Source organism: Mus caroli, unplaced genomic scaffold (genome assembly GCF_978045245.1).
Source record: "Mus caroli unplaced genomic scaffold, Mus_caroli_1 scaffold_9, whole genome shotgun sequence".
Classification (NCBI taxonomy): Eukaryota; Metazoa; Chordata; class Mammalia; order Rodentia; family Muridae; genus Mus; species Mus caroli.
In genome coordinates, this window is record NW_028227264.1 from 43,669,456 (window position 1) to 43,957,813 (window position 288,358).

At 40.6% G+C, this 288,358-nt stretch overlaps 3 protein-coding genes and 1 pseudogene across 10 annotated transcripts; 2 read left to right on the plus strand and 2 right to left on the minus strand.

The window, feature by feature from the left end:
- The first annotated feature begins 6,332 nt into the window (after positions 1–6,332).
- Positions 6,333–42,773, plus strand: Popdc3 (popeye domain cAMP effector 3). Of its 2 annotated transcripts, XM_029482299.2 has the most exons (5): positions 6,333–6,757; positions 38,649–38,996; positions 39,156–39,367; positions 40,519–40,627; positions 41,756–42,773. In XM_029482299.2, the coding sequence occupies exons 2-5, from the start codon at positions 38,883–38,885 to the stop codon at positions 42,035–42,037; spliced, it is 717 nt and encodes a 238-aa protein (XP_029338159.1). In that variant the 5' UTR covers positions 6,333–6,757; positions 38,649–38,882; the 3' UTR covers positions 42,038–42,773. The 2 variants fall into 2 exon arrangements, with proteins under 2 accessions (XP_029338159.1, XP_021030711.1); XM_021175052.3 differs by having other exon boundaries at positions 6,339–6,757; positions 38,649–39,367; positions 41,756–42,769.
- A 24,994-nt stretch (positions 42,774–67,767) lies between these two features.
- Popdc1 (popeye domain cAMP effector 1) lies at positions 67,768–102,944 on the plus strand. Of its 2 annotated transcripts, none has more exons than XM_021175134.3 (8): positions 67,768–67,891; positions 71,028–71,264; positions 74,814–74,938; positions 77,902–78,089; positions 79,545–79,653; positions 85,310–85,477; positions 86,367–86,508; positions 99,694–102,944. In XM_021175134.3, exons 2-8 carry the CDS (start codon positions 71,039–71,041, stop codon positions 99,810–99,812), a joined length of 1,077 nt encoding a protein of 358 aa, XP_021030793.1. In that variant the 5' UTR covers positions 67,768–67,891; positions 71,028–71,038; the 3' UTR covers positions 99,813–102,944. The 2 variants fall into 2 exon arrangements, with proteins under 2 accessions (XP_021030793.1, XP_085698930.1); XM_085842804.1 differs by lacking the exon at positions 67,768–67,891 and adding an exon at positions 70,559–70,653.
- Positions 102,945–107,816: 4,872 nt separating this feature from the next.
- On the minus strand, positions 107,817–218,215 carry Lin28b (lin-28 RNA binding posttranscriptional regulator B). 6 transcript variants are annotated; one of them, XM_029482249.2, is made up of 8 exons: positions 217,665–218,215; positions 210,728–210,776; positions 207,027–207,070; positions 204,524–204,777; positions 203,504–203,685; positions 157,297–157,481; positions 155,822–155,893; positions 107,817–111,717 (listed from the first exon to the last, which is right to left on the minus strand). In XM_029482249.2, exons 4-8 carry the CDS (start codon positions 204,531–204,533, stop codon positions 111,351–111,353), a joined length of 816 nt encoding a protein of 271 aa, XP_029338109.1. In that variant the 5' UTR covers positions 204,534–204,777; positions 207,027–207,070; positions 210,728–210,776; positions 217,665–218,215; the 3' UTR covers positions 107,817–111,350. The 6 variants fall into 6 exon arrangements, with proteins under 6 accessions (XP_029338109.1, XP_029338108.1, XP_029338110.1 ...); XM_029482248.2 differs by having other exon boundaries at positions 204,524–204,813; XM_029482250.2 differs by having other exon boundaries at positions 204,524–204,818.
- LOC115032191 (U7 small nuclear RNA) lies at positions 177,310–177,367 on the minus strand (annotated as a pseudogene).
- Positions 218,216–288,358: the final 70,143 nt, after the last annotated feature.

Here is a 288,358-nt window from a genome sequence, read left to right on the forward strand (position 1 = left end):
ATTAGATTTCTGTAGAATTTAGAACTTTCACATATCTAACATCAGTGTCAAGGAAATGAAAACACGACACAGAATGAAGAAAATATCTAAAGATAATCTGGTGTCCAAACTATGTAAAGGTATCTCACAAACCAACAATAACAAGCAACTAGAAAGCCAGCAAAGGACTTAAACAGACATTCGGCAGCAGACATATACAAAAGCCCAATTAGCCTATGAAAGAATGTAACATAATGATTAATTACAGAGATGCAAATCATACTATCACCTGTTCATATTCCCTAAAACAGCTTTCATGCTTTTAAAACAGACTATAATAATAAAACAGACTAAATAAACAGTCAGGGATGTAGACAAATTAGAACCCTAGGGTACGGCTGGCGGGATGAGAGATGGTGAGCAGCACAGAAAAGAGGCTGTGTGTTTAAAACAATCTCACGTAGCTCTCCACTGGACGCAGCGATCCCTTTCCTATGTATCCACCCAATAGCATTGAAGGCTGCTATTCAAACAGAAGTAGGTGTGTTCAAATGCTCACTAAGTAAGTGGATTAACAGATTTTGAGCCATCAATAAAAGAGAATGTTACTCAGCTATGACAAATGAATGACATTCTAGAGGAACATTATGCTCAGTATAAGAAACCAGATCCACCGTGTCACATCCTCATCATACATGTGCCCACTGGGGATTATCATATGAGCCACTTACAGGAAATGCTCAGAATAGGTAAATTATAGATTTAAAAGGATTAGTGGTTGCCAGCATCTGGGAGACAGGGAAAGAGGGGAGTGAAGCAAGGCTTTAGGGTACAACATTTCCTTCTGTGGAGACTGAAAGCCTTACAACTACATAGTGATATTGTTTGCATTGGTGAAAAGTAAAAATTGAGAATCACAAACAGGAGAGGATGAAAATGCAAAAGAGCAGGAGAAAAAGTGGAGAGAAAGAGGTAAGGAGGGAGGCAACAAGGAAAAGGAAGAAAACGATAAAAGAAGCACAGAGCAGCAGCATAGGACTTTAATTGGGGATACCAAGGGCAAGTAGGCTTTATGAAGAAAGGATACAAAAGCTGTGCTCTCCCATGCAGCTGGCCCCAGGATAAGCTGTCATAGCTACTTTGGAGAACAGTTTGTCAACAACTGATAAAATTCATGTAGATATACCTCAGAGCTTCAGTCTGGATGTACGTCTCTGGGGATCATCATATATGTATCCACTGGAGATTATCATACATGTGCCCACCGGGGATCATTATACATGAGCCCACCAGGGATCATCATACACATGCCCACCGGGGGTCATCATACATGTGCCCACTGAGTCCTGCACACAGCACTGGGCTGTTTCGCTTAAATGATGGGAGGAAATGGGTGATGAAGAAGACAGCCATGCTATGGGGCATTACTGTCTTTTCTTGTTACTGTGATAAAATATGGTGACAAAAGCCAAATGTGTTTGGCCCACAACTCAAGGGTGCAGCCTATCATGTCAGGGCAATCAAGGAAGGAGGAGCTTGAAGCAGCTGGTCACACTACATCCTCAACCAGAAAGCAGAGAACAATGAACACACTCCTGCCCTTCAGTTCTCGAGACCATCCAGAACCCCAGCCAGGGAAGGAGCACCCACAGCGGGTAAGTCTTCCCATGTCAATGAAATCAAGATGAACCTGCACATGCATGCCCAGAGACATATATATGACCAATTCAGTCAGTTAATGGGCTCTTAAGGGAGGGAGGGAGAATGGAAAAGAAAAAGACAATTAGACAACATTATAACATGACTCCAGCCAGTGATAAGGCTGTTTTATTTTTCTCCAGCCTGCTTTTATACCATTCTAGTTCATGCAAGGAATAAGATCAGTTCTAGGTTAAGGAACAAACAAGGCAATAACACAAATAGTCAAGGAACAAACGAGGCAATAAACAAAGTCTGGTGATCACTGTTTCTGGGGGGCTTATCAAGACCAAGAGATCTAAGCCTACTTCCTCCTACTCCAATGTCATATTCCTGCCAAATTCCTACAAGGCGGCCCCCAAAGCTCTCCATATATATATATATATATATATATATATATATATATATATCATATGTTTTACTCATATAGTAAAACTATGTTGTAATAGAAAGAAATGAAAGATATAAACAGAACTAGGAAGGATTATTGCAGGCTTAAAAATGAAAGAGATAAAGAAAGGGAGGGAGGGAGGGAGGGAGGATGGTGTCTTAGGATTTTTATCATTACAGTGAAACACCTTGACCAAAAAAGGCAAATTGGGGAGAAAAGGGTTTATTCACCATTTGGTTCCAAATGACCGTTCATCATTGAAGAAAGTCAGGACAGGAACTCAAACAGGGCAAGAACCTAGAGGCAGGAGCTGATGCACAGGCCATGGAGGAGTGTGGCTTTCCTCCCATGGCTTGCTTAGCCTGCTTTCTTTTAAGATTCAGGACCACAGTCCAGGGATGGCACCACCCACAATGGGCTCGGCCCTCTCCCATCAATCACTAAGAAAATGCCATACATGTTGGAAATTGGTTCTAATGCTTTGATTCAATCAGGATTCTGTGTGTCCAAATGCTAAAGGTCTTTTCCCCAATTTTTTTGATGGATCAATAAAAATGTCAGCAGCCAATGGCTGGGCAAAGCAAGATGGGCCAGAACCTTAGAGTTGTGCGAGCAAGGACACAGTGGGGAGGAGATGCAGAACTCCAAGACTTGGGGAAGAAGGATGGGATGAAGGAGCAGCAGGAGACAAAGCCAATCAGCCATGTAAGATTTTGGGTAGATGGCCACTGGCCACTTTCCTGATGGGGCCTGGGGTAGCAGGGGAAGGTTTAGGAGTGCCTTTGAGGTAGCCAAGGCACTTTAAAAATAAGCTAGTGTGTGTGCACCTAGAATCCAAAAATAGCTCCGGGGCTGGTGCAGTCAGCCAGGAGCCAAAGCGGTGTAGCTAAAAACTCACCCCTACCCCTACCCCTGGATCTCATGGAGGCATTTCCTCACTTAAAGTTCCCTCTTTTCAGATAACTCTAGTTTGTGTGTCAAGTTGGCATAAGATCAGCTGGCATAGAGGGAAAGGGGACACGTTGGGCTGGATCTCATCTGGAAGTCAGGGCATTTAGTGAGCTACTGCATGAGCCTCAAGTTGTTGAGGCTAGAGAAAGGACATGCTGATGAGAACAGGAAGGCAAGTCTCAAAGTGAAGCTCTACCAAGACTTGTGGACTGAGGCATGATGTAGTATTTTATCTGGGACTTACTCTTTATCATAAATATTCCTCACAACACAGGGCAACTAGTCAGCAGAGCTAGCTTCCTGCTTAGCACCAGTACAGGGCAAAGCCCACAGGACAGGACAGGACAGGACAGGACAGGACAGGACAGGACAGGACAGGACAGGACAGGACAGGACAGAAGGAAGGCTTCTCTTCTTATGCAGCTAGAGGACCCAGGAAGTCCTACACCTTTGAGGCTCTATTGACCAGGTATTTAATCTCAAAGGGACTCTGCTGGCGTCAAGATAATGAAGTGCATGTGGGGAAGAGAGGAGAACAAGGTTGCTACTAGGTAGTCATGCTTACACAACACTGACTCTGGAAGGAATTGTAGTCTGTGGATGAGTCAGAAGCCTGGCATGGACTTCTTTGGGTTTTACAAAGCTGCAATTGAGACATCACACGGTTGAAGTTCTCACCTGGATACTTGGTGGGAGAAGAATCAACTTCCAAGGTCACTTAACCTTACAGTTAGAATCCATGTCACTGGTTTATAGACAAGAGGCTGTTGGCTGGAGGCTGCCTCTGGACTCTTAGAGGCCACCACGCCTGCTCACCACAGGACGTCATGGCCATTTTCTTCACCAAGCCAGAAATGATGGTCTCTACAGGAAGTCTGATGGCCAAAGGGAGCCTTTTATGACAGATGGTGGTCACAGTAGTGGCATCTGTGAGTCAGCTCTGCCACAGTTACTGTTTAGAAGCAAGCCACAGGTGTTATCATGCAGTACATCCTTGGACAGCCAGAAACTATAGACAGTTCCTGGACCAAGAGACTAGACACATCATCTCTAGACAATAGCACCACTCCTACATCCATTGCCACTGTACATCCTTTTTCGCATGCATCACGGCCCAGATAAAAGACCTGTAATCTTGGTGCAGGCCTTTAATCCCAGCACTTGGGAAGCAGAGGCAGGCAGATTTCTGAGATCAAGGCCAGCCTGGTCTACAGAGTGAGTTCCATAACAGCCAGGACTACACAGAGAAACCCTGTCTTGAAAAACAAACAAAAAAAGACCTGTACTCCAAACCACAGCCCCCTTTTCTCTTTTTCCCTCTCATCCCCTTGGAAGCTCCTCTACCAAGAAAACCTCCCACAGGAGTCCGGCAGCTTGGTGGACCTCCAGGATTGTGCTGCTTATTCTAACAGCAGGTCCCACCTGCACTCCAGAAGAAACATGGAACATAGTGGCCACCCAGAATCTGTCACACAGCATAATTTCATTGCTTCTAAGCTTTCAAACTTAAAATTATGAATATAATCCCAGCAATTTCAAACACAGGACGCTCATACAATTGAGCACAAATCCAGAATGCATCTGACATAAAATTTCATGGCTTTCTTACTTCTCTAGCCTTCTTTCTTTTCTCCAGATAAATTTGAACACTGGATCAAATTCCAAAGTGGTGAGTGGGAGCAAAGGCCATGGAGTCAAATGGTTTCCAGTCGTGTTTCCAGCCGTCCATGGTGCAGAAACTGGGATGCTTGGCCTTTGTTCTTGTCATCTCTAGTCTTGGTTTTGTGGTCGTTCTGAGGCTTAAAATGGATTCTGATTACTCAATAAATAAATGTTTGTCGTGGGGATCAAAAAGATGGCCCAGCTTGTAAAATACTCCTCACCAAGCTTGATGATCCACGTTGGATCTGCAGAACCCATGAAAAGGTGGAATAAGAGGAACCTCTTACACAAAGTTGTCCTCTGTCCTCCAGTCCCCTCTGCACAGCAGACACATAAACAGTGATAATACATGTTTTTAAAACTAGAAAAATGAGCTGAGTGTGGTGGTGCACTCCTTGAATCCCAGCACTGGGGAGGCAGAGGCAGAGGCAGAGGCAGAGGCAGAGGCAGAGGCAGAGGCAGAGGCAGAGGCAGAGGCAGAGGCAGAGGCAGAGGCAGAGGCAGAGGCAGAGGCAGAGGCAGAGGCAGAGGCAGAGGCAGAGGCAGAGGCAGAGGCAGAGGCAGAGGCAGAGGCAGAGGCAGAGGCAGAGGCAGAGGCAGAGGCAGAGGCAGAGGCAGAGGCAGAGGCAGAGGCAGAGGCAGAGGCAGAGGCAGGTGGATCCCTTTGAGTTTACCGCCAGCCTAAACCATACAGTGAGTTTCAGAACAGCCAGGGCTATGTGGAGGGACCCAGTCTCAAAACAAGCAAGCAAGCAAAGAAACAAACAAAGTAACTACTAAATCAATCAAACAAACAAACAAATAAAGAAATTAACTAACTAATAAAATAAATTACCTAATAAAACAAATAAAACACACGAGAAAAAAATGTCCTTCTTGGAGTCATCTCTACCAGAATGGTTATATAAAACGAAAATCAGCAAAAAGGATGTCACTGAAATCTTTAAGTTGTGTGTCTCATTTTCCTCCTTTGATCAGGTCCAAAGGAAACTCAGAGTTAACTGCGGTGCCTATTAGCATATCAAAGCACTGTCTCCACCTCGCAAGTACCTGCCAGCATCCTGGCTAGTCTCAGCTCTTCTCACCCCACCCTCCACCCTAAACTTCTTTATCCCTGCTTTCCTTCGCCCAGCTGCTTGTTCCTACAGGATCCTGACATTTTGGTCTTTCCTTCTCTTGGCTTTTGGCTCTCCGTTATCTTTTTCTATGTCTTCTCTGTCTTCTCTTCTTCTCTTCCTCACCCCCACCCCATGTGCCACCTTTGCATGGCCTGGTTCAGTCTGTGGCTCATATTCAGTATTCTACACCCTCTCCCTGTTCTAGACTCTTCCAGATGCCTCGGGCTGTACTCCCACTAGTATCTACAGTAAAAACCTACTCAAACACGTCTTGGAAAAGTCATGCCCTTATTTATTCACAGTGACCACGTAGTTTGGTCTACTGAAGAAAATAAAAACCTCATAGAGGCAAAAATGCATGTGACACTTGCTTTAAATTGCCTTTTTGGGGGAGGGGGGGTATTATTTGAGCTTATGTGGCATTTGTGTTTTGTCTTTTATGATCTATGTCCTTTATCTTTTTTTCCCCTTTAACCTATTTACTCACAAATAAACACTGCCCCTTTTCTGCCCAGTACACATATATATTCCACACCTCTCTGGTGATTTATCTTGTCCGTGGCCGGGTGAGAAGGCAGACAGTTGCTTTCCGTGCTGGTGCTCACCTCCATCACTCTCCACCAAGGGTAGCCCAGGGTCTGGGCCGAAGACTGGTTACCATGAGTCTTTACCAACTTAGAGCCTCGCGAGTTCCGCACCCTGCTGGCACCCGCTGGCTGCCCGCCTGCCTCGGAGCGCGCGCCCGAGCCCGTCCCCGCCGCTGGGAGCGGCTCTGATCGGCTGCGCCCTGCTTGAGCGGGCGCGGGAGGACGCGTCCGGGATCCCGGCGGGTGCGGGAGGGCAGCGGGGCGAGAGCGGTTCGGTCCGTGGGTTTTCGGGTCACCAGAGCCGCCTGCCGCTGCTCACTCGGCTGGAAAGTTCTGTGGGCTCTATCGGGAGCGGCGTGAAGGCCGGGAAGGTAAGCTGAGAGCCGCGCGGGAGTGGCAGCCCAGCAACTTCGCAGGGCTGCCCGGACCGGGAACGGGGAAAGGCTCAGACCCCCGATGCGCGTCCCCTCTGTGCGCGCCCTGGAGCCCGGTGCGCGCCGCGTGGCTAGCAGCTCCCGCTGGGGATCGCAGGAGAGCGAGCGGTCCTCCCCACCAACGAAGCTGCCAGACCAGCGCTCCAGAACCTTCGCGGCGCCCTAGGCACCTGGTGCCCCAAGGAAAATATTTCGAGAGGAAAAGCAGATCCTGGGGCCCTGGCAGGTGTGGGTTTCACCATGGGCGAGTCATACCCTGTAACACTTTCCTTTCCAAGACTAAGACCCCAACTGGGGTCTGTGCAGTTAGGGTGGTGTGGTAGCTGCTGGAGTCAAAGGGCAGCTAGACTCTGACCTGCTTTCTGTACTTGGAGATCCCCTTGCCAGAGAAAGAACGTCATCTATAAACCCCACATGTCATCTCATCATCAAGATTGGTTTTAGCGGTTTAGTTTTGAGAGTCTGTATTGTAGGAAAGGATCAAAGACAGTGTCAAAATGCAGTACAAGAATGGAGGGGGAGAAGTTTTAGCCAGGTAACATCTGGGGAAAGTGAAAAAGAAAAAAGAAAAAGAAAAAAATTCTGTTAGTAAATACTACAAGGATAAACATTTAATAAATTAAAGAAAGTAGGTTTAGAATCCCACTTTTAAAAGAAAATTGAATCAAAAATAACAAAATTACCCACCTTCCTGATGTTTTTGTTTCAATTTGCACGCTTGCAAAGTGCAATTAAACTTAGTGACAGCCTTGAAAAAGTATTATTGGTGCCTGTTGGTGTTGCCTTTTGTGACTATTTTGTTTCCCTGCTCATTTTTTAATTCTAAAATCTATTGCACGAAATATTTATTCTGAGCTAGTACAGTAATTAGGTTTTGTCCTTCATGGTAGAAAACAACAACAACAACAAAACTATAGACACAAACAAAAAATGGATCTCAGTTTCCCCATTTGCAAAAATAAAGGGATTAATTGGTTCCAGTTTCCAAATAATAATAATAATAATAATAATTTCCAATAATTTTCTTCTTTCCTGAAAAATCTGTGTGTGGTCTTCAATAGTTTGAGATACTAAGCCAAATTGAAATCTAAAGTATTATCTGTTGTCAAAACTTTATGTTTAAATAGGAGGCATTCAATAGTTAAGCTTATTAATCCAATTAGTTTTTCAAAATAGCTGAATCATTGTGTAGCCTGTGCTTGAGAATTGTTTCCTTCTGTGCTGTTGAATATAAAGATGTCACAGGAAGCCAAGATCCCAGAGTACAATCTTCAAGGCTCACGTGGGCAGCTACAGCCCCTCTGCCTGCTCTTTCTGACCAGGAGAATCTGGAAGCATTCGCTACGGTGCGTAACAAAGCAGGAGATTTCAAAACTGCTTTGGAAAATGTCTATGATGGATATGCAAACCTGTTGAGATTTTTTTTTTTTTTGTAATTATACTGTTCAGCTAGGGTTATGAGTGACACAGGGTTTGATCGAATTTACCTGTGGAATAGAGGAACATGTTAAATTACTAATTACATTTTTTTTTAAGGAAAGAGGGAAAATCCTCCTTTGTCTAAGTATAGAAATTGGGTAAAATATGTTAATGAAAAAGTTATTATTGGTATTAACTAAAATACATAACTAGAACTTAGTGGGTTAAATCACTGGCAGTATAACCATGGAGAGTCCTTCTCCAGCCCAGGGGTCCTCCTCCAGCCCAGGGAGTCCTCCTCCAGCCCAGGGAGTACTCCTCCAGCCCAGGGCTCCTCCTCCAGCCCAGGGAGTCCTCCTCCAGCCAGGAGGATCCAGGGCTAATTCACACAGATCTATAGTGACTTGTTACTTTGTGTTCTTTAACAGAAATAACCCCCAGGGGCTGTCACACTGAGACTGGCCAGGATAGGACTAGCAAGAAAAGGGGTGTGGAATACTGTCAGGAGAGAACCAGCAACTTCCTGAGCTTATAGGGGAGTCTCTGGGACCTGAGAGCAGATACTCTCTAATACAAGTTCTTAGAAGGGCTAGTTTTTGTCAAGTTGGCTGGATAAGGAAGGGCAGGAAAAAGCCAACCTCTGAATGTGCCCGTGATGCCAACTCTCCTGGGTCTTGAGAGCTCTGACCTAATGTTCATTCCTGGATGGGTTTACCTTCCTCAGAAGGTGTTTGTGACATCATTGGGAGGTGGTAATGGTAGGAGAGTGGCCTAGTAGGACTGTCACCGGTGGTGTGTCCTTGTGGCTGTGTCTTAGGTGGACTCTTCCTGCATTCCCCCTGGATCCTAGTCTCCAGTACACCATCTACTTTGTCCTGCCACGCCCACTGTAATGGTCTAACACTTCTGAGAACTCTTAAGTTGTTCTCATAGGTAATTTTGTTGTCACAGAGACATAGATGGAACTCAGGCAGCTCTGAAATACTTGTAGTCTTGAGCATTCCAGACAAGTGAACCGGATCTGTGAGATTCTTAGATGGAGAGACTGTGGCTGTTTGAGAGGTAGGTGTTTATAAAGTCTGATACACACAGAGAGCACCGGCACGGCTCCTCTGCAGGCCTGTCTTCCTCAGAAGGTGTTTGTCTGTAGATGAATGCAGGCTAAGTAGTAAGCTCAGGGATGGTTTGAATATGCTTGGCCCAGGGAGTGACACTATTAGGAGGTGTGGCCTTGTTGGAGTAGGTGTGTCACTGTGGGCATGGGCTTAGTTGCCTGGAAGCCAGTCTTCTCCTAGCAGCCTTCAGATAAAGATGTAGAACTCTCAGCTCCTCCTGCACCATGCCTGCCTGGATGTGGCCATGCTCCTACCTTGATGATAATGGACTGAATTTCTGAACCTATAAGCCAGCCCCAATTAAATGTTGCCCTTATAAGAGCTGCATTGATCATGGTGTCTGTTCACAGCAGTAAAATCCTAACTAAGGCAGTTTTGCTTTTAACTTCAAAACTTTGCTGTGAAAAACCTTGATATTTGTTGAATCTGGATAATGGCTATGTGGGATACTAGGTTTGTTATCTCCTCCCCTCCCCTCCCCTCCCCTCCCCTCCCCTCCCCTCCCCTCCCCTCCCCTCCCCTCCCCTCCCCTCCCCTCCCCTCCCCTCCCCTCTCCTCTTTTTTTTCCCCTGCCAGTGCTGGGAACCAAACCCAGGGCTGTCCACATCTTAGGCAAGAGCTGTAGCACCTCAGCCCGTTTTGTCTGTTTTTACTTTGTATAAATGATTCAGGCAGGAGCTGGAGCATTAACTGAATCAGTCAGTTAAGTTCCTGCCATGTGAGCATGAGAACCTGAGGTCAGGCCCCAGCCTGTGAGGGGCACATGTGTAACCCAGTGCTGGGCACTAGTGGGGACATGCAGGTCGCCCAGCCTGCTGGCCAGCCAATCTGGCCATTAGTGAGCTCCGGGTTCAGTATCTGGTCATGTTTTAAAAACCAAGAGAACAATAGAGGAAGGCAACTGACACAGGATTCTAATCTCTACATGCATACACATGTGTGCACACTTGGACAAACATAGACATGCATACTTTAAACACACACAGAATTTAAAAATTATTCACTAGAAAAAAAGGTGAATTTGAAAAATTGGACAAACATATACACATATACTTTAAAAACACATACAAAATTTTAAAAATTAATCACCAGAAAAAAAGGTGAATTTGAAAAAATGAGATATTTACTAATGTGGCATTTCATTTCAAATTATATAGGGATTCAAAATGTATTTCGAGCATTTGAACATAGGCTAACATTCCTTATATATAAGGAATCTATAAGCAGGAAAGGCTTCAGAATAAAGGTCTATGTGATAGTCAATGTCCTGTGGACTTATTGATGGAAAGATCTAAAGAAAATACGATAGCATTGACTCTTTTTAAGTTCTGATTATTGTGTTGATGCATTACTATCTTTACAATTAAAATATTTTTATATTTATATTTTATATGTGTATTAGTATGTTGAGGTTTGGTCTGTTGCTGTATATTGTAATGCTAAATTCTATACTCAAAGGTCTAGGCCTACAAGTGACTTTTCCTGTTTACAGGCTTCTGTTGTGCAAACCTTGTTTCTTGATTTAAAACTATTGGGCAAATACAATTGGGTACAGCCAATTACTGGAAGGATGAGAGGTAGGTGGGTTAGGAGTGACCTGGTTAGAACAGAGAGAAGAGAGAAGGAGGAGGAAAGAGGATAGAGAGAGGAAGCCACCATAAGGGGAGATGGACCATGAGCACATTGCCAGGAGAAACAGCAAGGATCTGGGGTGCACCACTGGCGAGGTACCCAGGCCAGCAGTTAGAAAAGTAGATTAGGAGTTACACCCAAGTAATTGTCAAAGCTAAATAAAATAACCATTGTCTGGGTCTCATTTATTTGTAAGCTAGCTGGGGATAAGCATAAATTGGTTATATTTTACCTGTGTGTATGTATGTGCACCACATGCCTGCTTTGTGCCAATAGAAGTCAAAAAAGGCAGTTAGACCCTCTGGAAATGAAGCTGTGAACCACCATATGGGTGCTGGGAACTGAACCTGGGCCCTCTGCAAGAGCAGCAAGTGCCCTTAACTGCGGAGCCATCTCTTCAGCCCCTGTTTTTTTTTTTAATGTAAGATTACCTTGTTGTTTTCTAAATTTTGTAAAGAATGCAAACTGAAAGCTGAAAGGAGTTGGATACCAGACTTGGAGTTGCAGAGTTTAGAGTCTTTAGTGCTTTAGTGCAGTATTGCTTTAGTCCAGTGTTTCCTCACTATGATGTTTTGGGATGGTAATGTATATTCTGTGATGTTTAAAGTATATGATCTGCTTTTTGATATATAGGGGATTATAGTTAAGAGATTACATGAATCTCAGGAGAGACTTTGAACTTCTGACTTTTAAACATTGTTAAGGCTGTGATGGACTATGGGGACTTTGGAAGTTGGACTAAATGCATTTTGCATTGTGTTATAGCTACAAGCCTATGGGGGGGGGTCAGGGAATGGAAATTGGTGGTTTGAATAGGTTTGGCCTCTATAGATTCATGTGTTTGAATGCATGGTCCATGGGGAGTGGCACTATTAGGAGGTGTGGCATTGTAGGAGGACGTGTGTCACTGTAAGGGTGGACTTTGCGGTCTCTATTCTCAATTTCCATCCGGTGTGGAATGTCAATCTCCTGACTGCCTTTGGATCAAGATGTAAAACTCTTGACTCCTCCAACACTAAGACTGCCTGCAGGATGCCATGTTACCATCATGATGATAATGACCTGAACCTCTGAAACTGTAAGCCAGCCCCAATTAAATGTTTGCCTTTATAAAAAGAAAAGAGAAAACAAAGAATATGAAGTGAAGCTCCTGGATCAGAAAAAGGAAAAGGAAAAGTGTCCCATCGTGCAGGTAGCTGTATCTCCACCGTAGAGCAAACGTTATCCTGTGCATCTTTGCATACATTTATACAAATTACATTCATAGACGGCAGAAACTTTTTTCTAGTAAAAAATTTGTATTTACTTAGAAGCATTCAGGATAGCCGGGCAGTTGTGGTGCACGCCTTTAATCCCAGCACTTGGCAGGCAGAGGCAGGCAGATTTCTGAGTTCGAGGCCAGCCTGGTCTACAGAGTGAGTTCCAGGACAGCCAGGGCTACACAGAGAAACCCTGTCTCAAACAACAACACCAAAAAACAAAACAAAACAAAACAAAAAACAACAACAAAAAAAAGAGAAACATTCAGAATGTTAATACATAGTGATATTCGGTTAACAGAGCAACAATTACCTTCATATAAGCCACGTCAGAGACAACTGAAGATGAAAATCAATCAGTCAATCACAGAACTACCATCCACATGTATAACTGACTTGTATTGTGCTCTAACAAGAACCTGCTTTAAATTTTCATACCAGTTTACAACCCCCAGACTGTACCAGACAGAGTTAGTGGGTATTGCAAATACCACCCGGACGGGGCTTGCTAAAGACACACTCAACAGAGTGTTAACTACTCAAGAAAAGACACTGTATAGTTTAAGACAAATGTTTCAAAGTCTTATATTTCAATTATTTTCTTTAAAAGGTGTTGTGGGAAATATTAAAAATGATGAACTGGCACATTCCCCTGCTTGTGCCAGCAACTCTTGCCCCAGCAACTCTCTTCCCATGTACTGGAAGGCACTGGGCGACCTGTTTTTATCTCGTGGAGACTGACTCAGAGTTCCAAAATCTTGATACCCAGCTTGCTAAGTTCCCACTGATGGGTTGCTACCATGCCAGCCCCATGCTTCAAAACCCCCAAGGCCTTTGTGGTGCACATCTGGAAAAACCCATGCTTTGCCTCCATACCTTTCTCTCTTGAACCCAGATGAGCCGCCGCATGAAGGGAAAACACAGCACAATGTTCAGAAACAATGGTAACTCAATTGCTGGGTACAGCAACTAAAATCCTAATCTTGTAAGCCTTATAAAATCTAAATCCTCCAGTGGCGAATCCTAACAGATCCTTCATTGAAACCAGGAGACACTTGTAGCTACATCTTGTCCTCACGCTATCCCTGTTCAAACAAACCTAACTCTGTCCTGCTTCCTCTCTTCCACTCTCCAGTCTGGAAGCCCCACCTACTTGCCCAGTGATTGGCTCCTTTATTCATTAGAGGATTGGTTCACAAGAAGTCACCCGAGTATGATTCACTCCTTGTGCGCAGTCCCTCCCAGGAGAATTAGCATTAACATATAAACAGCACCGAGACCTTCCACAACACTTCCCCCTTTCTGGTCTAATAAAAAACAAAACCTTGCTCTCAATTATAAATAGAACACAACTATTGCCATTTTGTAATTTATAAAGTATAAGATAGACCTAATACTCAGTGCATCATTTATGTCATTAAGATAGAACATTGTCATCTATCCTAAATTAAAAGACTTAAGATTCTACCTTGACTTATGTCCTGGCTTTAGATAGTATACCGTCTGAAAACCATCCTCTCAAATCTATTCTCTTAAAGTAAATACCCAGGGCTGGCTATGAGACTATAAATAGTTTTTCAAAACTGTCAAAAATCCGATAATGACCAACATTAACTAGAAATATATAGGAAGCCTAACACAGCATTCAGAAATGAGACAAATTATAGAGACAGCTGCCTGTCTATACAGTTCCTGTAAGTCAGGAAGACAGAGCATGTCTTCAGCCTTCTGGCCCAGGATCATCTGACAGACCTTAGAGATACAGGAATATTAAGGACTATCCTATTCTGTCTCCACACAACTAAGCTGTCCTAACTTGTAAATTGTGTCCTTTCAAGAACAGTACAGGTCTGCAGGAAAGATTAGCAATTTTCTGCCCAGTGGCGACTTGGCCACAAATGTACAGCCTCACCTGGATGCTCAGTTGTTTCTTTGAATTCACAAATGGGAAGCTGTTAGGAGCAGATTTGTCTCAACAAGTGAATAAATAACATTAAATGTCACATTCTGTGGATTTCTGATGATTTTGAAAACCAACTATCTATGTAAAGTAATCTGGACTATTTTCCTTTAACTATTCTCAGTCATTTCTAACTGAAATCTCTAAAAACACCATAACAATAAACTCAGAGTCATGAATTTGCTGTTTGGCCCTTGACTCACAGGCTTAATCATCTCAGATCAGTTTACAATAATAGAAGGACTGGGTCTAAGTCCTGTACTTTTAAAATTTTAGCATCAATAGAAGAAATTTATACCAATGAAAACCTTGATTTTGCATCAAAATAAATTCTGTGCCAAAATAAGAAATGATGACTTCAAGTTGGTAATAATTAAAAAGATTTCTACCAAAGGAGATTATGGGTATACAATCAATTCTAGCTATTCCTCCCATTTCCAATTATGACCATTTCTACATTCCCTAGAAAGACCACCTATAATAGCTATCTCCAGCCCCAAGGCCCAGAGAACTGGGGCGACAACTCTTTATAACTTCTTCAAGCTGAATATGGGCATTGAGATTATTTTGAAGTTGGAGGTTGGGGAGGGGAGGGAAAATATGGGAGTTGGTTGGTCTCTGATGTCTCTGTCCTGAGTGGATCTGGCTGAAAGTCCAAGACATCAGGAGTTCAAGCAGGTCAGTTCAGTATGTCTGATGACGAAACTCACCAAGGCTGTATATTCTGTAATACACAAATCTCAAAACAAAATTTTAGTATCATTATGTTAACCCTTTTGTTTGACTTCTGGATTCTAGTTTTCTGGGGCTCTCCATCTATCAGATCTGATCCATATTACTCTGAAAGGGGCATAGACACGAATCGCCTTTTCTAAAAAACACAAAAACAAAACCTTTCTCCCAAATCAGCATATCCTTGTGCCAGTAACCAGAAAAAAAAAAAAAACTTTATTTTGACCTCTCTCCCAGAGGAATAATATAACCACAAAACTGGACATCACACACATTTTGAAAATTAAAACAATCTAAATACTGTATGTACCTATTCTTAGGCCTTTTCTATTTTGCCATGTAGGATATAATCCAGAATTCCTGTGGAGCCTACGTTAGACAGGATTTGAGTATCCTTTGAGATATATTAGAGCAGTAGATCTTTATACCACCTTTCTGTTCTGCTCTCTGCCTAGGGCAGCCATCTTGTTATACCATCTATTGTTCAGCTCTCTACCTGGAGCCACAGACATTTATTTTAATAATACTTGTTCACTGTCCTCTCTACTTGAAGTTAGTGACTAATTTTCCCTATCCTAGTTCTGAACCCATGTGAAATTCCCCATGTGATTTAGACAAAATGAGTATATAAATTTATCCCAAAAGCAAATAATCCCAATTTTATAAATTCACAGTTCAATCAATCTCTGCCCCAAGAAGTAGGCAACTTCCATTCTACAGCTCTCTGACCCAGAGCAACCTGCATTCCCCACAGCAGGGGACCTCAGAGCCTGCTTTCTATGCTTCAACCCCCACCACACACACACACCTGCATTTGAGTCCACGTGATTCAGAGCTACTCACTTAAAAAAAAAGAAAAAAGAAAAGAAAGAAAGTAAAACACTAACTCTCGGGCTAATAATCTTAAATTTCTAGTGTCCAACATGTTGGTTCACCTGTGAGGTATGTGTCTAGGGGTGAGGGTAAAGGCTTTAAAGACAAGAACAAACTGAACTAAAACCAACTTATTCATCATCTTCCTCTTCCTCTTCATCCTCTTCAAACTCCTCCTCATCATCATCTTCCTCTTCTTTTCTTTTCAGCCTTGACCATTTCCTGCTGCAGCTGGTTTTCCTTTAGCTCTGTAGGACTGTCTTTTTGTGTTTTTCCTTCAGCTTGGCAGCCTTCTTGTCACAGGGCTGTTTGTCACCATGCTGTTCCACATCTCTCTGAGTTTCTTTGAAGCATCACCAATGGACTAGCCGGGATGTTCTCCTTTGATTTGGGGGCAATACTTAGGACAAAACAAGAAGAAGGCCAAAGGAGGCCACTTGGGTGCACTGGGGTCCTTGGACTTCTTTTTGGTCTCCCATTTGGGTGGTGTAGGTTTTCATGTTAGCCTTGGCCCTGTCTTCCTCTTTCTTTAGTGAAATGGTCCCCATCTCTCTGAGGACTTCTTACAGAATTCTGAGAAGCTGACTGGAGCATCTGTGCTCCTTCTTGTGCTCCTCCTGGCAGGTTTGCACATGGATGCACATGGAGACATCTGCCTCTTCTGCTCTCCTTTGCCCATGTTTAGTTGATGTTCCTCTTTGAGGCACAGAGTCGCCTAGTGCCTGTCAGACTCTCGCTTGCCCCAGCACTGTCTCTATGGACCTCAACATACTGAAATGTCTATGAGAGCAGGAACCAGACCCAGAAACACTTTTAATTAAAGGAAAGGGGGTGCAGTGGGGTAAGGTATGAAGCCACTGGTCTGAGTCTTATTGCCCTACTTTGATTTCTTTATAAGTAAACCTAAGTTCATACTCAATCAAGTGGAAACCTAATTTACAAGAATCCTTTCTGTAGCAAATGGCCAGGCGTCAACCAGTCACAAACAGCTGAATTTCAGCCATCCATAGGCAGCCAACTCATAACTCCATGCAAATGCGGCAGATGCCTCGTTGCAGTCACTACGGAGATTCTTGGCTTTGTTTTCCCGTTCAGCTCTTAAGAGGTTTGTACGAGGCTGGCTCTGCTGGGTAGCTCCTCTGAGTCCCTTGTCTTCATGCCTGGCTGATGGAGGCCCCCTTTGCCCCACCTCTGTCAATTTGTCTCATTTTTTTTCTCCTCGTAAGATAATAATAGAGGTGCTTTCATATATATATTTCCACATAAGAAAAACTGTAGTGAAATTGGCATCAGTATTGAGGTTGAGCATGGTTGAGGACACTTGGAATCCAAAGACCTCAGAAGGAAGAGCATAAATTTGAGGCTACCTTGGGCTCTATAGCAAAGCAAAGTGGATAGGGGTGGGGAGAGAACAAGGAAGAGAAGGAGAAAGGTAGGAGGAGAAGAAAGCAGAGAAGAGGGAGAGATATTAATGTTTTCATGTCCTGGGTGATAACAGGTCCTTCCCAATTGGAAAGAAAGTGTGTCTCAAGGGCAGACTGTGTTGCTCCCTGCCGTTACAGAGCCAGCTGTCGGGTCTGCTATGATGCTGTGAAGTCCAATATCAGAATCACAATTTGCCCCAATGCAGTGAACTTACTTTTTCTGCCCAGAGTCCTGCAGTTTCCTTGTTTTTCTTGAGGTTTAATAATTTAGCAGCACTTTGTCGGGATTAATTTCTGTATCAATTTCTCACTGAACTTGCTGTATCCTCTCTATTTTCCAATAATTTATTGTTCTTAATGTGGGGGTGATCTTTCCATTATTAATAGATCTCCCTCTATTTTGTAATTTTTTTTCCTTTGGACATCAGTCATTCTTACAGTACCTTATCTTTGCCTTCCGTATTAGTTTTCTGTTTTACTTTTGTCTTGCTCTCCTCTCAGAAGGGCTGGAGAGATGGCTCAGTGGGTAAAGACACTGACTGCCAAGCGTGATGATCTGAGGTCAGTCCCCAGTATCAGATCCAGGTTGGAAATAGACCACTATCTGCTCAAATTTCCCTCTGACCTCACACACACACATGTGCATCAAACCCCACATAAATAAGTGTAATTTAAAAGATACAGCAACAGGCTGGGAATAAGGGTGTGGGGATTCTGATGTGGCCAAATCATTTCCATGTTTGAAACTAAGGGAAATACCTACCTGCCCCTCCTTCCCACGGTGTTCTTACAGCTATGAAGGTTCTGGCTTAGAGTTCTTCATGGGGGATGTTAGTTGTCACTACTCACTATAGTTTCTCCTATTCAGTGAAGGGGTGATATTAAAAATCAAGGCCCAAATACAAGGGTTCGTGTTGTGTTGAGTTGTGTTGTGCTTGACTGTGCTATATTTTATGTGTTTTAATTGTTCTGGAAACCATAGTACATAAATAATAATGGTGCCTTTCTTCTGTTACATATGGAAATTGAGTTTCTGCAGAAAAGAAAGAAAGAAAGAAAGAAAACCCTTTAAACCTCTCAGAGTTTTATCTTGTAGAAGCTAAGCTTTATTTTCTGTCCTCAAGTTCCGTTTAAAGGCAAATGCAGTCTTTGCAGCTAATGGCAGCATAGACTGGCTTTTGTCTTTGGCCAGTTCTTGGTCAGACAGGCAAAGGGGGATGTTAATATAAAAATTCTGATTTCTCTGTCAAAGTCATTCTTGCCAAAGAAATTCTTCTTGGGAACTAAGAATGCTGTCCATAAAAAGATGTGAATGTAGCTATTCTGGTCTGGATTCTCTGGACAAGGTGCAGCTTTGAGCTATGAGGCTGTAGACTGACCAGGACTGGCTTTCGGTCTTACTGTCTTATGAGCAATGTCTCTTGACCGGATTGTAGAATCACCACTTAACTAGTATTTTAAAGTCAAAGAGGTTCTCACAAGATTGGCTTCCTGGCTGCTTCTTATCAACCAGTTGTTCTGCCAGCAGCACTAGACGCCCTCACCACAGGCAACTGGAGCTGAGGAGGTGGGCACCCTGTGGGTGTGCTGTGTGCAGGTCAAAGACTCTCTTTACATACCCAGATTCACTCATATACACCAGCTGTACAGCTGCTGAAGGAACCACTGTTATATCCTCTGTTGAGTATACATATCAATCCTCATTTCTTTGAATCATTTTTTTTACAGAAAATACATTTTTTCATATAATATATTCTGACTACTGTTTTCCCTCCCCACTTTCCCATCCACCCAAAGCCACACCCTTCTTTCTCTTTTTAGAATACAAAAAGGCATTTAAAATAATAATGATAATAATAATAATAAATTAAGATAAGATAAAATAAAGACAAACTAGAATAGGAAAAATCAAACAGACAAACAGAAAAAAAAAAAGAGCCAAAGGCACAAGAAACACATAAAGACACAGAGACACATATTTGCACACAGAATACCCATAAAAGTAAAATTGGAAGCTATAATATATAAGCAAAAGGGAGGGAAAGCCCAAACAAAGCATCATAAGACAAAAAAACAAGACAAGACAAAAACACCTTCTAAACCTAGTAAATTCATGTTGGCTGTCTACTGCTGGGCATGGGGTCTGCTCTTCAGTGTGGTTTGTGCATCCAGGGAAATCCCATTAGAGAACACTAATCAAGTCTCAACCCAAGAGAGCCAGCAGAGGCCCAGAGAAGAAACATGATAGAGTCAGGGCAGGTGCCCAGGTCTGTTTGTGTCTAGATCTCCTATGTCCTGCCTCCTCATTTGATTTCAACTTCAGACTCACTCTTTTTATTTTTATTTTTTTAAGGATGTATTTTTTAACAGAATGTATACAGTTGCCCATATCAGGGATTGATTTCTGTGTAACCAAAGAAGTCTAATAAAAGAAATGGTTGACTCTTAAGGACTAATACTCATCGGGAACTTTGTGGAGGAGACACGGAGACGGTTCAGTCTGTAAAACGTTTGTGTCACAATGTGAGGACCAGTTTTAGATGTCCCACTCTCACATAAAAAAACAAAACAAAACAAAACAAAACAAAACAAAACAAAACAAAACAAAAAAACCACTGGGCTTGTTGTTGTGTCCCTGTAACCCTGGTGCTGAGGAAATGGAGAAGGGTGGAGCCTGATGGCCATCCAGTCAAGTGGAATTAGTGAGCTATAGGCTCAGTAAGAGACCCTATCTCAAAACATAAGGTGAGCCAGTACAGGTGTGCACACCTTTAATCCCAGTACTCTGGAGGCAGAGGGATGAAGATCTCTGAGTTTGAGGCCAACCTGGCTTATAAGGTGAGTTCTAGACCAGCCAGGGCTACATAGTGAGACTCTATCTTACACAAAACAAAACAAAACAAAACAAAAGATCTGGAGAGTTGGCTCTCTGATTAAGAATACTTATCTTGCAGAAGACCCACATTGATTGGACTGCTAACTCATAATGTATCTCACAGACATTCATAACTTCAGTTCTAGGGGATCCAGCATCCTCTTTCGACCTCCTAAGGCACCAGGCACACGTGTGATACATAGACATACAAGTGAGAAAAAAAAACACACATAAAATAAACAAACGTAAGTTGGCAAGCAATTACAGAAGATTCGCAGTATTGGCCTCTGGCCTCCACATGCACATATGTGCATATACAAACACACATGTGTGAACATATCATACATCACACACACACACACATACACCAAAAGAAAAGGATGTAAAACAATTCATTTGCTGAGCCATTTTAGGTCAAAACATAAATTAATAGAAGATTTACATTTTATAAATGGCTGATATTTAATGATCTAAGAAAAATACCTTTTCCAAGTTGGATGAGATTCAGTCATAGTCACAATCTCTTTGATAATTCTACTTTGAAGATCAATCTCAGAAAATGTACAGAGTAGGATTCTGTAGAATTGGGGGAAAGGTGCAGGAAAGAGGTTCATGTGTTTCCTTTACCCGTCACTGCTCAGCTGTTGGCTACTGATGAATTCTGGGAGGAGCCATGGACTTCAGTCATTCCTTAAGAATTTACCAGGCTCCAGTGAGCGTTCCGAACAGATGACCCTGGTTACACTCAGTGCTCACAAAACCAAACCAAAAGTCATGAATGTTGAAAAGGAACTTGGGAAGGGGTTTCTAGGAAGGAGAGGAAGATGAGGGTGTCGGGGAATGAGTCGTTCCACGGGAAACCCAGATGAGGCCAAGAATTTCGAAGTCTGCTGCAACTTGCAAAAGAGTCTTTTATTGTTTCAAGTTCGAATTCAAATCACATGCCTCTCACTCACAGGGTGAGTGCTGGCAATTGATGCCTGAGTCCCGGAAAACACTGGGTTTATATACAGTATAGTTAGAAAAGGGGAGTGGAGGGCTGTAATCATTTGGTGGGATGGAACTGAAGCCAGAAGGGGAGTTGATGAGTGTCTGTTCAGGGACTAGTTTTATGGTCAGTCGTAACTGTCTGTGACCTCTGATTACCTTTTCTCCATGGTTTAAATGCAGGGCCCTAATCTCCTTAGAGTTTATTATTTCTCTAAGGTCTCAAGGACAGGCACCTGGAGAGTTCGGCTGCTTATCAGGAAGAGTGTTGGTTTTTGGAGAGGTGGGGAAGATGCCTCACACTGTCTCCTCAGGATGTCTCCATTAAGGGGGAGTTTTATGGGTAGTTCTATCTACCGTACCATTCTAATCCTAGGCTGGGTTCCCTTGGAGGGGCCGGGGAGGAGGAGGGAACCCAGGGCTTGCTGCAGGAGGATGCAGCACAGAAACCAGCTGTCTGCACATCTCGCTTGCCTCGGGCTGGAGGGAGGATGGGAGCTTCTGTGGGGGAAAATGCAGAGGCAAACTGTCTGTACACCACACTGAAGTCTCTCTGGTGAGACTTTTAAGAAATGGGACAATTATCCACAGAGAGTTAGCATCAGTAATTTGGGGGTTACAACGGAGTAATCAGAATGTATTATATATTCATGGACGAAGTTGTCCCAGAAGAAGCAATTTAAAGTTGTTTTTAAATATCAAAAAAATTAGTTGTGAAACGAGGGCCTCAATAAAACATTTGCTTAAGGCTACAGATTTATCATAGTAAGTAATTTGAGTAGACATTAAATACACCGCATTAATGTGTGTAACGTTAGCAACATGGCAAGGAAGGCAGGCAAGCTTCTGACATGCTTTCATAGACCAGCTAAATAAAAGGATGAATGACACTGACGATTTGTTTAGTGTACATGGTGAAGAAACAGTCAAGTTTTGCATAACAGTTTTGCGTAAGGTGTTTGTAATTGAATCTGTGAGGAAGGGAAGAGTTTATGGCAGGTATAAGAATTTCAGTATTTCTCTTAGGCATGACTAGTTTCGTTGCTACGGGTTGGCGGTTGGCGGGAGAGCATGGCATCACCCTGCAATGCTTACCTGGCTGTTCTGTTCACTCGCTGCTTTCCTGCGACAGCAAGTGATGTCTTTCTAAAGAGAGTATTCACTTAAAAATCAGCATGACATGATTTCCTCTAGATGAGTCCCAAGTAGACCTTTAAACTCTTAGTTCAATTATGTAAATGACCCTTGTAATTTGGAAACCAGGTCTATATAGTGTCAACATTTCAATATCAGTGGAATGCCAGTTCCATGTGGCACCTCTCAGGCAACGCCATCCCAATGTGTGCCTGCGTCACACATTGTCCTCTAATGTCAGGTCCTCTTGTTCTTTGACGTGTGTGACATTTCCTATAAGGAAGCATATTTATTCAACATTCCTTACATGTCTAAACAGTTCAGTTCAAAAGTGCCAACTAGCATTTGCTAAGTCTTCATATTGAAGAGAAATAGTGGAAGCGTTTTGGAAGACGATGGGTGTGAGGAGAGAATAGGAAGAGAATGTGGCGTTGCCTGAGAGGTGCCACATGGGAGAATCATGGACTCTGCCAGTTGTCATAGTTCCCAAGAGAAAAGGCTGTGGTTGGAATAAAATCCAAGCAAGGCAGGAGGCTTAAACACAACTAGGAATGTGGGGCCTGTGGGTGGGTGAGGAGACAATGTAGCTAGTTACAAACACCTTGAAAGGAGGTTGCCACCAGCTGTAGGGGAGCTCTTTCAAAGAGTCTTAGCCATGGCTGCTAAATGCTATTGGGCTAAACCAAAAAAGTTCTCGACCAGGATCTAGAAGTCAGTTGAGGGAAACTGCACGTTGGATCAAAAATGAGTTTCTGATAAGACAAGGTGCCTAAGTGTTTCATCTAAATGCATGCTTCCCTGGCCTACAATTTAAAGCCAAAAAAGATGTCCAGGACTTGTGAGAGATGGGGGTTTCCTCCCACCTATCCACCTGCTGCAGCTCTCCCCGTACACACTGTGTGTGTGTGTGTCTGTGTGTGTGTCTGTGTGTACAAAAACTGTGTGTCAGGAGTTTAGGATGCTCTGCTCACAGCCTCACAGATCTGCAGTCAAGAGGTCAAACACATTTCATTTCTCATTTGGTGTTTCAAACTCTTAACTAGAGGATTTTGGTTCTCAGTGACTCCAGGACCTTACAAGCTGCTTTGCTGGTTCAGGTCTCCTTTGATCTCAGAGAGATCACGAGTAGTTCCTTGCCTTAGAGACTTTACAGGCAGACCACAACCTGGATGCTTGCCTTCCTTGGGGTCTGCAGGAGTGCAGTTCTGACGCACCCTCCTGCCTAGTCCTCTGAACCCCACATAACATAATCAGAGGAGGAACTGTTTCACCATCATTTCCCATAGACTGTTGTCTAACTAGGGGAGCATCTGCTCGTCCCACTCACAGCTTCTCACTTTCACCCCAAGTGGGAACTATGTAGAGGGATTTCTATCTTTTATGTATGTCTGGGCTCACATGTCTGTGTGTATGTATCCCTGAGTGTGTGAATAAACACATACATGTTTAAAAGGGGTCCCAGTAAAGGCTGAAAAAGTTTTCGAGATCTCATGATCTGGAGATACAGACATTTGCATGCTACCCAGTAAGAGCTCTAGGATTCAAACTTTGGTCCTGTGGTGGTTTGCACGAGTGGCCCCTGAGGCTTTAATGTTTGAATACTAAGTCTCCAATTGGTCCTCATGATCAAGTAACAAGCACTCTAACTTGGCAGGCATTTTAGCTGCCTAGTGATGCTGATACAATTTGGGAAGATCTGCTAGGAAGTACTGGACTAATGGGGGAAACTGTTGCTGGCTTCCAGAGAGGGAAAAGCAGAGGGGTGGCTTGTTAGGGGCCCATAGGGTGAATGGGAGGTCAGAACACTGGAAAGAAAATAACAGCAAAGAAATCATGTTGGCAGGACTGAACCAGCTTTGCATTAATAATTAAAGATGGAGAGCAGCCAATGTAATTGTCTGTATTCCTGTCTTCAGTGGTAATCCTCTAGGGAAAGGCGGTGTCTAAAACTACGCTAGTCTCAGTGGCTTAGCTCTATAATATACAAGCAACAAGTATAGTGGTGCGGTTTCTATATTATTTTAAGTAATAACGTGAGGGGAAACATTTCTTCATTTGAGCCACCTGGTACTATTTATTTGTTTGCCATTTAAAACAGTATGCATTGACATGTATGCAATGTATTCTGACCATATTTATCCCCTCTACCCTTTCTTATGCTCCCATTGTGACCTTGCCTTCTTCCCAACAAGCTCCCCTCTTACTTTATGTGTGCATATATGTGTGCATGCATGTGTGTCTGTGTGTATGTGTTGCATGTATGTGTGTCTGTCTCTACATATGTGTTTCTGTGTGTTTGCATGTATGTGTGTCTCTGTATGTACATGTATGTGTTTCTGTTCATGTGTGAAGACTGTGCACACGTTCATGTATGTCTATGTGTACATGTATGTTTCTATGTGTATCTCTATGTATGTGTATGTACATGTCTGTGTGTGTGTTTCTGTGTGTCTGTCAGTATGTGTGTGTGTGTGTGTATTTCTTTTTTTTTTATATTTTTATTACATATTTTCCTCAATTACATTTCCAATACTATCCCAAAAGTCCCCCATAGCGCTCCCCACTTCCCTACCCACCCATTCCCATTCTTTTGGCCCTGGCATTCCCCTATATTGGGGCATATAAAGTTTGCAAGTCCAATGGGCCTCTCTTTCCATTGATGGCCGACTAGGCCATCTTTCGATACATATGCAGCTAGAGACAAGAGCTCCAGGGTTCTGGTTAGTACATCATGTTGTTCCAACAATAGGGTTGCAGATCCCTTTAGCTCCTTGGGTACTTTCTCTAGCTTCTCCATTGGGAGCCCTGTGATACATCCAATAGCTGACTGTGAACATCCACTCCTGTGTTTGCTAGGCCCCGGCATTGTCTCACAAGAGACAGCTATATTTGGGTCCTTTCAGCAAAATCTTGCTAGTGTATGCAATGGTGTCAGCCTTTAGAAGCTGATTATGGGACGGATCCCTGGATACAGCAGTCTCTAAATGGTCCATCCTTTCATCACAGCTACGAACTTTGTCTCTGTAACTCCTTCCCTGGGTGTTTTGTTCCCAATTCTAAGAAGGTGCACAGTGTCCACACTTTGGTCTTCATTCTTCTTGAGTTTCATGCGTTTATCAAATTGTATCTTATATCTTGGGTATCCTAAGTTTTGGGCTAATATCCACTTATCAATGAATACATATTGTGTGAGTTCTTTTGTGATTGTGTTACTTCACTCAAGATGATGCCCTCCAGGTCCATCCATTTGGCTAGGAATTTCATAAATTCATTCTTTTTAATAGCTGAGTAGTACTCCATTGTGTAAATGTACCATAATTTCTGTATCCATTCCTCTGTTGAGGGACATCTGGGTTCTTTCCAGCTTCTGGCTATTATAAATAGGGCTGCTATGAACATAGTGGAGCATGTGTCCTTTTTACCGGTTGGGACATCTTCTGGATATATGCCCAGGAGAGGTATTGCTGGATCCTCCGGTAGTACTATGTCCAATTTTCTGAGGAACCGCCAGACTGATTTCCAGAGTGGTTGTACAAGCTTGCAATCCCACCAACAATGGAGGAGTGTTCCTCTTTCTCCACATCCTCGCCAGCATCTGCTGTCACCTGAATTTTTGATCTTAGCCATTCTGACTGGTGTGAGGTGGAATCTCAGGGTTGTTTTCATTTGCATTTCCCTGATGATTAAGGATGTTGAACATTTTTTCAGGTGCTTCTCTGCCATTCGGTATTCCTCAGGTGAGAATTCTTTGTTCAGTTCTGAGCCCCATTTTTTAATGGGGTTATTTGACTTTCTGGAGTCCACCTTCTTGAGTTCTTTATATATATTGGATATTAGTCCCTTATCTGATTTAGGATAGGTGAAGATCCTTTCCCAATCTGTTGGTGGTTTTTTTGTCTTATTGATGGTGTCTTTAGCCTTGCAGAAGCTTTGTAGTTTCATGAGGTCCCACTTGTCAATTCTCGATCTTACAGCACAAGCCATTACTGTTCTATTCAGGAATTTTTCCCCTGTGCCCATATCTTCAAGGCTTTTCCCCACTTTCTCCTCTATAAGTTTCAGTGTCTCTGGTTTTATGTGAAGTTCCTTGATCCACTTAGACTTGACCTTAGTACAAGGAGATAGGAATGGATCGATTCGCATTCTTCTACATGTTAACAACCAGTTGTGCCAGCACCATTTGTTGAAAATGCTGTCTTTCTTCCACTGGATGTTTTTAGCTCCCTTGTCGAAGATCAAGTGACCATAGGTGTGTGGGTTCATTTCTGGGTCTTCAATTCTATTCCATTGGTCTATTTGTCTGTCACTATACCAGTACCATGCAGTTTTTATCACAATTGCTCTGTAGTAGAGCTTTAGGTCCGGCATGGTGATTCCACCAGAGGTTCTTTTATCCTTGAGAAGAGTTTTTGCTATCCTAGGTTTTTTGTTATTCCAGATGAATTTGCAGATTGCACTTTCTAATTCGTTGAAGAATGGATTTGGAATTTTGATGGGGATTGCATTGAATCTGTAGATTGCTTTTGGCAAGATAGCCATTTTTACAATGTTGATCCTGCCAATCCATGAGCATGGGAGATCTTTCCATCTTCTGAGATCTTCTATAATTTCTTTCTTCAGAGACTTGAAGTTTTTATTATACAGATCTTTCACTTCCTTAGTTAGAGTCACGCCAAGATATTTTATATTATTTGTGACTATTGAGAAGGGTGTTGTTTCCCTAATTTCTTTCTCAGCCTGTTTATTCTTTGTGTAGAGAAAGGCCATTGATTTGTTTGAGTTAATTTTATATCCAGCTACTTCACCGAAGCTGTTTATCAGGCTTAGGAGTTCTCTGGTGGAATTTTTAGGGTCACTTATATATACTATCATATCATCTGCAAAAAGTGATATTTTGACTTCATCTTTTCCAATTTGTATCCCTTTGATCTCCTTTTGTTGTCGAATTGCTCTGGCTAGGACTTCAAGTACAATGTTGAATAGGTATGGAGAAAGTGGACAGCCTTGTCTAGTCCCTGATTTTAGAGGGATTGCTTCAAGCTTCTCACCATTTACTTTGATGTTGGCTACTGGTTTGCTGTAGATTGCTTTTATCATGTTTAGGTATGGGCCTTGAATTCCTGATCTTTCCAAGACTTTTATCATGAATGGGTGTTGGATCTTGTCAAATGCTTTTTCCGCATCTAAGGAGATGACCATGTGGTTTTTGTCTTTGAGTTTGTTTATATACTGGATTACGTTGATGGATTTCCGTATATTGAACCATCCCTGCATCCCTGGGATGAAACCTACTTGGTCAGGATGGATGATTGTTTTAATGTGTTCTTGGATTCGGTTAGCAAGAACTTTATTGAGGATTTTTGCATCAATATTCATAAGGGATATTGGTCTGAAGTTTTCTATCTTTGTTGGGTCTTTTTGTGGTTTAGGTATCAGAGTAATTGTGGCTTCATAGAATGAGTTGGGTAGAGTACCTTCTGTTTCTATTTTGTGGAATAGTTTGTGAAGAACTGGGATTAGATCTTCTTTGAAGGTCTGATAGAACTCTGCACTAAACCCATCTGGTCCTGGGCTTTTTTTAGTTGGGAGACTATTAATGACTGCTTCTATTTCTTTGGGGGATATAGGGCTGTTTAGATCATTAACCTGATCTTGATTCAACTTTGGTACCTGGTATCTGTCTAGGAACTTCTCCATTTCATCCAGGTTCTCTAGTTTTGTTGAGTATAGCCTTTGGTAGAAGGATCTGATGGTGTTTTGGATGTCTTCAGGATCTGTTGTTATGTCTCCTTTTTCATTTCTGATTTTGTTAATTAGGATGCTTTCCCTGTGCCCTCTAGTGAGTCTGGCTAAGGGTTTATCTATCTTGTTGATTTTCTCAAAGAACCAGCTCCTTGATTGGTTGATTCTTTGAATAGTTTTTCTTGTTTCCACTTGGTTGATTTCACCCCTGAGTTTGATTATTTCCTGCCGTCTACTCCTCTTGGGTGAATTTGCTTCCTTTTGTTCTAGTGCTTTTAGGTGTGTTGTCAAGCTGCTAATGTGTGCTCTCTCTAGTTTCCTTTTGGAGGCACTCAGAGCTATGAGTTTTCCTCTTAGAAATGCTTTCATTGCGTCCCATAAGTTTGGGTATGTTGTGGCTTCATTTTCATTGAACTCTAAAAAGTCCTTAATTTCTTTCTTTATTCCTTCCTTGACCAAGGTATCATTGAGAAGAGTGTTGTTCAGTTTCCACGTGAAGGTTGGCTTTCTATTATTTATTTTGTTATTGAAGATCAGCCTTAGGCCATGGTGATCTGATAGGATGCATGGGACAATTTCAATATTTTTATATCTGTTGAGGCCTGCTTTGTGACCAATTATGTGGTCAATTTTGGAGAAGGTACCATGAGGTGCTGAGAAGAAGGTATATCCTTTTGTTTTAGGATAGAATGTTCTGTAGATATCTGCCAGATCCATTTGATTCATAATTTCTCTTAGTTTCACTGTGTCCCTGTTTAGTTTCTGTTTCCATGATCTGTCCATTGGTGAAAGTGGTGTGTTGAAGTCTCCCACTATTATTGTATGAGGTGCAATGTGTGCTTTGAGCTTTACTAAAGTTTCTTTAATGAATGTGGCTGCCTTTGTATTTGGAGCATAGATATTCAGGATTGATAGTTCCTCTTGGAGGATTTTACCTTTGATGAGTATGAAGTGTCCCTCCCTGTCTTTTTTAATGACTTTGGGTTGGAAGTCAATCTTATCAGATATTAGAATGGCTACTCCAGCTTGTTTCTTCATGCCATTTGCTTGGAAAATTGTTTTCCAGCCTTTCATTCTGAGGTAGTGTCTCTCCTTTTCTCTGAGATGAGTTTCCTGTAAGCAGCAAAATGTTGGGTCTTGTTTGTGTAGCCAGTTTGTTAGTCTATGTCTTTTTATTGGGGAGTTGAGTCCATTGATATTAAGAGATATTAAGGAAAAGTAATTGTTGTTTCCTGTTATTTTTGTTGTTAAAGTTGGCATTTTGTTCTTGTGGCTGTCTTCTTTTAGGTTTGTTGAGGGATTACCTTCTTGTTGTTTCTAGGGCGTGGTTCCTGTCCTTGTATTGGTTTTTTTCTGTTATTATCCTTTGAAGGGCTGGATTCGTGGAGAGATAATGTGTGAATTTGTTTTTGTCGTGGAATATTTTGGTTTCTCCATCTATGTTAATTGAGAGTTTGGCTGGGTATAGTAGCCTGGGCTGGAATTTGTGTTCTTTTAGTGTCTGTATAACATCCGTCCAGGATCTTCTGGCTTTCATAGTCTCTGGTGAAAAATCTGGTGTAATTCTGATAGGCTTGCCTTTATATGTTACTTGGCCTTTTTCTCTTACTGCTTTTAGTATTCTATCTTTATTTAGAGCATTTGTTGCTCTGATTATTATGTGTCGGGAGGTATTTCTTTTCTGGTCCAGTCTATTTGGAGTTCTGTAGGCTTCTTGTATGTTCATGGGCATCTCTTTCTTTAGATTTGGGAAGTTTTCTTCTATAATTTTGTTGAAGATGTTTGCTGGTCCTTTGAGTTGAAAATCTTCATTCTCATCCACTCCTATTATCCGTAGGTTTGGTCTTCTCATTGCATCCTGTATTTCTTGGATGTTTTGAGTTAGGATCTTTTTGCATTTTACATTTTCCTTGATTGTTGTGCCGATGTTCTCTATGGAATCTTCTGCACCTGAGATTCTCTCTTCCATCTCTTGTATTCTGTTGCTGATGCTCGTATCTATGGTTTCAGATTTCTTTCCTAGGGTTTCTATCTCCAGTGTTGCCTCATTTTGGGTTTTCTTTATTGTGTCTACTTCCCTTTTTAGGTCTAGTATGGTTTTGTTCATTTCCATCATCTGTTTGGATGTGTTTTCCTGTTTTTCTGTAAGGACTTCTACCTGTTTGATTATGTTATCGTGTTTTTCTTTAAGGATTTGTAACTCTTTAGCAGTGTTCTCCTGCAATTCTTTAAGGGATTTTTGTGCTTTCTCTTTATTGTCTTCTGCCTGTTTAGCAGTGTTCTCCTGCATTTCTTTAAGTGTGTTATTAAAGTCCTTCTTGAAGTTCTCTATCATCATCAGGAGATATGCTTTTAAATCCGTGTCTAGCTTTTCCGGTGTGTTGGGGTGCCCTGGACTGGGCGAAGTGGGGGTGCTGGGTTCTGATGATGGTGAGTGGTCTTGGTTTCTGTTAGTAAGATTATTACGTTTACCTTTCGCCATCTGGTAATCTCTGGGGTTAGTTGTTGTTGTTGTCACTGTTTAAAGATTGGAGCAGAAGCTGTGTTCCACTCACCAGCAGTCTCTAAATCCTGCGGCGGGGGTCGTGGGTAGCTGACGGTACCCCGGTGCTGGTCCAGCCGGAAGAGGCCTGTGGTCCTACACAGGCCGTTTTTCTGTTTCCCTAACTAATGCAGTCTCTGGTCCCGCGTGCAATTGGATTGGAGCAGAAGCTGTGTTCCACTCTCCAGAAGTCTTAAGATCCTGTGGTGGGTGTTGTGGGTAGCTGGTGAGTGTCAGCCGACCCTGCGCCCCAGCTGCCCCGGTGCTTTTCTGACCGGAAGAGGGTTGTGGCCCTATGTAGGCCGGATTTCTCTCTCCCCAACCAGAGCAGTCTCAGGTCCCGCGTGATTGGACTGGAACAGAGGCTGTGTTCCACTCACCAGCAGTCCCAAAATCCTGCGGCGGGTGTCGTGGGTAGCTGGCGGGTGTCAGGCAACCCTGTGCTCCTGCTACCCAGGCGCTGATCCGGCCGGATGAGGCCTGTGGCCCTACTCAGGCCGGTTTCTGCTTCCCTAACTAATGCAGTCTCAGGTCCCGCGCAATTGGATTGGAGCAGAAGCTGTGTTCCACTCACCAGCAGTCCCAAAATCCTGCGGCGGGGGTCGTGGGTAGCTGGCGGGTGTCAGGCAACCCTGCGCTCCCGCTACCCCGGCGCTGATCCGGCCGGATGAGGCCTGTGGTCCTACTCAGGCCGGTTTCTGCTTCCCTAACTAATGCAGTCTCAGGTCCCGCGCAATTGGATTGGAGCAGAAGCTGTGCTCCACTCACCAGAAGTCTTAAGATCCTGTGGCGGGTGTTGTGGGTAGCTGGGGAGTGTCAGCAGACCCTGCGCCCCAGCTGCCCCAGTGCTTTTCTGACCGGAAGAGGGTTGTGGCCCTATGTAGGCCGCATTTCTCTCTCCCCAACCAGAGCAGTCTCAGGTCCCGCGTGATTGGACTGGAGCAGAAGCTGTGTTCCACTCACCAGCAGTCCCAAAATCCTGCGGCGGGGGTCGTGGGTAGCTGGTGGGTGTCAGGCAACCCTGCGCTCCCGCTACCCTGGAGCTGATCCGGCCGGATGAGGCCTGTGGCCCTACTCGGGCCGGTTTCTGCTTCCCTAACTTGTGTGTGTATTTCTATGTGTGTTTCTATATATGTGTCTGTGTAGGCATTAATTTAAGGGTAAAATCCTTAATTGTTCCTATTCTAGCTCCCAAATAAATGGTGAGCTTATTTATATTTATTAACAAGCTTGAAGCACTATGATTGGGCACACATTTATCTATTTTAACCCTCATGGCGAATCCCTTGGTTACCTGCTCATCACAGCTCCTCCTGAAGCCTCTCCACATGGTCTTCTGCCTCATGGCCACCTCTTTCTTCTTCCTTGCGGTCCTTCTCTCCTGTCTTTCTCCAGGGGACCTCTGGCTAGGATCAGAAGTCCAGCTTTCCTATCTCCTTCTCCCAGCCATAGGCTGATCATCTCCATACTAACTAATCAGAGATAATTGGGGAACATTCTTCACACAACACTGATACAGGAGATGGTTCAGCCATCATGACGATGCTAGTGTCTGGACTATACTAGATCTCTGGGCACAGAAATCAGCAACTGAATATACAGTGCACAAGACCAACCCCCAACATGTGTTTGTGTGTGTGCGTATGTGTGTGTGTATGTGTGTTTCTGTGTGTCTGCGTGTGTATGTGTCTGTGTATGCCTGCATGTGTGTGTGAGTGTGTGTGTATGCGTGTGCATGTGTGTGTGTGTTTAGTTAGGGTTGGTTGTATATGGGTGGAGGGTTATTTACCAGAACATAGGCAACATATAGCGGTCACATGAATAATGAAAATGATCAGCTGCCAATAGCTTCTCAGCTAGGAGTGAGGACTCAAGAGTCCCCCTCATCCCATCTTGGGATGTTACAGGCCCAGTCTTGGCACAGCCAATCACAGCTGCAGTGTTTTGCACACATGCAGTGCAAAGATCATGTCCTGTCCAGAAAATGGTGTTTCTCTGCACCTCATCCCCAACCCACATTCTCCAGCTCTTCCATTTTCAACTGCCCTCTTTCATGTGTTCCATGAGCCTTGCAGGGTATGGTATAGACGTCCCTCTTAGGACAGGGTACTCAATAGTCACTGATTCTCAGTACTCTGACCAGTTGTAAGTGTCCACTAATCATGGCCCACTGTGACAACAGGCTTCTCTGACCAAAGCTGAGAGCAGCACTGACCCAGCGGTAGCTTTTCTTTTAGATGAGTGTCTGCCGAAGTCAGAAGAGGGTGGAGGTTGGCTTGGGAGATGGCAGAACATGAGCAATGTGAAGGTAGATGACAAGAATACTAATGGTGGAAAGGTGGAGATGGGGAGAAGGAGGTGAGGACCAAGACCTGGATTTGTCCTCTGACTTCCACACATGTGCAGTGAGGTACACGTGTGTAGACACACATATTCACACACGCTGCACAGTTTGAACATACTATCCTGAATGGGTGGAATGCTGTTCCTGAAACTGTAGGCTTTTAAAGGAATATTGTAGAGCTAGTGTTGGAGTTCGTCAAAAGACCCTCACTCACAATGACCACAGAGACCACTGCCATCGCTGCAAAACGCATGAAGATTTTTATTGATCCAACATGTTGGGGATTCCCCTCTCAGCATGTAGACCAGAGAAGAGACCCAGAACAAAGAAAGAACACACTTTTTATACCTCTGTAAGGGGCAGATTTGAGCAACAGGATTCTCATTGGTGTAGTAAGTAACCCTTTTAGGCATTGGTTGGTTTGTTTAGTGACTAAGTAACCCTTTGGCCCAGTGACTCACTTTGCTTGCCCCATGGGGTGTTATTATGATTTGGTCAGCAAAGTAATAGTACATTTTGAACTTATGGATCAGCTATTAACATCACAGCTATTAACATCAGGGGAATTCTCGAAACAAGGTCAGGGTGGTTTGTGGTCTTTGTCACAATTCAGTGTGGGGCAGGAGGCAGAAGAATTGCTAATCTTGTTATGGTTATTTCTCTGAAGACAGCTAATATTGTTTTGGTAGTTGCAAGCTTAATCATTTTGACCACTAAAATTATGTTTTTACATTTGTTTAGTCAGCCAGCTTCCTTATTTGGCTCTGTACTTTGCCTGCTAGTTCTGTTTGGAAAGTCTTTTTTGAAGGGGGAAGGTACTGGGTGGTCTTTAATTAATTTTCTATATTACACTATGTGTGACAAACTTTTCCAAGTTGTTGACTAGGAAAACCCTAGAAGCCCCCAAAACAACACAGGCTATTGCCATTGCTCTTGGTAATGTACCAGACCTAGATAATAAGACCTTATTGCTGAAGGTGCCCTGTACTCTGGCTTCTGGACAAAGAAACGTTAAGCTAAAATTGAGCTAGAAGCTTCCTCCCTGCTGACTAGCTTTTATGCTGCTGGAAAGGACTGTGCAGGCTGCTGGGAGTCAGTCATCAGTAGCCTCATCTAGTTGTGAACCCTTTAAGGTACAATATTGACCTTCCGAGCAAAATACTCCTGGGTGTAAAAGAGGCATGACAGTTATGGTGGTGATCAACTGCTTTCTGATTAGATCTGAGGTCTGTTTAACAGGAGAGAACTCATACCTAGTGCTACAAACCTAGTCAAAAGCCATGGATGAGGAGGCCAAAAGAGACCCTGAGTGGGGAACCTTCTACTGGTTGGTTGTTTGCTATTTGCTTTTCAGACAAGGTCCCACTATGTAGCCTAGGCTGGCCTCTAATTCAAGATTATCCTGTCTCAGCCTCCTAAGTGTTGGGATTTCCAGAATTGCCACCTTACCTGGTATCTGGTACCACTTAAAGTAGATAGAATAGGTGCTGTTTCCCTTGCTTTGTTGGCGAATAAACTTTCCTAGGCTCATGCGCAGAATGGAAGTCAGAGCAGAAGCTGTGATTTCCAAGTCCTGGTGATGTGTAATGGAAACAGATTAATGCAGAAGAGAATATGTGTCACACTTAAACAGTTTGTCCTTGAACAATATTTTTACCTTCTCTGAATTTCATAATTCTCCTGAGTAAAATTACCTGCCTCGTGGGGTTGTTCGGTGAGATATAAAAATCTACCTAGCACGTAAGTACTGAATGCATGTACCATCGCAAGGATAAGTAGGGAAAAAAAAGACAGCTGAGAAAAATAAGAACTTAGCATATGGAACACATACTGAGATTGGCATCTGATTCCAATTAATGAGTAGAATATTGGTATTTTGAGCTTGTGGGATGCTTGGCAACCCAAACTAACTCAATAGCACTGGCTACCATACTATTTGTTGTCTTCAATCAAAGCAGTAATTAAATGTTCTTAAGAAGCTCAAGGTCATAGGCAAAGGATTCACTTTGAATTTGGAGTTGGTCCAGATGGATTTTTTGCGGGGGCAGGGGGATTCCCCAACTTCCCAGTGTATTTGTGTTGATGTATCTCAGAGGTTGGGCTCTTCCCTGCATCTGTGAACTTAGAGTACCCAGGTATTTCAACATCCCGTGTTAGAGGTGGAATATCTTAGTATATTCAACTGGCATTCATTGGATGCAAAGGGTCAGGCATACAATAACATCTGTCTCTGGCCCTGCTGCCCCTTACAATTTCAGAGCCTACAGGAAGACTCAGTCATAATACATATACACCAAATGCTTTCACAAATGGCTGTCTCCAGAAGTAGAGTGCTATGAGCTGAGCAGTCCATTTAGGACTGTGATTGGTTTCCTGGCAAGCCTGTTCCCTTGCTTTCATACTACCTCATTCAAAGATTCACCTCCTGGCCCTAGTGAAGCTGGGCATATAGGCGCTTAAGCTTCCATGCTGCAGGGTGTAACTAACTACCCTTTTATCTGAAGCCAGAAACTTCACCAGACTGTGCCCAGCTCCCCCAGGGACTTTGCCAGGCTATGATAGCTTCCCCATGCTTGGCATGATGATTTAGATTCTGCTTCCCTCAGACAGTGAGATAATAAATGTATTGCTAAGCAGATAAGCACAACTCTGGGCTAATCTTCATCAGCGTGCCACCAGGGTAATGCCGCCTGCCCTTGAGAATCCTTTTATCATCTTATTACTTTATAATTCACAGTCTTACAGATTTAAGAGAAAAACTGAATAAACTGGAAAAAAAACTGGATGACTGTGTTAGGTTGCTAGATTTTCATCTTCTCCATCTGTAGCTCAATGGGCAAGATCAGTAGCTGTTTGAGGATGGAATCCATTGTGTTGCTTGGGTATTTCAGCAGTTATTTACACACAGAAATGATGAGGCCTGAGGGTCTGTGAGGCAGGCAGCTGGTGGATGAATCATGTTCGGTCATCAGAATGATGGTGGCGCATGGCAGAGGCCCTTTCCTGCCCATCACCTGCTCCCGTCAGTTCCCCCTCGTCTAATAAAGTGCATCTGTTGTGGTGACTGGATAAAAACACACCAAGCCGGGTATGCAGTAATTCAATCAGGGCAAGTTAGCATTCTACAGCAGTGCCATGCTCAAGGTGGAGAGACAGAGCCTGGTAGCTGCTTAGTGCAACAGGAGTGGGCCGGAAGCACAGTTCCTCTTAAGACCCCCAGGATCACAATTCTAGAACGTAGAGGCCCCGGCATGCCCTCCAGACCAGGCATTTTTAAGGAGCTCCTTTCTGAATCGCCGGGAACATTTTCTGTGGCCTTTCTCTTATTAGCACTGTCTTAACGTTTCACTGAGGATTATAAATTTTTAAGGAAGTTCAAGCCAAAGTTCAGAGACCCACGAGCAGGTCTTTTCATATTGGTCTTCGAGGCTGTGTTGAGTACTCTGAAGAATTGATTGGCTAAAATGCCCCGGTTTACAAAGTAAAACCGCAGGGGAGTGACATTTGCAGGCTGGTATTTGCAGTTCCTGCTCCTCCTTGCATTTCTGAGAACCGTTCTTTGCTGTGACAGTCCAGCAGTATAGAATTGTGTGTGTGTGTGTGTGTGTGTGTGTGTATGTGTGTGTGTGTGTTTTAAGAGGAGAAACTGAGCATGCTCAGAATGCTTCTCTGTTTGTTTCCTGTGTGTCAGAGATGGCCCGTAATCAGGGATCTGCAAGATGCTTGAAGTCTTTTAAAACAAGTAAAAATAACATTATAGCTCTAAGTTGTGTATCTAAGCCATTGTCCCTTCCCTCCTGTCCCCTTTCCTCTTTCTCTTCTTCCTTCTCCTTGCTTATTCTCCTGCGGGGTTGTCATGATTTGAGAAAAGGTTCATGATTGAAGGATGCCAACAGCAGCATCACCTTCATGCCTATTCTGTCAGTGATGGCCAGTTCCCTGCCACTCACAAGGCATGTTCACTTCTGCATACGGACTTTTATGTTTTCCTTATGAGACTCGGGCTGTGGTACATGATGTTTTAACGGGTGTCCTGGGAGGCAGTAAACACAGCATCTACATTCCAGGGCCTTGCATGGTGGTTGGTTTCCATACGACTCAGGCTAGGGGGAACATCACAGTGACGACATTAGTGCTGAGGATAAATGTGGTAAGTGATGCATTGATCCAGGACCTTGTCATCATGCCCAGTTTTCTTCAGACCCAGGTCCCATATCAGCATCCACCACATGGTTGGAAGAGTAGAGAATATATGAAGAAGAGAACAGAGTCAATAGTATTGTTAACCAGCTGGGAAATGTCTAAGGAACAGGAATTAATGTGTTCCTTTTTATGTATGCAATATTAACCTGAGCCACAAATACAGAAAATCATGCTGTCTTAGTTAGGGTTTTACTCTGAACAGACACCATGACCAAGACAAATAGGGGCTGGCTTGCAGGTTCAGAGGTTCAGTTCGTCATCATCAAGGTGGGAGCAGGGAAGCATCCAGGCAGGCATGGTGCAGGCAGAGCTGAGAGTTCTACATCTTCATCTGAAGGCTGCTAGTGGAAGACTAGCTTCCAGGCAGCTAGGAGTAGGGTCTTAAAGACCATGCCCACAGTGACACACCTACTCCAACAAGGCTACACCTCCCAATAGTGCCACTCCCTGGGCCAAGCATATACACACCATCACAAGTGTACATGTTTTTTTTTTTTAAAGTCCCTGAATCTAACTTATTAAATGTTTTCACAGACTACTATGTATTCATAAAGATCTCCCTCCTGGCCATGTGTTCCCTATGCTTACTGATTTATTGGGGGTGATTATAGTGTCACATTTAAGCCATCTTTCATGGAAGACCACTTCCTTGGATCCAGCATGTGGGCAGTGCCACCAAAGTCCTGCTCTGCTTTGATGTCTGTATAGCTTGGACACATTCATTCTCAGCCTCAAATATGTTTAAAGCATAACTGCCATAGCATCAGACAGTATCTGTCGAGAAGGGAGGATTTTTGGAAGGTCCATGGATTAATCATAATTACGAAGAGAGCTTGTTCAAAATACGCATCCCTGGAAATCACCTTGATTTAATATTTGTGGGGAAAGTCCATGGCTCTCTGTTTTTAGTCACTTGTGTCAAGTGATTCTGGCTTAAAGCTGTGCCACGGCTGTAGACTGGCTGACCCAAGGATTTAGTTATCCCGTGTTTCAGTTTTCTGTCTGTTGTTGTGATAAAACACTGACTAAAACCAACTTGAGGAGGAAAGGGATTATTGCCCCTTACAGACTAGAGTCCATCATTGAGGGATGTCTAGCAAGGAGCTCAAAGCAGGAACCTAGAGGCAAGAACTGGAGCAGAGGCCATGGAGGAATGTTTGTGCTGACTTGCTCCCCATGAGTTCCTGAGTTTGCTCTCTCATATACCTCAGGACTACCTGCCTAGGGCTGGCACCGCCCACAGTGGGCGGGGCCCTTTCACATTAATCATTAACCTAGAATATGCCCCACTAGCTTGCCCAGGACAGTCTGATGGAGGTGTTTCCTCAGCTGAGATTCCTTCTCAGGTGACTCCAGCTCGTCAAGTTTATAAAAACTAACCTGCATACGCCGAAAAATCAATAGCTAGCCAATTTCTAGTAAATATGCTTTTATTAAACATTTAATTAATACTTGCGCTTAAAACATCCCAATTTCCTAACAATGGGAAGACAATTTGCATAACTGATGCCGCAGATTCATTAAGTAAAGTACCATTCCATTCTTTTTGTTTAATTTGATCCTATGTCCCTATTTTCTTTCACACAGGAAATAGCAAAATCTTTGTGGACTTCATCTGAATCAGGGGCCCAGATGAGCTTAAAGAAACTGGAACTGAACCCGTCGCTCTTTGGGCTCCACACCCACTGAAGCCCCCTCCATGCCAGCCCCCGAGTCTCCCGGCCTGTGGAGTGCACTGCTGTGTGATGGGAAAGCGAAGGACTCTGTCACTGGCCTCAGGGTCATCTAAAGCGAACTGACAGGGAAGCAGATAGTGCAGCCATGGAGAAGAATTCAAGCTTATGGAAAAGCCTGGTGACTGAACACCCACTCTGCACCACCTGGAAGCAAGAGGCCGAAGGGGCCATTTACCACCTCGCCAGTATCTTGTTTGTAGTAGGTTATATGGGTGGCAGTGGATTCTTTGGGCTCCTTTATGTCTTCAGCTTGCTGGGGCTGGGTTTCCTCTGTTCTGCGGTCTGGGCGTGGGTGGACGTCTGTGCCGCTGACATATTTTCCTGGAATTTTGTGCTGTTTGTCATCTGCTTCATGCAGTTCGTTCACATCGCGTATCAAGTTCACAGCATAACCTTCGCCCGAGATTTCCATGTGTTGTACAGCTCGCTCTTCAAGCCCCTGGGGATCCCTTTGCCCGTCTTCAGAACAATTGCTCTGAGCTCTGAAGTGGTTAGTTTGGAAAAGGAGCACTGTTACGCCATGCAGGGGAAAACCTCCATTGATAGACTCTCCGTTCTCATCTCAGGAAGGTTCGTACCCTGCGTGCAGTGTGTCTCACCTCTATAGTGGTTCTGTGTGTTTCTTTGTATTCTATGTTGGTATAGCATAGTCCTGGGTAGCATTTAGCACCCATTGACTCGGGGAAATCTTTGAGACCTGACATAGGTGTGGGTATTTAGAGGACATGCTAGAGTTTACTTGAATCAGGAAATAATCTCAGCGTACTCTTTCATCTTACAAATACAATCCACAAGTTTTAAAAGCAAAGCATGAATTTAGTTCTGTGGATGCAGCACTTGTGACTAGTCACAGAAAGTCAAGGAGGCTGAGGCAGCTTGAGCTGGTAGATCCGTCATCGGCACAGTGAGTATTTTAGGTGGACTCTTCTGGCATCCTTCTCAATAACAGGGAGTCTTTAATTTTATATTATCAAATTTATTCAGGAAATCCTAGCATTTACCCCATTGTGAGAGGTGGGAGTAAAGACTTCGAGAATATATATGTATAGAATCTAAACTTGGAAAAGTTTGAGGAGGTAAACAATCATGTGTTTTTCATATAATTGAAGCTATTAATGCCTGGAGAGATGGCTCTGCAGTCAAGAGCACTGGCTCCAGTTCCAGAGGACCAGGGGTTCAATTCCCAGGACCTGCATGGCAGCTCATAACTGCCTGAAATTGCAATTTCATGGGATCCAACACCTTTACACAAACATGCATGCAGGCAAAACACCAATGCACATGAAATAAAATTAAGTAAATTAATTAATTGTGTAACAAAAAGAAAAGATTAAACCTTTAATGCACAGAGGTCCTTGCAGCAGATTCCCCACTGTGCTCTTAAACTCCCCACTGTGTAATAAAAAAAAATTTTTTTTTGACTGAGTGTGCCAGTCCTGTGCTGAGGCTCAGTACCCACGTGGAATGGACTCGTCTCGTGCATGTACAACTTGATGAGCTGTTGGTGAATTTCACCGACTGCTCCAGACTTCTAGGTGATGAATATCATACTCAAATCTTATAGGGATTACGGTACTACATGTATTTAATATTTTGTTCTTCAAAACTCATCAGGGAAGAAGCCCCCAAAGGCTGCAAGTGTACTCCCCCCACTCAAGTGTCCCCCAAATGTGCACACACTTTCTTCCCACCTCATAACAGATGTTCTTATATCTTGCTAGAATCAGAGTGACAGTCGATGGCGAATTTCTGCATTATATTTCCCCCTTTCAGTTCCTGGATTCTCCTGAGTGGGATTCGCTAAGACCCACAGAGGAAGGCATTTTTCAGGTAAGGACCAATTATGCCGCATGGTTCAGGACCCAACCTTCTAAACAGGTGAATATTTGTTGTAAAGCAAGCAAACATACAACACACACAGTTTAAATTTATATTTAACTTTGGATACAGTTCCCTTCATGCCTGACTCCTAACCGTGAGTCTTGATGACTGACGTTAGTCACGGGTACAACCACAGAAAGAATGGGAATCCAGGAGACAGGAAGGAGTTGTGAGAAGCACTCTCTAGGTTTTCCATGTTGAACCGCATATATGGGAATTAATATGCCAAGACTTGATTTTAAACACTGCCGATGTGATCGTTTAGAAAACGCCAAGAGAAAAAGATCACACTTATTACAAAACAAATGGTTTTTGAAAGTAGAAGGTCCCAGTGGATGTCAGCTATTCTAAACTTTGTCATCTCTATGCTGTCGTGTGCTGGTAGTACTAAAAGACAACCATTTCTGTCCATTATATTTATTATGCTATACTGTTTCCTATAAACCAACACATACATGTGCATGCACATTCAGATGTATGTAAATCCGCAAGTGTGGTATCTGTAAATTCCGTATTGTACTAGAGAAACGGTTTTGGGGTTAGAAGTCCACAATCTTCATAGTTGTGTATTCCTCTCGTGTTAGCCAACCTTGCTCTCTCATTTTCATATCAGGTAGGTCTGCAAAACATAATCAAGAGGAGCACGTGTGTATAGCATCATGATTAGAGAGGAAGAAATAAATTATGTAGTTTATTTTAATATTTACTATCTTAAGTTTTTAACATTTTGTGTATCGGTTAAGATGGTTTTTAACGTAAAAGGAATTCATTTAAAATTGGAGGCAGAAAAAATGTGATTGAAAGAACTAGAGAGATTAAGTGGTTAAGTGCACTGGCTGTTCTTGCAGAGGACCTGGGTTCAGTTCCCAGCACCCACATGGCTGCCCACAACCATCTGTAAGTCCAGTTCCAGGGGATCTGATGCCCTCTTCTGGCCTCTGTGGGCACTGGACACATGTGGTATGAGTACATTCATGGAGGCCAAACACTCATACACATAAAGATAAACCTTTACTAATCATGTTTTAATCTGTTGCTTTCTAGTTTTGTTTTGCACACGTCTCTTGTGTTTTCTAGGTAACTCTCACAGCAGACACCGATTGCCGATATGTGTCTTGGAGGAGAAAAAAATTGTATCTACTCTTTGCGCAGCATCGGTACATCTCCCGCCTGTTTTCAGTTTTAATTGGCAGTGACATTGCAGATAAACTCTATGCCTTGAACGACAGGGTGTACATAGGGAAGAAACATCACTATGATATTCGGTTACCCAACTACTACCAGATGTCAACTCCAGACTTGTCCAGATCACCCCTAACAGAACAGTTCCGGAATTCCAGACAACATTGTAACAAATGACATCAAAACCTGAAGTTGTGTGACTGCTGCAAAAAAAGACTTCATCATTCCCCCCCCCCCAGACAATTCAGAATCAAGATGCCATTGCCAGCTGTTTACTAATTCATTTTAACTTCTGCATTGCAAATAAAATTTAAAAATTTTCATGTATTCCTTACTGTTATAATGGGAGATGAATACGGATGGGCAGTTTGCCCCTTTTCTGCATCAGAACTGAAAGAATGTGATTTTGTATTCTCTGATATTTCCCCCAATGTGCTGCCTGGTACTGTTGGCACGGGAGAAGCAGCTAACAAATGTCAGCATGAGAGCGGGTTGCTATGGTCCACAGACCCATTTCTAGAATCTGCTTTTCTGGGACAATCTCTGATGAATGTAAGTTACATTGTTGTTGTGGGAAGCAATTTCTTTTATATGTGAAGTTCTTTGACGGGACTAAACAGAAGAATAAATGTAAGAAACAATAACATGCCAATTTGAAGATGACTTTCTTGCTACAAACAAATCCTGAGCTTACACTTTACAATTACTAATAAAAGCAGCAACTAATAGAAAACAAAAGTGCATAATAATTACTGAGTAAATAGCTACCCATAAACAGATAGTTCAAATGCATCTGACCTTTTGAGTTGCATATTCAGCTACAGAGGCAAGGCTTTGACAGAGCAGAGGCAGCTTCACAGTGAGTTCTCAATCCTGTAAGAAGAGCATAGGAAAGAGATACTTACATGCAGACCTGGTCCCTGTATTAGGAAAACTGGTTTTCTGGAACTCCTATGCAGTGAACCTCTGTAGAACCATTTGACAAATGGACCTAATGACCTGTTTGTGGCTCTGGGTTATAAACTGGGCCCTGATGATAGATAGATATATCCAGTGATAGACATGATTCATCCTTCACAGAGCTTACATCCTGGGGCCAAGAGAGAAGATAAACTAGAAAAGCTTATGGATACAAAGTGATGGGGTCAAGGAGACAGGGAAATTAAAGGATATGGGTGGGGGATGCTGCTCGAGGAAGGTCTCAGCAGGAAGGTGATGCTTACTAAAGACCTGCAGGAGGCGAGGCGGTAGTCTATGCAGACACTGGGCAAGGGCAGTCTGGGCTAGGGGTAGCACATGCAGGCTCCTATGCAGAGCATGGCTGGCCAGGTCAGGACCAATGGGAAAGCGAGCGTGGAGTGGGACAGCCTTGGAGTGGGTGGGGGACTTAGACTTGGATTCAGCAGCCACTGCAGAGTTTGAAATAGAATAGTCATGTGTTCTGCCTGTGATCCCTTGATAGCCTGCTGAGGAGGAGGTGTCGGGGTGGGGACAACAGTGGATGAGGAAGGTCAGGAGACAGTTGCCCCTGAACACTGAGTGTGAGTCTGGACTCAAGAAAGATCCGGGCTAGAGATACAGCTGTGAGACATTTAGCAGTCAATGGTGTCCAAACTCATTGGCCAGAGGAGGTGTCAAGTGCCTGAGGGTAGATCAGAACAAAAATGGCCCAGGAACTTACTCTGTGAGGATGTCATAGTGACCAGAGGGATACGGTGGAGTCAGCAAAGGATATGAAGGAGCAGCCAGTGAAGCAGCAAGGACACCAAGGGAGCGTGATGTTCCAGAAGCCAAGTGAAGAGACCTGTCTACAGATCCATTCCTAGAGTCTGCTTGTGTGTGTGTGTGTGTGTGTGTGTGTGTCTGTCTGTCTGTCTGTCTGTCTGTCTGAATCTCTGACAAATGTAAGTCCTATTGTTGGTGTGGGAAGCAATTCTTTCTTTTACATGTGAAATTCTTTGACATGACTAAAAAGTAGAATAAATGTAAGAAATGATATGTCAATTTGAAGACTACTTTCTTGCTACAAACAAGTTCTGAGCTTATGCTTCACAGTTACCAAGGAGGCACCTTATGGAAAGCAAAAATTGCAAACTTATCACGGTGTTAAATCATCACCTAGTATTAATGTACTAAAGATACAAAGACCCAAATTTCGCCCGGAGCAACTATGAAAGGAACAGTGAAGTGTCTTTAGTGTGGCTGAGAGGTCTGGAAGACACCACTGGACTGAGCAATGGTGAGCTGCACCAGGGAAGTTTGGTCATATGAAAACAGACTGAAGGGGGATGGGAGGCATGATACGGGGACAGCAAAGCCAGGTATGCTTTTCAAGCCTTTCTGATCTGAAGAGAAATGGAAGCAGCCATTGACGTGGGACTGAGAAAGAAATGGTTTTTGCTGAACAAGACCAGAAAAATGGCACCTAAGAATGGTATATGGCAAATGGCATAAGCTCCAAGTAGGGGTGAGCTACCTGAGTGCTGACCTTGAACACGTTTGTGATGATGGATCCTGTATCCTTAAACAGGACAGTGGTCATCACAGACGGACAGCAGGCAGAGTAGACCTCCAAAGTAAAGTCAGGAAATGTCTGGGGAGAAGCTGTAGTGTGCATTGCTTTCTGATCTTCAGCAAATGGGATAGCACGGCAAGGTCTGTGTCACCATGAATGAGCTGTTGTGTAATTCAAGTCTAGCATGAGCTAAGTATAGAAAGGGATGCTTTCCTTTTCGGTTATACATGGCCATCACAGTTCTTAATCAAATAGATAGTCAGACACAATAGTAGCCATCCTCTGGTATGGTCAGACCTTTGTGAAGTGACACAAGCCTTTTGGTGGGCTTTACCATGGCTCTGGGAGAAACTCAGGTCTCTGTGTCTTTAAGACTTTGTTGCAGTTAAGCAACCAATTCCCACCTTCCATTGATACTAGGTGCTGATGGCGCACCTTAGATTCCACCAGGTAACTTAGCAAGAATTAATTGGCAGCCAGCTTGCTAACGATGAAGGGAACTGAGAACAAAGCCACGGTGAGATAGGCTCGGACCACACCACAGGAAGAAAGTGAGAAAAGTTGGTAGATGCATTTTCAAGAAATCTGTCTTGAAGATAGGACACGCACGCAGGGGGATGAAGGGTATTGAAAGGGAGAGAAGGATGAATACAGGACCCTCCCCATCGCCACTGTCATGAAGGGCTGGTACCAACCCTTGTACTAACAGATGGACTGTGAGTTGGTTTGTCTACCTGCTAAAATGAAAAAACAGAAGACCCTACAGTGACCCCATGTAAGGACACTTGAGTGTCTATGGGAAATGTCTAGAAAACTATATTTCATCATCTCAAAATATTCTAATCAGCCCAAATGGAAAGCACAAGTGGGTATTCAAGAAACTAGAGAAGCGCCCGTGAATTGCTCTCCTGTGGTGCACTTAGAATTGAATTTCTATTCAAACTGGGCTTATTTTCATCTGAGCCTAATCACTGCCACTTCTAAATTCCCTGTGTTCTCTCATTGCTAGGAGCACAGTGAGACAAGAAGCACAGGGTATGTTCTTGTGTTAAAAATGCTGTACAGCTTTGCACACAAAGCTGGATGTGTGTACCTGCATATTTGCAGATAGACAGAACCATTCTTCAAAAAACCAGAAAGAATTACAAAGAATTTTCAAACAAGTTGGGGACACTTGCAAGCTAGACACCTTTCACAATCACCCCATGTCACATGACCAGAAAGCTGGCACTTGCCAAGTGCCCTGACTTTAAAGAATTAGGGAAAGTGACTTATGGTTTTTCTGTCCTTAGTTGCGTGGTCAACGGGTACTCTGAGGAGTAGTGAGAGAGGGAGAAGGAGAGATGGCGGCACACAATGAGCCCATAAACACCCACGCTGCACTCGCCAGCAGAGTTCCGGAGGCTGCAGATCCATCTTCCCGGCCTTTACTTCACCCCAATTTTGAAGCCTCTCATTCCCTCAGAGCTACTCCCTGGAACTGAGTGGACCCATTTGCTCAGGACTCCACATCCTTAGGAGCTTGCACCAAAGAATTACTCTACCGTGAAGAACGGCAGGAGCTCCTTTCAGTACTTGTGCATTGGAGCAGTATCGGACAGAGGAGCTCAGGGAAAGTCATAGGTCATATGCAGTGCAGGCTGTCCGACTTACATTGCAAACAGCCAGAAGGGCAGAACCAGTTGGACAGAGTACTCAAAAGAAAGTGTCCCCATCTGACCCTCCCTTCCTCTTCATTTGTACTGAACCTTTTCTTGTGGTGGATCATGCTCATAATCCCAGCACTTGAGAGGCTGAGGAAGGAGAAGCACAAGCTTGAGGCTAGCCTGAGCTACATAATGAGTTTCATTTTTTTCATTCTACTAAAATATAAGCTCAAATAAATAGATTTAATGCAATAGGCCAAAATCATACAGCTATGAAAAGATGTGGCAAGACTGAAACTTTTTGCAATCCTACCATACTTAACGTGTGTTAATGACAGACTGTATATTCATATATATGCCATCATGGTCTGAGCATAATCTGAAGTTTTATTATTATGCTAACTTTGAGTACCTTTAAAACATACTGTCTATATAAAGGTCGACAGGACAGAGAATGTCATCAAAAGTACATGTAATGCCAGGCGTGGTGGCACACGCCTTTAATCCCAGCACTTGGGAGGCAGAGGCAGGCAGATTTCTGAGTTCGAGGCCAGCCTGGTCTACAGAGTGAGTTCCAGGACAGCCAAGGCTATACAGAGAAACCCTGTCTCAAAAAACCAACCCCCCCCCCAAAAAAAAGTACATGTAATTCCATTGGCTTGCTCCTTGGAAGAATCCCATTTTATGTGTAGAGGTCAGAGTCTGGCTCTCAGCAAATGGAGGCACTCACGCCTAATTCCTTCCGGACCATAGTCCTTGCACTTTCCACAGGACTGTTTTCCTGTCTTAGAGATCATTAAAGAGATTGCCCCCAATCTGAACTGAAGAAATAGTCAATGCCAAAATGCTAATTACACATCTGAATTCCTTAGTGATTAGGAGCATCGGCCAAGGGAAAGTCTTTCTTCTGGAGCTGCAGCAACAGCTAGCTAGCTCCAGCCCCAAGTGCCCTGCAAGGCAAAGTGCCATTATGAAGAATGCTATTAAACTGGCTATTCGTTTGTAGGATGAAAGAGCATAGCGAAGTTCTCTGGATTTGGGGTGGTCCACTTTGACTTCTGATACTTCCACAGCTCATGTGAGATGCTTCCTAAGAAACGGCCCTCATCTCACCCCATCTGCTGTGGGTTCCGCCCATCACACTCTTCATACAGAAAAATTAATTTAGTGTTTCATGTGGTTCTCATGTTCTTACCCCTCTCTGAAGCAACACTTCATGCTCAATAAAATGATGTAAACTGGAGCTTTTTCAAAGGGACGTTGGTAAAGGCTCTTAAGATGTGGCAGATATTTTCAGTGTGGTACATGAGATTTCTGAGGGACCGGGTATAACACATGATGCCAGTCGGTTCCCCTGAGATAAAAGTTCAGTCAAAGTCAGACATCACATCTACGGTCCTGAGAAAGGAATATCTCTTAAATGCTTCCCTGAGTCTCTGTGGAGTGCTGCCTGGTACAGGACAGCAGCTTTGCCAACAATCCACTCACAGAGGAAACGACCATACCTGCTCTTGCATCAAATCCTGGCCCCATCTGCTTGTACCTCCACAGTACCACAGACAGTTTTAGCAAAAGGTAACATGGAAGGCCCGTGAAAACACCATTTACCCTTCTTGCTCCTGTTGGAAGTTTGAACACTATTCATTCTGAATGCAGAGCCCTGAAGCAGTTCTTGGGTTCCAAGATGACTCTGGGTTGAAAACCTGAAAACTGATTTGTTTAGAGATGTTTTGTGTTGGCAATACTGAAAAATAAACTTGGGAACAATAAAAATTTGAAGAGTATTTGAGCAGACAGTATTTCATGAATGGAGCGCTGGGGACGCTAGCCAGCCTGAGAGTGACAAACATAGCTCTGGCAGCCCTTGCCCTGCCCCTATTCCCTCTGCCTTGCTGTGATGGTTTGTATATCCCTGGACCAGGGAGTGGCACCATCTGAAGGTGTGGCCTTGTTGGAATAGGTGTGACCTTGTTGGAATGGGTGTGTCACTGTGGGTGTGGGTATAAAATCCTCACCCTAGTTGCCTGGAAGTCAGTCTTCCACTAGCAGCCTTTGGATGAAGACATAGAACTCTCAGCTCCTCCTGTGCCATGCCTGCCTGGATACTGCCATGCTCCCACCTTGATGATAATGGACTGAACCTCTGAACCTGTAAGCCAGTCCCAATTAAATGTTGTTTTTTATAAGACTTGCCTTGGTCATGGTGTCTGTTCACAGCAGTAAAACCCTAACTAAGACAGAAGTTGGTACCAGGAGTGGGGTATTGCTGTGATAGGCCTGACCATGCTTTTATTTGAAAGAATGTGGATTTTGGGACTTTGGATTTGGAAAGCAGTGGAATGCTTTAAATGGGGCTTAATGGGTCATCCTAGTAGGAATATAGAAGACTTTGTTGCTGGGAATGATTTGAACTGTGTTGACCTGGCCCAAGAGATTTCTTTTTTTTTTTTTTTTTTTTTTTTTTTTTTTTTTTTTTTTTAATATTTTTATTACATAATTTCCTCAATTACATTTCCAATACTATCCCAAAAGTCCCCCATAGCGCCCCCCACTTCCCTACCCACCCATTCCCATTCTTTTGGCCCTGGCATTCCCCTATATTGGGGCATATAAAGTTTGCAAGTCCAATGGGCCTCTCTTTCCATTGATGGCCGACTAGGCCATCTTTCGATACATATGCAGCTAGAGACAAGAGCTCCAGGGTTCCGGTTAGTACATCATGTTGTTCCAACAATAGGGTTGCAGATCCCTTTAGCTCCTTGGGTACTTTCTCTAGCTTCTCCATTGGGAGCCCTGTGATACATCCAATAGCTGACTGTGAACATCCACTCCTGTGTTTGCTAGGCCCCGGCATCGTCTCACAAGAGACAGCTATATTAGGGTCCTTTCAGCAAGATCTTGCTAGTGTATGCAATGGTGTCAGCGTTTAGAAGCTGATTATGGGACGGATCCCTGGATACAGCAGTCTCTAAATGGTCCATCCTTTCATCACAGCTACGAACTTTGTCTCTGTAGCTCCTTCCCTGGGTGTTTTGTTCCCAATTCTAAGAAGGTGCACAGTGTCCACACTTTGGTCTTCATTCTTCTTGAGTTTCATGCGTTTATCAAATTGTATCTTATATCTTGGGTATCCTAAGTTTTGGGCTAATATCCACTTATCAATGAATACATATTGTGTGAGTTCTTTTGTGATTGTGTTACTTCACTCAAGATGATGCCCTCCAGGTCCATCCATTTGGCTAGGAATTTCATAAATTCATTCTTTTTAATAGCTGAGTAGTACTCCATTGTGTAAATGTACCACATTTTCTGTATCCATTCCTCTGTTGAGGGACATCTGGGTTCTTTCCAGCTTCTGGCTATTATAAATAGGGCTGCTATGAACATAGTGGAGCATGTGTCCTTTTTACCGGTTGGGACATCTTCTGGATATATGCCCAGGAGAGGTATTGCTGGATCCTCCGGTAGTACTATGTCCAATTTTCTGAGGAACCGCCAGACTGATTTCCAGAGTGGTTGTACAAGCTTGCAATCCCACCAACAATGGAGGAGTGTTCCTCTTTCTCCACATCCTCGCCAGCATCTGCTGTCACCTGAATTTTTGATCTTAGCCATTCTGACTGGTGTGAGGTGGAATCTCAGGGTTGTTTTGATTTGCATTTCCCTGATGATTAAGGATGTTGAACATTTTTTCAGGTGCTTCTCTGCCATTCGGTATTCCTCAGGTGAGAATTCTTTGTTCAGTTCTGAGCCCCATTTTTTAATGGGGTTATTTGACTTTCTGGAGTCCACCTTCTTGAGTTCTTTATATATATTGGATATTAGTCCCTTATCTGATTTAGGATAGGTGAAGATCCTTTCCCAATCTGTTGGTGGTTTTTTTGTCTTATTGATGGTGTCTTTAGCCTTGCAGAAGCTTTGTAGTTTCATGAGGTCCCACTTGTCAATTCTCGATCTTACAGCACAAGCCATTACTGTTCTATTCAGGAATTTTTCCCCTGTGCCCATATCTTCAAGGCTTTTCCCCACTTTCTCCTCTATAAGTTTCAGTGTCTCTGGTTTTATGTGAAGTTCCTTGATCCACTTAGACTTGACCTTAGTACAAGGAGATAGGAATGGATCGATTCGCATTCTTCTACATGTTAACAACCAGTTGTGCCAGCACCATTTGTTGAAAATGCTGTCTTTCTTCCACTGGATGTTTTTAGCTCCCTTGTCGAAGATCAAGTGACCATAGGTGTGTGGGTTCATTTCTGGGTCTTCAATTCTATTCCATTGGTCTATTTGTCTGTCACTATACCAGTACCATGCAGTTTTTATCACAATTGCTCTGTAGTAGAGCTTTAGGTCCGGCATGGTGATTCCACCAGAGGTTCTTTTATCCTTGAGAAGAGTTTTTGCTATCCTAGGTTTTTTGTTATTCCAGATGAATTTGCAGATTGCACTTTCTAATTCGTTGAAGAATTGATTTGGAATTTTGATGGGGATTGCATTGAATCTGTAGATTGCTTTTGGCAAGATAGCCATTTTTACAATGTTGATCCTGCCAATCCATGAGCATGGGAGATCTTTCCATCTTCTGAGATCTTCTATAATTTCTTTCTTCAGAGACTTGAAGTTTTTATTATACAGATCTTTCACTTCCTTAGTTAGAGTCACGCCAAGATATTTTATATTATTTGTGACTATTGAGAAGGGTGTTGTTTCCCTAATTTCTTTCTCAGCCTGTTTATTCTTTGTGTAGAGAAAGGCCATTGATTTGTTTGAGTTAATTTTATATCCAGCTACTTCACCGAAGCTGTTTATCAGGCTTAGGAGTTCTCTGGTGGAATTTTTAGGGTCACTTATATATACTATCATATCATCTGCAAACAGTGATATTTTGACTTCCTCTTTTCCAATTTGTATCCCTTTGATCTCCTTTTGTTGTCGAATTGCTCTGGCTAGGACTTCAAGTACAATGTTGAATAGGTATGGAGAAAGTGGACAGCCTTGTCTAGTCCCTGATTTTAGAGGGATTGCTTCAAGCTTCTCACCATTTACTTTGATGTTGGCTACTGGTTTGCTGTAGATTGCTTTTATCATGTTTAGGTATGGGCCTTGAATTCCTGATCTTTCCAAGACTTTTATCATGAATGGGTGTTGGATCTTGTCAAATGCTTTTTCCGCATCTAAGGAGATGACCATGTGGTTTTTATCTTTGAGTTTGTTTATATACTGGATTACGTTGATGGATTTCCGTATATTGAACCATCCCTGCATCCCTGGGATGAAACCTACTTGGTCAGGATGGATGATTGTTTTGATGTGTTCTTGGATTCGGTTAGCAAGAACTTTATTGAGGATTTTTGCATCAATATTCATAAGGGATATTGGTCTGAAGTTTTCTATCTTTGTTGGGTCTTTTTGTGGTTTAGGTATCAGAGTAATTGTGGCTTCATAGAATGAGTTGGGTAGAGTACCTTCTGTTTCTATTTTGTGGAATAGTTTGTGAAGAACTGGGATTAGATCTTCTTTGAAGGTCTGATAGAACTCTGCACTAAACCCATCTGGTCCTGGGCTTTTTTTAGTTGGGAGACTATTAATGACTGCTTCTATTTCTTTGGGGGATATAGGGCTGTTTAGATCATTAACCTGATCTTGATTCAACTTTGGTACCTGGTATCTGTCTAGGAACTTGTCCATTTCATCCAGGTTCTCCAGTTTTGTTGAGTATAGCCTTTGGTAGAAGGATCTGATGGTGTTTTGGATGTCTTCAGGATCTGTTGTTATGTCTCCTTTTTCATTTCTGATTTTGTTAATTAGGATGCTTTCCCTGTGCCCTCTAGTGAGTCTGGCTAAGGGTTTATCTATCTTGTTGATTTTCTCAAAGAACCAGCTCCTTGATTGGTTGATTCTTTGAATAGTTTTTCTTGTTTCCACTTGGTTGATTTCACCCCTGAGTTTGATTATTTCCTGCCGTCTACTCCTCTTGGGTGAATTTGCTTCCTTTTGTTCTAGTGCTTTTAGGTGTGTTGTCAAGCTGCTAATGTGTGCTCTCTCTAGTTTCCTTTTGGAGGCACTCAGAGCTATGAGTTTTCCTCTTAAAAATGCTTTCATTGCGTCCCATAAGTTTGGGTATGTTGTGGCTTCATTTTCATTGAACTCTAAAAAGTCCTTAATTTCTTTCTTTATTCCTTCCTTGACCAAGGTATCATTGAGAAGAGTGTTGTTCAGTTTCCACGTGAAGGTTGGCTTTCTATTATTTATTTTGTTATTGAAGATCAGCCTTAGTCCATGGTGATCTGATAGGATGCATGGGACAATTTCAATATTTTTATATCTGTTGAGGCCTGTTTTGTGACCAATTATGTGGTCAATTTTGGAGAAGGTACCATGAGGTGCTGAGAAGAAGGTATATCCTTTTGTTTTAGGATAGAATGTTCTGTAGATATCTGCCAGATCCATTTGATTCATAATTTCTCTTAGTTTCACTGTGTCCCTGTTTAGTTTCTGTTTCCATGATCTGTCCATTGGTGAAAGTGGTGTGTTGAAGTCTCCCACTATTATTGTATGAGGTGCAATGTGTGCTTTGAGATTTACTAAAGTTTCTTTAATGAATGTGGCTGCCTTTGTATTTGGAGCATAGATATTCAGGATTGATAGTTCCTCTTGGAGGATTTTACCTTTGATGAGTATGAAGTGTCCCTCCCTGTCTTTTTTAATGACTTTGGGTTGGAAGTCAATCTTATCAGATATTAGAATGGCTACTCCAGCTTGTTTCTTCATGCCATTTGCTTGGAGAATTGTTTTCCAGCCTTTCATTCTGAGGTAGTGTCTATCCTTTTCTCTGAGATGAGTTTCCTGTAAGCAGCAAAATGTTGGGTCTTGTTTGTGTAGCCAGTTTGTTAGTCTATGTCTTTTTATCGGGGAGTTGAGTCCATTGATATTAAGAGATATTAAGGAAAAGAAATTGGTGTTTCCTGTTATTTTTGATGTTAAAGTTGGCATTTTGTTCTTGTGGCTGTCTTCTTTTAGGTTTGTTGAGGGATTACCTTCTTGTTGTTTCTAGGGCGTGGTTCCTGTCCTTGTATTGGTTTTTTTCTGTTATTATCCTTTGAAGGGCTGGATTCGTGGAGAGATAATGTGTGAATTTGGTTTTGTCGTGGAATACTTTGGTTTCTCCATCTATGTTAATTGAGAGTTTGGCTGGGTATAGTAGCCTGGGCTGGAATTTGTGTTCTTTTAGTGTCTGTATAACATCTGTCCAGGATCTTCTGGCTTTCATAGTCTCTGGTGAAAAATCTGGTGTAATTCTGATAGGCTTGCCTTTATATGTTACTTGGCCTTTTTCTCTTACTGCTTTTAGTATTCTATCTTTATTTAGAGCATTTGTTGCTCTGATTATTATGTGTCGGGAGGTATTTCTTTTCTGATCCAGTCTATTTGGAGTTCTGTAGGCTTCTTGTATGTTCATGGGCATCTCTTTCTTTAGATTTGGGAAGTTTTCTTCTATAATTTTGTTGAAGATGTTTGCTGGTCCTTTGAGTTGAAAATCTTCATTCTCATCCACTCCTATTATCCGTAGGTTTGGTCTTCTCATTATGTCCTGTATTTCTTGGATGTTTTGAGTTAGGATCTTTTTGCATTTTACATTTTCCTTGATTGTTGTGTCGATGTTCTCTATGGAATCTTCTGCACCTGAGATTCTCTCTTCCATCTCTTGTATTCTGTTGCTGATGCTTGCATCTATGGTTCCAGATTTCTTTCCTAGGGTTTCTATCTCCAGTGTTGCCTCATTTTGGGTTTTCTTTATTGTGTCTACTTCCCTTTTTAGGTCTAGTATGGTTTTGTTCATTTCCATCATCTGTTTGGATGTGTTTTCCTGTTTTTCTGTAAGGACTTCTACCTGTTTGATTATGTTATCATGTTTTTCTTTAAGGATTTGTAACTCTTTAGCAGTGTTCTCCTGCAATTCTTTAAGGGATTTTTGTGCTTCCTCTTTATTGTCTTCTTCCTTTTTAGCAGTGTTCTCCTGCATTTCTTTAAGTGTGTTATTAACGTCCTTCTTGAAGTCCTCTATCATCATCAGGAGATATGCTTTTAAATCCGTGTCTAGCTTTTCCGGTGTGTTGGGGTGCCCTGGACTGGGTGAAGTGGGGGTGCTGGGTTCTGATGATGGTGAGTGGTCTTGGTTTCTGTTAGTAAGATTATTACGTTTACCTTTCGCCATCTGGTAATCTCTGGGGTTAGTTGTTATCGTTGTCACTATTTAAAGATTGGAGCAGAAGCTGTGTTCCACTCACCAGCAGTCCCAAAATCCTGCGGCGGGGGTCGTGGGTAGCTGGCGGGTGTCAGGCAACCCTGCGCTCCCGCTACCCTGGCGCTGATCCGGCCGGGTGAGGCCTGTGGCCCTACTCAGGCTGGTTTCTGCTTCCCTAACTAATGCAGTCTCAGGTCCCGCGCAATTGGATTGGAGCAGAAGCTGTGCTCCCCTCACCAGAAGTCTTAAGATCCTGTGGCGGGTGTTGTGGGCAGTTGGCGAGTGTCAGCAGACCCTGCGCCCCAGCTGCTCAGGTGCTTTTCTGACCGGAAGAGGCTTGTGGCCCTGTGTGGGCCGGATTTCTCTCTCCCCAACCAGAGCAGTCTCAGGTCCCGCGTGATTGGACTGGAGCAGAAGCTGTGTTCCACTCACCAGCAGTCCCAAAATCCTGCGGCGGGGGTCGTGGGTAGCTGGCGGGTGTCAGGCAACCCTGCGCTCCCGCTACCCTGGCGCTGATCCGGCCGGGTGAGGCCTGTGGCCCTACTCAGGCCGGTTTCTGCTTCCCTAACTAATGCAGTCTCAGGTCCCGCGCAATTGGATTGGAGCAGAAGCTCTGTTCCACTCACCAGCAGTCCCAAAATCCTGCGGCGGGGGTCGTGGGTAGCTGGCGGGTGTCAGGCAACCCTGTGCTCCCGCTACCCCGGCGCTGATCCAGCCGGATGAGGCCTGTGGTCCTACTCAGGCCGGTTTCTGCTTCCCTAACTAATGCAGTCTCAGGTCCCGCGCGATTGGGTTGGAGCAGAAGCTGTGCTCCCCTCACCAGAAGTCTTAAGATCCTGTGGCGGGTGTTGTGGGCAGTTGGCGAGTGTCAGCAGACCCTGCGCCCCAGCTGCTCAGGTGCTTTTCTGACCGGAAGAGGGTTGTGGCCCTGTGTGGGCCGGATTTCTCTCTCCCCAACCAGAGCAGTCTCAGGTCCCGCGTGATTGGACTGGAGCAGAAGCTGTGTTCCACTCACCAGCAGTCCCAAAATCCTGCGGCGGGGGTCGTGGGTAGCTGGCGGGTGTCAGGCAACCCTGCGCTCCCGCTACCCTGGCGCTGATCCGGCCGGGTGAAGCCTGTGGCCCTACTCAGGCCGGTTTCTGCTTCCCTAACTAATGCAGTCTCAGGTCCCGCGCAATTGGATTGGAGCAGAAGCTCTGTTCCACTCACCAGCAGTCCCAAAATCCTGCGGCGGGGGTCGTGGGTAGCTGGCGGGTGTCAGGCAACCCTGCGCTCCCGCTACCCTGGCGCTGATCCAGCCGGATGAGGCCTGTGGTCCTACTCAGGCCGGTTTCTGCTTCCCTAACTAATGCAGTCTCAGGTCCCGCGCGATTGGGTTGGAGCAGAAGCTGTGCTCCCCTCACCAGAAGTCTTAAGATCCTGTGGCGGGTGTTGTGGGCAGTTGGCGAGTGTCAGCAGACCCTGCGCCCCAGCTGCTCAGGTGCTTTTCTGACCGGAAGAGGCCCAAGAGATTTCAAAGGAGAAGAATTTCAGAATGTGGCATAAAGACTGGTTTTGTGGTATTTTGGTGAAGAATGTGGCTACTTTTTGCTCTTGTCTGAAAAGTTTACCTGAGGCTAAGGTGAAGAGACTTGGATTAATTGCATTAGTTGCATTGACAAAAGAAGTTTCAAAAAAGCCCAGCAGAGACTTTGTTCTCTGGTTAAGTCTTATGAAGAGAAGTATGAACAAGCATAGCAAGCTTAGAAAGGAAAAATATAAAATATATGGTTTGAGTATTAAAGGAGTACCAGGAAGTGAAATGGAGCAAAATCTCGTGTTCTAGGAGATAACAGATTAAGGGAGTGGGACCTTGGGGCAAGATTCTACCCAGCTTAATTAGATCCAGGCATGGTGGTGCACACCTTTAATCCCATGAGGCAAGCATGCTGATCTCTGCATTCAAGGTCAATCTACAGAGCAAGAACCAGGATAGCCAAGCTTAGGCAGTGAAGGATTTAGAAAACATAAAGCTAGTGATAATGTGATAGTAGAAGGGAATCATGTTCTAGTCCTGTAAGCAGCAGAACTCGACAGCTTCAGCCATGTGGCTCTGGCTCTAGAATTAAGAATGGGAGGAACCACTGGGAAAATTGATGCTGGTTAGCTGGAGGTAAGGAATTTGCAATGATTAAGAAGAGACCAGCATTACTGAGGTGAAATCTTCTGGAAATTGTTTTCTGGGAGCACAAAGAAGCTGTGTTCCAGAGATACCCAAGGTTGTTCTTCATGCTGCGGCTGGACTTGGTAATGTGTAAGAGTCACTCAGGTGGTACTGTTTGTGAAGGAATGAAGGGATCATGGAGAGAAGCTGAGGCTTAGCACTGTGAGAGGCCAGGGAAGGCCATTGGAGAAGGTGAAGCCTCAGCTGTAGTTGATGGCCCAGGACTGAAGGGGTCATGCAAAGAATTTGAGGCTTGGCACCCTGAAGAGAGCCTATGAGAGGCTATTGGTGAAGCCTAGTTGGAGTGGAACACCCCAGTGTATTGGAGATGTCAGTACCATGGGATGATCACCAAGAACAGCAGCCGTAGTGGAGTGGATCAACCTGAGCATAGAGTGCTACAGAGGACAGAGATGGAGAAGTGATGCCAGTCCTTAGGAGGAGTCCAAAAGATCAAGTGGAATCCCAGACACTGAAAGAAGAAGCTGAAACATTGAAATTGCCTTGGAGACTCAAAGATGTTAAAGATGCCAGAGCCATGGGATACATGCTGAGGAAAGCTGCTAACAGGGAGTGGAACCAGCCCAGGAGGAAGCAGTTTGTTGCAGTCAAAAAAGATGAAAAAGGAGTGGAGATTTGAAGACCACTTTGACATCAGCCATGGAGATGCAGAGTTTGGAGTTTGCCCAACTGGTTTCCTGCCTTGCTTTGGGGATTACAGTTAATTAAGTTGAATGAATCTCAGAAGAGACCTTGAACTTTGGACTTTTAACATTGTTGCAACTGCTATAGACTATGAGGACTTTGAAAGTTGCACTAAATGCATTTTGCATTATGCTATGTTTAAGTATGGCCCCCACAGACTCATGTTTTTGAACAAGTCTATGGGGACCAGGGAGTGGAATGTGATGGTTTGTATATCCCTGGACCAGGGAGTGGCACCATCTGAAGGTGTGGCCTTGTTGGAATAGGTGTGACCTTGTTGGAATGGGTGTGTCACTGTGGGTGTGGGTATAAAATCCTCACCCTAGTTGCCTGGAAGTCAGTCTTCCACTAGCAGCCTTTGGATGAAGACATAGAACTCTCAGCTCCTCCTGTGCCATGCCTGCCTGGATACTGCCATGCTCCCACCTTGATGATAATGGACTGAACCTCTGAACCTGTAAGCCAGTCCCAATTAAATGTTGTTTTTTATAAGACTTGCCTTGGTCATGGTGTCTGTTCACAGCAGTAAAACCCTAACTAAGACACTTGCTAAAAACCATTAGATTACATTCCTAAAGCTAACCACCAAGGTCTATTCCCTTATTTGGCTATTTCCTCCCTTCATGAGGCTGACTACCAAGGTCCAGCTATCAAAGTATTGAAGTCCAGTAATCAAAAGCCCCCCTTTGACTGCCCTAAGTAACAAGCCCAATTAAATTAAACACCTCATCCTAACATGGGACTTCCCCCTTTACCTTTATAAACCACCATTTGCTTATGTGCCTGGTCTGTCTCCTCTCTATCCAGAGATAGTCCTTGGTCACTCCTGAGCAAATACACCTCCCCTCTCCCTGGTTGCCTTCCCCTTCTCTATCTCCTGTCTTTGTCTTATTGCCTGCCCTCTGTCCCTCTGGGGCAAATAAATCTCCTTTGTGCTGAGAACTTGGTCTTGGGGTGTCTTGTACAAATACAGGTCCCTTCAGCAACTGCAGGCCATAAGCAGTTCCGCACTGTCTTGAGGGTGGGGCCAAGAGAGGTGGACAGGACAAATGGAAAAGATTCAGACTTTCAGTGGAAAGTCCCCATCAGCAATTAGCTGTTGGCTTCTGGCTGATTACACTTAGGCTCCATGGAATACACTGGCCTTTCTGTCTAATGACCTCCCAATTAATGTTTTCAAACAGAAACAGGCAGTGCATTATTATGCAAATTTTCCTGTTTTAAATGATAATTAAATGGTGTGATTGCTTGTTTTATTTTTTCCTCTAAAAAAACCCTTGAATAGTTTAGGGGGTGCTTCTCTGACTTCATAATAAACTAGTTTTTATGATATTTTAGGTATAAGTAAATTTTTCTGACAAAGCTTGCCCATAATTTAGTTTCTGATAAATGTTCATTAAATTCTTATTTTAAGAACTGAACTGAGAAGACACTGATGCAGCATGAGCAAGCAGCCCTTTTTCTTAACCTGCCTCCCATGCCATCCCGTGGCACAGACCCTTTTCCCAGTGACAGCAGAAGCATTTTATCCTGTTACTTAAAAGAAGTATTCTCTGGGTGGTGGTGGTGAAGGTGGTGGTGGTGGGTAGTGGTACATGGCTTTAAGCCCCAGCACTTTGGAGGCAGAGGCAGGTGGATCTCTGAGTTCAAGGCCAGCCTGGTCTACAGAGTGAGTTCCAGGACAGTCAGGGCTATACAGAGAAACCCTGTCTCTGCGGAGAAAAAAGTTTACAATTCGACAATTTGTAATGAATCCCTGTTTTTGTTTCTCCCTTGATCAAGGGGTTCAGGGCTAAGATTATCTGTCTCTTATCCCCCTTGGATCAGGTCTCTGGTCATCTTGGCTGGAGACCCTAGAGTGTGGACTGTGTCCCTGCCATTGGCTCTGACATGCAGAGACCTGTATTCTTCCCAACCCCTGCACACTGGCCTTGTGCATTTCCTCCCATGTAACCCTAAGGCAAAATGGATGAATATATGAATAAATGAAGGAACTCTGAAGGAAGCTCAGGTTAAATGCCTGTATCAAATATCACATAGTCTCAACATACAGATTTTAGATTCAAATACATGTATATCTGAGATGCAGAAGTAGGAAGGAGTTATAGAGAGTGCTTACTTACTGTTGTGTTGCTGTGCAGAAGCACAAGAGCAAGGCAGCACAAAAGAAAGCATTCCGTGGAGGACTTGCTTACAGTTTCAAGGGTTAGCCCATTACCATTATCATCACAGCACAGGTGCATGGCCACAGGCAGGCAGCCAGTCAGGCATGGTGCTGAACATGTAACAAAGACCTTATGTCTGATCCACAATAGGAGACAGAAATATAGAGAGACAAATGGAGAGAGGGAAGGAGGGAGGGAGGGAGGGAGGGAGGGAGGGAGGGAGGGAGGGAGGGAGGGAGGGAAAGAGATAGAAAGAGAGGGAAGTAGGAGGGATGAGGGATGGAGGGAAGGGGAGAGAGAGAGAGAGAGAGAGAGAGAGAGAGAGAGAGAGAGAGAGAGAGAGACTGACTCTGATTGGGCCTTTGAAACCTCAAAGCCCATCTCCAGTGACACACCTTCTAATCCTAATCCTTCCTAAACAATTCCACCAACTGGGAACAAAACATTCATATATATGAATCTATGGAGCTCATATAATAATTCTCATCCAAATAATTGCAAAGGGGGAGGAAAGGGTATAAAGTGAGGGCAGGGGAGGGGAGAATAAGACATGGTTTTTCTTATTCATAAATTATATTCGACTGCATATATATGTGTACACACACACACACACACATGAAAACAGAAGTGAATTTGCTAGGGGGGAAGAGGATCACCAAGAATGGGGGGGGAGCAAAGAAGAATAACAAGAGTATAAATATTAGCAAGGTACAAATACATGTATACACACACACATGCATATATGTGGCACATACATACACAAGGTATATACATGTATATATGTAATTGTACATATATACATACATATGTACAAGGTGTATGTATACGTGCATGTATATATACATGATATGCATATCTGTATGTCTATATAATTAAAATGTCATGATGAAATCCATTTTGTATACTAACTAAAACCCTAAAAAATGAAAATATTAAAAAGAAAAAACAGGTGGGAAACACATGCCAACATCCTAATTCATTAGTAACATAAGTGCTGACGCCAAATGATTAATAGCCATGTTTTCTACTGAGTTTTGCCACTTGCTATCCATTTTCTACGCATTAGAAGTGCTATTTATTCATTAAAACAAGTCATTTGAGAACTTCAAAACATCTGTGGGATTTCCTGGCATATTTAAATGCTCTGTTGATTTCAGATGCCAATTTCTTAGCTCATAATATATTCATACACTTCTTGTGAGATAAAATAGTGTACTTGATATAAAAAATAGCTTTTAAAAATTACAGTAGCAATCAAAGTGCCTAGGAATACTTGGGGAGAGGGTCAGAGACTCTCCCTGGAGTTGTCTTCCCACCCTCTAGACAGACTCAATTGCTCTCAAATCCCCCCTTCAAAGTGAAAACATTTTTATTCTTTGGTGGAAGCACACGAGGCTCTCCACAGTTTTCAAACAAAATATCATCGCAGCCATTTTGAGCAGGTCTAAATTGGGCCAAATATGTTTGATCTGAGATTAAAGAAACGGTTCATTGTATTTGCCATTTTTAATGCTAAATGATAAAACTGCTGGTATGTGGCTCATACATATTTTATTAGGCCTGATGTATGCAGTAAGCTTGAGAGGTGTCTTATTTTCATGAATTTATTACAACAATTTAAGTAGTAATAATAATAAACATTTGTATTTGAATAATTCATTTCCCCGGGGAATTCCAGGGCTCTGGCACACCAGTCAGTGCTGGATGACAGCAGTATTTCTTGCAGCATTATCCCAACCTTCAATGTGTTGCTTGTGGGTTTTGATTCTAGCCTTACGTCAATTACTTGGCTGGTTATTATCAGGCTTCACATATGCCTCCAAAATCATCTTTTGGGATAATTAATTTGTAAGGCAGGATGGTATTGTACAATAGAAGTCATACGTTTCAAAGTCCTGCCTTCACCACACTCAGATTAAAGTCAGATGTGGCTTCACTTCCAATTAAATACCTAGCAATACCATCAAATTAAGAATTGTTATAACGAATTTCAAAGAACCATTTTCTTACAATGAGCCACTCCTTCCCTTTCTCTTTCTGTTTGCTTTTTGAGACAGGATTTCTCTGCATGGCCCTGGGTGTCCTGAAATTGTTCTTCAGAACAGGCTGGCCTGGGATTCATAGAGATCTGCCTGCTTTTGCCTCCTGAGTTCTGAGACTAAAGGCTTGTGACCACACCGCCCATTCCAACAGCTGAATACCTCAGGTTCCCCACGAACAAGTTGTTGTTATGTTGGGAAAGAATGGTACCCTTAAAAGTGTCCTCGGGGAATAAATTGTTGTTTAATCTCTCTGTTCCAAAATCAGGTACTTGGAATTCATCAGATGGCTTTGGGCAGGGGCTGAGGGAGGTGATGTCTGCAATTCTCTAGGACCCAAAGAGAAAGAAAGCACAGAGGTTGTCCCAGGGTTGTCTAAACTTCTGCACCTGTCCTTCTGGGAGGGTGTGTGTGCTTGAGACTTATAGTAACTTTGTTTGTAAGATCCGACTTGCCCTATTCCCCAGCCTCAGCACCTGGAGTCTTCTTGGAGGGTCAGAACAATTCACAGCCACTTCTCTGATCTTCCTTTTAAAACTTAAGTTTTAAAAAAGAGGTATGCTTGTGTGCCTGATTACTTATGATGAATTCCTTCCTTCCTTCCTTCTAAGATCATTTCCAAAGGGTTAAGAAGCCCTATTCAACACATCTTCAGTTGGTTTTGCTATTATTAATATTTTAAACAAATACCTCACAGCCCTCGCTTCTGTTTTAGAAGAACACTATGTGAGTATAGCCATAAGGACAAACTTGACATTTTGCTTACACTTCTGCCACACACCTGCAAGATGGTGAATTACTGTAACTCAGCTCTGCTAGTTGCTCAGGTTCTAAAATCTGTACTTTTGTATATTTAATGACACCAATATCTAATTTCTGGGTAATCCAGGAAATACCAAAATACTGGAAATTTCAGAATGCACCGAAGTCTTGCAGCTTATAAGAAATCTTGTTTGCCATATCTTGTGTGTGCTACAACCTGCCTGTCTAAGATGGGCACAGAAATGAAAGATGTAATTGTCCAGTAGTTAGTTCACTTGTTCACTGGGAAGTTTAGTTGTCAGACTAGAGAATTCTGACCACTGTGACAGGGTGAGGAGCAGGAGAGGGATTGGATATACTGTTCATCAAACAAAACTAGATGTTAGGTCTTTTGAAAAATAGTCTTTAAAAGTCAAATAACCTAGTTAACCATGAGTTTTACAGATAACTAAAGTTCAAATTTTTAAATTATTTTTCATTATTAAATATAAAACTATTGCTCAAACTCAATTGCTAATTTCAAAGCCCCAGATTTCAATTGCCTTCGTAATTCATCATCTGTTATGATTCTCAGTTGTTTTTCTGTAGAGAGAATACCTTGTGTGTTATATGGAAGCATCACCTGTCAATTAAAAAACCTATGGCCAATAGGATAGGGTAGAAGAGAAGGTGGGCCATCCAAGAGGCAGAAAGAACTCTGGGATAGAGCCAGACTGGGGAGATTTATCCTGGAACGTGTGATAAGACAGATGCATGGTACCTGAGTACAGGAAACCAGCCACGTGGCAGAATGAATATCAGAGAAAATGAGTTATAAGAAGTTATGATATAGTCAGAGAAGAGCCTAGCTATATGCCCAAGGTATTTGTAAATATATTTTGAGCCTGAGTCTTATTTCTGGGAGCATGATAAATATATTTTAGTCTGAGCATGGGGCTGGGAAGAAGAACCAGCCCTCACTTCTCCAGCTTTTTAACTTTTAGTTGTGTACCACTTTTCTTCAGAGGTGACAACTCTTAGCAAAGCTATTGTCGAATGCACCAACTGCAGCACAGCTTTGTAAATGGGGGTTCTCCATGAATTCAGTATTACAAACACTTGGCCATTGTCATGTCCATTTTTAGAGTCTAGGAACTGGATCACAGCAGCACAAACGTTTACACCCTTTGCTTTAAGATCTTATTTCTGTTTTCTAATCACATTAAACAACATCTGTCTGGTGCATATGCTATTTTGTCATCTTGAACAAAGTCACTGAAAGAGTCCATTTAAAAAGCAAAAAGCCTGCCTACGTGAATGGCTAAAATCTAAACAACAGAATGAGAGCAAAGGCTAGCGAAGAGGTGGAGCAACAGAAACATCCATCCCATAGTGGTGCATGCCTTTAATCCCAGCACTTGTGGGGCAGAGGCAGGAGGATCCCTGTGAGTTCAGGGCCAGCATGGTCTACATAGTGAGTTCCAGGACAACCAGGACTACAAAGAGATATTGAGAGATTCTGTTTCAAAGCCACCCCTTGAATAAAAATTACATGTGAATGCTTATCCAGAGCATCAAAAGAGACCACTATGAAAAATTATATGCCAACAAACTAGATAGCATAGAAAAAATAAATTTCTAGAAATCATAACCAACTGAGACTGAAGCAATAGAATCTCTGAACTGAGCAATGTGAGTAAGACAACCACTGAAGAACAACAGCAAACACCCTTCCATTCTCTTGATAAGAACTGAGCACCGGTGCCCTCTCTCCTATCTGATCCATTGGTGCCATTGCTTTGTTTTTGAATAACATTTTCTTTGGCCACTTTGAAGAAAGAAACTTTCCAATACAGAAGAGTGGAAGGGCAGATGACCTCACTTGCGATGTCCACAAAGTCCTTGAGGAATTTATGCCAGTTCCTCTTGAGCGTAGATGAAAAAAGTGTTAATGAAGCCTAGCTCTTGTGCCTTTTCTTGGGCTCTTTTCCTTCAGCTAGTTTGTCTTGTCTAGCATCAATGTGATGGTTTTTGTTTTATTATATTTTATTTTGTTATATTTTGTTAGATGAATAAATGAGTGAATGAATGAATGAATGAATGAATGAAAACCTAGTCACTAGGGTAAAAATTATCAACTGGACTGTTGTTTGTACCTGCTGGGGGAGGGAAAATCAGTTTTCTCCAATGGAGTGACACTGAATATATCAACCACACCAGGGCAGGCCTCATGTTCAGGAGTAGATAACCTATATATAATGGACTTCACATTTTTGTGTGTCTGTATGTGTGTGTGTGCTTTTATTTGGTTATAGTTTGGTGTTTGGTTTTTCTTTTGGGGTAGTGTTTTATTTTTTCTTGGTTTGGTTTCTGTTCTTTAATTAAAAAGAACAGTTTTTTGATGGGTGGAGGGTCTGGAAGGACTTGAAGAGGGTAAGAACATGATCAAAATATATTTAACGTTCAAGGTTATCTTAAGTAATTAAAAATATATAAAAACAAAAATGCCTATACTACCCCAAAGTATAGTATTGGTTTATAGGGATGTATACCAAAATTCTAGTTGAAGTCTTTATAGTAGAGAAAAAACTGAAAATGTTTAGGGAAGCACAAAAATCCCTCAGATAATCGGGAGAAGAACAGAGCGAGAACCATCGTACATGCTGATTTCAAATTATGTTACAAAGCAACAGTAATCAAAATAGTATTTTACTGGCATGAAGTAGACATTGTGATGGTTTGAATATGCTTGGCCCAGGGAGTGGCCCTATTTGGAGGTGTGGCCTTGTTGGAGTAGGTGTGTCACTGTGAGCATGGGCTTTAAGACCCCTGTCCTAGCTGCCTGGAAGCCAGTCTTCTGTTTGTCTTCAGAATAAGATGTAGAATTCTCAGCTCCTCCTGCACCATGCCTGCCTGGATGCTGCCATGCTCCCACCTTGATGATGATGGACTGAATCTCTGAACCTGTAAGCCAGCCACAAGTAAATATTGTCCTGGGGCCATAGTCTGCTAACCACTGTCCTATATATCCAGTAGGCATTATTACGTTTGTGTGCGTATATGTGCACTTGTGTGCATGTGCACACATGACAGTGAAGGCCTGAGGTTGATCTTAGGAAGATTAATTCCTGAGGCTCTTCCATCTTACTTTTTGAGGCAGGGTCTCTCAATCAAACCTCAGAGCTCCAAGCTAAAGTGAAGGCTCTGCAGTTAAGAGTGTTTGCTGTTTTCAAAGAGGACCCATGTTTGGTTCTCAGAACTACGAGGCAGCTTACAACTCCTTTTGATTCCAGTTCTAGCTGTGGTGGCTTGAATATGCTGGACCCATGGAAAGTGGCATTATTAGGAGGTGTGGCCTTGTTGGAACAAGTGTGGCCTTGCTGGGGTAAGTGTGTCACTGTGTAGGTAGGCTTTGAGAACTCTGATGCTCAGGTTCTGCCCAGTGCAGAAGGGAGTTTCCTGCTGCTGCTTGTGGATCAAGGCATAGAACTCTCAGCTCTTCCAGCACCATGTCTGCCTGCATGCTACCATGCTTCCCACCGTAATGATGATGAACTGAACCTCCGAAACTGTAAGCCAGCCCCAATTAAATGTTTGCCTTTATAAGAGTTGCTTTAGTCATGGTGTCTCTTCATAACAATGAAACCCTAACGAAGACACCAGGGGATCTGATACCCACTAGTCTCCGAGGGTTCCTGTAATGATTTGTATAGACTAAAGCAAACATATACACATGCACAAATAAAAATAATAAATAAATGTTTTAAAATTAGAGGGTAAAACCCAGAGCTTCCCCATACGGCTAGCCTTACTGGATGGCTTGCTCTGGGGAATCCCTATCTCTGCTTTCTTGATGATGGACTTGGGGGGGGGGCATCCTCCCAGGATTAAGGGATCAGAACTTTAATCCTCTTGCTTGTACAGCAAGCATTTTAATGGCCAAACCTTCATTTCTCAAGTTCTATGAATTATTTTAGTAGCAATCTAGAACAAGAGTGTTCTAAAATTTACTCACTGTTCTGTGGTTAGAATATAGGCTAATTCCAGATCTCATATAATGAGCCATCCGCCAATGAACAAGCAGCCACACAGGGAAACCTTTTATTTACAGCGATCCACACCCATACCTCGAATGTATTTAATTGTGGGAGCCAAAATGGCAGACAGAACATCTAGAAATTAACACACTGAATAGTTAGCGATAAGACACCCAGAATCTGCATTAACACCATTCTAAAACTTTTGTGGGTATGATGAAATTCAGCTCTCAACACAACCCTAAGGGACTGGAGACATGGCTCAGTTAGTAAAGTTCTTGCTGCACAAGAACAGACGTTTGATCCCCCAAATCCATGTTAAAAAGTCGGATGTGGAGGTTCAGTTTGTAATCCCAAACTGGGGAGGGTGTGACAGGCAGGTTCCTTGAGGCTTGCTGGTCTGCTAGACTAGCCTAACGGGGGAACTTTCAGGCTAATGAGAGACTCACAAGACAAGGCTGATGGTCCCTCCGCATGCCCTGGGACATACACTCATGAAGAGAGGAAGAGGGGGAAAGAGGAGAGAGTGGGGAGAGCATGGGCATGAAGGTGAGATGTGGGGGGGGAGATTTGAGAGCAGGCTCTCTTGAGATGGAGGAAAGAGGAAAACCTCCGCTGCAATCTCGCGCGCCTTCCACCTTCTTTGAGACTTATTATTCCTGCCCTGCCACTGAAGTTCCCAGGGACTCTCCCCTGTCCCCATGGATACACTGGGGTAACAGGTTTTAGGCTGTTGCATCCTGCGTTGCGGAACTGAAAACTCGGGCTTCTCGCTGGTAAGCACTTTACTACTGAGCCAACTCCTCTTTAAAGATTTTAAAGGTAAAATAATGCTGGGACCAAGCCAAGCCATCAACACAGGGGCCTGTGGGGAATGTCCCAGAGCCAACTGGAGCAGACAGATTGAAACTTGGTCTATACTACTTGGCTCTGGAACAGCAGGTATGCTCTCTACTAGGCAGACTGGACCAATGTGCACCTCAGGGGTACTCTACGCATCCTGACATAGCAGGGGTCTGTTTTGATCTTTGATCCCACAGGACCGCGTTCTCTGTCACACAGAGGACACTTGGTGGTTAATGGATGTCCATTTAACCTTTCTATTTGTCCTATAAACTTCATCCCACCGACTTTTCATTACTGTGATCTTTCTTGCATTTCTTACCTGGTCCGGTATACCGTGTCCAGTATAAATACTGATTGGACCATATGTCCATATCCTTTTTTTTTTTTTTTTTTTTTTTCCAATTTCTGGTCCTAAATGTAAGCATTCAACCTCGCTCCTTTGAAATCCAGACCGCTAGCTTGTAGGTGGGATCTGGCTGGGCTATCAGGTGTCGCGGAGCAACAGTGCCCTCCGAGCCTCGGGCAGCTCTCCGAGGGGTCTGTCCTCACTCCCCTGCCCTTTCCAGCGGGGGACGACCCGCGTCCGCGCGTGTCCCCACTCATGCCCAAACAAGGAAGCGCGGGAACCGGGCGCGCGCGCGCGGTGGGCCAGGCAGCGGGTCTGCGGGGAGCGGGGCTCCGCCCGCGGGGGCGACCTCGGGCGGCGCGTGCGCCGTGCGCCCCAGCCGGCCGCCGGGATGCCTATTTTAGTCAAAGCCTCCGCGAACCGGGAGCAAGCCGGGGCCGCGCTGCCTGGGGACCCGCCGGGAGCCCGTCCAGCCACCGCCGCTCGCCGCCGCCACCGTCGCAAACTTTGCGCGAGCCGCCGCCGCCAAGCCCCGGGACGCGCAAGGTAAGGAGCCGGAGCGCGCGATCACGCGGGAAAGTTGGGCACGGAGTGGCCGAGCAACTTGCGATGCACCCGCGCCCCGCGCCGTCCTTGCAGCCGCCCTTCCCCTGCCCGGGCCCCGGTCCCTCGGCGGGACAGCGCGGGGCCGCGGAGCTGTGGACGCTGACACTGCTGTGAGAGCAGGGCGAGCGGGTCCCGGGTGGGGGAGCAGTGGGAGCCACCGGTCCTCGCCACCCGTTCGCGTCCTAGAGAAACGAGTGGCTGCCAGACGGATCCCACAAAACCGTCGCCCCGAGCCGCCCGGAGGTGCGCGGAGAGTCCGGGAAAATATCAGTGAATTGCGCGTCTCCTCGAAAGGTTTTTGCTCATCGCTGTTCATCTTTTTTTGTTTGTTTGTTTGTTAATTTGGTCAAGGTTTAATGTGCTAGCTTGCTTCCTCGGTCAGGTATGTAGACCTGCAGATGCCTATTTGAAAACCAGTAGATGGGCACGCTTTTACTACAGTGAGTAATTTGGGGAATTAGACGTGGAGGATCTGATGAGAAAGATGACGTTCTGATTTTGACAGTTTACGAATTCATCCAGTAATCTAGCCTTCTTCATTAGATCCACCATTCATTATTCGTAAAAGGGCAGTTCAGTGTAGGCCACTTAAACCTATTAAGTAGTGATTAAGCAGGCCGTTAGATTAAGTCATTGGATATTGAAAAAAAATTGAACTGATTTATGACAGGTAAGAAGCATTTCACAGCAATATATGTAGCTATATATCTACAGCTGCATATAACATTTGCGTGCCTTTAGTAAGTGTAGCGTAACAAAGTATGCTCTACAATATGCCTGCATTTAAACCTGGCCATTAGGGCCGGTGAAAGAGCTCAGGCCGTGAAGGTACATGCCAGCACGCCTGTGGAAGTGGAAGGGGAGGGTCTCCAGCAAGCTGTCCTCTGACTTATGCACCCGTACACCACTGTAGAAATAAACACATGTAATGCATCTTAATAGCTATTAATATTTTCTGGTTTTGAGGAAAAATAATAGTTTTCTTGCCAATTTCCTCTGACCAGAAATGTAAGCTTTTAATGCCACGTCTAAAACCTAAAAGTGAACTATAGCAGATTAGGAGGTAGCAGAGGGGAAATATGAAGGGGTGTTTGTGTCGATTAATTTATTACCAAAATCTGCTTTAGAACATCACAACCCGACTGAGTTTTTTGGGTTTTTAGGGTTTCTCTGTGTAGCCCTGACTCTCTCTGTAGACCAGGCTGGCCTCAAAACTCAGAAATATGTCTGCCTCTGCCTCTGCCTCCCAAGTGCTGGGATTAAAGGCATGCGCCACCACTGCCCAGTTCCGACTGAGTTTTTAAGACCCTGTAGTACAGCTGTCTCTAGTCCAAGGGGCAGGGATGGGGTTGGGGTTGGGGTTGAGGCGCAGATTAAGGAGAGAGGCAACATTGGATGGCTTGTGGTATAGAAGCTGATCCAGTGCAGGAAAGTATGATTGAAAAATGGTTTTTACATATGTGTTATGTTTCAGTCTTATCTCCTTAGGCTCTTTCTCAGTGATATTATCTATAGGACCTTGGGAGTGTACGGATTATCCCTGCCTCCCACAGGACATTGGGTAGCCATGGCAACAGGAGGCAGGCACAACACTCACACTCATTTTAGGGTTCTTGGAACCAGCCCATCGTGATAAGCTTGTATTTTTATTAAGATGTCTGGAAGGTAGTTGGACTCTTATTTTTTTCTTTTTGTAGAAAATCAGTATTTAAGTCAACTGTTATTATTTGTGAACTGTTGAGGGCGGGTGTGTGTTTCAGTGGTGGAATGTTCCCTTGTCCCCTTTAAAGCCCTGTGTGTGTGTGAGTGTGTGATCAGCACCACAGAACAAATGTCACTCACTTCATAACTCACAAGTGTGCTTGTCATCTTAAGATATACAGAATTCATCCACATATACTTGTGTCATGTCCTTTCAGGATGTTCACACCTATGATTATACCACTTAAAACCTGTATTATGTTAAGATGTGAATTTCTTTATTTCAAAGATGTATATATTTTTCTAAATTAAATTTAAAGGTGTTTTGGTTCTTCGTTTGACAGTAAATTATGAAATAGATTAGCTCATCTCTTCTGTAAACCCTCGTAGTTTTGTCAAGGACCAGATTTGTATAATTAATAATACAAGACCAAGCAGAGACCAAGAATGGACAGGGTGGAGTGTTACTTTGTGTTACATTTTATACAAATCTGTGTAAAATGTATATTGTTTGAAATGCACTTGCTATGGAGCTTAATATTTTAATATCCAAGTGTATATTCATGAACCTTCCTACATATAAATTGTATATTTGCTATTTTTTTAATTTGTGAAATGCCACCAACTAGAATTATTTGAGGAATTAAAGTAGAGGCCTATGTTGGAGAATAAAAGAAAATATTTATAAAGGAACTATTTACGTTTTCTCTGTGCATGTATGTATATATACTAGTTCTGTATATGATTATGTATTACGTGCACATATTATGGTAGGCGTGTGGCAATGAGTTAACATTGGCACAAAATAGAACCCTCTACATATTTTAACCTTTTAAGTAATTAATATGAGGGAGTTCCTTTTTAAAGGACTCAGGAAACAAGTTTTTTTTTACAGTTTTTTCCTGTGCCTAGCTTGGTCTTCAGTATGAATAGTTTGAAGACTCTACTACACTGTGGTGAATGCTGTGACCTACAGTGTCGGTGATTCTCCCCCTCTACAAGTAGGTGTTTCTCTTCTAAACATGTGTGTGTGTGTGTGTGTGTGTGTGTGTGTGTGTGTGTGTGTTTCCAGAGAGATTTAACTGAAGATGAAAGACTCCCTGAATGTAAGCAACTTTACGTGGTCGGAATCGTCGTGAACTCTCTGAGATGGTTCATTTCATCATGAGGCAAATGGGGGATCATTATGACTGATAGGGAAAAGACATACCTACTTTGCGACAGAACTGGCGTTTGAACCTATGTACGTGATTAAGTACCAGAAAACTCTGTCTACCAACATGTAATTCATAAAAATAATTTTGGCATATTACCTGTCACAGGCCGTGAACGTTGAAGTTCCCATATATGACTGTCTGTGTGTTTGTCTTTATAGGACTTTTCAACATGAATTCCACGGAGTCCATCCCACTGGCACAGTCAACGGTAGCAGGTTTTACATCTGAGTTAGAAAGTCTCACACCCGTGCCTTCTAATGAGACCACTTGTGAGAACTGGCGAGAGATTCACCATCTGGTTTTTCATGTAGCCAACGTTTGCTTTGCAGTTGGTTTGCTAATTCCCACCACTCTTCACCTCCATATGATACTGCTCAGAGTGATGTTATCTATAGGTGAGGCTTCCTATAGAACAGCGTGTGTGCAACTGGCATCAGATATATCTTGCATTGGGAGCTTAGAGCATCTTTGTCAGGCGTATAGCATGCAAGAAATTCGAGTCTTTGTTATCTGGTCCACAGTCTGTCCACTAACTTAGAACGTAGATCTCTGCACAGTCAGTGCCTCCCTTCCTTAATGTGTATAAGCTATGTACGCTTTCCTATACTGTTCAGGTTCTATGCGTCAGAAAATTCATTCATGCGCAAGTATGTACTACATGTTGGAACCAGAGTATGTGATTCCAGCCCCAATTCTGCTGCTTGCTAGCAGTGTAACTTGAGCCAATGATTTAAACTTTCAGTTGCATCAAAGAAGAGTGAAAATCAAGCCACCTTCTAGGGTTATTGTGAGAATTAAGTAGATAGTAAGATAGTGCCTGACTCACAGTAAGCAGTGTTGTCTTAACCATTATGACTTGAAAAGACTACTCAGCAATAAAAGCAATTCCCATATACAACAATTCAAGTGTAACATTTACATAACATGTAAATAATATGAATATATTGGCCCTGTTTGAAAATGTTAAGCTTTTTCACATTAAAATATTAAACAACAGAATCTACTGTTTTATCCAGTGATTATTAACAAATTCTTCATAGGATTTCTCTCCCCAGTTCTCTATTTATGTAGGTGCATTTTTTGATACTTGTAAAACATCCGACAAAGGCTGAGGCTGAAGGTGGTCTCCTTCCTTGTAAAAACAGACAGCCTGTCACAGTATAGGTGTCAGAAGTGCACTGCAGTTCTATACCTAGGGCTTAGAGCGAACAGCAGTGACAGGCTCCGTGGTATTGCAAGGTCCTCTATGGCAGTGCTGCTGGCTTTGGAGAGATGGCCAGGGTTTCTCTTAAATGTGAACCCGGGGTAAACTGGAGAAGGAAGGGCACAGAAGAGAAGAAACTGTAGCATAGTGCCAAGGAAGACTGGGCTTTTGTGCTTGAAATATATAAAAACTGGCTAGAAAAGACTGAAAGGGGAGCTAGGAACGGCTGTCAGGATTCTGTTTGACTTCCACGTAGTTAACCATTGCAGGAGCGTGTAATTGGCTAGAGGAAAACCCTTAATCCAAGCTTTAAGTATTAAGTCATAAGTTCTGGAGATAAAGTGTGCCAGAAAGCATCTATTTAGCTTGATAATTCATCCATAAACAAGGAAACTGACACCCAGGAAGTAAAGGGATCAGATTTATTCAGATGTTCCACTCAAGTCCAGCATTGCACATAGCTAACTTTTAATGTGAAGAATTCGCTTTCCTGTGAATCTGAATCTATAAGTATCTTAGTGGTCATTTTTAACTAAAAATATAAGCATCAGAAAAGATACTTATACAGAGCAAGAGAATTGACGAGAAAGGTACCGAAAGAGGCCAGTTGACGAACGGACTACCAAGTGAAAGTTCAGGTCACTATAAAGTTTCCGTGAGATATCTGCGCTTGGGCTGGGGCTGCCGCTCATTGGCACAGTACTTACCTATGCTACATGAAGCCCTACGCATATTAGAGCAGGCCAGCACTCAAGAGACAGGACCAGAAGTTCAGTGGTAACCTCAGCCACGCCGAGGGCTCAAGGTTAGCCTAGACTTAAGGTTAGCAACACAAGACCTTGCCTCAAAACTCCAAAGTAAATAGAATATTTGAGTTCACCACTAATCATGAAAATACAAAGTGAAATATAGGGCCTAATTCCTTATCAAATAATGAGGTTTAAAAAAATTAAAGTGATATCGAATCTCACTTTATAGACCGGGTTGGCTTCAACAACAAAAGATCCACCTGCCTCTGCGTTCCAAGTGCTGGGATTAAAGGTGTGTGCCGCTGTTCCTGGATGGGAGTTTCGAACTTTATAATACTGACAATTGAGTACTGGTGTTCCCTACTACTCGTTTTGTACGTTTGTAGAAACCTTTTGGAAAACATTTCTTCAGTGTTGCCTGAAGCTGTGATAGTCCTTCCCTTGCTTTGCCGTAAGCTTCAGTTAAGTAAACAATCATCACTGGAGAAATATTTTTATATAATGTTGCTTTTGATACCCCCAATTATACCTTCATATAGGCGTACACCATCATACAGGCAATTCACCAGTATGGTTGTAATCCCAGTGAATATGAGGCTGAGGCAAAAAGCTTTGCAGTTAAGGGGAGCCTGGTCTACAAAGGGAGACACTGTCTCAGAAAACTACAAATTCTAGGGCTAGGGGTGTAACCCAGCTGACAGTGCTGTCTGCAGTTCCTGCACTTGGAGAGCCTGCAGAATGCAATACAATGAGATAACAATGAGAACCAAAGTAACTGTGTGTGTGTGTTTGTGTGTGTGTATGTGTGTGTGTTGTGTGCTGAGCTGTGTGTGTGTGGTAAGTATATGTGTGTATATATGCTGTGTTTTATAGGTGTGTGTGCTGTGTATGTATGTGTCTCTGTGTATGCTAAGCTGTGTATGTGGTGAGTATATGTGTATATGTATGTTGTGCTTTATGTGTGTGTGCTATGTTGTATGTGTGTATGTGTGGTATGTACGTGTATGTATGCTGTGTTTTATGTGTGTTGTGTGTGTGGTATGTATGTATGTGTCTCTGTGTGTGTGTGTGTTGTGTGCGATGCTGTGTGTGTATATGTGTGGTATGTATATGTGTGGTATGTATATGTGTGCATGTATGTTGTGTTTTACATGTGTGTGTATGTTGTATAGGATGTATATGTGGGAGATGTATGTGCTGCATTTTGTACATGTGTTGGGTGTACTGTGTTGTATGTATGTATGTATGCTGTGTTGTATGTATGTGTATGTGGGATGTTATGTGGGAGATGTGTATGTATGTGTGTGCTACATTTTGTATGTGTGTTTGCTGTATCATGTTGTATGTATGTGTGTGTATGCTGTGTTGTGTATATGTGGTGTGTGTGTCTTGTTTGTGTGTGTTGTATGGGAGGGTGTTGTGTGGTGTGTGCGGTTTGTAGGTTTCTACAAACTTACAAAACGAGTAGTAGGGAACACCCGTACTGAATTGTCAGTATTATAAAGTTTGAAACTCCCATCCAGGAACGGTGGCACACACCTTTAATCCCAGCACTTGGAACTCAGAGGCAGGTAGATCTTTTGATGTTGAAGCCAACCCGGTCTATAAATCTTATTCACATTCCTTTAGTCCCAGCAATCAGGATGCAGAGGCAGGTTAATTTCTGTGAGTTCAAAGTCACACACATACATACACATCCCCCACATAACATAGCCTGGTCTACACAGCCAGTTTCAGGACAGACAGAACTACATAGTGAGACCGTGTCTTGGAAAACAAACAAACAAACAAACAAACAACACATTGTTTCTATAGAAATAGCAAAACATGTATTTTGGTTTGAGATGATTTTAGTAATAAACTCCAATGAAAATGTGGTATTCAGCTGAAGTATTTGTAGACCATGTTTGGTTTCTAGACAGAGGAGGATTATATTACGCTGTTTGCTGAGTCTGTTGTGAGTCTCTAATACGTTGGCGGTTTCTCCACAGGATGCACCCTTTATGTAGTCTGGGCCACTCTCTACCGCTGTGCCTTGGATATGATGATCTGGAACTCAGTGTTCTTGGGTATCAATATTTTGCATCTTTCATATCTTTTGTACAAGAAAAGACCGGTAATTACTAAATTTTTTTAAATTAGAAAGTGACTTTAAATATGAAAGCTTTTTAAAATTACTTCATTCAGACTTGCATGTGAGCACCTGACAGCCTTGGTCCCTCTTGACTCCTCGGAATATTGAGCTTTCTGGGTAAATGCCTGAGAGAAAAACATTTGAAATCTGTGAAATTCATCTAACAAATGAATTTTCAAAACTTTGACTCACTGGAGCATGAAAGACATGACTAATGCTGCCTTTTTTTAGACCTATTATGTGACTATTTCCTGGTCTGGTGATACTCAGATATCACTTGGGAATATCTTTGCTTAATTATAAAATTACTGATAGGCAGCTTCCATTTCATACTAATGATTTGCAAATGGCTCATTCTCTTTTCTTAATATAATGCTTATTATCTTTCTTGAGCCTAAACTACTTACATGAAGAGATCAGTTCTTTTGGTGGCTTTTACCAGAATGTCCAAACTTAACTATTTATTTGGGACCCTGGGTTCTCTGACTATATTTTCTTAGTAACAGAGTAAGTTCTGAGTGCAGCAGCCCACCCTCATGATCCCAGTACTCCCTGGAACAGGTGCAGGTCTGTGATCCCAGCATTCCCTGGGGCAGATGGAGGTCAAGGCCAGCCTAGTGAGTTTGAAGTCAGCTTGGAGCTGTGATGGGGTCCATTTTTAAATTTAAAAAAAAGGAAGAAAGGAAGGAAGGAAGGAAGGGAGGGAGGGAGGGAGGGAGGGAGGGAGGGAGGGAGGGAGGGAAGAAGGAAGAAAGAAAGGAAGGAAGAAAGGAAGGAAGAGAGAGAAAGAAAGAAGGAAAAGAAAATGACAACGAAAACAAACAAACAAGCAAAATACCAAACCTACAACAACATAACTCCCCAAAGCATAAACCTAGAAACACAGTAGGAAGCAGTTGGGTTCCTAGAAATTGAGCCCTCCATGCTCACCGACTGTCCTAAGCACAAGCATTCGGTGACCTAAGACAGTAATACTCCTCCTAGCTCTATGTTTAATGTAGGAAACTATTAGAAACTAGGGATTTCACACAGAAACACAGATGCTATGCATTGTGGACACCCCACTATTGTGTAGCTTTTCACACAGCAGCTCAGTTGGGCTGCTTTCCCGTATTGGTTAGGGTTTTTTTTTTTTTTTCTGGGTTAGGCTGTGTAACAGATGATAAGTGTAACAGATGTAAAGATAGCCATGATACCAGGACTTCTCACCCTCCTTATCTGTGGACTGGGATCACTGGTTCTAGCCCACCATCTTACTCATTTCAGGGTCTCTGCATTCTCACAGCAGAGGGGGCGTTACAGGGGTCAGAAAAACACCCGATGACTCTTAACACATGTGCTCAAGGAACTGGAAGGTTAAGAGCGCTAGCTGCTTTTGTAGAGGTTCTGGGTTTAGTTCCCAGTACCACATGAGAGTCCCCATCCATCCTTTACTCCAGATCCAGGAGATGCAGTGCCCTCTTTTGGCCTCTATAGGTACTGCATGCACATAATGCTGATCAAATACCCATATGCATACAATTTAAAAATAAACTTAAAAAAAAAAAAACTGCTCAGAAGGAATGTGTCACTTCTGCTCATATTTCATTGGCCAAAGCCAATGACATGCCCAAGCCTGCTAGAGTTGGAGGTAAGGCTGACTCATTCTTCTACGGGGCAGCAAACAACTGGGAACAATAGTGTGATCTTGCACATTAGCTGTGGTAGCCCTGTGTGCACTGGAGGTGCCCAGAGAAACCTTTGACAAACTGATGCTTTCAGAGAAGAGAATTCAGACCACCTCACGAAGAAACTGAGTCTTGATCTGAGGTGTAAGGAAGGGCAGGACAAGGATGTGTGCTACTAGCCTGTAACAGGTCTTATGCTCGTCACCAGTCTGCAGTGCTTACTGCCGGGATTGGAGCACCAGGAAGAGCATGCTGCAGCTGGGCTCTTGAGTTTTTTGTTGTTGTTTTTTTCAAAGACTATTACTTCAACCAACCAACCAACCAACCAATCAGTAAATAAATAAATACATACATACATAAATACATAAATAAATATTCTTCAGAGCAAATGAGTGAAGTGAAGCAGTGGGGCAGAGTAGAGTGACTCAGGCAGAAGCAGCTCCCAGTTGTTTGCTGTCCCGTAAGAGAATTCTGTGCTCTGTGTATGTAGATTTCACCATGTGTCTATCAGGCCGTTCCCGGGGTCAGAGTTCATCCACAGTGCAGTACAATTTCCCCTGCACCCAATTACCGTGACTTCCAGACACTGCTGTATGCAGACACGTGGCAGGCTCTGGGCCTGAGAAAATGTGACAAAAGATCATTAAGACAGTGCACTGCTCTGCTCATCTGGTAGCCAGCCTTACTCTTCAGTGGGATCTCGGTTCTATGGAGTTTAGACTAGGATGAACCACCATGCCCAAGCTCTCCATCCTTCCCTTTTACTTTGCTTATGAAAATGTAAATGTGAAGTGGTGAGTGTTGGCTTCACTGCCTTGAGGCATTAAATAATGACACGGAGATTAAAAAATGCTCAATGCATCATTTTGTAAATTTGATTTTACATCTATTCTTACTTTCTCACTATCATAAGCTAAGGTTGTTTTGTCCTTTGAAACAAACATTGTGTTACGTATGTACTACTGATAAGTGAGGTAGGAAGGTGCGTGATTTGACAAAACCCAAACACTCAAGCAGTTGCTTCGTAGTCAGTATAAAGAGGTGTGACTAATCTTAGGCCCCACCATGCACTTCAAATAGACTCTGAGCTTCACGGTTCCTTTTTAGAGTGTAAATGTACATTGATACTAACCCTCTAAGACCCCCCCCCCCGAGCACATACAGCGAGCCACTGGTGTGTATCACAGGTTTGGTTATGTTTTAAATCCATATTGTGCCCTCAAGAGTCAGGGTCTGGGGAACGCTTTGGTGCAGGATTTTGGCGTTGCTGTCTTTCAGGTCAAAATTGAAAAGGAGCTGGGTGGTGTCTATCACCGGTTGTTTGAACCACTCCGAGTCCCTCCGGATTTGTTTAGAAGGTTAACCGGACAGTTTTGTATGATCCAGACCTTGAAAAGGGGCCAGGTTTATGCCACAGAGGACAAAACCTCAGTTGATGATCGTCTTAGTATTCTCCTAAAAGGAAGGTGAGTGTGTGTGGAAGTGGGAATTCCTGGGTTGACTTCCATCTTTCATAGCCTCTGGGAAGGAAGTGTTGCCAGGTATTGGAAGAAGCAAAGATTGTTGGTGAAGGCCACTTTTGCAACTTAAATTTGGGTTGTAGTGGAGCACTGTGCCAACAGCAGGCAGACACCAGGGCCCCAAATCTTACTGAGACCAAAGGTTTGTACAGTGAGTATTTTTCTCAATCATATTGACTTTTTGCTTGAAGTTAATGAGTCAAAGTTGAAATGTGTTTAAATTTCAGGAGCTTGCACTGGTTGCAAAGGTGACATGTTTAATTTTTGGATACTGCAGTGTGTGTGTGTGTGTGTGTGTGCATTCCTTTGATGGTGGTTTTAGATGATGTCTCAAACTCCGGGCTTCAATCTCCTGAGTGACTGGGTCTATGGCTGCCTGTTACCAGGCCTGCCTTGAAACATATTTGTTTTCCTCTCTAAGGTCTGAAGTATACAAATTACATAGTTATTCCAGTTGTAAGAATGGTATGTACTCACTGATAAGTGGATATTAGCCCAGAAACTTAGAATACCCAAGATATAAGATACAATTTGCAAAACACATGAAACTCAAGAAGAAGGAAGACCAAAGTGTGGACACTTTGCCCCTTCTTAGAATTGGAACAAAACACCCATGGAAGGAGTTACAGAGACAAAGTTTGGAGCTGAGACGAAAGGATGGACCATCTAGAGACTGCCATATCCGGGGATCCATCCCATAATCAGCCTCCAAACGCTGACACCATTGCATACACTAGCAAGATTTTGCTGAAAGGACCCTTATATAGCTATCTCTTGTGAGGCTATGCTGGGGCCTAGCAAACACAGAAGTGGATGCTCACAGTCAGCTATTGGATGGATCACAGGGCTCCCAATGGAGGAGCTAGAGAAAGTACCCAAGGAGCTAAAGGGATCTGCAACCCTATAGGTGGAACACCAATATGAACTTACTAGTACTTCCTGGAGCTCATGTCTCTAATTGCATATGTATCAGAAGATGGCCTAGTAGGCCATCAATGGAAAGAGAGGCCCATTGGTCGTGCAAACTTTATATGCCCCAGTATAGGGGAAAGCCAGGGCAAAGAACTGGGAGTGGGTGGGTAGGGGAGTTGGGGGGTGGGTATGGGGGACTTTTGGGATAGCATTGGAAATGTAAATGAAGAAAATACCTAATTAAAAAAAAAGAATGGCAACAATGTAAACTATGGTCTGGATTAATAATGGATGCTGTTTTTTTTCTTAAGTCATTTATAAAACTTTCTGTTTCTAGAAGTGCTTTAAATTGTGTCCATTACCTGTGGAGTCTTTAAAACCAGGACAACTCCATTATTACTATAATGTTGTGGTGATGAAAAGAATTAGTTTGTTATTTTTTTTTTTTTTGTGAAATTCTATATGTTACCATTTGACTTCTGTTACCAGAATGAAGGTCTCCTATCGAGGACATTTTCTGCATAACATTTACCCGTGTGCCTTTATAGATTCTCCTGAATTCAGATCAACGCAGATGCACAAAGGCGAAAAATTCCAGGTATGATTTGGCTTTGAAGAAGATTGAAACAATTTTGTGTCTCGTTCAAATCAAGCAAAATCGGGGAAATGACTATAAGTTCTTTTTAAGAAGAAGCTAGACACATTGGTGAATAGTAGTGTAATATAATGCCATAAAAAGAGAGAGAAGGCCTTTCAACAGTGTTTTCAGCTTTCAACAGTAGGTACACAACTGGAAGTGGAAGTCTGGAAAACAATGTTCTAATCTAGCCATCCCGCTAATACTGTTATTTCTGGGGTGGGAGTTTGCTTACTATTTCATTTTTCCAAAAAAAAAAAAAAAAAAAAAAAAGAAAGAAAAGAAAAAGAAAAAGAAAAGGTCATTTTATAATACTTCCATTAAAAATTTGGTTGTTTGGGGTTTTGGTTAGGACTACTGGCCGTGCTTCCAAAGGACCTGGGTTCCTTTTCCAGCGCCCCCTTGACAGCTCACAACTGGCTGTGACTCCAGGCCTGTGACCCTGAGGACCCAGTGCCCTCTTCTGGCTTCTGCAGGCATTGCATGAACTTGATGCACAAACACATTCAGGCAAAGGAGAATTCACATAAAAATACCATCTTTTTTTTTTTTAAATCAATTTTTATTATGAGAAAAAGTCTATCACTTGTAGATAAGTCATGTTCCTAAACCTATCACTGATTACCTTTTTTAGGGAAAACAGGACACTGGCTTTACTCTAGGGAACTTACAAAATAAAACCTCTAGTTGTTTCACTGCTTTTATAGTTAGTGACTGCATTTAAAAGCAAAGAGGAAATTCCTCATGGTTTCAGCAGTTCAAATCCTATTCCATTTAATTCTTTTTTGAATTTTTGAAGAATTACTCTATTGTATTGCAGCTTGTTCCAGTTATTTCCAAATGTCCCCCAGGCCTCCTGTTTTATTTGTTATTCTTAGGGAAATAGCCAAGAACATAAGTCTCTGGATAAATAGCAGTAAGGGAATATTCTGGGCACAGGGTTGCTTTAGAGAACAGTACATATTTAGTAGGAAATAGAATTGCGGAGAATACCATCACCTGGGAAACAACACCTGTTAGTACCTCTTGCTGGGACAGTCTTGCAGGCTCACTTTGGGATGCCATTCAGCGTGGGATACTGTAGACCGGACTTGAAGGGGAAGTGCAATTTCATTCATTTCATTAGAGTTCCAGCCCTGTCTTCCTGCCACTCTGCTCGCATCAATGTCTCGGGCTGTTTGGGAATTTGGTACAGCTGGGCACATTTATTAGTTTAAACTCCCTGACCTTGGGGGTTTGAATGAGAATGGCCCTCCCCCGTATGCTTGAATGTTTGGTCCCTAGTTACAGGGACTGTTTTGGAAGGATTAGGGGGTGTGGCTCTGTTGAAAGAGGTGTTCCTGTATTGGAGAAGATATGTTACTATGAGTGGGCTTTGAGATTCCTAAAGCCCAGGCCAGTCTCTCTCTCTCTCTCTCTCTCCCTCTCCCTCTCCCTCTCCCTCTCCCTCTCCCTCTCTCTCTCTCTGCCTGCTCCCTGTGGATCAGGGTGTAAAGCTGTCAGCTTCTGCTCCAGTGCCATGCCTGTCTGCTCCCTGCCATGATCATAATGGACTAAGCCTCTAAAGCTGTAAGCAAGCCCCAGTTAAATGATTTCCCTATAAGAACTGCCTTGGGCATAGTGTCCTCTCACAATAGAACAATAACTAAGACTCTAGCTAATGCAGTGTTGTTCCCATGCTGGCTGCACTTGACACATAGGAAGAGAAAGTGGGTGTGGTGTCCTAGCTGCTCTGTCTTCTTACTGTGGAAGCCTTCTGTGTCCTGGGATGCATGTTTCTATTTGAGCAGTGTGTTTAAGCACTACCACTAAAGAACAGGAGAGAGCCATTTCTCTTACTTCTGACTTCCTTACAGGTAGTTTTATATAATAACTTAGTCTCTTATTATCCTGAAGAGACCAGGATTCATTTTGGGGTAAAAACTAAACCTTTGTTGGAGAAGCAAGAGATTCCTAGAAAACCAGGTATAGAAATATGAACTTCCTTTCCACTGGACTCCAAATTATGTTTATAAGTAAGCTAATGAAAAGTTACTACCTGCAAAAGGGTTTTCTTTGATTGGGGGGCTGGGCTTTAGTAGTTGAGAATTATTCCTAACTAGTGTGAAGATTAGAAGAACATGATGAAAACATGAATCCATCCTCCCTAGTCTCCACCAGCTTTCCTTGGCACCGGGTGTGGCATTTTGTCATTTTGTGGTATTTTGTGATTGTCAGTAGCCAAGAGCTACCCTGCCATCAAATCTGTGCCTAGAACACTTAGAGCCAACTTCATCAGAATAAACCCAGGGAGAGACTGTGCTTTGACTGTTTACAAAACATTTCTGTGGCCAGATACTCCAGCGAAAAGTAGCCGTTCTGTAGGATTTTTCTAGCATTGCACATCAGGGTGCTATGCATCTTCCTGGGCATGGTCCAGTCCTTCTCCAGGAGCATTCATGTCCTTTGGATTACTTTGTTTGAGGCAGGGTTTCACATATTTCAGGCTGGCCTTGAACTCTGTGTGACCAAGGATTTGAACTTTGGCTCTTCCTGCTTCTGCCCCTTGGGTTTTGTGGTACGGGACATAGAAGCCAGGGCTTTGTGCATGCTAGGGTGAGCTACACCCTCAACTCTTTATTATTTGTTTGTCTTTTGACACGTGGTTCCACACTGTAGCCCAAGTTGGCTTTGAGCTCAGTATAGTCCAGGTTGTCTTTGAACCAGTCCTCTTGCCTCAGCATTCTTAGTGCTGGTATTATAGGCCTGTACCGCTACTCTAGGCTGTTGTTTCTTTAAACTCATTCTATGGTCAGGGTGATGATGAATTGTATAATAGGGGGAAAGAGAAAAGCTGTCAGGCAGCATAGAACGTGCCTTGGTAAATACCTTGGTAATTCTAATGCTACAGGCAGGCTGACAAGGCTAAGAAAACGGTTCCCAAAGTTCATTGTCTTTAGCACTTGCTGTTGGGGGGCTTGCAGATCAGAGTCCCATGTACAGCAGGTGACAGGGTCTTCAGTATCAGCATTACAAAATAAAGAAGCAGTGTGTTGTTGTGTTTCTTTTTCTTCATTCAGCTATTGTGTATTGAAGAAGCATTTCTGATAAACACGCTTCTTTGGATTCTGTCTGCTGCTGATGTGTTCACCCATGGTCAGTTGCCTGCCCCGTTGCTGCAAAACTTGAAAATCAGTTCCGTTCACATTGAGGGAGAGGCCTTAGAAAAATATGTCTGTGCTCTTGTGGAAATAAATGAACATTAAATTTCAGCTGGATTTAAAGAGAAGAGTGTCTTCCGGCTGAAGGGATGGTGCTGGTGTCAAAAGGGCGTCAGTTCAAGTCCTAGTTCCCACATGATAGCTCACACGGTCTATAACTCAACTTCCAGAGATCTCATGCTCTCTCTGGCTTCCATGGAACCAAGCACTGAGGCACACAGGCATACATATAGGCAAAACAGCCATACTCTTAAAACAAGCATCTTGTCTGCTTACATGGCACACCCACCGAGCCAATCTGCCAGCTTCCTTAGCTTTCTCTTTTAGACAATATCTTATTATGGTGCTCAGCTTGGCTTGGCACTCTCTGTATAGCCTAGGCTGGCTCCAACCTCATCATCCTTCTGTTTAGCCTCACCAGTGCTAGGATTCCAGGCATAGGGTACTATACCTGGCCCCTCTTAGGTCCTATTCTTTAAAAAATTCATGTGTGTCTGTGTGTACACATGTACATGTGAGTGCCTGTGGAAGCCAAAGGAGGCCATCAGACGTCCCAGAACTGAAGTCACAGATGTTGGTAATGGAACCTGAGCTCAGGTCCTTTAGAAGAGCAGCAGTTCTCTCTCCAGTCCCTCCTCTCCCTCTTTTTCTCGCCCCCAGATACACCCCTCCCCTCTTTCCCTTCTGAAAAGAGCAGGTTCCCCAGATATCAGTCAAACCCAGCATAACAAGTTACAAAAGAAAACGAGTCACAAACCTTCATATGAAGGCTGCACAAGGCAACCCAGTAGGAGGAAAGGGTTCCCAAGAGCAGGAAAAAGAGTCAGAGACACCAGCCACCCCACTCTACTGTTAAGGGTCGCACAAGAACATTAAGCTACATATACAACCAGACCTAACTCAGGCCCTATAGGGTCTGTGATTGTTGGCACAGTCTCTGTGAGCCCTGCTTAGTTGATTCTGTGGGCCATGTTCTTGTGGTCTCCTCCACTCTCTGGTGCCTTTAGTCCATTCTCCCCCTAAGCTCCGCCTAGTGTTTGGCAATGAGTCTCTGCATCTGCTTCCATCAGTTGTTGGATGACACCTCTCTGATGACAAATGGCTAGCCACTAATCTGTGAGTATAGCAGAATATCATTAGGAAATCATTTCATTGACGTTTTCTTCTCCAGTTATGTTTGGTTCTATCCTGGATCTCTGAACTATCCAGCCTCCGGTTTCTGGCCATCTATGCAGAGCAACAAGCGTTTTAAAGCACTAAGCCATTTCTTCAGCCCTGGGTCCTGTTTTTGTTATTAACCATTGTAACTGCAGTACCCTGAGTGGCCTTTGTCAAAATATATATACTGATAAAGAGTGTCACTGGATGTTCTGTGGAGTTCCTAAAGCTACTGCTGCATTTCTTGAATCCAGGTGTGCTTGGTTTTCATGACACCCTCTTGTGACGTACTAAATGTAGACTATTTTTCTGCAAACATTGGCCCACTAAGCTTCAATTTCAGCCCATTGATTAACGGTCCTGGAAAGCTGGAGTTTCCATTTTTATTCTTGGTAGACGTAAATCCTCCTGAAATCCTTAAATTGTCCAAAAAGAATTCTCTTTTGGAAATATATGTTCTGAGTCCCAGGTAAGACTTCGTGTCAATTTAACAAGCTTTTATCAGTCTCCAGCTGGGACAGACACTGGTTTAGTGCTGAGGATGTAAAATGGGTTTCACTGTCAACAGAGCCTGTGCTTGTCTGTCAGATCTTTGGTGTGAGTGTAGGTAGACCAGTACTCTGTCGAAGCCAGGCATTCAGACCTGAAGACACAGGAGCCCTCACATCACCATGTCTTTAAACCTTGTTGTAAACAGCAGGTAAAGAAATATTTTTTTCACAAAGATCCTATTGCAACATCCACAGCAGTATTGACACGGTGGCCATTCTTCTGTTCTGAGACCACACAAACCAAGCAATAAAACACAGAGAAGTTGCCTGGATTTAGCCTACAGATTGTTGCCTTTAAATATAATCTTATGGAGTGTGGTAGGTTATAACTAATTTAACAGATGTTTCTTTCTCTCTCCTCTCCTCTCCCTCTCCCTCTCCCCCTTCCTTCCTTCCTTCCTTCCTTCCTTCCTTCCTTCCTTCCTTCCTTCCTTCCTTCCTTCCATCTTTCTCCTTTTTGGCTTTCTTTGTATACCATCCTGGAACTCATTCTGTAGACCAGGCTGGCCTCAAACTCAGAGATCCATCTGCCTTTGCAGATGCTAAGTGCTGGGATTAAGGGTGTGCACCACCACTGTCCAGCTTGACAAACATTTCTATAGTAGTGTCTTCTAGCTTCTTTTCTTCTGTGAGTTTAACAAACCCATAACTTATGTATATAGATTTATGATATGAATAACTTTTACAGTGTGTTTGTTTTCTCAACAGGTCACCATTGTTGCAGATGATAACTGCAGGTTCTTATGCTGGTCAAGAGAAAGACTGACTTACTTTCTGGAGTCAGAGCCTTTTCTGTATGAAATTTTTAGGTACCTTATAGGAAAAGACATTACAAATAAGCTGTACTCACTGAATGATCCTACTTTAAATGATAAAGTAAGTGCTTTTTTGATTGGGGGGGGGGTAAGACATATGTATATTTTCCTGAATTTTCACTAAGTATTCATAAACTTCAGAGGGGTTAGTTATAACGGAGAGACTCTTTAGCAAGTCCTTTCTTGAAGGCAAAGGATATCTGGCAATTCCTATCATTGCCATAGCTTGGCCTAACTGTTACGGAGTAACATTTATGGGATGGGTACTCTCCTTACCTAAAGTCTTCAAGCAATCTAAGGAGATGGGGAGGTTGTGGGCGTGGAGGAGGCATGGAAAGGCAGTATTCCAGGAAGTAAGACCAACAGTTGACATTTTAGCCTTGGTGTCTTCCAGAGATCAGGAGAAAAATGAGCTTTCAGAGCTTTGGGCAGCTCAGTTTTCTGCATTTGTAGAGAAGGAAATGAAAACAGTTCCAGATGAGAACTTTTAGAACATTTTTTCTGTGACATGTACTACCTACTAGGAACAATGAATGTGAAGGTCCTATTGGGTCCCCTTCAGGTGCCTCTCAGCTTAAGTTAAGGCTGGGGCTGTAGCTCAGCAGGAGGCGCTTGCCTGATATGCGTGAGGCCTTGAGTTTGACCCCTAACACCACAAGCAAGGAAGAAGGGTTTGCTCACTATTTCAGATTAATACATAGATTATTCATATTATTCAGATTAATACATAGATTATTCATATTAATTAATACATAGATTATTCATATTTATAAGTTTAGAATAATGTCTTTAAAGTAATAGCTAATAATAAAAGCCACAACATACATTTATAGAGCAATTGATCACTCCCATTTTCGGGCACTAATATCAAAGGATGCTGCCTGCTGCTTATAGGGAATATATGATTGGACTGCTGTAAATCTCAGACATCTTGGAACTCTGCTTTGTAGAAAGTTAAGAAGTTGGAGCCCCAGATGAGCCTCTGCACACAGATCTCCATGCTGGAGATGAGGAACAGTATCACCAGCTCCAGCGACGGCGAGGACGGCCTCCACCACTTTCTGCGGGGCTCCTCCAGCACGGCTTCTCTCCGTGAGTTCCCACAGTGCTGGCTCTCTCCGCCGCTCTGATACATATCACTAGGTGTCAGAACATACTGGTCAGATAAATTACTGTTCAAGTAACAGTTTGGTAGCCTAGAGAAACGAATGCCCCTGTGTTTGATATAGGCCAAAGTCCAGCTTTAGAGCTCTTAAATCTGCTTCTGAAACTACTCACTTCTTTTGCTGTATATTTGGCTTACATTCTGGCCACTGGTTTCATGCCATGCAGAGTTTTGACTCGATCAGACACAAATTCCAAACTAAAGTGGAGATAGAAACATACTGGGGACAGAAAGTGCAACACCCATGAGAAATCAAAGATGGCTGTGTTTTACTCCACTGCGGCTTAATTTAGGGTGTTACCCGAGGCTTCTGCCAGGCTCTCCTTATTCAGGAACCTGGCCAGGGGGAGCACTTGTAGGGCAGCTACCATGGCTGTGGCAGAGGAAAGACACCCTAAAGCCCCACCCCAGACTGGCAGGTGCATGTCCTTTGACAGTGGATGCCATTTAGCCAGCAGCACCACCCCTGTGGGGGGGCGGCCAGTGAGTTCTGCTGCTGTGCGGCAGGGCGGGTGAGTGGGTATCTTGACAGTGCCCTGTTCTACCCAGAGACTATTAACTTTTCAGATGAGGAACTTGGTAGTACTTAGTGCTACCTGAGTACTCCGTACTCATAGCTCACCTCAGTCCCTGCTGGGATACAGATTTAGGGATCTGGTCTGAATGTAAAACACAGCGCTTGTAAGCCTTTGGGCATACAAGCTAACGTTACAACACCAGCTTTTGGAAAAGATAAGGGGTGGGATTTGTGGATGGTCAAGGACACAGGATGCAATCCCAGCTAGCTACCTGGCAGAGGGATTTAAGCAACTGGGCTTAGGCAAGATGGAGCGCTCCTGATTGTCACTGTGAGTCCTGGTGGGTGGGATAGTTGACCCGCCAGGTAAACCTGTGGATAATTTATAACTTTGACCAGTCAGTCATTGAGTCTGACCTGGGTCCTTGAAGCTTTTTTCTGGCTCTGCTTTTCACAGGTTGTCATAGTCATTTTAGGTCTATGCCAATGTTCTGATAAATAGTTTGAACAGTTTTCAGAAACATGGAAGTTGCCATTTCCAAACAGGTTTGGTTTCAAAATTATTTCTGTTTTAAAAAGAAAAAAAAATGCAAGTACCATCTAACTGGTGCCTTGTGGTTGGTTGATCTGAACCAGCCAGAGCAGTTACTATGTCAGCGGGTAGCTGTACGTGTGTGTGTGTGTGTGTGTGTGTGTGTGTGTGTGTGTGTGTGTGTGTGTATGTGCTTGTGTGTGTATATGTGTGTTTGTGTGTGCATATGTGTGTATGTATGTTTGTATGTGTATGAGTGTGTGTTTGTGTGTGTATGTGTGTGTGTTTCCAGTCTTGTAGTTTAGGGGCTTCTCTGCTTCTCCTTTAAAAATTCTTTGGCCTATAGAATATTGATTTCTTTTTAAATTCTTGTGGGTTTTTTGTCTGTCTGGTTGGTGGGTTGGTTTGTTTTGTTGGTTTTTGTTTTTTGAGGTAGGGTCACAGGTAGCCCAGACTGGCCTTGAACTCTTTCTCCTGCCTGTATCTTCCAAATTCTGGATTTATAGATGAGTGCCACCAAAACTGATTTCATGCAGTGCTAGGGATTAAACTCAGGGCTTTGTGAATGTCAGGTGACCCCTTTTCTGCCTACTTTCCAGCCCTAGAACATTGATTCTTATATATTACTGAACTGTGTGATAGCTCCTGATGCAGCCGTCCTGCTTGGGAGTTCACATTTGAACACATTTCAGATGATACCTGTGGGTTATTCTACCAGCTTCTTCGATGGGGAGGCTCTGGCACTCTCTGTATTCTGGGATTCTGCTGCTCATGCCTTGTGGGGTGGTAGCAGTGGTCTTGTATATCTGTCCAACAATAGCTCAGCTCAGTCCAACATGCATGGACCACTGTGGGGACTTTATTTTTAAAGATCTTGGCCAGGATGTGGTATAACACTACAGGCATACTTCACAGCTTTCCACAGCAGATGTGGGGTGAAGCGGAAAGGCAGTTCACAAAGAGGTGAAGAGGGTGAACCGTTTCAGGGAAATTACTGCCACTCCCACTGCATAGATTGTGCTCTGTTTTTTTTATACATGTCTCAAAGCCAGATTCACAACAAGATCTGAATGCTCTATCACACAGATTCCATGTCCTGCTCCCAAATGTCACTCACTCAAGGGTGAAAGGCATTGTGAGAGCTTGAGGAAAATTCGGTCCTGTTGCTATTCAGAGGCTCAGAATCCAGTTAATTCTTTGGACTCTCCTGTTGCTTCATTGGATGTGTTTCCAGTTTGCATGTGTAATTGTGAGATGGAAGAGAAGGGTCAAACTAGCCCAAGTGTCAAGTATGTGTAATGCTGTCCCTAGGTAAGTGTGAACTGGCTGCTCTCTGCTGGCTGGTCAGTATGCTTCACTGTAAGGGGAACTGGCCATCTTGTCTTCTGACTTCAGCTCCCTACTGTTGTCTGTGTTTAAGAGGCTCCGTCTTCCTGTCTCTCACTCAGATTAACTGTAGTGGCAATGATGCTACAAGTGAATGTGCTCACGCATAGGCATCCTCATAGCAACAGGAGAGCTTGCTACATTTCCTTGAAAGTTGCAGAATTTTGTTTTAACTAAATAATAGTTGTTTAGTTTCTGTTTTTCAAATTCAGATAATTTGGATAATATCAGTTGGGACTCTTGTTCAAATGAGTTTGTTATTTAAAACCTTTTTTCCCCCTGAAATAGAATGACTTTATGATGCTATTAAAGATTTTACAAAATAAGAGATTTCTTACAGAGGAAAAGGCCTTTGCTTTGCGTCAGGCTGGTACACCAGGCAGTCTAGCCCAGGAGCGAGTGGTGTAGATGTGCTACGGTCTCATTCGTCAGTATTCCAGCCTGCAGACAGTAGTTCAGGCCTGCCGTATGAGCTTGTCATAGAGATCTCATCCGTCTATTACCTGGGATAGCTCCTGTGAAGCATTCTCCATTTCCAGGCTGCCTTCCTGAAACCATCTGCTCAGCTCAGATCCCTTACCAGGCCCACCGAGAACAACAGCAGACTTACAAACAGGGGCTCTGTAAATTACCTGGAGAAATGGCAGGTGTGACAGACAGAAGGCACCTGGAGGAGAGCTGAAGGGTGGGTGTAGAGGAGCAGTCCCCCATTTTGTAGATGAGAAAGGGGCAGCTTGGGGAAGTCGGCTGGCTGTGGTCAGGTGACTGAGTACTTTATAGGGTCTTGGGCCATTCTCATCAGTTTGCGCATACACTTACTCAGGGGCCTCTAGCCTGCTGTGTCAGCTGGCATAGCTTGACTTTTTAGTGAGTTTAGTCCTTACAGCACTTTTTGTTGTCCCATTAGAATGGAGACACGGGGCTGGTGGGATGGCTCGGTGGGTGGGAGCACCCGACTGCTCTTCCGAAGGTCCAGAGTTCAAATCCCAGCAACCACATGGTGGCTCACAACCATCCGCAACGAGATCTGGCTCCCTCTTCTGGAGTGTCTGGGGACAGCTACAGTGTACTTACATATAATAAATAAATCTTTAAAAAAAAAATAGAATGGAGACACGTGATGTTTGCCTCTTCTGCTTGATCCCCAGCCAGCAGGGGATGTGGTATGGCACCGTGGCCCCTGTTCTCCTTGGTCCCATGGTTGACCACTATTCCCACATAGTACCTTCTCAGCTTGTAGAGTGGCAATACAAGGAATTCATATGGTTAATCCTCTTAATGAAAAAGTTCAGAGGTGTGACGGAGAGATGCTTCAGTTGGTAAGGTGTCCGCTGTGCAGGAATGCAGTCCTGAGTCTGGACCTCAACACCCACATTAAAAAGTATGTGTATCAGTAACCCCAGAGCTGTGGGGGCACTAACAGGCAGATCCTGAGAGCTTCTCCGGACATCTTTTATTTACCTGTTCTTTTCTAGTTCATGAGACTTCCCTCTGCCACATTAGCATGCTTGTTGATGTACTCATTCAGGGAGGACACCCACAGTTTGATCTCTCACCTTCACACATATGTATTTATGTGTGCACACACAAACATGTATATGCACCATACACCTAGCAAACAGGACGTCCACATAAACCCATACATTTTAAAAGCCTCCTTTCTGGCTCCATTTAATTAAATAAAAAGGTTAAACCTACCAGATGTCGAGGTGCATCCCTGTAATCCCAGAACTTGAGAGGTAGAGGCAGAAGGATAACAAGATGGAAGCCAGACTGAGCGATGAAACAAGACCCTGAAAAGAAAATTAAGTTAGTATTTAGACATAGATACTGTATAGCAAATGAGGAAATCTTATAATATAAAGTTAATCTCTTCCAGTTTTACTTTAGCTCATTTCCCAAGAAACTATTGTTCAGTGTGCTCAGTAATTCACTTCTACTTAGTAGTTTATTCTTTTACACCCTCTTCTGAGCTAATCTGGCCCACTTCTAACCCCTTCCTCTTGCTGCTGAGGTTGGTAATGTCTATAGATTTTAGTGTTCAGAGTTCACTTTGGAGCATCTCTGTTACAGTCAAACTCCCTTCGCTTTTCTCTCTGCGAGTTGAAAACCATGCGTACATTGGCATCTCTCCCTTTTGTGGTTTGGATTCGGGTGTCTTCCAGAGGTTCAAGTGTCTGAGCGCGTGGCTCCCAGCTGGGGCTCAGGTCCGGAAGGTTGTAAGGTGTTTCACTGGAGAAAGCATGTCCTCCAAACTCTCCAGTTTAGCCCCATTTTCTGTCTTCTCTCTGCTTCCTGACATTGGAAGCAATGTGACCAGCAGCCTCTTGCTCCTGCCACTGTGCCTTCTGCAGCACGGTGGACTGTCACCCCCCTCCCCCAGCCCTCCCAAAGTCAGCGCTGCTCTTTGCTGTTGTGGTAGACTTTTATCAGAAAATGAAGACGGTAACTGATACAGCAGTCCCTCGTTTCAGACTGTTGGGCTTCCTGGTTTTATCCCGAAAGTCTCATGTTTGCTGCACATGCTTTATTATAACTACAGCTAAATCTACCCTGCTTTGCAACATTGGTCTTATGGTTTATGCAGAACCAGGTAGCAGGTTCTTCCTACATTTGTTATTTCTGAGATCTGTGTCATATCAAGTACAAGTATATTATTTTCCTTTTGTACATAATATAAGAGTTATCCCCAGAACTTTAAAACATTTGGATTGTTTGGAGGGGCTTGGGGTTGTTTGTTTGTTTGTTTGTTTGTTGAGACAGGGTCACATAGCCTCCCCTGGCCTCAAACTCCTTCTGTAGATAAAGTCCACCTCACGTCTTGATCTCCTTTTCTCCGCCTCCCAAGTTCTGGCACTGCAGCTATGTTACCTAAGATTTATTTTTGATTGACATGTAACATCTGTCTATGCCATAAGCAGTGCGATGTACACGTGCACAGTGGCATTGGCTTTCACCTTATGTCACCTGTTCTCAAACTGGGTTGTGACCCCTTCGAGGGTCACATATCAGATAGCCTGCATGTCAGATATTTACATTACAATTCATAACATTAGCAATATTACAGTTATAAAGTAGCATCAAAATAATTTTATGATTGGGAGTCACCACAGCATGAGGAACTGTGTTAAAGGGTCACACAGCATTAGGAAGGCTGAGTATTTATCTTGGGTTTGGGTTAAGAACTTCAGAATCTTCTCTTCTGGCCACTTCGCAGTATTTGTTACACAGTTAGCTGTTCTACTGTGCAATAGCATCAGAGACTCCTTCGCCCTGCCTTACTGGCCCCGCATGCTGCAATGCTGCAGCTTGCTTGGTACTTTCACTCTCAAGCAGTTGTGTGCCTTGCTTTCCCTTGAGACTGTTTGTGTGGGTTGGGGGATTGGATGGGGGGGGGGAGTGGGGAGACCTGAGCCCTGGAGACCTAGCAAGCTATGCTCAGATTCCTGCCCTCAACAGGCCAGTTAGAGACATTTCACACTGAAAAGCAGAGGAAGGAGATTTCATGAATGCTCTCACATTGGGAAGAAGAGGGAGAGGTCCGGTGACACCTCCCCAGATCACCTTTGCATCCTGACCAGAGGTTTAGGTTTAAAGAGAGGGCAGGAGGTGTGCATCGCTCTCAGTCTAGTCTTTGTCTTCTTGGCCCCGGTTTCTCCTGTAGGATAGTCTGACAAATTGTCAAAGGCATGGACTCCCTTTCCTCTGGCCAGTAGGGCCACAGCCTTTCCCTTTCCCCACCATGCCACCTCTGGGGACATTCCACTTTCTCAGGGTCCATTGTCTCCATGGTCTGTTAGCCAAAAGGAAGGACACAGGTGTCAGTTGTGGACCACTTCCCCTGCCAGGAAGGTTATAGGAGAAAACATTGTACACCGACTCTCTAGTGTCTGCCAGCTTGCCCATCAGTCTGTCTGTCCCTTAAGAGGAGACTACTTACTCCTTCTTGCAATCCCTGGGTGGGAACCATGCTGTTTGGGGACAATTTTAGTTGCCGTTTTTTCCTTATTTGTGCCTTTTCCATTCTGTTATCCCCACTCTCCTCAGCCAACTCCACATCCCTTTTCTTAGAGACCTCTTCCCAGAGCTAGCCTCCAGCCTCCTCCAGAGGTGTGGCAGGGCTGTCATCCTGGAACCTGCCTTCTCTGTCATCCCAGATCTGTCTGTCCTCTCCTCCTCAGCCTCCTGCTGCTCACCCCGGGTGCCATGTGGCTGAGGATCTGACCACCCATCCATCTGGTCAGGTACCTTGAGAAGTACCTTTTGGGCTAGAGGAAGCTTTTCCTGAGAGCCACTAGCCTGATCTGTCCTGGCTATTCTCCCTAGTCTTGGATCCTTGCCCTGAGTTCTCTGGTGTCAGGGTTGAATCCTTCAAGGGAATATTGGGTGTAAAGGCCACAGCCACCTTTCAGTAGTATTGTGCAGAAAGGTTCGATTCAAACTCCTCAATCAAGAACAACTGTGTAGGGCTGAGAATATACCTCAGTAGAGGACTTGTCTAGCATCAGACCCTGAGTTTGATCCTCAGCCGAAGGAGGGAGGGAACAAAGTGGGGAGGGGACAGAAGAGATTGGAGAAATGGGAGGAGGAGAAAGAAAGGGAACCAGTGTCTATAAATAAATAGAGGCAGGAAATGAATGATAATTCTTTAAGTCCTTCCTCATCACTTGTCATTAAAAATTGTGTGATCTAATTAAAGTCCTAACCCTTGTGATGTTTTTTAATTACTTTCCTTGCTAAAGCAGTTGGCCAGATGGTTAAGCATAATAACACTTGGAAAACAACTAAGAAAATGTCGTGAGAGTTAACAGGGGAAGAGGAACCACCTAAGAGCGTCATGTCTGACAGATGACAAGCGTGTCGTGTCTCTAAAAACCTGCTTCTCAATCCAAGAGGAGTCTCTAGACGAACTTCCTATTGCTAAGCATAACCCCCTTGCAGCTCAGACTTGTGGCCACTCCTCGTCCCAGGCAGCAGGCATGACCTTCACTCTGGATCTCAGAACAGCTAATCATCTGTTTACTTTCGTCCTAGGAAAGGCCCTTGGGTCCGGGTGTAATTATAAGTGCACTGAAATAGAAATGAGCTTAATAGGCACAGGGTTCTGACAAATGGAATTTCCCTCGCTCACTTTTCCCTTGGCCGGGTATCAGCTTTGACTGCCACATCTGATCCCTCTGGTCCATGCATTAAAAGTCCCGTTCTAACCAAAGATTTTAGGAAGGCAGAAAAGGGTCTGTGGAGGACGGAGCCTGTGCCCACAGTATGTCTCCATTTGCAGAGGGCCTGTAAGGACACATTGGGACCTCACTGTGCGCTCTGGTCCCCACTGAGAGGCAATAGCCACAGTTAGAAAAGCTTTGCTGAGAGATGTTGGGTCACTCTCTGGTGTCTGGCACAAGTGGAAGTGTCCACTGTTGAGGTTAGGATGTGACTGAGCCTCAGTCCCTCGTGTCTGCTGTAGTCTTCCTTCTGTGCTTAGGAGTACAACCCAGAGTGACAGTTCTCTCCTCTCACCTGAGTCTCTGTGACCCTGGGTCCAGTCACAATCAAAGGTGCCCTGTGGCTGTACCTTCTCCATGAGCTGGGTGTTTATGGGAAAGGGTGTGGAACTCTGTTGGCAGGAATCTTTTGTCATGTGAAGGCAACTTCATGAACTGTGATAGTTTTATGCCCTGTCTGGACTGCATGCGGTTCATTTGGAGACTACTTATTTCATATGATTTTATAGGACATTGCTAACTTTCGTATTGCAAAGCAAATTAGAAGGTAATTATTACTATTAGAAACTAATAATAAAAAAATAACTATAAAGATCTCTTCCTGGCCATCATTTATTGTTAAGATCTTCTATCTCCCAACTATGAATATAGTTCAAATAGGAAACTGCATGCATCAGTTTTCTAGAAATTTTATGGCTGTAGAAGAATTATTTTCCCTCCTCCAAAACTGGAATAGAAAAGTATCATAGAGATTGGCATGAACCCAGGAGAAACGTCCTTGAAGGATGCAGGGAATAGGAAAAGGTGCTTGAGGATAGATGCGCCTGTTTACCCCTCAGCCTTGGAAGTTTTCTCATGTACGAAAGGCAGCTGAGTCTTCTGGGCAAACGCCCGGGGATGCCTCAGGGTGGACAGTTAATGCAAACCCAGTCAAGCTGGTAGGAAGACTGTATGTATTACGGCTCAACTTCTGAAGTGTACTATAGTTCCCTTGGAGTGTGATATCCCCTCATGCGTACTTTTTGCTGATACTCTAAAGTGGTTTTAGATTTAAGGGGCAAGAACGTAATTTACAACAGTATGGTAATGGACGTTGAGCCTTCCCCTAACCTAGAGGTCTCCCTGTGAGTCTGAGAGTCCCTCTAGGGACCAGGTGACCTCCTCACTCTTCAAAGCTAGCCTTCTTGCAAGTTGTTCACAATGCTAGATTCTTAGGCCAGGCCAGGTGACCCTGTCAAGTTGCTGACTGTGACGTCTCCTTTGAGCCTCTGTCAGCCTAGCATCAGGAAGCCTGGGCTGAGGTGATATTGGCAAGAGTGGGCACTCTGTGAGGCTTTGATTCCTAGCCAGGGGCTGGGCAGCTGAGAGACACTGGGTAGTTGCTGGTGGCAGTAACCAGCTTGATTCCTCTCCCTCGCTGTCTGCCATAGTGGAGACCCAAGGAAGCAGTGTTGCCGGAGGACTGGGCTGTGTGACACTTCCAAACTCAGAGGACAAAACTACGTAGTCTCAGAGTTCTGTGCTCACGTTGAATCCCGTCAGGCTGTCAGGGTACCTGGTTTGTCCTTCTAGGATGACTGTCCAAAGGCTCCCTCCCTGGGGAGGAACGGAGGCCTCACCCATTCAGATAATCTCAGGGTGTCTTTATTTGTCTGTGAAGATAATGGAGAAATACTGGTGTGGTGCTGTCTGTGGGGATGTCTCAGTGCTCTGAAGACTGGTGTGAGTCCTGAGGATGACATAAGTCAGACTGGATCTCCACGTTTAGTTCTCAGTGTGTGTGTGTGTGTGTGTGTATGTGTGTATATGTGTATGTATGTGTGTGTATGTGTGTGTGTTATGTGTGTGTGTGTGTGTACATGTGTGTGTGTGAGGGTAGGGAATAGGTGGTGTGGCTGATCTGATCCATACCGTATGTTCCAGACTGACCTTGCAATCACAACTGTCCTGCCTCAGCCTCCCAGGTGCTGGAGTTGCATGCACACTGACTACCACACCCAGCGCTTAGAGCTCTGGGACATAAGACAGCAGCTGACACTTTCCAGTTCCTCGCTCTTCTCTCTGAGAGGATGAAAATGTTGCCATTTGATGGTCCTATGAAGCCCTACTTACTGACATTTTCTTTAGAGACAGAGTTCTTAGTCATGTGCTAAGCAGTGTCACATCAGTCTTACAGCAACAGTGAGGGCAGGGTCCTAGTGCCCAGCAGGGAGGGAGGGTCCTAGTGCCCAGCTGTGAGGGAGGGTCCTAGTGCCCAGCTGTGAGGGAGGGTCCTAGTGCCCAGCTGTGAGGGAGGGTCCTAGTGCCCAGCTGTGAGGGAGGGTCCCAAGCACCCAGCCACAACGATACATCCTGTTTCCTGCACACCAGCACAGCACAGACCTGTGGTGGTCAAGACCAGAGACTTAAATGTTTTCCAAGTTGAGACCCATGGGTGGATGAGGGATGTCCTAGTGAGATTTCACCAGCATTGGACCTACCTAATTAGAAGGAAGGCTGGTGGTACCCACCACTGGGCTTGGACTTGACTGGGATTCATTGTGGGGACCACCTGTGCCTTCTACCGTCTCAGACTCACCTTCTGACAGTTCCTGTAGAGTGTTTAATGGAGGAATTTTCTTAAATCATCACACACGTAAATAACAATGAGGGGCCTATCCTGGGGAGAGGATGTGGTGAGTATAACCTTCAAGGGCCTTGTTTTCCAGTAAGGGAGAGGTACACATCACCCTGTAGTGTGATGCAGATTGAGGTGAAGGATGGTAGAAGGAATTAGGAAGGATCCTATGGAGGAACTCTTCAAAGAATGGAGAGAAATTTGGCAGGTAAAGAGGTAGGGAGGGGCCATTCCAGACAGAAAGGCAAGGAGAGACAGGCAAGAAAAGGTAGGGTGTATTTGAAACGCAGTGAGTTTGTATGTGGGGCTTAGTCCTCCTCTGGGTCTGTCTGAGATCCCCGAGTGTTGGAACAGCTGTAGACACCCAGTCCTGATCCTTTTAATGTTACCCAGTGGATACCATACTGTCTTCCCAGGAAGATGTTATTGAAACAGAATAAGACTCCTTCCCAGAAGAGCTGAAGGTTCTTGGAAGGTTTTCCTTGACCATTTCCAATTATATTGGAACATTGAATGCTACATTGTTTTTCTCTCTCTATGAGAAGGTACCAGAGATTGGGTTAAACGGTTGAGAGACTCATCCTGTTTGGACTGTAAGGTAGATTCCGGTCTCACAGGCCATAGGCCATTATTCCTGGCTTGATAAATGGTCTTGAAAACTATAGCTCAATTAGCCCCACTTGTATCAAAACAAACTGGGTGTGTTTGCTATGTGCATATCCAGCCATGGCTTCGCTGTGTGCTATTGATTGGGTTTGATGCTCTTAAGCGCACTGTCCTCGGGGTTTCATGAGCGTGCAGCTTCTCAGCCTGAGTTAATATTTTATGAGATTCAATCATAACTAGAGGCTGTGATGGAAGCTATGGCAAAGAGAGCCATAGCTGCTCTCAGGGCAGTTGATATGCAGAAACACAAACTGCTGTCTAAGCACAAACCCCACTCCTGCTGGGGCAACGATGGATTCTGATAATTCTTTTCATTTAGACCACTGACCTCCAGGGGATCTATTGATTCGTGTTCTCACAAACATTAACAAGGAGAACATTCTACTTCCCATACCGATTTTTTTCCCAACTTAGAAATCGCACACGCCTCCTAAGAACTTCCCAGGTCAGCTCAATCATGATTAGACCTATTTCACAAAGAAGTTAATTGCCCTACCCAGTCACACAGCTAGGGGGCAGCACAGTGGGAAATGGTTCCTGAGCTTCTCTGGTGTTGGCCACTGGCCACGTGGCCTTTATCGCGTACAGAGCATCTTGCCCTCACCGGTATGGCCTTCCTCTCAGGAGCAGCCTGAGACACACGTGGTACCCAGCCTGCTCCTCCTTGCTATGTAGTCATCCCCAGTGCTGGGCTGCTTACTCAGCAGCAGTGACCGACCATGTATAAAACTTCAGTTTGGCCAGTCTGCTTTGTCTAAGGCCCTTCTGCAGCCCATTGTTGTCCCCAAGCATTTGAAGAGATGAGTATCAGCCACTGTCCTTCCCCAACATTGCATTGCAGTAGCTGACTGATTGCCGCCAGCCCTGCGGCTGGGCACAAAGGGTGGCCCAGGTGTGGGAGGGTGAGGCAAGTAGAGACTCTTGGAGGATGGATCTTGGCCTTGAAGGCAGTGATGGAAGGAAGGGAATTCGGGCTTCCGTTGTTATGTGAGCAGTTTGTCACACATCTAAAAAGTCTACTTTATAAAAACCTGCTGGTAGGGCCAACAAGATGTCTCAGCGGGTAAAGGCACTTTCTCCAATCCTGAAGACCCAAGTTCAATCCTCAGGACCCAAGTGTTGGAGGGAAAGAACCAACTTGTGTGTAGGTTGTCCCGACTTCCACACAAATGCCATGGCGCAAATGCACAAACATATGCACACATACAGGAGAAATATGATCACAATTCTTATGTCTCTTTAGGCAGTATGCTGTCCCTCATCAGGCATGAGTTCATGAGAGGGAGGGTGTGCCATGAGCTTTGGGCGAATGAATTGTCTCTTTGGTCACATACCACTCACCAAGTCTCTAGGGATGCACACTTTCCCCAGGGCGGTTTCTCCCACCTGACACTTCTTCCTGATGTCTGTGATCACTCTCCTTCAGTCCAGGAAGTAGCTAAGCTTGTGGTGGCAGAAAATCGAACTTTAGGTCGGTTCCTGTTAAAAGTCTGTAGTTTAGGAAAACAACTGTTCTTTAAGGAAATATTTGTTTAAACAACTTTCCAAGGCCAATATTAATTAGATGAAGTCAGATGTAAGGTATGACTGTGGAGCGTATTAGCTGAATCAGACCTTGGAACACACCCCGGAAATTCTGCCTGTTTACGAGGTCCATGCTACAGAAGCACAGGTGGCAGGTTCTTCTCAGCTCTGTTCTCTCCACTAAGAGCCGCACTCCCAACTTAGTTGCCGTTGCAGGAAATATTAAAAAATCGACCCGCCAACTCTCCAGCCCCACTGGGCCACAGTCCCGCTCTAGTATTGACACTGGTGGGCCACAACACTATGTCCTGGTGTCCTGCCAGCTGTTAACTCTCCAGCCCCCGCTGGGCCATCTCTCTGGCAGAGATCCCGAGTACCTCTCACTTCCACACCCCACAATCAGCCTAATTACCTAATTACCCTGTAGAATCAAGACTCTTAAAGCTTATAGTTAACCAATTAGATTTATGTATCAATAAAATCACACTTTACAAGATGCTAATACAATAATTTCAGAGTCAGTTGATAATGATAAAGCTTTAACTAAACCACTTGATTGAGACTTCGAGGGTGCTGAGTTTCCAGAAGGGTCTCCCAGGTGTCCGGCAGGGTGTACATTCAGCAGTTTGCATCTGTCTTTCTTTACAGCCATGTCCTCTCCTCAGCAGCGAGCCTCTGCCAAGATGAAGCCGATTGAGGAAGGGGTAGAAGATGACGATGAGGTCTTTGTGTCTCCAGACGCGCTCAAAGTCCATCAGTTGCCTTGAGCGGCATCTGGTGACCACGATGGAGCTGCCCTGATGAGTGAGCAGGAGAAGTCCCACACTCTGCTGTGACCTTTGGGTGGTTTGCTTCAGTCCCTCCAGAAGGGAAGTGAGGGAGGGCCACAGACACTAGCTGTGTGCTACCTGTCCTGTCAGCCAGCTCCTTGTGTTAGCCGAGTCTTCTGGCTAGATCTATTTTTGCAGTAGATATATTAATATTATTTTAGTTAATCTTAAAGCTATCAACACAAACACCTTTTCGCTTATTTTTCTAAGTTGTGGCCCTTTTCTCACCTCTGTCATGGGAATTTTGAACGAGTTGTTCTTCTGATCATTTTAATGATGTGAGTTGAAATCGAGGCTGACATAACATTAAAAAGTTTACCTTTTGTTCAATTGACTTTTTTATGGCACATTTTAGACAAAGACTTGTCTGTTCTTGTTTCCCACCCAAAGACCAGAAGTGATTCCCTCACTAGGGCCACTCTCCTTGTTGGGTGCAGATCTCTTGCTAGTGACTGCCTTTATCTGAATGGGCCGTGAATGACCTCATCCCATGCCATTTATCAGTGACTCTGGAGCCTGGATCTGGAGTGAGGAGTAGAAACATTTCTGAGCTCAGTGCCAACTCTCAGCTAAACCAGACTTTCTGTCTTGGAATTTGGAGCCATCTTCAGATACAGTTAAGACCTTACTTTAGAAATAAAGATAGGTAGGCTGAGTGAATATCACAGGCTGTGGTACCAGCTTTGCCTTTTTGTCTGCTTCTGGGATCACAGAAGCAGATGTACTGAGCCAGATACTGTGGCTTACACCTGTAATGCCAGCACTTGGGGAGGCTGAGGTAGGAGCATGAAGAGTTTGAGGTCCACCTGGGGTCACTTAGTAAGACTTTGTCTCCAAACAACAGCATATTTATTTAAGGGCCAGCTGGTTCCAGAACTGTGGTCAAGAGCAAATCCATGGGGCAGAGCTTTACCTGAGGCCAGAGGCATCTAACCGGAGTGGTGCTCTGAGGGCCTTGGTATGGATCTTTTATTCCTGCTAGTCACGTTTTTTAGGGATGCGCGATATACTAGGTTTTGCCCAAATCATTTGGTTCAGCTGACAGTGGCACACAGGCCACCCAGCTAAGGCCACTGATTGGCTAGTCACGTCATTCACGTTTGCTTCATCTGCTCAAACCAACTGGAACATACAAGCCACCCCTCCTCCCTCCCATCATGTTCCGTAGCTAAGAAAAATTCACTTAACAGTTCTTAATCTTGAAACAATGAAAGCAGTGGTGACTTAGCCTTGGCTTTAAGGTTGTAGTGACCAGGGGGCCACTTTGTCCATTAATCCACAGAAGATGTGATAGGGTGAGTCTCAATTTCCATGAAACTACTTAGCCCACCCACACATAAGGCTAACTTACAGTCATTCTGCAAATAACACCCCCTGAGAAGGCAGGAATATCGGATTCCACTGTGACCAGTCTTCATGTGTGGTGCTTTCAGCAGACTTTGCTACCCTTGATAGTAGAAAAGTTTACCTCTGCTGATCTGCCAGGATCTAGATGAGGTATTTGTAGTGCTGGGAATGGAGTTGTTTTAAAGGCACACAGTTAAAAGTGGGTAACTTAGAGTCACTTAGAAATGTGTGTGTATCAGTGTCACTGATAACAAAGATCAGAATCTTGTGGTGAGGGATCTTCAGAGAGCCACTTAGTCTGAGTAAGAAACTTGAAACTATTTTTTAAAGACATACCTCCAAGGAAGACAAAGAGACTTGGAGAACAGGAGCCCTGAGCCATTGAATAGCCCTCCCACATAGACCTGACTGCAAAGGAGCAGAAAAGAACAGGGAAATAGTTCCAAGTGTTAGGCCTACGGACAACTTTAGATTCATTTCCACAGACGCGCAAGTGTATTTTTGTATGAAGCATACATTAATAGATTAAAGGACGCTTCCTCTGAGTTTTGCATTCATTTAGCTCCGAGATAATGTTCAGAAAATGCTCTGCAGAAGTTATTCTATCTGTACCCCTGATCTTTGTTTAAATGTCCCATCAAGTCAGTTATGACTCTAGAGTATAATATTTACGCCAAAGGGAAATTGTCATTTAGAATATTTTGAAAGCCCTCAGAACATTTATATTTATAAGACAGATATTATACATATGCACAGCTATGTTTATCTTACGTTAGTCGTAATGGGTGCTCTGTTACTTTATTAGTGCTTTCTGAGTTCTCTGTCCCCACCCGTCACCCTGCTATGCTTTAACAGGCAGGTACCATCTGTCGTCTGAGGCTTGATATGGGTCAGAGGCGCACCACCTTAGGATCAGGCTCGACACCTATGCTCCTGAAGGTTTTGTGGAGGCTGTTGTTGCTGTCCTTTTGGTTTTTGAGTTTGTTTGTTGCTTTGTGTCACTCAAAGCCACGAGTTTCCATTTCCTACCCCCCATTGACGCCCTAAACACTGAGCACTTGGGTGCTGGAAGAAATCTTTAGGAAAAGCTGATGTGACCTGCATACATCTTTGTCCCCAGCGCACTCAAGTTGGGGCACGTCCTCCAGGAAATGTCCCAGCTAGATGACGGTGGCACTCAGCCACCCAGTCCTGCCTTTAGGGCTTAGTGCACATCTCCTGCAGACACCCAGGGTGCCATCCTTAGGGTTCACTTTTTACTGAAATCTATTTCTCCTGAGCCTTCTATGCAAGTTTCCTTTCCCCTTCCCTTCCTCGCTTCCCAGCTTCCTTTGCTACTGCCCACTAGAGTGATTGGAATTCCCACCCACTCGGCTCAGTCTCGAGCAAGCAGTTGACAGCTCTGTGGAAGCTAGAGCACGTTCATGCCTTGGTTCTGCTATCCACGGATAACACATCACTGGCAGCAGCCACATTTTTTATATCACAGCTCCCTTGGAACATCCTGGGTATGATGACACAGTGTGCGTATTATAATTTAAAGAAACTGATTGTAAGTGCTCTTTATAGGTTTTCTCTTACATTTGCAAGCTAGTTTTAAGATAACAAATTTCACAAGTGCTTTCTGCAGACATACTGTAGGAAGCCTTTCAGGTGCCGTTCACATGGATAACACTCACTTTATACTAAAGGTGTATGTCTGAGTATAATGTTATTGTTCAAATTCACTCCATACGTTGTCATTTGATTAAATAAATGTTTACTTAGAAAAATGTGTGTATTTTCTGTTTTGAGCTTCTTGCACTTAGGGCTTGATCTTAACCCCATTCCCAAGAGCAGGTTTGGGCCAGTTAACTGCAGAGGTTCAGAGAGCCACTCTGCTGAGCAGCCCTGAGTGGTAGTGATATTCTGTTGGTTTTGTTTAAATGACCTAGGGTCTGCTCTCTTGACTCCCTTTGGCCAGGATGCTGCAAGGCAGTATCAACAGCTGACTGGGCACAACTCCAAAACCTTTGCAGTTTCCCTTCTCAGATAGAGCATCACACCCGACCATCCCCTATAGTTCTAAAGGGTCTAACAATTCAGAGGTCTCTTGAAAGAGTCAGGGGCCTTCCCTGGGACTGTGAGGACATTTTTGTTCTTAGAAAAAGAAGTTTATTTCTCAGTTTATTTCGCCATGTCGCCAAGGTTTTTAAAAAGTTTATGTATGAGTGTCTGCATGTATGTGATCATGTGCATGTCTGGTGCCCACAGAAGACAACAGAAGACAGAAGAGAACATTGAACCCCCTGGTACTGACTTATAGACAGTTGTGAGCCCTGTGGATACAGGAAATGAACCTGGGTCCTCTACTGTTCTTAGCCACTGAGCTATTTCTACAGCTCCAGGTCTCTACGGAATAGGTGAAACTACGTCTCTATTGAATAGGTGAAAGCTTTTTCGCATTTCAGCAGACCCAAGACACCGTGTAACAGCTTTTTATACAGCATTTGCTTTGTGTTGCTGATTCAAGTATGTAAATTACTGCAGATTTTTTTTTCCTTGTCTTATGTAAGATACTTTAATATCTGCTGGAGTACTAAAACCAAGCCTTGCCAGATGACAATTAGGAAATTTCATAGGTAGGTTTATTAGTAATATGAAATGCTTAGATGTTCACGTTGTAGCCGAGATGATATAAAGAATCACTGTGGATAGTGTGCCCTCTGCTGGAACTATTGCAGTACAGCATGGCCTCCAGCCAGAATGTTCAAGTCCAGACCTGCAGGCTTTCCTTCCTCCCTACCCACCCACCCCCGCCCGCAACCCTGCCCTGACCAGATTTGCTAGTCATCTCAGGTGGGCTTCCAACTCATGATCCTCCTGTCTTAGCTTCCCGAGTGCTTGGACTGAAGGCATTACAACATAGCCTTTTCTATAGTTCCTTAAAAGGCAAAACTTTTTAATTAAAAGAAATTATTTTAAAATGTTGTTTTTACTTGTATGATGTGCTGCATGTACACACAGTGTCCCCAAACATTCATCGCTTAAGTGAAACTATCAGAAAAGGTTTAATATCTTTAATTTTTATAACTTTTTATTTTGTGAGCGGCCATGTGGGTTCTGGGATCCAAACCCAGGTCCTCTGCAGGAGCAGCCAGTATTGTTGCCCTCTGAGCTATTACATTCTCTCTACATAATTATTTTTTTAAAAGATTTGCTATGAAATGTTGGGAGCCTCCTACCCTTAGAAGCCTCGTCCTGACATGTGTCTTTCAAATGTGCTCTTCTGGCAGCCCTGAATTCTGCTCTCCACTGCTCAGAATACAACTCCCGCTTCTCAGAGCACCTGGGTACAGACAGGAAGCCCTCTCAGAGAGCTAATAAAGGGGTGTTGGGTCAGCAGACTTCCTCGGGCCCATGGTCAGATCAGCTGCCCTGTGTGCAGCCACACAGTGAGTCCAGTCTTCTCTCCCCATACCCTCCTGTGCACTGCTTACCCGGCTTTGGTCTTTTGATGCTAGTTCTTCTGTCTGGGATTCTCCTTCCTTCTAATGAGCCTGACTGTGCTCAGCCTTCAAACTTAAATGGGCATTCATGAAGAGCTATTTCTGAACATTTGTTTAAATTTTGCTTTATGTGATGAGTGTTTTACTTGCATGTCTGCCTGGTACCTGTAGAGGCCAAAAGAGGGCATTTGATCCCCTGGACCTGGACTTATAAGTGGTTTGTGAGCTACCATGTTGGAGGCTGGGAACCAAACCCATGTCTTCTGCAGTGTTCTTGCCCTCTGAGCTATCTCCAGCTCCTGGGGATCTACAAATGTTCAGCTCTTCATGAATGCCCATTTAGTTTGAAGGCTGAGCACAGTCAGGCTCATTTGAAGGAAGGAGAATCCCAGACAGAAGAACTAGCATTAAAGACCAAAGCGTGCATATACATACGGCAAAGATAACATATATATAAAGAAAAGTATATAATAAAATACCAGATGGTTAAGAGCCACCATGTAAATGAATGCTGGGAATCCAATCCAGGTCCCCAGTGTTCTAACTGTTGCCCCACCCATCTCTCTAGTACCTTGAACCATGTTGATCTATACAACAAAGCATTGTATGACAAGAAGAGCTCTAAGACTATATCTAGGAGGAAGTAACTGTCCAATGTCAAGTAGAGCTCCAATGTAAATCTAATGTAGATCCCATGTTTGTATACATGGACAGCTATCTGACTATAAGAAAATCAACAAAACCCATTAACAGCTATTTCTAGATCATAAGACTACAGTTTTAAGGTTTTTTTTTTTTACGTCTTAAAATTAATAAAAGTGTTATCAGTTATCTGCATGTGGGGGTATTATATATTTTCTTACATATTTTTCTTTTTAAATATTTATCTTTATTTACATGAGTGTTTTGCCCTCAGTGTGTGGATGTGTGCCTCCCTTATATCTGGCACCCACAGAGGAGTGAGGAAGGCATTTGATCCCCTGGAATTGGAGTTAGAGATGGTTGTAAGCCAGCACATGGGTGATGCAAGCCCAACCCAGTTCCTCTGTAGGAGTAGTCAGTGCTCTCAATCACTCCATCCCCATAGCTTTCTTTTTAAAAACCCATCTTTCATATTTCCTAAAGTACAATACTACATTTCTAAACATAATCTCTGTATAACAAAAAAAAAATTCTTCATAGCCTAAGCAAAGTGAATCTATCCGTTGCCATATGACCGACCACATGTGCATGTGGCTTAAAACTATGGAAGCGTTCACTTAAAATGGCTAAGATTCAATTTAAAAGACAAAACAGAACCCCATGGGCTGGAGAGAAGGTTCACTGGGTAAGAGTATTACCCTTACAGAGAACCCACGTCGCTCACACCCCTGCCAGCAGACATGTCAGGCAGCTCACACCCCTGCAACTCCAGTTCCCAGGGATCTGATGCCTCTGGCCTCCAAGGCCGTCCGGACTCAGCACACATATCCACAATTTAAAAGTTGTTTTTAACTCTTAGAAATTATAAATGATATGGGGGTCACAGGACGCCAAATAATAAAGCCAATCATCCTGGAATGGAGGAGAGAGAGTTTAACTGGACTAGGCAGGGTGCAGCATTGAATAGCTTTCCAATAGATTTTGATAGTGCATCACTACTGCACAGTTTGACACTGACACTTTACATTTCTGGTACTGCTGTCTCCTAATTTGTTCTCTCCAAATCCTCATAATTACTAGGAGAAACCTGTTTAGAAAATTCTAAAATGATTTCTCCAAGAGCTTTTTATAAGCTTCATGCCACTCTTTCTGGCCACACAAAGGGTAGGTCTCAATTTAGATGTTTATACAATTCCTGATGATAATAATGGACAATCCAGATGAAGACAAACCACCCCCTTCCTCCCAAAAAAACCTTCCATGTTTTCCACCATTACCAGACCATGCTGAAACCTTTAACTCATCCTGATATTGACAAAAATACCTCTGAAGCCAGGTAGTGGTGGCTCACACCTTTAATCCCAGCACTCGGGAGGCAGAGGCAGGTGGATTTCTGAGTTCGAGGCGAGCCTGGTCTACAGAGTGAGTTCCAGGACAGCCAGGGCTACAGAGAAATGCTGTCTCCAAAAATCCAAAACCATACCAAACTAAACCAAACCGAAAACCTCTGAAAGGGCCCTTTATCCATTTACTTAATTTCTTAATCACAGAAATCACAACACACAAAATATCTCCAAACTCATCTTAAACACCAACATTGTATCTTTTATTTTCTATCATGAAATTTTAAACCTCAAAACATCAATAGCCAACAGAGTAAGACATTCGGTACAAAGACAGTCCTAGGCCCATGTCTGCAGAGAGCAGTCCACCAAGTCTGTGGAATGCACTGTGCCAGTCTAATAGCAACGCCTCCTTTGTTCTTTCTAATGCAAGTTCAAGTGTATCTTTAAAAAATGTTCACTTGTAAACAACATGAATCAAAATGGAGTGAGGTAATCTAAACACTGAATGAGATAATTTCCAAATACTAGATACAACACTGCATTAAAGACATAGAGAAACCAGGGTTCACTTTGGTCTGTATATGGATAGAGTTGTTACCACCACAAAAACAACATACACTAATTAAAGCCAGCCTGGTGCTAAGTGCCTGTGGTTGATAGCCAGAAGTGACTGAAGAGGTAGTTGGTGCCATCATTTCCAAGCTGGGGCCGTCAAGGGGTAAGCCACAGGTGTGTTGCATATCCTGACACTTTCTTGTCGTACAGGACTCCACTGTAAATGCTGTTGTTCTGTTCCAAGTACAAGGTCAACAATGAGTCATAGGTCACTGTCTCACTTTAAACGAACAGGAGGTCACAGATCACACAGGCACAACTTGAAGAGGCTGTTGACAGTATGTAAGACAGAACTGGGTGCTTTCAACAAGTTATTCTTTTTCTAAAACAAATAAATCTCATTAAGACATCTAGAAAATCAAAGTCAGCACAACTCCACTTGCACACACTTCCCTAGATTTTATACCAAAATGGGAAATTACATATATATTTTATGATAAACATTTCTTAGAGAAAACAGATAAATTACTTTAAATTAACTTTAAGACTTACTGAGATTCCCCACATCCTGTATAATTCATCTTACAGTGAATGTTTCAAGGTCTATTAACACTTATGGGCTTCTATTCACAAACTACATACAACCAGCAGCAAGTTAGGCCTGCCCTGGTGCAAAATAAAGCTCAGCCAGAATACAAAAATAATTGGCAATAAAACATCCTATATTTGGGAGGTGGACTGATGCTAATTGATGTCTTTATCTTTTCCTTTAGATTGCACACTAAAATTTCCAAGTGATAAGCAGATAAAAATCTTCCTAAATCTTTCATTTGTAAAAATACATCCAAAGATTAGAAATGCAAGTATAAAAATGTGTCCACTATGACCTGCTGTGTAGAGAACGAACAGTTCGCAGGCTAAAGGCTGGTAGTGAATCGTTTTTTAGGAATTACATTTGTGTTGCTATGAAGGGGAGGTCAAAAGATGGCTCAAACCACACCCCACTATTAGGAATCCCTGCAAAGTGGTGCTCCACAGATCCCATTCCCCCCTGGCTCAAGGCAACACTGCACTTTAAGTTCCCCCATGGCAAGCTGGTGCTAGTTAGTTGTGTGCCTGGGGCTTGGAATGCTGCAGTATGCTTTGACTTCAGTACTGTAGAGATACAAGTGAAGGGGTAGGAATCTTTATAACACTTGTCAGCAAAATACAAACACCAAGTTTCCTTTTGTTATCTCTCCTGCCCCTCACCTCTAGGTAACAGAGTTATTTTCAGGATTGTTTCTGTGTTCTGTTTGGCTTAGGATAAATTAGAGTGTCCATACTTCCTTACATTTAACACATGGTAACTATAAGGAAATGCTTGGAGATTTTGCTACTTAACATGAGAAGTCTATGAGAAAAACAGGTGTTTTTCAGAAACGTGCAGTTGCAAATGCCTATCTGTGCTACAGATTAAAAGCGTCTGTACCAGGGAATTATCAGCAACCCGCAGGCTACAGCAGCATCAAGGTGTGCTCTGTGGTAGTGGGAGGTAGCCATGTGCTGTAAACAGAATTTTCACTTGTGTGAATGAGCAAGGGCTCACATCAGTGAATTCACATCTGCAGGGAGTGGAATTCTGCTTTACAAGACTTTGACATGAAATTTAAAAAGGAAGGACCAATATATGATATTCAGAATTATGATCAATGTCAAACTCAGAGGTAGTTACTAACAAGTATATGTACGTACATAAAGACTTAATTTATTTGGCTTGCTCTGAGAAAGCAGGATTATACATTAGTCTGTAAAAACAAAACAAAACAAAACAAAGTAAAAAAACCCAATAAAAACATTATATGGTATGTTCCCTGAGCAAAGTTCTTTGTCCTGAGCATGTAATAGTGACACTATTTTCATATAAAAAATAAACTTTTAACCATAAGATAGGTTTGGTATGTGCTTTTAGTAAGTCGGTCTGGTTAGATGCTGAAAAAGAAGTTGACTGCACCCATAAGGTCTATATTCAAGTGTTTCTGAATTTTCTACTTTCATTTTTTAAAATGACCTCAGCTTTTAATTTTTACATGTAAACAGAATGTCCAATTTTCAAGTCCATTATTTCCTATTTTGATAGTCAAGGAACTTTGGTTTGAGCGTTCAGAGTGACCTATCATATTTTGCTTGTACAACTGTTACCTTCTTCATTATACTTGGATGACACTTTGATTTGTCTACATAATTTAAGTAAGCTTGAAATCCTCACATAAGGCAAGGCAGCACTTCTCTATGGCTACATCACATTCAATATCGTCAAAGGTAAGCTCTGTATTACAGCACACTGATACTTCAGGAAAACACTATAGGAACTCTCATAAATACTGTCAAGCAATTCAAGCTACTCTGGAAAGGACTGGTAAGCTAGTCGGAGACACTTTCTTCTTCTAGTGGCTTGATGAAACCTTAGCATCACCCAAATCCCATGACAAGACACACAGGAGGAAGTGACTCCTCTGTAGAATGTGTCTCATGCGTTACAATGCTTTCTTGTTTGATTATCTGAGCTTCTACCAACAGGCCCATATAGTTACAGCCAAAATTAGGCACTGCAATCCCTTGGTACCTTCTTGAAGATGTTTCAAAAGTTTGCTCATGACATTTAGAACCAGGCTAACTCCATTCAAAAAACAAAAGAAAACAAAACATGATGGAAAACAGCCCAATACTACGATCAGTTCCTAGCCAATCTTAGCAAACTGAGAATCCATCTGAGAAGATCCTATGACTCGATCTGAGTGCTCATCCTGAATCTATCACACACTTCCGCTTCTGTACTCAAGGAACCTGCCATGGCATCAATATTATCATATAAAGTATTTCTAGCCGCGGAACAGTGGGCACTCTGGTAACTCTGTCCACTCATTCACTCTGCTGGCCATCAAACACTGTTCTTTTTAGTATCAATCATGGGCTGTATCGATTGGGCAACTTAATTTTCATTCTAAGCCCCACTATTTTATTTCTATGCTGCTTTTGTTTGTTTTATAAACAGGTCTGAGACTCTCCAGGGGAAATAAAAACAGCTACCAAAAATACCCAAATAATTAAATTTTTCTCTAAGGCTTCAGTAGTAAGTAAGAGACCTTCCTGATCTAAGTGATGGTTCAAAAGCTACTTAGTCAAAGGAGGCTTCTGTTGCCACAATCTCTTAAAAACCTCAGAGCACTTGTAAAAGACCTAGTATCAAAATACCACTGAAAAGGATCATATTACTATATACATTACCCTCCCCTTCATTTTTCTTAATAGGTATGTAATTTACAATCAAACAGAATAAAAGACACTGAAATATCAGCACAGGAAGTTCACATTCATTGTCTTTTCTGGAGCTACGTATCCAAGGATTAAAAGCTTATGGCAGTCGGAGGCATCTAGAGTTAAGTTACTACCTTCAAACAGGAGAGGACAGATAATAGCAACAGCAAAACACTCTATCAGCATCAAGATAGAGTTATGAATACAGACTTGGGAGGCACCAAGTATCCCAATAGCCTTTAGTACCATTTGACTGGCAGCTCTGAGATCTGAAGTATGCTTTGGTTCACATGAAAGGTAACAGTCACGTGGTCATTTTTTACATAATATAAAAGAAGTAGTATTTAGAAAAAATTCCAAGGGTTAACTCTGAAACCATCTCAAATGCTTCACATGGATTTTCAATGCTTAGAGATGCCCAATTATCTGAGGAAGAGTATGTGCTTTTATCTACACACACACACACACACACACACACACACACACACACACACACAACCACATATATATAAAAGTGTATATATATATATGTATGTGCCTGTACTCTTATGTGAAATCCTCACACATACATACAGATTCAAGTCTCCCCTCTCACTTATGCACATACTATATGTAGTATCTCAAGTCTATAAAACATGACACCCTGCTTAAATGTAGTTTGCTTAAGAGTGATTTGTCTAGTTAAGAACTTCACAGTTCCTCAGCAGTAGTTAAATCCCCGGCCGGCTGGCTGGACCACTGTTCCCCTGTGCTTGCGTGAGGTAGACTTCCCGACCGGGCGAAGAGAACACTGACAAGTACTAAGTCTTTTTCCGTTTCTGAATCAAAGGCCCCTTTTTGTTTTGCTCTCCTATTGCTGCAAACGCTTTCGTGGAAGAAACTTCTTGGGGTGACCTGTCTGAGCGCTCTGCCATTTCTGACTTCACCTCCTGAGGAAACAGTGCTGTGCAGCCATGCCCCCCTCCCACTTCTCTTGGTGCTGCAGAGCTGCATGGCTGGGATTCTGCCTCCTGTCTTCCCTGAGAACTGGCGGGCAGCTGAGCGGCAAGCTTGTGTGGGCAGTTGGCCACCATGTGCATGATGCTCTGACAGTAATGGCACTTCTTTGGCTGAGGAGGTAGACTGCATTCTTTAGCATGATGGTCGAGACCACCACAGTTGTAGCATCTGCAAAGAAAAGAAAAAAAAAAAACTTAAAAGTCGGTACTGTGTATCATTAATTTTAAAAAAATGTAGTGATTATTGAAATAATAATTTACATATATAAAATTTTAAATTACCAAAGTTCAAAAACTATCAATGAGATCAGTTTATTTTAATGTGACTTCTTTAAAGTATATATTATTTATACTGATTGTTTCAAAGATTATTATAAAAAAAACCGTTCTAGCAACTTTATATAATTTAGTTCTGTTAAATACAACACCCAGTGAAAACACATAAAGCACAGTGTGGTAATTAATGTTTCCATATAGAAACTAGTCACTCACCGGGCACTGGTGGCGCACGCTTTTAATCCCAGTACTTGGGAGGTAGAGGCAGGTGGATTTCTGAGTTCGAGGCTAGCCTGGGTCAATGGAGTCAGTTCCAGGAAAGCCAGGGCTACACAGAGAAACCCTGTCTCGAAAAACCAAAAATAAATAAATAGATAGATAAATAAATAAATGAATAAAAATAAAAAAATAAAAACCCACATCAGATCAAAAGCAAAAACTAGTTGCTCAAATTTAACATGCTATCATGAAAGAACAGTTTAACCCACTAGATGGCAGTCAACAATAAACCAATAAACCAAAAACCATATTTAAAACCATTTGGCTTTAAATATGAGGGAGAAGGAAGAAATCACTGGGAGTAGAGGAGGGAGGGACTGGGTGAGAGAGGGGACAGGGAGGGGAAAAGGGTAACATGATCAGGTATTGGAGGGGAGAGAACAAGAGGACCAGTAGAAAGAAACAGAAAACCTCGGGGCAGGGGTGGGGGTGGGGGGGAGTGGCTCTATAATGTACCAGAGACCTGGGAGGTGAGAAACTCAGAACTCAAAGGGAGGGACCTTAGATGAAATGCTCTACAGTGGGGAGAGGGAACTTGTAGAGTCCACCTCCAGTAGAAGGTTCCTGCCTAAAAGAACTTCAGGGACAAAAATGGAGAAGAAACTGAGGGAAAGGAAGTCCAGTGACAGGCCCAAATTGAGATCTAGCTCAAGGGGAGGCTCCAAGGCCTGACACTATTACTGAGGCTATGGAGTGCTTACAGACAGGAGTCTACCATGGCTATCCTCTGGGAGTCCCAACAAGCAGCTGACTGAGACAGATGCAGACACTTATACCCAACCAATGGACAAAAGCTGTTGTTCAATTAGGGAAGAAGCTGAGGAGGAGGGAAACCCCATAGGAAGACCAGAGGTCTCAACTAACCTGGACCCCTGAAATCTCTCAGACACTGAGCCACCAACCAGGCACCATACACTAGCTGATACAAGGCCCCTGACATACAACAGAGGACTGCCTGGTCTGACCCTAGTGAGAGAAGATGCAAGAGATGTGAGGCCCCAGAGAGTGGGGAGGCCTGGAGGGTTGGGGGAGTGGTTCTCTGTCTCCCATCCTCTTGGAGACAGAGAAGAAGGATGGGATGAGGAACCCTCTGAGGAGGGGCAGAATGACTAGACTATAAAAAAGATTAAAGAATAAATCTTTGCCACACTAGGAACTAACTTACTTAGCATTTAGAAAAATTACAAACTGAATTGAGTTTTATGAATGAGTTAAAGATTTCAGTATCTAATAGAACTGAAATAATTTTTGCTTTTGTATAAAATTTACAAGGAAAGTTGATACCTAAGCTGTCTACTAAAAAGGAGGAGGAAGAGGAAGAGGAGGGAGAAGAGGAGGAGGAGGAGAAGGAAGAGGAAGAGGAGGAGAAAGAGGAGGAGGAAGAGGAAGAGGAGGGAGAAGAAGAGGAAAAAGGAGAAGGAAGAGGAAGAGAAGGGGAGGAAGAAGAGGAAAAAGAGGAGGAAGAGGAAGAGAAGAGGAAGAGGAGGAGAAAGAGGAGGAGGAAGAGGAAGAGAAGAGGAGGAAGAAGAGGAAAAAGGAGAAGGAAGAGGAAGAGAAGGGGAGGAAGAAGAGGAAAAAGAGGAGGAAGAGGAAGAGAAGAGGAAGAGGAGGAGAAAGAGGAGGAGGATGTAGAGGAGGAGGAAGAGGAAGAGGAAGAGAAGAGGAAGAGAAGAGGAAGAAGAGGAGGAGAAAGAGGAGGAGGAGGAGGAGGAGGAAGAGGAGGGGGAGGAGGAGGAGATTAATCCAGTGTGAGGCAAGACACTGAATGTCCAGACCAGAACACTGCTGAGAAGGAGCCTCCTGAGGACTGAGCAGCCTCCCAAGGATGGAGGCTCAATCAATATGGTCTGATGCTAGTTTGCTGACTAGAAAAATTGACTTTTCTTTCTATAGAAATAACTTCCCATTAGAGTAAACTTTCCTAATCTGAAGTGAGCATAAACGTCATTCTTATTTGTCATTTAAATTTGAAAGCACACTGGGGACAAGGACGGACGGGTTCTATACTAGATGCTAGAAAATCTAACTTCTAGCAACTGAGCAATGTATTTGCTCAGTTTCAATCATAATTGCTATTTTCATTTTTCAAAACAGTTTAAAAAAATGGAGACATTAAGCACTCTTATTTTAAAAAGTTTTTTCTGAGTTTTAAAGATAGCATTTACATAGTAATTTATTCCAAATCAAGTGTCTTAAGGTTTTTAACTTTAAATCCCTCTTCAAGTACACTTATGATTCTATACTTCTAATTATAAATCAATATTTTTTAAAAAATAAGGAAAAAAATGTGATAAATGTAAAATTTTGTTTCAGACCATGTAATGTCAAAAATTATGACTAATTACATTTGTATGTTCAAGAACACCAAACTTAAAAACTTACATTATTTTACATTTCAAAGATAAACTACTAGTTATTAGTAATTTAACAAGCAGTGTATGCTGGAGACTCAGTATTTTATTTTCTAGAGTCAGTTATAAAGAATGCAGGTTTTCTTCCAGCAGAAGCTAAGGTTGACCATCGTCGTCTGCTTCTCTGTTGGTCAGTATCATTTTACAGAGCGCACAGAATGGGCTTCTATTCTTTGTAATAATCCATGGGTATTTATCTTAGTAGACTGTATCATATTTTCAAAAGTAAAGAGAAAAGCCAAGAAACACAGTGTCCCAAATATTTGCTGCTTAAACGCACACTATAGTAAATGAACAAGAACTGCAATTCAGATACAGCATAAAAACAAATGATACAAAGTGCCAGCCAATGCTTGAAATTCAGACCCTCAAAAATACACTGGAAAATGCCATCTATGAATATGACCATATTACTTACATTACTTATAGTTCTTGTCTGTAACGAGCAGTGAGATTCTTAAACTGAACTTGCCTTTGGCACACTCATAAAACATCTTATTTTGCGTTACACTCACATCTGAGGACAGATGTGAGTACAGCCAGGAGCTCATTTTCAAAGGCAGCAAATAGGTGAGGATAAGTAACAGCACGGTTTCTCACACGCACACCAGTTCCAGTCACCGTGGGGTACATAGTGCTTCATCCACCTCAGGGAACCACTCTGCCCACTCACTCAACAAGGGCCTGCGTGTCAGATTCCATGCTTACAGATGGAGTCTGAGAGCATCATGCTTTGTACGTCTGGTTGTAAAAGTGATTTTAAAGACAAATAATAATTTTAGTTTCCGTGTACTTAAATGTGCATATTTACTTGTGTGACTTTTCACATGATGTTAACACTGTGTTAACATTAGGCCCCATTTCCTTTCCTTTCACATTGGAAGATTGGCACTCACTGTAAAAACAGCATTATTTATTCTCCTCCTCTATTTAATCATTCAACATCAATTGCTCTTACTAAGAATGCAGATCCTGGCTCCTTATGAAACCCAGATTCTATCCTAATTGACTGACACCAAAATGCTGACGCTCAGCTCACAGGTGACGCCACAGCCACACAGGTGAAACCTGATGTATGAGCTTCTGGACCTTCGTCCATACTTCACACTTCTCCAAATCAGTCTGGTTTTGTTCATTTGAGTGGAGTTTATATTACAATGTGGGTATCAAAATGCTAAATGTACCATTATAGAGCTACATACCTAACAAACGCCAGGATGGAGTGTGTCATGATCAAAGGACTATACTAAGAAAACTACAGTCATAGTTTGTAATAAATTCCAACAGCTTGACCTAAAAATTAAAATGTTCTGTTTGCCTGGCATGTAGACCTTGGAACAGATCTCACCAGGGTTTTAAAAAATTAAACCAAACAAATCATCTATGTTCAGTGTGTTACAAATGGGAGCTAACGGCACCAAGGAGACTTTTTTCCACATTAAGCATAAAGATTACCAAAAATGACCACATTAATTTTAGAAAACTATTAAGTTCTTAGTGGAATCATTGATAGATACTTCAATTCCAATGACTTAGTATACATTCTTTAAGTATTATTTATTATAGTTTAGAAGATTTTAAAGATGAAATATAAATTTAGAGTCAACCTTTTAAGACTACAAAATTACAATTAAAATTTCTAATTGAAAGAATTATATCAGCAGATGAAGAGAAGAGCTAAGATTGCAAAAATAAACAAAAAACTCACAAATCTCTTAAGCCTTTACAGTCATTTACTTTATCACATTATGAAATAAGCACTTGTATATGTATATGCATGTGTATATATCCAAATTTCTGATGCTTCTGTTTTAAAATTAGAACTTTGATTCAAAAATTGGAATTCAGATGTAACTATTACTCTTAGGAAATTTATTTTCATCAAAATAAATTAATAAGAAAATCCTATTTTCTTTTTTGGAAAAGATTTATTTCTGAGGCTGAAGAGATGGTCAGTGGATTGCAGTTCAGCCTTCCATTGTCCATGCTGAGGCACCATGACTTCCTGGGAACTCTTGCTCCAGAGGATGGGACACTTGTTGCCTCTACTAGCAGCTGAACTCACTTGCACAGACCCATACATACACACAGAACTAAAAGAACATCTTCCAAAAGATGTTTTTACTTATGTGTATGCACGCCTTTAATCTCCGCACTTGGGAGGCAGAGAGAGGCGGATCTCTGTGAGTTTGAGGGCAGTCTGATCTAAGAAGCAAGTTCTAGAATAGCAAGGGCTACACAAAGAAACCCTGTCTTGTGGGCTAAAAACAGATTGTAAGTCAAAGCTCTATTTGATACACAATAACGGATGCTGTCAGACTGACTCAGCAGTTCTGGCCAGAAGAGAAGACTGACATCAAGGCCTGGCTGTCTGAAGGAATCACAATTAAATTCTGCTGGCTAGAGTGAATATAAATTGGGATTGCCTTTCTTGAAGAATAATTTAACAGCAAATTAATACATATGCCCCATGCTAGCAACTATAGCTGTAGGCTACACATTCACCATGGTGAGAAGCACAAATATTGTGAACTAAAGCTTTGTCCATACAAAGTTAGAAAAGTAAACAATAATAAGAACAAATGCTTTCAGGAAAACCAGGTGGTCTGGCTAGAGTATAAAAGAGTAAAGTACTAAGCTATGTATAAAATATATAAAACTATTTAGATACAGAGGTAGATATATCTATATACAGTGATATGGAGAAATCTCCAAGACAAATTATTTATTAAAAATTAAATACAAACAATAAAATATACTCACCTTTATGCTTTATACATATTATACATGATTAAATAACTTTATGTGTTTTAAGTGAATGGCAAGATGCTGAAGGATAAATGGTTACGAAACAGTGTCAGTATTTGCCAAGGTAGCTAGTAAGGCAATGTTTCATTCCTCCATGAGATGCTACAGCTCCCTTTTAAAATAGCCAAAGAATCAATATATGTTGTTTGTGTAATGAAAAAGAAAGCAATTGAAATATTGAAATTTATTTCTATTCTATAATTTGACTTTCACTATTATTCCAAGTGGTGACAGGACTACTGTATAACAGTAGTCCAAAAATCCTGGAAACTCTTTTTAAAATACAGACCCATCAAGTCAAAACCTTTGATTGCGCAGGCTGCAGCTATTTGAGTTCCAAGTCTCTATACTACTAATGACTGTGTTAGGGATCCTATAACAAATATGGTCAGGAACAAAGTAGACTTCTCAAGGTACTGTTTCAACAGTCAGGAATGAAAGAAGCAGAGATGGGAGAGAGAGAAGGGAAGGAAGGTAGGAAGGGGTTAAGTGCTTGTAATTGTTTCTTTCATGGGATACAAAACTGACTTCTTGTTCCTGGTTGCCTTAGTTGAAAAGATTTCAACTTCTCACTAAAACACTATATAAACCTCCTGAGTTTAACTTTAGAGCTGGCTTTTGTGCTCTAAGACCACAATGCAATTATGAGTATATCAATCAGTAACAGACTCAAACTGTGTGGACTTGTATCATCAAAATGGATGAGAGGACTAACATTTCTCAATCAACTGCTACTTATTAAAAGAATTTGTTTTGGTTTATGGTTCCAGAGGTCTACAATGGTGAGGGAGCCATGGCAGTATGAAACATCATCAGGAAAGTGAAAGATCACAATTCTCTCCACAATACCAAGGCACAGAAAGTGGGATAAGGCTATGAACTCTCAAAGGACCCTCCCTATATGCTTCTAACATACTTCCTTTAGCAAGGTTGTATCTTCTAAAGATTCTGTACCTTGTCAAACAGTCCCACCAACTGAAGGTCAAGTGTACAACCCCTGAGCCTATGGAGGTCCCAGATCACTCAGACTATAGCTTACAAATTGTCTTGCAAACTTGGTTGATTTTTATTAGAAAATTTACTTTCCATGCTGTTTATAAAAATGACTTTATTTTAATTATTAAGCTGTATGTTCCCTAAAACAATATCCTTAAGTACCAATAGCCTATTCTTTCTCTTCTTCTGTCACTCAGATTAGATTCTCAGCAATATTAATATAAAAGTAAAATTCCAACAATATAATTGCCAATCAGCTCTTTTTAGTCCCCAATAAAAGGAAGGTGTTTGGATGCCTTTTTCCCAGTTCTGGGTGGTGTGAACCCAAAATGAAATTTGAAACTAAAACTTATGACAGTAGAAACAAATTCTCTTTTAATCTCAGTTTCAGACTAGTTAAACTAAGGTGGGTTTTGTAAGAGGTTCAGAGGGAAGTCTCTTGCCAGCTACTCTACTGACCTCTTTTAGTAGTTGGTTATATTGAAAAATTATCTCTACCTCTTACTGGTGAGTGGGGTCAACTGTTTAGAATATCCATTCAATCACTGTACTACAAGAAAAAAAGTACTCAAAGTATACACTATGTACAAAACGTTGTAGTAGATCCCATGACAGGGGTAGTGATAATTAGCTAGATAATAAAATTTACATGTTTATGTGGTCACCTTATTTGATGTCTTCTTTTTCTTGAACTGCTTCGAGTTTATTAGCTTTTTGGCTCTAATTAATGATGTGGTGGGGCTTGTAACAACAAGTAAGAATGTACCCAATAAATATGGAATAATGGAAACCAACTAAAATACACTGAGAGCTCTTCTTGTAAGCTTTGTCATCTTAAAAAAACAACAAAATGGAAAATGAGGGCAGATGTCAGAAAAACTGCAGTGCTGGTCACTGAGAAGAAGAGATGGAAAATGCTGTAGTGGGGTTTTGTATTTTGTTTGTTTGTTTGTTTGTTTTGAGACAGGACTTCTCTGTGTAGCCCTGGCTGTCCTGGAACTCACTTTGTAGACCAGGCTGGCCTTGAACTCAGAAATCCACCTGCCTCTGCCTCCCAAGTGCTGGGATTAAACTGTAGTGGGTTTAAAAAAGAAGAGATCACAGAAGGGGAGAGAAATCATCAGAGACCTGTGGGGGAGGGGTGGTGCCAAAGGGAGCCTTTTCAGGCCAGCACAGTTCATTCAGGGATGGTTATAAACCTGGTATTTTGAGGTTTATTTCATTACATTTAAAAACACTTGGTAGATTCTGCAGCAACTGCATGAAACAATAACCATTTGTTTAGAGTGACTTATTTTGTATCACAACATGAAGAGCAAAATATTGAATTCTAGGTCTTAAGTTAAACCTTTATTTGAAATAAATATTATCTCCCTTTTGGGTGACAAGCAACATCCCAGACAAATAATTTGTTCTGGGTAATGGAAAAGACTAATGTGTCTGTCTATCTGTCTGTCTGTCTGTCTGTCTGTCTGTTTTTAAGGGAAAGATGTACTCAAAGGCAGACAACTTAATGCTTTCTAGTTTCTTGGGAGTAAAAGCAGCTTGCTAGAAACAGGGCCGAATCCACTCACAGTGACCTCTCTGCAGAACCAGACAATGAAGAGGGAGAGTCTAGGTCAGAAGTGACTTCCTTTTATGCTAATTAGCATAAGCTAATGCCTTTCTCTGCAGTAGCAGTGGCACAAGTGCAAACTGGCATTCTACCCAAAAGCTTTTAGCCTTCCTTTTATTATTTGGCCACATATCTTTAGGAATAAAGTATTTTACATACAGAAAGAATATATATTTAACTTACCTTAGAATGATTAAAATAAGAGGTAACTGCTTGAATGGATGAATCTGAGAGGAATGTATAATTAATGGTAATGTTTGTTTGTTTGTTTTTTTTTCCAGACAGGGTTTTTCTGTATAGCCCTGGCTGTCCTGGAACTCACTCTGTAGACCAGGCTGGTCTCGTACTCAGAAATCTGCCTGCCTCTGCCTCCCGAGTGCTGGGATTAAAGGCGTGCGCCACCACTGCCCGGCTAAAGGTAATGTTTGCTCACTTATTTATTAGCAGTGTGGCTGGAAATGTAAAAGTCTAGACGTACCTCTCATGGGACCATGCCAAATTCTCTAGGGTCAGAGATGTGACAAGGCTTTGCTGAAAGGTACACAATTCCACCAGAACTGTGTCAATTTTTACAATTATTATTTTTGATACAAGCTTTGGTGTGATTGCACTAAAATTTTATCCCCTAAAAAATGAAATTTGGGCTGGAGAGATGGCTCAGTGGTTAAGAGCACTGACTGCTTTTCCGAAGGCCCTGAGTTCAAATTCCAGCAACCACATGGTGGCTCACAACCATCCATAATGAGATCTGACTCCCTATTCTGGAGTATCTGAAGACAGCTACAGTGTACTTACATATAATAAATGAATATTTTTTTAATAATGAAATTTATTTTAATAATGAACACTGGACTGGGTGCTAATCATGAGGGTACACACCTGTGATCCTGGAACTTGGGAGCAGAGGCAGGATTTCTAGGCCACTTTGGTCCAAATAGTGAGTTCCAGATTAGCCAGAGCACATAGTGAGAACTGATTTCAAGAAAGTTTAAATAATAAATAAATAAAATACTAGACTGGAGCACAAGAAATTTTAAAGAGTTTGATCACTACTTGATAAAGGAGTAATTTATAATCTCCCAAGTGGATATAAACATTAACAATGTATGAAAAACTTAAATAATACTGTAAAAATATTAGATATATAAAACATGGATTTCAAAAGTATCAGTGCTGTCTCTCTCCCTCCATCCCCCCGACCCCCCCTGTTAAAAAAGAAGGTAGAAATTTTAGAGGAAGAGCGATGAAGAAATTGCAGGTCAATTTTTGGTAACACAGCTTCATTAACTGTGCAGCTAGATAAGTTACATAGGTCATGCTGCTTCTTTGCAAGACGATGTCCATAGCAGGAAAATTAAAGATGTTATTCTGGGGGTAGCTAATGGTATATCTGCTGTGTTATGCAGAACTCTGGCGTTACATGATAGAGTTACCTTTGATACAAATAATGTTGCTAGGATCTGAGCTTTTATGAAGACACGATTAAAATACTCCTTTCTGTACTGTTACATTTTACTGAATTTGAACTATATTATTGAATTTTTAAGGATAGTCTTAAGTTTATTTTATATAATTAACACTTATTTATAGAGGATTAGCCTTGGAGCATTGGTTCAATATGATTTATCTAAAATGTGCCCTTGGGAACAATTTATGTGTAAGAGACTAAAGAAATTTGTACCAAACCACTTTCTGTCTTAATAAATACATGGGAATCAGAAAGAGATAAAACCTTGGCCTAGAGAGGTGGCTCAGAGGCTAGGAAAGCTTCCGGTTCTTCCAGAATTCCTTAGTTTGGTTCCAGGCACCCAAATCTGGCAGCCCTCAATTTCGTGTTAACTCAAGCTCGAGAGGATCCAAGGTCATCTTGTGACTCCTACTGGCACCTGCACTCACACTGGCACACACCTGCTTCAGTACTTATAAGTAAGAACTAAACTGAAAAAAGGAAAGACAGAATTAAGACTGTTTTGTTTAAGGCACTAAGGATACTTCTAATGCTTGGTGAATTCAATCTTTCATTGAAGCCCAGTCACGGCTGAGGAAAATGACCACCAAGATGAGAAGGAAATAACCTGTCCTACTTCCCTGGTCAAATTGGTTCTCTTGTAAATGACTACACATTACCCTTTGCCAAAAACGCGCATCCTAAAATTGCTCACCATGTAGGCAGGTGAAAATTGATCAAGTTCAATTGCTATAATGTTCAGATAACTTCTGTTAAATGAGGTATTTTTTCCTTTTATGTAGGTCTTATCTTGAAAATTAAGAGCTGAAGATGAAATCATGAACATTTTCCCTGCCCGTAGGACTTCTGTTTCGTGATCTTGCAGGGATGCTTTATGCCAGGAAGGTATACATGGGGACTATGCTTGATGAAGTTAAACATCCCTGCAATCTTTTTTTTTGACCACTAATGTCTTAAGAGGTGGGTCTCAGGATTTGGAACAATGGCTCATCAGGTAAGAGCACCTGCTGGTCCTGCAGGGCCTGGTACTAGTACCTACACCAAGTGGCTCCTAAACACCTTTAACTCCAGTTACAGTGAATCTGTCGCCCTTCTATGCAGGCCATATGATGCACATACATACATACATACATACATACATACATACATACATACATGCAAGAATATATAAATAAATCCTTAAAGAATTATGCCTCACTACTTGACTCTGTGGAGACACTGAAATCTCTGAGGTGGTGTCAGGCTGTTTATATAAGTCCAAAACCTCTTAATAATTGCTAATGATTAGGGTTAGATTACATAGGCTAAAGCACTGATTTGGTATATATTCCTAAGTCAAAGGAAAAATGGCTTTTAATGAGGACAATTCTGCAGGGATAAGAATGATTTCTTCCAATCATCTTATGGATTTAGCTGATGAAAATTTACATGAAGAAACAAAGTCACTATATATTTTTTGTTGATGAAATCTTATAGTTGTAATAAAATTTAAAATTTCTGACACAATAAAAGTGATATTTAATAAGACAAATATTTTAAAATATGATAGCTACAACAATTTATAACACCTAAATTATGGAGCAGTGAAGGTGTTCAGTAACAAAGCCATAGATAAAGAAAATGTATTATATATACACAATGGAATTTCAGACATGAAAAAGAAGGAAAATAGATGTAACTAAAAACAATCGTAATCATATTAAGTAAATTAAAGAAGCCTCAGAAAGACTACTATCTTCTGTTGTCTCCCATTAGTGGTTTCTGTATTTTATATAGAATATACATACATACATAGAATCATATATGTATATATGACAGCAGGAGTAGAGGTGAACCAGTCTAAAGAATCAGTGGGTGAGGGAGGACTATATGGGAAGAATATGAGCATACAGTACACAGCTGTGCGAAAATGTCCTTATGTAACTATGTCACATACAATGTACATATACAGTGATTTTTATTTTAATGTGATAGCTATAGTGTGATAGTTGAATAAGAATTGTCTCTGGCATTTGAATGGGTGGTTGACGGTGCTATGTGGGGAGGGTTAGGTGGCTCAGCCTGGTTGGAGGATGTATGCCATTGGGAGTGAGCTTTGAAGGTAAAACGTGTCACCTACTTCCAGTTCGCTCTCTGCTCTGTATGAGTGGTTTAAGATGTGAGCCCTCAGATTTCTGCTCCTGGCACCTGCTACATGCTGTCATGATGTCCCAACCTTTATGGACTTCAACTCTCTAAAACTGTGAGCCCCAGGAAACTCTTCCTTCTGCAAGCTGTCTTGGTCATGGTGTCTTATCACTGAGGTCAGGTGTGTTGATGTACATGCACCCCAGAACAAGAGAAGTTGAAACAGAAGAAAGGATAATTAAACCAAGGCACAACCAACTTTATATAAAACCCCGAGGAAGAAACAAACAACCCTCAAGTGGTAAAGTGTTGTGCTTTACTGCAATGGAGGTGAAGTTCTCTTCACATAATTAAGTTTTATAAACTGAATGAATGTAACACATGTACAAGGGAAAGTTGTGCTTCACTGGTCTAGTCTAGGACCAGGACACATACCTCTAGATGGTCTGGTTTTGATTCCCTAAAGGCTACCTTATATTTCTTTATATGGTTTGATAACTAGCAGCAATACTGACTTGCCTCTCTATTGAGTGGCGAGTTGTCCCTGGGCAGATGGAGTTCTGTCTGTTCCCTTCTCACTGCTCACGTTGCATCAGAATATTTATGCCAGCACTCCTAGGCTCCAAAGGCAGCTGCTCTTTAGATTCTCCTTTGAACCAGGTATAACATCTGCCCAGGTCTCTTTTAAGTGATATTTAATGCATACTCCTGTGGTATTCATATAAGTCATGTTATTGTTGTTCTTAAATCACCCCTTACCATATAATAATCATGTACCACAGAAGCCATGATGTGAGACGCAAACAAAGTCTCTCAAGCATATGGACTCTAGACATAGAGAAGGCCAACTAACTTTAACTTTCTGGGTCCAACTTTAGGTTTGGTTTTGGTTTTGGTTTTAGGACAGAGTTTCTCTGTGTAGCCCTGGCTGTCCTGGAACTCAAGAGATCTAGCTGCCTCTGCCTCTCAAAGCTGGAGTTAAAGTGTATCGCCACCGCCTGGCCAAATTGACTTTTTGTGTTTTTTCCCTGTGATGCTTCTTTTCTTAATTTGAAACATTTTGTTCTTATTATTACTGGAAATTATTTCTAACATGCTAAAAGTAAATTATAAAACTATTATTATATTATCATTATGTTTGTAACACAATTAATTAGAATTATGTTTATATACTAATATAACTAAATGAGTAAAGTTCTAAAAATACAATTAAAATATTAATAACATAAGAAGGTGCTATGAGGAGATGGAAATAAGACAGGATGACAGGTCACCCAGACAGAACGTAACCTGGATACAAATCATCAAGTTTCATTTTCTTACTCACATCTTGAAGCACTCTCTGATCTTCCTAAGAATGTGTGAAGGATGGAATTTTTTTAACCTTCCACTAAACATACTTAAGAACTTAAAACCCTTCACCTTTCATTCATACAAGTACAGATGTCACTAAAGATGTTCACAATTGCTAGACAAGTAAGAGCAAATACAAAAAGAGACTAGCACTTCACAATAACAACATTGCGATATTACTCATGAGAAAAACGTCTACCTTTACATAAGAAAATATCCATAAGAAATCCTCTCAAGAACTAATAAAAAAATACATTTCTAGAGACAAAAGGAAAATTTACATTCTAGTTAATAATTCTAGAAAAAAATGTTATTATGCAATACATGTAGATAAAAACTTTCCAAACCCCTCCTTTTTATATTTGTGGAAGGAAATCTGTGTGGCATAGCTCATAGGTAAACAAATGCTTGAGACAATAAAAAGAGGGCTATGCCTTAAATCTTCTCAGTTACCAATGCCCCTTCTTCCATGTAATCCCGATTACCTCATCAGTATCCTTGTAAGAAAATGTCACTTTGATGGGGGTGAGAGATGAAAAGACAGGAGAAGTTTCTACAGAGATGGAAGGGGAGAACGAAGGTGGCAGAGGCAGGAGGATATCTGAAATTCAGGGTCAGCCTGGTTTACACAGCAAGTTCCAGGCCAGTTAGAGATACAGTGAGATCCTGTTTCAGCAATTAAGAAAAAATGGGAAGAAAAGAAAAAGAAGGAAAGAATGAAAGGAAAAGAAAACAGGAAGGAAAAACAAATCCACTGACTTGGTCACTCTGACTAATGTCAAAGATAAGAATCTTTTATAAAGACCTACAGAAGCTGCCGCCCCCTCTTCAATAGGACCATAAAATCACAAACAATTTAATCTATTCCATTTGAGGGCATGAGAGTAATCACAAGTAATAAACAGGAGTCTCTTCTTTTAGATTTGGACCAGTATTTACAAGATTGTAGGTATATCACCATCATTCTACAGTATTGGGATAACAATTTGGATTTGTTCCATTTACATTTTTACTAATTTTCAATATTTTAATAGGGCATCATTTTATTTATAAATATATGTAATCTTACTTTAAGATATCTTTAAGAGTCTTCTGGCTTGGCATTGTGATACATTTCTGTCATTCCTGCTATTCAGAAAGCTCAAGAGGGAAGACAACAAGTTTGAAGACAACTCAAGAATACCCTTAACTTACACACACACACACACACACACACACACACACACACACACTGGGTCAGGGAGAGTAAAGATCAAATTAAATACCTTCCTAATAATACTATTTGTATTTTACAGATACTCTTCAAGTAATTATATTTTCCATTTCTTGTACAATTGATTTTCTTTGCCTTCTTCTTAGTTAGAGCTATTATTGCTATGATGAAACACCATGATCAAAAGCAACTTAGGGAGGAAAGGGTTTATTTGGTTTACATATCACAGAGGAAGCCATCAAAGGAAAAAACTGGAAAGGATCTTGGAGGCAGGAGGAGCCAATGCAAAGGTCATGTAGGGGCACTGCTTACTGGCTTCCTCCTCATGCTTTCTTTTAGCACACCTCAAAACAGATCAAGGGTGTCGCCACCACAACAGGCTGGTCATTCCCTCATTGATCACTAAGAAAAAGCTCTATAGACTAGCCTGATTATATCCCAATCTAGAGGCATTTTCTCAACTGAAGTTCCTTCCTCTCAGATAACTATAGCCTAGGACAAGCCAACATAAAAGTAGTCAGCACACCTATTCTTCATTTTTAGAGGAATGAAGGGTGAAAACTAAGTCCCTGCATACAATAAGCACTTACCTACCTCTGTGGTATACTTCTGGTCCCTACACTTGTATTTTGATGAAATGCCAGAAAATTGATCTGCTTTGTTACAGATGCAGCTTATCTTTTCACACATATTTCACCGTTCAACATTCACTATTTGGTATTATTCTGATTTATACCTTGGAATAACTAAAAATCAATTCCAGGATAACACAGTCCCTATGTATTCTTCCAAAGAATTATACAAATGAAGAAGGATATAAAGAACTGACTTGAGCCCTATTTTCAGCACACACATCAAAAGTCCAGCACCAGACAGGTAGGCGGGAGGATGGCTGAAAGTTCCAGGACAGCATGGGCTATAGTGAGACAGGCATGACACAAAGACCCAAAGGAGGAGTGGCAAGGTGAGGTGCCTGCTGCCAAGCCTGATTACCTGAGTCTAATCCTCAGAAAGCTCATGGTGGAAAGACAGAAAAAACTCCCACAGGTTGACTTCTAATCTCCACATGTGTATGCTGCAAAATTATTAAATAAATATTTTCTCTTTTTAACTGTGAGAGGATAAAAAAAAGAACGTGTCTATAGTACAGCTTTAAGAGCAGGAGATCTGCTCCCCTGTATTTCAGAGGCCAATCTCTTGCCTTGGCTCCTAGGATGCATGCTTTATTGTACTGGCTTGCTTTTCATCTCACTGACAAATTCTGTTTTCCCAAATAGAAAACTTGTATGGTTATGAGGATGGGCCAGTGCGTGAGTCATTGCTGAGCAAGCATGGGAATCTGAGTTTGAATCCCAGCATCCAGGTTAAAGAAAGAACTAAGGAACTAAAATTGAACTATACTGCCGGTATAACAATTAATCTCCAGAATTCAATAGAAAAACAGACACTAAGGCTGAGGATAGCTCAGCCATTAAAGTGCTCACCATACACGTATCCGCACCTAGGTTCGGTCCCCAGAAATTATATTAAAATGGCAAGTGAGGTGGTGTGTGCTTGAAACCAACACTGGGAAGATAGAGACAGGTAGATCCCTAGGCTTCATGTCAGGCCAGCTAGCTCAGTCTATGAGGCAAATTCTAGGTCACCGAGAAAACATGACTCAGAAAGCAAGGTAGAAAGTACTTAAGGGAATGGCACCTGAGAAAAACAACCTGTGCTCTCGAAACACACATGCACACACTGCTGTCTAAGCAATTCCCTCTGCATTGAAGCATTCTGTTCTGGAGGGAGGAAGGGGACTCATCACTAGGTCCTCCCCGAAGCTGCATAAGCTGTAAACAATGGGTGAGAAGATTCTGTCATGGAAGCTGCCTGTAAGCTGGGCAGAAAATCTGGGGATACAGCTTTCCCAGGTTGTCAGTCATATTGTTGTGAGCTTTACAGCAATGCAGCTACTTCTGAGTCAACCATGCTCCTGTAAATAACTCCTCAGCCAAGTTCCTATAAGTCAACCTAAAAAGCTAAACTTGGGTGGGATGTATCCTTGGTCTGCCACTGGTGTTCAATCAGGGACGACTAGACATTTATTCATATATCCTCAGGGAGAATCCCACAAAGGGTACAGACTTGAACTCAAAATTGAATTGAATTGAACTCAAAATTCCTGCAGCAGCAGAATTCATGAACCAGGTTTCTGGAGACAAAGGCTATATGCAAAGGCAGCTCCACTCCAAACCACAAATACTTCTGATTAAGCACTCTGCAAAACAGAGCAAGAAAGGCTTTATTATTTGAAGAGAGATAAACAGAGATACCTGAGTCGGCAGTGGTCGGAAATACTGTCTAGCCAGAGCATATAGAAACCACATTGAAATTTAAATCCAGAAACATAGAAATTTACTTAATCACAGTAACCTTTTGCCTTATAGAAAAAGAACCACACTTTAAAGAAAGGAAGGGCTATTCTCTATGACCCAGCAACAAAACCCAATAGATCTACCTTAACTTACAACAAAAGTAAAGCCAGAGTAAAAAATTCAGTAATACCACAGCATATAGGCCCAAACTCAATGCCTTATAAAGTTAAAATAACCCATACAGTTTACAACCTATCAGTCCAACAGTTTGGATAGAACAGCAAATTACTAGACATAAAAAGCAGGACAAAGTAACCCATATATATTCTAGGGGAAAAACATTCAAGAGGCTCAAATTTTCTAAACAGGAAGAAAACGAAGCAAGAAAACAATCAAACAAAAACATCAAGACAGCTGTTATATATACACTCAACAACTTTTTTAAAAAGTGGAAAATTATGACAGAAAAGTTACAGAAATTTTAGACTTGAAAGTTACAATGTTTAAAATGAACAAACTTACTAATAGAGTAAAAATATCTAAGAAACTGAAGAAGCAGTAATCTTGGGCTGCCAAGATGGGTCAGCTGATGAAAGTATTTGCCACTAAGCCTGACAACATGCCTTTGAGTTCCAGAACACCATGGTGGAAGGAGAGAACTAACTTCTAAAAACAGTCCTCTGACCTACACACATATGCCAGAGCACTCCTGTGTAAACATACATACAAAACTAATAAATGAGGATTTTTAAAAATAAATCAGCAAACTTAAGGATTGGTGACAGAAGCATTGATAGAAACTGATTACAAAGAGAAGATTTTAAAAACAAAAACAGAGGTCAACTATGTGTGGTAGATGGCCCCACACCTAGGAGCAAATGAATGGCACAAATTGGACCTAACTAGTTATTTAATGTTTTTTAAATAACTAGTTAGGTCCAATTTGTTCAGCAGTGCAGAAGTCAGGGGGAGAAGTGAAGAGGTGAGTATGATCAAAATATATTATATACAGTTCTCAAAGAGCTAATTAACACATTAAGAACCAAGTGAAACCAAATAGGAGCTCTGTGATATACAGGGCAATCATAAAATAGTCTGAGAAGTGCAATTAGTAACTGGGAGGTGATAGGAGAGAGGGACAGAGAGGGTAACAGGGGAAGCTGGGCATGGTGTTACACATCCGTAATGCAGGCAGGCAGGCTGAAACAGAAGTCTATAGTCTGAGAGCTAAACAGCAAAACCTGTTTCAAAATAACAGCAAAGCCACAAAAAACCATACAAGAGCACCTGAAGAAATAATGGTCAAATTTCCCAAGTTTTATGAAAGTCTTAAATCAACAAACTAACAAAACTCAATAAAATTCAATGATGAATTCAAAGAAAACCACAATTTGCCATGTTCTAATTCAAATAATTAAAACCAAAATAAAGGAACAACAGGGGGTGGGGGACTCAATTCCTGTTACAAAACAGAAAAAAAAAATCATGTGTAGGGGAGTCAAGACTCCATATGGTATCAGCTGCCTGCACTAAGAAACCTGAGAGACTCTTGGAGGCTCTGAGGGGAGATGCAGTAGCAGAGGATGACCTTGCAGAGTGCACAATATCTCCAGAACAACTGAAAAAAGGCAGGTCTTACAGGAAGATGCTTTTAAAAAGTTCTTTCAGGAACTGGAGATGCAGAGGAATAATAGGTGTGGGAGCTTGGCTGAAGCAAAGGAGAATGGTTCTGCCCAGCAGGGTGGTCTATACCAGCCTGGAGCTCACACAGGTTCTGCCCCCAAATGTACCAAGCACTACACGATCACCTTGACTCTGAGCAAGAAGACATCTAAAATGAAGACCTGTTCATTTTCCAGATTAAGCCTCCTGTAAAGACCTCCACGGTCTGTGCTGCCACTGGAGGGGGTTGTCTGTGGTCTGTCTGTGCTGCTGCAGCAGATTGTGGTAGTTGTCTGTGATCCATGGTGCTTTGTGATCTCTGTGGTTGGTGTTGCAGCCAGAGGCAATGTAGATGTCTGAGGTCTGTGCTGCTACCCGAGGCCTTGTTGGTGTCTGTGATCATGCTGCTTATAGAAACCGTGTTGATGTCCTTGATGACTGTGCTTCACACTGCCACTGCGGCCAAGCTGATAACTATGATCAGGGCTGCTGCAGACCAGGTGGATGTCCGTCTGTGGTCCATGCTGCTGTCAGAGACCACGTTAGGGTCTGTGTTTCTTGTTGCTGCTGGAGACTTTGGATGCCTGTGGTCCGTGCTACCACCAGAAACCATACAGAAGTCAAGATCTATGCTGCCAGCAGCTGTTATGGGTAAGGAAGCTTCTTCTGAAGTTGTTATCAATAACTGCAGTCATAATTGAGAATGAGAGACACTGAAGGCTTCTGTGACAACCTCTTTCCTCTCAAAAATCAACAAAAAGAAACAGTCCAGACAGGAAACTATTGAAGAAAGTCCTTAAAAACTCTGACTAAAATGTAGCTCTTCACAGATAATGGCTTCTGGGGTACAGGGGTGGTGTGCTTGGGAAGGACTAAGTTATCTTTAACAGCTGAGCCATTGGAAATTCGACCGTATTCCAGAGAGTATATGAGCAACACAAACTGGACTTGGTGTTTTGTTTTGTTTTTTTCTTATTTTGGGAGAAGGCACAAGAATGGGAAGGTAGGCCTGGGAGGAAAGGAAGTGAGTGTGAAGGGTTATATTGTGTGGAATTCCCAAATGATAAAATGTTATGTTGAGGTGGGAAACAGAATCTAAGAGCTAGAGGATGGGTAAATGTCTTAGTTAGGGTTTCATTGCTGTAAAGAGACACCATCACTAAGGCAACTCTTATAAAGGCAAACATTTAACTGGAGCTGGCTCACAGTTCCAAAGTCCATTATCATTATGGTGGGAAGCATGGCAGGATCCAGGCAGACATGGTGCTGGAGAAGGAGCTGAGAGTTCTACATATTGATCCAAAGATCACAGAAGGAGACTATGTGCCATACTGAGTGTACCTTACTGTGTGCCATACTGAGCACAGCAGACCTCAAAGTTCACCCCCACAGTGACACACATCCTCCAGCAAGACCACACCTATGCCAACAAGGTCGTAACTCCTAATAGTGTCACTCCCTATGGCCAAGCACTCAAACACATGAGCTTATGGGACCATACCTATTCACACCGCCCCAGAAGGAAAGCTGGGAGATACTGTTATGTGGGCATGATACAGCTGTGGCACTCCATCAAGTCACAGCCCAAGAACAAAGTCGGTCAAAATTCCAGCATGGCTAGCAGAACAGATGCTGAGGCCCTGTCCCTAGCTAAGGAACTATTATCAGTTGATAGCTACTGATGGAAAAGGAGTCATTTTACTTTGGGCTGTAGCTATGAGTAGGTTGCCCTTGTCCCAGTAGATAGGAGAATTAGTAATTGGAATCTGTGGGCTATACAAGAAAAAAAAAGTTTTGGTTTTTCTGAAAGAGGACAAGATGTTGAGAGGGAGATGTGTTGTTGGTAGAGTCCATGTGGGAAGTGGGAGGGAGTAAGGGGGGAGGGTTAACTGTAAGCAAGAAACATTATACACATGCACGAACCTTTCAAATAAGGAAAAAATAAGAAAACTTATGTGTATTATTTTTCTCAGAGCAATGCAAGCAAGATGATAATGAATGCACCTAATAAGTAGCAGCTTTATGTCAGCATAACACAAACTGGAGCCAGCAATGGAGGAGCGTTCCTCTTTCTCCACATCCTCTCCAGCATCTGCTGTCACCTGAATTTTTGATCTTAGCCATTCTGACTGGTGTGAGGTGGAATCTCAAGGTTGTTTTGATTTGCATTTCTCTGATGATTAAGGATGTTGAACATTTTTTCAGGTGCTTCTCAGCCATTCGGTATTCCTCAGTTGAGAATTCTTTGTTTAGCTCTGTACCCCATTTTTAATGGGGTTATTTGAATTTCTGGAGTCCAGCTTCTTGAGCTCTTTGTATATATTGGATATCAGTCCCCTACCAGATTTAGGATTGGTAAAGACCCTTTCCCAGTCTCTTAACAGACACTCCTAACTCAAAGGAAGGCAGAGAAAACAGCAATCACAGTTGAAAATTAACATTCCCTTTTCCATAAGCAATAAAAAAGGAGACATTACACAGTAAGATGAAAATTTGGACTGCACTAACAAACAATACTATCTAACTAACACAATAAAATAATGCACTCAATATTTTCTAAATACACAGAACACTGCCCAGGGCAGACCACATCTAGAAAAGCAACTAATATCAACAATTTTACCAGGTTGAAATCTTGCCAGAACAATAGATATTAAAATAAAAAACTCTAAAATGTTAAATTTTGTGGCATATGCCTGAGACAGTTAGAGCTTCAGGTGTTTCTATCTCTGAGAAGTTCAAAACCTTAAAAATCAGTAGTTTATTAGAGAAGTTAGAAAGAAAATAGCAAAAGAATCTCAAATTAAGTAAAACAAATTAAGAACAGAAACAACTGATGAGGGTGTGGGGGGAGGGTATAGGGGACTTTTGGGATAGCATTGGAAATGTAATTGAGGCAAATACGTAATTAAAAAAAAAAAACTGATGAGGAAAAAATAGAAAATTAAAGGTACCCCTGAAAGGATCATTTCCTGTGGAAATGGACTAGAAATAACAAACAAGAGAGAAAGAAAAAAAATTACCAGTATCAGACATGAAAACTGGACCACTGCTCTACCTTACCAACATTAACAAGATAAAAAGGGCTGCATGACAGCTCAGCAGTTGAATGTTTGCTAATCACAAGGCCCAAAGTTCAAGCCCCAGCAGATTGTAAAAGGATGTGATTGTTAATTCAGTTTGTTAACTCCAAGGGGGCCGGAATCATCTACAAGACAATCCTGTGAAGAATCACCTAAAGTTAGGTTAGCTTCCAGGCAGGCCTGTGAAAAAGAATCCCACGCAGATTAACTGAAGTGAGAAGAAGACACACCTCAAGTTTGGGACACCGTTCTACAGGCTATAGGCACTTTTAAGGTTGGAATGAATGCATTTCGCACTATGAGGTGGCTATGAGCCTATGAGATACAGGTGAAAGCTTATAAAGTTATGCGTTTTGGTGTCAAAGTGGCAAGGAGTAGATGGTTAATTCTGATGTCAACTTGATGGGATCTAAAGTCAACTTGATGTGATGCAAGTTTGTAAATATGCCTGTGGATTTCTGGGTCTTCAATTCCATTCCACTGATCAACATGTCTGTTATAACCAAAATGCCATGTTGTTTTTATTTCCATAGCTCTGCAGTAGAGCTTAAAATCATCAAAGGGTGCTGGTCAAACTGGATGGTTGCCTGTAAATGAATAAAAATCGCTCTAAACTCATCACCCCACACAAAACTGAACTCCAGATGGATGAAGGACCTCAAGATAGGACCATACGCCCTGAACAAGACAGAAGAGGAAGTAGGGAGTAGGTGTGAACTCATTGGCACAGGAAAGAACTTTCTGAACAGCACACAACAGCACAAGCACTACACTGACAATTAACAAACGTGACCCTAGGAAAGCTAGATGATCATTCCTGCAAAGTGACAACCTACAGAAAGGGAAAAGATCTTAACAATCTCATAGAGAGTTAGTATCAAGAATATATAAGGAATAAGAAACAAGAACAAAACAAAACAAAAAATGAACATCAAGAAAACTAATAACCAGATTTGAAAACAGGCTATAAGTTAAAGAGTAAGTTCTCAAAAGATGAAACACAAATGGATGAGAAACACTTTTAAAATGTTCTAATTTCTTAGCTATCAGGGAATAGCAAATTCAAACTACTTGAGTTTTCTTACACCAGTCCAAATGGTCAAGAGTAATAAAACACATGAGAGCAAATGCTGGTGAGGATGCAAGGAAAGGGGACGTGGTTCCATTGCTTGGGGGACTGCACACTGGCAGAGCCACTACAGAAATCAGTGTGGCAGTTCCTTAAAAGCTGAAAATTGGTGTACCACAAGACCCACCTACACCCCTTGGTATAAATGGTATTAGATTCCCAATGGAATCTCTTCTCACTACAGAGAGAGTTGTACATACATGTTCATTGCTGCTCTCTATATTATAGCCAGAAATTTGAAACAGCTTAGATGTTCATCAATCATTATATATCACTAGATGATAATGAAAATATGGAACATTTACACAGTAGAACATTATTCAGTTATTAAGAAAAAAGAAATTATGAAATTAATAGGTAAATGAATAGACATAGAAGTGATCATCCCAAGTGAGGTAACCCAGATCTAAATGGAATCTTCCAAGGAAGGGGAAGTAGAATACAGTGTCGCAAAGAGATAAAGGAGAAACCAGAGAAGTAAATGGGGAGGAGATAAAGGGAAGAGGAAAGCAGGGTAAAGGAGGAACTAAGGGGAGGGACAAATAACACCAATAGCCTTTTTAAGTGATATGGAAACCTACTACTGTAGCACCTCCTAAAATACATGAAAAAATTAAATGTAACAACATATAGTGGAGTTGACAATGTCCTAACTGGGTATCACATACCACCTATTAAGATGTCCAGTGCCAGAAACGGATTATATCATGTTGCGTCATTGGCCAAAGGGATTCCGTAGACAACCCAACCCCCCAAATCACAGGCTATTGCCAAAGCTATTGGTTATTCTCCATAAGCTGTTGGTAATTTACTATTGCTAAAGACACGACTAAATGATGTCATTAATTTGAAAGCAAGCAAGCAAGCAAACAAGCAAGCCAGCAGCCAGCCAGCCAGAGAAGTTGAGCTGATGCCAATCTAGAAAATTTACCGGTCCTGGACTCCACCGAAAAGTAGTCTGCACAGGGGAGAGTGTGCACACAGAAGCGGACAGCTTCTGGGACAGGCAGGAGCCACAGAGCTTCTGAGGCAGCGCCCGTTTCGGGCTCCAGACATCTGACAACCTCCCCGGGCAGAGGACAGCTGTCCATCCGACCCGGAAGGTTTTTGCCTCAGGAACAGCAGGAGCCATCTTGGTTCCAGGACACCTCCGAAAAGTAGTCTGCACAGGGGAGAGTGTGCACACAGAAGCGGATAGCTTCTGGGATAGGCGGGAGCCACAGAACTTCTGAGACAGAAACCTTTTCCAGCTCCAGACATCCAACCACCTTCTGGGCCACTGCAGCACCAGGGTTCCTGGCCCGGGGAGTCTCCGGACACCTGCAAGGACACGCAGAGGATCCTCCACGGGATCCAAAGACCTCTGGTGAGTGAAACACAGTGTCTGCTCCAATCCAATCGCGCAGGACCTGAGACTGCATTAACTGGGGAAGCAGATAACCCGGCCTGATTAGGGGCACAAGTCCCTTCCGGTCCACTCCAGCACCAGGGTTCCTTGTGCGCTGAGTTTCTGGACACCCCCAAGTTTCTCACAGGACCCTCCATGGGATCTTAAGACCTCTGGTGAGTGGAACACAACTTCTGCCAGGAGGCAGGTTCGAACACCAGATATCTGGGCACCTTCCCTGCAAGAGGAGAGCTTGCCTGCAGAGAGTACTCTGACCACTGAAACTAAGGATAGAGCTAGGTCTGCTGATAGAGGCTAACATAATCACCTGAAGAACAAGCTCTAACCAGAGACAACTATAACAACTAGCTCCAGAGATTACCAGATGGCGAAAGGCAAACGTAAGAATCCTACTAACAGAAATCAAGATCACTCACCATCATCAGAACGCAGCACTCCCACCCAACCGAGTCCTGGGCACCCCAACACAATCGAAAAGCTAGACCTGGATTTAAAAGCATATCTCATGATGATGGTAGAGGACATCAAGAAGGACTTTAATAACTCACTTAAAAAAATACAGGAGAACATTGCTAAACAGTTACAAGTCCTTATAGAAAAACAGGAAAACACATCCAAACAGGTGATGGAAATGAACAAAACCATACTAGACCTAAAAAGGGAAGTAGACACAATAAAGAAAACCCAAAATGAGGCAACGCTGGAGATAGAAACCCTAGGAAAAAAATCTGGAACCATAGATGCAAGCATCAGCAACAGAATACAAGAGATGGAAGAGAGAATTTCAGGTGTAGAAGATTCCATAGAGAACATCACACAAAGAAAATACAAAATGCAAAAGGATCCTAACTCAAAACATCTAGGAAATACAGGACACAATGAGAAGACCAAACCTATGGATAATAAGAGTTGATGAGAATGAAGATTTTCAGCTTAAAGGGCCAGCAAATATCTTCAACAAAATTATAGAAGAAAACTACCCAAACCTAAAGAATGACATGCCCGTGAATATACAAGAAGCCTACAGAACTCCAAATAGACTGGACCAGAAAAGAAATTCCTCCCGACACATAATAATCAGAACAACAAATGCACTAAATAAAGATAGAATATTAAAAGCAGTAAGGGAGAAAGGTCAAGTAACATATAAAGGCAGGCCTATCAGAATTACACCAGACTTTTCACCAGAGACTATGAAAGCCAGAAGAGCCTGGACAGATGTTATACAGGCACTAAAAGAACACAAATTCCAGCCCAGGCTACTATACCCAGCCAAACTCTCAATTACCATAGATGGAAAAACCAAAGTATTCCACGACAAAACCAAATTCACACATTATCTTTCCACGAATCCAGACCTTCAAAGGATAATAACAGAAAAATACCAATACAAGAACGGAAATCACACCTTAGAAAGAGCAAGAAAGTAATCCCTCAACAACCCAAAAAGAAGACAGCCATAAGAACAGAATGACAACTCTAACAACAAAAATAAAAGGAAGCAACAATTACTTTTCCTTAATATCTCTTAATATCAATGGACTCAATTCCCCAATAAAAAGACATAGACTAACAGACTGGCTACACAAACAGGACCCAACATCCTGCTGCTTACAGGAAACCCATTTCAGGGAAAAAGACAGACACTACCTCACAGTGAAAGGCTGGAAAACAATTTCCCAAGCAAATGGTCTGAAGAAACAGGCTGGAGTAGCCATTCTAATATCGAATAAAATCGACTTCCAACCCAAAGTTATCAAAAAAGACAAGGAGGGACACTTCATACTCATCAAAGGTAAATTCCTCCAAGAGGAACTCTCAATTCTGCATATCTATGCTCCAAATACAAGGGCAGCGACATTCATCAAAGAAACTTTAGTAAAGCTCAAAGCACACATTGCACCTCACACAATAATAGTGGGAGACTTCAACACACCACTTTCATCAATGGATAGATCCTGGAAACAGAAACTAAACAGGGACACAGTGAAACTAACAGAAGTTATGAAAGAAATGGAGTTAACATATATCTACAGAACATTTTATCCTAAAACAAAAGGATATACCTTCTTCTCAGGACCTCAGGGGACCTTCTCCAAAATTGACCATATAATTGGTCACAAAACAGGCCTCAACAGATACAAAAATATTGAAATTGTCCCATGCATCCTATCAGACCACCATGGACTAAGGCTGATCTTCAATAACAACATAAATAATGGAAAGCCAACATTCAGGTGGAAACTGAACAACACTCTTCTCAATGATACCTTGGTCAAGGAAGGAATAAAGAAAGAAATTAAAGACTTTTTAGAGTTTAATGAAAATGAAGCCACAACATACCCAAACCTATGGGACACAATGAAAGCATTTCTAAGAGAGAAACACATAGCTCTGAGTGCCTCCAAAAAGAAACTGGAGAGAGCACACACTAGCAGCTTGACAACACATCTAAAAGCTCCAGAAAAAAAGGAAGAAAATTCACCCAAGAGGAGTAGAAGGCAGGAAATAATCAAACTCAGGGGTGAAATCAACCAAGTGGAAACAAGAAGAACTATTCAAAGAATTAACCAAACTCACAGTTGGTTCTTCGAGAAAATCAACAAGATAGATAAACCCTTAGCTAGACTCACTATACGGCACAGGGACAACATCCTAATTAACAAAATCAGAAGTGAAAAGGGAGATATAACAACACATCCTGAAGAAATCCAAAAAATCATCAGATCCTTCTACAAAAGGCTATACTCAACAAAACTGGAAAACCTGGACGAAATGGACAAATTTCTAGACAGATATCAGGTACCAAAGTTAAATCAGGATCAAGTTAACGATCTAAACAGTCCCATATCCCCTAAAGAAATAGAAGCAGTCATTAATAGTCTCCCAGCCAATAAAAGCCCAGGACCAGATGGGTTTAGTGCAGAGTTCTACCAGACCTTGAAAGAAGATCCAATTCCAGTTCTGCACAAACTATTCCACAAAATAGAAGTAGAGGGAACTCTACCCAACTCATTCTATGAAGCCACAATTACTCTGATACCTAAACCACAGAAAGATCCAACAAAGATAGAGAACTTCAGACCAATTTCCCTTATGAATATACATGCAAAAATCCTCAATAAAATTCTCGATAACCGAATCCAAGAACACATTAAAGCAATCATCCATCCTGATCAAGTAGGTTTTATTCCAGGGATGCAGGTATGGTTTAATATATGGAAATCCATCAACGTAATCCATTATATAAACAAACTCAAAGACCAAAACCACATGATCATCTCGTTAGATGTGGAAAAAGCATTCAACAAGATCCAACACCCATTCATGATAAAAGTCTTGGAAAGATCAGGAATTCAAGGCCCATACCTAAACATGATAAAAGCAATCTACAGCAAACCAGTAGCCAACATCAAAGTAAATGGAGAGAAGCTTGAAGTAATCCCACTAACATCAGGGACTAGACAAGGCTGCCCACTTTCTCCCTACCTATTCAACACAGTACTTGAAGTCCTAGCCAGAGCAATTCGACAACAAAAGGAGATCAAGGGGATACAAATTGGAAAAGATGAAGTCAAAATATCACTTTTTGCAGATGATATGATTGTATATATAAGTGACCCTAAAAATTCCACCAGAGAACTCCTAAACCTGATAAACTACTTCAGTGAAGTAGCTGGATATAAAATTAACTCAAACAAGTCAATGGCCTTTCTCTACATAAAGAATAAACAGGCTGAGAAAGAAATTAGGGAAACAACACCCTTCTCAATAATCACAAATAATATAAAATATCTTGGCGTGACTCTAACTAAGGAAGTGAAGTGAAAGATCTGTATGATAAAAACTTCAAGTCTCTGAAGAAAGAAATTAAAGAAGATCTCAGAAGATGGAAAGATCTCCCATGCTCATGGATTGGCAGGATCAACATTGTAAAAATGGCTATCTTGCCAAAAGCAATCTACAGGTTCAATGCAATCCCTATCAAAATTCCAACTCAATTCTTCAACGAATTAGAAAGAGAAATCTCCAAATTCATCTGGAATAACAAAAAACCTAGGATAGCAAAACCTCTTCTCAAGGATAAAAGTACCTCTGGTGGAATCACCATGCCTGACCTAAAGCTCTACTACAGAGCAATTGTGATAAAAACTGCATGGTACAGGTACAGTGACAGACAAGTAGACCAATGGAATAGAATTGAAGACCCAGAAATGAACCCGCACACTTATGGTCACTTGATCTTCGACAAGGGAGCTAAAACCATCCAGTGGAAGAAAGACAGCATTTTCAAAAAATGGTGCTGGCACCACTGGTTGTTATCATGTAGAAGAATGGGAAGTGATCCGGTCCTATCTCCTTGTACTAAGGTCAAATCTAAGTGGATCAAGGAACTTCACATAAAACCAGAGACACTGAAACTTATAGAGGAGAAAGTGGGGAAAAGCCTCGAAGATATGGGCACAGGGGAAAAATTCCTGAATAGAACAGCAATGGCTTGTGCTGTAAGATCGAGGATTGACAAATGGGACCTCATGAAACTGCAAAGCTTCTGCAAGGCAAAAGACACTGTCAGTAAGACAAAAAGGCCACCAACAGATTGGGAAAGGATCTTTACCTATCTTAAATCAGATAGGGGACTAATATCCAATATATATAAAGAACTCAAGAAGGTGGACTCCAGAAAATCAAATAACCCCATTAAAAAATGGGGCTCAGAACTAAACAAAGAATTCTCACCTGAGGAATACCGAATGGCTGAGAAACACCTGAAAAAATGTTCAACATCCTTAATCATCAGAGAAATGCAAATCAAAACAACCCTGAGATTCCATCTCACACCAGTCAGAATGGCTAAGATCAAAACTTCAGCTGACAGCAGATGCTGGTGAGGATGTGGAGAAAGAGGAACACTCCTACATTGTTGGTGGGATTGCAAGCTTGTACAACCACTCTGGAAATCAGTCTGGGGGTTCCTTAGAAAATTGGACATAGTACTACCGGAGGATCCCGCAATACCTCTCCTGGGCATATATCCAGAAGATGTCCCAACCGGTACGAAGGACACATGCTCCACTTTGTTCATAGCAGCCTTATTTATAATAGCCAGAAGCTGGAAAGAACCCAGATGCCCCTCAACAGAGGAATGGATACAAAAAATGTGGTACATCTACACAATGGAGTACTACTCAGTTATTAAAAAGAATGAATTTATGAAATTCCTAGGCAAATGGTTGGACCTGGAGGGCATCATCCTCAGTGAGGTAACATAATCATAAAAGAACTCAAATGATATAAGTGGATATTAGCCCAGAAACTTAGTATACCCGAGATATAAGAGACAATTTGTAAAACACATGAAACTGAAGAAGAATGAAGACCAAAGTGTGGACACTTTGCCCCTTCTTAGAATAGGAAACAATCACTCTTGGAAGGAGTTACAGAGACAAAGTTTGGATCTGAGACAAAAGGATGGACAAAAGGAGACTGCCATATCCAGGGATCCATCCCATAATTAGCCTCTAAACGATGACACCATTGCATACACTAGCAAGATTTTGCTGAACGGACCCAGATATAGCTGTTTCTTGTGAGACAAGGCTGGGGCCTAGCAAACACAGAAGTGGATGCTCACAGTCAGCTATTGGATGAATCACAAGGCCCCCAATGGAGGAGCTAGAGAAAGTACCCAAGGAGCTAAAGGGATCTGCAACCCTGTAGGTGCAACAACATTATGAAGTAACCAGTACCCCCGGAGCTCATGTCTCTAGCTGCATATGTATCAAAAGATGGCCTAGTAGGCCATCACTGGAAAGAGAGGCCCATTGGACGTGCAAACTTTATATGCCCCAGTACAGGGTAATGCCAGGGCCAAAAAGTGGGAATGGGTGGGTAGGGAAGTTGGGGGAGGGTATGGGGGACTTTTGGGATAGCCTTGGAAATGTAATTGAAGAAAATACGTAATAAAAAAAAAAAAAAAGAAAATTTACCCCTACTGACTAACTATTCGTGGTGGTGGAAGAAGAAGGTACTCTGCAGGCTCCTGGAGTAGAAAAGTAATCAATTTTACCCAGCTACAAACCCTTTCACCTACAACAGAGACCTGTCTGCAATTTTACTCACTGGTTTTGTGTGTCAATTTGACACAGCTGGAGTTATCACAGAGAAAGGAACCTCCCTTGAGGAAATGCCTCTATGAGATCCACCTGTAAGGCATTTCCTCAATTAGTGATCAAGGGTGGGAGGGTCGGTTCTATAAGAAAGCAAGTTGAGCAAGCTAGGGGAAGCAAGCCAGTAAATAACATCCCTCATGGCCTCTGTATCAGCTCCTGCTTCCTGACCTACTTGAATTCTAGTCCTCAACAGCAATGTGGAAGTATAAGCTGAATAAACCTTTTCCTCCCCAACTTGCTTTTTAGTCATGTTGTTTTGTGCAGGAACACAAACCCTGACTAAGACAGCAACATATACTGGGATACGATAGTGACACAAATGGAAGTAACCAATTACTTTTTGATTAATTTTAAGGCCCAGTCTATGAAATGGAACTCATATATTACACAGCAAAAATGGCCAAGAACCTGCGATCAGATAGGTATAGACCTACTGTTATTAGTCTGCTAAAGGAATAGCAATAAAATCACTTGAACTTTTATATTGTCAAACACAAAGAACAGAGCAATGTTCAACCCTCAATAGGGAAGCTTTGTCTAGCAGTAGATGGTGATTAACACAGAGATCCATAACGGGGAAATAAGCAGAGAGACTCTGGAACACTAATCTCTAAATGTGATGATGTCTGTATTAAACGTCTCCCCTCAAGGTTCAGGGAACGTTGAAGAAGGGTAATGACTGTAAGAACTGGGGGTGGTAGAGGACTCCAAGGAAACAATGTCTTCTAGACCTAACATGACTGCTACAAATCTGAACCTAGAGACCATGACACATACACAAGGTCAGCAAAGGTTCACATCAGACAAAATTAGTGCTGAGAAGAAGTCTCAGCAATCTCCAGAATCTCCTTGCAATAGATACCGGCTAGGAAAGGGAAATTCAGTTGTCTCCAATCAAGTGACACTGGATACACTACCCACACTCCAGGGCAGGCCCATGCCCAGAAGTAGTTGGCCAACACAAAACAGCCTCCATCATTGTGTTGTGTTCTTTTGTATGTGCGCTACGTGTTTTGGCTTAATGATTTTCTTTACTTTAGGCTGTCTATTTTGATTTTCACTTGGGGGTATTTTGTTACTGTGTTTCCTCCTCCCTCCCTCACTGAGAGAAAGAACATGAAATTAGGTGGGTAAGGTGATGGTGAAGATCTAAAAGTAGTTGGAGGAGCGAAAACATGATAAAATACACTGTAAAAGAATGTTAATGAAAATTTAAAAGATTTTAAAATTGTAAGACTCAGCTGTAAGTTGTCTAGGGACACATAAAGCATAAAAATCTGGCAAGAAAATTGAAGAAGTAATAATCAATTTGTGCTTCTCATACCAGGTTTATATGGTGAGTCCCAATCCTGGTATGACTTATTATGGACAGACTACTTAAAAGAACTACATGGAACTCAATAAGCACTTAATAAGAAGAGGAAGAGACATGAGAGTTTGTGTTCAGAGAAAAGGCATGAGACTATGAGAACAGCAGGGAAATAAGTCATGGATGCATGTACCAAGTCATGGATGCACACACCAAGTCATGGATGCACACACCAAGTCATGGATGTATACACCAAGTTATGGATGCACACACCAAATCATGAACATCCAGTTTCTGTAACTGTGAGAAAAACAAACGTCTGCTATAAAACAAACAAAATTATATGGTATGTGTTATTTTTAAGTTTTATAGAATATTCTTGTATTATTTCTATAATAATAAAGATATGTTTGGATAAACAAGCTAAAAGAGTTGGAAAAAGCCAAACAGTATATTAAAATATTCATGAAAAAATACATTTTAAGTCAGTAAGTCAATTTTATATACACTTTAAAAGCTGTAATAACAAGAATCTGATGGTTCTGAACTTCAAAAAGCTCACCCAAATTGTCATCCCTAACATCTCTTATGTCTTTTGGACTTCATAAGATCTAAAGAATCCTTATGGATCTACATCACTGACCACTTCTATCCAAACCTTAGTAGACTGCCCAATATTTACTTAAACTGCATTATTAATAAGTTATAACACCCTGGCTCATATGGTGCACGCATGTGCATATACACACACACATACACACTCACTCTCACATGTAACCTGAAATAAAACCTGAAAAACCAAATTAAAAAAACCATTATCCCCACGGAGACCCTGCTCTTCCAAAGAACAGAGGTATGCAGAGAGGCTAGCTACTTCCTTTGCTCTTCCATCATCCTCATCTCCTTAAGCAGAAAGTTATTTTGTTGTAGTTATTACAATGTATATAAATTTTAGTTATTACAGTTTTTAAAAGTATATACAAAATTGACTTACTGACTTAAAATGTATGGCCTCACAAATATAGACACCATACCTTCCAAACATAGCTTCAAGGAGAGCCAAAAGCCAGCTCTGTGATCACATTAATAGTGAAAAAAACAGGCTGGTGAGATGGCTCAGAAGGACAGAACACTTGCAGCCAAGTCTGACAACCTAAGTTCAATACCCTGGACCCATTCATTAGAGGGAGAGCTGATTCCTCCAAGTCATTCTCTGGCCTCCACACACACAGGTACAGATGTACCTAATTACATGCATGTAGTTAAAAGTAATGAAAAGCTTTTAATGGAAAGAACACAATGGAAGAGCAATAATCCATACAAAGTAATCTGAGGGAGAATGCTGCATGTTTCTAGAAAATATAGTTTCTATTGGCATGTGGAGTTAATTTACCACAAAGTTAGTTTGGAATCAGAGGATATTCTCTGGGACTAAAAACATGGTTTTAAGATGCCAAACAGAATTGAAAAAACAATGATAAAAGACAATGACAACAGAGATCTTGGCTGATATTCTAAAGGAACTCAATTGGCATTCAAAAGAAATACAGCAAAAAACGCAAGACAGGTTATGGGAATACTAGGAAAAAGGTCAAAACTAAGGACTAATTGAGGAGCACAGGTGAACTAGTCAGCAAAGAGTAAAGCAGGAAGAACAGAAACAAACAACATGGGCAGTTTCTTTTTCTTTTTCTTCTTTTTTTTTTTTCTTTTTGGTTTTTTGAGACAGGGTTTCTCTGTATAGCTCTCTGTCTGGCTATCCTGGAACTCACTTTGTAGACCAGGCTGGCCTCCATCGCAGAAATCTAAAGACATACTGAAATAAACACACAGAACTGACAAGATGCAGTAGAATGTGGGATGAAGGAAGGTGGTGAGCTGACAAACCCCAGGATGGCTCTCTGTCTGGTGATTCTGAGCAGGCTGTTGATGTGTATGATAAAAAAGTGTTCCCATTAAGTCCTCATCAGAGAATGATACAGCTTTTTGAGAACCATGCCCGCTTTATCTTTGCTGCTTATGGTCTGCATGGGGCTAATGTGACTCCCCAGCATATTTAATAGACCAGAGGATGGCACTGTATTCTAGCTCAATAAAATCAATGCTGGGCTTCTGTCAGAAATGCTGGGAATTAAATCCCTCTTGATTCTATGATTGAGCACTTACATCCCTATGTGCCTAAGACCACTTTTATTTGACTTAAAAAGCTTCATCCTACAGCCTTAAATCGGGGGGCGGGGGGGGGATGGTGCACAATGTTTGTGTATCAAAATTATGTGGAAAATTTGCTGGAAACACCAAGGTCCCATGGAACATGAGAGCTCTACTATTCCTGCACCATGCTCACAGCCCTGGATACTAACCATTTTTTACTCACCCCCATCAATGATGTGCTTTCTCTCCGAAAAGCAAGGGAAATGTCTGATTTGTTTCCCTTACTAACTCAGTTTAAAATAACAACCAGCAGAACAAAGCACTTTTAAAATGACTGTTCTTCACCAGGCAGCAGTAGTGCATGCACTCAGGAAGCAGAGGCAGGTGGATCTCTGTGAGTTCAACGCCATACTGGCTCAGGACAGCCAGTGCTGTTCCAGAGAAACCCTATCTCAAACTCACCCCCCAAACAAAAAACAAACAAACAAAACCACATACAAACAAAATAGAATACAACTCCATTGACTTTTTTCAGATTTAATCCGTGTTCTCTGTTTATTTTAGCTATACGAACAATTCATTATGTATCTGTATGCATGTGTAAGTGTGTGAAGAAAAAAATGTGTGTTGCGGTCAGCAGACAAGCTCAGCCATCATTCTTTAGGTACTATCCAGTTTGTTTTTTTCTGTGTGTGTGTGTGTGTGTATGCTCACAGGTGAATGTGTAGCAAGCTCATGTGGGAAGGTCAGAGGACAACAATGGAGGATTGGGTTTTCTCCTTCTATTACATTGGTTCTGGGGATCAAACTCAGGTTGTCAGATTTGTTGACAAGTACCTTTATTCACTGAGCCATGTTGATGACCCAGGTATAACTTTCAGAGCTGGCTTTCACCTTCCATGTTGCTGAGTCAGGGTCTCTCTTGCTTCTGCTCCTACACTGTGCACTCCAGGATAACCAGCTGTTCTGTCTCTGCCTCCTCTAAAGTGCTAATATTACAGATTACCAAGCATCTGGCTTTTTACTTGAGTTCAAGACACCAAACTCAAGTCACAAGATTTTTATGCTTTTTACCTGCTGATGCACCTCTGCAGCCCCCCTATCTTGTTTTGAGCAGTCTCTGTTGAGTCTGGAACTTCCGGAGTAGGCAGGGCCACCACCTAGCTACTTAGCTACTGAGTCACAGGGATTTATCTGCTTGTTTCTAACACCCTGGAATTATGAACACACAGCTCCACAGGATTTCGTAGGTTGGTTCTGGGAATCAAACTCAAGTCCTCAGGTTTCCAAGGCAAGTATTTTACTGACTGAGCTTCCTGCCTAGCCCTCAAACTAGACATAACTTTAGAAATCTAACATGTAAAAATGTATGTTTTTTAAAAGGACATTATATGGTAACCTGCTGATGATGAATCTGATTTTACAAAAACAGTAGTCTGTTTTACCTAATTACTACTTCCAACAAGTATATGAAGAAATTGTTACATGCTATACATTATTAATATAAAATTAATATAAATTATTAAAAAAATTATCTTATTATAGTAACAAAATACCATTGACAGTAGTTCATGTTCTTAATCTATTTAACAAAACTGAAAATGTTAAATTCTACTATAAATGTAGAAGAATATCTAAGAGCTCTTTAGCTTCATGAGAACAGAATTAGCTTTGTCTCTCATTAATGGAACCTTAGCTAGTCCCCTGTGTTTCTTGAAACTGAAATATAAGACTACTATTTCAGTGAAGGGATTTAACAGCACATAGGGAAATTTTTGTTGACTAATATTCAATTTGATCATACATTATTCTGTTCTCACAGGAAAAAAAACTGGATACCACAACTATGAAATATGATATATAAGAATTTATGATTAATTTCTAACATGTAAACAATGCCATCATGCTTCTTTTTACAACATGCCTAAAGACAGTCCAGTGGTAGTGGGCTATCATTCTAGTGATAAAACACACATAGTTATTACTAGAGCCTACATATATTTCCTTTTTCACAATGATCTTGTAGTTTAAGTTATCCATCTCTCATTAGAACTTTACACTGAAACAATGCAGTCCATATTGTCCTTCCAATGCTATTAGTTAGATTGCTTCCATTTGTTTTTTCCATACAGACATTCTACATTTATCACACTTACAACAAAACGATGATTAGAAAATCAACTTAAAATTCTGCTTGCTCGCCACTTGGCATCTGACCATTCCCATTAGAGGTCTGGGGAGACCTCTGCCACACCGAGATGAAGCTCAGCCCCACACAGTGTCTGGCAGAGGGTGATGAGAACGGCACATTGTCTGCCTAGTCTGCACAGAGGTCACAGCAGGGAGAGCATCTGCTAAGAGAATGTGAATGGAGGAAATGACGGTAATTGCCTCATTAAAGAACGCTGGCCAAATCATCACAAGAAAGGACAGAAAACCCACCTAAAAATTAGACATTTGGGGTTAGAATTTTTAAAAGTGAAAAAAAAAATTGAAGAGACTTGGGTATACTATTGTTTTTTTTAATTTTCATGGGTGCTCCATAGTTTAACAAAAACATGGAAGCAACATCAGTTACCCAGCTGTAGCCGTTAGTTGTTGTTCAGAGTATGGATGCAAATTCACAGCTACCCAGGGTACAAATGGGAAATGAAGGGCTGTGGGAAATCTCTAACAAAGGATCAACACACGAATTTTGAAATTACTATACGAGAAGCAAATCATTAGATAGCTTAAGAAATGCTTTTAAAGAGGCAGGATATAAAGCTTTAAACAGCACATTCAAAAAGACAAAGCAGGAGAAAAGAACAAATTGTCTCAATGTTTGCTTTTTCTTCTATTTTCTACACCCAACTTAAAAAAAAAAAAAAAAAAGTCGCCTTTTCTTGCAATTCATCAGTGTTACCCAGAGCTGCATGCAGTTCAGGAACTTCCAATTCTGAGGCAGTAAAAGTACATTATTTATCTAACATTATTAATAAGTATCTTATAGTAAATATTAAAAAATGTGGGTTTTTCAAAATAAATAAATATCGAAACTAGTCATAAATTAAACTAAACTGCTATTGAGACATTATTTTGCATTTCCTGATATTTTGAAGTTAAGTTGTATGAACTTCATCTATATCATACAGCCTAAATGTAGTATGATATAATAATACCCTAAAGTTAAACTTTTTTTCTGAATCCAACAGGCATGGTAAAATTAGCTTGTTACACCCATAAGCCAGGTTTAAAATAAGCGAGCTATTTGATGACTTTGATGTTTTGCACCCAAAATGTGCTGGCTAATTTTTCCATCCCATTTACCATTCCAGTCTTTAAAGTGCCTTAATCTCCTGCCCTCAGATGTTGATCTTGTAAGAATAGGGGTCATAGGTCAGCATAGACAGACCTCAAAGGATCTGGCCTATCAATTCATGCCTGAAAGATTTCTCTGCCACAATAGGAACCTACTAAACAGCAAATTCCTAAATCTAATCACAGAAGTATCAGGGTGAAACAGTTATTTATTGGAATCCGTTGATTTACTTTTTTTTTCAAACATCTCTAGCATCTAAATAGCACTGAATTTTCTTTTGGAAATAGGTTTTGTGATATAGTACATGTGAAATAATACCACTGAAGGAGTTCTTAGAGTAAAACAACAGAGTCTAAGCATGGGCTTATTATTTTCAGGAATGCTATTAAGATTACAAAAGCTGTAGCATTAGATTTCCCACGTAAAGTAACTAGAAACCTCCAAATTATCCTGTGGAGATAATGAATGGGAACATTCTAACAGTGCAGAAGTGGACTGAGGGAAGAGCTACCACCACCCAATTCACAGCTCTCCTGTTCTGATGAAGAGGCTGCCCTGCAAACACTTTGCATGTGGAAAAGAAAACATACAGCTCTTCACTAGGCAACATCTGCTGAATCTCCTAAATCCAAGTCTCTTCCAAAACTTTCTTATAAATTTAAAATAATCTTGAGTCCAATACACATGCTTGTGTAAAATCAACTATCATACATCTCCATGTAAAAGACCAGGAGTGTGTGCATGTGTGTGCTTAGCTCTTCTGAGTTTAAATTAAATATCATATAATTAGATTCTATTTATACTCAACCTGGTCTTTTTGGCCAAAAAGACAACATATCATAATGTGTCATTTCAATATTGACCTACCAAGCATGCCAAATTCGGAAACAAGCATAAATAAAAACCATCCTGAACTAAAGACTCTTAATAGTAAGAAATAAAGGGATTTTCTGCCTTTCCACTCAAAAAACCTTAGCAATTAATATTCTTTAGAAACAAAATACTACTTTAAGTTATGTAGAAGATGAAAAAGTACTCATATGCTAATATAGTTTAAAAATTAAATATTACATCACATTCATTTGAAGCACTGGAATATTCTTATTTTTTAAAATATAAATTACTTAAAAAAAATCTAAGTCACCACTGCTGAAAAAGGCTTTCCATAATTATCAGAGTATGGTTGGATCAGAAGATGTGGAAGGTTAAGGAGAACAAAGACAACAGTCACTGTGCTAGGGACGGGACAGGATTAAAAGAGGGAAAAAGTGAAACCGTAAGCAGACAAGTCCCAGAAACAGATGTCTATACCCACAGACACATCTTCCCAACATGAATTCACTACAAATGTTCTTAAAAGTCACATGTGTGTCATTTACTAGTTATTTATCAAGTCACTTCATCTGCACAAAGATTTCTAGACCAATTTTGTCACTGCTGCAAGTCAGTTTAGTCATTCCACAAATCTGTAAGTATAAACTAAAATTTTATAATGAAATAGTTAATTCCAAAATGTAGTTTGACAGAATTGTGTCACGTAAATACAATGGCAGACAAAATAATCAGTTTATTAGCCTACCTAAAATCTGTTAAAATTGACTTCTTTTTTCATAGTAAACTGTGTTCTTTAGAAAAGACTAGGCTAGTTCTTAAGAACAAAGCATTAGGTCTCTAATTTCTCACCAGCCATCTCCAGTTTATAATGAGGAAAGCAACAGGGTTTTCTTATTCTTATACTTCTGAAGATGAACAGAAAACAAACTAAGTAGTAAATACAAAATTATTTTATCTAACATTGTAAGGAATCTTTTCTAACATGGAAGACTTTCACGCTCGCCTCAAACTCATCAATCTGCCTATCTCTTCCTCCAAAGTACTGGGATTAAAGACATGAACCACCATATCCAACTTTCAAGGAAAAAATTCTTAAGCATGACATCAAATGAAGACTAATTAAACTTTCTTCATCAAAATAAAAAACTTTTACTTTATAAGATTATTTACAAGAGAGGAAGACAAGCTACAGAATAGAAAAATATTGGAAAATATTTATCTGGCAAATGTCCTGCATCCACAGTGTATATTAAAAATTCTCAGAGTACTACTGAGAAAATAAATAACTCAGAAAAAAATGGGCAAAAATACAAACAGTTCATCAGAGGATAAATATAATAGCATCAAAATACCATGTTCAGCATCAGCAGCCATTACTGAAATGAAATTCTAACCACTACAATTTACCCTAATTATAACCATGACCACTACATATAGAGTAGCAAAACTCAGGTTCACTTGAAACGCATCAATTATTGGCAAATATGCATAGCAGGTGGCTCACATACTTCTGTCAGGGATGCAGGAGAATATGATTCCTCTGTAAAAACAGAGTTAAACACACATCCATGACCACCATTACACTGAAATCCCATTCCAAAACCCAAGACTAATATTCACAAAAACCTGTACATGAATCTTTTTAGATGCTGTTCGTAACTGTCCCAGCTAGAAAATACCCACAATACCTCCACAGAAGATTTAGACAGACACTGTTAGAGCCTCATAACGGAATACTAGCCAACAATATAAAAGAATAATGTACTACTGATACATTCAACATCTCAGATAAATTTCAAAAGCATTATAATAAAAGAAAAATGGAAAATTTAAAAGGTTGTGAAACATATCTGTTCATATGCCATTCACAAAAACAAAATCAATAACAATATGTAATACCATGTTATTGGTTATCACAGTTATAGATTAGGGATGGGTAGCTATAAACAGCAGTGTGAAGTTTTTTATTGGGGAGGAGGGGTTACTGACTGTTCTGAGTAAACCTTGATGGTCAGAGGGGTAATGTAGATGTATAAGCATTCACAGAACTGTGCATAAAAGGAAAAATGGTTATTTATGACAAGTTGATAAGTAAAATCAACATTCCAAACAAGCAAAACATACAAAGATATACTAATATTAATTTTTCTCTTAAAAAGTTTTTTTAAAGATTTATTTATTTATTTATATGTAAGCTGTCTTCAGATGCACCAGAATAGGGTATCAGATCTCATTACAGATGGTTGTGAGCCACCATGTGGTTGCTGGGATTTGAACTCTGAACCTTCGGAAGAGCAGTCAGTGCTCTTACCTACTGAGCCATCTCGCCAGCCCCTCTTAAAAAGTTTTTAACTGGAATTCTGCCTTTTTCTGCTTCAGTGAACCAATGCAACTTACCTACTGTCATTTTTTTTTTTAAGTATCCAGCATTAAGACCAAGGCCTTGTACATAACAAGGCAAGAACTTCCCCATATCCATGTCCTCAGCCCTAACATTCTTTCAAAAATTTGAAAACTCTAAGTTCAAAAGTTGCTTAAGGGAGTATCTAAATACTTAAAAAATATCATAGGAACCTGTTAAACAGGTATAGAAGCTATCAAGAAGATGTTGCTAGAAGTGGAAATTTGAGCACTGGAGTCAATAAAGATTCTATAGATTATAAATCATGGGGAAATCTAGAAACCAATGGCTCTGACTAAGAAATAAATCAAAAACTTTCAGTGTAATGAAGAATGGATGACTTGATGTCTTAAGACATCTTCCCCGCAACAAAATGTTTACTAATTACAAAATGAAGTGGAGAAGTTTGCCCCATAACATTTTGGTCACATGGTTAAAATTAAAAATTATCACTAGTGGGAAAATTTAATGCCTCTGTGGCATCTGATGATAGAATAGCACACAACATGACTGCTGTGACAGCCTTACTGAAAATGAATAACCTCAATCTATCTTTGAAGGGCTAGCACACAAACACAAACTACAATTTGGATTCACCCCAGTGCTTCAAAACTCATACCTTTCATTCTTTTATTGACTTTAAGTGAATAGGCAGACAGAAAGAATTTGGTTAAATTCAAGTTTCAAAAAACTTAGCACCGTCCTCCTAATTTATAAGCAATGTAAGAGTAAGAGAAGCAAGTTTAGGGACAGTGGAATGAATCTATTTGATGGATTCAGCATTTGGGGTCCATTTCCAAGACAACTAACACTGTCTGTTCAAGTTACTGTCACAGACTACTCCTGAAACAATGAACTATGTAGGGAAGTACTGCTCTAAATAGCATGACATCTAAGGCATAAAAATGAACTAAAGCATGCTTGTGTGTGGGTCTAAAATTACATTTGTTTAGCTACTGTGGATGTCAGTGTGTACATGTTGTAGGCTCATGAGTGCATGCAGACCATGGAGCGAGTATGAAGACATGAGACAACTTGTAGGATTTGGTTCTATCCTTCCATCATGTGGGTCTCATGAATCTTGGGTGGTTCAGCCACCTCAACAATTAATTGTTTCATTTTTGAAACAGGGTCTCATATATCCCGGGCTATTCTTAAATTTGATATACAGAGAAAGGATGGCCTTGAATCAGTAGATCATCAGACCTCTGTATCTGGAATACAGATTTAGAGCTGGAATTATAGTGTATATAATGAAGCTTGTTTTTGCAATGCTGGGGATAGCTCAGGAGTTCATGCTTGCTAAACAAGCACACTACCAATTAAGCTATATCTCATGCTCCCAAACACATGTTCTTTATCTGTTGTCTGTTTTTTGTTATTTTTTTAAGTCATAAAACACAAGTTTTGGACAAATGAGGAATATGTATGTAACTATGTATGTATGTATGTATGTATGTATGTATGTATGTATTTTGCAGTGCTTGGAATCAAACCCAGGGCTTTGAACATGGTAAGCAAGCACACTACCACTGCATAGCTACATGTCCCCAGCCCTAAGAGATGTTAACATGGACTATTACCTATTAGGGAATGCATTATATGATAAGTGGGAAAGTACTATGGAATTTGTAACACATATTACAATGTACAATATATGAAGTGTATTTTAACATCAATATGGAGGAGTGCTGACTGCACTGCTTTTTCTACTTCCCTGTGTTTTGAAAATGTTCATGGTAGGAAGTAAAGTAGAAGAAAATAATAGTCATAGAATGTATTGCTGACAATATAACAAATTAATCCCAAAGCAGCTGGTTTAAGATACAATAACAAGGGCTGGAGAGATGGCTCAGTGGTTAAGAGCACTGACTGCTCTTCCAGAGGTCCTAGGTTCAATTCCCAGAAACTACACGGTGGCTCACAACCATCTGTAATGGGATCTGATGCCCTCTTCTGTTGTGTCTGAAGACAACAACAGTGCACTCATATATATAAAATAACTAAATAAAAAAAAAAGATACAATAACACAATAAAATAAAGTAAAATAAAAAGGGAAAATAAACATATAGAAGCATTATGAAATTCAGAACATTTTATAAGACTTTTTTTGGTTGTGTCACACATTTTGGAATAAGCATGAAATTTGATTAAGAAGTCTTATAATAATTATTTTGTTTCAGGAAGTACACATGACTAATATTCACTGAAGAAATCAATAGTCATCAAAGCTCTCAAAAAACAAATCACTGCCTTGGTAATTATCATAGCCATTAGTTGATAAAACCCATTTCTTTACTTTTTATATATACTCTTCTACGTATTTGTATGTGGTATGTACACATATGTATGCAGGTGTGTAGGATTGCAGATACATATGTGTGAATCCATGTGGAAGCCCAGGGCTGAAAAGGGATCTTTTTTTTATTATGCTCCCCCTTTTTATTTGACGCAGGATCTCTCAACTGAACTAAAGTCCACTGATTCAGAATCTAGCTAGCCTGCTTGCTCCAGGGACAAACTGGGCACTGGAATTACAGGCAGACTACCACACACACACACACACACACACACACACACAGCTTTTATATGGGTACAGGAGAAGTGGACTCTGACTGTCAAGCTCTTTAAATACTCAGCCATCTTCCTATCCCAAGTTCTACTTCTTGCTACCTTACTGTTAAATCTGCCCTCATTCTCCTCAGGGATCCCCATGCTTATCTGAACATTCTGTTGGAGGGCTCCTTATATTTGTTGTTGTTTTGATTGAAACAGGGTCTCACTATGTATCCCTGGCTGGCCTGTAACTTCCTGTCTAGATCACACTGGCCTCAAGTTTAGTGTTTTCAAATGCTGGGATTGTAACACCTCATCTGGCCTGTTTTTCTAATATTTTATAAAAAGTGACACGTGGAAAACTAGAGTTGCTGAATCTGGTGACAAGGATTACAGCATCTTGAACAGAACAAAGGAGTGGGAGTCATCAAACATCAGCTGTGTCAGTGTTAACCAGAGTAAGACAAGATGTCAGCAACTAGAACAGTAACCATGAAGTCTGTGCTGGTGAGAGGAAACACAACAGGCTAACTTTACTCTAAATTCATGTGAGTTTCCAGTACAGCCTTGAAATCTTTTTTTTTTTTTTTCTCACAATGTGTATACCTTCTTTCTTGGTAAGTCTGTCTGCAGCAAGCAAGCAGAATAAAATGGTACAATAGGTCATCTAGTTCCATCTTCATATCTACTTACCTGTCTGGAGGTCAGGCAGATCTCAGAGCTATGCTTTACATTCTGTCTTTACAACCACTCCAAGAAGTCACTGCAGGCACCACCCTCCTCTCTCCTGCATGCTGAATCTTTCCTTCCTATTACAGAACACTTACATGTTCTGTAATTTCCTAACATTTAGAAAATGCACCCCGTTCTGCTTCCTCTTCTCCCACTCTGTTCAACAAGATCCCCAGGTTTTGTTCCTACCAGTCTACAGAGCTGTTCTTGCCATGTACATCTGTGACTTCTGCGTTGCCAAGTGGGTGAAGGCTCAGTGGTCATCTCGATCATTTATAATCAGCATCTCCATACAGCCCTGATATTCACCTCCTTGACTTCTCTTTCCCCTCTTCTGGAACAAAACCCATTCTAGAAGACCCTCCAGTTGTCACTGCTTTCTCAGTCTCTTTCACTGCTCCTTCCCAGTACTACAATAACCCAGAGCTATTCCTCTTTCCTTGCATTATGGGTATAAACATCATTTCACCAACTGCTGCACAAACTTTATTTGCAGCCCATATTATGTTCCTATCCACTATGCTTGTAACCCTCTGGAAGACTCATCACACCCCAAGCCCATCCTGCAGTTTTCCCCATCTTGGGAACCGGTCCCTCCTTCTTTCTTGTTGCCCAAGCCATACAAACCTTGGAATAATCCTGGAGTCTTCTTCTCTCACAGTCCACATCTGATCCATTAGTAAATCCTGCCGTCTCCACCTTCAAAACATACAGGAATTTTGTTCACCACTTCTATGTCTACCACCTCAATCTAAACAACCACCATCTCTTTCTGGTACACTGAAAAACCATCCTTTACTGATCTCTCAGCTGCCATCCTTGCTTCTGCAAACTACACTAAAGTAACAGCTGCCACGAGGTACTTTAAGGAATGTTACAATTTGAATCTAAATGTTTTAGAGAAGCTCATACTACGACTTGGCGCAAGTGCGACAGTGTTCAAAAGTAGGGACTATGTATGGGAAGTGACATCAGTGGATTAATTCAAAATAGCTTAATGGGTAATTGGAAACTTAAGGAGGTGGGGCCTAGTTGGCAAAAATAGATCACTGAGGATGTACCTCCTGGGTCTCTGCCAACTCTCTCTCCTTTCCAACAGTCATGAGGTGGATAAAATACAACATTTCCTCTTTTAAGTTAATTTTATCAAGTATTTTGTCATAGCAAGGAAAACCAAGTGTAAAGAAGTAAATGATATTACAGATTACATTGCTTTTTAAACTAAGCCTAATGACTTTCCATTTTTTTCTATAATTAAAGTCCACATTCGCAGCAGTCAAATGTTACAAAACAAACAAAAAACAGTGAGGTCCGTAGCTATATAATTAAAAAAAAGACTAAGATTCAGTAAGCTGTCTCTCTTTTATTCGTTGTACTTTTTGCTTTGTTTTTGGACAGTGTCTTAAAACCAGTTACCAAAAACTTTCATATATAAACTCTGGTGCAGATTTTCAGTAGTAAACATTTATCCGAAGCATATAATCAGAAAACATTCCAAACATGTACACATAAGAATTGATACAGTGTTGCTGACTTCAAAGCACAGAAAACAGATTCAATTGCCCTGACAGCACTGTTTGTAATTTTGGCAGATTCAGATAGTGGGAATATATGCAGGTGTTAATGAGTGACATGCAAGAGTCAGTTTAAAAAAAATCTCATAAATTTCAAAACAGCATAAATTTTACGACTTCTGTCTACAGTTGGGATTTCATGTGACTTTCTCCCTAACTTCAGGTTTTTAATGTTTGGATTTTAATGTGTGAATTGTCATTTTAAAGCTCTCTTTGGGAAAAGCAGGTGGAGAATGAAAGAAACTGTTGAGAGAGAGGCATTTCCTCTGAGAATCTGAGCTCCTCCTCTGACCTCCAACAGTCTGGGGAATGGTTGTCAAGCACTATCCCACACCACTCTAACTTAACTCAGTACGCTGAAGACAACCCAAACCTCAAGACAAGACTTCTTCCTGACACAGTCTATCCAGCTACACACTGAGGACAGTTTTCACTAGGCTCTATAAAACCCATAAAAGCAAAAGAATAAAAAAAAATTTAAATATTTTCCAAATTGAATAGACTCACAAATAAGCCAGGTACAATTACCTATCTCCCTTTGGTTTTCTCTTTTGCAGGGTCTTCCCTTTAGGTCTTCTTTCACTTCCTAAGCAGGGGCTCCCACCTGGGCCTGTTACCCGTATTGACTCAAGGCCTTTGGGGGATTTTTTAAATGTAAATTCCACTGGCTCTCCTTCTTTCAAGCTTCTAAATCCTTCCATGAAGAGTTTGCTCTGTAAAGAGTAGGGAAAGAGAGAGAGATCAGCTTATTACTGTTTTATAAATCATCTGTATAATTTAAGATTATCAAAGCAAGAAATTCTGTTATCTATTACAAAAATATAGTTTTTATTTTATTGAGGTTTGATAAAGCTTACAGTGCTGGCAGTTGAAGTCCTATACCACTTGTAAAAAGCAATTCAGAGATACAAAAAGTTAACTGTCTACATTCTTTGTCCCATCAATTTTACCACAAAAATTCTATTAGAAAACCAGAGAGATGACTTGGTGGGTTAAAGCACTTGCTGACACACTAACACCTGAGTTCAATTCTCAGGACCTACATGGTAAAAGGAGAGAACTCACTTGTCATGATCTTCACATATGCACTTATATTCAAACCTACAATAAGTTTAAAAAAAAAGCAATACAATTAAAAAAAATAAGATTCTACTATACATAAACTAACAGAAATTCATTTGTTTTAAAGCAACCACAGTACAGTCTGGTAGAAATATTACCTCTGCCTTAATAACATTTTAATCCATTGATTAAACAAATTGTACTTGAGCTATATAATTATTATCAAGATTACCATTATTAAGATTTTTATTTAGCTTGGGGCAGGTGGTTCTTCTGTTGCTGCCCTACTGCTCTCTTTGTAGTATAATAAATAACTTCTCCTTTTGCCTTAAAAGAAAAAGATACTTAACATCACATGTATTAATGTATGAAGATAAATATGTAATATTGTTAAGTCTAAAAAATATATATGTATATATGCCTACCACAATGCCACCAACACTTTTATTTTTATTTTTCAGATTATAATTCATCATTTCCCCCTTCCATTCCCTCCTTGCTGTTTCAAATCCGTCTCCTCTTTCTTCATTCATTGTGATTACACCTATATATTAGGTAGAACCTGTCCAGTTGCTCGTATGCGTGTTTTTAGTGATAACCACTTGGTATTGGGTCAGACATACAATTTTTAAAGGCATATAATTATTTTCTGTAGAGATGGGGTACAGAGCAAGACATTAAATCATAGTGTCACTTTCTCTACTCTGTTCTAAAGCAAAAAATTCTATATGATTCCTAATTGTGTTTTGGAGCATTTTATACTGAAGCAATTAACTTTTATAATTTATAGTTAAATTATTTAACTTTTTCTCAATTACAAAATTATAACCTGAATTTCAAACACCCCTTCACTCTTCTAATAAAGTTTTTTCATCAATGTGACTATGAATATTCAAAATGTACTAAAATAATTAAGTCATTAGCTTTTTGTATTTACCTATCTAAATTCCTTTTTATGTATTTTGAAAATCCAACTTGGAAGACTATGCCACTTGTAAGGACCTTCCTAATATACTATGGAAGAGTGCAGTTTGTAAGGACTTTTCTGATCTATTGTGGAAGACCATAACAGTTTGTAAAGACTTCCGAATTAGTTTGGGAAAAGAAAGAAGCAGTTATTGTCTTTTCTGCTGATGCATAAAACTCAAGCACTTTGATTTCTCAGTAATGGTGGGCCTGAAAACAACTGTAAAAGCAGGGTTTGGGTTCTTGTTAATGTGCAAAAGGCTTTCTCTCAGTAAACAGCTACCTTCCATATCAGTCAGCAAAAGAACTGTCCTCCCCTTCCCAACTATCTCCAGGATAAAACTTGTAATACTACTTAATGCCCTGACTTAGTTGATCAGAGGCCAGAAAATCTCTACTCCAAGCCTACAGTCCTAAAACCATCTGCTAGGGTTCAGATGTGCTTTGTTCCATGCTGGCTCCCAAGAATTCACAGCCTCAAGTTAGGAAACAGTGTGAGGGTTTGTGGGGGTTGGGCCTATTAGAAGGTCCATAGGTCAACTGGACTCTGCTTTCCAAAGAGCTTTCAGACTTCAGTCTCTCTAACTTCCTGTTTTGTAATGTAATCTCTTGCTCTCATGTGCATTCCTGTCATGATGCTATCTAGCTACTGGACCTTTTCCACAGTAGAAACAGTGCCGCAACATCTGAGCTTGTACTTTCAGCCTCCGGAACTGTGAACTCCATAAGTCTATGTTATTTGTAAAATTTGTCTCTATTACAGTAACAGTAAACTGACTCCTAGATACAGCAGTCCTTTTTACTCCTAGATTGCTTCTTAGAGTTTCCATTACTTAATAGTAGTTAGAAAATACTGAATGGAAATGTTCAGAAATAATGTATAAGCTTAAGAAGTAAACCAATTTGAGTACCATGATGAGATTTCTGGCACCCCATGCCATCTGACAAAGGATGAATCATCCCTTCAGTATCCTGTGTATCCACTTCCTACCTGAGCCATCAGGGTTAGCAGATCAGCCTGAGGTACTGCACTGCTTCTGTTCAAACCACCCTAATTTAACTTAAGAATGACCCCAAAGGAAAACAGTCATGATGCTGACAATACAGTTATGCTGGAATGAGCTATAATATGAGTCCTTTAAGTTAAAAGGTGAAAGGTAATGACTTACTAAGGGAAGAAATCAGTGAAAAAATTCTCTCCAGGAAACTCCTGAAAGGAAAAAGAAATGTACCTTTCATCTCCCACTGTAGAAGTTAGGGCCATAGAACATAGTGCTTAGTAAGGATGAGAAGGGCACTGGATTTGAAAACTCGCTTATGTAAAGAAACACAGCACATAGAGGGTTTGGTACATTTTTTCGCCTGAGTCCTATTCCAGCATCCAATGAGAATCTTAGAATGTACATACCATATGAAATAGAAGACTACTGTAATTAAAAATAACCCAAACAATTACATGGGATGCATAATGACATTACTTCAAAATTGAATGCAAAAGGAGACTATTCATTGTGAAAATAATGTGGTAAAAGAAAAAGGAAGGGGAGGGGAGGGGAGGGGAGGGGAGGGGAGGGGAGGGGAGGGGAGGGGAGGGGAGGGGAGGGGAGGGGAGGGGAGGGGAGGGGAGGGGAGGGGAGGGGAGGGGAGGGGAGGGGAGGGGAGGGAGGAGAGGAGAGGAGAGGAGAGGAGAGGAGAGGAGAGGAGAGGAGAGGAGAGGAGAGGAGAGGAGAGGAGAGGAGAGGAGAGGAGAGGAGAGGAGAGGAGAGGAGAGGAGAGGAGAGTTAGAAAACAAAAACAAAAGCAAAAACAAAAACAAAAACACCCCTGTTTCTAGCACAGGTCACGTGACAGTAAAATCTTTCAGTCTGAAGTCAGTAATTTGACAGACCTTTTCTGTTGTCTGATGGAATGTAGGGAGGGAAAGGGCTGCCATGACTACCACAAATCATCTCTGTGAAAGCTATTTGAATAATTCTTTTTTAAAAGTAAGTCAATGAGTTTATTGGCCTAGCTTACATAATTATGGGTGAGTAATTGCAGGGGTTGCAGGTGATTGACAGTCAACTACAGTCACTAAAATATTAGCACAGCAAAGATGAGGACCTCTCAAAAGCTGCCTACATAGAGCCTCTTCTTGTTAGCTTGGCTTTCCTTCATACACTCCACCTCCTGAATCTGCCTGCAGCTGGAGAAGGGTCAGCGCAGCGGGATGAGAACAAGAAAGAAGGGAGTTCCCATATCTTAGGTGAGAAGATCATTTGAGAGGAAAAGAAGACGACAGTCATCTACAAGCCAATAAAGAGCTGAAACAGAGATCTCCTCAGCTCACAGATGAAGCACACACTGCTAATGCTCTTATCTCAGATTTGGAGTCTGTAGGGCTCAATACAGCCAAGTCAACAAACACAACAAACTATTTGAGAGAATGGAAGGAAAAAAATCCAATTATCTCAATAAAATGCAGAAAAAGCAACTGACTAAATTCAACAGGATAAAAATGCTGAACAAAGCTACAGAAAAACATAGTTAAACACAATAAAAACAACTTTTAATAAGATAACTGTTAACATTATAGCAAACTGGGAAAGGCTGAAAGGTCCTTGCTAAGATACAGAACAAGACAAGAATATCACTTTCATCATTTGTATGTAATACTGAGAGTCATAGCCAGAATAAACAGATAGGAGAAAAAAATCAAGGGCAAAAATTTAAATTGGGATGAATGAAGAATTCAAGCATCACTTTTTGAAAATGATGTGATCTTATATAGGAAAATTCCAAAAGCTTTGCAATTTTATGAGGTCCCATTTGTCCATTTTTGATCTTACAGCACAATCCATTGGTGTTGTTCAAGGATTTTTCTCCTGTGCTCATGTGTTCAAGGCTCTTCCCCACTTTCTCCTCTATAAGTTTCAGTGTATCTGGTTTTATGTGAAGTTCCTTGATCTGCTTGGACTTGAGCTTTGTACAAGAAGATAACAATGGATCATTTTGCATTTTTCTACATGCTGATCACCAATGGTATCAGCACCATTTGTTAAAAAATGCTGTCTTTTTTCCCCCACTGGATGGCTTTAGCTCCTTTGTCAAAGATCAAGTGACCATATTGTGTGGGTTAATTTTTGGGTGTTCAATTCTACTCCATTGATCTACCTGCCTGTTACTGTACCAATACCATACACTTTTTATCACTATTGCTCTGTAATACAACTTCAGGTCAAGGATAGTAATTCCCCCAGAAGTTCTTTTATTGTTGAGAATAGTTTTCACTATCCTAGGTTTTTTTGTTATTCCAAATGAATTTGCAAATTGCTCTTTCTAACTCTATAAAAAATTGATTTGGAATTTTGATGGGGATTGCATTGAATCTGTAGACTGCTTTCGGCAAGATAGCCATTTTGACTATATTAATCCTGCCAATCCATGAGCATGGGAAATCTTTCCATCTTCTGAGATCTTCTTCGATTTCATTCTTCAGAGACTTAAAGTTCTTGTCATACAGATCCTTCACTTGATTGGTTAGAGTCACAAGGAGGTATGTAATATTATTTATGACTATTGTGAAGAGTGTTGTTTCTCTAGTAGAATTTTTGGGGTCACATAAGTATATGATCATATCATCTGCAAATACTGATATTTTACTTCTTTTGCAATTTGTATCCCTCTGACTTCCTTTTATCTCTAGCTAATTGCTATAGCTAGAGATTCCGGTACTATATTGAATAAATAGGGAGTGGACAGCCTTGTGTAGTCCCTGATTTTAGTGGGATTGCTTTAAGTTTCTCTCCATTTAATTTGATGTTGGCTACTGCTTTGCTGTATATTGCTTTTACTATGTTTAGGTATGGGCCTTAATTTTCTTATCTTTCTAAGACTTTTAACATGAAGGGAATGCTGAATTTTGTTAAATGCTCTCTCAGCATCTAATGAAATGATCATGTGGTTTGTTTACTTTGAGTTTGTTTATGTAGTGGATTACGTTGATGGATTTCCATATATTGAACCATCCCTGCATCCCTGGAATGAATCCTACTTGATCGTGGTGAGTGATTATTTTGATGTGTTCTTGGATTCGGTTGTCAAGAATTTTATTGAGTATTTTTGCACCAATATTCATAAAGGAGATTGGTCTGAAGTTCTTTTTCTTTGTTGGGTCTTTGTATGGTTTAGGTATAAGTGTAACTGTGGCTTCATAGAACGAATTGGGTAGTGTTCCTTTTGCTTCTATTTTGTGGAATAGTTTGAAGAGTATTGGTATTAGATCTTCTTTAGAGGTCTGATAGAATTCTCCAGTAATCCCATCTGGTCCTGGGACTTTTTTGGTTGGGAGACTATTAATGACTGCGCCTATTTCTTTAGAGACTATGGGTCTGTTTAGATGGTTTATCTGATCCTGTTTTAACTTTGGCACCTGATATGTGTCTAGAAAATTGTCCACACCATCCAGATTCCCCAATTTAGTTAAGTTTAAACTTCTGTAGTAGGATCTGAAGATTTTCTGAATTTCCAGTTTCCGATATTATGTCTCCCTTTTCATTTCTGATTTTATTAATTTGGATAATGTCTCTGTGCCCTCTAGTTAGTCTGGCTAAGCATTAATCTATCTTGTTGATTTTCTTAAAGAACCAGCTCCTGCTTTTGCTGATTCTTTTTATAGTTCTTTTTGTTTCCACTTGGTTGATTTCAGCCCTGAGTTTGATTATTTTCTGCAGACTATTCCTCTTGGGGATATTTGCTTCTTTTTGTTCTAGAGCTTTCAGGTGTGCTGTCAAGCTGCTAGTGTATACTCTCTCCAGTTTCTTTTTGGAGGCACTTAAGAGTTATGAGTTTTCCTCTTACCACTGCTTTCATTGTGTCCCATAGATTTTGGTATTATATGTCTTCATTTTCATTAAATCCTAAAAAGTCTTTAATTTCTTCCTTGACCAAGTTGTCATTGAGCAGAGCGTTGTTCACTTTCCATGTGTATGTGTGTCTCCCACTGTTTTTGTTGGAATTTAAGACCAACCTTAGTCCATGGTGATTTGATAGGGTGTATGGGATTATTTCAATCTTCTTGTATCTGTTGAGGCCTGTTTTGTGACCAATGTGGTCAATTTTGGAGAAGGTACCATGAGGTGCTGAGAAGAAAGTATCTTTTGCTTTAGGATGAAGTGTTCTATAAATATGTTAAATCCATTTGGTTCATAACTTCTGTTAGTTTCAGTTTCAACATGTCTCTGTTTAGTTTCTGTTTCCATGATCTGTCCATTGCTGAGAGTGGGCTGTTGAGGTCTCCCACTATTATTGTATGGGGTACGATGTGTGCTTTGAGCTTTAGTAAAGTTTCTTTTATGAATGTGGATGGCCTTGCATTGGAAGCATAGATATTCAGAATTGATAGTTGTTATTGGTAGATTTTCCTTTGACCAGTATGAAGTGCCCTTCCTTATCCTTTTTGATAACTTTTGGTTGAAAGCCACTCCAACTTCTTTCTTGGGACCATTTTCTTGGAAAATTGTTTTCCAGTCTTTTCCTCTGAGATAGTATCTGTCTTTGTCACTGAGGTGTGTTTACTGTATGCAGCAAAATGTTGGGTCATGTTTATGTATCCAGTTTGTTAGGCTATGCTTTTGTTTGTTTGGTTTTTTTTTTTTTTTCAGGGCAAGAGTTTCTCTGTGTCCTGGAACTCACTCTGTAGACTAGGCTGGCCTCAAACTCAGAAATCCTCCTGCCTCTGCCTCCCAAGTGCTGGGATTAAAAGCATGCACCACCACTATGGTCTATGTCTTTTTTATTGGGGAATTGAGATCATTAATGTTAAGAGATATTAAGGAAAAGTGATTGTTATTTCCTGTTATTTTTGTTGTTAGAGGTGGAATTATGTTTATGTGTTATCTTCTTTTAGGTTTATTGAAAGACTACTTTCTTGCTTTTTCTAGGGTGTAGTTTTCCTCCTTGTGTTGGTGTTCTCCATCTATTATCCTTTGTAGGGCTGGATTTGTGGATATTGTATAAATTTGTTTCTGTCATGGAATATCTTGGTTTCTCCATCTATGGTAACTGACAGTTTTGCTGGTTATAGTAGTCTGGGTTGGCATTTATGTTCTCTTAGTTTCTATATGACATCTTCCCAGGATCTTCTAGCTTTCATAGTCTCTGTTGAGAAGTCTGGGATAATTCTGATAGGTCTGCCTTTATATGTTACTTGACCTTTTTCCTTTACTCCTTTTAATTTTCTTTTTTGTTTAATGCTTTTGTTGTTTTGATTATTATGTGACAGGAGGAATTTCTTCTCTGGTCTAGTCTATTTGGAAGTCTGTAGGCTTCTTGTATATTCATGGGCATCTCTTTCTTTAGGTTAGGGAAGTTTTCTTCTATAATTTTGTTGATGTTTGAAGATGTTTACTGGCCCTTTAAGTTAAGAAATTTTCCCTCTTCTATATCTATTTTCCTTAGGTTTGTTTGGTCTTCTGATTGTGTCCTGGATTTCCTGGATGTTTGGGGTTAGGAGCTTTCTACATGTTGCATTTTCTCTGACTGTTGTGTCAATGTTTTCTATGGTATCTTCTGCCCCTGAGATTCTCTTGTATTCTGTTGGTGATGCTTGCATCTATGACTCCTGATCTCTTTCCTAGATTTTCTAACTCCAGGCTTGTCTCCCTTTGTGATTTCTTTACTGTTTCTATTCCCATGTTTAGATCTTGGATGGTTTGTTCATTTCCTCACCTGTTTGTGTTTTCTTGCAATTCTTTAAGGGATTTTTGTGTTTCCTCTTCAAGGGCTTCTACCTGTTCACCTGTGTTCTTCTCTATTTCTTTAAGGGACTTATTTATATCCTCTATAATCATTGTGAGAAGTGATTTTAGATTCAAGTCTTGCTTTTCCAGTGTGATGGTATATCTAGTACTTGTTATGGTGGGACAATTGGGTTCTGATAATGCCAAGAAACCTTGCTTTCTATTGCTTATGTTCTTATGCTTGCCTCCTGCCATCTGGATATCTCTAGTGCTATCTGCCCTCATTATCTGGCTGGAGCCTGTCCTTCCTTTGATCCTGAGATTCTGGGTGTGTCAGAGTTCCTAGGACTCAAGCTGCCTCTGGGACCCTGAGATACTGGTGTGACTAAGCTCCTGGGATTCTGGCTGTGTTAGAGCACCTGGGATTTGAGCCTGCTCTGAGTGCTTTAGGACTGGCTGTAGAGTTTGCACCCAAGGTAAATCTTGTAGACCATATGGAACCCGAGCTACTTGTCGGGTAGGGTTCTTGCATCCCTGGATCTTGCTTGTCCCGGTTACTCCTGGTGGTGTCTGAACAGATGTTGTATCCTACTCACCCCTGATCCTAAGATCCTGGGAGTACTAGAGTGCCTGGGAGTGAAGCCTCCTCTGGGAGTTGTGGTACCATTAATTTTCAAAGAGGTGAAGAATTTGAAGCTAAAGAAAATATCAGGGTGTTCAAGATAGAGACTCCATTAGTCTGTGTCCTAAGGACTATGAGAAGACCCTGCCGCCTAGATTGTTAGTGTGTGAAAAAGAAAGTTCTCACTTGCTATACTTTTAAAAACTTGTGATTCAATAGTCCCAAAACAAACATTAACTGGAAGCCACAGTGAAGAATGCTCATACAAAAAAAAAAAAAAAAAACCTAAAAATTTTGACATTATCTTACAGTCAGTATTTGGGAGTCAATAAAAACTATACTGGATAGAGACCTGTATTTAAAATTACCACATAACAGGCCATAGGTGAGATCTACACCCAATGCTAAATGTGACCATATATCTATTAATGAAGAGGCACTGGTTTTAACCTTCAGCATGAAGAGAAAAAGGAACAGGTAAGAATCTCAGAGAAGACACTTCAAAATGAGAAAAGACACTGAGATCATCAAATAGAAAAAGACACATCAGAAGTCCAAAAAAAGACTGCACTCAACAAATCTGAGATTAATAAAAGTTTATTCAAAAATCTCTGAACTAAATGAAAATATGCTAAAATAAAAAGAGAGATGCTGGAAATTGAATTTTAATTAAAGAATCTTAAATGCTGACAAAAAAATGATAGTAAACCTATGATATGTACATAGAAAAACCAATGTCCAAAACAATGAGATTACTGGAGTTCTAACAGAGAGACTAAAGGCAGGAAAGGATATCATTAAGCTGTGAGTAGACAGATGAGTTTTTTTTTTAAGTATCAAATTATGAAAAAACTAATAACTTGAATACACTGGGGGTCACTGTCAGAATTACTCAAGGTGGATTAGTTACTTCCCAGTAAAACACATAACCAAGGCAAGTTGCACAGATTTATCTAGGATTATGGTTCAAGAGAGCTAAGAGTCTATCACAGCACAAGTAGCAGGCATGGTGGCAGGAAGATGAAGCTGAGAGCTCATATCTTGAAGCACAAGAATGAAACAAAGAGAGCAAGTGGAAACATTAAGAATCTTTAAACTTAAGGCTCACCTCCAATGACATACTTTCTCCAATAAGGCCACTCCTCCTAAGCTTGCCACACACTCCCATCAAATGGGGACTAAATGTTCAAACAAACGAGCCTATGTGGGACACACTATTCAAATCAGGATACTGGGAATATAAGACTGGGACCCTAAGACCATCTAGAAAAGATGGTTAAAAAAACAAAAACAAAAAGTGATTTCATAAAAAGGATTAAGAATCAGAAGGGCATCTACCTTCTTAACAATTGACACTAGAAAACAAAATACTTCCAAGTTCCTGAGGTAAATATATTGTGGGAATTGTATCCCTAGCTGTAATCTCTGTAAGAATGGAATCTTGAAAACTTTTCCTTGTTAACATTTTCCTATGGGAGAGTTAAGAATGTGTTCCTAAAATACATAAGAGAAAAGATACAGGCATAGGAGACAAAGGAAATCCCCAAGACAGAAGGAAAGCCCAGGGAGATCTGAGCATGCCTCAACAGTATAAAGCAAGGCTCTGGGAAAGCCCAAGAACAAAAGTTTGTACAGAACAACATAGTCTGGGCTGCAGAGAGACTGTGATAAACTATTAATAATTTGATGTGTTTGGAACTGAGGCCTTCAGAGCTGCTGAACATTCTCAAGACACATATTAATGACTGCATACCTTGAGCTAAGATGGTCTGCCATAATATTTTTTTAATAAACATAATTTTTTATGTGTATGATTGTCCTGCCTGTATATATGCATGTGCAGCACACATGTACTAAGGAAGCTAGAAGAGGATGTTGAACCCTCCTCTAGAGAGTTGTGAGCTGCCTTGTGAACAGGTGCTGGGGGCTGAACCCACTTGAGTTAACTGGAAGAGCAGCAAGTGCTCTTAAGTGCTGAGCTGTCTCCTCTAGCCTGGGTTAGGATATTTTTTTTCCTAAATGACCTTAGAACAGAAACATCAATAGAAACCACACTTCAGATTTTGAAATTTGATCTTTTCTGAAGTTAAACCATTTGTCTTCTATTACTGGGATACTATACTAAAGAGAGCTACAGCTCCCAGCCAGTCACCATTTTTGTGACTAAGCTATGTTGTCAGGTCCAGCATGGCTGCAGAAGGGTCAGTGTGACTGACAGGGTCCCTGCCCCTGGAGCTCAGCCAGCACGGTGTGGGTCTCTCTGAGTACAGATGGTTGCCATGGGTGTAAAGCTTGTTAGTATATTTTGCCTGATGATCCCTCTTCAGGGAATGTTCTCCTTGCCAAGGCTAATGACTCCATGATAATCAGAAACAGCATGATTACAGGAAGCAAGACTCTGTAATGCTGAATTCCTCAGGACAGCCCTTAAGGCTGTGGGAAAGAACCCTGAAAACATGAGTTCAAGAAATACATAAATCAGTAAAAAAAAAACAAAACAAAAGACCTGTTATTTAAAGGATTTCTCAACTATGCAAAAATATTAGGATGAATTGGATGAGGGGCTTCAAGGATCTGAAAGAACAGAGGCAGCTAAACTGAGTCAGGTTTGTCAGAAAGATATTAAGGAAGCTAGTCGTGGTGGCTCACACCTTTAATCCCAGTATACTTGGGAGGCAGACACAGGCACGTCTCTTGTCAATTCAAAGCTAGTCTGGTCTACCTGAGAAACACCCCTCCCCACCCCCCCAAAAAATATGATGGCTTAATAAACTTCTATTTTCTTGGATTGCTTAATAATACGCCTTGGAGTTGCTGAGAAAAAAAAGAAAAAAAGAAAAAAATCCAAAGATTAAAAGAATATATTGAGGTAGCTAAGAATTATAAAAGTTTCAATGTAAAAAGTATTATATTCAAAGCCAACTTTCTCACATACAAATACCCTCCATGACTAGACCTGGCAACCACAAGCACGATGCCCAATGAACTGCATAAGACTTGTTATGCTTAAAACATGTGCTTGTTTTCTGGTTCATTTTGCCTTGAATGTGATCTGTATTTCAATTTCTAAGAGGTAAAGGGATAAGGTCATAAAGTGCTGACTTGAGGAATGAACAAAAGGGAATGTGGGGTAAACAAACTGATATGCAATTTCTAAGGAAGTAGCTTAAGTAAATAGAAGTCTGGGCTTTGGTCTGCAAGAGAGCTATCTCAAGCAGATTACAGAGCTGTCAGCCTGCATCCATGGCTAAACCTGAGTCATTCTTCCACCACTCCTACTCACCCCTTCCCCAGGACACTCTCTCAAGCTGAGCAGGACCTCAGCAACTATGATTGTTGATAGGATAGGTATGTTAAACATGTATCTTCCTTAAATCATGTTTAATTTATGAATTTATGGGATATGACCTTATCATAAGTTGATGGACACCCAAAATATAGAAAATTAAGCAAAAGTAAAAGGCAATTATAGCCAGGCATGGTGGTATACACACCTATAATCCCAGTCCTTAAAACCAGCCTTGGCTACATATTAAGACCTTATCTTCCCCTGCAACCCCCCAAAAAGCCAAAACAAAACACCCCAATAAAAAACACAAAGCAATTTTAACTGTATAATTTGTAAGAAACAGTTGTTTTTGCTGGGGATAGAAGCTGTCTTAGTTAGGGTTTCTATTGCTGTGATAAAACCAACATGACCAAAGTAACTTGGGGAGGAAAATGTTTATTGCACTTACACTTCCTTGGAAAATGGAAAAATGGACAGGAATTCAAACAGGACAGAAACCTGGAGGCAGCTGATGATAAAGAGGCTTTTGAGGAGTACTGTTTCATAGATTACTCTTCCGTGGGTTGCTCAACTTGTTTTCTCATAGCACTCAAAGGAGGGTAGCATTACTCACAATGAGATAGGCCCTAGTACATCAAACACTAATAAACACTACAGGTTAATATTATGGAGGCATTTTTTTGAAATGTAGTTCTCTCTTCTCTGAGAAGTATAGCTTGTATCAAGTTGACATAAAAATAGACAATACAGGGGGCAAAATCAAGGCTATAAACATATAGTGTCATAACCACAGATTTTTATTCACTCTTATAAGCAAGTTTAAAAAGAAAATCAGCCACAGATTATAATTATGCTGTGAAGCATATCCGTACAGCTGCAATAAATAATTTTTTAAAAAGATACACATAATTATTCATTATTTTAATTTTCTGAAGGTATCCAAAGAAACTAGAGACATGAAACACCCCTTTAGCTGGAGTTACAGGTGGTTGTGAATAGTCCAATATGGATGTAAGGACCTGAACTCAACTCTTCTACAAGAACTGTAACGATCTCAACCACTGAGCCATCTCTCCAGCCTCTTAAATGTTTACTTAACTAAAAATTGTGTTGTCTGTGCTTGTTTAGGGTGGCTTTTAGAAGAAATGGTATAAAAAAGCTAAGCCTTGCCTTTTGCAGTAGGAAGCCTGCTGAGTATATGAGTATATGGAGGATAAAGAAACAAGCAGCATGAAAGCAAATTCCACGTACAGGACTTACATAATTTACACTTGGAAAGGTAGCACAGCTAAGGAACTAGTGGGTAGAAAATGGTTTTTCATTGGTGGTAATTGGTCTGTTTTTGAGATTTTATGAGTGTTTTGCCTGCAGGTATATAGGCATACCTGTGCATGCTTGGAATCAAAGGAGGTCAGAGGGTATCAGATTTCTGAAGCCTGCTTAAAGGTGAGACTTACAGAAAGTTTGAACCTCCACATGGGTGCTGGAAACCAAATAGGACCTCTGCAAGTAATGTAAGCATTCTTAATCACAGAGCCATCTCTCCATCCCCTTTTCCTTGTTAGTCCATGCTCTGATGTCTGTCCATGTTTTAATACTGCACATGCCTTTATTCTCAGCACTTGGGAGGCAGAGGCAGGTGGATGTTTGTGAGTTTGTGGCCATCTGCTCTACATATGCACTCTGTTTCTTGGTTTCATTTACTACTTACCTGAAATACTACTTTCATCACAGCATACCCAGCTCAGGTGTCTCTGTTGGGCTCTCCTTTATACTTTCAACCATGTTTTCCACTCTCTGTTAGTATGGCTAAATTTTAGTGAGCTCATACTCTCACTATTACCAGCAACACACCTAGTGCTCATTATATGTCCTGGTTGTTTTGGGTTTTTTGTTGGTGGTGTTTTTAATCTGCTTAAGTTAGAGTTATTTGGGAAGAGGTACTTCAGTTGAGAAAATGCCTCCATCAGATGGCCTACAGGCAAATCTGTAAGGCATTTTCTTTTTTATTTTCAATAAATTTTCAAGTTAAAATATAATTACATCATCTCCTTCCTCCCTCCAACCCATCCCATGTACTTCATCTTGTAATCTTGAAATTATGACCTCTTTTTTTTTTTTAAAGAAATTTATTTTTTTTCTTTTTTTTTTTAATTAGGTAATTTCCTCAATTACATTTCCAATGCTATCCAAAAAGTCCCCAATACACTGCCCCCCCCAGTCCCCCACCCACCCACCCCCACCCCTTGGTCCTGGCATTTCCCTGTACTGGGGCATATAAAGTTGGCAAGTCCAATGGGCCTCTCTTTCCAGTGATGGCCTACTAGGCCATCTTTTGATACAAATGCAGCTAGAGACAAGAGCTCTGGGGTACTGGTTAGTTCATAATAATGATCCACCTATGGGGATGCAGTTCCCTTTAGCTCCTTGGGTACTTTCTCTAGCTCCTCCATTGGGGGCCCTGTGATCCATCCAATAGCTGACTGTGAGCATCCACTTCTGTGTTTGCTAGACCCCGGCATTGTCTCACAAGAGACAGCTATATCTGGGTCCTTTCAGCAAAATCTTGCTAGTGTATGCAATGGTGTCAGCGTTTGGAAGCTGATTATGGGATGGATCCCTGGATATGGCAGTCTTTAGATGGTCCATCCTTTCTTCACAGCTCCAAACTTTATCTCTGTAACTCTTTCCATGGGTGTTTTGTTCCCAATTCCAAGAAGGGGCACAGTGTCCACACTTTGGTCTTCGTTCTTCTTGAGTTTCATGCGTTTAACAAATTGTATCTTATATCTTGGGTATCCTAAGTTTTTGGGCTAATATCCACTTATCAGTGAGTACATATTGTGTGAGTTCCTTTGTGAATATGTTACCTCACTCAGAATGGTGCCCTCTAGATCCATCCATTTGCCTAGGAATTTCATAAATTCATTCCGTTTAATAGCTGAGTAGTACTCCATTGTGTAAATGTACCACATTTTCTGTATCCATTCCTCTGTTGAGGGGCATCTGGGTTCTTTCCAGCTTCTGGCTATTATAAATAAGGCTGCTATGAACATAGTGGAGCATGTGTCCTTCTTACCGGTTGGGACATCTTCTGGATATATGCCCAGGAGAGGTATTGCTGGATCCTCTGGTAGTATTATGTCCAATTTTCTGAGGAACCGCCAAACTGATTTCCAGAGTGGTTGTACCAGCTTGCAATCCCACCAACAATGAAGGAGTGTTCCTCTTTCTCCACATCCTCGCCAGCATCTGCTGTCACCTGAATTTTTGATCTTAGCCATTCTGACTGGTGTGAGGTGGAATCTCAGGGTTGTTTTGATTTGCATTTCCCTGATGATTAAGGATGTTGAACATTTTTTCAGGTGCTTCTCTGCCATTCGGTATTCCTCAGGTGAGAATTCTTTGTTCAGTTCTAAGCCCCATTTTTTAATGGGGTTATTTGATTTTCTGGAGTCCACCTTCTTGAGTTCCTTATATATATTGGATATTAGTCCCCTATCTGATTTAGGATAGGTAAAGATCCTTTCCCAATCTGTTGGTGGTCTTTTTGTCTTATTGACGGTGTCTTTTGCCTTGCAGAAGCTTTGCAACTTTATGAGGTCCCATTTATCGATTCTCGATCTTACAGCGCAAGCCTTTGCTATTCTATTCAGGAATTTTTCCCCTGTACCCATATCTTCGAGGCTTTTCCCTACTTTCTCCTCTATAAGTTTCAGTGTCTCTGGTTTTATGTGGAGTTCCTTAATCCACTTAGATTTGACCTTGGTACAAGGAGATAGGAATGGATCAATTCGTATTCTTCTACATGATAACCGCCAGTTGTGCCAGCACCATTTGTTGAAAATGCTGTCTTTTTTCCACTGGATGGTTTTTGCTCCCTTGTCAAAGATCAAGTGACCATAGGTATCTGGGTTAATCTCAGGGTCTTCAATTCGGTTCCATTGGTCTACTTGTCTGTCGTTATACCAGTACCATGCAGTTTTTATCACAATTGCTCTGTAGTACAGCTTTAGGTCAGGCATGGTGATTCCTCCAGAGGTTCTTTTATCCTTGAGAAGAGTTTTTGCTATCCTAGGTTTTTTGTTGTTCCAGATGAATTTGCAGATTGCCCTTTCCAATTTGTTGAAGAATTGAGTTGGAATTTTGATGGGGATTGCATTGAATCTGTAGATTGCTTTTGGCAAGATAGCCATTTTTACAATGTTGATCCTGCCAATCCATGAGCATGGGAGGTTTTTCCATCTTCTGAGATCTTCTTTAATTTCTTTCTTCAGGGACTTGAAGTTCTTGTCATACAGATCTTTCACTTCCTTAGTTAGAGTCACACCAAGGTATTTTATATTGTTTGTGACTATTGAGAAGGGTGTTGTTTCCCTAATTTCCTTCTCTGCTTGTTTATCCTTTGTGTACAGAAAGGCCATTGACTTGCTTGAGTTAATTTTATATCCAGCTACTTCACCGAAGGTATTTATCAGGCTTAGGAGTTCTCTGGTGGAATTTTTAGGGTCACTTACGTATACTATCATATCATCTGCAAAAAGCGATATTTTGACTTCTTCTTTTCCGATTTGTATCCCCTTGATCTCCTTTTGTTGTCTAATTGCTCTGGCTAGGACTTCAAGTACAATGTTGAATAGGTAGGGAGAGAGTGGGCAGCCTTGTCTAGTCCCTGATTTTAGTGGGATTGCTTCCAGCTTCTCACCATTTACTTTGATGTTGGCTACTGGTTTGCTGTATATTGCTTTTATCGTGGTTAGGTATGGGCCTTGAATTCCTGATCTTTCCAAGACTTTTATCATGAATGGGTGTTGGATTTTGTCAAATGCTTTTTCAGCATCTAATGAGATGATCATGTGGTTTTTGTCTTTGAGTTTGTTTATATGATGGATTACATTGATGGATTTCCGTATATTGAACCATCCTTGCATCCCTGGGATGAATCCTACTTGGTCAGGATGGATGATTCTTTTGATGTGTTCTTGAATTCGGTTAGCGAGACCTTTATTGAGGATTTTTGCATCAATATTCATAAGGGAAATTGGTCTGAAGTTCTCTATTTTTGTTGGGTCTTTCTGTGGTTTAGGTATCAGAGTAATTGTGGCTTCATAGAATGAGTTGGGTAGAGTACCTTCTGATTCTATTTTGTGGAATAGTTTGTGAAGAACTGGGATTAGTTCTTCTTTGAAGGTTTGATAGAACTCTGCACTAAACCCATCTGGTCCTGGGCTTTTCTTGGTTGGGAGACTATTAATGACTGCTTCTATTTCTTTAGGGGATATGGGACTGTTTAGATCATTTAACCTGATCTTGATTTAACTTTGGTACCTGGTATCTGTCTAGAAACTTCTCCATTTCATCCAGGTTCTCCAGTTTTGTTGAGTATAGCCTTTTGTAGAATGATCTGATGGTGTTTTGGATTTCTTCAGATGACCTCTTTTCTTTAACTTTATAAATTTTATTATAAAATAAAACAACTTGGAAACAAATAAAAATATTACACACAGCAAAATTAACTGGACTCAAAATCTATACTACTCAATTAACTTCTATACAGTTAAAATAGGCTTTTGGGGTTTTGTTTTTCATTTTGTTTTGTTTTGTTTTGTTTTGGTTTGGTTTGGTTTGTTTTGAGACAAATAGCCCTGGCAGGCCTAGAACTCTCTTTAGAGACCATCTGGCTTTGTACTCAGAGATCCACCTGCCTTTGCCTGAGATTAGAGATGTGTTCCATTATATCCAACTAAAACAGACATATAGAAGCTGTGAAGCTTCACATTAAATTTTATACTTTCATATCAAATATATTTTATGCACTTTACTACCAAACTAAAACAATACAAAGAATGAGAACTAGAAAACAATTATCCTTATATCCTCTCTCTTATAACTCATGCCCACTGCCTACATTCAGACTTTATTTATCTCCTTAAATATTACACATTCTAAAGCTATTCATTTTCCTACAAAATTTTAACTTCATTATTCTTTCAAAATGATGAGTATTTAAATTTTCATACATATCAAACAAATGTAGGATCTATCCAAATTGTATCTCACAGGTTTAGAAGAAAATAACACAAGTTTCATGCAGAATCACAAACATCTATAAATCACCAAAGAAAACCTGAGAGGAGTATGAACAATGCTAGATAGCCAACCTCAAACTGGACTAGAGAGCCACAGTAACAACATCAGCCTGGTATAGGAAAAAGGCAGACAGGAAGAGCAGTGGAACAGAAGCTAAGATCCAGAAATAAAATAGCAAGGGTGTGTCCACTTGATTGTGGAAACAAAGTAGTATATTTAACAAATGGTGCAAAACTAGATTTCTATCTGCAGAAGAATGAAGTTAGATTCTTACCTTTCACCTTGTTCAAAAATAAAAAAAATAAAAAAGTAATGGCTCAAAGACCTCAATTTAAAACTGAAACTTCTAGAAGAAAACATAGAGCATATCCTTCAAGATGTTGGAGTAGGCAAGAAGTTTTTAAATAGAACACCAACAGCATGAGAGGCAACTCCAAGTATCAACAGGTGGGACCACATGGAAATAAGAAGTTTCCTTACAGCAAAGCACACAATGAGCAGAGTTAATTGACAGCCCATAGAATGGGAGAAGGCTTCACTAGCTACACTCCTAGCAAAGGGCTAATATTAAATTTACAAAGAAATAAAATGTGTAAGACTCCAAAGAGTAAGTAAAGAATCCACTATAAAATATATGTTTGGGATAAAATATTTTATTAAATATACCAACAGCCACCAACACTTTCATAAACAGTCACCTAAACTGAGGTGGCTTTAAATGTCAGTATCAATGAATGGTTAATGATTCTAGCTTCTAGGAGGAAATGAACACACACAGTATCATAAGCACTGTTGTAACATGACACACCAGGAAAGAAAAGACAAAGCAGCTAATTTGCAACTGGTGATTGACAACAAACTTTAAAATATTCTTATTTTATGTATGTGTATGGGTGTTTTGCCAATATGTATGTCTGTCTATACATGCATGTATGTGTCTGGTGCTCTTGGAGGTCAGAAGAGGGCACTGGGACTGGAGTTATAGCCAGTTATGAGCCACCATGTGGATGTCATGAATCAAACTCAGGTTCTCTGTAAGAGCAGGCACTGTTGCTGAGCCATCTCCTGTCCTAAGGTCAGAAACATTTAAAAACAAATAAGAATTACTGACAAGGGCCTGGAGAGATGGCTCTGAGAGGTTCAAGTTCAATTCCCAGCAACCACATGGTGGCTCACATCCTTTTGTAATGGGATCTGATGCCCTCTTCTGGTGTCTGAAGACAGCTACAGTGTACGCATATGCATAAAATGAATAAATAAATCTTTTTTTAAAAGTACTATTAAAAAAGAATTATTGTCAATTGTTTTATTGGGGTCTTAGTTTTATTTGTTTGCTTTGCTTTCTGTTTTCTCAAGACAAGACTGACCTCAAATTCACAGAGATCTGCCTATGTCTACCTCCCAAGTGCTCAGCAGCTAAGAGCACATACTGCTTTGCAGAGAACTTCATTTTAGTTCAGCTCCAGTACCTACCAAGGACCAGCCTCAGCTTGGGATCGGGGGGGGGGGGGGGGCAGTCTGAGAGAAGGGGTGTTTGAGAGCAGCAAAACAAACAACTCGATGTCAAATTGTGGGTTTGAGCTGGCAACCTATGTTCTGCTCAAGATGGCTCCCTAAATAGCATTCTGTAGATAGCTCTTGGCTCTGTAGTCTGCTTGAGACAGCCTTTTAGACTGTTCTCTCCTTGTGTTTCGTTCTATTCTAGAAAACTTTCTTCTTGATATTCTAAAAAAGTCCCTGGTTGAGACAGCTTTCCCTGTTAGTAAAAATTCTAAAAGCTCTCTGGATAGCCCATGGGTTTTCTTGACCCAAGTCAGAAATCCTGTTAGAAAAATTCCAAAAGTAATTCTTGGGTTTTATTTTTTGTTGTTTTGGGGTTTTTTGTTTGTTTGTTTGTTTGTTTTTGGTTTTTTTGGTCAAAATCAGAAAGCCAGAAAAAATTCTGTAAGAGCTGTGTTTGCTCTTCTGAGAGCCTTCTCTTAATAACTACTAAAAAACATTCTAAAAGAGCTATATCAGTTCTCTAAATCACATCTCCACTTAGGTCAGCTCTCCCTAGGAAAAAAAAAATCAGAAATGCTATCACTTTCTGCTAGCTCATCTCATGCCAAAAAGCCAGTTTTTTATTTACTTATCAATTCAGTTATGTATTCCAGGCTCCCCCTTGACCATCCCACCAATCACATTCCACGACCTTAGCCCCTTGACTCTTAGGAAGAGACAGCAAGCACAAGCACAGACAATAAGATGCTGGGTAGGACCCTGCCCTGAAATTTATCCTTTATACCACACCTGGGCCAGGACTCACTGTGTTCCAGGTCAAGTTTGAAGTCAGGAGTCTGCCTGCCTTTGTATTTTTCTGACAAGCAGATATTTTTGTTCCTTTAGATTCAAGAAGTCCCTCATATAATTAATAATGCATCATTTTTTGCATTATTGAGAAATTATATATTTTTCACTCATGTTTTTAGAGTTCTTTTCCACATCCTTAAGGGCTGTCCTGAAGGTCCCAGTGTTCACTATTTTGTTAAAGACATAGACACACTGTTGACTCCTGGACTCCTGCTGTTTCTAATTATTATGGTGTCATTAACATTAACAGAGAGGATATTCCTCAGAGGAATGTGAAATATGTACACTACTACACAAACAAGCCTTAAGCCCAAGGCAGCCATCCACACTTGTGGAGGCACACACCTGCTGCCCCAGGGACAGGAACAATGTCTGTCACTCCACCCTTACCAAGGCCATGCCAGACTCAGCAGTACCCATGCTCACAGATACCAACAACTCTAGCTCCAAGAGGCTGAAAACCTCTTCTGACCAACAAATGGCACCTGCATTCATGCAGATATACCCACACATGGGCATAATTTACACCAGAAAGTGAGGAAGAGAGGGGGAGGGGGAGGGGAAGGAAAGGCAGGCTAGCATGGCAGCTTAGCAGGTAGACATGCTATGCTCAAGGTCCACCCAGTGTGTAATCTAGTCGTCTTCTGCTACCTGCAGCTCAAGATGCAGAACTCTCTCTCTCAGCTCCTTTTCCATGTCTGCCTGCACACTGCCATGCTTCCCACCACACCAATAATGGGCTAGATCTCTAGAGTAATTCTGAAAGCACAAAGACGTGTGCAAGCTCCAGCCACACTAAACTCCAATGCAGAGGGTAAGAAAGTCAGTATGTAATCCCACCATTAGCTGAGGAGCTACTAGAATTTGGATAGCTGCTGGGCCAGGGAGAGCCAGTTTTGATTTCTTTTTTTTTTTTTTTTTTGGTTTTTCGAGACAGGGTTTCTCCATATGGCCCTGGCTGTCCTGGAACCCACTCTGTTTCTTAATGATGTAATCTATTAGGCTAATGACACACAAGAGCACTCCCAATCCTAGCCACCAAAGCAAAACAGAAACATATGGAGGTCAAAAGACAGGTGTGTACATGCATCAAAGTGACCTGTGTCAAAGTTCCAGGATCTAATTCAGATTACCATGCTTACATGGCAAGTACCTCTGAAAGAAGTAAAACGTAAAAACAAAATTCTAGGCCTTTGGGCCCAGGCTTAGGAGTGGGGCCTTTGTGGCTCAGTGCTCCGAGGTGTGCTGGTCATAAAACAGATAGTCCTCCACCCACCTGCTTCCTGGGTTCAATTCAAAGAAAGTCACCCTGACCATTACGGGAACCTGCAATGCAAATGTGCTATCTTTAGGGGCTCTTAGATTGTTAGGGGCTCTTAGATTGTTAGGGGCTCTTAGAAACTGTCTTGAGAGATAACCTGACACTTGTGACTTTGCACTTCCTTGTGACTCTTAACTGGTATTTTTGGTATTTTCCAACAACGCCCTCCCCACCTTCTTGAGTTGTGGTTTCTTCCTTTAAATACCCCCTTATCCAGCTACTCAGGGCGCCACAGTCCTCTACCCCTGCGTGGTGTATGATCGTGGGCCCGAGAGCGCTCTTGAATAAAAATCCTCTTGCAGTTTGCAGCAAGACTGTTTCTTGTGGGTGATTTTGGGGTGTCGCCTCTCCTGAGTCAGAACGTGGGGGAGTCCTCATGTTGTGGGTCTTTCACCTCTACCTAATAAACCATCTCTCTGGCCCTTTGATTTCAATTTTTGAGACAGAGTTTACCTCACAGCCCAGCCTGTTCTCTATAGCCTACACTGGTCTTGAACCTTCTGCAATCATGCTGTCTCACCCTCTCAAAGTACTAAAATTACAGACATGAACATCATTTAGCATTCAGCATACATCTTGCTAAGTTTCCCATCTTTTGAACATTCACAGAAAATCTCCCAACCTTCTGACTGTCTTTTTAACCTGTTATTGGTAATGAAGGAAAGTTTAAGTTTTGATAATGTGCAATTTGTTATATTTTCCCTTTGCAGTTAGTATTATATTTGGTATCTATTGAAGATGGGTTTGTATATACAAAGGGTGTGACATTCTCCTTGGTTTTCCTCAAGACATTTAATAGGTTTAGCTTCACATTTATGTGTACAACCCAGATCAATAATATTCAAACATATTCTATCCCATTTTTTTACAGTCTCATTTTATATAGTCTGATCAGTACTTATAACTTTATTTTCTGGTTAAGTTGGCAGCTAAAACTTGCTCTTGAACTTAAGACAAATTCTATAATTATAACAATGATTTACGTGATTTTTAAAACAATTTTCTAAAGAAACAACATACTCCTGTTTTTTCTGGAGATTTTTGTACTATTTCTTTGGCAGCATAATTCTCTTTCAAGCATGCTGGAATTGCTCTCCCTTGGTTTTACCTGGAAAGTCAGTAAGAATTATAAAAAAAAAAAAAAAAAAAAAAGATACTCATTTTGATTTGTACTCGTATTTATTTGAATAGGTAACAGCTTTATAAGCTGTATTATGCAAGTATTCAAATTAGCTACAACCAGTAAGCATACATGAATTACAATGAAATAGCTTTCCATCCTTTCCGAGATTAACTGAAAGCCAAAACTTAAACTTTTTAGCGAAAGGGTTTAAAGTCCTAGGGAGAAGAGCAGCAGATGCACACCAAGCAGCACTGGAAAGTGATAGAAATTTCAGGTCAGTGCTCTTTTGTTAAAAGAAGCTTCTCCACAAAAGAAAAACTGATTAATCAGAGAAACTGACAAGGATCACAGGAACCTTGTCAATTCCTCTTAGCAGGCAGCACCAGTGTTAAAAGACTTTGAAGCAGAAAGACACCGATTATCAATTTCCTACAGAAGCTTTTTACACCAGGAAGAAGGAATACCGGTAAGCGTCCTTAAGTGTGGGGGTGGGGTGGAGGGTGGAGAAAAGCCTAAAGAGCAAACTGAAAGGAAGAAATTGTAAATAGCAGTGCTTCAGAAGAGATGGGAAATGGTAGCACAAAGGGAACAATGGCTGGGCGGGCGAGGCTTGCATGGAGGACGTCTGTATCCTTCACCCTCTATAATGCCTTGCTTTAACTAGCAGAAAGAAGCCTTCCAGAGCTTGCTGTTTGTTCTATCTATCCAGCGCAAAATCTATCTAGCATTATCTCAGGGACGGGCCACATGCTCAGGAAAGGAAAGACAGATCACGAAACAGCAAAAAGAACTGATAGATTTGGGCATGTTGTAAGAACATATTGATCATACTGTAAGAACAAAATTAATAACTATATGTTATAGAAAGATTGTTCTTAATGGCTGTGTTGAGAAAATAAGCATCTAAATGGACAGCAGAAAAGATTAATGCAGTCTGTGTGCAGATGGGGAAATACCAATGTGTAGTAGAGAAGGTACAAGTCTATCAAGTAATGAATACATGTAGACAGGCTAAACACAGCATGAGCTAACTAGTCACTGTGCTGCAAGGAACACTTAAAAACAGTATAAACATGGTTGCTTTAATAGTAAGGAAACTATTCTTTTAACAGATTTTGAAATTCTACATTGCAGGGCACAGTATAAAATGCATTTGCAGCTTTCTCTCAGGCCAGCATAGATCCTTCCAGCCATGGAAAAGATCACATACACTTGAGTACACTGAAATTACATAGATGAAGTTGAGAGTGGTTTCTGGAAATTTCCCCATGGCAGAAAACATTTTCAAGATCAAAAATCTGTTTCTAGCTCACAATGCTTGTATCATTTTCTCATTTGTTCTATGGTTACATAAATCATCTTCCTTCTTCAACTAAAACTTCTCTCAGTGCCACTGCCAACTGCAAGATACTTTATGTTATCTTGGCTACATTCACTGATTAATCAAGTCATTTAAGTCTATAAAGAAATACTTCACAACAACTCATGGAGCTCCAAACAACTATATTATAGAGATTGAAACATCTGACTAGTTAATTGTTAAAGATAGCAGAATTCAGCCAGATAGTGGTGGTGCATGCCTTTAATCCCAGAATTCTGGAGGCTGAGGCAGGTGCCCACATATCTCTGAGTTCAAGGCCAGCCTGCTATAACAGGGTGAGTTCCAGGACAGCCAGGACTACATAAAGAAACCCTGTCTCAAAAAAACAAAAACAAAAAAAACAAAAAACTGAATGCAAAACAAAATGAACAACAAAAAAGATGGCAGACTTCAATTCTTATTACTTAGGAGAAAAGTATTAACTTGCCAATAAAACTTACAAGCTAGCTGCAGATATAATAATGACCTCAACATTTAAAAGGAAATATACCAAAAATATTCATGTGAAAATAAAAACAAGAACCAGTGGTTGGGGATAGGTCCAAACCTTCTTAAAGCGCAGGAAGGAAAGCGAGGATAACACTAACATATCTGCTAATATTTTCTCTATTGATAGTAAGATAACATAAGGCTCATCTATTTCAGAGTAGTGACACTGAAAAGAAAAGTCCATTAAGGATATAAAATAAGAATAATAATAAGTACATAAAATAAGAAATAATGTTATGTTTACTCTTAAAGAAATTTATGCTTCATACACTTTAGAGTCTGTGATAGAAATGCACAGCATGTCTCTTTATAGTTTCACTTTTCAACTTCCAAATCAGTTTATACATGTTTTTTCTATCAGACTGACTGACTTAACTCCTCTAATTTACAACTGACCATCATTTGACTAGGAGAATTCAAAGTTATTTTCTCCATTTGAGTTTAAAAAATGTAAGCAACTGATTTGAGAAAAAGTATTTATTTTCAAAATTATGAAGAGGAGAAAAACGTGAGGAAAGCATGGAAGGTAAACAGTAGATATTCCTGGGTAGAGGAAATACTGATTGCTTTTTTTGAAAAAAAAACAAAAAACAAAAAACAAAAAACTGGCTTTATGAATTACAACAATATCATATATATATATATATATATATATATATATATATATATAAAATGTTTCATACTAAGAATTAAGTACATGCTGTTACATAATCCTTTTCTTAATACATAATATTTATGTATATGTGTGTACATATGTATATGGCATAGAGAGGAGTCAGTGCCCACAAAGGCCAGAAGAGGGTCTTAGATCCCCTGAGCTGGCTGAGGTTACAATGACCATGAAAGTGCTGGGAACTAAACTCAGGTTCTCTGCAAGAGTGAGTGCTCTTACTGCCGAGCCATCTCTCCAAGGCCTATTGCTTACATCTTAAATAACTTCGTGGTAAATCTTGTTCTAAATGTTTAGGCCCTCCAAAAACATTTTTACTATATTTAGATCTAATATCTTTACAGTTAAAGATATTAACTAAAAGCTTCAAATCTGGAACTGACCCTGTGCCACAGCTCTCCATACCCAAATACTGGGAGTGAGCTGATCTCCTCAGAGTGCTGACACACCTGTGAGCACAGGTAAGAACACTACTTCTGCTCAAATTCCTGGACCAAGAGAGACCTTCCCAGAGCCACCAGGACACAGGAACCAAGGAACAGGCTGGGACAAGATCCTTCCCGTTTCTGACTCCACCCCAGAGCTGACCCTGTGCCACAGCTCTTCATACCCAAACTCCTCCCAGAGAGAGCTGGTCTCCCAGGAGTACTGACACACAGGCTTGCAGGAGGGAAAAGCCACAGTCAGAGACAAGACCAGCTAACACCAGAGATAACCAGATGGTGAGAGGAAAGGGCAAGAACATAAGCAACAGAAACCAAGGCTACTTGGCATCATCAGGACCCAGTTCTCCCATCACAGCAAGCCCTGGATACCCCAACACACTGAAAAAGTAAGACTCTGATTTAAAATCATATCTCATGATGATGATTGAGGACTTTAAGAAGGACATAAATAATAATCCCCTTAAAGAAATATGGGAGAACACAGGTAAACAGGTCGAAGCCCTTAAAGAGGAAACACAAAAAATCCCTCAAAGAATTTCAGGAAAACACAACCAAACACATGAAGGAACTGAACAAAACCATCCAGGATCTAAAAGTGGAAATAGAAACAATAAAGAAACCACAAAGCGAGACAACCCTGGAGATAGAAAACCTAGGAAAGAGATCAGGAGTCATAGATGCAAGCATCACCAACAGAATACAAGAGATAGAAGAGAGAATCTCAGGGGCAGAAGATACCTTAGAAAACATTGACATAACAGTCAAAGAAAATGCAAAATGCAAAAAAGCGCCCAACCCAAAACATCTAAGAAATCCAATGAGAAGACCAAACCCAAGGATAATAAGTATAGAAGAGAGTGAAGATTCCCAACTTAAAGGGCCAGTAAACATCTTCAACAAAATCATAGAAGATAACTTCCCTAACCTAAAGAAAGAGAAGCCCATGAACATACAAGAAGCCCACAGACCTCCAAATAGACTGGACCAGAAAAGAAATCCTCCTGTCACATAACAGTCAAAACACTAAATGCACAAAACAAAGAAAGAATATTAAAAGCAGTAAGGGGAAAAGGTCAAGTAACATTTAAAGGCAGACCTATGGGAATTACACCAGACTTCTCAACAGAGACTATGAAAGATAGAAGATCCTGGGTAGATGTCATACAGACCCTAAGAGAGCACAAATGCCAGTTCAGGCTACTATACCCAGCAAAACTCTCAGTTACCATAGATGGAGAAACTAAGATATTCCATGACAAAACCAAATTTATACAATATCTCTCCATAGATCCAGCCCTAATAGATGGAAAACTCCCAATACAAGGAGAGAAACTACATCCTAGAAAAAGCAAGAAAGTAATCTTTCAACAAACCCAAAAGAAGATAGCCACAGAAACATACTTCCACCTCTAACAACAAAAATAACAGTAAGCAAAAATCACTATTCCTTAGTATCTTTTAACATCAATGGACTCAATTCTCCAATAAAAAGATGTAGCATAACAGACTGGATACCAAATAACCTTATCAAAAAAAAAATGGGGAACAGAGCTAAACAGAGAATTCTCAACTGAGGAAACTCGAATGGCCAAGAAGCACCTAAATAAATGTTCAAAGTCATTACGGAAACTTAAAATCAAAATGACCGTGAGATTTCACTAGTCAGAATGGCTAATATCAAAACCTCAGGTAATAGCAGATACTGGTGAGGATGTGGAGAAAGAAACACTCCTCCATTGCTGGTGGGATTGCAAGCTGGTGCAACCACTCTGGAAATCAGTCTGGTGGTTCCTCAGAAAATTGGACATAGTACTACCTGAGGACCAAGGTATACCACTCCTGGGCATATACCCAGAAGATGCCCCAACATGTAATAAAGACGCATGCTCCACTATGTTCATAGCAGGCATATTTATAATAGCCAGAAGCTAGGAACAACCCAGATGTCCCTCAACAGAAGAATGGATACAGACAATGTGGTACATTTACACAATGGAATACTACTCAGTTATCCAAAACAATGACTTCATGAAACTCACAGGCAAATGGATGGATATAGAAAATATCTTGAGTGAGCTAACTCAGTCACAAAAGAACACACATGGTATGTATTCACTGATAAGTGATTAGTGGATATTACGCAAAGAGCATGGAATACCCATGATACAACTCATGGACCACATAAAGCTCAAGAGGAAGGAAGACCAAAAAGTGGATGCTTCAGTCCTACTTAGAAGGGGGAACAATATAATCAAGGGAAGTAGAAGATGGGAGGGACTTGGGAGGAAGATAAGAGATGGAGGGGAGAAAGGGAGCAGAATCAGATATGGGAGGAGATGGAAGAGATGTACAGAGGGACAGGAAATTGAACAGAGGTGTGTAGCAATGAGGGATGGGGAGCTGGGGGTAGCAACCAGAAAGTCCCAGATGCCAGGAAAGCAAGAGCCTCCCAGGACCCCACAGAGATGACATTAGCTGAAATAACCCACTAAGGGGAGGGAGAAATTGTTGAGAGTATATTCAGAAGTTAGGCATGGCCCCCTGATTGAGAGATGGGGCCACCCACCCATCTCCAAAGTTTTAACCCAGAATTGCTCCTGTCTAAAGGAAATACAGGGACAAAGAGTGGAGCAGAGACTGAAGGAAAGGCTACCCAGAGATTGCTCCAGCTCCACTTAGGGATCCATCCCACATGCAGACACTAAACCCAGACTCTATTACTGATGCCAAGAAGGCTTGCTGACATGAGCCTGATACAGCTGTCCTCCGAGAGGCTCTGCCAGATCCTGACCAACACAGATGAGGATGCTCGCAGACAATCATCAGACTGAGCACAGGGACCCCAATGGAAGAGTTAGGGGAAGGACTGAAGAAGCTGAAAGGACCTTATCTGGCATCAATGGGAATAGAGGCCCTTGGTCCTGTGAAGGCTTAACGTCCCAGTATATAGGTATGTTAGGGCCGGGAGGCTGGAATGGGTGAGTAGGTGGGTGGGAGAGCACCCTCATAGAAGCTGGGTAAGGGGGGATGGGATAGGGGGTTTACAGAGGGGAAACTGGAAAAGGGGATAACATTTAAAATGTAAACAAGTAAAATATCCAATTAAAAAAAAAGAATCACAAAACTGAAAGGATAATTGTTCATTAAATTTAATTTTGTAGGTCCAATTAAATTATATCTATCTGCTCTTAAGTCTTGGCTCTGACATTCCTTTACCACACATCTCTGTTATATTAATTGTAGCATATACACACATTTTTTTTAAATTACAAGTAAGATAGGATATCTTTTATTTCCCTTTCAAGGCACTGCCTGAAATACATTTGCTCTGATGACTCACAACCCTATAAATGAATATTGCTATCTAATTTCCATAGATAGAAGAGCTTTGGTAAAATTCAAGCAACTAAACAGAATAAATAAATAAAGTCTTTTTTAGTCAAAGCCTAATTTAGGTCCCTCACATCCTATACTCAGATTGTCAGAGGATGGTGACTGTTATCAAACTATAGCAGTGTTACTGTTATTTTCATTGTGGCTGAATTATCTGCCTCTGGGGCTCTTTGAGATCTGTAAGAAACTTGAGAAGGGAGGGAAGGGGGAGGGGAGGGGGATAGAAAGACCTACCGAGGCAGAGAGACAGAAAGGGAAGGAAAGGAAGGAGGAGGAGGTAGAGGAGGGGGAAGGGGAAGGGGAAGGGAAAGAAAGGAGACCACAGCCCAGATCAACACTCACCCTCAATGGCGCTCTACCCTATATTTTGAAACAAAAGTCATTAAATTTGGAACTCAAAGGCAGCCAGAATGGCTGGCTCGTGAGCTCTTGAGGTCTGCTTCTTTTCCAAACCCCTGTGTTGACATTATCAGGGCATGCTGCTACAGTTGGCTTTTTTGTTGTTGTTGTTGGTGGTGGTGGTGGTGGTTTTCAGGTGGGGGTTTCTCTGGGTAACCCTGACTGCCCAGGAGCAAGCAGACTAGGCTGGCCTCAATCTCTGAGGTATCCCCTACTCCCCAACCCCTGCATGAGTGCTGGGATTAAAGGTGTGTGCCACCACCTCCTGGCTCCCATGCACAACACACATTTCACTTCCTGAGCCATCCTCCTCAGTCTCCTCCCTGCTTTGTGCTCACAGATGAACATCCAAAGCCTGGCACAAAGAGAGCACATTAACATAAAATTTAAACTTTTAAATATGATGGGAACTCCGAGATGTAAGAGTTATATCCTGAAATCATATTACTGACCTAATTATGTGAAATTAGGCAATTAGCAATTCTATAATTTCTTTATTAGCAAAAATGGGCAATAATTACAACTATCTTTCAGAGTTGAAAAACTTTAGTTAATTAGAAAATGTGTATATAAGCACTCTATAAATTACATGCCATTATTATTGTGTTGTTCATCACTGACAACATCATTATCAACATTACTCTAGTATGTGCTGGCTGGATGTAGCTTAAGGCTGTCTAACTGATAGAGCCGACTCCAGATCAGCAAGTTACATTGGCTGATGGTTGGTGGTTAATAACTTGGGGTAGTTAGTTGTTAGGAAGGATTGCAGTCTGCTTTTTTATGCTTTTATTTATGAATCTATTAAAAGATTACTCACAATTACAAACAGTTGGTATGGCCCAAACCCAGAACCACAATAATCTTTACATTACCTTAAATCTACTTAGCTGTCACTTTTATTTGCCTATAAGCTGCCATTGCTTTTCATGTTTTAGCAGCTATATAGGCTAACTGTTAAGGATACATGCAGCCTTCCTCAGCTCAAGGCCCAATCTCCTGTTTCCCTTTTACTAGAAAGCAAACATCAGTTTTATCACACCTATAGTCCTGGGTGGAGGAGACAAGTCATTCTGATCAGCTAGGTCCAAAGATTAGATGATAAGATTCGAACTATGGTCTCCTCCTAAAAGTTACTCCAGCAGGGCCTGCCAATCACCTGGTCAGAAGTCTATACCCCACAGGAAAGGTGGTTTACCTAAAACTTTGCTAAGAAGAGGGGAGGAACAATTATGCCCTTTATGAGATGGTGAACTTGTCCTGCCTATACATTCCTCTTCCATGTAGCCATCTGCAAAGCTCTCACCAAGCACTCTGGAGTGCACTCACTGTCTGACTCAGAAGAGTCTAGCTTTTCTTTTTCTTCTTTGTAGTCTGGTTCTGCTTTCCCTGATGCCTTGGACTTTCTCACTTTCTCTGAACCTTTCCCTCACCTTCCACCATGTAACTGCTTGTGACCTCCATTACTGAATTTCCCTAATTTCTAGGACTGTAAAATAAAAAGCATAGCTTTCCTTCTTTCTGTGACCAACCTCCCTTTTCCTGGCAGCTGTCAAAATTTACAACTTGGTCTGCCCAGTTGTTTTTCTCTCAAATTCTACTAAAATTGTCTTCAAGTTTAAAAGTCAGTTTCTAAATTCTTTTATTAACAAGATTAAGAACCAAAAACAAGAAAGAAAAATTCCAATGTCCTTGCTAACAAAATAAACATTATGTACTCACTTTTAGCTTTCAGATATAAATTATGACATCTAAAATCTTGTTTCAGCTAGCTGTAAGATTACAAAAATCATACTGTTTAAGTTCTTCAAACTACTGTCAACAAGGACAACAGACCTAACTAAGTGCTATGGATGTGTGCAAGGAAGAAATGCTTAGCTGAAATACCTGTAGCACAACAGAAGGAACATGGACCTTTTTGAAGTCTTACAACATAGTCATCATTTGTATGCCTTATGCCACTGACCACAGACTTTAGAAAAGGAATAAACCATCTAGCTAAACCTAAGAGGGAAGAAGAAAAGGCCAGATTTGAGTTCACAGGGCTTAACCATACAACAAAGATTCTTTTTTGTTTTCCTAATAGCAATTTGAAGTTGTGTCAAAAGTAAACCGTAAGTGAGTCTCCATCAAGATCCCTTGTGTGCTGCTAACCTCCTGTCTAAGGAAGAGCAGCATGTGTGCTGAGGACTAGCCTGTGCTCCTGAGTGGTGAGAGCTGGACCTCGGCTTCCTTCTCAGAAGGCACTGAGAGTAGGAAAGAAAAGAATAAGCGGCAACTCGAGGAAGAATGACTTCACTCGGCTAGAGTAAGTCCTGGCGGCAGGGCAGGTCAGAATGAACAAGTTGGAAATAACTACAAGTCAGCCAAATCAATTCATAATGTAAATAATTCCTTTACTTTACAACTTAAAACTGAAATGTAAATTAAAATTATCAACTATTCTGTATAAAATCTACTCTGCGCTCTTGAGAGGACCCAACCCCAGCTCTCAGCATCCACATCGATAGCTCACGACCACCTATAACCCCAGCTTTCAGCATCCACATCGATAGCTCATGACCACCTATAATTCCAGCTCTCAGCATCCACATCGATAGCTCACGACCACCTATAATCCCAGCTCTCAGCATCCACATCGATAGCTCACGACCACCTATAATTCCAGCTCTCAGCATCCACATCGATAGCTCACGACCACCTATAACCCCAGCTCTCAGCATCCACATCGATAGCTCACGACCACCTATAATTCCAGTTCTAGAGGATCCAATGTCTCTGGTTTCTGAGTGCTCCTTCAAGCAAGTGGGTCATATAAATTCATGCAGGCACACAAACATAAAACACATACCTTTATTCTAAATTGTTAAATTCTAGTCTGAAGGTATTACTCCATTATGGATTCTGAGTATCTATTTAACACTGAATACCACAAATTTTCAATGACTTGTAGGAGCACAGTGGCATGGCAGTGACCAGGAGAAGACAGGATGGAAGTGTGGTCAGCACCTAACAATCTCCCACATATCCTTTGTTCCAAGTCAGGAACTCTCCATCTTAAAACCATATATTACCTCGGAGCACTCTCCACTTGGCGCAAGATATGAAAGTTAGAACATATATTTCAGACGTTCTACTGAATGTCCCTGTCAGCTGAACCCTGGAGTCCAGGCCTTTCTACAGCAGCCAAGCTGGATGATCTGTTTCACTTGAAGGTAAACTCCAAGCGTGCCCCATCAGATGTAGCTACGTCACTCCACATTCATATTTTCCTCCCATACCACTTTCTCCACTAAAGCCTTTTTAACAGCACTTAACAGAAAATGCTAACTTCCTTTATTAAGACTGATTTTTTTATTTGTGTGTGTGCCACATGTGTGCAAGTACCCACAGAAGCCAGAAGAGGTCATTAGATCCCCTAAAGCTGGAGTCAATAGGTGCTTGGGAGCCACCCGACATGTATTAGGGCCTGAGCAGGGTCCCCCAAACTACAAGGTTTTTAAGATTAGAATTTTATCTTGAAATATTTGGTCCAAGTGGTTGAAAAGATGGTCCAGGGAGTAAGAGTATTTGCTGCTTTTTCCAATAACCAGAGTTCGGTTCCCAGCACAGTATGAAAGTTCACAGTCATCTCTAAGTCCAGGTCCAGAGGATCTCACATCCTTTTCTGGCTCCATGGGACTGCATGCATGTGGTACAAATACATGCAAGCAAGCATCTCTACGAATTAAATAAGCATAAATAAATTTAAAAACAAAACCAAAATATTCAACCCTACAAACATAATTATATGAAGATAAAATTAATAGAAACTGATACACTGTTAAAGGACACAAAAAAACACATCATTTTTGTGGATGTCAATGTGGATGAAGTCATTGACTAACTAGTGCATTAATTACAAACTTTACCCCAGATCCGAGATTTTGTTAAAAATCATAATCCATTTATTAACAGATATGTACGTAACCTTTTTGTACAACATAACAATCTATCATTTAACTTTTAAGGTGTTTTTAATCTAACATCACAAAACATATTGCTAAAAATAGGAGGATATTTTTCTTTCCTATTTATCCTAATAACAATTACACACACACAAACAAAATCGAATATTTAAAAATCTGGTTAATCTGGTAACAAAAAATCACTCAATCAAATATCATTCATTGTCTAACAACTATAGGTCTATGAAAATACTAGAAAAATTTTTATGTAACAATCTATAATGTTTTCTTGAGACAAAATACTTTAAACAAAAATGCATATTCAACTTTAAAATCTTATCATTTTTGGAAGTTTTTAAAAGGACCTACACTTACATAGAAATGTCAAAGAACAATACATTTTAAAAATCAATCATAGGTACCTCTTAAGAAATTATTGTTTCATGGTTGGGTGGTGGTGGTGCCTTTAAGCTTAGGAGGCAGAGGCAGGTGAATCTCTAATTTCCAGCTTAGTCTACAGAGAGAGTTTGAGGATAGCCAGGACTACACAGAGAAACTCTATCTCTAAAAATCAAATTATTGTTTCACAAATTTTATTTATTATTTGGTGATATAGTGATAATGTTTAAAATACAACTTAAGTATGTGACTTTAAATATAAACAAAAACAGCTTCAAAATCTAAATATGACTCACAGTAAACTATGTATTATGGTAAGTCACCACATTATGATTGGCAGTTACTCTCTTTTAACTCCAAAATCAAATGCTGCTGCTGAAAGAGATGGCGTTTTCTCAAACACCTGACTATCACATATAGCTAATACATTTATTTTTACATTTGTATCAAGTTGTAATTTTTTCCATTTATCGTCTTACATTTTAAGCCCTGAGAAATGAATTGCAATTTAGAAACTTCAAATGATGCCAAAAGATAAATGATAAAAAAAAATTGCTAGTAGCAATTAAAAAAGTATTATTTTAGGGCCCAGCAGGATGGCTCAGCAGGCAGGCCCTTGCCACACAAGCCTGGCTACTTGAGTGTGATCCCAGGGATCCACATGATGTGGAAGGAGAGAACTGACTCTACACACTTGTTCTCTGACTTCCATACACACTGCTTCACACACACACGCACACACACACACACACACGCACACGCACATGCACAAATTAATATTTTAAGTGTTATTTTAAAAATCTATTTTATTAAATAAATATTTTGTCCTTTTAAAGAATATAGTCACTCAAAACAAGTAAAATAAAGGCATATCTCAATAAACACTTCCACTCTGACATCTCATTCATTCTGAAATTCAATGGTGCAATCAAAGCCACTAAACTTAAGCAATTAAAAAGAAAGAAAAGTTTTTTTTTTCCTTTTTGTCTTTGTCTTTTCCGCAGGGAGAAACAAAGCTTGGTATTAACTCTCGAGGCCAATGGATAGGCTACAAACTAAACAGTTGTGAGACTGAGGTTACAAATAGGCCGCTGTAAGCTTCTGAAAGTTTAGAAAATCAATACAACAAGCACTAACATAAAATAACAAGTATTTACTATAAATTACATTTACCAGCAACAACATTTTGCAGTTTATAAGCAATGCTGATGCTCTTGCTGGGGTAAAATCTCCTTACTGTGATTGCTGCACAGAAACACACCCATCCCCCAAGGCACACAGCTACTTCAGAAACTTCTTGAATAAATAAGAGTATCCAATGTCCAGGGTAATGGGTGGTCCTGAGCTGGAATCAGAGCTGTATACTTTTAGGGGATGCTGAGATAAGAACAAAGTGTTTTGTGTTTGTTTAAATCTGAGTCTAGATGTAAAATCTTTGCACCATTATTGACACCAATAATAAACTCATTGACTAGGTAAAGGGAAAGAGTCAGGATAAATGCTACAAATTAAATACTTCACACAACAAAATATTTTGGGCCTTTTTATAATTCAAACTAAGTAACTCAATTTTCTCAAAAGTTGTCACTACATTTCAAAGGTGCAAATATCTTACAACATGTTTTACTGCCAACAGAAGTCATTTAAATAAGACTATATACATAAAATAAACTGCAGCTCAATAAAACAAGACAGTGAGATTAATCCAGTGAAGTCACAATCAAGCGCCAACTACTAAATCCAATAGAAAAGTTTGTTTTACTTTATTTTCCTAGGACAGAAAGAAGGATTTACAAGTAGCCCCAGGAAAAGATAAGCAAAGAATAGTCTTGACCCAGGCTTCTCTGATTCAATGAAGTGGCCGGCAACCTGAGCCAAAGGGCACAAATTCCTGGACATTCAAAACCTTCAGTGGTGTGAGGGAGGAAACAGCTAAAGAGAAATGTGCAAATTCCTAGATTTAGTAACAAAGAAAATTTGTGTCAAAGATCTAAAAATAAATAAGTCACCACTACAAATGAATTCTAAAAAAGCAATCTTTTCCTTTTTAAATGAAAAGGACTCATCCACTTTAACATGTATGATTTACAGTGAACCAGCGATGTCAGGTATGTGTCAGAAAGATTTAATCTAAAGTAGTTGCTGAAAAGCATAACTCCTTTGCAAGCACCAGTGTTTCTATATTGCATTGAAAGCATACTTAAGAAAGCTTATATAAACTTTGCATTACTGACCTAAGTGTTTGAAGTGATAGATACAACCTATCTTGGCACGCTTTTGTTATTGACTGACCTAACAAAAATCCATTTAATGTATGTTAAGATAAAAGAATTTAGGCATTACAGCATCTATAAACATCTTATTCATTATTGTTAATAACTGAAGGAATTTGTTGCTAAGTGAAGGAATGAAAAGGTCATGAACAAGTCTAGCCAAAGTAAAAGTAATTTGAAATTTACATGAAATTTTTATATCCTATAAAATAAACTACAAATATAAATACAAAGCTTAGTGATCAGCAAATTAATGATATTTCAAATAGAGCTCAAGTTTAACAAGTCACAAATTTAAGTTAAATTTGATATTTAAAAGCAAAATGTCATAACAAAAGACTTAAAAGACAAGAAAAAAAGTACATTGGTGTATATACTGGCAATAAATTGGTAAGAGCAAGTTTCTACAAAATCTAAAAACTATACTTTAAAAGACTATTAAGAACACAATTTGTGTGTGCATGTGGGTGTGGGTGTGTGTGTGTGTGTGTGTATGTGTGTGTGTATTTGATGCCAAGTGCCTAGAGTCTGTATCTCTCCGCCTTTCTAAAACTACTGTTATAAGAAGTTGTAAACTGCCATGTGGATGCTGGGAATGAATCTGAGTCCTCTGGAAGAACAACAAGTGCTCCTAGCCACTGAGCCATCTCATCTCTCCATCCCCTGTAGATAGCTTTAAAGGAATATAGTTTTTATTTTTTAACAATTTACTTTTTTGTTTTGTTTCTGTTTTTGAGGCAGTGTTTTTTACTGTATAACGCAGACTAGCCTAGAACTCACAATGTATCAACTCAAAATGGCCTGAAACTCAGTATGTATCCAAGGCAGGCCTGGAATTTGGGGATCTTTCTTCCTGCCTCCCAAGTACTAGGATTATAGGCATGAACTAATATGCTTATCCTAAGATTTATTTTCTATCAATTATTCCCAAATAAAATGAGAAAAGCCTTATAATTTGACTCTGCAAATAGCAAAATGAATGATAAGCAGGGAAAAAAATAAACTTTTTGTCACTTATAGTAACAATAATAAGAAAATCTTTTATTGAAAAGTGTGCCAAAGTTATGTGTGTGCATGTATGGATGAGACTATAGTGGATATGTGTTGAGTATATGTGAACATGCAGAGGCCAGAGAAGAATCTGAGCTATCTTGCTAGATCAGTATCCCCCTTATCTGAGACAGTCTTTGTTTGAACCTGGAGCGAGGCTGGTGACCAGTGAGCCTCAGTGGGACACTCTTCCCACGGCACTGTGCTTACAGTAGGTGCACATAGCCATGCCTGGGTTTTTAAGTGTATGCTGGAATCAGAACTGAAGCTCTCATGTTTGCACAACAAGCACCCTGTTCTACTAGCTCATCTCTCCAGCCCCAAAATGTGCCAAAACTTGAGGGGGCGGGGAGGGAGAAAGGCAGAGAGCAGAATCCTTTAATATATCACCCAACAGTGAGTGCTTTACATTTAGTGACTAGTAAAGACTATAGAATAGAAAAATTAAAGAATCACATTTTTTAAGTGTTTTGGTTACTGTTCTATTGCTATGAATTGACATCATGACCAAAGCAACACTTATAAAAACAAAGCACTTAATTAGAGGTTTCTTACAGTTCACAGATTTAGCTTATTATCATCATGGCAGGTAGCAGGCAGCACACATGGTACTGGAGCAATAGCTAAGAGATAAGTCCTGTTCCTTAGACTGAGAGATAGAGAGACACTAGACTTGCCATGGGCTTCTGAGACCTCAAAGCCCACCCCCAGTGACATAGTTCCTCCAACAAAGCCACACCTCCTAATCTCCTAATCCTTTCAAATCATACTACTCCCGGGCATAAGCATTCAAATATCTTAGCCTATAGGGCCATTCCTATTCAAATCATCACATAGAGCACTTACTTTCTAAATAGGAAATACGTATCTGTAACAAGGATACAGCAATCTTCTTAATTCAGTATGAATAAGCCTAATAATAACCCGAGTCATGCAAATGAAGTAAGCCATGAGTTTATGCTGTATAGGAAAAGATGGTAAGTCAGTTAAGAGGAAGATTCGTAAAATGCATACAACTGATCTCTCCTTTCCCAAGAACAAAAGCTCCTAATGTGATGGTAATTTTCAGGCAGATTGAAATTACTAAAGAAAAATACCTAAGAAAAAGTGAAAGGCAATATGGACCTTCTTAGACAAAGGATATTGAAATATATATGTAGCTTTATCTGAGTCAGGCTAAAAGAACCTGATCAGTTAGCCAGTTAAGACAACATAGAACAGTCGAACCTCTTCAAAAGTGACTGTAAATGAGCAAAAGAGGACACCCCAAAATGAAGACCATGTTTCATATTATGAGTCAAGTAGTGGTTATAGAATTTGTCAAAGCTCATCTAAGTATGTGTGTGTGTGTGTGTGTGTGTGTGTGTGTGTGTGTGTGTGTGTGTTGTGAGGGAGGGATCCATAAATATATATAATAGTGAATATATAAATTGCAGTTCAAAAACAATGATGAAACAAAAAATAAAATTCATGACATAAGCTTTTGAAAAATAGTCCTCAAATAAAGATCAAAACTGTCAACTGGCACTGTTTACAGGATTTCAATTATTTTCATACATACAATGTCAACTTTCAATGGACTTAGCCTGATCTCTCTAAAATAGGAGATCATACCAAACACATTTTAATTGTGTGAATACTGATGCTACCAGATGTTACTAGCCAAAAGACTTTAGCCCACCAAGTGATCCAAGACCCCAAACCCAGTGAATTTCCCTTACTACGCCACACAGTAAACAACATATGCTGGGCCCCTTTCATGTGTCAAACTATTAAGTATTTCATACATGGTAGCATTGAGTCTACACAATATTGCCATACAAAGTAGTACATTGGTATCCCTTCTTATATTACACTTACAAGTAGCTTCCTCCCCAAAGGATTAATCAATTTACTTAACCAGAGTTTATACATTCCATTAGTCTATGTTCTTCTCACACACAAGATTAAACAATTATGAACAGCATTATCAAAATATATTGATTAAAACAGTATCATTCCATAGTTTACACTAAAGAATAAACATTATATATACCTGAAAAACAAGTAAACCTCACACAGAACAAAAAAATTAATAAAACAAAAATATCTACATGCCAAGTTATTCCCAAACTTCAGTTTGTACCCTGATACATCTGACAGTTTATATATATTTTTAGATAAGATTTCATTATGTTGCCTAGGCTAGGCCTGAACCTGTAAGTCCAAGCGATCTTCCTACCTCAGCTCCTTGAACAGCTAGGACTATAGGTATGTTATACACTAAACAATATTATTTATCATAAAACTATAAATAAAAGCTCTAGAGTTCATGGTAATAAAAACTAAGCTATCAATGTTATGCAACATATTTTATCAAATGTTAAAAAATATTCAGTTTAAAAAAGACTAACCTGGGAGCTGGAGAGATGGCTCTTCATGCCTGTGCCCCAGAGTATAGGGTTAACAGGCATGAACCACTATGCTGTCAAACATTTTACTTTTTACCTCATATAGTCATGAAATCCAAAAGCTCATAGGTAAGTGAAAGGCAGTTTAGACTACTAGATGAAGTAAAGCTCTGTACTTTCTCCTGATTGTGTTGTGAGCCTAAAACTTCTCTTAAACACAAGTGTAGCTCCCTGCTTAACCTCCTGTTTGGCATTCACAAGTTCATTAAAAGAAGATGGGGCTAGGGCAGTGGTGGAGCACGCCTTTAATTCCAGCACTTGGGAGGCAGAGGCAGGTGGATTTCTAAGTTTGAAGTCAGCCTGGTCTCCAGAGTGAGTTCCAGAACAGCCAGGGCTACACAGAAAAATCCTGTCTCTGAAAAAAACAAAACAAAACAAAACAAGATTGAAAAAGTTGGGAGATGGGAAAGTGGACGTGGGCAGTGAGCAAAGGAGGGAAAACAGAAAACGAAACAACTAAGAAATGCAGAAACATGGTTTAAATAGGAACTTAATGTACTTCTAATTTTAAAGTGAGAATGACTGACAGCCTCTTTTTGAAAAAGTTAAGACTATTTCAAAATCAGAAAGGAAGTATTCAGTATCTTTCATGTTAAGGGTAAAACTTGCCAAATGTTGGTTTAAGTGCCTTTAAATTGATTTTATGACTATACAGGTCAAAAGAATTGTAACTTGCCCCAATTTTCTGAATTGTTAAACTGAGAAAATTCATCTTTAATTTTTGGAAAATTAAACTTCTTTTTTTTTTTTTGATAGTTTCACTATGTAGCCAGATCACCCTGTGTCAGATCTGGGATCACAAGTAAATGAACTGTTTTAAAACTGGTACTTGAGGCTTGGAGACTTAATTCTGTGGTAGAGTTTGCCTAGTGTATCGAAAAGTCAGAATCTGATCCTTCAAATCAGGAGGGGGCGTGGGTGGAAGAGCATTTTAAATATCCTTGAGAACAATAATAATCATATATTCAACATATGAAAAATGTAAACATGCTAATAATATATGCATGACAAAAGTTAAATATAGCTCGCTAGCAATCTAATAGTAGGAATATACCCTGATATATGAATATACTGAAGTAAATGTCTTCACATATTATTAATATCAATTGAGACAGGGTCTTACTATGCACTACTGGCTGGAGTCTAATTCAAAGATGCTCCTGCTTCAGGGATGAAAAGTATGTGTCATCATGCCAAGCTTAAATATTGATTTTTTTTTCAATTCTTTTCTCTTTTCCTTTTTTTGTGTTTTCGGGCATACACACGGGGGCCAGAAGGGCAGAAGAAACTGTCTGATGCCCTGATGCTGGAGTTAAAGACAGGTTGTAAGTTGCTCCTGTATGCATACTGATAACTGAATTGTATCCTTTTCAAGAATAGCAAGTTCTTTTAAAACGTAAGCACTCTCTAACAGTTTAATATTGAAATATTGTAGAAATTGAAAATATGTAGAAATAAAATGTTGACTAGCCTGGCACAATACTCAAATGTTTCATTTATTTAAATAGTAGTTATCTATAAATATCTAATAGTATCTAATAACACTTTACATTTAGACTATAATTTTTTTCTATATGTTTCTTTGTTTTAGACAGGCTATAGATCTATCTGATATTAAACCCCTCATGCTTCTAGAACTGGGACATCAGGTGTGTATCATACACTCAGCCATAATAACTTTTAATTTTTTTAAATTTCCATGACTCTTTGAGATGTTTTCTAAGATAAATAAAAAGAAATATGAAATATTTAAAAGTTTTGTAATTCAGATATTTGTATTATTTGTGAAGACAAAAATACAAATTCTATAAAGGAAAATACCAGTAATTACAAAGACCTGAGGACCTCTGGAGCAGTCAGTGCTCTTTACTGCTGAGCCATCTCTCTAGCCCAGAAAAAAACAATTTTTTTTTGTTTGTTTTGGTTTATTTTGTATGTGTTTGCAAGGATGTCTGATCCTCTTGGGACTAGAATTACAAGCAATTTTTAAGCTGCCTGATGTAGGTGCTCATAACAGAACCCAGATTCTCTGAAACAAACAAACAAACAAACAAACAAACCCTGAGTCATGTCTCCAGCTAAAAAAGAAAACAAAAGTTTATATTAAAACAAGAATCCTAACACAGAGTGTGAAAAAGTGTCACCAGGCAAATATGCCACAAAGAGGTCTGCCATATCCAATATCTTTTTTTCATAAGTGAGATAAAGTCTTAGGAAATCAGTATCAAAACCTATATGAAAAATGTACATATTCAATATCAAATTATTTAAATAGCATGCAATTTTTCTAAAAATCTTCCATTGTATTTAACTATTATTAAAAACTTGTATTTTGGTCTGGATAATTGGCTTAGGGGTAAAGTGCACTGACTGCTCTTTGGTCCTGAGTTCAATTCCCAGCAACCACATGGTAGCTCACAACCATCAGTAAGAAGATCTAATGCCCTTGTCTGGTGTGTCTGAAGACAGCTACAGTGTACTTATTCATATAAATAAAATAAATTAATGTTAAAAAAAACAAAAACAAAAAAATCCTTGTATGTAAAAAAAAAAAATGCCAGTGCCCCTCAACTAAAACATGTTTCTATCTATAATCTGATTGTAGCTGTAACTGTTCTAAGTTATTAATATAAAGATGCTGACAGGAAAGTTAGTTATTAGAACTTACAAAATAATTGTATTCTAGCTGAGATTTTTGGCAAGACCTTTGACCAGGAATACTTGCACTTCAATTGAGACAAATCTTTGTGCACTGTATTGGATTGTTGACCACTTCCTATGAGGTGCAGTCATATAGGGCTCAGTAACAAAATGCTCACCTAGCATGCATAAGATAAAGGAAATATGACAAAGTTCATAAATGTAATAGTTCTTCATAAAATGTGTACCACTGAACATCATCAAGTCACTGTTAATATGGGTCAGAATACATGTCAATTTTCTGACCATAAAAACATGATCATTTAAGTCACATGTTAACAGTGGAAATTACATGAAGACTGTCATTTTAAACCACCAATAGTTACTATTTCCAACAGTTGAATCTCATCCCTTTTAGCTATGTTATCTAAAAACAGGAGAAGCACATGTTCAACTTGAGGAATTAGATATCACAAGAACTACAACAAAGTTTAACTACATTAATGCCAACAAATTTTAAATACAATCATAACTAATATGCAGCAATACATATAAAATTTACTACAAAGAACTGCCTATCAAAATAACTCAACTGCTGTGAAATAAAGAGGATATGCAGTTCTTTGTAAGAAATATCTCTATGAAAGAAAAGTCTGTGAGTCCCTGGGCATAAATTTTAAATATTAAACACCCTGAAAATAATATATTTTGGAGCTACATAGATGGCTCAGAAATTAAGAGTACTGAATGTTCTTCTAGGACATGGGTTCAATTCCCAGCACCCACACAGCAGCTCACAACTGTCTAGACTTCCAAGATCTGACATTCTCACACAGACATACATTCTGGCAAAAAGCATCAAAAATAATTTCTTACATCATTAATTTTGATTTCTCAAATACATAACATTAAAATGTGCTCAGAGTGGAGAGATGGCTCAGCATTTGAGGACATGGACTGCTCTTCCCAGAGGTCCTGAGTTTAATTCCCAGCAAGCAGATGGCTCACAACCATCTGTAATAGGATCCAATGCCCTATTCTGGTGTGTGTGAAGACAGCTACACTGTACTCACAAACATAAATAAATATTAGGGAAAAAGGTGCTCAGAGCCAGTGATGGAGGAGGCACACATGCCTTTAATCCTAACATTCAGAAGCAGAGGCACACAGATCTCTATGACTTCCAGGACAGGTAGCTCTACACAGAAAAACCCTCCAAAAAAACCAAAAAACAACAAAACAAAACAAAACAAACAAACAAAACCCCTAAATGCTTGGGAGACTATGGCACATGTCCTTTTGGATACAAACAGGACTAGCAAGATGGTGTACCAAGGGAAGCACTTGTCCCTCAGGCCAATCAAGTACCTGAGTTCAACACCTACGAGGTGACCTAGAACCAACTCCTCAGAGTTGTCCTCTTATCTCCAAAAGAGCGACTCTACACACAACCATAGCCATCACCCCAGACACACAACACAGTACAGTATGCTAAAAAGCCAACTGGCATATCCTTACAAACACTGGCCTAGCTAAACATTTCAAATTTCTAATGTTTTATACATATTCTTATATGGTAGACTAGTATAAAAATATAATGAAGGTAATTTAACATAAAAAAACCTGACAGCATGTCTTGCAAAAATGTTTATGCACTAAAAATAATAGCTAGGTTAAAAACCATTAACATGTTATAGAATAATTCTGAAGCAAACCTGATTGTACAGAGTTCACAATCCCCTAAATACCTCACTTATAACCATCTAACTTTTACTTATAAAAAAAGTATAGACTAGAATCAGCAGGAACTCTGCTTTCTTCAATGTAATAATTCACATAATGCTAATTTATTTGTCAATCTCAAATTTAGATGCTAAGAGCCTTCATTTAATCACTGTCCTTTCACATGTGCAGAGAATAAGGGAAATGTTAAAAAACAATGGAACAGCAATAATTATATGAAATTTACCAGCAATGTATTTTTAATTCAGTGTACATAGGATTATTAATCTCACCTCTACTAAAGACTTTAAAGTAGATGCTTTAATAGGTCTAAATACTAACACTAGTTAGTAAAGTAGCTAGTATTTCAATATACCTCTATCTTTCTAAAATATATTTTAGAAACTCAAATACAAAGAAATTATTTCAAGGTGTGATCAAAGAAAAAAGTTCTATTTTTTCATTTATCATCTATAAAACAAATTTATGACATCGTAAAGAACAATTTAACAACCTAAAAAGGTTCAAGGGAGAAGCAAGAACCTGAAAAAACAGATTTTTCAATTTTAGTCATTCAATCTAAGAAATTTTGAAAAAGAAAAAAATACACCAGAATATGTGACATAAACTTACTAGGTTTTATCCAAGCACCTATTTACTATTTACATTGTTTCATTATCCTTCCTCTGTTAACAACCAGTAATGACAGCCAGGCCTTGAGGAAAGAAAAAACACAAACCCCACAGCTAGGAGCACCAGGGCACAGCAGATGAAAACAGAATGGTTTGCTATGCTCCTCCCGGTTACAGATGTGTTTTAAAATGACCTTCCTTGGAGAATGGGCTGTAAACATCACCAAGAACAAGTAAGAAGGTATCACAGCGCTTAGCAGAGGAGCTTCAGTGTTGCAGACATGGACCCACGCCAGTCAACATGCAACATAAAACTCACTCAGTTGCTTTTAACTTAGTAAACCCAAATAAGCCTCTGTCCTCGAGACCCTTTCCTGTCTATGAACTCACTAGAAACCTTTTCTTTTCCTTACGTGCAGGCTGTAAACTCTTCTTACCCCTGAAGCAATTAGCTAATAGAAAGGGATTTATGAGGAAAGTATTTATTGTTTCCTGGGGACATTTTTTAAAATGGAAAACAATGACTGTCCTTTGGTATTTAAGTTATTCTTAAAAACTGTAACACAACACAAGCAATTGTAGAAATTTACTGTGCAACCAACTATCTGGTTTTAAACAGCCAGGTTTGGCTGCATTTTCTTTTTTTTTAAAAAATTTGGTCTCTTAAAGAGACAGTATCCCTGAATCAATGACCTAAGAGGAAAGAGTTCTTAAAGGTTTGGCTACAAAGAATCTTCTCTGGCATGGCTTCAAACCCCACTCTTCGTTAATGACATTCTATTCTATTTTACTATTAACCAAATTATTCTTTCCTAAGCCTGCAAATGACTATAGAACAGACAATGATAAACTAGTACAGGTGGTACTGTCATTAGAAGTATCCAAAATATAGGGTGCCTATCTATACTTTCTTACAACAAGCCAACTGGCTGTGGAAAACGTAAGGATCCCAGGGTTTCTTCCTGTATTTCCCGTTCATTCACAAGTCCAGGCAATGTAAGCCAATAGTAAGGGGCGCTTCTAGAATGCAATTTCCTTGTCGAATGAAGGAAAGGTTTACTAAATAACATCAACTCGAGTTATGTTGTACCAGTCAGTGAAGTACCAGCCTTCATTTTCTATTTAGAAAAATATACCCTAGCAGGGACACATCTGAAAACTGGACAATCACCTGATTTTATCGAATATATCCATATTTCAATACACTTAAAAGCATATTTTTCTATGTATATTAACATAACTACACACCAACTCCCACACATGGAAACCGGTAAAAGGGGGATTAAAAAGTCTGGCTTACTTGGTGTACAAATACATCCACTGGAATATCCAAGGGGTTTCCCTCTCGACTTATCATGGAGATGAATCCGAATCCCATGCGCACGTTGAACCATTTACAGTGGCCAGTGCCATGCAGAACCTGGGGTTCATCCTCTGCCAGCCCAGGCAGTTTTTCTGGCTCTTCACCTTTGCTTGCCCCGCCTGACATGGAAGAGGACAAAAGTCAGTTAGCCTGCATTTCTATATAGTGCTCATCTAAACAAAAAGTTTTGCTTGTGAAAAGAAGACATGAAAATAAAAAACAAAAGGTTGGCAAACATTTTCCTTCTTAAAAAAAAATCGAAACAAAAAGGGTTAAAAGCAAAGTCGGGGAGGGGAAGCCACATTGCTGCATTGCTCACGCCAGCTTCCACGTTTCTGTACAGCCGCATACTTTTTCATCTGGCCCCTTTCCTCAGTAACATTCTACGGTTACAGCTTCTGACACCACTCACAGGCTGCTGACCTAATACTATTCCAATTTACGAAGAGTAATTTTTCAGCGAGATTGTTCTTTCTAGCAAGCAGAAAGAAAAAAAGAGAAATCCTAAGGATGGCTGGCTACTGGTTAATGCACATGAGGCAGACTGGAATCCCCGGGTATTTGCAATGTGTATTCCCCTCCCCCTAACTTTCAATTAAAGTTACGGTAGAATGGGGGAGGGGGCAGGTGTATAAAAGTTTTCTTGAACTCACTAACTGAAACTACACGTAATCACACACACACACATGCATCCACACACACACACACACAATTCAAACAATAGCCCTCTGAAAGCTTTCCAAGTTGTGAATCAGTGTGGGCGGTACAAAACATTTTGGAGATCTGTAACAATAGGTTTTGCCAAAGCCCCACGGCACTCTAAGGGGGTGGGGAGATAAGGCCCAGTCTTAGGGTAATGGGGGAAAGGAGAGAAGGGGTGAGAAACTACGTGGTGGGGAGAAGCAGGGGAGAAAAGAAGAGAGGAATCACAGTAAAACAATAGAAAAGAAAATTAACCTTCGGCCATGTTGCCCCACCGGCCCTCAGCTTCAAACTCCAGAGATGAAAACTTTCCCTTTGGACCGGAGTGATCTTCAGCATCAGTCTAACATCTTGATTTTGTGCGATCACAAATTTAGTTCGCATGGTCTAATGTGCTTTCCTTCTTTTGATTTTTTTCTCTTCTCTCTCCGGTTTCTGGCCCCTGAGCACACGTGACTCTGTCAATTACATGCTTTCTTGCTACTAATTCACCTCGGATCCTTAAGGGGCTGGCAAGAGGAAGAGATAACCAATCGCCATTTCATCTGTGCTGACATCAAAATAATTTATGAATGAGCACGAAAAACTCAAACATGTTATCTTAAAGACAATCTGGGACGCTTCTTTATGATTAATCAGAATGCTGATTTTGTATTATTTAAACGAAGGGCCCTTGTGAATCGCTGGTTTAAAAAGGCAGTGTATGTGCACACGCCTGCTCTACACACAAGCTTCTCTAATCTCATAGGGGGAGCCATTTAAATAAAGCAACTGATGTAATTATTCCCCACATATATACACCCCATAGGGATTCTGCTATTTCACAGCACCAAACCACCTTAGGGAACATTAATATTTAATTTGTAGAGGAAAATACACAATTCCTAAGTCCAAATTTAAATTTAATTATATAACAATTAACTTCAGATATTGGTAACATAAACCTACCAAAAGGCAAAATCACAACTAATTTCAACATGATTTTTTTTTCAATTTGAAATAAAATCCTACTGAAAAAAATCACTACTAATTTCCTATCAAATAGTGTTGCTCATATCTGAACATTTTTGAGAAGTATAGAAGAAATTATACTTCACAGGTTTCTCCGACATCTCTTTCCGGGGGAGGAGATGTGATTAATGACTTCCTAAATTACAGCCCAGTTTTCCAGCCTAACGTAGAGTGAACCTCAATCAGTGGTGATTGTTCCCCAAGAGCAGCAGACTCAGCGCAGGGGGGGTTGGGGAGGCAGCGCAAGGAGGTAAAGAGGGATGCAGGAGAGGCGACTGTAAAAGAAAAAAGCCTCCGCTGCTGGGGTCGGGGGAGAGGGCGCATAGGGGAAAGGTAAATCCGCCTAATATTAACTGGACCCTGACATCTTAGAGGTCTACTGCCAGCAAGCAGGTCGGTCAAATGCATGAGACTAATCGCTATGGGCTCCTCCCGTCCCTTCCTGTTGGCCCTCTGCATCAACACTTTTTGCTTTTCAAATTGTTTTTGTTGTGTTTGTAACGGTACTAACCACCTTATCGAATGTTTTAAAAAAACACTGTATATTAACTAGAAGTGCTTTGTTTCTTTAAAATAAATTACCTGTTTTGAAACATTATAAGGCTTCCACCAGTCTTTCACTACCCCATCCCCCCATTTTCTTAAACAAGCAGTTTACAGAAAAACTGTAGATACCACTTCCCTTCTTCAAAGCTACCAGCTGACCCTCCCCCACCATGCCCGTACACCCCTCACCCTATCTCTCTAGCCAGCCCACACAGTGCTTCACACAAACTAAAATGTTGGGATTATGAAAAGTCCACACAGCACAGTTATTAACACTCCTCCTCATGCTGAAAACCTAAAAATAATTGACTCAGATCTGAAATTAATCGATGCATAAAGAAATAAATTATTTTCAGCTGTTTGTGATAAATGGTGTCCAATCAAAACTGATCAATTTGGAAAGATTTTTTTTAATCTGGTCTTTCTTTTGTTGGAAAGGAAGGAGGCAAGCTTTTATTTATTTTGAGAAGGATAACAATGTGCCAGCCGGTGGAGAGAAAAAAAAACCTTAAAATCCAAGGGATTTTCCAAGAGTAACAAGTCCCACATTCTAAAGAAGTTGTTTGTCAACCAAGCATTTACTAAACATTATCTTAATAGTAGAAATGGATTACTATCACACTTGTTATATTATACATTATAAACAATAAAAATCTAAATGTTATTTTTTGTAATTAAAATAAAATACCTTTTAAAAATCTAATATCAAATAACCTGGAAAAGTATCCATGAAAATTGGGATAGTTTACCGGATATTTACGCAAAAGTCTCAAAAAGTTAACAGGCCCATAAATTTTGGTTTATGGTGAATTACATTTTATCTACAAGTTTGTTTTTAGTTATCAAAGTTTACTAGTAGGAATCAAACACACAGTACATGGATTCTGGGTCCTTGCCTTCTTAGATCTAACGAATTTCAGTTATACTTTAGTGTGTGTGAAGTAGGAACGCTTCTGCTGGATGAAGCGGATGGTCCAGTTATGGGACTCACAGTTGTACCTGATTAGGGGCCTCCGGTATTCAAAGCATTAAGGTAGGGTTCACCAGGCTGGCCACTGGTGTCAGAGGTTATCAATTCATTCATTTCCTGAGAGGGACATCAGCCTTTCAAGTTATGTAGAGGGCTTTTCCAATTGGGAACCCTGAGAAAATCTCTAAAATTCATTGACAAAGAACTTAAGGCACTTAAGGATTTACATACCTTGGGGGTGGGCATAAAGAGAGGAAAATAGAGGTGAAGGAAGGCTAGAAAGAAACAGAAAAGAAGGAAGGAATTTGGAAAGGGGGAGAGTTGCAGACACAATCTCATCAACTCAAGGATATGGCACTGTCTTTTAAATAGGTTCTGCCCCCTCCCCAAATCTTTTGAGCCTTTTTATAAACTGACCATAAGCTCTTAAGGCTCAGAGAACTTCTATCACATAAAATGATTCTTATGAGTCTCCTACAATGCTTTCCAATTTGTCACCTTCTGAAGTCTTCTGGTTTTAATTTTTTTCTCATTTCCTACTTGGTTTTAGTGCCAGAAAGACGCGCGTTTGACTAAAATGCATGTTATAAACCTTCAAAAGCCAAATGTTTCATAGCTTGATTTATCATAGCTCTTCCAAAATGTCTTTAGAATTAGCCCTAGTCCTACCCTGACTCAACTTAATACCGGAGGGAAGGGATGACAAACAATCTACCCCAAGTCCTCTGGATATGAGGCTTGGGTTTCCCAGTTTTTTTTTTTTTAAAGGTGATCACGTTTTTTCAACTGAATTGCTCTGTAACAACATTCTGCAAGAAGCCCGACCGACCCTGCTCACTGTTAGAAGCTGAGTATAATTCTATTAAAGCAGAAGCAGTGTTTTGGTTCCTGTGAAAACTATTGAGGGGCTGAGGCACTGCTGAGACTAGACCTCCTGGGCGTTCACTCTGCAACTAAGCAGAGCTCAGCAGCTCTGCCTCTGTCTTGGCAGCTAGCACTTTCCTGTGCAGCTTCTGCCCCCAGAGTCCCCTAGGCTCCAGGGCCCCTAGATCCCAGGGTCGGATTCTGGGGTTTGCATACCTACCCTTTCCTTTCTTTTCCACCCAGCAATTTTCTCACCTTTCTGTCTCCTACCCCCTTACCCTTTTCCCCTTTATTCCACCATCTTCCCCCTAGAAATTCAGTCCTTCAAGGGACTTTTAAACATTTGTCATCTTGTTCTTCAAAACAAACAAAAGAAGCCCTTATCTTCACCACTAGGACAAAACTTTAGCCCCAATCTAGACCTTTTTTTAGACCTTTCCCATTTATAATTTGATCTTTTATCTCTGAGATTCCAGAATGTTCTAAATCTAAGCAAGGAGACTCGGGAGAGACTCAGAAAGTAACTGCCCCCGCCCCCACCGGCCATGCTTAAAATTAGCAAGATGCGGAGCCTGCAGTTGGGAGCCTGGCAAGTAGCTAACACAGCAGCGCCTTTCTCGGAAGGATCTAGAATAAGCGGAGGGTGGGAGGAGACTGTGGATTTAGGGACCCCTTCGGTTCCCGCATGATCGTGGGCAAAGGCTATCGACCTGCGTCGGGGTAAACTGATCCGACTCCAGCCACTCCCAGTGTTTCAGTGAAGTACTCCATGGTGGATTAAAACAGGGAGTCATAGGAAATGAAACCCCCGGCAAAGGTACCCAGAAAATAAGGCGTTTTGTTTTTGTTCCCAAAACCAAAATTCCGGTCTCGTTCAAATTGGTTTTTAAAACCGGGAGACAAAAAAAATGTCCTGACTTCAAACAATTTTTCTTCTTAGAGTTATTCAGTTGTCAAAAATCTCTTTAAAATATTATTTAGATGCCTTCTGAATTATATTGTTTGGAGACTAGTGTGGAAACAGAGGAACTTACTACTATCATAAATCTAAAGTTTTTCATTTAAATCACTTTTACCAAACCAAGCTATTTATAATTGTACTTTTGCAGTAAAACAAAACTTGGATGAACAGAATTCATAAATGAGGCATTATTTTAAAGCTACTATTTGTAAAATGTTATTTTGAAAATCTAGCAAAATTCTGTTGCAACAGCATTTCTCTTGCAATAAAAGGAAATAAAAATTGAGTATTTCTTACATATTTTCTAAACTATGTTCAACAAATACTTTTGTAAACTATTTTAGTTAAAATGGTAACTTTATAAACAATCATCTAATAATAAATAAACTTTATATAACTATTCAAAATATCACAAAAGAACTTAAATATAGGCACCATTTTCCACTTGTGTTACTTGTGCATGTATGCTTCATAACTCAAGATTACTTTATAGTAAATAGAAATGTCTGAATGTATAGAATGAAAAACACAATGTACACATATTTAATTCTCCTTCCCCTAAAATCATTTACAGGTTAATTATATAAAAGTTCATCTCATAAAAACCAAATAATTAGATGAAAAGAGTATGCTCTACCTCTTAGGATTATTTCAATATTTACTCTGAAGAGTTTACTGATCATAACAGAAATAGGAAGCTGGAAAAAAGGTGGGGAGTAGAAAGATGAGAGGCTTGGAAACAAATCCTGGGAAATAATCATCTAGCTCAAATCTGCAGGCTGGGAGTCCAGCCCCACCTCCATCCTGGCTGGCAGTCTCTGATTCCTACCTGAACGGCTGGGGCATCAAGTCCCATTGATAGTCAGAGCCTTTCTGCTTAAAGCTCAGCCTACAGAAACAACCTCCCTTATGTAAAAATAGTACCTCTTTTCTCCAACTTTCTTTTCATCAAGAAGAACAGAAAAACTTTATTGCAGTCATTTAACACATTGGTGTCAACATGTTTTCCAAACAAATGCCTAAGAATTCAATTTACCTCCAGAAAAACTCTATAATCAACAGTAAGAAGTGATATATTAATATTTGTAGCAACTTTTAACAGTGAAACTCACTAGAGCATCATCAACATGTTAAGTTTCATTCCACAAAGATAGTGCTTGCCCAAAGGCATCATTGACTATTGATCCTTACTCTGGCTATACAATCCTTATTAGTAAATTTAATATTAAAATATCATTTCATTATAAATCATTATAGTTTTGTGACTCACAACTCTTATGGGGTGTTTTCAAAGGTACACTAATCTATGACTCAGCCAGAGCCAGGTGTGGAGGCACACACACTTAATTCCAATTACAGAACTCAAAGCAGAGCTGGCCATATTCCTGTGAGTTCCAGGTCAGCCTGGTTTACATGGCAAGTTTCAGGCTAGGCAATGCCACACAGTGAGACCCTCTCTCAAAAAACAAGACAAGAAAAACAAACCAACCAACCTTAGACACATTTTTAACTCATTAGGGCAAATGCCAGAGTAACATAATATTACCAATAAGAGTATTACTGAAAAAAATCAATAATATAAATAATAAAATTCCATGTCTAAAGTCTAGGTTTAACTTCAAGAAACTCCATTTTACAATAGGATAATGAGCAGATTTTAGTAACTATAGTGAAGAGCAATATAAATGATGCAGCCTGCATTAATGAAGCGAGGAGGCTCACAAGTCCACTTTACATACAGTGAATTATTTGAAAACACCACTCTATCTGTACTTTAATTCAACAGGTATTTGTTAACACCTACTGGGAATCACAGAAATGAAAAAGCATTGGATTTGTCTCCATAAATGTTTAAGTATGTTACCTGTCTGAGAAAAGAAAAATCACAAAACCAAACACTATCAAACAGAAGGTTGAGGTAAGTAGAACGCACCACCTGCACAACTGTGGTGGAACAGCGGTTTTATAAATGGAATATTCTGGATGGAGTATACTAGGTTGCAATGCCAATCTTCCCCATGTGGAAAAATCAAACTGGACAAATCAAGTCCTCACATGTGCCAGGCACTAGGTTAAGTAAAACATTTACTTTATAAAACAGACTAACCTGGGGCCGATGAACCCTGGTTGAATGACCTCATCATCTTCTGAAGAACCTAAAATCAGAGAGTTCAAGTCAGTGCTACGACAGTTGCCTATTTAATGTCTGCTTCTGCAACTTACCGACACATTAGAAACAACAGATGTCCATATTTAAACTCTGTGAAGTCACCTGCAAACTAGTCTTTACAAAAATCACCTCGATGAGCTGATAACCGTTTGCCATAAACTTATCTGTTACTTCTATCAAGGGACATTGCCTTACAAAAAAAAACAAAAAAAAAAAACAAGAGCACTCAGATATAGTAATCACAATTTTATGATGTAGCTTTAAATATTTTGTTTGTTTGTTTATTTGTTTTGAGACAAGTTTTCTCTGTGTAATAGCCCTGGCCATCCTAAAACTCTCTTAAAGACCAGGCTGGCTTCTAACTCACATGCTTCTGGGATTACAGGTGTGAGCCACCGCAGCTGGCTACATTTTTAATACTGAATTTTATAGTTTAATTAAAGTATATAAATTTTTTTTCACTTAAAAATCTAGCTAACCTACAATACCATGCTTCTTGATAAAACCATCTAGTCAGACATATTTTAGAAGATAAATCATAAGAAATTAATCATGTTCCGGAGAAACTAATTAAAATCCTATACCACTGAGTAATTAGATCTGTTACTCTCAAACACTCGGTTTTTCTAATTTTTTGAGACAAGAGTCTCAACTATGTAGCCTAGGCTAGCCTCAAACAGAGAGCAGTCCTTCTGCCTCCGCCTCACGACTCCTGGGATTACAGATGTGATTTACTGTGCCTGTCTTCAAATCCTTTTGGGTAGGAGCAGAAAAGACTGTAGCACTAGCTGTCCTAGAACTCACTATATAGAACAGGCTGAGCTTGCGTTCAGAAATCTGCCTGCCTCTGGAGCATTGGGTACCACAAATATACAATTTCAAATACTTTTTAAAGATAAAATTACTTGAATAGTAATATATTTAATTAATTAAAAATTAGCTATATTTAAAGACATCAAATACCTATTAACTCAAATTTTAAAAGAAAATCTAAGTATTAATTCAGATGTGGTGGCTTACACTTTTAATCCCAGTACTTGGGAAGCAGAGGCAGGCAGATCTGAAATTGAGGTCAGCCTGGTGGTCTACAGAACATGTTCCAAGACAGCCAGGGCTACACAGGGAAACCCTGTCTTGAAAAACACAATGCTTATCTTTCCTTACCTAAGTTTTAAATTCTGTATCTACTAGATAAATACACACACACACACACACACACACACACACACACACATTTGGGGGGTAAGAAAGGGAGGGAAGAAAAAGAAAACACAAACAAACAAAAGAAAGAGAAAGGGAAAAAAAACCCTACTAGGTGCAAATACTTAAGTCATAATCTCTGTCCTCTCAAAAGGAAATGGAGGCTTTCCCAGGTACTCAGTTCTACTGTATGCTGACTCAATTTTTTTTTAACACAATAAAAGAACATAACAAAGGTGCAGGAACTTCTGCACTTTAACAACTTCAGCTATTCTGTGCTTACAACCAAGACAGGTCATAACTTTAACAACCTCAGTAAATATTATTCAAACTAGCTCTCTATGAGGTGTGTATCTCGGGTCTTTTTTCTCAACTGGTTTATGTGTGTGTATTATAAATTATTATCTCAGTAGAGCTTTGGCTTGCAAAAATAACCAGACATAATGGTATATGTCTTAATCTCAGCACTCAGGTGGTTGCAGGGAAATCATCACACACACGCACACACACACAAAAACACAGACACAACACACACACACACAGATCCGCACACAAACAGACACAAACCTTGATTCCTTGATTTCAAGGGCAGCCTTGAACAAGACCCCATTCATTTTATTTTCTATTTATGTGTGTCTCTGCATGTAGGTGTACACATCTGCATACAGAGTCTTGAAGTGTCAAAAGAGGGTGTCAGACTCCCCTGGAGATAGACTTTGTCTACTCAGCCAGCTCCAGGACAGTCAAGACTACATAAGAAGACCCATTCTCAAAAACAAACAAACAAAAATTCTTAATTGTGAAAGGAGGATCCAGAGTTCAAAGTAACTAAAAAGGAAAAGGAAGCCAAGCAACTTGAATAATACTTGGATTTTTCATTATGCAAACTCATATAAGAAATTTTGTATTATGAAGTTCATATAGTTTATAATATAGAGTTCATTCTTTCAACAGGAAATAAAATTATTACATAAAATTAATCTATGTGCCAGGCGGTGGTGGTGCACGCCTTTAATCCCAGCACTTGGGAGGCAGAGGCAGGCGGATTTCTGAGTTCAAGGCCAGCTTGGTCTATAGAGTGAGTTCCAGGACAGCCAGGGCAATACAGAGAAACACTGTCTTGAAAAACAAAAAAACAAACAAACAAAAATTCACCTATGTGACACTGGTTTTTTTGCTGTACTAAAACCAGAACCTTGCACAAGGCACTGCCTCAAAGCTACATGCTCTCAGGAGGTAATCTGACTTCAATTTTTCTAATTCCTTTCCTTTTGTTTTTGAAGACAGGGTATCACTCTGCAGTTCATCCTGGCCCAGAACTTGCTATCTTCTTGACTCAGTCTGCTGGAATTACAAATATGTCATACAGTTTATCCAAATTAAGAGTTTGTAGTCAGAATGAAGTTTAAAAATGGACTACAATCAATGCATATACTATTTACTGAATGACTACAGTTGGAATTTGATAGGTAAATGTTACATGCAATTAATTAAAAATTAAACATTCATATTTTTTACATTTTCAAAAGAAAAGTTACTTAAATGCGTACGTACCATAGTAGTACAAAAAAATAGCTAACTTATATTTCACATATGGGTGTTTTTATTTAATATCTGACTTTTCTAAAATACTTCAGGAAGTATTTCCTAAAATACTTTAGGAGCATAACAGCTTATTAACTTTCATTAAAACTGAACTAAAATCTTAGATTGCATTTCTCTGCCATTTCTCTAGACTAATCCCTGCTCATCATGTAGATCTCCACTTGCAGCTCTTCTTTGTACTTCTTCCTGAGTAAGATGTTTCTACCCTGGAACACTGGTCTGTAATGTCCCCGAATAGCCTCAGGAAAAGATGCTCTTTCTTCCAACTTCCCTGGGCTCTGTGGCCAGGGAAGATACTTAGCTCATTATAACTCATCCTGCAGTCACTAATGTTTAGTTTGTTTTTGTTGGGTTTTGATTGGTTGGTGGTGTTTGTCTTGAGGATTTGTTTGTTTGTTTGAGACAGGGTTTCTCTGGTGTAGCTCTAGCTGTCCTGGAACCTTTTCTGTAGACCATGCTGGCCTCAAACTCAGAAGTACCTCCCAAGTGCTAAGATTAAAGGCATGTGCCGCCACCACCTGGTTTTGATATGTAGTTTGAAAAAATAATTCCTATAGCAGTGTGGCTTTTATGACTGGGGAAAAAAAAAAGACTTCACAAAAAAGAAAAAAAAAATGTTCATAAGAAAGTGAGTTGAGTGACTATTGAATCTACAACATTCATATATAACTTCAGTTTTAGTTTGTTTTAAATATACAGGGGCTAAGAATGTTAGCTTAGATGGTAGACTGCCTAGCATGCATGAGTTACTGGGCTCAATACATGCAGACAAAGACAAACATACAGATACATACATGTACACACACATACACCACTTCTGCTTTAAAACTACCTTACTTATAATCATTCTGTATTACAAACGCTAAACTTTATGTTTCTCATTAAAATACATAAAAATATTGTTATATGATGCTAAAATCCTCTATAGTATCTAACTGCATAGGAAAATGACTCTTGCTTTGAATTAATTCATTCAATCAAATACTGACAAACTGTTAAACCTACAAAAATGAGTAATGAATTTTAAAAACACAAGTATAAAACATATTACTCTGAATTTTGTTTCTTGTGAACTTTTATTCCTAATATAATTAAATTAATATAATTAAAGGGAAGCTAGCTTTATCTCAGCAAAAAGTAATTTAGCAACCAAGAATAATATTCACCATAGAAGGATTATTCCACAATTTTCCAACCTTTTAAGAGATATTAGATATTTTTAATTATTGGTACTGACTAAACTGATATAACTATATTAACAGTAAATATTCAACCTACAGCTTAGAGCAAAAAGTAGTCTATTTTACTGTATCAAATAGATTTCTACAAAGCAAAATAGGCAACAGATGTGTTTTCTTAAAATAGCTCAGAAAACAGTTTTAAACAAGACTGGTAAAAGTCATATAGCAAGCATGTAACACCAGAGAAAAATCAAAAAAAGCACAATACTTACTGACAATAACTTAAAATACAACATACACATACAAAATATTAAACGTAAAATTGAAGAATTTTTATCAAAATGTACTATCAAAATATTCTTAGGTTATACTCTTAAAATGTTTAATAGTTAAAAATCATACTTTAATAATTTGTTACAAATTTAGTCAACAGACAAAATTCAAGTCCTACATAAAATCAGAATAAATTACCTTTTAACTCAACTTAATATCCTACTAATTTTAGTAAGAATTGGACACATCATGTATGTTATCTATCAATCGTACAAAGGTAAAGACTAACATTCTAAAATGAAACACAAATACATGCAGTTTCATAGTTTAAAAAAAAATCTTAGGTTACTGAAATTTTAGGACAAGAAAATGTCATAAAACATTTAAAAATTAAACTTAGAGAATTTTGTTACCCATGGAAAAAAATCACATTATTTTTCACATGTGCAAAGTATCCAAGTTAACTTATAAGAGCAATATTTATAATATTGCTGAATCAAAACGATTAATGTAACTTTTCAGTTATTTTGCAATCTGAAATTTTACTGGCTTCATGTCTACCACCTCTTCAAAGGCTGTAATAAACAATTCCAATAAATAATTCAATCTAGGAATTTAAAATTTCATTCAACCAGCATACTGTCAAGCCTATGTGAAGGTAATGATCGTGTTACAAATGCTAATTGCTAAACAACTCTAAATTAAATGTAAACAATACAGTTGAGTTACAATACAAATGGGATATAGCAAAATGGTTTTCCTAATGCAAATGCATGTACTTTCTAACACATGAAACAATAGTTTTATAACAGCTCAAAAGTCACATTAAAAGAAGAAAAAACTGCAAAATTTGTTTCAGATGAAAGAGAAAATCAAACAGTGACAAGCTAGCTAGTAACAGGATTTTGAAGGCCCAGATTGTCTTTAAAATAGCTTCCTTTGGAGTACACAAAGTGATTCCAAGTAAAACTGAATGGCTCTATGTAATTACAATGTTAACAACATTTTATTTGACATATTTTTAGTTTTAATATACATTAATGCTTAAACTATTATGCTACCAGAGACAAAGTTAAATACTAGAACTTTCAGCATCCTCTAAATAGCTTGATTATTAAAAACATTCTAGTTTAATAAAAACATGCTTGTGGTTATATTACTGACAATGAACTAATATGTTATAATATCATATTATATAAAAAGACATTATACAAAAATCAATAGCGTTTTAATTAACAGAGGTGAAACCGGGACTACTTTTTTCCTTTACAGATTTCTAAAATTTTTAGTCTGCCAAAACATATACCTTCGTATGTAGTTCAAAATATTGTAATTGAAATGTTTTTGAAAAATTTGATAACTACTGCATAGATTATCTGACAAAACAAAAAAGTAGCATTGTAACTCTGACATTCATAAATATGCAAAAGCAACACTGGGTGGAAACATCTGAACAATCTGAAACATGCTCTTCCGTCATTGGAACTAGCCATTCAACACCAGGTCTTTTTTCTATATAACTAAGCTTTTGTTCAAACATGGAAGAAGGAAAAAAAAAAAAAAAACCTAGAAGCTGAATGCTTGAAAATGAGCCATATGCCCTTTGTCTTGGTTTGCCACCTTTGATCCTTAATTTGATCCTGCATATCAATTCATTCTATTTTTGGAAAATAATGCCAAAGTTCTATGCTTAAAATAGTACTTTTCTTGCTGCAATAATGAATTTGTTCATTACACAATCCTCTTCAGGTAATCTTGACAGTTTCTCACAAACTTCCTCCTGTCTCACAATGTAGAACTTCAGCATTATCAATCACTGTGACCACTTAAACTCTGATGTCTGTCTTGCCTCTAACAACATAAACTTCCCTGAAGTGCTAGATCAAGACAATCTCAAAATTTATATTCTTTTGGAAATTGTTCGTATTGTTATTTCTAAGCAGGATTTATTTCACATATAGTTTATAGTTTGGTATTTGATAACCACACATTTTGATACTGATTTTCATGGTGTCAAAATATAAACCTCAATCAAACTCGCAAATAAAAACTGATGTACAGCCTTGCACTACCATCAACTAAAATCACAGATTGGGGGTTAAAACTAGTTGACTAAACTAGTTTTAAAGTCTTGTTGTCAGGAAGTGACAGCTTTCAAAAAATGAGAAAATCTCTAGCACTGATCCTACTTATTTTATACTATTATTCAAAATCAATGCAGAACAGTAAATTAATATACCTTGGGAATAAATTTTCTTTATCATATCTTCTGATTTACAGTACAATTGGGTAAAAATTCATTAAATGAAAAAAATATATATAACACAAATATACAAATTTCTCCTTGAACCGCCACACAATTTCTGTGTACAGTTTTCAGGTAGATTGACTAGGGACCAATATGGCTGTCTTGGTTCAGCACTGTGGTCAGCGACTTCACAGACTCACCCTGTCAGAGGTTCAGCACAATATCATTAAGCATATACATGGTAAGTTTTCAAACCAATATAATCCTATAAATCACATTTCTAGATAAGGATGAGTAAATCAATTTTATATATCTAGATCTAAAGAATTCTCATTGTTCTGCTTGGCAGCAAGAAATGTTTGCTTACCTTGTAATTCATCAAAAACAGTGATTGTTTATAAAGAAAATGCATTACCTTTAAAGGACAAGAAAAGCAAGTATTGGTTCTAAAGCATTTAAATACAACATCTTTAACCATTTGGTAATTTTAAGACAAAAGAAAGTTCTAAAATAGGCCAAATAACCCTTTACCTACTGAAATACTTTAATGTTTCTTTCATGATAAGGAGCTTTAATAATGACCTCTAAGATGACTCATCTCCATATTTCTATTTTTATCTTAATCAACCATGAACTAAGATGTATATAAATCATCTCCTGATCAGAGCTTGGGAAAATGTGGTATCACTTCAACTATTTTAAAGATACCAGTCCCTGCACCTATAGAATGCCATGAATATACCTTTTGTTTAGGAGTGTATTTTCTCTTCTATTAATGAATTTTAAAGTATTATAGCAATCTGCTATGAAATCCAAACGTGACCAGATCAGATACCAATAAAGATTAAAGTTTCAAACAGGTAAGACAAGACCCACCTACCTCTTCTTTCATCAGAGTCAATACAAAAACAAAACTTTTATCCACCGCTTTACTCAAAGTTTAGTGGGTTTGGGAAGTTACATGTGCAACGCCCTTTAAAATAAGTCATCCTGAAAACTAAGCGTAGGTGTTTCGGATCTCAATGTGCTTTATTTACAAAGACTCTGGTTCAGCGTATTTTGTATTTACCTCAAGTTTAATCTCACAACAAATTTTTCATTCTTTCTCAAAGAAGTTTGGTTACAGAACACATATTAAAATACACTCATTATTTGAAAGGGTAAAAGGTCATATAATCATCAGATCATTGGTCCTAAATCTATTGCAAAGTATTCATAAACAGTTCATTCATATTAGCAATCTGCACTAAATATATTAAATTCCTTAATCACTTAAGATATTTTATTATCAAGAAACAAATCAGCTGATCCTACTTGTAAATCATGAAACTCTAAAAGTCCTCACTCATGAAAATCTTCCTTCCCTTGTTAAAAGCCTGTGGCAGTTTAATTCCTCGAGGTCTTTAAGAAACCAGGTACATTTACACTTCAGTAGTTCATATACATAAAGAGAAATAAACATTAATATTTAATAAAAATATTTCTGAGAACTCTCAACAGGAACTAGGAACTTATTACTAATTTAAATGGAAATTGTTATATCATATTCTTTTGAAATGAATTAACGTACAGACTAATTCAGTTCTATCAAATGTCAAATACTGAGGAGAAAGATGTCGTCTCACCAATTTACATTTATTAAAATTACAAAATTGACACATTTCCAAGGACTTGAATTGCTAAAGGCTTCCTTTAAAGATCTGTATGATAAGATCGTGACATTTTATTTACTATTTATTTTATTAATTTACTGTTAGACTTTAACATTTGTTTTAAAAGGCCATTTTTCATTAGTGTTCAGCTAAATGTTAAACACACACACACACAAAAAAAATCATAATTTCGTGATAGGTGAAGAAAAAATTATTTTTAGTTTTCCAGAAATATTGTAAAATGTTTTAAATCACTATAATACTAGATAGATGTCACTGCCACCTCACTACTACAATATTTTTGAGAAAAAAAAAATCCCTACAATAATAAAAGAACACGATGTATTTTCTCTTGCGTTTACAATTCTAAGCATAAAAAATATTTCCGGGAGAAATTACGTCTGTGAACAGTAATATTACACGACAGCCTTAAAACCTACATATAAAAACAAACCCACAGAAAGGACCTCAAGGAAACACTGGCACGTAAGATTTCATCCTGCTACGTGAAACAATCCAAAATGGCGGACTTACTATTACTTACATTTAAGATATTTGCCAATAAGGGAACTAAATGCATATTGCAAGATGTTGCTCGGAAACTCTTTAATATTTATCAATAAAAAAAAAAAGTTTTCGGAGTACAAATCCTCATCAAGAACCCGCATCCAGTTCTCGCAGTTAACGCTGCTGCATTTCTTCCCCGGTTTTATCCTTTTTTCCACCAGCACCGACGTCTGTTTCCCTTGCATCTCTTTCCATCCTGAATTCTAATTCACAAACTGATGTCACCCAGCCAGCCCGAGCGGGAAGGCTCCCCGACGCCCGCGGGTACAAAGCGGCCGGGCGTGCGACGAGCGCGGAAGGCAGGTGCGCTCGCCCCCTGGCGGGAGCCCGCAGACGAGGAACCCGCACCGCGGGGCGAGCCGCCGAGACCCTAGCCCGCACCGCCTGCGCCGCCCACTCCGAGCCCGCCCGAGCCGCGCACGGCGAGCCCGGGCGGCCGCGCTGACCGCACCGCGCCCACCCGCGCCCAGAGCGGGGACCCCCAAGGTGTGAACCCGGAAGTACAAGCACGGCCCGCGCCAGGAGCGAGAGAGCGGGAGGACGGCGGGCGGCGGGCTGCGGCGCTCCGTCCCGCACGCCAACTTGTCGCGGGACCTGTCACACCTGCCGCGCGGCCCTTCCGCTCTCCTCTCTCCCTCCCCACGCTGGCGCCTCCGCGCCCCGCTCCTCAGCTCCCAGCTCCGCTCGACGTTGCTCACGTGCGACACCCGCACCCGCGCGCACCCCGGGTCCGCGCCCGCGTCCTCGCCCGCGCGGCCGGCTGCTTACCTCCGTGGCCTCATGGTCGTGCTGCCCGGCGCGCTGGCGGAGGGGAGAGAGAGAAAGGGCGGCGGCGGCCGTGGCCGCGAGCCTGTCACTTCCTGACGGAGCTCGGCCGCGAGGGCCGGCGCATGGCGAGCCAGAGGGCTGTGCGCGCCGAGTGCCAGGGACCGGGCGGCTTGGGGGGCCCGAGCGGCTCGACCCGAGCCCTGCGTCAGGCGGAGGCTCGCGCACACCTGCCCGCCGCCGCTCCGAGCCGCGTCATTGGCTGCCCGCGCCCAGCGCGCGAGATTGAACCTTCCATTCATTCCGGGGGCCGGGCATGCGCGCGCCGCCGCCACGGGACTCCTGCCCCGAGCGCGCGCGAGCACGCGCCCTCCCCACCAACCCCCCAGCTCCTGACCCGCTCAGGCGCGTTCCCGAGGGCCTGGGGCGCTCACGGCCCGCGGCTCCGCGGTTCTTCGGGAAGCTTCCAGAGCCGCAGGCCTTTCTCTCCGCGTCCTGTCGCGCGCCCCGTGGGTCGCACGGAGCACGCGCGATGGCGGCAGCGGGCGCACTCTCCGGCTCAGTCCCGCACTCGGTACCCGGGAAATAAGGATGCGCGTTGGCCATAGCCTGCGCCTTGGGTCGGCTGCGCAGGGGCGAGCCTGCCTAACCGTGTTGGGGCAGTAAGGAGAGAGTGCATCTGATCTGAATCCAATGAGCTGCCTCCACCAAGTCAGAACTTCGAGGAACCTGGCATCCTCTGTGCCTAGTAAAATGTATATTCGACCCCAGATTCTGTTCGACTTAATAATTGTCCCATAGCAAGCCGTGACGTCGGCAGCCAGAAACGAGGCTGTGTTTGTAGTCCGGGTATAGCTTCCCACATTACTGCTGTCGCTCCTGTTTTATTTCTGGTATTTCGTAGTTCTCTCTTGTCAACAAGTCCTCGTTCCACTCTCACAATGATGGTCAGCCAGCTGCAAAAAAAAATACACAGACATTTACCTTGAGAACTGACTATTACTTGGAATTAAAAAAAAAAAAACAGATGAAATATTTCACAAAACCAGTTTTGTTCAAAATTAAAGTTGTAAAACTTTGAAAATGGCAACCAAGGCTGACTAACTGCATGACACCCTCACTTAAATCACCAAACCATTGCTATGTCTATAGTCTTTGAATGTCTGGATTGGGATTCAGAATTCAGTTCAACTATTTGCAGCATTGCCTTCCAGGACAGGGCATTTCTGGTTTAATGGGTGAGATACATCAGAAAGCTGATCGGAATCTAAATCCTATTGTAATTCTTCTAAGAATTAACCAATTGACTCCTTTGAACTCATACCCAAGATATTGCCTGCTTCTCCCTTGAGTCAGTGGAATGTGATTTATGATAAAAGATACCTTCTCATTGGCAAATACATGAAGCATTTCTTACATAACTTACAGAGGAGAACAGAGGTTTCATATTCCTTAAACTCTCTCTCTCTCTCTCTCTCTCTCTCTCTCTCTCTCTCTCTCTCTCTCTCTGTGTGTGTGTGTGTGTGTGTGTGTGTGTGTGTGTGTGTTCAAGCATGTGGAGGTCAGAGGACACCAGACAGGGGTCAGTTCTCTCCTTACACCATATGGGTGACAGAAATTGAACTCAGGTTGGAGGAATTGGCCGCAAGCACCATCATCCTCAGAGCCATCTCACCTGCCTAAAAGATTCTTTTAGCAGCAGTACTTAAAATCATCGCATCCTTTAATTGTACATGCTCTGTTATAACGTAATGTTACTTTGCAATATGAATTTAAAGATAGAGGAAGGGATGCAAACGTGCTTATTAAAATGAAAAACAAAGCTATTAATTATTTTATTACCATATAAAATGTGACATACTGACTTAGCACTATAGCAATTTCTATTTATGTGTGATATCTATGATATACATATAGAATGAACTTCGTTTTTAAATAACTTTTAAAGCGCAACACTTTCAGTACAATTTAGGTGTGGTAGGTATATATGTGATAGCCGTTTAGTACTAAGAGTCTGACATAAACCAAAATACATTAAAATGTAACCCACAGTTGATATCTTAAGTAACCAACACAAGTCGAGTTTTTTTGTTTGTTTGTTTTATGTCAAGTCATAGATAGCATTATACTGCTGTCACAGAAGTGAAAACTAAAATTAAGATTTTAATTTATTAATTCATGTTGGGTATTAGGGAAAGATTGTAGACTTGAGTAAAAAAAAACAAAAACAAGAAATACAAACAAAAAAAAAAACTTTTAAGGAATATTTCAACAAGACCAAAGCAGATTAAAAAGTCGAAAGACAGAACTCTGGAGAACTCTTTCTAAAGATGGATATTTTGAATTGGAGTCGTGGTGATAATTTGCTTTGCTCATAGAATGACATCTAATAATTATTCCCAGAGATTGTTGACATGGTCTCTCTTAGCCTTAGTTTTGCTTGCCTACAACAGTTTATATAGGAGCACAAAAGAAGTAGATATGTTTAAGTTATACATTCACTTGGACTACATTTAAAATAATCAGCAAGGCATTTAAGAACTCGAAAGTGCAGCATGTTGTATCTCTCCAGCCCTTTACTTTCTATGATTGGCAAAGTAAATCCCAGACACCATGTCATTTTACTAATAAATGACAAGTGTCGCTTTACTGTTGAAAAGTTAGGCTTTTTACATGTTTTTCCTTCTCTGAAACATTTTTTTAAATGAGGGCTTACAGGTAACATTTTGATGGATAAGAGAGCTATAACAAGAGAAATCTGTTGTCCCACAATCATGGGAATGAGCTGTCTGGAATAAAGGTGCATCCAGATCAGCTCCTCACTGGGCTGTAGGGGAGGCTCCTTTCCCAGCCTCTCCTCTCTTGCTGCAGATGTTGCTTGGCTGGCAAATAGCTTTTTCCTATGGTGCCACATCCCACATCATCTTTTCTCTGTACATGTTTGTCTCTCTTGTCCGTATTTCCCCTTCAATATGGATGCTGGCATCTTAGATTATGTCACAATTTAATGGTCTCAACGTTCACTGCAAAGATTCAATAACAAAATAATGAAACATATAGGTACTAGGGTTAAGACTACAACATATTTTGATGCAACAAAATACAATTTATAATAGCATCATTCTTAGAACTGGCTAGTTTTGCTTCTTAGTTTAAAAATGAGCATCTTTTCTACATGAACTGATTATATTTGTATAGGTATTTTTCTATTTATTATAGTAAAAGAAGGAACTCAAACCACAGAGGCTTATTTTCATCTATGTAACCATCACAAATGTAAATTACCCTTTTCTCAAAATGTATATTCATATATAAATATGTACAATTCTCTTCCTCTCTTCATCTCTCTCTCTCTCTCTCTCTCTCTCTCTCTCTCTCTCTCTCTCTCTCTCCCTCCCTCTCTCTACCTTTCTCTGTTTCTACTCTCTCCTCAACTCCCCTCCCCATGTCCTAAATAAACTCTATTCCGTACTTTTTTAAAAGGCCATTCTACCAAAAGTAATCTACAGATTCAATGAAATTCCCATCAAAATTACAACACAATTCTTTTTTTTTTCCCACTTGAGACAGGGGTTTCTTTGTGTAGCCTTGGCAGTTCTGGAACTCACTCTGTGAACCAGGCTGGCCTCAAACTGAGATCTGCCTGCCCCTGCCTCTGAAGTCCTAGCATTAAAGGCATGGACCACCGGTGCCTAGCTTGAACACAGTTTTTTTTGTTGTTGTTGTTGTTTGTTTTTGTTTGTTTGTTTTTGTTTTTGTTTTTTTGATCAGACCTTGAAAGGACAATTCTCAACTGCATATGGAAAAACAAAAACACCAGAATAGCTAAAATAATACTGAACAACAAAAGAGATATTGGAGCTATCACTGTCCCTTATTCAAGGTGTACTACAGAGCTAGAGGTAAAAAAAAAATTTTTTGATATTGGAAAACAGACATATCTATCAATGCAAATGAATTGAAGACCCAAACATACATCCATACATAAAGATAACTAATCTTTTATAAAGAAGCTAGAAATACAAACTGGAAAAAAGAAGCATCTTCAATGAATGGTGCTTTGTCGCATTTGATGTCTGCTTTTGAAAAAATACAAGTAGATTCATATCTATCACCCTGCACAAAACTTAAGTGGATCAGAGACCTCAAAATAAAACCAGATGCACTGAACCTGATAGAAGAGAAAGTGGGGAATAATCTTGAACATATTGGCATAAGAGACAACTTCCTGAACAGAGCACCAATAGCTCAGGCACTAAGATCAAGCAATAAATGGGACCTTGTGAAACTGCAAAGCTTCTGTAAGGCAAAGGACAACATCAATCGGACAAAGCATCAGTCTACAGATTAAGAAATATTTTTACCAACTTCATATCTGATAGAGGTCTAATATCCAAAACACAAAAAGAACTCAAGAAACTGGATGTCAGAAAACAATCCAAATAAAAATAGGTTACAAATATAAACACAGAATTCTCAGTAGAGAAATCTCAAATGGCTAAGAAATACTTAAATGTTCAACAGCCTTAGTCATCAGAGAAACACAAATCAAAACCACTTTGATATTATATCTTACACCTGTCAGAATGGCTAAGATCAATAACACAAGTGACAGCCCATGCTGGTGAGAATGTGAAGTAGGGAAACATTCCTCCATTGATGGTGGCAGTGCAAACTTGTATAGACACTAGAAATCAATATAATGCTTCCTCAGAAAATTGGGAATTGATCTACTTCAAGATACAACTATAACTACTCTTGAGCATAGAGAGAAAGGACACTTCACCTTACCACAAGAACACTTGTTTAACCATGTTCATTACGGCTTTATTCATAATAGCCAGAAACTGGAAAAAAGCTAGATTTCCCTGAACAGAAGAGTGGATAAATAAAATGATACATTCACACAATGGAGTATTACTTAGCTGTTAAAAAAATCATGAAACTTGTGGGCAAATATATGTAACTAGAGTACCTCATCCTGAGTGAGATAATCTATTCCCAGAAAGATATATATGGTCTATATTCGATTATATGTGTATATTAGCTGTTAAGTAAATGATAACCAAGCTACTACACTCAGAGTGGTTTTATATATATAAGAAGGGTCTTGGGAGGACATATGAATCTCCTTGGTAGGGGAAAATAGATTAGATTTTATGGGTGGTCTGTGGATAGGTCAGGAGGGGAAATAGAGGATCAGGTGGAGAGGAGGAAGTAATATAGAGTAGAAAAAAAGAATTCTGAGAGAGACAGCTGGAATTGATAGGTATTGAGGGATGATGAAGAGAAAGCTAGTCCAGTGAAAAAACTCATTAAAATATATGAAGGCAATCCAAATGAGTTCTAATCATGGGGATTACAGAGTCTCAACTGACCATCTGTTGCCACCAAATGTAGCTTCCTGTAGCATGTCTGGGTTGCATTCATTCAGTTGAGTTGTTGGCCAAGGGAGTTGCATGGAAATCTCCCAAAACTCATGCTGTTGCTCTCTGCAAACTGACTGCAGAGTCCCACTGCTGAGTAACATACCCATGCAATCATTGAACATGAAGAAGTTGAACTGGTGCTCCCATAAAACCTTTGCCCTTTTGTTCTTTTAGCCTTTTTAGAACAAGAGAGTACTCTGCAGGCTACTGAAAGAGGAAGGTACATGCGAACCCATCCACAAAACCTTTGTTCCACGAAAACTTTGATCCACAATCTGTCCTGCCTGAAGAACACAATAGACAATGGTGGTACAGAGCTTGTGGGAGTGGCCAACCAGTGTCTGATCAGACTTAAGGCCTGCCCCCATGAAATGGAACTCACACTCAAATTGCTTGGGTAACCAAAACCAGAAAGTAGCTAGTCAAGAGACCTAGGCTAAAATTAAATGCGACTGGTCTTTTAAAAAAAAGGAAACAATAAAATGCCTCCTAATGGTTTCCTGGAGTCTAATTTCTTGAGTTCTTTGTATATATTAGATATTAGCCCTCTATCAGATGTAGGGTTGGGAAAAATCTTTTCCGAATCTGTAGGTTGCTGATTTGTCCTGTTGATACTGTCCTTTGCCTTACAGAAGCTTTTCAATTTCATGAGGTTCTATGTGTCGATTGTTGATCTTAGAGCCTGAGCCATTAGTATTCTGTTCAGGACATTTCTCCCTGTGCTGATGTGTTCAAGGCTATTTCCCACTTTCTCTTCTATTAGATTCAGTGTATATGGTTTTGTGGGGAGGTCCTTGATCCACTTGGACTTGAGCTTTGTACTGGGAGATAAAAAGGGATAAATTTGGGCTGGTGAGATGGCTCAGCGGTTAAGAGCAATGACTGCTCTTCAGAGGTCCTGAGTTAAATTCCCATCAACCACATGGTGACTCACAACAATCTGTAATGGGCATTTGATGCTGTCTTCTGCTGTGTCTGAAGACAGTGACAGTGTACCCACATATATGAAATAAATATGTCCGGAGTGAGGCCGGAGCAAGTGGAGCCAGAGCAAGATGGCTGGAGTGATCAGGGCAGAAAAAAAAAAAATGGAAAAATTTGCATTATTTTACATGCAGACTGCCAGTTAGACCAGCACTATTTGTTGAAAATGCTGTCTTTTTTCCACTGTATGGTTTTGGCTTCTTTGTCAAAGATCAAGAGATCATAGGTGTGTGGGTTTATTTCTGGATCTTTAATTCTATTCTATTGATTTACCTGTTTGTCTGTGTACCAATACCCTGTGGTTTTTATCACTACTGCTCTGTAGTATAGCTTGAGGTCAGGGATAGTGATTCCCCCAAAAGTTCTTTTATGGTTGACAGTTGTTTTCACTATCCTGGTTTTTTGTTAATCCATATGAAGTTGAGAATTTCTCTTTCTACCTCTGTGAAGAATTGAGTTGGAATTTTGATGGGAATTGCATTGAATCTGTAGATTACTTTTGGTAAAATGGCCATTTTTACTATGTTAAATCTACCCATGAGCATGGGAGATCTTTCCATCTTCTGAGGTCTTCTTTGATTTCTTTCTTCAGAGACTTGAAGTTCCTGTCATACAGATCTTTTACTTAAAATGTTACACCAAGATATGTTATATTATCTGTGACTGTTATGAAGGGTGTTGTTTATCTAATTTCTTTCTCAGCCTGTTTATCCTTTGTGTAGAAGAAGACTACTGATTTGTTTGAGTTAATTTTATATCCAGTCACTTTATTGAAGTTGTTTATCAGGTGTAGGAGTTCTCTGGTAGAATTTTGGGGTTTCTATCATATCATCTGCAAATAGTGATATCTTGACTTCTTCCTTTACAATTATATTATTCCTTTGTATCACTTTGACTTCCTTTTCTTATCTAATTGCTCTGGTGAGGACTTTAAATACTATATTAAATAAATAGGGAGAGAGTGGGCAGCCTTGTCCCTGATTTTAGTGGGATTGCTTCAAGTGTTTCTCCATTTAATTTGATGTTGGCTGTTAGTTTTCTGTATATAGTTTTTATTATGTTATTTATGTCCTCCTTAAGGTACTCCGTCATCTTCATGAGATGGGATTTTAGGTTGGAATCTTGCTTTTCAGTGTGTTAGGGTATCCAGGGCTTGCTGTGGTGGGAGAACTGGGTTCTGATGGTGCCAATTGGCATTGGTTCTGTTGCTTTTGTTCTTGGGCTTACCTCTCAACATCTGGATATCTCAGGTGTTAACTGCCCTTGCTATATCTTACTGGATCCTGTCCCTCTTATCAGCCTGGTTATGATGGATTTCCTTGAGTCAGGCTGTCTCCGGGTGTGGGAGGGGGTCTGGAGCATTGACTCTGCCCTGGGCCGAGTTGTAAGCCAGAAGGTTTATGTGTCTCTGGCAGGGCAGGGTGGATCAGGCCCACCTCTAGAAAAAATATATATATTTTAATATTTATTTGTTTTATATGTGTGACTACACTGTCACAGTCAGATCTCATTACAGATGGTTGTGAGCCACCATGTGGTTGCTGGGAATTGAACTCAGGACATTTGGAAGAGCAGTTGCCACACCTACTCCAGTGGAGTCTGCATGATAAGTCCAATAGCTTGGCCACAGTTCTGAGGCACAAACTTTCACAGAAACTTGTCTCCTGGAAAGTCTCTGGCATCCCATAAATGGATATACTCCAGTTTTGTCCTTGCAATAGTCAGTGAATGGTCCTGCATGCTTTCCTTCAGTATTGTTTTATTATAGGTACCCCCAAGGAATGATTCGACAAATAGCTAGTTAGATTGAACATTGCTTCCTGGCCTTCACCGATGTCCCAATGTCCTAGGCAGTCCTTTGACCTGACCCTGGGCTTGGAATTTAGTAAGAATGTTACTTATTCAGACGAATTGCCTCTAGTACTGAAAGAGAGATAGTGAAAAAATCAGGCATTACAATCTACTAAATAGAGTTAGACATTTTAGGGCAAGCTTAACAAAGTAATTTTAGAATTCCTATTATAGTTATGTATGGCAGACTACATAACTTAATAGAAGAAAATTAGTGGGCTCCTCTGGTAAATGGAGGTCCCCCACAAAAACACTTAGAATACAGCTGAGTCACTCCCTTATACAGGAATGTACAATGGTTTAGGAAGAAGATTGGGCTGTGGTTTAAGGAGGAACTAGAGTATTGCATTATTCATGAAAAGGTTAGCAAGAGCACAACTCCCTAATACATACTTTCACTAGCCCAGAAGAATAGCATAGTTAGGTATTTAATAAGAGCTGGATGCTGGTAGGTTAAACAATAAATTAGAATTAGAACTATAGCTTGGGATTGAAAGCCCTTGCCCCTGGAGCGTAAAGACCTCACACCTGGCTTCTAAGAATAAGCTGACCTTAGATAGGGCCGACTTTGTCTCATTTGTTACATTGCCTGGTTCCTGCCAGTCTTTATGTATGCATTCTTCTGTTTTGCATAAAGAGTCATTAAGCATTGGGTAATCTCAATGTACCTTGGCTGATGTGTCACCTAACTTCCTTATTTTCTTCTGTATTATAAGTCTGATGCTCACTTTGAGAAATTATACTCAGATCCAGCACTTCCTTGTGTCTGTTTGTCATTTCACTGACTCCTTGCACCCCTGAGTACCAGAACCCTGATTCTCCCGTGGGTTAAGAGACTGACTGAGTCCAGTCTGTGGCAAGTAGTCAGTGCTCTTAATGAGGAGCCATCTCTCCAGCCCCTAGAAAATCTATGTGTAATAGAAGGAAAAAGTGATATAAATGATTAAAGAGTTAGATGAGGAAAGTGTTTTAGATTTATTTATGTGTATAAATGCTTTTCCTCCGAGTGTATGTATGCATACCACATGCATGCTTGCTGCTTACAAAGTTCAAAAGACAGTGTTAAATACCTTGGACCCTGAGTTACAGGTGTGAACTCCCAAGTGGATAGTGGGAACTGATCTCAGGTTCTCTGCAAGAGCATCATGCACCCTTACCCACTGTGTCACCTTTTCATCCTCAAATTTCTTCATCTACCTCCATCTCTTACAAGAACTGTGGTTCACTTTTAACACTACTTTGTATGTCTGTGTGTTTGAGAAAGAGGAAATATAAGTGATTCTAGGGTTCAAACCAAGGGCTTTTGTTTCCACTAAGTGTGTATTCTACTGAGCTTCATTCCAGCTTCTTTCACTGTGTTATAATTATAAGATCCTTGGTCTAAACAAAGTTACGTTACCTCAGTATCAGTAGAAACCATTTTCTTTTGACCCTTTTAGGTATATGTGCCAAGGCCCTGTAATTAGACAAGACAAATGACAAACCAACAGAGAAAGGGAAAAAGGTGGTACAAGGAGATGGCTCCATAGGTAATTTCAATCCTGTGTTTTCTCCTCCTCCTTGGAATGGCTTCTTTGCTCATTCACCTATGTGGCGACTACTGGCTTTGAACATTCTGTCACTGGGGATACTTGGGCAGTGGAGAGTCCAACTATTCCATTAAGGGCACAACGAAACAAAAGTTTTGATTGACAGAAAAATTTCCCTACATCTGAACAACTGAGATCTAAGACTTAGTGCAAGAGTATCAGTGGTGCCATTACATGTGTTACAATAATTTATTGCTCTGAGGTCAGGTGTTTTCCTTGCTGTTGTAGACTTGATATAATAAATAATTGAATAAATTAACAATTGCACTATTTTGTTTTTTGTTTTCTTTCTTGCTTTTCTTTTTTCCTTTTTTCTTTTCTTCTTTTTTCTTTCTTTCTTTCTTTCTTTCTTTCTTTCTTTCTTTCTTTCTTTCTTTCTTTCTTTCTTTTGAGACAAGTCCTCTCTATGTAGCTGTCCTAAAATGTCCTGTGTAAACAAGGCTGGCCTCTAACTTTCATAGAGATCCAACTACCTCTGTCTCCTGAGTGTTTGGGTTAAAGGCATGTACTACACACCTGGCATTCCAATTTTAGAACCATGATAGGAGTTTATTTATGTAATTTTCCTGTAATGACCTACCTAAATCATTTCCTCATAATTCTACACTATTTAACATAATTAAGTTATATCCTTCTTTTTTAAATGTACTTAATTTTATTTGTGTGAGCCACATGTATGTAGATGCCAAAGATGGCATCAGATATCCTACAACTAGATTTAAAGGCAGTCTGAGTCATCTCAGGTGGGTGCTGGAAATGGCATTTGATCTTCTGAAAGAGCAATAAGCTCTAACTCTAATTGGCCAGTTTTTAAGATGTAGGGAAGTTTTTCTGTCAATCAAAACAAGAGATGCTCAGATGGAATATGGCAAGTTATAACTTGGTTATTGATGGGGAAGTAGACTTTAATAGCTTAGAGGGTAGATCTCTACCAAACTCTGGTACATTAAAGGCTTTTTAGAAATATGAAAGTTGTGTATCTTTTATTTGGGAACTGAATTATCAAAGGCAGAATAGAAGCCCCTGATTGAGATTAATAATTACTACAACAAGGGAGTACTAATGTATATACGAGAACATGACTGGGAAAGTGTGGGGCTGTGATAGACCGCCTATTTTGGTTAAATGAGGCTTGCTCTGGCGACCCAGTAGTAAACTTTACAAGGGACAGAACACAGAGCCACGTCCCCAGAGACAGGTGCCTGACACCACAGAACCCCCAACTGCATAATTCTGTGACTATAAGTCAAGCAGACAATGTCCCAAGCTTCTGGCATTCTGGCTAGACTCCACTCCCACAGTTACCTGACTATAGCCAGGTATGCTCCTCCCCACAGTTACCTGATAGCCCAGACTCACTATAAAAGGGACTGCTTGGCTCTTCCTTGCTCTCTCTAAGCTCTCACTTTTCTTATTCTCATCTTTAGTCCTCCTTCTTTCTCTCCCTTCCCCCCTCTCTCCACAAGGCCCTGGCCGGCCTCTCTCCCTCTTTTTACCTTCTCTATTTTGCCCTGCCTTCTACAATAAAGATCTATAACCATAGACTGTCTCTGCTCCTCAAGGCCTGATGTGCCTGAAAGATGGGATAGGCTTTCCCCTAACAAGCCGTGTCTAACCTCCTGCCTTCCTGTGCTCCAGTTACGGACCAGACCAAGGTCTCTCGCCTGCGTGGGAACCACCCAGGGTTCCCCTCTCCCCCTGCCCTTTCCTCCCTTCAGCCCCCAGGGCTGACCGTGGTACTCCTGGGGCCCCTATTTGTTCTCAGCTCTTCCGCAGTATCCAGCGTGGGATGCCCGAGACTGAGACCCTGTTACTTAGGACTGTCCCTTGCCCCACCCCCCACCCCCGCGGGCTGGGTCCATAGCTTCCTACAGCTACTCAGGCTGCATAGAAAATGTGCGGCAGTGTTCCATGTCCACCCACCCAGATCACTGGAACACTGGCAGGATTCGGGTTTTCCCCCTTTATTCTCCCACACTCTCTGCCCTGTAGAAACGTGTGTGTGTGTGTGTGTGTGTGTGTGTGTGCGCGCGCGCGCATGTTTACCTGTGTGCTCGTGTGCCTGTGCCTGTGTGTGCGCATGTGTGTTCGAAGTAACTATTTCTATAAAATGTGTACCTAAATAAAATTAACTTGACTTCTACAGGAAGGTTGTTCTAGGGAGAATTAATGGTCAGGCAGTTTGTGTCTCTGAGTACTGCTCTTAATTTCTGTCTTCTCTCCTAATAATAATAATAATAAAAAGGAATAACATAACAGCTTCCTTACCCCCCCCCCCATTTTGCTTAAGAATTCACCTTCCTGAAGAGATTCTCTATATCACATAGAATCATGATTAATGATATGAATTAATTCTGGAGAACTAGTCAATGGGAAATAATAACATGGTTCCAGAAGTTTATGTTGACTAGTCAGAATGCAGATGCCCAGCGTATACTGTCGATCCTCATTAACACTCTCAGTTGGGATCTTTAAAAACACAAGAGCTCGGCGGGGTCCGTGGTGGTGCACGCCTTTAATTCCAGCACTTGGGAGGCAGAGGCAGGTGGATTTCTGAGTTCAAGGTCAGCCTGGTCTACAAAATGAGTTCCAGGACAGCCAGGGCTACACAGAGAAACCCTGTCTCAAAAAACCAACCAACCAACCAAACAAACAAACAAAAACAACAACAAAAAACCACAAGAGCTCAGGGACACCTCTGTCACTCCCTGTTCCACTTGATGGCCTCAGATTAAAGAATTTAGCAGTTTTCCTCAAAATTATGAGAATATTGTGAAAGGGGGTTTTGTTTATTTTTTCTCCTTTTACTGATTGAGAATTTCATACATACGTATAATGTGTTTTGACTAAATTTATCCCCATTTCTTTTCCGTAACTGCTCTCCTATCTCTTCCAATACCTTTACCTCTCAATTTCATGTGGTCTATTTTTTTTTTTTTAACAAAGTGAATCACTTAGTTCTCTCTGTTATGTGCATGGGTTTAGGACCTAAGTATTTCTTCCAGTATCCTCTGGAGAGCTGTTTTAGTGGTCATAAATTCCTTAATTCTGTCTTCATTATGGAAAGTTTCCTTTCTTCTGCAAGAGTGACTGATAGTTTTGTTGAGTTTATAGTCTGTGGTCTTTCAGAACTCATAGAACATCTGTCAAGTCCTCCGTATTGGTATCTGTACAGTTCTAGCTCGATTAAGGTTAGGTGCAGCTTTTGTGCCAGTGAGTAAGCCTTCTGTAGAGTTAGAAGATTGTCACCACTTTTCCTCAGAAACCTGTGGAAGACTCACCAGGCTTTCCAGCTACTCCTGGGGTAGCATTGAGCTCAGGGCAATGCAGGATTGGGTGGTACTACCTGGAGAAGGATAAATACATACATATATATATATATATATTTCTTAGGCAGGATATATTGGTGGCAAGAGTGGAGGTATCTACATGGAAGTCAGTGCAAGATATCACATGGTCTTCAGGTGTATGCCAGGGGTTGGAGTAGGCTGGGGTAGGGTGATATCAAGTTGCAATTGGAGCCAAGAGTTCTCTGTTTTTGTCTCTCTTTGTCTCTGTCTCTGCCTGTCTGTCTGTCTCTGTCTGTCTCTCTCTGTCTCTCTCTCTCCCTCTCCCACCCCCTCCCCCTCCCCTCCCACTCCTCCCCCCCCCCTGCTTCTGTCTTGGCTCACTCTTGGTCTCTTTGCTGTCTTAGCTCTTTTCTCACCCCCACCCCCTTTCCTCTCATGGTCTGGTTCACTATGAGCCGATGTACAGTCTACCACTTTCTCTCCTTGCTCTGGATTCTTTCAGATGCCTCTATCTGTACTATTCTTCTTATGTACAATAAAAACCTTCTCCTCAACTATACCTTGGAACTGTCGTGTCTTCATTTTTTGTTCAAGAATCTCCACAGCTATGGAACAGAATCAGCCTGCTTCCGCCCCTAAAATGATACACAGAAGTTAACAAGATTATTCTGTCCATGCAGAATTTAATAGTTAAGAGAGATGAGCATAACATACCTAAAAAGTGTGAATAAGAATGACAACTGCCAATATTTACTGAACACTGCACTGTTGCTTCTTACCATAGAATCCTAATGTGGGCATTAGTATAATGCTTATAAATGGAGAAATTCAGACTTGGGTTGTGAAAGATGGGTATTAAATAATTTGTTCATGAACATGGAGAAAATTGGTATGTCCTCAAGCTAGAATTTAAACTCAGAAAAACATTCAAAATATTCTACTTAACTGAGAGAATTGATTAAAGTGTAGTAAGTGCTGAGTACATTTCCTCAAAGGTTGTGCCTTGCCTAGAATTTGGTTGTATGTGTTTGTGTGTGGGATAGCCATGATGGGCTCAGGAGTCCACAGGGAGGAAGAGCTAACCATGGCATTTTATGATGCAAGGTCCCCTCTATTATTGTCCTGTCTAAAGAGAGGACAAACTTAGCAGCCAAGTTACAAAACAGGGAAGCAATGTCTGCCAAGAGAAAGACTTGCCAAAAGCCCAGGTCTAAGAGATTAGTATGGATTCAGACATAGCTGGCGAGGGCAATTAGAATATGCAAGTTAATTAGCTCAAGCTAATTAGTTAACAGCCAGCTTCTAGTCTGAACACTGAAAGTCTTAAGTTGCAAAGCAATTGAAGTAGCTAAACTAAGCCTTTAGGTATCAGAATTGTTCCCAAAGTACAGTGTACAGACTGAAACCAAAACATAATTGTGAATTGGTCCAAGACAAGGCAGGAGATTTCTATTTTTCCTACAGTCACTGCAAAGTGTTATAATTTACTCTGACAGAAATGTGACTTGGGCTTTAAAATGATTTTTTTCTTTTAAAAATCATTACAAAAAATATTTTACATTTTGTACGAATTTCAGTAAACTATTGTATTGAGAATTACATAGTTAGAATAAAACTTTTTCTTAAATGGAAAAGAGTGGCAGAAGCTGAAAGGATTGTCTTGAATGCTTTGAAGTATCCACCAAAGACTACTTGGACATGGGTTTAAACTGACCAACAACTATACTGTGTGTTCAGAATCTCAGAGTAGCTGCAAGCCTTTCTCAAAGTGAGCTTTTAAACATAAAAACCACACCCTGGGTTGACATCCTTCAATTCACAAGAACAGGTAGCCAGAAGTGGAACTACAGAAGCCAGTAACTTAGTATATTTAGAGACCTTCAGAACCCTGGACTTTGATGGATTAGGTCTTTTTTTATTTTGGTAGGTAGCACTGCTACACACTGAGTTTTATGGCCTGGATGGTACTTTTTCTATCATGGAGTTCAGATGTTGTAAGGTCTGGGATTCTGTTACAATGAATAGATTCTAATTTGGAGGCTATACTTCTGACAGAACAAAGTAGCATTAGCTTATATGAGGAACCATAAGAAATACCAAGTGACCTCGGTAGACATGGTGGTACACCTGGAATCCCACCACTGCGGAAGTGGAAGTGGGAGGATTAGTGAAAATATGAGGCCAGCCTGGTCTACATTAAAAGATCCAGACAATCTAGGGCTATATGGTAAGTCTCTCTCTCTCTCTCTCTCTCTCTCTCTCTCTCTCTCTCTCTCTCTCTCTCTCTCTCTCACACACACACACACACACACACACACACACACACACACAAGCAAGAAACAAATATCTGTTAGATGATAGAAGTATATAGAGAGTGGTCTTGGCATTTTTTAAAAATTTGCTTTATGTAAAGGAGCACATCATAGTTGTCTTCAGACACACCAGAAGAGGGCATCAGACCCCATTACAGATGGTTCTGAGCCACCATGTGGTTGCTGGAAATTGAACTCAGGACCTCTGGAAGAACAGTCAGTGCCCTTAAATGCTGAACCATCTCTTCAGCCTGTGGTTTTGGTTTTTAAGATACCGAATGAAGAGCTCAAAGCAGCTTACAAAACTGCTCTTGTTGAATCTTAAGATTTGGTGAATAAAGCTTTTGGACTGACAACAAGACTCATTATGTGTTAAGACCTACAGAAACTCATGACATCCTTGTTTGTGCCTTCCTTCTTGTTTAGTTTCTTTGGGTCTCTTGAGTATAGCATGGGTATCCTGTATTTTATAGCTGATATCCATTTATCAGGGAGTACATACTATGCATGTTCTTTTATGACTGGGTCACTTCACTCAGGATGGTATTCTCAAGGTCCATCCATTTGCCTGAAAAATTCATAATGTCTTTGTTTTTTAAATAAGTGAATAGTATTCCATTCTGTAGATGTACTATATTTTCTTTATCCATTCTTCAGTTGAGAGACTTCTAGGTCGTTTCCAGTTTCTGTCTATTACAAATAAAGCTGCTATGAACAGAGTTGAGCAAGTGTATTTCTGGAGCATCTTTTGGATTTGGAGTACCCAAGATTCAATTCACAGAATATATGAAGCCTAAGAAGAAGGAAGACCAAAATTTGGATGGTTCAGTGCTTCTTAGAAGGGTGAACAAAGGAGGAAGTATACAGACAAAGTGTGGAGCAGAGACTGAAGGAAGGGACATCCAGAGACTGCCCCACCTAGGGATCCATCCTTTATACAGCCACCAAACCTGAACACTATTGTGGGCGCAATTGTGGACACCAGGAAGTACTTGCTGATGGAAGCCTGATATGGCTGTCTCCTGAGAGGCTCTGCTAGAGCCTCACAAATACAGAGGCAGAAGCTTGCAGCCAATCATTGAACTGAGCTTGCAATGAGACTTCTAAGACTGTACCTAGTTTACCTATCCCTGATTGTATGGCAATTACCAGAGATAAAGATAATGATTATACTTGGAATAGTATGGTTACTGAATACCCTGTGTGGCTAGACTGCGGATTCAAGCATTTGGCCACCGTTTTTCATCCTAGGGGAACTCAAGATGCAGTAACAGATTTTTTGGTCCCACTACCCAAGTCTGACTTTACTCACTTTTCCAAGCAACTCTCAGATACTCAATTTCATGGATTTGATCCTGATATGGGGAATGAGCCTTTGAAATGATATTTCACCCCAGGTTTTGTAGCCCCAATCTGGATTGGTCATTCTGTTGCATATAATATTACTGCTATTCAACCAGATCTGTTTAGACTTGTTGCTGCGACTAACATGATCTTTTTAAAGAAACCCAGAGCTCAGGCCAACTCCCCCATAGCTGTGAAAGCTTGTGTGACTTACCCGTATGCTATATTGTTGGGTAATTTTGATAGAGTTAAGATCACCAATCTTGGCAAATTTTTTCACATTAATTGTAATTCTTGTCAATTGACAAATTGTTTAGATCCTAACTTAGATAAGGAATCTGTTGTTATGATGTTGTTAAAAAGACCTGCTTACGTTTTGCTGCCCTTAGACTTAGGAAATAATCCTTGGTTTGAGAATTCAGGATTGCAAACTTTAAAAAAGTTAAATGAGTTTATTAGACCAAAGAGATTTGTTACAGCTCTGATTTTAGGAATTACTGCTTTAATTGCAATTCTAACTTCTTTTGTAGTATCTACCACAGCTTTAGCTCAGCAGTTACATACTGCTCATTTTGTTAATGATATGCATAGGAATATTTCTGTAGCTTTGTCAGAGCTGCATATTATAGATAAAAAATTGGAGGCAAAGGTTAATGCTCTAGAAGAAGTAGTGTTAGCGATGGGACAGGATATTGCAAATATTAAGGTAAGGTTAGCTACTAAATGTCATACTTCATTTCAATATATTTGTGTCACCCCCTTACCTTATAATGTAACCATTGACTGAGAAAAGACTAAAGCTCATTTTCAGGGAGGATGGAGAGATACTGATATTTCACATGACATGGAACAGTTAAAAGCAGAAATCTCAGATATTAGCAGAAGCCATTTGGATACTTGGAACACTGATGAATTGGCCAGAGATTTAAAGAATAACCTAAGTGCATTGAATCCCTTGGAATGGGTTCAATATATAGTCCTGCTTGCTATTATTACTGACATTATTTTATTAGTAATCATTGTGTTTCCACTCATCTTTAGAGTTCTGAGATCTGTAGCTACCACGAGGTGGGACATTGTGGAACTTCGTCTAAAAAATAAAAAACAGGGGAACTGCTACATCCACTCCAGTAGTGACAAGTGCGACAGGCCCCTGAAAATCTGGGTGAGGCGAAAAGTTCATGGAAACTTAGTCTCCTGGAATGGTGGCATCCTGTATAAAGAATGCTCTAGTGTCCTTGTTTTAGTTGGTAAACAGATCTGTGTGCTTTCCATTAATATTGCTTTATTACAAGTGCTCCTAAGGATTGATCTTTTGACATATAGCTAAGTTAGATTCTAGGCAGTCCTTGATCAGACCTTGGGCATGGATAGCTAAGTCACTGCCCTACACAGGAATTTACCGTTATCTAGGAAGAAGGAAGTTTGTGATTCCTAAGAAGGAGCCAGAGTAGATACTTAGAACTATAGATAGCCGAGTTACACCCATACACAAACATTAGGAACTATGACAAGGGCACGAAGCCCTTGACCCTGGCTTCTAAGATTAAGTGGAACTTAGGTGAAGCTGTTTTTGATCCCAGTTGTTAACATAGAAATCTATCCCAGTTGGTTCCTGCCAGTCCTTCCGTGTTTGAATTACTCTGTTTTGTGTAAAAATCCAGTAATCTCTTTGTACCTTGCTGGTGTGTCACCCTACTTCCCTATTTTCTTCTGTATAAAAAGTTTGATGCTCGATTTGACAAATTACATTCAGATTCTACACAATCTCCTGTGTCGCTTCTGTTCATCATTCACCGACTCCTTTTCCACCTGCAACAAGAGACCTGTTCCACGCAGATAGGAGACCCAAAAGGGGATAGTCTGTGGCAGATTACATCACTTAAACAGCCTGTTAGCTGTTCAAGTGATACCTGTATCTTATCTGTCTTCAAGATCAATTCTTCTGCCTACTGATCGCTGCTCTGATTGAGTTAATTCAGTGAGTTATTTGCTGTGTTGTTGCTTGTTTTGATCTTGTTTAATTTGGTTTAGGCTGGATACTATATTTACCAGTTTTCTGTTTTTATATTGATTTCTTTTTTCCTCCTCTTCTTTCCATATTCTCACTTCCTCCCTTTCCCTATCTATCTATCTATCTATCTATCTATCTATCTATCTATCTATCACAGTCTTGCTGTATAGCCATTTGTTTTAGTTAGGGTTTTACTGCTGTGAACAGACACTATGACCAAGGCAAGTCTTATAAAAACAACATTTAATTGGGGCTGGCTTACAGGTTCAGAGGTTCAGTCCATTATCAAGGTGGGAACATGGCAGCATCCAGGCAGGCATGAGAGTTCTACATCTTCATCCAAAGGCTGCTAGTGGAAGACTGACTTCCAGGCAACTAAGGTGAGGGTCTTAAGCCCATACCCACAGTGACACACCTACTCCCACCAGGTCACACCTATTCCTACAAGGCTACACCTACAAATGGTGCCACTCCCTGGTCCAAGAATATACAAACCATGACAACATTACTGGCCAGAAATTATTATGCAGATCAGGCTGGGCTCTAACTCACAGAGATCTGCCTACCTCTGCCTCTGCATGCTGGGGTTACACTTGTAAGCCATCATCCATTGATTCTTAAACTTTTATTTCATTTCTCTTCTCTTCTCTTCTCTTCTCTCCTCTTTTTCTCTTTTCTTTTCTCTTTTTCTTTCTTTTCTTCTTTTTCTTTTTTCTTTTTTTGGGCTTTTTGAGACAGAGTTTCAATGTGTAGCCCTGGCTATCCTGGAACTCTTTCTGCTGACTATGCTGGCCATGAACTCCCAGAAATCTGCCTGCCTCTACCTCCAAAGTTTTGGGATCAGAGGCATGCACCACTGCTGCCTGGCTGAAACTTCTATTTATTTGCTGGGTTTTTTTCCTCCTGTCTTTACATACATTTCAAGTAAATTCATAGTTGCTTGTTGACACATTTTTATCATGATGGCTGCCCTAAAACTCATATGTGACAATTTCAAAACACCTGATTTATCTCAGCATTGATGTCATTTAATTGCTTGGTTCATCTAAGTTGCATGTGCCTTATGTGTGCCTGTGGAGGACAGGAGAACAGAAGAGAGTGTCAGATCCCTTGGAACTAGAGTTATAGATCATTGTGGACTGCCATGTCAATGCTGGGAATCAAACCTAAGATCTCAGGAGAACAGCAAGTACTCTGAACCACAGAGTCAACTCTCCAGCCCTTTCCTGTCATTAGTGACAGAAAGATTCCCTTGCCTTGCCTCAGTTTACCCCTTTCCTCCCCAGTCCAGGGTTTCAGAGACTTTTCTCTTCTACTGAGTTATAGTCACAGCCTGTGGAAAGAATTATATATTCTAGATAACCTGAATAAAATACACACAATCCTGGTAGTTTATGTACAAGCTGTAAGCCTAGATTAGACAGGTTTTTGGAGCTATTCTAACTTATATCCCAGCCATACATCCCTAGTTACTTGCTCTTTCTCCTGGCCACATGCTCAAGATTCTTCTCTCATGGCTGCCTTCTCCTCTCTCCCTGTCCTTTTTTCTTCTCCTTTTCTTTTCTCTTGAGAACCTCCCCCCCCCCCCCCACACACACACACAAATCCTCAAGTCACACCTTTCTCTCTCCATTGCCCAATCACGGGCTCTTGCCTTTTATTAACCATTTAACTTTAAATTGGGGAGCAAGATTTGCACAACAAAAGTTGGTGTATGTAGGAACTCACTCCTCTTGAGACAACCAGGTCTTGGGGTACAGGATTTATCATTGGAATACATAGCAGCACCAGACCAACCCCTAACAACAGCCCATGAAATTTTCTGTTGTCTGCTGTACTTTTAAGCTATAGTGTCCTTTTTAATTTTCTATTTTAGCAGTCTTTTTACATTTAACATGCAGATCCAGGTCTGCTTATAAATTCCAAAGACAATTTAATTCACAGGCCTTTGATGTGCTGTTTTGTGTTCTTGTGTTGTTACCCCTACCTCACATATGTGTGCAAGGTATTTCCTCTGTCAGGTACAGGCCACCTGTGCCTGTAGGTAGAAAAAGCTACTTCCAGGTCTCAGACAGAGGTGATGAGTGGCTTTGAGCTTCGATTTGCTGTCAAAGGAGCTTTGGCCTTGCTGGTGCCTGTCTGATGGTGTTGGCAGAACTGCATTTAGTTTGGGGAGAAATAAGCCAATGTAGGACATTTTCTAGTAGATAAAGGTTCAGGAGAGATGAGAGGTGGGCAGATCTTATGATGCCTGACCATTGTGCTTTCCTAACCCTAGACAGTTTGCCTCTCCTACTTTGTCTTCGGGGTTTCCAGGGTTTATAGTTGTATCTAGCAAAAGTGAGGGGAGATGAGACAGTTCCCTTTTGTTTGGGGAGGAACCATACTAAACAAGTATGGAAATAATTCTCTAGAGGCCTTGAGGGATTTGAAATATTGGTTGCAAATATGTTATTGAACATAACAAAGGTAACATTAACTGGGCATGGTGCAATACTTCTATAATTCCAGCAATAAAAGGCTGAGGCAGAATATTAGTAGTTGGAGGACAGCAGGACCTCTTCTTAAAACAATACAAACGTCCTCAGGTAATCTGCCCTGTGTTTTTTAGAAAATTCTTGGACTATTTCATACATGTGTGTAATGAATTTTGGTAATTTTCACTCGTATCATCTTTTCTGAAAGAAGAAAATAAACGAAATCTTTAAGAACCATTTTCTTCATCAAGAAATCAAAGGAAATTAATTTAATTATACAGGACAAGACCAGTGGTACATAACGGATGTGCTTAAGCAGAATCCAGCTCATATAATTATGGTGAGGAAGCAGAATATAAATGTTGTAACTACTGAAGGAGAATCCTGATGCTAATAATAACCATTCAAACTAATAGCCTAAAAAAAAGCCTCAGAACACTCAAACAAAAGTTCAGGGAGTTATAAAGGCTGAGGGCAAGGGAAAGAAATATTAATACATCCTTTGTTTGCACAGATATTACAACCCCATGGTATAATTTTACTACTTTTTTATTAAAAATCAGAATAAAAGTAATTTTCTCATTCTAAACCCAAGTTCAAGTGGTAGAAGAAACTGAAGCTATTTAGCCTCAGGATATTACAGTATATGGGCAATATAGCTACCTATGAAAGTAACTACTGGATTAACAAATTACATTATGTCTTTTGAGATGCTGATGAAAATGATACCAAAGTGTACATTCCTCCTGCAACCCAGACAGCTTCCTAATGGATCAGTAAGTAATTAGACTTATATTCCTCTCAGCCTCATGCTCACAATTTCCAGTAGAAATATCTTCAGTGTAATTACTAATCTCCATAGATATCAGAGGGATATTTATGTTTGAGAAAAAAGATTATAGTTTAGGCATAGGTCATTGATTTTTATTTGTTTTGCTGAAAGTGTCTCAATATAAAGGAGTATAGAATCTAGTAATCCCATAGCTTAAATCTAGTAGGAAAGTCTGTCTGCATCCCACAATGCCTGAACAACTCAAGTAAGGGTTTGCTTGCACCCAGCCTACTCAGTAGAGCAAGTCCTATACCAAGGAAGAAAAAATAACAAGGATCAGATGTAAGGAGGAAATGGTATCTGCCCCAACACCGGAAGTAAATGGAACCAATGGGACCCAGGAAATCTGCCTGCACAAATTCCTTCTGATCTGGCCTGGTGCCCTGAGCAGACCTTGGGCCCAAACTCGACAGCCAGTCCCACAACACCCAGAGGAAGATCCACTCCTAGGCACCCTAACACGCCCAGGATCACAGAATTACAGGATCACAGGAGCTTGGTCACACCAGGATCGCAGGATCTCAGAGACAGTGTGACTCCCAGGAGGTCTGACACACCCAGGATCTCAGGACCACAGGATCCCAGAATCACAGGATTACAGAGACAGCTAAACTCTGAGGACCTCTGACACAACCAGGATCACAGGAAGGACAGGCTCTAGTCAGATATAGTGAGGGCAGATAGCACTAGAGATAATCAGATGTCAAGAGCCAAGCATAAGAACATAAGCAAAAGAAACCAGAGTCACAGATGCAAGCATCATCATCAGAATACAAGAGACAGAAGAAGAGAGAATCTCAGGGGCAGAAGATACCACAGAAAATTTTGACACAACAGTCATAGAAAATGAAAAATGAAAAAAGCTCCTAACCCAAAACATCCAGGAAATCCAGGACATAATGAAAAGACCAAGCCTAAGGATAATAGGTATAGAAGAAAGTGAAGATTCCCAACTTAAAGGGCCAGTAAACATCTTCAACAAAATTATAGAAGAAAACGTCTCTAACCCAAAGAGAGACCTGTGAATATACAAGAAGCCTATAGAACTCCAAATAGACTGGACTAGGAAAGAATTTTCCCCCATCACATAATCAAAACACCAAATGCACAAAACAATGCAAGACTATTAAAAGCTGTAAGGGAAAAAGGTCAAATAACATATAAAGGCAGACCTATCAGAATTACACCAGACTTCTCAACAGAGACTATGAAAGCTAGAAGATCCTGTACAGACTTCATACAGACCCTAAGAGAACACAAATTCCAGCCCAGGCTACAATACCCAGCAAAACTGTCAATTACCATAGATGGACAAACCAAGATAACCCATGACAAAAACAAATTTACACAATACCTTTTCATAAATCCAGCTCTACAAAGGATAATAGATGGAAAACACCAACACAAGGAGGTAAACTACACCCTAGAAAAAAATCAAGAAAATGATCTTTCAAAAACCCAAAAGAAGATAGCCACACAAACATAATTTCACTTCTAACAACAAAAATAACAGAAAGTAACAACCACTTTTTCTTTTTTTTTTTAAATTTTTAATATTTTTATTACATATTTTTCTCAATTACATTTCCAATGCTATCCCAAAAGTCCCCCATAGCGCCCCCCACTTCCCTACCCACCCATTCCCATTCTTTTGGCCCTGGCATTCCCCTATATTGGGGCATATAAAGTTTGCAAGTCCAATGGGCCTCTCTTTCCATTGATGGCCGACTAGGTCATCTTTCGATACATATGCAGCTAGAGACAAGAGCTCCGGGGTTCTGGTTAGTACATCATGTTGTTCCAACAATAGGGTTGCAGATCCCTTTAGCTCCTTGGGTACTTTCTCTAGCTTCTCCATTGGGAGCCCTGTGATACATCCAATAGCTGACTGTGAACATCCACTCCTGTGTTTGCTAGGCCCCTGCATCGTCTCACAAGAGACAGCTATATTTGGGTCCTTTCAGCAAAATCTTGCTAGTGTATGCAATGGTGTCAGCGTTTAGAAGCTGCTTATGGGATGGATCCCTGGATACGGCAGTCTCTAAATGGTCCATCCTTTCATCACAGCTACGAACTTTGTCTCTGTAACTCCTTCCCTGGGTGTTTTGTTCCCAATTCTAAGAAGGGGCACAGTATCCACACTTTGGTCTTCGTTCTTCTTGAGTTTCATGCGTTTAACAAATTGTATCTTATATCTTGGGTATCCTAAGTTTTGGGCTAATATCCACTTATCAGTGAATACATATTGTGTGAGTTCTTTTGTGATTGTGTTACTTCACTCAAGATGATGCCCTCCAGGTCCATCCATTTGGCTAGGAATTTCATAAATTCATTCTTTTTAAAAGCTGAGTAGTACTCCATTGTGTAAATGTACCATAATTTCTGTATCCATTCCTCTGTTGAGGGACATCTGGGTTCTTTCCAGCTTCTGGCTATTATAAATAGGGCTGCTATGAACATAGTGGAGCATGTGTCCTTTTACCGGTTGGGACATCTTCTGGATATATGCCCAGGAGAGGTATTGCTGGATCTTCCAGTAGTACTATGTCCAATTTTCTGAGGAACCGCCAGACTGATTTCCAGAGTGGTTGTACAAGCTTGCAATCCCACCAACAATGGAGGAGTGTTCCTCTTTCTCCACATCCTCGCCAGCATCTGCTGTCACCTGAATTTTTGATCTTAGCCATTCTGACTGGTGTGAGGTGGAATCTCAGGGTTGTTTTGATTTGCATTTCCCTGATGATTAAGGATGTTGAACATTTTTTCAGGTGCTTCTCTGCCATTCGGTATTCCTCAGGTGAGAATTCTTTGTTCAGTTCTGAGCCCCATTTTTTAATGGGGTTATTTGACTTTCTGGAGTCCACCTTCTTGAGTTCTTTATATATATTGGATATTAGTCCCTTATCTGATTTAGGATAGGTGAAGATCCTTTCCCAATCTGTTGGTGTTTTTTTTGTCTTAATGATGGTGTCTTTAGCCTTGCAGAAGCTTTGTAGTTTCATGAGGTCCCACTTGTCAATTCTCGATCTTACAGCACAAGCCATTACTGTTCTATTCAGGAATTTTTCCCCTGTGCCCATATCTTCAAGGCTTTTCCCCACTTTCTCCTCTATAAGTTTCAGTGTCTCTGGTTTTATGTGAAGTTCCTTGATCCACTTAGACTTGACCTTAGTACAAGGAGATAGGAATGGATCAATTCGCATTCTTCTACATGTTAACAACCAGTTGTGCCAGCACCATTTGTTGAAAATGCTGTCTTTCTTCCAATGGATGTTTTTAGCTCCCTTGTCGAAGATCAAGTGACCGTAGGTGTGTGGGTTCATTTCTGGGTCTTCAATTCTATTCCATTGGTCTATTTGTCTGTCACTATACCAGTACCATGCAGTTTTTATCACAATTGCTCTGTAGTAGAGCTTTAGGCCCGGCATGGTGATTCCACCAGAGGTTCTTTTATCCTTGAGAAGAGTTTTTGCTATCCTAGGTTTTTTGTTATTCCAGATGAATTTGCAGATTGCACTTTCTAATTCGTTGAAGAATTGATTTGGAATTTTGATGGGGATTGCATTGAATCTGTAGATTGCTTTTGGCAAGATAGCCATTTTTACAATGTTGATCCTGCCAATCCATGAGCATGGGAGATCTTTCCATCTTCTGAGATCTTCTATAATTTCTTTCTTCAGAGACTTGAAGTTTTTATTATACAGATCTTTCACTTCCTTAGTTAGAGTCACGCCAAGATATTTTATATTATTTGTGACTATTGAGAAGGGTGTTGTTTCCCTAATTTCTTTCTCAGCCTGTTTATTCTTTGTGTAGAGAAAGGCCATTGATTTGTTTGAGTTAATTTTATATCCAGCTACTTCACCGAAGCTGTTTATCAGGCTTAGGAGTTCTCTGGTGGAATTTTTAGGGTCACTTATATATACTATCATATCATCTGCAAAAAGTGATATTTTGACTTCATCTTTTCCAATTTGTATCCCTTTGATCTCCTTTTGTTGTCGAATTGCTCTGGCTAGGACTTAAAGTACAATGTTGAATAGATATGGAGAAAGTGGACAGCCTTGTCTAGTCCCTGATTTTAGAGGGATTGCTTCAGGCTTCTCACCATTTACTTTGATGTTGGCTACTGGTTTGCTGTAGATTGCTTTTATCATGTTTAGGTATGGGCCTTGAATTCCTGATCTTTCCAAGACTTTTATCATGAATGGGTGTTGGATCTTGTCAAATGCTTTTTCCGCATCTAACAAGATGACCATGTGGTTTTTGTCTTTGAGTTTGTTTATATACTGGATTACGTTGATGGATTTCCGTATATTGAACCATCCCTGCATCCCTGGGATGAAACCTACTTGGTCAGGATGGATGATTGTTTTGATGTGTTTTTGGATTCGGTTAGCAAGAACTTTATTGAGGATTTTTGCATCAATATTCATAAGGGATATTGGTCTGAAGTTTTCTATCTTTGTTGGGTCTTTTTGTGGTTTAGGTATCAGAGTAATTGTGGCTTCATAGAATGAGTTGGGTAGAGTACCTTCTGTTTCTATTTTGTGGAATAGTTTGTGAAGAACTGGGATTAGATCTGCTTTGAAGGTCTGATAGAACTCTGCACTAAACCCATCTGGTCCTGGGCTTTTTTTAGTTGGGAGACTATTAATGTCCAATTCTATTTCTTTGGGGGATATAGGGCTGTTTAGATCATTAACCTGATCTTGATTCAACTTTGGTACCTGGTATCTGTCTAGGAACTTCTCCATTTCATCCAGGTTCTCCAGTTTTGTTGAGTATAGCCTTTGGTAGAAGGATCTGATGGTGTTTTGGATGTCTTCAGGATCTGTTGTTATGTCTCCTTTTTCATTTCTGATTTTGTTAATTAGGATGCTTACCCTGTGCCCTCTAGTGAGTCTGGCTAAGGGTTTATCTATCTTGTTGATTTTCTCAAAGAACCAGCTCCTTGATTGGTTGATTCTTTGAATAGTTTTTCTTGTTTCCACTTGGTTGATTTCGCCCCTAAGTTTGATTATTTCCTGCAGTCTACTCCTCTTGGGTGAATTTGCTTCCTTTTGTTCTAGTGCTTTTAGATATGTTGTCAAGCTGCTAATGTGTGCTCTCTCTAGTTTCCTTTAGGAGGCACTCAGAGCTATGAGTTTTCCTCTTAGAAATGCTTTCATTGCGTCCCATAAGTTTGGGTATGTTGTGGCTTCATTTTCATTGAACTCTAAAAAGTCCTTAATTTCTTTCTTTATTCCTTCCTTGACCAAGGTATCATTGAGAAGAGTGTTGTTCAGTTTCCACGTGAAGGTTGGCTTTCTATTATTTATTTTGTTATTGAAGATCAGCCTTAGTCCATGGTGATCTGATAGGATGCATGGGACAATTTCAATATTTTTGTACCTGTTGAGGCCAGTTTTGTGACCAATTATGTGGTCAATTTTGGAGAAGGTACCATGAGGTGCTGAGAAGAAAGTATATCCTTTTGTTTTAGGATAGAATGTTCTGTAGATATCTGCCAGATCCATTTGATTCATAATTTCTCTTAGTTTCTCTGTGTCCCTGTTTAGTTTCTGTTTCCATGATCTGTCCATTGGTGAAAGTGGTGTGTTGAAGTCTCCCACTATTATTGTATGAGGTGCAATGTGTGCTTTGAGATTTACTAAAGTTTCTTTAATGAATGTGGCTGCCTTTGTATTTGGAGCATAGATATTCAGGATTGATAGTTCCTCTTGGAGGATTTTACCTTTGATGAGTATGAAGTGCCCCTCCCTGTCTTTTTTAATGACTTTGGGTTGGAAGTCAATCTTATCAGATATTAGAATGGCTACTCCAGCTTGTTTCTTCATACCATTTGCTTGGAAAATTGTTTTCCAGCCTTTCATTCTGAGGTAGTGTCTATCTTTTTCTCTGAGATGAGTTTCCTGTAAGCAGCAAAATGTTGGGTCTTGTTTGTGTAGCCAGTTTGTTAGTCTATGTCTTTTTATCGGGGAGTTGAGTTCATTGATATTAAGAGATATTAAGGAAAAGTAATTGTGGTTTCCTGTTATTTTTGTTGTTAAAGTTGGCATTCTGTTCTTGTGGCTGTCTTCTTTTAGGTTTGTTGAGGGATTACCTTCTTGTTGTTTCTAGGGCGTGGTTCCTGTCCTTGTATTGTTTTTTTTTTCTGTTATTATCCTTTGAAGGGCTGGATTCGTGGAGAGATAATGTGTGAATTTGGTTTTGTCGTGGAATACTTTGGTTTCTCCATCTATGTTAATTGAGAGTTTGGCTGGGTATAGTAGCCTGGGCTGGAATTTGTGTTCTTTTAGTGTCTGTATAACATCCGTCCAGGATCTTCTGGCTTTCATAGTCTCTGGTGAAAAATCTGGTATAATTCTGATAGGCTTGCCTTTATATGTTACTTGGCCTTTTTCTCTTACTGCTTTTAGTATTCTATCTTTATTTAGAGCATTTGTTGTTCTGATTATTATGTGTCGGGAGGTATTTCTTTTCTGGTCCAGTCTATTTGGAGTTCTGTAGGTTTCTTGTATGTTCATGGGCATCTCTTTCTTTAGATTTGGGAAGTTTTCTTCTATAATTTTGTTGAAGATGTTTGCTGGTCCTTTGAGTTGAAAATCTTCATTCTCATACACTCCTATTATCTGTAGGTTTGGTCTTCTCATTGTGTCCTGTATTTCTTGGATGTTTTGAGTTAGGATCTTTTTGCATTTTCCATTTTCCTTGATTGTTGTGCCGATGTTCTCTATGGAATCTTCTGCACCTGAGATTCTCTCTTCCATCTCTTGTATTCTGTTGCTGATGCTCGTATCTATGGTTCCAGATTTCTTTCCTAGGGTTTCTATCTCCAGTGTTGCCTCATTTTGGGTTTTCTTTATTGTGTCTACTTCCCTTTTTAGGTCTAGTATGGTTTTGTTCATTTCCATCATCTGTTTGGATATGTTTTCCTGTTTTTCATTAAGGACTTCTACCTGTTTGATTAGGTTATCCTGTTTTTCTTTAAGGATTTGTAACTCTTTAGCAGTGTTCTCCTGCAATTCTTTAAGGGATTTTTGTGCTCCTCTTTATTGTCTTCTACCTGTTTACCAGTGTTCCTTTGTATTTCTTTAAGTGTGTTATTAAAGTCCTTCTTGAAGTCCTCTACCATCATCAGGAGATATGCTTTTAGGTCTGCGTCTAGCTTTTCCGGTGTGTTGGGGTGCCCTGGACTGGGCGAAGTGGGAGTGCTGGGTTCTGATGATGGTGAGTGGTCTTGGTTTCTGTTAGTAAGATTATTACGTTTACCTTTCGCCATCTGGTAATCTCTGGGGTTAGTTGTTGTCGTTGTCACTGTTTAAAGATTGGAGCAGAAGCTGTGTTCCACTCACCAGCAGTATCAAAATCCTGAGGCGGGGGGTCGTGGGTAGCTGGCAGTACCCCGGTGCTGGTCCAGCCGGAAGAGGCCTGTGGTCCTACTCAGGCCGGTTTTCTGCTTCCCTAACTAATGCAGTCTCAGGTCCCGCGCAGTTGGATTGGAGCAGAAGCTGTGTTCCACTCACCAGAAGTCTTAAGATCCTGTGGCGGGTGTTGTGGGTAGCTGGCGAGTGTCAGCCGACCCTGCGCCCTAGCTACGCCGGTGCTTTTCTGACCGGAAGAGGCTTGTGGCCCTATGTAGGCTGGATTTCTCCCTCCCCAACCAAAGCAGTCTCAGGTCCCGCGTGATTGGACTGGAGCAGAAGCTGTGTTCCACTCACCAGCAGTCTCAAAATCCTGTGGCGGGGGTCGTGGGTAGCTGGCGGGTGTCAGCAGACCCTGCGCTCTAGCTACTCCGGTGCTGATCCGCCACTTTTACTTAATATCTCTTAACATCAATGGAGTCAATTCTCCATTAAGAAGACATAGACTAATAGACTAGATATGTAAACAGGAATCATCATCTTTCTGCCTACAGAAAACAAACCTCAATGACAAAGACAGACACTACCTCAGAGTAAAAGGCTGGAAAAAAAATTTTCCAAGCAAATGGTCCCAAGAAACAAGCTGGAGTAGCCACTCTAATTTCAAATAAAATCAACTTTCAACCAAAAATTATCAAAAAAAGATAAGGAAGGACACTTCATACTGGTCAATGGGAAAATCTACCAAGATGAACTCTCATTTCTGAACACCTATGCTCCAAATGCCATGGCACCCACATCCATAAAAGAAACTGTACTAAAGCTCAAAGCACACATTGCACACCATACAATAATAGTGGGAAACGTCAACACACCACTCTCAGCAATGGACAGATCATGGAAACAGAAACTAAATAGAGACACAGTAAAACTAAGAGAAGTTATGAACCAAATGGATCTAACAGATATTTATAAAACATTTTTATTAGATATTTTCTTTATTTACATTTCAAATGCTATCCCAAAAGTTCCCTATACCCTCCCCCTGCTCTGCTCCCCTTCCCACCCACTCCCACTTCTTGGCCCTGGCATTTCCCTGTACTGGGGCATATAAAGTTTGCAAGACCAAGGGGCCTCTCTTCTCAGTGATGGTTGACTAGACCATCTTCTGCTACATATGCAACTAGAGACACGAGTTCTGGGGGTACTGGTTAGTTCATATTGTTGTTCCACCTATAGGGTTGCAGACCCCTTCAGCTCCTTGGGTGCTTTCTCTAGCTTCTCCATTGGGGTCCCTGTGTTCCATCCTATAGATGACTGTGAGCATCTGCTTCTGTATCCTAAAGCAAAAGTATATACCTTCTTCTCAGCACCTCATGGTACCTTCTCCAAAATTAACCATATAATTGGTCACAAAACAGGCCTCAAATGTTACAAGAAGATTGAAATAATCCCATGCATCCTATCAGATCACCATGGACTAAGGCTGGTCTTAAATACCAACAAAAACAACAGAAAGTCACATACACATGGAAACTGAACAATGCTCCACTCAATGATCTCTTGGTCAAGGAAGAAATAAAGAAAGAAATTAAAGACTTTTTAGAGTTCAATGAAAATGAAAACACATCATACCAAAACTTATGGGACACAATGAAAGAAGTGGTAAGAGGAAAACTCATAGCTCTTAGTGCATCCAAAAAGAAACTGAAGAGAGCTTACACTAGCAGCTTGACAGCAAACTTGAAAGCTCTAGAACAAAAAGAAGCAAATAAACCCAAGAGTAGATGGCATGAAATAATCAAACGCAGGGCTGAAGTCAACCAAATAGAAACAAAAAGAACTATACAAAGAGTCAACAAAACCAAGTGCTGGTTGTTTGAGAAAATCAACAAGATCATAAACCCTTAGCAAGACTACCAGAGGCCACAGAGATAGTATCCAAATTAATAAAATCAGAAATGAACAGGGAGACATAACAACAAAATATATCTTAAAATACTTATTCTGTTTGTTGAATATTAACAGTTGAAAATATTAAAATCATGTTCTACAAAATAAAATAATGAGAGCTAGGAGATGTATTTGTTTTTTTTTTTTTTTGATTTTTTAATATTTTTATTACATATTTTCCTCAATTACATTTCCAATGCTATCCCAAAAGTCCCCCATAGCGCCCCCCACTTCCCTACCCACCCATTCCCATTCTTTTGGCCCTGGCATTCCCCTATATTGGGGCATATAAAGTTTGCAAGTCCAATGGGTTTCTCTTTCCATTGATGGCCGACTAGGCCATCTTTCGATACATATGCAGCTAGAGACAAGAGCTCCGGGGTTCTGGTTAGTACATCCTGTTGTTCCAACAATAGGGTTGCAGATCCCTTTAGCTCCTTGGGTACTTTCTCTAGCTTCTCCATTGGGAGCCCTGTGATACATCCAATAGCTGACTGTGAACATCCACTCCTGTGTTTGCTAGGCCCCGGCATTGTCTCACAAGAGACAGCTATATTTGGGTCCTTTCAGCAAAATCTTGCTAGTGTATGCAATGGTGTCAGCGTTTAGAAGCTGATTATGGGACGGATCCCTGGATACGGCAGTCTCTAAATGGTCCATCCTTTCATCACAGCTACGAACTTTGTCTCTGTAACTCCTTCCCTGGGTGTTTTGTTCACATTTCTAAGAAGGTGCACAGTGTCCACACTTTGGTCTTCATTCTTCTTGAGTTTCATGCGTTTATCAAATTGTATCTTATATCTTGGGTATCCTAAGTTTTGGGCTAATATCCACTTATCAGTGAATACATATTGTGTGAGTTCTTTTGTGATTGTGTTACTTCACTCAAGATGATGCCCTCCAGGTCCATCCATTTGGCTAGGAATTTCATAAATTCATTCTTTTTAATAGCTGAGTAGTACTCCATTGTGTAAATGTACCATAATTTCTGTATCCATTCCTCTGTTGAGGGACATCTGGGTTCTTTCCAGCTTCTGGCTATTATAAATAGGGCTGCTATGAACATAGTGGAGCATGTGACCTTTTTACCGGTTGGGACATCTTCTGGATATATGCCCAGGAGAGGTATTGCTGGATCCTCCGGTAGTACTATGTCCAATTTTCTGAGGAACCGCCAGACTGATTTCCAGAGTGGTTGTACAAGCTTGCAATCCCATCAACAATGGAGGAGTGTTCCTCTTTCTCCACATCCTCGCCAGCATCTGCTGTCACCTGAATTTTTGATCTTAGCCATTCTGACTGTTGTGAGGTGGAATCTCAGGGTTGTTTTGATTTGCATTTCCCTGATGATTAAGGATGTTGAACATTTTTTCAGGTGCTTCTCTGCCATTCAGTATTCCTCAGGTGAGAATTCTTTGTTCAGTTCTGAGCCCCATTTTTTAATGGGGTTATTTGACTTTCTGGAGTCCACCTTCTTGAGTTCTTTATATATATTGGATATTAGTCCCTTATCTGATTTAGGATAGGTGAAGATCCTTTCCCAATCTGTTGGTGGTTTTTTTGTCTTATTGATGGTGTCTTTAGCCTTGCAGAAGCTTTGTAGTTTCACGAGGTCCCACTTGTCAATTCTCGATCTTACAGCACAAGCCATTACTGTTCTATTCAGGAATTTTTCCCCTGTGCCCATATCTTCAAGGCTTTTCCCCACTTTCTCCTCAATAAGTTTCAGTGTCTCTGGTTTTAGGTGAAGTTCCTTGATCCACTTAGACTTGACCTTAGTACAAGGAGATAGGAATGGATTGATTCGCATTCTTCTACATGTTAGCAACCAGTTGTGCCAGCACCATTTGTTGAAAATGCTGTCTTTCTTCCACTGGATGTTTTTAGCTCCCTTGTCGAAGATCAAGTGACCATAGGTGTGTGGGTTCATTTCTGGGTCTTCAATTCTATTCCATTGGTCTATTTGTCTGTCACTATACCAGTACCATGCAGTTTTTATCACAATTGCTCTGTAGTAGAGCTTTAGGTCTGGCATGGTGATTCCACCAGAGGTTCTTTTATCCTTGAGAAGAGTTTTTGCTATCCTAGGTTTTTTGTTATTCCAGATGAATTTGCAGATTGCACTTTCTAATTCGTTGAAGAATTGATTTGGAATTTTGATGGGGATTGCATTGAATCTGTAGATTGCTTTTGGCAAGATAGCCATTTTTACAATGTTGATCCTGCCAATCCATGAGCATGGGAGATCTTTCCATCTTCTGAGATCTTCTATAATTTCTTTCTTCAGAGACTTGAAGTTTTTATTATACAGATCTTTCACTTCCTTAGTTAGAGTCACGCCAAGATATTTTATATTATTTGTGACTATTGAGAAGGGTGTTGTTTCCCTAATTTCTTTCTCAGCCTGTTTATTCTTTGTGTAGAGAAAGGCCATTGATTTGTTTGAGTTAATTTTATATCCAGCTACTTCACCGAAACTGTTTATCAGGCTTAGGAGTTCTCTGGTGGAATTTTTAGGGTCACTTATATATACTATCATATCATCTGCAAAAAGTGATATTTTGACTTCATCTTTTCCAATTTGTATCCCTTTGATCTCCTTTTGTTGTCGAATTGCTCTGGCTAGGACTTCAAGTACAATGTTGAATAGGTATGGAGAAAGTGGACAGCCTTGTCTAGTCCCTGATTTTAGAGGGATTGCTTCAAGCTTCTGACCATTTACTTTGATGTTGGCTACTGGTTTGCTGTAGATTGCTTTTATCATGTTTAGGTATGGGCCTTGAATTCCTGATCTTTCCAAGACTTTTATCATGAATGGGTGTTGGATCTTGTCAAATGCTTTTTCCGCATCTAACGAGATGACCATGTGGTTTTTGTCTTTGAGTTTGTTTATATACTGGATTATGTTGATGGATTTCCGTATATTGAACCATCCCTGCATCCCTGGGATGAAACCTACTTGGTCAGGATGGATGATTGTTTTGATGTGTTCTTGGATTCGGTTAGCAAGAACTTTATTGAGGATTTTTGCATCAATATTCATAAGGGATATTGGTCTGAAGTTTTCTATCTTTGTTGGGTCTTTTTGTGGTTTAGGTATCAGAGTAATTGTGGCTTCATAGAATGAGTTGGGTAGAGTACCTTCTGTTTCTATTTTGTGGAATAGTTTGTGAAGAACTGGGATTAGATCTTCTTTGAAGGTCTGATAGAACTCTGCACTAAACCCATCTGGTCCTGGGCTTTTTTTAGTTGGGAGACTATTAATGACTGCTTCTATTTCTTTGGGGGATATAGGGCTGTTTAGATCATTAACCTGATCTTGATTCAACTTTGGTATCTGGTATCTGTCTAGGAACTTCTCCATTTCATCCAGGTTTTCCACTTTTGTTGAGTATAGCCTTTGGTAGAAGGATCTGATGGTGTTTTCGATGTCTTCAGGATCTGTTGTTATGTCTCCTTTTTCATTTCTGATTTTGTTAATTAGGATGCTTTCCCTGTGCCCTCTAGTGAGTCTGGCTAAGGGTTTATCTATCTTGTTGATTTTCTCAAAGAACCAGCTCCTTGATTGGTTGATTCTTTGAATAGTTTTTCTTGTTTCCACTTGGTTGATTTCACCCCTGAGTTTGATTATTTCCTGCCGTCTACTCCTCTTGGGTGAATTTGCTTCCTTTTGTTCTAGTGCTTTTAGGTGTGTTGTCAATCTGCTAATGTGTGCTCTCTCTAGTTTCCTTTAGGAGGCACTCAGAGCTATGAGTTTTCCTCTTAGAAATGCTTTCATTGCGTCCCATAAGTTTGGGTATGTTGTGGCTTCATTTTCATTGAACTCTAAAAAGTCCTTAATTTCTTTCTTTATTCCTTCCTTGACCAAGGTATCATTGAGAAGAGTGTTGTTCAATTTCCACGTGAAGGTTGGCTTTCTATTATTTATTTTGTTATTGAAGATCAGCCTTAGTCCATGGTGATCTGATAGGATGCATGGGACAATTTCAATATTTTTGTATCTGTTGAGGCCTGCTTTGTGACCAATTATGTGGTCAATTTTGGAGAAGGTACCATGAGGTGCTGAGAAGAAAGTATATCCTTTTGTTTTAGGATAGAATGTTCTGTAGATATCTGCCAGATCCATTTGATTCATAATTTCTCTTAGTTTCTCTGTGTCCCTGTTTAGTTTCTGTTTCCATGATCTGTCCATTGGTGAAAGTGGTGTGTTGAAGTCTCCCACTATTATTGTATGAGGTGCAATGTGTGCTTTGAGATTTACTAAAGTTTCTTTAATGAATGTGGCTGCCTTTGTATTTGGAGCATAGATATTCCCGCTACCCCGGCGCTGATCCGGCCGGATGAGGCCTGTGGCCCTACTCGGGCCGGTTTCTGCTTCCCTAACTAATGCAGTCTCAGGTCCCGCGCAATTGGATTGGAGCAGAAGCTGTGCTCCACTCACCAGAAGTCTTAAGATCCTGTGGCGGGTGTTGTGGGTAGCTGGTGAGTGTCAGCCGACCCTGTGCCCCAGCTGCCCCGGTTCTTTTCTGACCGGAAGAGGGTTGTGGCCCTATGTAGGCCGGATTTCTCTCTCCCCAACCAGAGCAGTCTCAGGTCCCGCGTGATTGGACTGGAGCAGAAGCTGTGTTCCACTCACCAGTAGTCCCAAAATCCTGCGGCGGGGGTCGTGGGTAGCTGGCGGGTGTCAGGCAACCCTGCTCTCCTGCTACCCTGGCGCTGATCCGGAGATGTATTTGTTGAGGTCTGCTCCCCTGGCACAGCTGTAACCATTTTATCCCATGCCCACCAGCTATTTCATAGTGTTCCTGTGATATACCTGTTAGTCATTGACACTGAAAAATAACTTGGCACAGAGTAAGGTCATGCTAACTATATACTCTGTTATGTTCTGTATGGTATAAGATTTGCTCATCTTAAGAGATTCCACAACTTCAGGTGAGAGTGTGCACCACAGAGGCAGAGAGCTTCTGGGGCAGGCAGGAGCCACAGAGCCGCTGAGGCATCACCCTTTTGGGGCCGCAGACATCCGGCACCCTCCCAGCCGGAGGACAGTGGTCCGCCCTGCACGGGAGCGCCATCTTTGTTCCGGGACTCCGCCAAACTTCGGAACTTAGTCTGCACAGGTGAGAATGTACACCACAGATGCAGACAGCTTCTGGGACAGGCGGGAGCCACAGAGCACCTGAGGCAGCACCCTTTTGGGGCCGCAGACATTCAGCACCCCCCCAGCCGGAGGACAGTGGTCTGCCCTGCATGAGAGCCCTCTGCCTCAGGAGCAGGGAGCGCCATCTTGGATCCTGGACTCCTCCAAACTTAGGAACTTAGTCTGCACAGGTGAGAGTGTGCACCATAGAAGCTGACAGCTTCTGTGACCTGCCAAAAGAGCACAGCATCTGGGAAAGGTCCTGTTTTGGGCCTTCTTCTTCAGCCAGGAGGAGGTCCAAACACCAGATATCTGTCCACCTTCCCATTAAGAGGAGAGCTTCTCAGCAGAGAGTGCTCTAACGACTGAAACTCAGGGGAGAGAGCCTGTCTCCCAGGTCTGCAGATAGACGGAAATCAGAATCACCAGAAGAACAATCTCTAAACAGACACAACTATAACAACTCCAGAGATTACCAGATGGCGAAAGGTAAACGTAAGAATCTTACTAACAGAAACCAAGACCAAGCACCATCATCAGAACCCAGCACTCCCACTTCGCCCAGTCCTGGGCACCCCAACAAACCTGAAAAGATAGACCTGGATTTAAAAGCATATCTCATGATGATGGTAGAGGACTTCAAGAAGGACTTTCATAACTCACTTAAAGAATTACAGGAGAACATTGCTAAGAGTTACAAGTCCTTAACGAAAAACAGGATAACACAATCAAACAGGTAGAAGTCCTTAAGGAAAAACAGGAAAACACATCCAAACAGATGATGGAAATGAACAAAACCATACTAGACCTAAAAAGGGAAGTAGACACAATAAAGAAAACCCAAAATGAGGCAACACTGGAGATAGAAAACCTAGGAAAGAAATCTGGAACCATAGATGTGAGCATCAGCAACAGAATACAAGAGATGGAAGAGATAATCTCAGGTGCAGAAGATTCCATAGAGAACATCGGCACAACAATCAAGGAAAATGGAAAATGCAAAAAGATCCTAACTCAAAACATCCAGGAAATCCAGGACACAATGAGAAGACCAAACCTACCGATAATAGGAGTGGATGAGAATGAAGATTTTCAACTCAAAGGACCAGCAAACATCTTCAACAAAATTATAGAAGAAAACTTCCCAAATCTAAAGAAAGAGATGCCCATGAACATACAAGAAGCCTACAGAACTCCAAATAGACTGGAGCAGAAAAGAAATACCTCCCGACACATAATAATCAGAACAACAAATGCATTAAATAAAGATAGAATACTAAAAGCAGCAAGAGAAAAAGGCCAAGTAACATATAAAGGCAAGCCTATCAGAATTACACCAGATTTTTCACCAGAGACTATGAAAGCCAGAAGATCCTGGAGAGATGTTATACAGACACTAAAAGAACACAAATTCCAGCCCAGGCTACTATACCCAGCCAAACTCTCAATTAACATAGATGGAGAAACCAAAGTATTCCACGACAAAACCAAATTCACACGTTATCTCTCCACGAATCCAGCCCTTCAAAGGATAATAACAGAAAAAAACCAATACAAGGACGGGAACCACGCCCTAGAAACAACAAGAAGGTAATCCCTCATCAAACCTAAAAGAAGACAGCCACAAGAACAGAATGCCAACTTTAACAACAAAAATAACAGGAAACAACAATTACTTTTCCTTAATATCTCTTAATATCAATGGACTCAACTCCCCGATAAAAAGACATAGACTAACAAACTGGCTACACAAACAAGACCCAACATATTGCTGCTTACAGGAAACTAATCTCAGAGAAAAAGATAGACACTACCTCAGAATGAAAGGCTGGAAAACAATTTTCCAAGCAAATGGTATGAAGAAACAAGGTGGAGTAGCCATTCTAATATATGTTAAGATTGACTTCCAACCCAAAGTCATCAAAAAAGACAGGGAGGGGCACTTCATACTCATCAAAGGTAAAATCCTCCAAGAGGAACTAACAATCCTGAATATCTATGTTCCAAATACAAAGGCAGCCACATTCATTAAAGAAACTTTAGTAAATCTCAAAGCACACATTGCACCTCATACAATAATAGTGGGAGACTTCAACACACCACTTTCACCAATGGACAGATCATGGAAACTGAAAGTAAACAGGGACACAGTGAAACTAACAGAAGTTATGAATCAAATGGATCTGGCAGATAGCTACAGAACATTCTATCCTAAAACAAAAGGATATACCTTCTTCTCAGCACCTCATGGTACCTTCTCCAAAATTGACCACATAATTGGTCACAAAACAGGCCTCAACAGATACAAAAATATTGAAATTGTCCCATGCATCCTATCAGATCACCATGGACTAAGGATGATCTTCAATAACAAAATAAATAATAGAAAGCCAACCTTCACGTGGAAACTGAACAACACTCTTCTCAATGATACCTTAGTCAAGGAAGGAATAAAGAAAGAAATTAAGGACTTTTTAGAGTTTAATGAAAATGAAGCCACAACATTCCAAACTTATGGGACGCAATGAAAGCATTTCTAAGAGGAAAACTCATAGCTCTGAGTGCCCCCAAAAAGAAACTAGAGAGAGCACACATTAGCAGCTTGACAACACACCTAAAAGCTCTAGAACAAAAGGAAGAAAATTCACCCATGAGGAGTAGACTGCAGGAAATAATCAAACTCAGGGGCAAAATCAACCAAGTGGAAAGAAGAAGAACTATTCAAAGAATCAACCAATCAAGGAGCTGGTTCTTTGAGAAAATCAACAAGATAGATAAGCCCTTAGCCAGACTCACTAGAGGGCACAGGGAAAGCATTCTAATTAACAAAGTCAGAAATGAAAAGGGAGACATAACAACAGATCCTGAAGACATCCAAAACACCATCAGATCCTTCTACCAAAGGCTATACTCAACAAAACTGGAGAACCTGGATGAAATGGAGAAGTTCCTAGACAGATACCAGGTACCAAAGTTGAATCAAGATCAGGTTAATGATCTAAACACTCCCATATCCCCTAAAGAAATAGAAGCAGTCATTAATAGCTTCCCAACCAAAAAAAGCCCAGGACCAGATGGGTTTAGTGCAGAGTTCTATCAGATCTTCAAAGAAGATCTAATCCCAGTTCTTCACAAACTATTCCACAAAATAGAAACAGAAGGTACTCTACCCAACTCATTCTATGAAGCCACAATTACTCTGATACCTAAACCACAAAAAGACCCAACAAAGATAGAAAACTTCAGACCAATATCCCTTATGAATATTGATGCAAAAATCCTCAATAAAGTTCTTGCTAACTGAATCCAAGAACACATCAAAACAATCATCCATCCTGACACAGTAGGGTTCATCCCAGGGATGCAGGGATGGTTCAATATACGGAAATCCATCAACATAATCCAGTATATAAACAAACTCAAAGACAAAAACCACATGGTCATCTTGTTAGATGCGGAAAAAGCATTTGACAAGATCCAACACCCATTCATGATAAAAGTCTTGGAAAGATCAGGAATTCAAGGCCCATACCTAAACATGATAAAGGCAATCTACAGCAAACCAGTAGCCAACATCAAAGTAAATGGTCAGAAGCTTGAAGCAATCCCTCTAAAATCAGGGACTAGACAAGGCTGTCCACTTTCTCCATACCTATTCAACATTGTACTTGAAGTCCTAGCCAGAGCAATTCGACAACAAAAGGAGATCAAAGGGATACAAATTGGAAAAGATGAAGTCAAAATATCACTTTTTGCAGATGATATGATAGTATATATAAGTGACCCTAAAAATCCACCAGAGAACTCCTAAGCCTGATAAACAGCTTCGGTGAAGTAGCTGGATATAAAATTAACTCAAACAAATCAATGGCCTTTCTCTACACAAAGAATAAACAGGCTGAGAAAGAAATTAGGGAAACAACACCCTTCTCAATAGTCACAAATAATATAAAATATCTTGGCGTGACTCTAACTAAGGAAGTGAAAGATCTGTATAATAAAAACTTCAAGTCTCTGAAGAAAGAAATTATAGAAGATCTCAGAAGATGGAAAGATCTCCCATGCTCATGGATTGGCAGGATCAACATTGTAAAAATGGCTATCTTGCCAAAAGCAATCTACAGATTCAATGCAATCCCCATCAAAATTCCAACTCAATTCTTCAATGAATTAGAAAGTGCAATCTGCAAATTCATCTGGAATAACAAAAAACCTAGGATAGCAAACACTCTTCTCAAGGATAAAAGTACCTCTGGTGGAATCACCATGCCGGACCTAAAGCTTTACTACAGAGCAATTGTGATAAAAACTGCATGGTACTGGTACTTGTACTACTACAGACAAGTAGACCAATGGAATAGAATTGAAGATCCAGAAATGAACCCACACACCTATGGTCACTTGATCTTCGACAAGGGAGCTAAAACCATCCAGTGGAAAAAAGTCAGCATTTTCAACAAATGGTGCTGGCACAACTGGTTGTTAACATGTAGAAGAATGCGAATTGATCCATTCCTATCTCCTTGTACTAAGGTCAAGTCTAAGTGGATCAAGGAACTTCACCTAAAACCAGAGACACTGAAACTTATAGAAGAGAAAGTGGGGAAAAGCCTAGAAGATATGGGCACAGGGGAAAAATTCTTGAATAGAACAGCAATGGCTTGTGCTGTAAGATCGAGAATTAACAAGTGGGACCTCATGAAACTGCAAAGCTTCTGCAAGGCAAAAGACACCATCAATAAGACAAAAAAAAACCACCAACAGATTGGGAACGTATCTTTACCTATCCTAAATCAGATAAGGGACTAATATCCAATATATATAAAGAACTCAAGAAGGCAGACTCCAGAAAATCAAATAACCCCATGAAAAAATGGGGCTCAGAACTGAACAAAGAATTCTCACCTGAGGAATACCGAATGGCAGAGAAGCACCTGAAAAAATGTTCAACATCCTTAATCATCAGGGAAATGCAAATCAAAACAACCCTGAGATTCCACCTCACACCAGTCAGAATGGCTAAGATCAAAAATTCAGGTGACAGCAGATGCTGGCGAGGATGTGGAGAAAGAGGAACACTCCTCCACTGTTGGTGGGATTGCAAGCTTGTACAACCACTCTGGAAATCAGTCTGGCGGTTCCTCAGAAAATTGGACATAGTACTACTGGAGGATCCAGCAATACCTCTCCTGGGCATATATCCAGAAGATGACCCAACCGGTAAAAAGGACACATGCTCCACTATGTTCATAGCAGCCTTATTTATAATAGTCAGAAGCTGGAAAGAACCCAGATGCCCCTCAACAGAGGAATGGATACAGAAATTATGGTACATTTACACAATGGAGTACTACTCAGCTATTAAAAAGAATGAATTTATGAAATTCCTAGCCAAATGGATGTACCTGGAGGGCATCATCTTGAGTGAGGTAACACAATCACAAAGGAACTCACACAATATGTATTCACTGATAAGTGGATATTAACCCAAAACTTAGGATACCCAAGATATAAGATACAATTTGCTAAATGCATGAATCTCAAGAAGAATGAAGACTGAAGTGTGGACACTATGCCCCTCCTTAGAATTGGGAACAAAATACCCATGGAAGTAGTTTCAGAGACAAAGTTTCGAGCTGTGATGAAATGATGGACCATCTAGAGACTGCCATATCCAGGGATCCATCCCATAATCAGCTTCCAAACGCTGACACCATTGCATATACTAGCAAGATTTTGCTGAAAGGACCCAAATATAGCTGTCTCTTGTGAGACTAGGCCGGGGCCTAGCAAACACAGAAGTCGATGCTCACAGTCAGCTATTGGATGTATCACAGGGCTCCCAATGGAGAAGCTAGAGAAAGTACCCAAGGAGCTAAAGAGATCTGCAACCCTATAGTTGGAACAACATGATGAACTAACCAGTACCCCGGAGCTCTTGTCTCTAGCTGCATATGTATCGAAAGATGGCCTAGTCGGCCATCACTGGAAAGAGAGGCCCATTGGACTTGCAAACTTTATATGCCCCAATACAGGGGAATGCCAGGGCCAAAAGAATGGGAATGGGTGGGTAGGGAAGTAGGGGTGGGGTATGGGGGACTTTTGGGATAGCATTGGAAATGTAATTGAGGAAAATATGTAATAAAAAAGAGATTCTACAACTATAAGATTCATATAGAGCCCATCAAATTGAAGTTCAATTTGAACTGTTATATCTAAAATGGCTTGAGTTAGGGCCAGCCATTGAGCAGCACTTCCAGCATCTTAATGTGAACTCATTGTGGTTGTTGCAGCTTTTAGCCTTTATAAACTGGCCCTGAGAAATGGACAGCTTCTGGCTTTGAGCTCTCGAGCCTGAGCTGTTGCTCTGGTTGATCAGTACTTAGGCGTGTGTTCAATAAACCATCCCTGTCTGACTGAGATCGGTGTCTGGGTAGTTTGTGAGGCAACTCCTTGTCCCCAACAGTAGGTAGTGTGGAGCTTGCTCATGTCCAGTGTGTGCAGCATTCTAAATCCAATGAACAACACAAAACTCCAACGTGATGACCCATAAGAGGAAGAAAGTATAGAGAGCTCACATGGGGGTTCTTTTGAGAAGAGGAATACTTGCTTTAGCAGTGTGAAGAATATTTCAAATCATAGATTCCAAATCTACTTATTTGGTTTTTCATATAAGGCACTGTCTATGATGAACCCTCATGTCAAGAATTTTGCCCTTGATCTGTTATGACAAAGTACCAGTTTGTAGATGGACCTTTTACAAAAATGCTGATTTAAAAACAAACAAACAAACAAAAGGTTTTTTTTTTCTTAAAATGAGATCTGAGTTATTTTTTCTTTCTTTTTTACACGTGTTTACTCTATGCATTGTGGATGTATGGGTGAAGTGCCACACGTAAGTGGGTGAGATGTCAACATGGATGAGTTGGTTCTCTGTATCATGTTAGTTCCAGGAATCAGACTCAAGTTGACAGGCTTGGTAGCTAGTGTCTCTACCCACTAAGACATGTTTCTACTCCAAGAACTTTACCCATATTTCAGAGGTTGTTGCCAAGTGCAGTAGCATACACCTTTATCTATTATTCTTATTTCTTCGTATTATTATTATCATTACCACTATTATTTTTTGAGACAGGGTTTCTGTGTATAACCTTGGCTGATCCTGTGTCAAACAAACAAATCAACAAAAATTGTCACTGAATTGGGTTTATTCTATTGCTGTCTAAATATTTCATCTATTTCAAGTCATATTTGCTCTCTGGTCTTTTAAAAAAACATAAACCATAATCTTGATTTAGACTTTGATAAAAGATTAAGGCAACATAAGTATATTGTTGAAATTATAATTCTTAAATGCTGACATCTAGTGGTTGCTGTTAGCTGTTGATTCAGATAGTCTTCATTTGGCTGCATCACATGTGGAATAAAAAATTCACAGGTAACTAAGCAAAAAGTGGAGGCACGCAGCTTTAATCCCTGAGAAGCCTGGCTGATCTCAGGAATTTAAGGCCAGAAACTAAGTTTTTTCTAAATTTAGCTAATATTTTTATTTCTCCATATGAATCTCTATACATCTCAAGTAACTATTAGGGAAAATGATTTTGAAACCTTGAAATTAAACCAAACTTTGCTTTTTCTTACTTTCTGTGGTATTGAGATTAAAACACAGAGCCTTCTATGTTCTAGACAGGCACACTGCCACTGAGCTATACACGTACCCCCAAATGTACACTTTTTTTCCCCTGTATATGTTCCACTTACAAGTTAATCACACCATCCTGAAACATATAATTGGATTCCAGCAGAAGCATAGAAAAAAGGAGAGAATTCCCAGGAAACAGATAAGTCTTCCCAACTCGCTGAAACAAAAAGATAGGGAAGACCTTTTTTTCTTTCTTTTTTTAATCTCAGTCTCGTCTTTAACCACTATGAAGGTAGAAATGATCTTGACTTTTTTTTTAAAGTTTACTTTGTTTTTAAGTTGAAAATAGATTATTTTCTCATACTATATATATATATATATATATATATATATATATATATATATATATTCCCTTTCACTCCTCCCAATTCCTCTTCACCTCTGCTCGACTCTAGATCTATTCCTTTTCTGTCTCTCATTAGAAAAGAGCAGGCTTCTTAAAGATAACAACCAACCATGACAAAATAAAATAAAAGATGAAGCAAAAACTTTCTTATTGAAGTTGGACACGCCAACCCAACTGGAGGAAAAGATTCTCAAGAGCAGGCCCAAGAATCAGAGACACAGTCATTCTCACAGTCAGGAGCCCCATAAAAACACTAAGCTAATATTAGTACTATAAAATATTAAGCAAATATTAATATCATTCGATTGTAGTTCAAAGTTTTTATATCTTGATTGTTGTTTGAATTTTGCTTTCAATAGTCTGCAGAGTACCTTTCCACACTGTCTTGGATAGGATTTTATTGTTGTGAACAGATGCCATGACCAAGGCAACTCTTATAAAGGAAAACATTTAATTGGGCCTGGCTCACCTTTCAGAGGTTCAGTCCATTATTGTCAGGGCAGCAGGCAGGCAGACATGGTACCAGCTGGAGAAGTAACTGACAGTTTTGCATCAGGATCGACAGGCAGTAGGAAGAGCCAGTAAGACACTGGGTGCCTTGATGCTCACCTCCAGTGACACACATAATCCAACAAGAACACACCTACTTCAACAAGGCCACATCTTTTAATAATTCCACTTCTTATGAACCTATGGGGGCCAATTTCTTTCAAATGACAATATACACCAGAGAGACTAAAATGTAGGGGTGAAGGCTCCATGTAGGCAGCAGCTCAAGTTCTCCATATTCAGTGAGTGGTATGGATGTTGTCCTTGGAAATGGGGCCCAACCGTCTGTTCGTGGAGAGCTACACTTTATCATTCAACCTGGGTTGCTTGAGGATTTCCATAAGACCCCTTTGGTTAACAACTCAAGTGAATGCAACCTAGACCTGCCAGTGGAAGACTTGCCTGGCTACAAGAGATGGCCAATTGAGATTCCTTATCTCTCATCACTTAGGATCACCTTCTTATATTTCAGAAAGTTTCCACTGTGCTAGGTTTCCACAGTAGCCGCTCCCCCTCAAATGCCTCCTCATTCCAGGTATCTCTCCTTGAACTCTCTCCCTCCTCATATATTCCACATTCAACTTGATCCCTCCCAATCTCATCCCCACCTATTCCTAGTCCACTTGGAAGGTCTATTCTATTTCCCCTTCCCAGGGATATCCATGCATAATCTCCAAACAGTTCATCTTTTTTTTTTTTAAAGAAAGGATAATACTTATTTGTATGTGTATTGGTGTTCTGCCTGCATGTCTATGCAAGGGTGGAAGATCCTCTGGGATTGAAGTTATAGACAGCTGTAAACTCCCGTGTGGCTGCTCAGAACTGAACTGTGTCCTCTGGAAGAGTAGCCAGCACTCTTCACCACTGAGACATCTCTCCAGCCTCCCAAACCCTTCGCCATTACCTCACCTCCACAGACTGAAGTTTGGTTATTATTTACTTAATGGTTAATATTGACTTACAAGTGAATACATACCATATTTGTCTTTCTATGCATGGGTTACCACACTCAGGATGATTTTTTTCCTAGTTGAATCCATTTGCCTGGATTTCCATTACACACATTGAATGTGTGTGAGTGTGTGTGTGTGTGTGTGTGTGTGTGTGTGTGTGTGTTAACAGCCATATAATAGTTTGTGTACCATATTCTCTTTAGCCTTTCTTCTATTGAGGGACATTTAGATTATTTCTAGTCTCTAGTTTCTGGCTATTATGAATAAAGCCAATGAACATGGTTGAGCAAGTGTCCTTGTGTTATGATGGCATGTCCTTTAAGTATATGCCTAAAAGTGGTATAGCTGGGTCTTGAGGAAGTTTGATCCCCAACTTTGTGAGGAACCACCATATTGATTTCCATAGTGGCTATATAAGTTTACACTTCCATCAACAGTGAAGGAGTGTTCCCCTTGCTCTACATCTTTGCCTGTCATGAACTGTCATTTATGTTATTGATTTTAGCCATTCTTATAGGTATACGATGTAATCTGAAAGTAGATACTGATGATATTGAACATTTCTTTGTTTCTCAGCCACTTGAGATTCTTCTACTGAGAACTCTGTTTAAATCTGTACCCCATTTTTAATTGGATTATTTATTTGTTTTTTATATCTACTTTCTTGTGTTCTTTATATATTTTGGATATTAGACCTCTATCAGATAGGAGTTGGTAAAACTGCTTTCCATCCTGTAGGCTACTTCTTTGTCTGATTGACAGTGCCTTACAGAAGCTTTTGAGTTTCATGAAGTCTCATTTATTAATTGTTGATCTTACTGCCTGAGGTACTGGTGTTCTGTTCAGAAAGCCTTTTCCTGTGACAACGCATTCAAGACTATTCCTTGCTTTTTTTTTTTTTTTTTTTTTTTTTTTTTTTTTTTTGGTCAGGTTTAGTGTATCTGGTTTTATGTTGAGGTGTTTCATCCTCTTGGACTTGAGTACTGTGCAAGTGTGTATGGATCTATTTGCATTCTGCTATACACAGACAACCAGTTTGCCAGCATCATTTGTTGAAGATGCTCTTTTTTTTGCAGTTTGCATTTCTGATATCTTTTCCAAATATCAGGTGTCTATATGTGTGGGAATTTATGTGTGGGTCTTCAACTCACTCCCATTGATTGATGTGTATGTTTTTATGCCAATACCATGGGTTTTTTTGTTTGTTTGTTTGTTTTTTAGCTTTGTTTTTCTATTACTACAGCTCTGTAGTACAGCTTGAAATCAGGGATGCCAATAACCCTAGCATTTCTTTTATTGCTCAGGATTGTTTTAGCTGTTTTTGCTTCTTGTTTGTTTTTACATATAAAGTTGAGACTTGTCCTTTCAAGGTCTGTGAAGAATTTGCTGGACTTTTGATGACAATTACATTGAATCTGTAGATTGATTTTTTTGTAAGATGGGCATTTTTACTATGTAATTTGCCTAATCCATGAGCATAGGAGATCTTTCCATATTCTGGTATCTTCTTCCATTTCTTTCTTCAAAGATTTGAAGGATTTGTTTGTTTGTTTTTGGTTGTTGTTGACTTTTTTTTTTCTAGACAGGGTTTCCTTATGTAGCCCTGTCTGTCCTGGAACTCACTCTGTAGATCAGACTGGCCTCAAACTCAGAGATTCACCTGCCTCTGCCTCCAGAGTTCTGGGATTAAATGCATGTGCCACGGGATTCAAGCTTGGCTAGACCTGAAGGTTTTAATCATACAAATCTTTCACTTGCTTGGCTAGTGTTACCCCAAGATATTTTATAGTATTCAAGGCTATTGTGAACATTTCATTTTCTGATTTCCTTCTGTCTTTTTATTATCTGTTTATAGGAGGACTGTAGGAGTTTCAGTATACATATATCAGTCCATGTTATTCTCCATATAAATGAACTGAAAGGGGAAAAAACTGTACGGTCATCTCATTGAAAAGGCCTTTGACAAAGTACAACATGCCTTCATAATAAAAGTCCTGGAAAGATTAGGGACACAAGGGACATACATAACATAATGTATGCAAGCCTATAGACAACATCTAGTTAAATGGAGAAAAACCTCCAAGCAATTTCACTAAAATCGGGAACAAGACAAGACTGACCACTTTCTTTATATTTAGTCAACAGAGTACATGAAGTTTTAGATAGAGCAATAAGACAACTTTTTGATGTGTTCTTGGATTGGTTTACAAACATTTTATTAAGTATGTTTACATCTATGTTCATAAGTGAAATTAGTCTGTATTCTCTTTCTTTGTTGAGTTTTTGAGGAAAAGGCTAACTTTAGCCTCATAAAGTGAATTGGGCAATGTCCCTTCTGTTTCTGATAGAATAATTTGAGACTTGTGGTTAACTTTTCTTTGAAAGTCTAGAAGAATTTTGCACTAAAACTGTCTGACCCTGGACTCTTTTGGGGAGACTCCTTAATGACTGCTTTTATTTCACTAGGGGTTATATATCTATTAAATTTTAGGTGATCTTGATTTAACTTTGGTAAATGGTAAATATCAAGAAAGATATCCATCCATTCCTTTTAGCTTTTCCAATTTGGTGGAGTACAGGATTTTGTTTTGTACTTTGTTTTTTGGGGACAGGGTCTTTCTATGTAGCTTTGGCTGTATTGGAATTCACTCTGTAGACCAGGCTGGCTTTGAATTCACAGAAATCCACTTGTCTCTACCTCGTTGAGTGCTGGGATTAAGGCATGGGTCACCACCACCTGGCCAGAGCACAGGTTTTAAAATTACAACCATATGATTCTCTGAATTTCCTTGCTGTCTGTTGTTACCCACCTCCCCACAATTTTTCATTTCTGATTTAATAGTATGGATATGCTGTCTCCATCTTTCAGTTAGTTTGGATAAGGGTTTGTCTATGTTGTTGATTTTTCTCAAAGAGCTGGTATGAACCAGCTCTTTGTTTCACTGATTCTTTGTATTGTTCTCTTTGTTTCTATTTTATTGATTTCAGCCCTCAGTTTGATTATTTCTTGCCATCTACTCCTGTTGGGTTTCTTACTCCTTTTTACTCTAGAGCTTTCAGGTGTTCTGTTAAGTTGTTAGTATGATCTCTCTCTCTCTCTCTCTCTCTCTCTCTCTCTCTCTCTCTCTCTCTCTCTTTCATTTTTTAATGTAGGCACTTAGTGCTATGAACTTTTCTCTTAGCACTACTTTTATTGTGCCCCATAAGTTTGTGTATGTTGTGCATTCATTCTTTTTGGGCTCTAGGAAGTATTTAATTTCTTTCCTTATTTTTTTATTTTTTTTTAAATCCACCCGTCCGTTCATATATGACTGCTCTCCAGGCAGAAACCGGGAGTCAGCGGGTGCCCAGAGCAAGTGAAGGTGGATCAAGCTCTGCACCATCTCCCCAGCATAGCTTTTACAGTTTCCTCAGGTGCCAGATTGGAAAAGCTCTTTTCATCTTTTCTTTTTTTTAATTTTTAATATTTATTACGTATTTTCCTCAATTACATTTCCAATGCTATCCCAAAAGTCCCCCATACCCGCCCCCCACTTCCCTACCCACCCATCTCCCATTCTTTTGGCCCTGGCATTCCCCTGTATTGGGGCACCCTCCCAGCCGGAGGACAGTGGTCCGCTCTTTCCTTATTTTTGTTTTGACAGTTTTCATTCAGTAGATAGTTGTTCAGCTTCCATGAGTTTGTAAGCTTTCTGTTGTTGTTGATATCCAGCTTTAATCAGTGGTAGTCTGATAGGATGCAGGGAGTTATTTCGATTTTCTTACATCAGTTGAGACATGCTTTGTATCCAGATATGTAGTCTGTTTTGGAGAAAGTTCTATGAGGTGCTAAGAAAAAGATATACTTTTTGTGTTTTACTGAAGTATTCTATAAATAGGTTCATTTAGTTTATAATGTCAGTTAACTAAATTTCTACATTTAGTTTTTGTCTTGCTAACCAGCTCATTGGTGAAAGCAGGGTACTGAAATTGTCCACTATCAGTGTGTTGGAGTCAATATATGATTAAGCTGTGGAAGTGTGTCCTTTATAAACTTGGGTGCCCTTGTGTTTGGGTCATAGATATTTAGAATCGAAATATCATTTTGGTAAATTTTTCCTTTGAGTATTATGTATCCTCCACCTCTTTTGGTTAGTTTTGGCTTGAACTCTATTTTGTCAGATATTAAAATGGCTACACTAGTGTGGTTTTTAGGTCCATTTTCTTGGTATATTTTTTCCATCACTTTATCCTGAGGTCATGAGTATTTTTGTCTTTGTTGAAGTGTGTTTCTTGATACAGCAGAATAATAGATTTTGTTTTTAAATCTATTATTCCATGTCTTTTTGTTGGTGAATTGATACCGTTACTATTGAGAAATATTAAGGATCAATGATTGTTGATTCCTGTTTTATTGCTGTTGTTGTTGATGGTGGTGGTGGTATTATTGTTGTTGGTGGTGGTGGTCGTCGTGGTGGTGGTGTGTGTTTCCTTTCTTTGATTTTAATTATATGAGTTTTTTTCCTATGTTTTTGTGGATATAGTTAACCTCCTCAGGTTGGAGATTTTCTTCTAGCACCTTCTGTAGGGCTGGATTTGTAGCTAGATATTTTTGAAATTTGGCTTTATCATGGAATATCTTATTTTCCCCATCTACAGTGATTGAAAGTTTTGCTGGATATAGTTGTCTGAGCTGTCATTTGTTGTCTCTTGGAGTCTACAGCATATCTGTCCAGACAATTCGGCTTTTAGAGTCTCCACTGAGAAACCAAGTGTAATTCTAATAGGTCTGCCTTATATGTTACTTGGTCTTTTTTCATCATAAGTTTTAATGTTTTTTTCTTTGTTCTGTATGTTTAGTGTTTTGATTACTATGTGGCAAGGATTATTATATGACTTCTTTTTTGGTTCGATCTAGTTTGTGTTCTGTATGCTTCTTGTACCTTTATAGGCATCTCTTTCTTTAGATTAGGCAAATTTTCTGTGATTTTTGTTGAAAACTTTTTCTTTGCCTTTGATCTTAGATTGTTCTCCTTCCTCTATTTCTATTTTTCTTAAATTTGTTCTTTTCATAGTGTTTTAAATTTTATGGATGTTTTGTGTCAGAAAATTTTAGATTCAACATTTTCTATGACCAATGTACCTATTTTCTATGACCAATGTACCTATTTTTTCCTCATATCTTTAATGAGTGAGACTCTCTCTTCCTCTGTTATATTCTGTTGGTGAAGTTTCCCTCTGTAGTACCTGCTCAAATTCCTAAATTTTTCTTTTCCAGAATTTTTTCAGTTTGTATTTTGTTGTACTATTTCCATTTTCATGTATTTTCATGTATTGAACATTTTTCTTCCACTTTCTGTGTGTGCTTTCTTGGCTTTCTTTAAAGGAGTTATTCATTTACTCTTTAATGATCTCTATCATATTTATGTAGTTGGTCTTAAGGTCTCTAAAAGTTGTTTTGTTTTGTTTTGTTTTGTTTTGTTTTGTTTTGTTTTGTTTTGTTTTGAGACAGTGTATCTTTGACTGTTCTGGATAGCAGACTGGCCTTGAACTCACAGTGATATGCTTGCTTTGCCTTTGGAGTACGGGGCCACCAGTGTCCAGAAGGTGTTTGTTTGTTTGTTCTTTCAGCTATGTTGGAATATTCAGGGACTATTGTGATAGGATACCTGGGCTCTGGTGATCTATTGTCTTGGCTGTTGTTGATTGTGGTCTTACCCTGGCATATAGGCATTTGGGTTTGGGGTGATTATAGGTCTATTTGCTGATTTCTGGGTTTGAATTGATGGGTGAGTATTTTGTTTCTTAGTTTCTGTTTCCTCTTTGGATTTTTTTTTTTTTGAGAGTGTGATGGCTGTGTTTTACTGGCCTGCCAACTTGTGTGTTCACAAGCAATGCCTGCTAGTGTTGGACACTGGGATGCAGAGATGAGTGAGAGGAGGGTACTTAGGAGTGAATGCTGTGATTCACGACAGATATGGGCAGAGAGGAATGGAGGCTTCTGTTGGTGTATTGATAGGGATAGCACTGAGGCATTGGGTCTTGGTGATCAGAGACTGAAGGATTGGGTCTGGAGGAAGAAGGTCTTGAACTTCTTATTGTCTTGTTTCTTTCAAGCAACTACTTGAGATTGCAGGCCCCTGTTACCATTTCTGATTTACTCTGTATTAGAAGTGAAAGGTGGGGTTTTGTGCATACATGGCAACACTTTACCAACTGAGCCACATACCCCCTAACTAAACCATACTGGATCTAAAGTTTTTCTTTACTGTCTGTACACAGATAGACAGCATCACAGGATAGTAATACTACTGAATAGTAATGCTTAAATTTGTTGGGAGTTCCTGGAAGTCCCACTTGGGTGACTAAAGCACTGAGAATGAAAACACACTTCACTGACATGTTCTGTTCTCAGGCTAGTCCTAGCAACAAAGAAAGAATTCTTGTGATCATCATCATTGAACAATTTTCAAGTAAAGAAAATAAGTGTGTTGTGGAATAACTATAATTTGATGTGATAAAACATTTGAACTTTCATAAAGGATTAAAAAGACCAAAAGGTAGATTATTGGATTGATAAAAATCTCTGCATAGGGATAATCGCTTTCCTAATTTTTTTTTATGATTATTTGAAAAGAGAGTTTGGATATTCACAAACCCATTGTCCTTTTAATAAATATTTATAAAGCAGATGTCATCTACTGGTATAAGATTTATAAAGTCTGGAAATATAAGTAGTATTTTTTAAAGAAAATTTTTATCTTTGTTTGTTTGCTTGTTTATTTTTTGGTAAAAACTATGGGAGCTAGGTGATGGTGATGTGGGGCATGCACTTGGGAGGTGGAGGCAGGATGATTAGAAATCCAAAGCCAGCCTAGGCTGCATATTAAGTATGAGGCCAGCCTGAGCTACGTGAGACCCTGTTTTAAAAAAAAAAAATTGAAGGAAATTAGTAATGTGTGAAGTATCTCAGTGGGTAGCCTAGCACTCAGGAAGCCCTGGGTTCAATCCTCAAGTACTATATAAAATAAGCCTGGCTGTGGGCACCTGTACTTTCAGGGATTTGAAGATGGAGGCAGAAGGATCAGAAGGTGCTCTTGGCAAAATAGTGAATGCAAGGCCAGCCCATCTAGAACACATGAAACGCTGATATGAGAGAGAGAGAGAGAGAGAGAGAGAGAGAGAGAGAGAGAGAGAGAGAGAGAGAGGAAAGAAAGGAGACAAATGGATTTGGTGTGTAGCCAAAGAAACTGCTTGCTACCAAAGCGACCAAAGTTTATTTTTTTACCAATAAGAACCTCAGTAAACTTTGGATAGAAATAATCCATGTATATATCAAAGAATGGGAGAGTAAATTTAAATTTTGATAAAAGGATGATCGGTGTCTGTCTGAAAATAAATGATAATGATGTTTGATTTTGATTGTCAGCCTGAGAGATTCTAGGATTTCCTAGGAGATAAGACTCTGGGCAGAGAGTTTTCAGGTTGGGATAATTGAGGTGAGACAAGACACCATAAATATAGATGGCACCATTCCATAGGCTGGAGTCCCAGACAGAATGACAAAGGAGAAGCTGAGCTGAGAACCAGCAGTCATCTCTCCGTGCTTCCTAACTGTTGTCACAATATGAACAAGTTATCTGAATTATACAATTTACCTCTCTGTCTTAGTTAGGGTTTCCATTGCTGTGAAAAGACACCATTGTAGGCTTAGATTTTTAAAAACCTACTTTAATAAAGGTTCTTAAATGCTTTGAGCCCCCTTATAGCACACCTTCCAAAGGTATGGGAGAAAAGATGGTACCTAGGACAAGGGGATGTGGACCTGTTTAGAAGAAGTTCTTTGGGGGCAATTACAATCTCTGTCCGGATACCAGCAGTCCAATTCTGTAGTGTCACCAATTACAAATCAACAATGGCAGCATAGTACAGCAGAAACTGCCAAACCTCCCTGAATCAGCAACCAGGACCAGCTGGAATGCCAGGAGTTCTCTGCCATGCCTCTTTCAACAAAGTGAAGATCAGCAAAGACATGAGACCAACAAAGAGTTGTACAACTATCTATGCAAGTGCCCAGTCACGGTCTGTTAGGTCCTACTTATACTTTCTCTAAGTATCACAGGTCCTCTCATGGGTCTTGTATCACATGATACAACCAAAAATTTCTACTGCACACCATGACCAAGCCAACTCATATAAAGGCAAGCATTTCACTGAGGCTTGTTTATAATTTGTTATCATCATAGCAGGAAGCATGGTAGCATGCCAGCAGGCATGGTTCTGAGAAGGAACTAAGAATGCCACATCTTGATCCAAAAGCAGCCAGAAGAAGACTGTCTTCAGGCAGGTAGAAGAAGGGTCTCAAAGCCCACACCCAAAGTGACACACTTTCTCCAACAAGGCCACACCTACTCCAACAAGGCCATACCTCCTTTTTTTTTTTTTTTTTTTCATTTTTTCTTTTTCTTTTCTGAGACAGGGTTTCTCTGTATAGCTCTCTGGCTGTCTTGGAACTCATTCTGTTGGCCAGGCTGGCCTCAAACTCAGAAATCTGCCTGCCTCTGCCTCACAAGTACTGGGATTAAAGGTGTGTACTACCACTGCCCAGCAAGGCCACACTTCCTAATAGTGCTGCTCTCTGGGCCAAGCATATTCAAACCACCACACACTCTTACTGTCTTTCCCATCTTGTGGGATTGTACCCTCAAACTATGATTCAAAATAAAGCATTTAGTTCTTTAAACAGCTTTTGTCAGGTATTTTGTCTCAGCAACAAGGGACATAACTAATACAAAAAGAGATGGGGAAGAGTTACAAAGGGTATAAGGAAAGTAGTGGGGAGTATGGCTTTGTTCACTGCTTGATTTGGTTGATTCACTCGTGAATGAATAGTTGCACAGCCATTAGTCACGTTGGATGTCTTAGACACAATCTCTTTATTATATCTCAGTGATATCTCAATTAAGCAACATATTCTGGTCATAATCTTTTGATTCAGATACATCTCTCTCTCTCTCTCTCTCTCTCTCTCTCTCTCTCTCTCTCTGTGTGTGTGTGTGTGTGTGTGTGTGTGTGTAGAGGTAGGAGGGGAAGGGGGAGTGGGAAAGTGCAGTAGAAGAAACAAATCAAATTAGAAGTACATTTGGACATCTTTAAATGCTTATTTGGATAGAAGTACCATTATATTTAAACACATAGACACTGTGGTGGTTTAAATGTGCTTGGTTCAAGGAGTGGCACTAGGTGTGGCCTTGTTGGAGGAAATTTGTCACTGTGAAGTGAGCTTTGAGATTCTCCTCCTCACTGCCTAGGACTCAGTCTTCTCCTGTTTGCTTGTGGAACAAGATGTAGAACTCTCAACTCCTCCAGCACCATGTCTTCCTGGACACTGCCATGCTTCCCAACATGATGATAATGGACTGAACCTCTAAACTGTAAGCCAGCCTGTTCCTTCTTGCCCCATTTCCCACATCATGGATTCTAGGCATGTACCCCCACACTTGGCTATGAAGGGAGTTTCTAAAAAAGGAACAAACTTGGTCCCTAAGTATCCCTGGCTCATGAATCCCAGGCTGATCTTGAACTTGCTATGTAGCCCAGGTTGAGCCTCTTACCTCTAACCCCTGGGTGATAGCATTGCAGGATTGCACCACAATGGCCAGTGTTGTCTTTGCTTCATGCTCTGTCCTGGATGCTTAGCTTACCCTGATGCTTTCAAACCTAGTTATGAAGTTCAATCTCTTGATAGGTATACAGAAAAACATTATTTGTTGTTGACAGCTGGTAGTCATAACTTTAGACCATATAGTTTGAAGATTTTAATATTGACAGTTTTTCCACAATAGTTGGTAGGGATATCATAACAATCTTACCTTATAGGACAGTTTGCATAGTCTCTTGAGAAATTATAAACCTCTAGGAATGCAGTTCTCTGAGATCCATATCTCATATCTCTCGTAATTCTTTAGAGGCAGAAGATTTGCAAATACATGAACTCTAAAAGTTGAAATATAGTTGAAATTCTAAATAGCTTCAGAAATAATTGAATTTTTTCATCTAAGCAGTTTTTTTTTAAATAGAGCTCAGTTCTAGTATTAGACAAATCAGTTCACTCATCTCTAGCTGACCTATTTGTTCATCCATCCAAGTCATTACCATAATCTCTTTGAAGTGTCTGTATTATGTAAGATAATTGGTGTTCATGGAATCCACTTGTAGCTGACTGTGCTCCCTTCTTGACAAAAAGTTTAATTAACCTGAATCTATGCATTTATGAAGCACTTCCTCTGAGAGGGTTGACTGATTGATTAAATGAAAATGAGTACTCTGTATCTTGGTTATGGCAGTCAGGCAAATCCAGAACTCCTTCACTCCAGACTGGAACAACAGTAGAGACCCCCTGACTATATTACTGAGCGTTCCCAGAACCTTATGGAGGTGTAGCCAGGTGCAGGGGGTTGCCACACTTACTCATCCACTAGGTAATATTACACCTTCACTTCTTTTTAAAATTTTTTGATTATTTACTGCCATTTCAGCTAAGCTTTCTATAATTTCAATGTATTGTCAGCCATTAGTCTCTCTTCAGAAGCCTATTACCCACCAATGGAGACAATGCTACTTCTGTTTGCCTCTGTTTCCTTCAGATTGTTCACTTTAGCAACATAGATGCTCTGTATGTACATCTTGGGCATCCCCTCATTCACATTCTGTGCCTCCCATTTGGTCCTGGTTCCCACATCTGTGGCAGGAGGGACAGGGATGTTGTAGTTGCCCTGAGTGACCTGGTGTAGAGGTTGTACATCATCAATTTCTTCTTATCACTTACAGAATCCTTCAGCTGCACAAGTGAAATAAGGACCACTTCAAATTCTATGTTATTCCTTGCTGTTCCAGAGGTTGGGCCCCTCTATCATGTATAGGTGATACCCGAGGTAGGTCCCCTTAACATGCGGTAGAGATGCTGAAACTGTCTCTCCCAGAACTCAGAGTTTTCAGTGTTTTGATTTGACCATGTACATAACAGGGTTCTTGACCATGACTGACACACAGTAGGGCCCCTCCATGTTTTTTTTCCTAAATATGTGAAAACATTGCTCCACAAAGTAGGACCTGAGGCTGGAGAGGTGGCTTATGAGTTAAGAGCATTTCTTACTCTTGCAGAAGGGCCTGGGTTTGATTCCCAGCATCGTCTTGGTGGCCTGCAACCATATGTAAGTTTAGTTCCATAGGCTCTGATATCCTTTTCTATCATGATGTATATATATACATGCAGACAGAACACTCATTTACATAAAATAAGTAAACAAATTGCAAAAGTAAGTCCTGTAGGTAGAGGAACTATTTGAGCATATATAATGTATGTCTTACATATTCATTTTTATATATAAAAGCCTATTTCCTATACATAAGTGCACATGCACATGTGTATTTCCCCCACATAGTATAGAAGGAAAGTATAGAAGGAAAGATTTAGTCTCTTGAATTTCTGCTTAAGAAGTCCAGTGAGCTAATAAGTGGATATTAGCCCAGAAACTTAGACTACCCAAGATACAATTTGCAAAACACATGAAACTCAAGAAGAAAAAAGTGTGGATACTTCGTTCCTTCTTAGAATGGGGAACAAAAAAAAAATCCATGGAAGGAGTTACAAAGTTCAGAGCTGAGACTGAAGGAAGGACCATCCAGAGACTGCCCGACCCAGGGATCCATACCATAATCAGCCACCAAACACAGCCACTATTGCATATGCCAGAAAGATTTTGCTGACAGGACCCTGATATAGCTCCCTCTTGTGAGGCTATGCCAGTGTCTGGCAAATACAGAAGTGGATGCTCACAGTCATCTATTGGATGGAACACAGGGCCCCTAATGAAGGAGCTAGAGAAAGTACCCAAGGAGCTAAAGGGGTCTGCAACTCTATAGGCTGAACAACAATATGAACAGTACCCCCAGAGCTGTGTCTCTAGTTGCATATGTAGCAGAAGATAGCCTAGTCGGTCAACAATGGGAGGATAGGTCTTGAGAAGATCATATGCCCCAGGACAGGGGAATGCCAGGGCCAGGAAGCAGGAGTGGGTGGGTTGGGGAGCAGGGCAGGGGGGAGGGTATAGAGGACTTTGGAGATAGCATTTGAAATGTAAATGAACAAAATATCTAATAAAAAAAAAAGAAGTCCAGTGAGTGGGGAAAGCCTCAGTGTGAAGTTTTTCTGTTCACTCTCTAGCATACCACACATGGAATAAACAAGTCATATGCTTTCCCAAAGGACAAAAGAACTTTCCTTGTCAATCCAAATACATTTTGTAAGACAATACAATTCCTCTAAAGAAAAAGTATACTGTGCCTTTAAGAAGCCTGTTGTAGCCCCTAGTTCCAATGATAAGCTCTTGTCTCAACACTTCTTTGGGCCAAACAATTCTAATCTTTATTTACACCTTTTCCTTGCAGAAGTTGGAAAAACGAGATCTTATGGTGTAATTTTTAGCTCCTATTTATTTTCCTCTCTTTTGTTAAAAATGAAAACATTTTTATTATTGTCTGACAATCTTACATTTGGGTAACACGTTTTAGCACGATTGAAGCCCTGTTTCCCTGTCTTATCCCTGCCTCTCTCTTGTTAGAACCCTTCTTCCCTACAAGTCCAACGCCAGGCTACCTTCCTGTCTATGAGTTTAATTGGAGCCTTTGGCCCTAGCATCAATGGGAGGTTATTTGCTGGAGCGAGGACAACTTATCAGCGGCTATAACAGGGAGGGGCTCCTGTCTATTTTTTTCAAATCACACAATAAGGATTATGTTTATCTTCTTAAGTTTCTATTAAAAAACACAACAATGCTCAGGGTTGTAGTTCAGAGTGTTTGTGTGGCATGTGAGAAGTCTTAGATTCAGCACCCCTGAAAAGTAACAAAAACAATAAAGAAAGGGCTCAGCAGGTTACATCATAATGGTTCTATCACAGAGGTCCATGGAGAGTCTTATGCTAGTCCCATGACATTTGTATTTATGACGCATGTCAATGATGCTGAAAAAACGAAGCTGGCATGTGGTCTCACATCACAAATCTTTGCTTACTTGGTGAATTATACTTTAGTTTCTTAATCTTAAATCTCTGAAAAAGAAGCAACTATTTTTTTTTTCTGAGAGAGGATCTTATTATGTAGCTCTGCCTGGCCTGGAACTCACTATGTAGACTAGGATGTCCCTGAACTCACAAAGATCCTCTTGCCTTTGTCTTCAGCTCCCAGGAGCTAGGGTTATTGGAGTGTACACACCATACCTGGTCAGTGTTAAGGACTGTGCACACTGTGCTCTTGCACTGTCTCTCCTAAAAATGTTTATTTAATACAGATAAAGGGGATTGTGCAGATTCCCTTCTTGTCCTGGATAAGAGATGATATTCATCTGTCACCTCATCAGAGGTTAGTGGGACCTGGGAGGATTGAACCTATAAATGAGGTAGACTGATGTCTCATGTAACAGCCAACTTTATTCAGAACTTGAGACAATATATACTCTAAGAATTGTCACTCAAGTGAAGTTCTCATAAGTTCAAGCTGTATACAATCACAGGGACAAATAGCACATGGTTAACAAAAAACCCAACAACAACAAAAATCAGAGTTTGGATAAGAGGCATTCAAAGGATAACTTGAACATTTAATTGAGTAACAGTAAGCAATAATGAACAATCTGAAGTAAATTCACTCTGATCCACTATACCTGGGAGGAATATGAAAATACATTCCAAGAACAATTCCTTGTTATGAAGAAAGAGTTCCAAGATTCCTGACTTGTTTTCCTGGAGTGTTCTCAAAAGTACTTGGAATTCTCCTCACATAACTTTTTTTTTTTTTTTTTTTTTTTTTTGGTTTTTCAAGACAGGGTTTCTCTGTATAGCTGGGGCTGTCCTGGAACTCACTTTGTAGACCAGGCTGGCCTTGAACTCAGAAATCCGACTGCCTCTGCCTCCCGAGTGCTGGGATTAAAGACGTGCGCCACCACGCCCGGCTTTTCTCACATGAATTTTGAGAGATATAAATAAATAAAGTGAAATAGCTAAAATGAGAGTAGAGAAATAACCTTTCCCTCTCTCATCAGTGTTCCCACTATTGATCTTTTCTTGCTCTTTTAATATTTTAAATCCCTAATTATTTTTTTATTCCTGTTTATTGTATATGAATGAGTGTATGCTACATGTGTGCCATGTGGTAGAGACCAGCAGAGGCTGGAAGTACAAGTGGTTGTGTGTTACCAGACATGGGTGCTAGAAACTGAATTCAAGTCTCCTAGAAGAACAATGAGTCTTCTTAACTACTGAGTCAGCTCTTTATTTTCCACCCTCTGACATCTAAAAAAAAAAAAAAGTTTTGATACAGGCTGTCACTATGAGCCCAGGCTGACCTCGAACATGTGAGCCTTCTGATTAGCTTCCCAAGTGCTGGATTTGTAGGCTTGTGCCACCACACTTGGCTTCATTATTTTGTCTCTATCTCCTCTGGAATAGTGCAAAATGATTTATAGCGAATTAAGATACCTGCATATGTCAACACCAAAGGGATCCTGAGGGCTGAGGCCACAGGTGTTTTCAGTAGCACCTGTCCAATCCAATTTGCATGTGGAATCCCTGAAAATTTGCCAGATTGTATTTGTCCACAGAGTCACAGTCTTAAACCCCAGTCTCATTATCATGGCAATCATTGTGTGCTTGGGATTTTAATTAATTTACATTGAATTCAGTCATAAGGGAGGAAAGCCTTACTGCTTGTGCACTGTGTGAAGACCTGTTTGGCTGCTCCTTCACCTGAAAGTGCTGCTTCTCATCCTCAGATTTAGATTGCCTTCCCTCCTCTGCTTTAACCAGATTTGGCTATAATGTCATGTCATTATTCATTTTGTCCTCAGATTTAACTTGCCCTTTCCCTCGCAGCCTTTACATTCTTCTACCTGAGTTCTGTGGGTGCCCTACTGGTCTCTGCAGTTGACTTTCAACCTGTACCAGTGCTTTGGCTTGAGTCATTGCTACACACATCATGGATGCCTTCACTACTATGTTGTTACTGTCCAGTGGTTCGTGAGTTGGGCACCAGCACGAGTCTCTCTGTCCATGGTCCTGAAACAGTATTGCTCAATCATGGGATCTCTTGGCAGCCTTTTCTCTGAATTGTTTGCATTTCTTTCCTATTGTTTCCTACACCAGTTCAAGGCTAAGGCCTTCCATTGCTGCTGTGCTACACACGGAACATAAACACTGTTTTAAATATAGGACAGAAGGATGCTATGTGGAGGCATTGACATAGTGAACTCAGCCTGCGGCTGCCTCCTGAGTTTAACCACAGCTTGAAAGAAAGCAATAAATACAGATATAACTTTGAGGTCATTTTCCTCAAAGTTTTTTTTTTCAGTTCTTTTTGTTTATTAAAAACGTTGGATTTATTATTTATTTATTTTTTATGTATGGGTGATTTGCCTGCATGTATGTCTTTTTGTGCACCAAATCCATGTCTGTGTCTACAGAGGCCAGAAGAAGGCATCCGATTCCTTGGAAATTGAGTTAGAAATAGACATGAGCTGCCATGTGGATGCTGGGAACTGAACCTTGGTCCTTTACAAGAACAACATCCAGTTTTCTTAACCACTTTCCAGCCCCGAGTTAGCAAAATCTACACACTAAAAATTCCTGCAGAGGAGAAAAGCACCGGGGTAGCTAGGGCGCAGGGTCGGCTGACACTCGCCAGCTACCCACAACACCCGCCACAGGACCTTAAGACTTCTGGTGAGTGGAACACAGCTTCTTCTCCAATCCAATTGCGTGCGGGACCCGAGACTGAATTAATTAGGGAAACAGAAAACCAGCCTGAGTAGGGCCACAGGCGTCTTAGGGCCTGAACAGCACCGGGGTAGCTAGAGCGCAGGGTGGGCTGACACCCGCCAGCTACCCACGACCCCCGACACAGGATTTTGAGACTGCTGGTGAGTGGAACACAGCTTCCGCTCCAGTCCAATCAAGCGGGACCTGAAACTGCTTTGGTTGGGGAGGCACAAATCCGGCCTGAGTAGGGCCACAAGTCTCTTCCGGTCAGAAAAGCACCGGGGTAGCTAGGGCACAGGGTCGGCTGACACTCACAAGCTACCCACAACACCCGCCACAGGACCTTAAGACTTCTGGTGAGTGGAACACAGCTTCTGCTCCAATCCAATTGTGCGCGGGACCTGAGACTGAATTAATTAGGGAAACAGAAAACCCGGCCTGAGTAGGGCCACAGGCGTCTTCCGGCCTGAACAGCACCATGGTAGCTAGAGCGCAAGGTCGGCTGACACCCGCCAGCTACCCACGACCCCCGCCACAGGATTTTGAGACTTCTGGTGAGTGGAACACAGCTTCTCCTCCAATCTTTAAACACTGACAACGACAACAACTAAACCCAGAGATTACCAGATGGCGAAAGGTAAACGTAATAATCTAACTAAAAGAAACCAAGACCACTCACCATCATCAGAACCCAGCACTCCCACTTCGCCCAGTCCAGGGCACCCCAACACACCGGAAAAGCTAAACACGGATCTAAAAGCATATCTCATGATGATGGCAGAGGACTTCAAGAAGGACTTTAATAACACACTTAAAGAAATACAAAGGAACACTGGTAAACAGGTAGAAGACATTAAAGAGGAAGCACAAAAATCCCTTAAAGAATTGCAGGAGAACACTGCTAAAGAGTTACAAATCGTTAAGGAAAAACAGGATAACATAATCAAACAGGTAGAAGTCCTTAAAGAAAAACAGGAAAACACATCCAAACAGATGATGGAAATGAACAAAACCATACTAGACCTAAAAAGGGAAGTAGACACAATAAAGAAAACCCAAAATGAGGCAACACTGGAGATAGAAACCCTAGGAAAGAAATCTGGAACCATAGATACCAGCATCAGCAACAGAATACAAGAGATGGAAGAGAGAATCTCAGGTGCAGAAGATTCCATAGAGAACATCAGCACAACAATCAAGGAAAATGGAAAATGCAAAAAGATCCTAACTCAAAACATCCAGGAAATACAGGACACAATGAGAAGACCAAACCTACAGATAATAGGAGTGGATGAGAATGAAGATTTTCAACTCAAAGGACCAGCAAACATCTTCAACAAAATTATAGAAGAAAACTTCCCAAATCTAAAGAAAGAGATGCCCATGAACATACAAGAAGCCTACAGAACTCCAAATAGACTGGACCAGAAAAGAAATACCTCCCGACACATAATAATCAGAACAACAAATGCACTAAATAAAGATAGAATACTAAAAGCAGTAAGAGAAAAAGGCCAAGTAACATATAAAGGCAAGCCTATCAGAATTACACCAGATTTTTTACCAGAGACTATGAAAGCCAGAAGATCCTGGACAGATGTTATACAGACACTAAAAGAACACAAATTCCAGCCCAGGCTACTATACCCAGCCAAACTCTCAATTAACATAGATGGAGAAACCAAAGTATTCCACGACAAAACCAAATTCACACATTATCTCTCCACGAATCCAGCCCTTCAAAGGATAATAAAAGAAAAAAACCATTACAAGGCCAGGAACCATGCCCTAGAAACAACAAGAAGGTAATCCCTCAACAAACCTAAAGAAGACAGCCACAAGAACAGAATGCCAACTTTAACAACAAAAATAACAAGAAACAACAATTACTTTTCTTTAATATCTCTTAATATCAATGGACTCAACTCCCCGATAAAAAGACATAGACTAACAAACTGGCTACACAAACAAGACCCAACATTTTGCTGCTTACAGGAAACTCATCTCAGAGAAAAAGATAGACACTACCTCAGAATGAAAGGCTGGAAAACAATTTTCCAAGCAAATGGTATGAAGAAACAAGCTGGAGTAGCCATTCTAATATCTGATAAGATTGACTTCCAACCCAAAGTCATCAAAAAAGACAGGGAGGGGCACTTCATACTCATCAAAGGTAAAATCCTCCAAGAGGAACTATCAATCCTGAATATCTATGCTCCAAATACAAAGGCAGCCACATTCATTAAAGAAACTTTAGTAAAGCTCAAAGCACACATTGCACCTCATACAATAATAGTGGGAGACTTCAACACACCACTTTCACCAATGGACAGATCGTGGAAACAGAAACTAAACAGGGACACAGTGAAACTAACAGAAATTATGAATCAAATGGATCTGGCAGATATCTACAATACATTCTATCATAAAACAAAAGGATATACCTTCTTCTCAGCACCTCATGGTACCTTCTCCAAAATTGACCACATAATTGGTCACAAAACAGGCCTCAACAGATATAAAAATATTGAAATTGTCCCATGCATCCTATCAGATCACCATGGACTAAGGCTGATCTTCAATAACAAAATAAATAATAGAAAGCCAACCTTCACGTGGAAACTGAACAACACTCTTCTCAATGATACCTTGGTCAGGAAGGAATAAAGAAAGAAATTAAGGACTTTTTAGAGTTCAATGAAAATGAAGCCACAACATACCCAAACTTATGGGACGCAATGAAAGCATTTCTAAGAGGAAAACTCATAGCTCTGAGTGCCTCCAAAAGGAAACTAGAGAGAGCACACATTAGCAGCTTGACAACATACCTAAAAGCACTAGAACAAAAGGAAGCAAATTCACCCAAGAGGAGTAGACGGCAGGAAATAATCAAACTCAGGGGTGAAATCAACCAAGTGGAAACAAGAAAAACTATTCAAAGAATCAACCAATCAAGGAGCTGGTTCTTTGAGAAAATCAACAACATAGATAAACCCTTAGCCAGACTCACTAGAGGGCACAGGGAAAGCATCCTAATTAACAAAATCAGAAATGAAAAAGGAGACATAACAACAGATCCTGAAGACATCCAAAACACCATCAGATCCTTCTACCAAAGGCTATACTCAACAAAACTGGAGAACCTGGATGAAATGGAGAAGTTCCTAGACAGATACCAGGTACCAAAGTTGAATCAAGATCAGGTTAATGATCTAAACAGCCCTATATCCCCCAAAGAAATAGAAGCAGTCATTAATAGTCTCCCAACTAAAAAAAGCCCAGGACCAGATGGGTTTAGTGCAGAGTTCTATCAGACCTTCAAAGAAGATCTAATCCCAGTTCTTCACAAACTATTCCACAAAATAGAAACAGAAGGTACTCTACCCAACTCATTCTATGAAGCCACAATTACTCTGATACCTAAACCACAAAAAGACCCAACAAAGATAGAAAACTTCAGACCAATATCCCTTATGAATATTGATGCAAAAATCCTCAATAAAGTTCTTGCTAACCGGATCCAAGAACACATCAAAACAATCATCCATCCTGACCAAGTAGGTTTCATCCCAGGGATGCAGGGATGGTTCAATATACGGAAATCCATCAACGTAATCCAGTATATAAACAAACTCAAAGACAAAATCCACATGGTCACCTCGTTAGATGCGGAAAAAGCATTTGACAAGATCCAACACCCATTCATGATAAAAGTCTTGGAAAGATCAGGAATTCAAGGCCCATACCTAAACATGATAAAAGCAATCTACAGCAAACCAGTAGCCAACATCAAAGTAAATGGTGAGAAGCTTGAAGCAATCCCTCTAAAATCAGGGACTAGACAAGGCTGTCCACTTTCTCCATACCTATTCAACATTGTACTTGAAGTCCTAGCCAGAGCAATTCGACAACAAAAGGAGATCAAAGGGATACAAATTGGAAAAGATGAAGTCAAAATATCACTTTTTGCAGATGATATGATAGTATATATAAGTGACCCTAAAAATTCCACCAGAGAACTCCTAAGCCTGATAAACAGCTTCGGTGAAGTAGCTGGATATAAAATTAACTCAAACAAATCAATGGCCTTTCTCTACACAAAGAATAAACAGGCTGAGAAAGAAATTAGGGAAACAACACCCTTCTCAATAGTCACAAATAATATAAAATATCTTGGCGTGACTCTAACTAAGGAAGTGAAAGATCTGTATAATAAAAACTTCAAGTCTCTGAAGAAAGAAATTATAGAAGATCTCAGAAGATGGAAAGATCTCCCATGCTCATGGATTGGCAGGATCAACATTGTAAAAATGGCTATCTTGCCAAAAGCAATCTACAGATTCAATGCAATCCCCATCAAAATTCCAAATCAATTCTTCAACGAATTAGAAAGTGCAATCTGCAAATTCATCTGGAATAACAAAAAACCTAGGATAGCAAAAACTCTTCTCAAGGATAAAAGAACCTCTGGTGGAATCACCATGCCGGACCTAAAGCTTTACTACAGAGCAATTGTGATAAAAACTGCATGGTACTGGTATAGTGACAGACAAATAGACCAATGGAATAGAATTGAATACCCAGAAATGAACCCACACACCTACGGTCACTTGATCTTCGACAAGGGAGCAAAAAACATCCAGTGGAAGAAAGACAGCATTTTCAACAAATGGTGCTGGCACAACTGTTTGTTAACATTTAGAAGAATGCGAATCGATCCATTCCTATCTCCTTGTACTAAGGTCAAGTCTAGGTGGATCAAGGAACTTCACATAAAACCAGAGACACTGAAACTTATAGAGGAGAAAGTGGGGAAAAGCCTTGAAGATATGGGCACAGGGGAAAAATTCCTGAATAGAACAGCAATGGCTTGTGCTGTAAGATCAAGAATTGACAAGTGGGACCTCATGAAACTGCAAAGCTTCTGCAAGGCAAAAGACACCATCAATGAGACAAAAAAACCACCAACAGATTGGGAAAGGATCTTCACCTATCCTAAATCAGATAAGGGACTAATATCCAATATATGTAAAGAACTCAAGAAGGTGGACTCCAGAAAGTCAAATAACCCCATTAAAAAATGGGGCTCAGAACTGAACAAAGAATTCTCACCTGAGGAATACCGAATGGCAGAGAAGCACCTGAAAAAATGTTCAACATCCTTAATCATCAGGGAAATGCAAATCAAAACAACCCTGAGATTCCACCTCACACCAGTCAGAATGGCTAAGATCAAAAATTCAGGTGACAGCAGATGCTGGCGAGGATTTGGAGAACGAGATACACTCCTCCATTTTTGGTGGGATTGCAAGCTTGTACAACCACTCTGGAAATCACTCTGGCAGTTCCTCAGAAAATTGGACATAGTACTACCGGAGGATCCAGCAATACCTCTCCTGGGCATATATCCAGAAGATGTCCCAACCGGTAAAAAGGACACATGCTCCACTATGTTCATAGCAGCCCTATTTATAATAGCCAGAAGCTGGAAAGAACCCAGATGTCCCTCAACAGAGGAATGGATACAGAAATTATGGTACATTTACACAATGGAGTTACTCAGCTATTAAAAAGAATGAATTTATGAAATTCCTAGCCAAATGGATGGACCTGGAGGGCATCATCTTGAGTGAGGTAACACAATCACAAAGGAACTCATACAATATGTATTCACTGATAAGTGGATATTAGCCCAAAACTTAGGATACCCAAGATATAAGATACAATTTGCTAAACGCATGAAACTCAAGAAGAATGAAGACCAAAGTGTGGACACTGTGCCCCTTCTTAGAATTGGGAACAAAACACCCAGGGAAGGAGTTACAGAGACCAAGTTCATAGCTGTGATGAAAGGATGGACCATTTAGAGACTGCTGTATCCAGGGATCCATCCCATAATCAGCTTCTAAACGCTGACACCATTGCATACACTAGCAAGATTTTGCTGAAAGGACCCAAATATAGCTGTCTCTTGTGAGATGATGCCGGGGCCTAGCAAACACAGGAGTGGATGTTCACAGTCAGCTATTGGATGTATCACAGGGCTCCCAATGGAGAAGCTAGAGAAAGCACCTAAGGAGCTAAAGGGATCTGCAACCCTATTGTTGGAACAACATGATGTACTAACCAGAACCCCGGAGCTCTTGTCTCTA

Excerpts from the sequence above, each read along its gene's own strand:
- Popdc1 (XM_021175134.3), top strand. The coding sequence starts at position 71,039 with ATGAATTCCACGGAGTCCATCCCACTGGCACAGTCAACGGTAGCAGGT. Across the intron at positions 71,265-74,813 it reads CAGAGTGATGTTATCTATAG|GATGCACCCTTTATGTAGTC; the intron begins GTGAGGCTTCCT and ends GTTTCTCCACAG. Across the intron at positions 74,939-77,901 it reads TTTTGTACAAGAAAAGACCG|GTCAAAATTGAAAAGGAGCT; the intron begins GTAATTACTAAA and ends GCTGTCTTTCAG.
- Popdc3 (XM_021175052.3), top strand. The coding sequence starts at position 38,883 with ATGGAGAAGAATTCAAGCTTATGGAAAAGCCTGGTGACTGAACACCCA. Across the intron at positions 39,368-40,518 it reads TCCGTTCTCATCTCAGGAAG|AATCAGAGTGACAGTCGATG; the intron begins GTTCGTACCCTG and ends ATATCTTGCTAG. Across the intron at positions 40,628-41,755 it reads CAGAGGAAGGCATTTTTCAG|GTAACTCTCACAGCAGACAC; the intron begins GTAAGGACCAAT and ends TGTGTTTTCTAG.
- Lin28b (XM_085842805.1), bottom strand. The coding sequence starts at position 217,775 with ATGGTTAAAGATGTTGTATTTAAATGCTTTAGAACCAATACTTGCTTT. Across the intron at positions 203,686-210,727 it reads CCAGGGTTCATCGGCCCCAG|GCGGGGCAAGCAAAGGTGAA; the intron begins GTTAGTCTGTTT and ends CTTCCATGTCAG. Across the intron at positions 155,894-157,296 it reads AGAAAACCAAAGGGAGATAG|GTGGAGACGGCAGGATTTAC; the intron begins GTAATTGTACCT and ends TATGTTTTGAAG.